At 35.5% G+C, this 260,299-nt stretch overlaps 2 protein-coding genes and 2 long non-coding RNA genes across 26 annotated transcripts; 1 reads left to right on the top strand and 3 right to left on the bottom strand.

Annotated features, from left to right (window-relative positions):
• Nucleotides 1-19,888: 19,888 nt before the first annotated feature.
• On the bottom strand, nucleotides 19,889-37,509 carry LOC140607978 (uncharacterized). Its single transcript, XR_012009920.1, has 3 exons — nucleotides 34,836-37,509; nucleotides 30,514-30,599; nucleotides 19,889-21,074 (listed from the first exon to the last, which is right to left on the bottom strand). It is a non-coding gene; the product is annotated as an uncharacterized lncRNA (long non-coding RNA).
• Nucleotides 37,510-40,673: 3,164 nt separating this feature from the next.
• RBM26 (RNA binding motif protein 26) lies at nucleotides 40,674-127,016 on the bottom strand. 22 transcript variants are annotated; one of them, XM_072782644.1, is made up of 25 exons: nucleotides 126,471-127,015; nucleotides 96,451-96,569; nucleotides 95,494-95,630; nucleotides 92,334-92,422; nucleotides 91,473-91,690; nucleotides 89,504-89,764; nucleotides 88,210-88,449; nucleotides 87,598-87,768; nucleotides 86,889-87,044; nucleotides 81,473-81,584; nucleotides 80,197-80,356; nucleotides 77,366-77,530; nucleotides 76,659-76,790; nucleotides 75,381-75,452; nucleotides 68,359-68,484; nucleotides 67,944-68,018; nucleotides 66,166-66,333; nucleotides 64,593-64,697; nucleotides 61,212-61,412; nucleotides 58,495-58,581; nucleotides 51,134-51,247; nucleotides 49,999-50,066; nucleotides 48,290-49,474; nucleotides 47,600-47,658; nucleotides 40,674-43,925 (listed from the first exon to the last, which is right to left on the bottom strand). In XM_072782644.1, the coding sequence occupies exons 1-23, from the start codon at nucleotides 126,539-126,541 to the stop codon at nucleotides 49,369-49,371; spliced, it is 3,153 nt and encodes a 1,050-aa protein (XP_072638745.1). In that variant the 5' UTR covers nucleotides 126,542-127,015; the 3' UTR covers nucleotides 40,674-43,925; nucleotides 47,600-47,658; nucleotides 48,290-49,368. The 22 variants fall into 22 exon arrangements, with proteins under 22 accessions (XP_072638745.1, XP_072638746.1, XP_072638747.1 ...); XM_072782645.1 differs by having other exon boundaries at nucleotides 40,674-43,922; XM_072782646.1 differs by having other exon boundaries at nucleotides 47,600-47,655.
• A 36-nt stretch (nucleotides 127,017-127,052) lies between these two features.
• Nucleotides 127,053-250,958, top strand: NDFIP2 (Nedd4 family interacting protein 2). 2 transcript variants are annotated; one of them, XM_072782669.1, is made up of 11 exons: nucleotides 127,053-127,569; nucleotides 133,470-133,574; nucleotides 157,225-157,309; nucleotides 166,730-166,872; nucleotides 217,183-217,348; nucleotides 222,596-222,729; nucleotides 229,325-229,418; nucleotides 239,451-239,575; nucleotides 244,197-244,263; nucleotides 246,873-246,978; nucleotides 249,415-250,958. In XM_072782669.1, the coding sequence occupies exons 4-10, from the start codon at nucleotides 166,771-166,773 to the stop codon at nucleotides 246,974-246,976; spliced, it is 792 nt and encodes a 263-aa protein (XP_072638770.1). In that variant the 5' UTR covers nucleotides 127,053-127,569; nucleotides 133,470-133,574; nucleotides 157,225-157,309; nucleotides 166,730-166,770; the 3' UTR covers nucleotides 246,977-246,978; nucleotides 249,415-250,958. The 2 variants fall into 2 exon arrangements, with proteins under 2 accessions (XP_072638770.1, XP_072638769.1); XM_072782668.1 differs by lacking the exons at nucleotides 127,053-127,569; nucleotides 133,470-133,574; nucleotides 157,225-157,309; nucleotides 166,730-166,872 and adding an exon at nucleotides 185,466-185,756.
• Nucleotides 168,551-175,251, bottom strand: LOC140607979 (uncharacterized). The gene is made up of 5 exons (XR_012009921.1): nucleotides 175,034-175,251; nucleotides 173,639-173,743; nucleotides 172,861-172,909; nucleotides 171,999-172,202; nucleotides 168,551-169,360 (listed from the first exon to the last, which is right to left on the bottom strand). It is a non-coding gene; the product is annotated as an uncharacterized lncRNA (long non-coding RNA).
• Nucleotides 250,959-260,299: the final 9,341 nt, after the last annotated feature.

The following is a 260,299-nucleotide window of genomic DNA, read 5'->3' as shown; positions in this document are numbered from 1 at the left end:
GTAGATATATCTGGCCACTATCAGTCTCTCCACGTAGACCTAACCCATGCAGTTATTGCTCACAAGTTTACCAGAAGGCTCCAGCATTTCTGAAGATGTGGGAGATGTAGGTTATATGTCAGTGTTTATAATACTGATTCTTTGAGGGCATCTGGGTGGCTCAGTGGTTGAGCATCTGCCTTTGGCTCAGGTTGTGATCCCGGGGTCCTGGAATCAAGTTCCACATCAGGCTCCCTGTAGGGAGCCTGCCTCTCTCTGTGTGTCTCTCATGAATAAATACAATCTTTATTAATAATACAATACAATCTTTAAAAAATAATAATAATACTGATCCTTTGAAATTTTTTGGAGACTTGCTTTTTAATCCATTTCATGATCATTTCCTGTTAAGTGTTCCATGTGTACTTAAAAAATATTTTTAAGTACTTGGTACAGATTTCTATTATATCAAACTGTTTACTGTGTTGTTCAAATTTCTGTATCTTTATTAAATATTTTTTGTTGAATATGACAATTATGACAGTATAATAAATTTTTTACTATTAGAACTCTGGTTCTATCAATTTTTGCTTTATAGGTTTAAGATATTTTGTTAGAAGCATATGAGTTTAGAGTTGCTAATATTCCTGGTAATTTCACTATTTTATCATTATTATCATTCCTGACCTAGAGCCTATTCTGATAACATATCTGTGTCACTTTTGTTTAGGTTAACATTCACTTGGTATATCTTTTTCCATACATTAAGCCATTCTATCCTTTTATACTTTAGTTGTAAGTTAGAATATTTTTAATTTAATCTGATCTTCCTGGCCTTTAATGAGTATGCTTAATCTATTTTTCTTTATTATATTATTGATATACTTGAACTTTGTCTTTTAAATTTCTATCTGTCCCATTTTTAATGTTTCTTGACTTTGGGGTAGATTTAATTTGTTCATTTTTGTTTGTTACTTTGTACTGGAACCTATCTTCTGTATTGCTTCTGAGGCTCTTTACCCACCTCTTATTTCAGCTCCTACTGCAGTGACCATTTCTATGTGCTATCCAAGAGCTTCACATAGGTGCAACCCATGTGGCCTTGATGGCATATCTTTCACATTTCCTGCCCTTTAGCTTCTGGGGGTGCCACATATGCAGGCATAATCTAGATATTTTAGGGAGAACAGGGTAGAAGCACCAATAGATAAATGCTTTCCTGTTTGTTTTGAAGGACACCAATAGATAAATGCTTTTTTGTTTGTTTTGAAGGACAGCCATAAAATGCACTTCTTCTAACCTCCCAGTTGTATACCTAATGTGAAATTAAGCAACCAGTTGACTGTACCAGTGGGAAAAAAGAGGAGAGGAGAAAGAAATTTAATTAGAAGATCCTGACTTCTTAAAATTTAAAAACTACTGATAGTGGACAGATGTTGGCAAGTTATGAGCCTCCATAGCTTTATAAAATAGGGACAATAATGTTTATCTCTCAAGATTCTTGTAAGAATTCAATGTGTAATATAAAAAACCCTCTATTTTTTAAGTGTTTACCCCTAATTTTAAAGTGCTATTTTATTATGAAAGAGTATTATTTAGCATCGGCAAAATGCTTGGGGGTGATAATCTTTCTGATTTCTGAGATGATTCTAATGCTGGGCAAAAGCAAACTATTTTTTATGTGCTAACAACAGTGGACTTGCCATTGGAATTATTCCATGTACTTATCAATTTATTTCTACCTGTACTATGCATCATGGACAGACTATTCAACATCTCTCAGCCTCAGTTTTCTTTTCTCTTCTCTCAAATGGTAACGACAACCCCTACCTTATATAACTATTGGAGAGATGATGATTAGTTGTTTTTACTACTACTACTACTACTACATACAATGTGCTATATGAACATAAAGACTCTTATTGAATCGAGGCATGTTCAGATCAGCCTTGAGTGCTTCCTTAAAGGTTTTAGAAAACACTTAAATAATAGCTAGGAAGGGTTTGGGGTTTGGATTGGCCTGTACTCCTTTCTACTTCTTTTACCCCATTTTGGCAAAAAGGCTGTAAACAAGAGTAAGGGCCGCCGGAAGAAATTCACTATTGGATTCCTCCTGAATGATCTCCCAGCAATAAGATACAGACTCTGAAATCCCCATAGTTGGGCTACAAGGGACAACACACATGTGAGTAATTGCCAAACTTAAGTACTGAACCACTCTGGGAGAGTATTATTTATAATTAGTGTCAGTAGGACTAGACACCTGTCTGCTCCAAAGGTATGAAATACACATGGTTTGCCTCCCATCCCAGCATTTCATTGAGAAAGAGCAGCAGACACCTCTGTGCTTGAAAAGCAACGCAGAACAACTCCCTGTTGACCCCTGTCCAAGTTTTGAGTTGATGTGAAATTTCCATTTCTCTAGTTTTATCTGTTTTTTTTTTATAGCTGGGATATGTTATCTAGATCTTTGTACTGCTCATATTAATGTAGTCTCTAAACACAAGTCAAAATTCATTCTCTGATCCCAAAAGAGTCTATAACTACTTTAAAGAATTTCTCTCCACCAATTCTTTTTTCAAGGGAATCAAGCTGACAGGCCTGAGTTATTTCAGACAGTTTAGATACAAAATTTTATGCACACATTTGTTTTTATATATACTCACAGGTGTTCACACATATCTTTCATTTCCTTCAAAATTTAGAAGGAATAAAAACACGAGCCTTGAGTAAATCATACAAGTTCTACTGTCTGTCTGGCACATCCTTTGTTTAGACATGTCTCCTTCCCATGTTTCCTTCCTTGCCTAGTCTATTTTATTCCATTTGAAGAGGCCAGTGTAGTCTCTTTAGGGTCTGCTCACTAAGGATCTTGTACTTTGTATAACCTGGGAAAATGATCTGAAAACCAGCATTTTTTCAGGACCTCAGAAGCCCCGAACCATAATAAACTCCACAGAGGTAAGCAACTCGAATGAGGAAACAGACCAATATTTTACTCCCATTTCTATGAGGAAGACTGCCAAGGAAACTTGTTTACACATAAGTCAGTATATCCAGATATTCTTTATGCTTTCTAGGTAGGCTTAATATGGGACTACAAAATGAAAGAATGCACTGCAGCAAATTATTTACCAATAAAACAGCACTCAACCTAAAAGTGAATGTACAATTCCAATGGTGCTGTATAGTCTCTTTGGCAACTACATTACACAGTATCAATCACATTCCTTTATAAATTTAATTTTTAAATGGGGCAATAAATTTACATGGTATAAAAATATCACCATGTTTAACGTTTCCTATTTGTCCTGACATTTTTATTATTCCAAACGTAAAGCAGTTTATATGTAAATTGCCATACGCTCTTAAGTTAAACTGATAGAATCTTGTCTGTGGAGGACTCGTCATTTTGTTGTAAATATGTCCAAAACCCATTGCACAAACAGTTCCAAGAAAAAGAAAAAAAGTGTCACATAAAAGTAGCAAACGAACTTTGGGCCCAGCTCAACTGGGTCATGAGTAATATTTTGTCTTGGTCTTTGATTATGTTCTTCCTTTTTTTTTTTTTTTAAAGTATTTTTTTTTAATTTTTTTATTTATTTATGATAGGCACACAGTGAGAGAGACAGGCAGAGCACAGGCAGAGGAAGAAGCAGGCTCCATGCACCGGGAGCCTGACGTGGGATTCGATCCCGGGTCTCCAGGATCACGCCCTGGGCCAAAGGCAGGCGCTAAACCGCTGCGCCACCCAGGGATCCCTGATTATGTTCTTCCAATGACCATGTCCTCTGTTTTAAAAGAAAGCCATAAGTTAAATAATGTTATAATTCATTCTTTATCATAATATTTAGAGATTAAACATGCTCAATGGATTGGGCAGAGACTTTATCTTCCACTGTGCAACTGGCCCAATTTCTAAAACATACACTCACATACACACTCACATACACATATACTCACAGTTAAGGCACAAAACAGACAGCTGAGATTTAAAGAAAATTTTCTGTATGATGACATAATAAACTCAAATGATTCCCCCCAAAGCCATCATAATAGTTTTTTTTCATAAAGACTGTTTTATAGGAAAATCCATGACAGCCATATTTTAAGTCATTTAATCATCTATTTATCATATACTTTATTCCCTTACCCAACACTCTAAACTAATATTTAAATAAATTGCATAGGGTAATAGAACAAATTACATAACATTAAATTTTTATATATTTAAAGGATCCATGGAAGAGTGGCCATTTAGGATGAGGCAGAAGGATGAAGTATGCAACACTATTTGAAGAAACAATCAAAATATCTCAGGAGTGGCTGCTTCCAAGATTATTCATTCATTCATTCATTGAATGGTTTACTAGCACCTCCTAACTACCTAGCACTCTTCTAAACCTATGGAGGTTGCTACAGATTGAGTGTTTGTGTACCCTCAAAATTCATATAATAAAACCTTATCACCCGTATGATGGCATTAGGAGGTGGAGCCTTTGAGGAGTGATTAGATTATTGGGGCAGAAGCCTCATGAGTGGGATTAGTGCCCTTATAAAAAAGACCTCAGAACTCTCCCTCACCGTTCCCCCCATGTGAGGACATAGCAAGAAAATGGCCATCTGTGAACCAGGAAACAAAACCTCACCGGATATTCAATCTGCTAGCAGTTTGGTCTTGGACTTCCCAGCCTCCATAACTGTGAGAAGTAAATTTTTCTTGTTTAAGGCCACCCAGTCTATGGTATTTTTGTTTTAGCAGCTCAAATGGACAAAGACAGAGGTGAACAAGGCCAACAATCCTTACATTCTAGCATTAAAGTTTCCTTTTGACAGTAAAGAAAGCAAATAATCAAATCACCAAATAGTTATATAATGTGCTGTAGTGCCGAGTGCTGTGAAGAAAACAGAAGGACAGGATACTTTTAAGCAGAGTACATCATTATCTCATTTATACTCCTTAAGTATCATCACAGCCACCACATAAAGAACTAGCTGCACTAAGACAACTATGGAAGCAGGGTGACTAGTTAGGATGCTATCATATTAGACAAGGCAAGAAATAAGGACAACCTGTACTAGAGTCTAGTGATAAACACAGTAAGGGGTCATATGTGGAATCTATTTTGAAGGTAGAGGCAACAGGATTTACTAATGGATTGGATGTGGAATGTGAGAAAAAAAGATACATCAAGGATGATTTCAAAATTTAAGAAAGAAAAAGAAGATCATTAGTTGAGCACATGCAAGGAAAAGAGAGTCAAAGCTGGAGGAGAGCAGAGTGAGTAAAACATCATCATCTGGGAAAGTAAGAGCCAGGAACCAGAGTAACACCTAGTACAGAGTTGATTGAGATTGAGAGTGACACAAAGACTGTGATTCACAAAAGGGAGAGCCCCACAGAAGAGATGGGCGGGGCACAGAAAAGCTACCTGAACACCAGAAAAGAGACTGAGAAATACTGGGTGCAAGAGGAATCATTTATAGTAATGAGGAACACAAAATTAAAAAATTAAATTTTAAGAAAAATTTTAAAATGATGGACACTGATGGAAGAATGGGTGTGAAGGGAAAAAATCAAGAGTTTTACTGGCCATGTTAAATTTCACAATTCTGTTAAACAACAGTCAAGCTGTTGAGCATGTAGTTGAAAATGCAAGTCTGAAGTTGAAAGGAAAGTTCAAGATGGAGAAACAAATGTTAGCATCATCGGTATATAGATGATATTAAAGCCTCAGAAATGGATGTATCATCTAGGAAATAAAAATTCAAAGGAGGAAAAGAAGGCCAGGGTCTAAGCTCTGGAGCAGTCCAGTTTGTGGAGGTCAGGAAGAAGAAAAATGAAAAAAAATCTACGAGGGTGCAACCAAATGCAAACAGTATTTTCAGGAGAAGGCAGAAACCAATAGAGTGAAATTCTGATGAGCTAGTAAACAAGCACTGCGAATCATCCCGAGGACTTGGCAGAGGGCCAGTCCTTGGTGTTCTTGATGAAAGCAGTTTCAATGGAGTGCTAAGTGCAAAAGCCTCATTTGAAAAGATCCAGGAAATAATGTAAAACAACAAGTGAAGAAAGCAAATACAGGCACCTCAAGGAACTTCCTGTAAGAGGCAAGAGAGAGATGGAAGGGTAGCTAAATGAGGGATCAGAAGTCAAGACAGAATTTTTTTTTTTAATGAAGAATATTATACTATGATGTAGGTTTATGGAAGTGATCCAATGAAAAAAATTATGATGCAAGAGTCCTCAGGTAGGCTAAAAGGGCAGGGATCCAGTGCCTCAAGGCAGAGTTGGCCTAAATCAGGAGAAAGGACAGTTCAGTCAGTGCAAAAAAGAGGATGCAAAAAAATATAGGATGTTTGATTTGGATACAGATTAGTAGATTTGATAGAAGGAAGGATGAAAGTTCTTTTCTAATAGCTTCCATTTTCTCAGTGATAAGAAAGAAAAAGAAGGTCATTAGTTGAGCATATGCAAGGAAAAGAGAGTCAAAGCTGGAGGAGAGCAGAGGAAAAAATCATCTGGGAAAGTAAGAGCCAGGAACCAGAGTAACACCTAGTACAGAGTTGATTGAAATTGAGAGTGACACAAAGACTGTGATTCACAAAAGAGAGAGCCCCACAGAAGAGATGGGTGAGGCACAGAAAAGCTACATGAACACCAGAAAAAGAAGAGGGGATGTCCTCTGACTTATGCTATTCCTAACCCCCTCCCAACTGGAAAGTATACAATGTGCACTCCTCATAACCCTGGTGCAGCTTTCTCTGCCCATGTTCCCTGTCCCCATGCTTTAGTAAGACCACCTTTTGCACCAAAGACATTTCAAGAATTCTTTCTTGGCAATCAGCTTCGAACACTAACATCTTTCATATATCACATATGATCACTTTAAAGGGTGAACTAGGAAGAATTCATGAAAATAACAAAAATTAGCATGAGAAAAATTGACAATTATTAATACCAGGAAAACAACTTTAATTAGAAATTTAACCATAGTACACTATTTTGCCCAGCAGTGAAAAAAATATTTACATGGTCAGAACAATGTAACACTAAAGTTTTTAAATGAAAATTTATGACTTAACTATACTGAAGGAGGGTAATATAACTATATTGGTACGGAGAGAGAGGGCAGTAGAAATATATCTTCATCTACCACAAGAGAAAGTCAATAGATGTTTCCAAAATTGATAAATCAATTCAAAGTTGATTAAACCAATTTGAATAAATAGCAATATAAGCATATTATCTAGAAATAAAGAGATAAAAACAATAAAAAACAATTAAAAGACTTCAAAAGCAAGCTGTCTCTGGGGAGCAGGACTTAGGGTTAGGAAAGAACACAGTAGAAGGAAAGAATACAGTAAAGGACTGTCATATTTGTTGTGAGCCTTCATTAAAAGCCTTGACATTTTAAATTCTGTGTGTTATTTTGATAAAAACAGAAAATAATTTTTTGAGATTAATTTTCCTTTCTAACCATTCCATTCCTTTCTCTTTTTTTCTTGAGTTCTAAATGCCCATAATCACCTACCTTTATAATGAACAACACAGGATAGGGGACCAGTCATCATATTGGTTATCTCAGTAGGCATACTCCAAAATTTTTGTTGAGCTAGAATGGGAGTTATCTGCTCTTTTTAGATATGTCATATGTGAGATTCTTAAATTCATATCTGTATTTTCAAAAGGTAAGAATTAGGTAGACATGAAAGTTTCTACATTGCAAGTTAGTTTTTCACATAATCAGGATCTGAAATATAATTACAACCTTAATTCTAAAACTGATCTGTATGATTTTTAATCACTTAGTTAAAAAACAAACAAAAACTAAAAGACAAAAAATGCTGAACATTTTCACAAAAACAATAGTGTCATAAGCACAAAACTCACCAACTCTTATTTGCAGAATAACACAGAAGGTTATTCTTATGAATCAATACAATAAATAAAAGAGGCCTTTGTTTTCTTCAAAGGGGACAGAGCCAGGAGAGTTTACTAACATCATGAAATAAATAATAAAGCAATAGGTCTACTGTCTGGAATTTCAGTTCCTTAAATTTGAAATTATAAAATGCCTTTTGTATCTTAATCAAAATAACCTATATTCAGATGCTAGAAAATACCTGCCCATCCTTCCCACAAAGAAAAAAAAAATCCATCTTTACACTTCATCCCCCCACCCCTAGATCTTTTGGGATTTTAATTTAGTTTAGTGTTTTGTTGGGGGTTTTTTTTGTTGTTGTTGTTTGGGATGCTAAATAGCATTGAAAATTGATAATAAATCAAGTCAGTCTAATATACAGTCTCAAAGTTAACTGACATTACATTAAACAGATGATCAACCATCAAAATTACTACAGCAGTGTTTATTTTCTAGATCATATTTTGTAGTCTTTGTAATGTCAAATATGCATTCCTACTGAGAGGCAAATGTGGATATACATATGTAAGGATGTCATCAACGCGGAGAAGATGGAAAGCAAATTTACAAGGATTCATTACAGAACTAATCCTTCCTAAAATTCTGATTAAACAAGGGACTGGCAGGTTGCTTGATTCTGGAGGATTCAAATTATTGATTACTGACACAAGAACTAGAGCTCCTTATTGTCTGACTGAATGGAATTTCAGTTGTGAAAGTCTGTGGCCTCCAAATAAAGAACATTAATTTACTTTGTTCTTTATGGAAATTATATAACCTCTTATGACATATTAACAGATTGAGAGCTGTCACTTGAAGAGCTATATTCCTTTTTATCACATTAAAGAGCAAAAGGCCACAAACATGCTCATTAAGGAGTCTAAAAGTTTCTTGAAAATATAGAAGCCTTTCAGAGTAATGATGGGAAATGTCATACCGGACTTCCGTGTCAATCGCTCATCTGAAGCATTTAAATTTGCCTTTGCTTTCTGGCTTAGCCAACCTCCCACCCAACCTACCCCAAACACACATACTTTAAAAAGTATCTGTACATGTGTTTAGCCATGAGGCTCAAATGACTGATGACTTCTGGGAGTGGCCATTTTGTCTTGATCCTAGTCCCAAACCACCAAGGCACTAATTGGGAACAATGTCTCTCCTTTAGACTCCCTGTGTCTGGGGGCAACAGTACAGGTCACAGTTTATGCACAGAAACAATAGCCAAAGGGACAATTGAGATAATGGTTGAGTGATAAAAGAGAAGAAAGCATGGGGGAGGAGCACCGAGGGAAGGAAGGTGCTCACTGGCTCCATTTAAGGCAATATTTAAGCTTGGCCTTGAAGGTTAGGGGAGGGACAACAGCAGCAGAAGCTAAGACCTACGTCCCCAGTCCAAGGCATAGCATCTGAATACAAAGGCATTGCCTGCAAGTACAGTGTTTTCAGGAACTATAAATGGGTTCGCTGCAATTGAGACCAGAATGCACTGGTAGCAAATATAAGAGATGAGGCTGAAAAGACAAGTTTTAGGAGTAAATTACAGAGGGTCTATTATGCTGATCTAAGAGGCTTGGATTTTTGTAGGCAATAATGAACCATTCAGAATTTTTAAGTAAGAGATTATAGTCCTATAAGTTTCAAAATTAATCTGCTTCATGCTTCATTTGAATTTTACAAATTCACCTAAGAAGACCCTGAAACAGCTCTTCTCTCCATTTTAGAGTTGAAAGGAGGATTCACTCACTAGCACAGATTCTCATAGTACCTTAGATCAAGTGCCTGTAAAAGGAGAGAATACATCTACTCTGTATTTTACACCCCTAATTCTGCCCTAAGCAATGGTCCTTAAGTGCATGCTAAATTTATTCCTAGAATTTCCTAAAGTAATCTGCAGCTTCAAGTCTTCTACAAATAATATTCACCAAGGAAAACTTTCAGAAGCCCTTCATCTTCATTCTATATATTGCTTCATTTTTTAGGACTGATGTCTCCCCTTTAAAAATTTCAGCATACATGGGTTTTTTGCCCTTTCACTAAATCTAGTGTGTGGTTATATGTCCTGATAATGCCTCCGTTCCTTTATACTCCACCTCAGAAGCCAAACACCTGACTCTGGGTCACCTCTTCAACTTAACTGAAGACCATTTTCTTGCACTTCTGTGAAAAGAGATCCTTTTCAAAAGCATAGTAAGTACTCAATAAACCCTGACTTCTGGACTTGTAAACACTGCCTGCTAATTTCTAAGCAGATTAGAAAAGCAGGAGATCTCCAAACAAGGCCACATTCCCAGGGCTGATCTAACCGGAGAACACAAAACCAATCAGCACTAGAATTAGCCTTAGCTGAACTGCCAGTTAGAGATGGTTCTTTGAAGAATCAAGCTGCACAGTGCCAGATGGACAGATATAGTTTATTCAGAAATTTCTCCTGAGAGCTGCAGGCTTAAAAGTGCTACTGGGGCTCAGGAGAAGCCAGTCCTGGCCTGGAGACCACTGGCCTGAGGCCAGTGCACACCACAGCTATAGCCTGGGCTTCTTCCATTGCAGAGAAGCAGTGGGAACAGAGGCCTACTTACTGCTCCACACTGGAATCCCCCATGCAGCCCTTCTGAGTCAGAAACACCTGTTAACAATAACCCCAGCTTGGGGATCCCTGGGTGGCTCAGTGGTTTAGCGCCTGCCTTCGGCTCAGGGCATGATCCTGGAGTCCCGGGATTGAGTCCTGCATCAGGCTCCCTGCAAGCAGCCTGCTGCTCCCTCTGCCTGTGTCTCTGCCTCTCTCTATCTTTAATGAATAAATAAAATCTTTATAAAAACAAAACAAAACCAATATCCCCAGCATCATGTCAATGGAGGGGCTGGCTCTATGGGTACCTTCAATACATACAGAAATGGCCACATACTCAATCAAAACATTGTTTTTAAATTTTTTTCCTTTATAATTTTTAAGATTTTTCTAATTATTATAAAGAATTAAACTATTTTTAAAAGCACTATATTATATGCTTATCCCATACACACAATGTACATGGTTCTTACAATGAATATTGTCCCCATTCTAGAGATGAAGAAAATGTGTAAAATGTGTAAAATGTGAAAAGCTAAGTGACTAGCCCATTAAATAGTTTTTAAGCAGTGCAGCCAGAGCCACCTACCAGATTTTTCTGTTCCCTTGGCCAAAGCTCTTTCATCTGTGCCACACTTAACTCTTAGGGCTTCCTGAGATAAGTAGAATCAGTGAGAAATTCAGGGAATATTGGAGATTCTCTTCTGGAGATTCAAGTGTGTAATAAAGTCCTGGTAGAGAGGAGTGGTAGAGAGGGCAAGAGACAGAGAAAAAAAGGAGGGAGGGAAAGAGAAGAGAAATGGAGAGAAGGGGCACAGATTTGCTGATTTCCACCCTTTCAAGTAAAGCTTTTGATAGACTGGCACAAAATTTAGAACATGTTGCACCAATAGAAATATGTCCAGCTTTAGTCCAAGGAGCTGAATTTACAAATGTGTTGTGCATTTATCTTTTGATTTTATTTTTTTAAAGATTTTATTTATTCATGAGAGAGACAGAGAGAGAGAGAGACAGAGAGGCAGAGACACAGTTGAGGGAGAAGCAGGCTCCATGCAGGGAGCCCGACATGGGACCAGATCCCGGGACTCCAGGATCACACCCTGTGTCAAAAGGAGGCGCTAAACCGCTGAGCCACCCAGGGATCCCCTATCTTTTGATTTTAGAGAGATTTTTGTCAAATCAAATGTCCTGGGAATAGAATTCCTCTCTCTGCCACTGAGCATTGCTGTCCTATGTGCACCAATGGTCATCACTGACTCAGAAGTAGGAAATTCCTGAGACATTAGGACACTCTATGCCAGGAAGCAGCTGAAAGCCTTGAGGTTGTGCCCTGGTGGGAGGGCTTAAGATGGCAAAGAGAGACATGAAATTTTTGCTTTCTTAAATCCTTGACTATGAAAAAGCGACTATTTTCCTGCTTTTCCTCAGAACCTATGTCTTCTGATGTTGTACCCAGACTTTTTTTTTTTTAGGGACAGTCTGAGGAAATATTTTATTGAAATATAATAAGAAAGATAATCTCTAACTGCCCCTTACATAACAGAGCTTCTGGGACCTAATCTTAAAAGCATTAAATTATAAATTGCAGACCTTTTGATTACTAAATTATAATAATTAAATTATAGAAATTTCCTTAACTGGAGGGTTGAAAGAAACAAAAAAACTGGCAACTGGTTTCACCAGAGTAAATAATGTCCTTCTTTTTATTTACATTTGGCTTTCCTATAAACTGCCTACTGGGTTGTGTGGAACCAAGAGGCCAGCAAAAAACTGAATCCCCATCCATCAGTATTAATCTCACACTTTACTGTGACTCCATCCATTTATCTTTCCGACACAAATTAGAAATTCAAGAGTTTTAACAAATGAGCCTGCAAATGTAAACTTATTAGGCCATATATTTTTACTACACACTGTGCAGTGCCCTCCACAAAGCTGTCCCTTCAGAGAGCATTTTCCTATTTTGTGTTATTGATGGCAGCTAACTAATCACATTTTTAATGTTGTCTTTGGGGAGGGCTGTTTGAGTGAATGTGCAAGCTAAACTACCCAGAATAAATCTACCTTATTAAATGCTTGAAATTATGTGTCTTTTACGATAAAGAAACTCCCGAGCATTGTTACATTTGCTAACCTTCTTTCTGCAGGAATCAAAAGACTGGGATTAATTAAAATAATACATCAAAACTGGGGTGTTGTACAGAATGTGTCTATGTGTGAGGAAAGGCCAAGAAAAATTGGTTAATTGGTCTCTTCATCCCTATTCACTCCCCTCCATCTAAATAGCTTTAAGTGTTGCTTTCTGAACTGGAACTACAATCACATGAGCTGAGAGGCTCAGACAATGGCTGGTCCCCATCCCTATCTCCATCCTAGGAAATTCCTTCTGTTTTACATAGCCCCTTTCTGATTAACAAAGAACTCCAAAAAATTGGTCCCTAGACCTAAATGCTCTAAAACAGAGAGAAAGTATACAAAGTATAAATTTTGGCCCCAATGTTGCAGTTCACCTAAACAAAGATATGCTGACTTAAATGCCTCTGAACAATATCATTTATCAGAAGTATTAAAAGAAAACATCTGCTGGTCAATGCTTTTCTCAAAGCTCAGGTCCTCCTTTCCTTTGGCTATGGTGGGCAATCTAATGATGGGGCTCCCATCATTATGCTGTGTATAATCATTTCATTATTCTGAGGTTTAATTACTGGCAGGTCTCTTATTACTGAGCTCAAGTGCTAATCTGAGCCCTGAGTGCATCTGCTTTCCACCTCTCTGATTTGAAAGTTTCATACACTCAGAAACAAATGCATACATAGCCACAAATCTGGCTTGTCACATAAATTTCAGGGATAACAAATGATGCTTAAGCTTGAATAGAGGGAATGAGGATCATCTGGGAACCAGAGCTCTCAAAGGCATGAGTTGTAGAGACTTTGGAAGCTGCATCAATGCATGCACTTCAGAACATAAAGAGATGGAATAGAAATTTACCTACAAGGGAAAAAAAGGCATGTAAAGTGGGAGGTGATCAAGCAAGAACTGAATTTTTTGCAAATTATTTTCCAATTACTTGATTGTCCCACTTGAGATGTATGGCTTTTGTGAAACTGACATTTAAACACAATAAGCATATGTTCTTTGTAGAAATTAAAGTCAGAAGCATTTCAAAGCTGTGTAATAGATGGCTTTAGTGTTCCCCTGCAATCAGAGTTCTTCTCTATTACTTAGCTTGGAGGGGAAACATAAACTTGATTAGTACTTAACTAGAGTGTAATGGCTGATAAATTGGCCTTAATGTTTCAAAACTAGACAACTATGCTAAGGCTGCCTAGAATTTATTTCTTGACTACACAGATAGCCTCATTTTTCTCACTCAGTCACAGGAATCAACAATTTAAGGATGCACTAACTCTCTTGAAGTGTATTTCTTATTTATCTTGGATTACTTAAAGAGTTAGCTGTTCTCTCTAGCAAAGGTGCAATCTCAAGAGAGGTAAGAACTGATTTTAAAAGTCATGGTTGGTAAAGGTTAAATGTACTGGGAAAGCGTTTCACACTGGAACTTGGCTTGAAAAATGCAAGGTGTTTATTTAGTTACTCAGAAATCTTATTGAGCACCTACTAAGAGCTAGGATCTGTGTCAGGTACTGGAAAAACAAAGTTAATGACTCCTGTCATCAAGGACCTTATGAAGCAGACAACCATGTGAGCAGGTAATAAAACATGGTAAGGGCTATTATAGAAGTATAAACCAAGAGTTTGGCAGTTCAAATAATCACCAAAGAAATGTCCCTACCTACCAAATTTGTATTTGTTACAATGTTTAGAATATAAATTATACTTGCTTTTATTGCATTCATGTGGGGAAAAGAAAATCCATTTTGCTGTTAATGTTAATGGGAACAACATTCACATTTTAAAGCTACACTGTTACTTCATTGTGAAACAAGTGAAACTTCCCAAGACAGAAGAGCTTCTAAAAAGTTGACTTTACACAGAAGTAAATATTCATTTCAATATTTCAAACAGTACATACTAAGGGATAGTTACACTTAAAGAACACCCTGCAATTAATCCTTTATTTGCAATGTGAACCCTTTTGCAATTTGAACAATCCCCATGTTTATTTGCAATATAAGCCTGGATTTTCATATATTAGGTTTGAATTACAAAAGTCTTAGTGATGGGTCCCCAGGCAACATATTGTACTACCTTCTTAGGCCATGACACTGTCTTGCTTGCAATGAACAGAACAAAAGGCATTAAAAGCACTAATCCCTCTTGCCCTCAGGATAATGTCCAAACTCTTTAACCTTTCATGGATCTGGTTCCCCTTAATCCTCCAGCCTCCAGTTGAGTGACATAAAAAGGTAGGACCTCCGTCAGTCTAGTTTCCTGAGTGACTGCATGGAACAGAAACACCTCCAGCCCCACCACTGTCGCTTCCAGTCATGTAAGGTACATAATGTGAGCCATGAATAAATGAACTATTTCTCTTCAACTGTTGGATTTAGGAGTTGTTTGTTACAACGGCATGGCCTAGTTCTCAGCCTTTTGGCAGCCATGGTACCGTGTGGGCTAGAGCACTGCTTTCCACCAGTAAGCACTTGACTGCCATGTTCACAATTTTTACATACATGAATACTATTTTTATTTAAATCAACTTAATTTTTCTACCTAAACAGTATGTATTTTAAAAATAAAACTACATATTACTACTCTAAGTGGAAAATCAGCATCACTTTCAGTAAGTAGAAACTATACAAATCATAACTCTTAAAATAAGACACTTATGTACTATGTTAAAATTGGTAATGTACCCACACAATAGATCTGACAATACAATAGATTAGACAGTAGTCTAATAGATCTGACACACTTTTAGAAATACTAGTAAAGGGATCCCTGGGTGGCGCAGCGGTTTAGCGCCTGCCTTTGGCCCAGGGCGCAATCCTGGAGACCCGGGATCAAATCCCACGTCGGGCTCCCGGTGCATGGAGCCTGCATCTCCCTCTGCCTATGTCTCTTGCCTCTCTCTCTCTCTCACTGTGTGCCTATCATAAATAAAAAAAAAAAAAAAAAGAAATACTAGTAAAGAAAGGCATAGGCCTCGATATCTATAAAATTGGGCATTGTCTCTATTATCTTCAGTGTGATCTCAGATAATTTAACTGACCTCTATGAAGCTCAGATATTTTACCTATTTTATAATGTGGAAAACAATTACATAAAATTAGTTTGAACATTAAGTGGTAAATATATGTGAAATTCCAAGTACATATTTTAAGTACACAATTTGATGGTTTTTAATACACTGACTCATTTTTAATTGTCAAAAATATTAGATGTTATTGCTATTATTATTGATGTCACATAATCATTAGATCGTGAGTTCCTTAAGGTATTATGCTTATTCATCTCTGAATCCTCAGACCTAGCATTGTTCGTTTTGGAGGGACAATATACCTAGTATCTGTCTTCTGTTTTCCATCCCTGTATGTGTAGCATCAATTAATCAGTTAAATGACTTCTTATGGTTCAAACCTGAGTGACTTCATGGAACAGAAACACTTCCAGCCCCACCACTGTCACTTCTAGTCATGTTAGGTATATAATGTGAGCCATGAATAAATGAACCATTTCTCTTAAGCTGCTGGATTTAGGAGCTTTGGCTGATTCCCATCTACAGGCTAATCAAGTGTTCTCATCTTCACAAACTGCTGTTATTCTTCAAAATAATCTGGGCCTTGTCTTTCAGTTCAATGCTTTCTTAATTAGTATAATTAGTAGCAGAAAGGACCTCAGGTTTGAAAGTTTGATGCATATAATTTTAATAGAAGAAAAAGCCAGGTTTTACTGAGGAATGACAAGATTCACAACATTTAGAAATTCAGTGTAAATTACATACAGCTCACCTTTCCTGGAGATGGCCAGAGGCTGTTTGCAGCAGCTAAGCACAGATAATCTAAAATCAGACAGACTTAGATTTGAACCTTTAACCCACCTTGATCAAGTTAAGAATCCTATATTTAGTTTCCTCATCTATAAATGGCCTTATGAATAGGAGTCTCTTCTTGGAATTGTCAAATGGGCTAAACAGAGATACACAGAGCTTATATGGGTTTAGAATAGGCAGTGGCACACAGTAAAGGCTTATTATTATTATTAAAGATTTTACTTATTTGAGAGAAAAAGCAAGAGACAGAGCGTAAGTGGTGGGAAGAGGCAGAGGGAAAGGGAGAAGCAGACTCCCTGCTGAGCAGGAAGCCCAACAGACAAGACTCAATCCCACCAGGACCCTGGGATCATGACCAAAGGAAGACACTTAACTGACTGAACCACCTTGGCACCCCAGCAAAAGCTTATTAAATGTCAGCTGCTATTACTATCCTTTGTACACATAACTATTGTGATTATAAAACTATACATCTGATAAAGTATAAGGATTCATACTTTGAATCATTATAAAAAATTCAGGGAACTGGAGAGAGATCTTTTAGGCATCCTACAACTTTTTTGTTAATATTTTTTTCAACTCAGTCATTTTATTAACAATGATAAACTACGGGTACCTGGGTGGCTCAAGTTATTATCCCAGGGTCCTGGGATTGAGTCCCATGTCAGGTTCCCTGCTCAGCTAAGGATTGAGTCTCATGCTCAGCTCCCTGCTCCCCTTCCCCCTGCTCATGTGTGCTCTCTCTCATAAATAAAATCTTTTTAAAAAACATGATAAAACTAGATTATGCTATGGTTTTAAAAAGAAAAGTCCAACAAAATTTTTTTTCTCTCTCTCCCAGACAACAGATGATAGAAAACACTCCAAGACAGCTCATCTTCATGTGCTGCCTTTGTTCTCAACCACTTTAGCCATAAGGCGTCTTCACACCAACATGCATGTCCTGGTTGATGGCAATGGGAGGGATGAGCAGGCTGAATAGCCAAGCCACAACTGACACAGTACTTCCATTTATAGGCCCTGGTCAAAGCAAACTGCATAGCTACCTAGCCTCAGGGCACCAGGTGGAGAAAAGCCACCCATCCGTCTGCTAGAAGGTAAAGGAGAACCAGACAATGAAGAGGATTGCTAATGCACACCACAGCTGTGAATGAGTGTAATAATCACGTGTGCAGTGACTGGGTCTTGACAGTTATAATTCTCAAAACTCTTAATGAAAAGCTATCATTACATTTAAAAATCTAATGAAACACTTAACACAACTCCAAAGCAGAGGTCACAAAAAGGAATCCTGCTAAAACATTTTTAATTCACAATTTCATGATTTATGGTAGCTTCTTTTCCCACTCTAATCTTTGAACTTTCCTCGTGCAAGAAAAAAGGGGGTTCTCTCCCTCTTTAGTGTCCACAAAGCAGCACAAATGGAATCTAATTCTCAGATCCAAGGAAATGTGGGATTTATAGTCTAGTCAATATGGGCATGTAATCTGCTCTGGGCAAGGGAGAAACCAACAATAATGACCTTCCCATAGGAAAGAGATGCCCCTATTTTACTGGCTAATTCCAGTTTCCCTTCCTTTTCTTGAAAAATAATAACTTTCTTCTAATTCTCTTGCTTGCTCAAGCTAGCTCCCTATTCTTTCACTGTCAAACTACTAAAATGAGTTATATATCCTCATTATTTTCTATTTCCTCCTTCCATGTAACTTCTGAATTTGATCTCCAAACCTGCACGTCCAATCTCAATCATCCAGCTACATGGATGTCACATCACTTGAATATCTTACTTCACAAATCTAGAATCGCACTCAGCATTTCTGCCAAAGCCAGCTGTTTTATTATTTAATATTCTGCCCAAGTTTGAATTGTCAATGAACTTCAATTTCTTTGTCTTTCCAGGCTCTAAATTTATCTGGTCCCAAGGCCTATTTTTTTTTAATGAAATGTTTGATTTGCATGCTCCTCCCTTTCCATTCTTGACCACCATTATACTTAGTACTTCACACCCAGACCACTGAAACCATCTTCTAACTGGTCTTCTTTTCTTTTCTTTCTTTTTTTTTTTTAATTTTTTTTAAATTTATTTATGATAGTCACACACAGAGAGAGAGAGAGAGAGAGGCAGAGACACAGGCAGAGGGAGAAGCAGGCTCCATGCACCGGGAGCTCGATGTGGGATTCGATCCCGGGTCTCCAGGATCGCGCCCTGGGCCAAAGACAGGCGCTAAACCGCTGCGCCACCCAGGGATCCCCTGGTCTTCTTTTCTCTAGGCATTTCTCTCTTTCTGGATTTCAGTATGCCACCTACACAACCATCCCAAAACATTTCTTTTGTTAGGTTAATCTCCAGGAGAGGGAAAGAAGACCCTTCTATAAGCTACCTCTGCACACAGTATAAACACTACCTCCTTTTCATCAGTGGAGCCTTAGTCATGGGCATGATGATTCCCTTCCAAATAAGATCAAAGCACTCACCAATTTTAAGAAAAATCATGCAATTTCTCTTTCTCTGCCATTTCCCATCCATTGCCCCTACCTAGCTCGATATAACTACCCATTTTTCAAATCCCACTTGTTATTTAAAACCTAGAACCAACGCCTCCATAAGCTCTTCTTGAACCATGGTTGGCTCTGTAAATATAATTTGTGTACAAGGAGTCACAAAGCAGCATTCCACAGAATGACACTCAGATGTATTTTGTTCAGTTGACATGGTGTCGGTGTTATCATTTAAGTTAAATTTTAATTCTCTTAGGGACTACATATACTCTTCAGTTTCCTTACCACTTGAGTTTGAGAACCTTGGTCTATGCCGTGTCATGCCGGTAGCATTATTTCATAATCTTTGGTGATTTGTTAAAATGTTTTATTTTTCCAACTTATAATTTCCTAAGGGCAGAGAGGTGTCTTTATACATTTAAATTCTTAAATAGGGCAAGATGGGAGAGCACTTTGTAAACATGATTAGCCACAGAGTTACTGGTTGCTATGTCTCTTTTACACCAACTTCTACCAGCATCAACACCAGGAGGACATCTTTGAGCCATTTAGGAACCATTACTGGGGAAGAAAAATGGTTTATTACCAGGGAAGAAAAATCGTTCCATAAACATCTTTCCTCTCTCCTCTTTCCCCCTCCCCCCACCCAACTGATAAATTTTATTTTCATATCAATTCACAGATTTCCTCAGCATTTCATCCCAATTCAAGTTTAATATTCAAACAAAAACTTCTATATGCAAAAGCATTCATCCAGGAGCTCTTCAAATCCCAAATAAGGGTAGTTGTTGGAGCAAATAGATCCAATATAGAGAAATGAGCGAAAATGATTTCAAAAGAAAAAAATACGGAAATTTGGCAGAGAGAGAAAAAGAATCTCAGTGTTTACAATGGCTTGGAAATAAAAGAGGAAAAATGTTTACAGAAAATATTTTGAAAAAAAGAGCAAAAGTAGGCATAGAGTAGTGATCGAAAGAGCAAATTAATATTTATTCAGTATCTAATGCCAGCCAAGATTTTACACTCCTTATGTCACAGTGACCACCGGAGGTTGGTGTAGTTGTTCTTATCCTCAATGAGGACTTGAAGTTCAGAGAATTTACCTGAGGATATACAACTCCGGTAAATAATAGCAACATGATTCAAACTGGATCTGACTCGGATGCCTGCATTCTTGGAACTAGGCTGAACAGCCTCCTAATAAAATAAGACAGAAATCATAGGCTTAGTAGATGACAATTGGTCGAACAGTTTATTTTAATTAATAAAAACTTTTAACTGTATTCAAAAAGTAGAAGCCACAGAGGAAAAATTCTAACAGTGTTGTAAGAAAAACAATGATTAAGAATAATTATTCTAATGTGAAATGAATAAGAACTGGGTGTCAGGCATCGAACTGCAAGAGAAGACCACAGCAGCAGATTGGGAAGTCTTCTACCTCAGACAGGACTTGGAGATGATAAGCACACAAAGGCAGGAAATACTAGCAAGACCAATACAAGTGAGGGCCGACTTAAGTTAACACTGTAAAATGGTTTAGACTTTTTGGATGAGGATTTTGCAATATAATTCATATCCATTAAAATTTTCATGCCTTATGAAACAGAAATCTCAACTTCTGGAAACGTAACTCAGAGGAATAATACGAAATGTGGGGTGCTGGGAGGAGAGGAGCCTGAATGAAAGTGATACACTTTAAAAATTCATATATTTTTTAAAAACTAGTAATAATATGAATATCCAATAGTTGAGGAAATACTGAGCAAACCATGGTATAGTATATAAGCCATTAAAATGTTAAATGTGTTTGCTTGGAAACCTTAGAAAAAGTATTTAAAATAGGTCAAAGGCAAAAAGCATTAATCTTGTATGCACTAAAATAATAGTTACTATTTTTGAGCACTATGTGCCAAATTCTGATCTAAAAGCAATACATATATTACCTCATTTAAACCTAATAACTTCTCTATGAGGAAGGTGTTATCATCTCCATCACGCAGAAGAGAAATCTGGAGGTAACCAGGGCAGTTACGCCCCAGGTCACACAGCTATTGAGAGAATGAGACAGGTTTCCAACCCACATAGTCTGGCTCTAAGACCCAAACAATTAACAACCACAGTGTTGATGCTGCCTCCATAATTATAAGACCTGTAATTAAACAAATGAAAGAATGAAATATATGTGGATAAAGATTAAGAAATATTATCAAAGAGGAATTAGTACAACTTGGAAGTAGAATGAAAGTAAGCAATGGAGTAGATTTATTAATTTATTTTGTTCCTAATCCACATAAGGGCCTATACTAACTAAGAGATCTCCCTGGTAATGGTTTCATTCAATCCTTTCTAGAGGGTTAAATTAACTCTGTGGTCCTTTTCAGATTTTCGGTTAACATTAAAATCTCATAATTAATATTGTTCATATGTAACTAGTCACATCTAGTTGAAATTTATACCTACAGTTTCAGAGAAACTTTTACCAACAAGAAATTAAAATGACATAAAAATAGGGAAGTACAAAATGGAGGAATAAAATTATTCTTCCAGCTCTGTCAAAAAAAAAAAAAAGCTAAACTCTTAAATTTATCATGTATGTTTTAAAGTAGTGAGCATACCATACCACAATCAAATTTCTTTGAACTAAAATGTGATTAAACATTGTAAAGAGATTAGTGTACATGCAAATTAGTGTACATTCAAAATTTCAAGTTAGATTTAATCCCTTAGCATCTTAAGGGGGTTATGGCAGAGAATGATACCGTTTTCTTTAGGATAAGACTGTGTAAAAATTATATATATTCAAATATTTCTTCAATTAATCCTTGCCTTATGACCTACTAAAAAGAAATCTCAAAGGAATACTGCAATACATGATGTTACATCCAACTTCTGCAAACCACAACTGTCACTGTAATGTCACATTTCATTTCAACCCAATTTCAAGACTATAACCCTCCAATTCTCAAAGGTAATTTAAGCTGTATTCAACTTTAAAAGGATTCAACTTTAGTTAATGCCATCTTCATTGTCGCTTGAAGATTATATACCTAAAATATTAGGGACAAGTTAACACAATAAAGCAATCAGAGGTATTGTTCTAAACAAGAGACATTTTCTTGTGTGACTCCTGGAAAACAAGTTTTTTCACTTTGTAGACACACCATATGTATTGGTTTCATGGGCACCAGGAAATCATCAACTTAACTCCTATAAAAAGAGAATAGTTAACGCCTCTGCATAATGAACACTGAGCCAGACTATACATAATACACATATATATTTTCAAAACACCGTATCACATACCATTTAAACAGAGCTCCTGTGATTGAGTGTTGTAAGCAAAGAAATTTTATCCATTGTTTCTAATACTATTTCAAATGGAATCATTTGAAACCTTGATTAAAAATGTATACTGGGATGTCAGGTAAAGTATTAGGTAATAGAAATGTGCTTTTTAAGACCCATTATACAATTTCTATTATTTGAGAAACAAAATAACACATAGATTTCAAAATAACAAAGCTTGCTACAGCACCCATCCTCAATTTTCTCCTACCAGAGGTTATATAAAGAAATAAAATTATCAAATGGAAGAGCATAGAGAGGCATACACCAGCATTGTAAAAATCAATTTAAGAAATGCAACTGCAGTTGTCTTTCCTGGGTTTTTAATTATGTGTTTGTTTGCCATGGTGGCCTAATTTAGTCAAGAAGATGAGCCAACATTAAAAGCTGGTAGGAGAGGTAAGTAATCCCCAGGGTGGGCTGCTTGTGCTCAAGAGTTTAAAAGCTACATATACAGAGGCAGAAGCCAAGGCACATTTGAGAAGGGGGTCCACATGACAAACAGTGAAAGGCGAGCAAATCAAATTTTTCACAATTAGTTGAACAACAACTGTGACAGGTTTAGCGCTTAGCATTTTCATTTGTGTGCTCAAATTTGGTTATCTGTCCTCTTTTATGCAAATGCGATGTGACAGGAGAAGCTGGGAGCACTGGAGCAGGCCAATCACTCACAACAGGGGCTAGGGCTGCTCAGCTGAGAGGCCGGGATTAAGTGGACTGAATGCTGATGGATAAATGACAGGAGCAGAGCTGAAAGCCTCATGAACTGATTTAAAACTTCTAAGGGAGGATGCCAAGAATATAATTATGCTTTATGCCCCAGCCTAAACTGTCAAAAATAAAAAGATAAAAGAAGAATATAAATTGTACCAAATGAATATTATCAGCATTCATAATTTAACTAAACCCAACATGTTTATCCTACACTGGAAAATAGATAAGATTGGAAAGCTGTGTTCTTATACCACAGCCCTTAGGACTCAAGCAAAGTTTAAAAATTTAAAAGTGGAGAAGAGAAGAAAACCCAAGACACTGCAGCTCTCTCCAGCAAGGCAAGGGCCCTCTCAGCAAAGGTGGCACAGGCAGTTCACCTTCTACTGTCTCTCTGCCAGAGAGGTGCAGGTTCAGGGTGGCATTTCCATCACCAGCACCTAGGAGAATGAGTGACATTTCCATGAAGCTGTAGGCTGTCTGCATTCTGCACAACCAAATACTAACAGTCAATGATTCTATCAAGCCAAAGGGTTGAGAAACATCAGAGCTTGTTACCTCATTTGTTCCACATAGGTCTTGTAATTGTATCGTCTCTGTAAATTCTTAATAGAATGTTTTACAACACTAAATTTCTCAGAAAGTAGAGTCTACTATCTGAAAACTGAAAATTGTCCTCGGTTCCTTTCAACCTCTGATTATAATTTCTCTATTATCACTACATACACACCCAGCTTTCTGGAAAGATATCAATGATATAAGACAAAAAGACAGGAAAAGCCTATATATATGTACTTTATGGATAAATACATACATAAAGGGAAGATATAATCTGAAATTCTCTTCATAAAAAAGGAGGATACCAAGCAATGCCATACAATAGGAAGAAACACAGAAAGTAAAGACGGTAACAAAGGCAAACCATGTATAAATGGCTACATGATACTCATACTCAAGAAAATACGTAAATTGAAAACATAATTTGTCCCAATCAACGGCATTAGCTAAGAGAAATTTCTCCACTCTGTAAGAAACTTTGACCTAATTTGTTAACTTAGTCCACCTCTTAAAATTCATCATTTGCCACAAGGTTAACAACTGTAGAGAATGTCATAAAATTCAGAAAATATTAATTGCTACACATATTTAGCAAAAACAACAGAATAAAAATACCAATTTTTGTGCAAAAGACTTGACATTAATATGCTAATTAAGAAAATAATTAAACCTATCTTTATAAGACTAAAATAATATAAATAAAATATTATTAAACAAACCTCTTAAATTTTTTTATGGATATAAAAATGTGGGCAGCCCAAGTGGCTCAGAGGTTTAGCGCCACCTTTGGCCCAGGGCGTGATCCTGGAGACCTGGGATCAAGTCCCACATCGAGCTCCCTGCATGGAGCCCGCTTTTCCCTCTGCCTGTGTCTCTGCCTCTCTCTCTCTCTGTGTCTCTCATGAAAAAATAAATAAAATTTTTTAAAAAAATGTAAATGTTCTAAAAAATAAAAATGTATATGCAGAAAAGTGCACACATCCTAAGTGTATATATCGACATTTCTCAAAGTGAACACACCTGTGTAACCACCATCAAGATCAAGAAATGGAGTAGTTACCAGAACTGCAGAAGCCCTTGATATGCCCTTCTCAGTCATTAACCCTTCAAATGCAAACACTCTTTTGAATTCTGTCAGGACAAATTTCTTTTGCCTGTTTTTGAAATTCATACAGATTAAATCATACAAAATCTACTCTTCTTGTCTGACTTTCTGGAGAAGATTGGAAGGTCTGATTTCTTTATACAATATTACGTTTAGGGCATTTATCCATATTGTCGTGTAAGTGTAGTTTATACTTTTTTTTTTTTAAGATTTTATTTATTTATTCATGAGAGACTCAGAGAGAGGGGCAGAGACTCAGGCAGAGGGAGAAGCAGGCTCCCTGCAGAGAGCCTGATGTGGGACTCTATCCCAGGACCCCAGGATCACAGCCTGAGCCAAAGACAGACGCTCAATCTCTGAGATACCCAGGTGCCCTAGTTTATACTTTTTCATTGTGTAATATTCCATTGTATGTACAGAATATTCTACTATTGATAAAAACTTGGTTTGTTGCTATGAACATTCCTGTACATTTAGTTTGGTGCATATATATTTTCATTTTCATGGAATAAATACTTAAGGAGTGGGATTGCTGGGTCATTGCCTCTACATGTATATTTTAATATGAATATATAGCTTTGGTAGATCCTGTGTAATAGCTTTCTAAAGAAGAACAAGCACTTTTTACATAGAAAGGAAATCTTACTATACTCTGGAATTTTCTTTTAGGTTACAAAATTAGCAAGAAAAAATTAACCAGAATTAAATATGCATGCCACAGATACAATTCTCAGTCAGAAAATAACATGCCTAAATTGAAACCTGAATTGATTTCCCCTAGCCCTGTTGATAGTATTTATTATGTCTCACTGTGAGAAGAAAGAAGTGGTAGTCATGGCTGCCAACTGTGATGCAAGCTGCGTAATGAATGAGTTCATTGAATGTACTAGAAAATGATCAGTTCATTGAGTGGGTTCCCCAAAAGTGTACCAGTGACTAGAGCTATATATATATTTCCACAAATCCCAGTTGTATCTAGCAGACACAGGAGCCACTCTATGTCATTCACAACATGAGCCACATTTTTATTCATCTAACATATCTGGTTTCACTCCTTTTAGAACAAAAAAGGCCTGCTGTTTGATCTATAAAGGTTCTTTTTTAGTGGGTAAATGGACAGAGCCCTTGCTGCTCAGCCTCATAGCCAGTCTCATACAGGTGAAGGCATGGACAGCACTGTAAGTCAATCATGATACTAGTGAGGCTCATCTGCTGCTGCAATGGGAACACAGCTTAAGAAGCAAATCCAACTTCTAACTCTATCTCCCAGGCATACCAACACAATCACAATTCAAAACAAGAGCAACCTCCAAACAACATTCAAGTTTATGTCAGGGAAGCTTATAGTCTGGTCCACACTCACTTCTTTCCAAGTTTTCAATAGCTCATATGGAGAAGGAATTGAGATCTGGATCTCTTCCCTTAAAGAAGGTCCCTCAGAAACAATCATCGTCTATGGAGTACTTTTTTCTATTTTGGGGTGGGGATTAGTTTACACATATTAAAAATGAAATCGTCACCCATTAGTACACAATCAGCTTATCTTTCCCTGGGCTCCATATAACCTTTCTTCTGGCAACTGGCTCCTCTTGTTCACCCTTGATGGTCATTCTCATAACTTCATACTTTACCTAGCTGCCATTCTCCATCATGAGGTAGCATTTTCATCTCTATTTTCCTAGAGAAGCTAGGTCCTTTCTTGGGAGGTGTTTGATTTCAGGCCTTTTCCAAATCCTTACACAAATTCCCTCATGAACGCCTCCAATCCCCAACCCCCTTTTCCAGCCAGTATGTTCTCTTCCATTCTCTTTGAATCTCCAGTTTTGATTGGCAGAGTTCTTTCCTCTCTGCTTTCAAGCTGTTTCCTGGTGTTATCATCCAGAGATATTTAAACTTCCATCTGAATGTCTCATCCCTCCTCTCTCAGGCAGTTCAAATCACATTTCCAGGTCTGCATCATTGGACTACAGTTTCTTAAACATCAGAATTTTCATTAACAATTATATTTAAATTTTCTAGACTCCACCTTAACCAAAACAACTTGAAAAATAGAAATAATTTGCGGGGAGAAACTCTCTTTCAAAAGTGCCAATATACTTAAACTATCCATCTCCACCAAATTTTTATTCATCTGTTAACACTCAGCTGTCATCTCTATAGAACCTGTAGCAACTCCTTGAGACAAAGTTAGTCATTTTATTTTGTGAGCTTCATAAGACCATTATAGCATTTAACATGTTGTGTTGGAATTACCTGCTAGGATGTTTGCCTTCTCCACTGGGCCCTGAACTCCACAAGAGCAAAGGCTGTGTTCATCTTTCTATCCCCCATTTCAATTCAGCAAATATTCAACACACAGCACTGTGTCAATTTCAAAGTTGGTACTTAATAAATATTTCATGAGAGAATGGAAGAGTGAAGGGAGATAAATTTATATTATTTTAGAACTCTTTAAAAAATAGTTCTGGCAGAAACTTCTGTTTTCATTCTTATTTCCAAAAGGAAAAAATGTTTTTCCAAAATCCATATTTATATCAGGGATACTTGAGGTTTGTTTCTCCAGTTTATGTTTATAAACCTAAATTTACGTGATGAATAACTTGAATTATATGGCATAGTACATGTGGCCTTAGAGGTAATCTAGTCCAGGGAGACAGCTAATATATAGCATTCTCAGTGCTGCTCTCCACCTCTTGCACCCATAGCAGACAGCACTAATCGATCATGGCACTCCTTCTCATTAAGTCAAGACTCAGCCTTGGAATCCTCAAGTCAGCACTTACCAGGCTGTTCTCTAGAGTTAGTGGTCAAGATGAATCCTGCTTTTCACTCATAGTCTATTCTCTCTTATTTAAACAACATGAGTCCCAGAGAGGTTAAATGACTTTGCCTAGGTCACAGAGATCATTAGCAGTAGATGCTAAACCAAACCCTATCACCTAAGACTTTCTTCCACTAGAATACACTTTTTATTTCTATAGGTGATCAATAGGAATGAATACTTCATAGAAAGTATTAGTTTTGTTTTATATGTACATGTGTATTATATATTAGATTATATATTTTATATAATGGTTTATTTAGAACCTTCACTTAGTATTTCTCAACCAGTGGTGTCAGCAGTATCATAAAGACCTCATTGTATATCATACCAGTCCAATCTTCCCTTGAAGCCAAAGAGGCACAGTTTTTCAAAACTAAGAACAAGATCAGTCCAACTCTCTGGAATATAAAAACACTGAATTTTTTTTTAACCCAAAGTGAAATGCCTCTAAAAGTTTGCCATAAAAAGTAGTAAACACAAAAGAATGCATTAAAAGAAACATCGGTCAGGACACCTGGGTGGCTCAGTGGTTGAGCATCTACCTTTGGCTCAGGTCGTGATCCCAGGGTCCTGGGATCGAGTCCCACATCAGGATCTCCACAGGGAGCCTGCTTCTCCATCTGCCTGTGTCTCTGCCTCTCTCTCTGTCTCTCATGAATAAATAAATAAAATCTTTAAAAAAAAAAAAGCAGCACTGGTCAGTTTAACTGGTATCTTTCTTATAGTTTCTTAGCAGATTAAAGACCTATTTGAAAAAATAGCTATGAAAATCAGAATACAAGCAAGACTTATCTATATTAGTTTTTTCAATGGGTTGTCCAATTAGTAATTTTTAAACTTTCTCTGTATATTCACATTATGCTTTTCCATCCAGGTGTCACTGCCACCAGTACAAGTGGGTGTCAGGTAGGACCCCAGAACTTCGTAATAGTACTTTTTTTAAACAGCTCAAATGCTATAATTGCCTATCTTTATCATACATAAATGCTTACTATGTATAAAAGAGTATACTGAAAAGAAAACAAGAAGTATATTAAGAAGTAAGTACAAGTCATTGTTTTCTTTTCTAGAGCATAAGCTTCAAATTCCCCAAAGGGCTAGACTTGTTTCTTCCCGATGGGCCAGCAGGCGTATAAGAAAGAAACCAAAAAAGTTGAAATAAATTAAAATCTCAGATTCCTTTCCCTCTTTGTGTGTGTGTGTGTGTGTGTGTGTGTGTGTATGTGTGTGTGTGTGTGTAGCAAACTGAAAAATACTCTCAAAGAATCAACACCCAGGATACCTCATTACCAGAAGTAGAGAGGCAAATAAGAAAGAGAGTAAAGAAAGAGCAACCCCACAGCCTGAGAATAGATGACAAGCTAAGTTCTTAGACATGAAATCACACAAAGGTTAGCCATTTGAGGAGAAATGAAATAAACTATTAGCAAATAACAATGAAAGCTTTTGGGGGGTAAATGCCTGATGTTTATGGACCAAGAAAAAGTGGTTGTAACTCTTCTCTCTCTCTGGTTGATATTTGGGCAACATGTGTCCACTTATTTCAATGCATGACTTACAAGTGTAACAAACTTATGACAATAGCCCTGTAGACATGCCTCTTCAGAGATCTGAGGTATTAAAGCAAAGCATTAACAAACTTATTTTTACAATTCCTAGAAGAAATGGTGATGGCAGCTATTGAGTTATTTACCTAGTGCTTCTCAGACCCAGCCCAACCCTTCTACATCTGGCTTCGACTGTGTATCTGCAAACTACATTTCCCAGACTAACTTGCCAATGGGAGAAAGTGTTGGGAGACTATCAGAGGAAGTAAGGGAAAAGAGATGCCCCCACTTCAGGTCTTGTATGCGTCCTTCCAGAATCTTTTTATCACTTTCAAAACCAGCAATATGATCTCCTTGGAAGTCCAAGCCCCAGCTGTCAGTCCCTCTTCCATGGCAGCTACCTATTCCCTTCTATTCTTTACTCTTGAAAGAACCACCACCACCTCCATCACATTTTTTTTCTCACCTCCATCACTTTTAAGTGGCTGTAACTAATACTCCATTACCCAATTTTATAAACTGTTATATGAATTTTTCACTGGAGACAAGAAGGCAACACAATGACATACTTATCTATATGTGTGTGAACTGAATAAAAAATGCACAGTGACCAATTACAGACTCTGAAAGAAACAATGTGATTTTTCACTGATCATGATGCACATCTCTTATTTACACAGTGATGTGTGGACTTAAGAGCTAGTGCTGAAGTTTCTATTTTAAGCACTCACAGTTAATATACTGTGGTGACTGATTTTGAATCATAGTGTTGTGAGACTGGTGTTACTTAAGTAAACTGTGGTAAGTGAAATTCGTGTACATTACGGTAGTCTAGAGCAAAGACTGCCTGTAGTTATTTGTATTAAACTCAACTATTTGAGGGTTCATTTTCATTTCTTTTGAATCATAACTCATCCATTTCAACAAATGTACCTCCAAACAGACTTGACTAACATTTACTTTTGAAATAAATCCATGGTGAATGAGGGCTATCCATTCCCTTTTATGCTCTATTCTCTCATGCTGTTGACACCTTTCCTAGCATTCACGCACTAGATACAAGTCATGGTGGGTCATGCTCATTGATCTGTTTTCACTGTGGGCTGCTGTACTCAGCCGACTTTTGTTAAGTATAGCCAAAGATGAGATGCGAGTGGGTACCTGATACACACATAGATTACGGTTGTCTGGGACAAAATTTGAGTCATTATTTGCAATTCTTCATAACTTCCTGTTTTAGAATTCTACACCCATGCTCTTTCCCATGTGGCATTGCCTTATTCTAATAAGAGTTAGAAGAGTATATTTACTACCATATTTACTACCATATTTACTACCATTTGGCTATGTGCCTTGCTTGAGCTGATGAAATATGGGTAGATGTGGCAATATGCCAGACTGCGGTCTCAAGAGGCATGACTTGATCAATTATCATCCACAAGAAGAGAATGCCCAGAGGGCTACCGTTCCTTCAGCCTGGGCCCCAGAATGAACATACCATGAAACAGAGCTAATGTCAACCCATCGCCTCAAGCAAAGCTTCCTAGTTGACCCCAGTTCTAGATCAGCTGAATCACCATCAACCTGTGGACATACAGAAGAATAAAGGCTTACTGGAAGCCACTGGTTTTTTTGTTTGTTTGTTTGTTTGTTTGTTTGTTTTAATGTTTCCTTACACATCTGTCAGTTTGTTTGTTGTTGTTGTTTTTGCAATAGCTGATTAACATAGGACAGAAGAGCGCATTTATTTAGCTCAAATAGAAAATCTCCCCCAAAGCTTATACTGGGAAGTATAGAAAAATTTCTAGCTAGCAGAGAGAGTAGAATGGAGGAGAGACACAGAGAGGCTGAGATACTATGAGAAAATAGGCAAGGAGTGATTGTTTTAAACCTTGAATAATTTTGGAATTCTAGGCCATATATACACCTCTGAAGCCAGTTTTCCCCAAGACATCGAGCTCATAGGCAGTACTTAGAGCAACTTGAGTTCTCCACAACACAAAGAGCTCAACTCTGTCTATTCTACAGCTGCCATACCTCTTTATATTAGAAGCAGGTGGAGTGCAGAAGGGGAAATGACATTTTCCATAGGATTCCTTATATCTAAAGCAGACCAGGTCTGAGAGTAAATCCAATTCATATTTCTGAATGAAGTACTAGGAGTGGATGGAAGATTAGATCACATCCAGTTTCCTTATAACTACCTGGGCCTTTCTTTTCCAAGATATAGAGCCCATAGGAATTATTTTCCATTCTCTGAGGCTTTCAAATAATTATGAATCCACTGAGCCATTACCATATCCCAAGAAAATCCTTAATCCATATAATTTCATCAGATTTTCTTAGTGAGAAAAATACTTATAGTGAGAAGGTACTATTTTTACCTCCATTTTACATATGAGGAGACTGATTGACCCTGTAAATTATTTGCTTGAGGTCACAGTTTCTAAACCCATGCGCTCCATCTCCCTACTCCAGCCATCTTATGCTGACTGTCTTTAGGAAGTAGTGGCAGGAACCAAAGTACCAACTCTTGCCTGGAAATATTTTCATTACCCTAGGCATCAGGATATAGTCATTGAAAGAAACAAATAGTTCAAAGGAAAAATAGAACATTTTCCTTTAACTTGAAGCAAGTATAAGCAAACATATTTTTCCTTATACTGGGTGTTTTTATTCTGGTACTAGGCTTTGTTAGTATGCCTTTCTTCCCTGGGATTCTCTCTCTCCTCAATACCTTTTCCTACACCTTTTTCATTTTATGATTCTCCTTCTCCCTTTCCCCAGAAAAACTCAGGGCAACCAAATTCATTTATTTTACAAATATCTGCGTGCTTATTATAACCAAGTTACTTACATTTTGTAGTAGAGAATTACTATATTCTCTATTATATAGAGAATATATATTACTATATCCTCTATCTTAACACAACTATTCTCAGTTGTGTTAAGATTTCTAGGGATTGGGTGAAAACAGCAATCCTCATACCCCAGCACATCACAGCTGCCCTGAGTTCTGAGCAAAAGAAATTTCTATTAAAATTGATTTAAAATTCCATTAGTTCCATGCATTTCTGTCGCTCATATCACACTTGGGCAGTCCTCAAATGATCAGGCCGTGGTGGCCATGTTCTAGCACACCGTTCTTACAACTCCTCCTGTCATTCCTTTCCACAGTGCACCCTGAAATGTGTACCAGTTATAAGCAACTTCTCTTACATTCTTAATCTCCTCCTTCCCACTGACTCTATTCCTTCAGTCTATAAAATTTAGACCTTCCCTTTCCTTTCCCCAGCAAAAGCTTCAAGTCCTCCACTTTGAGTTTCCTACTTTGTCTCCACCAAACATCGATCTGATTTCTCCTTCCATGAAACTCCCTATGGCCTTTCAAATTGGCCAGTCCACAGGTCCTTTCCGTCTTGATCTTACTGACCTCTTTATCAAGCCTCTATTTGTGATGTTCTCTCCTTCATTGGCTTTTGTGATGTCCTTTCAGTTAGGTCTTTTTTTCTAGCAACTCTTTTTTCATCTACTTCAGGGGAACCCCTCCTCTAGCCCTTGAAAATATTGGGGTTTACCACCCCTTAGTTTTACCACTTTGCATGCTAAATGTCCTCCCTGAGGAATCTCACTCATGCAGTGAATACAGTTCCTTAGACCTGTATCTGCATCCCAGACTCCTCTCCTATACTTCAGATAGCAGACACCTGCTTACAGGATATTTCCATTTTGATATCCCACAAGGCCCTGAAACTCAACATGACAGGAATTCAACTCCCTTTCTTGTCCTACAAACTTGCTCTGAATCCCACTGCTCCAACTCAGGGCATGGCACAACCATCAATGTTGTCGCTCAGCCTAGAAACCTGGAGTCTCTATCTAACCTTGTTATGCCCGTCCTCCCTGGCTCCAGTGCATTCTCCTCACCACTGCAAAAATGATCACTTCACATTTCCCTGCACACATCTTTTGTCTTCCTTCTATTCTATCCCCTTCTTTTTTTTAAACTTTCAAACCACTCAATAGCCGCTGCTTCAACACAAGGTTCAAACAAGCTCTGAACCTTGTTTCTCTCCAGACTCTATCCTAGCTTCTGTTTCTTTTAAATTCCTTTACATTTCAATTGCTTCATGCTCCTGGCCACTCTGCTCAGTACTTACCTTCATAAATTGATGTTTATGGGAACTTCCCCCCCACCACATATCAGGCAAGAGAGTAGATAGAACAGGATTATAAAAGGGATGGCAAGGTATTTGTTTGCTCAATGGCTGGAGAGATTTAGGGCAAGAAATAAAAGGAGCTGTGTTAAAATAAGGCAGACTGAACAGATGCACTGGGTCCCAGGAACAAAGATTGATAGTGTTGGAGAAGGATCACTGACTTCCTCAGACTACAGTGCAGCTTTGCCACCCTGAAAGTGTGGTATGGGTAGGGGAGAGGAGCACTGTGAGGTTTGGGTGTACCCAGTAGTGTTTTGACAGAGGCCACTATGATTTGCAGTAGAGGCTGTGGTAAAGGGTCCAGTTGAATCTGGTGTGGAAGAATGAGAGGGGACTAGTTAAGGCTAGGTATTTAGGAAATGCTCAAGTATAAATGGGAAAGATAATAAAGGTGTGTGTGTGGGGGTGCTATTCACCAGTTATAGGGTGGAGGCCATGAGGCAAATGATACTCCTAAGTAGCTGCAAAGAAAATGAAGTCATCTAATGGGAACTGAAGTCATCTACTACCAAACTTTTAAAAACATGAAATTTTCTTCCTCTCTTTGTCTCTATTACTATCTAAGGGTAGTCCTTATAAGCGTGCTTTGGATTTTTTTTTTTTTTTAATTCCATGTTTCTGGGCAGCTTAGACTATCATTACTGTTCATTCTACCTTCTTAGTAGAATCCTTTCTTTAAAGATTTAAACAGGATTCTCAAAATAAATAAATAAATAAATAGGATTCTCTGGCCTCTTTTTGTCCCTTTCGCCTTGCAAACTACTTATCTACCTCTCTTCTACCTTAAAAATCTCAAAAAACCTGCCTAAACTCTGTTTCTATATCTTTACTTTCCTTTTACTCTTTAGCCTATCCATCCTGGCTCCCATATCCATCATGAAAAAATCAGATTTTTCTGAGTTCCAGAAAAATATTCCAGAGTTATCAATGACTTCCTTATCCTAAAATCCAATGGACATTTTCCACATTTCACCTTACTTTGCTTTGTAATATTTGACACATTTCATCCTCTCCTTCCTAAGAAATTTTTTTTTTTTGGGCGGGGGGGGTCCTCTATTTGTAAATACCATTCCTGGTTTTGTTTCTACCACTTTGGCTGTCCTTTTTAATTCTCCTTTGCAGAATCTGCCTACATTATCCAGATTAAAATGTGGACTTCCTCATTCTATATGTTATCTTAGGAATCTCATTCTCACCTATAAATAAAGATTTCTGTACTACATAATTCTCAAAATTGTTTATCACTGCAATGGAGTCACACTGGACTTCTTTCTGTTCCTCAAATATACCATACTTGGTCCTTGTGTAGTATTTTTGCACAAAACTGTTCATTCCTCAAGAATATGCTCTCCCTCTAGTTAAGCTGCTTCTCAACTTTCAGATCTCAACTAAAAGATCACTTTTTTGGGAAGACTTTCCTGACCTATAGGTCAGATTCATTTGCTTTATACCTCCATAAAATTGTTTCTTTCCTTCAGAGCATTTAATCATTTTGCTTTTGTTTTGTTTCCCTTCTCTTTTGGATGATTTCAACTCCCCTGAACTATGATAAAGGGCAGGGAAAGGAACATAAGCATCAGTTGTTTTAATCTCCACCCACCTTTTCATGGGTGAGCACTGCCATTTCTCAATATGAAGTCTCTTTCAGGCAGCAAAGCTGATGGGAAAAATAAAAGAGTCAACATGTATGTAGAACCACTTCACTTACTGGCACTGGTTGTGTAACCAGTTGAATTAAGTCTGCAGCACTTCCAGAAATTCCCAAGTTTGCAAACTCAATTGATTCCTTCATATACCTCAAATACTTGCTCTCAGGACTTCATTCTTTATCAGAAGTACACAACTTTCCATGACATTTCCCCAGATTGTTCCCTGAGATGGAACTAGATGTTACTCTGCCTTTAGTTTTTTTCTCGAATTTTTTGAGGATTTAAATTCACATTCAGTTGTAAGAAATAAAGATCTCGTGTATCCTTTACCAAGATTCCTCCAATGGTAATAATATCTTGCAAAAACTATAGTACAATACAACAACCAGCTTACTGATAGTCAAGACACAGAATATTTCCATTAAAGGTCCCCTCAATGTTGTCCTTTTACAGTCACACCCACCACCTCCATAACACCTTGCTACTAATCCATTCCCCATTTTTATAACTTTGTCATTTCAAAAATTTTATATAAATGGAATCACACAGTAAGTAGCCTTTTGGGATTGGCTATTTCTTTTTTACACTCAGCATAGTCTCTGGAAATTCATCCAAGTTGTTGGCATGTATCAATGTGTTGTTTTTAATGCTGTGTAGTATTTCATTGACTAAACATATCAGATGAATCATTCACCCAGTGGAAGACCTGTAGATTATTTCCAGTTGCTTATTATTATGCATACTTATATTCAAGTATTTGTGTGAAAATAAGTTAAATGCCCAGGAGTATAATTGCTGGTTGATATGATAGTTGCATATCTAGCTATTTAAGAAATTGTCAGTTTCCTAGACTGGCTATACAATTTAACATTTCCACCAATCTGGGAGTGATCTTATTTCTTCCTCTCTCCCTTCTTTCTTTTAGAGAGGGAGGAGGGCAAAGGCTGAGGGAAGAATCTTAAGCAGGCTCCATGTCCAGCACTCAGGACCTTGAGATCATGACCTGACCTGAAATCAAGAGTGGGACATTTAATCAACTGAGCCACCCTGGTGCCCCAATGAATGATCCAATTTCTTTTTTTATGATCCAATTTCTATGCATCCTTGCCAGCATTTGGTTTTGTCCATTTTCACCTTTTTCTTTGGTTATTCACATCCTATTGAGGTTTTAATTTCTACTTTCCTTATAGTAGAGGATTTTGAGTATCTTTTCATGTGCTTATCTGCCACCTGAATATCTTTGTTGTAATGTCTTTTTTGCCCATGTACTAGTTGGTTTGCTTTTTATTGTTTAGCTTTGAAGAATTATATATTCTGGATACCAGTGCTGACACATACTAGGTGTGGTTTCCAAATTTCTCCCACTCTGTAGCTTGTTATTATCGTTAACAGATTTCACAGAGCAAGTTTTAAATTTTGATGAAGTCCAACTTATCATACAGTATGGATCATACTTTTGGTGTCAAGTCTAAGAACTTTTGCCTAGCCTTAGATCTCAAAAATTTTTCATTTTCCTACAAGTTTTATACTTAAATCCTTGATCCATTTTAATTATTGAATAAGATGTGAATTTTTTCAGGGAGAGGGGTGTTTTGATTTTGCCAATGGATGTCAAGTGTTCCAGATCGTTTGAAAAAGATTTTACTTCCTCCATCCAATTGTTTTTGTACCTTGTCAAAAACCAATTGTACACATTTCTGTGCATCTTTATGAGATCTCTATTCTGTTCCATTGATCGATAGGTTTATCCTTCCCATGAAGATTCTTTCTTCATAAAGTCCCAATTACTATAAGTCTTGAAACTGGTTAAACTGATCCTTCCACTTCATCTTTTTCAAAATTGATTTATTCTGGTTCTCTTGCCTTTCCATATAATTCCAAGATAATTTTGTTATCTATATTTGATAAGTATTATATTAACCTATGTATGAATTTGTAGAATGAACACATTTATTAATGTTGGGTTTTCTAATCCATATATTCTGTCTCTCCATTTATTTAGTTCTTTGGTCATTGGCATTTTGTAGTTTTTAGCATACAAGTTCTGTACATGGTTTGTTAGATTTACATTTAGGTATATAATTTTTATAATTTTTCTCATGCATGGTTGTAACTAGCATTGTATTTTTAATTTGTCTCCCAGGTGTTCAATGTTGGTATAGAGAAAAAGAATTTATGTTTATGATTCATAGTAAGCCATAACTAGACCTGCACACAGGAAGGCCCTAAGTGTTCACATTTTGGAAAATGCCCAGGTCCAACTGGGCAAAAGCAGTCACAGGAGGTTACAGAAATATCTAGCAGTGAAAATCCTACAATTGAACTTGGCTGGACATTAGGTCTGAATGGTGTGGCTTATGTTTATGTGGTAATATAAATTGTACTCAGGTGTTCTTGTGGCAGATATAAAAGGGTGGATCTTTTTTGGGGGGAGGATACCTTGGAACTTATTCAGGTTACTGTCACCCCTATATTCAGTGATTCCCCATACAGGAACCCTGTATAAATGCATTCTTGGATGGATGTTTTAAACTTTTTTTTTTTAGAGTAGGATCCATGCCCAGTGTAGAGCCAATGCAGGGCTTGAACTCAGAACCCTGAAATCAAGACCTGAGCTAAGATCAAGAGTCCAACACTTACCGGACAGCCACTCAGATGCCCTGGATGTGAGTTTTATATATATATATATGGCTCAATAAAGCTTACCAGCTGGGGGAAAAAAAAAACAAAAATACAAATGCATTACTTGCTTTGTAGGCTGCTTTCAATTAGAACTTTAAATCGCAGGGCTAAATCCAGTCTTCCCATCTTCGGCACCTTGTTATAAGGCTCTATTCTATATGAGTACTCCCAATTTGAGGATTCTCTCTTTTTCACTGGGTATCTTGATAAACCAAAATTTAAAAACTTACTCTAGTTTAACCAAAGAATGGTTGGTTAGGCTTCTACTTCATTTTCAATACATGTAATTTTCATCCATTTAGTATTACAAACATGACATATGTGAGCGCTATCATGACTAACAATCAGATCAGTACTGAAAGAATATTTCAAGAATTACCTGTTTGATGTTTAAATCCTTACCTCATTCAGACATGACAATTGCTAAGTGCCAAAGATCTTCTTTTCTACCATTCTTTAATTTCTCTTAATTCTGAACATTAACTTGACAAAAAAAAATAAAATGTGAAATGGACATATTACCTACTATACTTAAAACACAAAAACTAAATACTGCATTAAACTTAATACAAATCTGACTGCTATCCATTTCTAACTCTAAAATTGCAGGCATTTCTAAGTATTACTTCCCAAAATCAACTTCTAATAAAAAGTGATGACCATGAAGTCTTAAGTCATAGGTTATTACTTAAAAAAAAAAAAAAAAAAAAAAAGATGGTAATGTCCCTGAAATTTATTTAAATGAGATCTTTGGAATAAATAACATTTTAACATTAAACATGTTTCAAAACCGTAGAAGATTTTAAAAGCTTACTTTGTGTGTAACTTGTACTCTATCCTCCTTGAAGCCAGAAGTCTTTTCATTAACTCCATTTCCTAATTTCAAAATCCTCAAAACCAATACACTACATACTGTAATTTAGATAATCAGAATCATGATTCTCATAGCACTGAATACAAAGTGCATTTTTGCATGTCAATACATTCTGGGTTTAAAAAAGGCGAATCAAAAACCGTCAAGAAAACTCTGCTACAACACTGCAACACTCAAATATGGGAATTAATGTCATACAACAGTATATTAGATAAAACCTTACCATTACATAAATAGCTCAGGAAAATGTTCATGGTTTGCAAGGGATTTTATTCTTCCCAAGAAAATGGATTATCTTTTCAAAAAAAAATTTTTTTTTTTGCTTAGGATATAGAAGGTAAATATATGGAACCCACCACCTTCCCATTTCTATATAATTTCCTTCAGTCCATTTCACGCTTTATGTTTCAAAAACAAATGTTCAAGAATCTCCTGGGGAAAACAAATTATGTTTTCCTGGAGAAAAGCAGTTTTGGAGTTGAAACAAAAAATATGGGAAGTTTGTTATTGCTATAAATTATGTGGTCTTTGTGTATTCTTCTAGTGCAGACTGTATAGAGAAATGTAAATTCCAGTCCAGTTTCTGCCATTTATTTTAACTAATAAAGGTTAAAAATTGTATGTCCTACCTTTCAATACAGACTAGTTATGAGACTACAAAATTTTTGCATGGCATACAAAATGCTGGCAACAACATATTGTGGAAAATACTAATAGTATCAGTATTGCATCAGAGCTGAACTACGCTATCAAGCATAATTTGGTTCCTGTTAAAATATGAATGCAGTAAATTCAATGTTTTAACACATGTGCAAAAACCTGAATTTATGTTCTCCAAAGCTAAATTATGAAAGTACCTACATGTTTATACATCTCTGCTTTGTAAAAGATCAAACTGAAAATGTATCACAAGTTTTAAAAACAAGTATACTCTGACCCAGTTTTGAGAATATATCTTGAAGGAATAATCAAAGATGTTCGAGGGTACAGCATGAGTTATATTAAAATTAAAAAATGGGAATAGCCCTACATGCCCCAAATGAGGATCAATACATTATGATTCATCTACAACTGGAGGGGCTTTAAAAATGGCATGAACCTATTATCATAAATGAAAAAAAACTACAAAACAGTATACATTATCTAATTCCTTTTTTAAATGCTGTGATATTTATAGATAACAGGCTTTCTATCATTCTTTTTAACTTCTAGCTTTTCTAACAACAGATATTACATGGGATTTTTAAAACCTTTTTAAAAGACCAAATCATTCATACTTTATGCAGAAATATTTTTTCAGGTTAAGTGAAGGTTCACATTATGTTCAATCTGCAAATATTCCACAGGGGCTGGATATGTAAAGTATATATTATATAAAGTACTTAAATAATTTTACCAAATACATCGTTATTCATTAACCAAAGTCCTCTACTATTTCATAATCAGTTTTCTTTAACTAGAGTTTTATCAAGACTTATGCACTTTGAGATGATAATGTATTTTCTTGTAGAAGCAGTGTCACAAGTGGAAGACAGGTTATTACCAAGCTTATCTAACCCACGTTATAGATGATAGAAGGTATATCTGCAATAAAAACAAAAGAATATTGCAATATTTATCATTCAGTGAAATTAAATATGAAATGAGCATGTTCAATGCTGGAAAAGCAGGTCAAATCAGATCAGGAGAACAAACATTGAGATGAAAGCTGAAAATTCTAGAGGGAAGTTCTGGAAACTTTCATTGGCTTTGGAGGTTGACAGTATAAGCACATTACACCAAATTTCACTTCAGGATATATGGCAGTCTTTAACATCACAATAGTATTTTATCCTTATTACTTATGATAAGGAGAAACTTGCTGGCCCCCAAATAGAATAAAGAGATAAATCCTAGCAGTAGAGGCAGGAATTAGGAAGAGAAAGGGTATGGAAGATTTGTATATGTGTAAGAAAAGGAGTCATTAGGTTAACAACACATTGGTACTAAAGGTGACTTAGAACAATTTAAAGTGAGAATGGAGGGTGGGGGGGGAAGAGGCAATCTGGAGCCATCTGTGTGTGTGTGTATATATGTGTGTGTATATATATGTATATATATATATGTGTGTGTGTGTGTATAAACATTTTCAGAATTCTCAACTGTGCAACACCTGAGGGCTCCAAGTTTTTCTCTCTATTGCAGATTAATATAATTGATGCAAGATACAGGACAATTTTAAAAAGTTAACAACTGTTTTTAGTAAGACTATTTTATTTAAAAATTTTTCAAAATATAAAAATAATAAACATTATGGGTATTTAACAAACAAAACAACATAATTCAACTATAAATAATAAAAATGTTGACAACCCCACATAAACATGTAATACTATAAACATTCTAAGCATACAAGAGTAGTTTTCTAGTTCAAGTTTTACCTTTTTTTTTCAGTTCAAGTTTTATTATCACTTTGAAAAATAAACAAACAAACAAAAAAAAAGCTGCTACAGCTTAACCAATTACTTTCGCTCCACTCAAAGAGCAGGGAATTTTTTTCCCCATGCCGACACACATTCGTGAAATGGGATACTTATGGGCACAGGTATTAAAAACTGGAACAAATCCAGTCTCCAGACAAGAAATGACTCCTTTGGTGTTTTTTAGGTTCAACAATCCATAGAAATTGAGTAAAACTAAACCACTTATTAAAGGAAATCTTGTGCCAGATAACATGTTCTGAAATAATATCACACCCAAAACAGGTTCGGGATTCTGAGAATCAAAAGTAAACATCTATGAATGCTTTGCTGATACTTAAAAACTGTATCTTAAGAACATTCACTAAGGTGCTGGAATGAAGTCTTCTAGATGTAGAAAACAATCTACACATCAACGCAAACCTTGTACAACTTAATACATCCCTTTACAACTCATCAAATATTCTATAAATATAGAAGAATTACCCTGCCTCCTGTTCAGTAAAAGACAGATGGGAATTTGAAGCAGAGCAGGATTACACCGTATTTTGGGACTAGAAAAGTTTTCCACTTGAAATTTGGGTAAACTGAGCCATGCTGAACATATCTTTTTTTTTTTTTAATTCTAGCCAGATTAAAGTTCGTTTTATCAAAAGGGCTAATGACAAACTGAAGAACCCCCCCCCCCTTTTTTTTTGGAAGCTGGGCACAAATAAGTATACTGTAATTCTGTATCCTATCTTTACATTATGGGGTGTTTCTAAGAGGCTGGGCTCTTTACCTGACTCACCACAGACCACTTTTATAATTATGCTGCTAGATTACAGTAAGTCACAAGTGATCATACATTAAAGCCTAGTGAAGTCTAGATAACAGGTTCAAAAATGATATTGAAAGGTTTTTTTTTTTTTTTTAGCACCAATAACTTTTTCCTAAGACACTTGAGGGGCTGCATCACTTTAAAGTATTATTTATCTTGTAAACAAGACCAAAAATATTCAGTTGATCTGTATTTTGAGCATAAATATTTATAAACTCTATTTAAAAAAAAACAAATATAGCATGACTAGAGCCGCTAATAGTGTAAAATCTAAGTATATTGAAAAATATAAAGATATATAAAAGGCTTCCATAATGCAATCATGCAGAGGTAAACCACTTCATTCAATTACACAAAAGTGATTCTGTACAGTTATCTACACACAGCTCCATGAAAATCCTATTCAGGAAAATGAAAAAATGAAAATCCTCATCTTTAATTAATCAACATATAGGAATTTAAATATGTAACTGACCTACTGGCTCTCACAGAAATTTTCAAAAAGCACAATGATCTTAATGAGAATCAAATCATCTTGACTTCTGATTCTCAATGGCATGTTCAATTTTGTTTTGCTTTATCTTTTTAATTTAAAAGCAAGGGAAAGAAAAAGAAAGATGACAAAGTAAAGCTGAGGGTGCTGGTATGTGGTCCATATCCAAGAACCAATTAAATTATTAACAAGTATGGTCTCTTCAGACTATGTTCTTTGAATTTCTAACCTAGCAAGTAAATTACTAATGGGGGTTGGGGAAGAGAATCTTCTTGAAAAGAAAAATTACTGAACTAATCTGGGAAAGTATCTCTGAACTCCTTGCGGCTATATGCTAGTCTGCAAATGTGAACTAAAACAAGTCTAATTTTAAAAATGCCCTGTAGGCTACTAGGTCATAATTATATTAGAAGACCTTCTAAAATATATACTTTTCCCTTAAACCAAGCCTAATATTAACCAAGCTATTGTCAACTAATGTGGATCAAAATAATTTACCTTATGATCGATGTATTCATTTTTTTTATTTTCCATAAAGACAAATGCACTGCATACTCAAGAAAAAGAAGTGTTTGCAGAATAGTCAACTTTGCACAAAAATATATGAAAATATGAATATATTAGCATGGCTGAATGAAACTAAAAAAACAAGGGTGAGTAGAATCATGTATAATTTGGACTTTTCTAATCAAGTATAACTTCCAAACTTCTCAAATGCTGCATGAGAATCTTTGAAGGAATACTCAGAAATTAATTTTCTGAAAGCTTCTTTATATGGTGCCATTACAAAAAGGGTATTGGGGGGGTGAATATTTAGGATAAGATTTAATCATACTCTTTATAAATAATTCTAAGCCATACTGCTTATAAATAAATAATATGAACATACACTTTTTAAGACAGGAAAACTATAGTCTTTAACAATGCTAGACACACAACACAATTTCCCCTTGCTTTTAAGATTGTCATTGATGTCTTGATTGCAAGTGAGGAAAATATGGAAAAACTGTGTAAATTAGACATTTAATAGATATTTCTCAATATTTATAATCCACAGATCATCCTGTATTACTCGAAAAGAAAGAAAATTATTCTCCTTGTTGGTTTTGAAGAGCTAAGAAACTAAAAAAAAAAAAATCATTTGGGTATGTGGCCTTGGCAACAACTTCAGTTAAGTATATTTAGAAGAAACAGGCAAGTTACTATAGTGTATAAAAAAAGTATTTTAGCATCAGTTCAAAATTATTTAAGTGACTAACCTAACCCCAGAATGTATCCTAAAACCAAACCCATGCTTTTTAATCATTTTCTTCATTCTGAATTGTTCGTGGTAATGAACACAGTATCATGGCTTTTATAGATTTCCTAGACACAATTTTCAACTTGGCTGAAAGTGAACTTATATTAGGAAGCCAAGAGGTCTTTTTCTTTCTTAGTGTTTAAAAAATAAATGGCTATAAAGTAAGGGGAGAAGACATTTAAGAGCAAGGTCAGACAAAGCACACACTCAGACATACTTCTGGACTCAGATGTACCAATTAGAGAACTGCGAAAAGACAAAATGCAAATTATAGTACATGTAAACATCTATTCAAATTGATAAAGAGCAAACATAAAATGATAGGATGATATTATAACAGTCGTCTCCAGACAGGAACAGGTCTTGCTGTTGTAGTCACAAAGCTAAATTCAGGCAATGATGATCTCTCTCTGCTGGAAAAAGAGAAGACTATTAAAAAAAAACTTTGAAAATAGTAAATAAATCTAAAAACTGAATCACACCATAAAATGATCTCCAACTTTTCTAAACATTAAAAAAAATCTATTTGAGAAAGGAATCAAAATCAAAGTTGCAGACACGTTTCACAAAGAATCAGCTTTGGGTTAAATGATTTTAACAAAACCTCTCTGTTTCACGCTTCCTTAAAACATTAAGCCACAAAGATCACAGCGCTACAACATGGCTGTGATCTACAATTTCTGCCCAGGAAATGTAGTAACTGATCAGATAGTCAACTGTTTTATAGACGTGTGAGTAGGCAAAATAACTTTAAGAAATCATGAACATATTCCAAGATACTGTATATAAAAATAAAAGAACAATTTTCTTAAATTTCCCAATGATTTCAAAGTAATTGTGAGGTGTATCTGATTTCCTTAAAAACTCCATATGATAACCATTTCATTTTTAAATTGTACTATAGGACATAAAATTCTGTACTAAGCACAATGATTAAACAACCAAAAATAAAAAGAAACACATCAGAATGAGACAGTGCTTGGTATACAAAGGAAGACTAACTTTGGATGATGGGAAGATAAATGGATGGATGAAATAAAGTAATAAGGGAGGCAGGAAAAAGGAACAATAATATTGATATAAAAAAAAGTAAAATAAAAAATGCTTTCAATTATACTACAAAATGAATATATATTACTGATAAGCTGCAAGAAAGTTATTTACCAAATTCAGAATTTTTCTAACCAAGTATGATGTTTTCATTAGAAAATAGTGAGATGGCAGTTATTTCACCAAGATTTCTTTCTTTCTTAGAACTTTTAGGTAGCTAATTTGAAAGGTAATCTCTTGTTATCTTATAGGTATATAATGATGGGGGCGGGGGGGAGCTACTCTTCTCTAAAAGCCTGTATACATACCTTAGAGCAACTAGCCAGTTCAAAAAGTTAAGAACAAGGTAGTACCTGAGATCTAGGAAAAGGAAATTTTCTCTCTGCCTTATAAACATTATTCACTGATTTAAATTTTCATTTTATAGGGGTTTAGAAGAATAAAAGCCCTGAAAAGATCAGTGAACTAATTTAATTAACTAAAATTTCACGCAGGGTATTTTTGATTTAAAAGATTAAAAGAGTTTTGTGTAAGGGAAGGAAAAAAGCTTACAAATATTTCTACAAATTCTAGAAGGACTAAAACTAATTTTCTACAACTAGTTCACATTATGTAAGGGGAAGAAAAAAAAGAAAATATAGATTGATAAAGTTTGTATAACACTCTAAAACAACCATTGATATTTCAACATACCAAACAAGCAACTGTTACGCTTTCTTATGCAACCCGTAGAGCCAATGATTAGTGTTCCAAATAAGACTGGAAATACAGTCCCCATAAAACAGTTCTAGTCACAGGAAATTTCCTACAGTTAAGCTCAGCCATACTTTCTATAGGTAATCACCTAAAACACTGAAGTTTTGTCTTTATGGTAAACTACTGGTTGATATACTTGATCGTATTACAATAAAACAAGAGCTATGGAATACTCTCCCATTTCTGCAACATGATTTCATTAAATGGCTGGGCATCAATTAAATCCTAAAATTAATTTTTAAAATCTTACAATTATCCAATAACATTTAAACAACACTGCTTAAGTAGACATAAAATATTGAGTGAAAAATGTAAAATGACAACTCAACCATCCCTTGAGGTAATCCTAATCAATCTTTTAGCCAATAATATATAATTTCTCTCAATTTTTTCCTGTAAGTAGCAGCTACCTACATTGTTCTGGATCCTTTCTTCACTTTAAACTCAGCCAGACCTGTACTAAAGCAAAACACTTGTTGGGACAACTGTAGAATTAAAACTGTGTTTCAAGTTTTAGGCAGCGTATTGTAACAAGAAAGAGTTTTAGACTTTGAGTTTAGAAGCAAAAGGACAAGTTATAAGTAGAAAGGGAGTCTATTGAATAGGGAGTTTAGCTATACTTTAGAGGTTAAATGAATTTTGTGCCAGCAAATGCAAGCATTTGGAAACACTATATACAAAACTGTACCAAGACATATTAATACAGATTATCATAACCAAATCTTAGTTGTTTCCATGATGACAGAAACAACAATGGCATCAACAGGTATGGAGAACTGGTACAGTTATATTGTTTTAGATCAAATACTAATATACCACCAAGGAAACTACAGGTGTGAATGGGAACTTGAAATCATCTAGTCCAACCCCTTTCATTTTACAGACAAGGAAACACCCCTAGATAAGTTAAGAGACTTGTCTAAGGCCAGAAAGTTAGTTGCAGAGCCGGGACCAAAAGCTAAATCTCTTAACTCTTATCTGGCAAGCTCTAAGTTAGGTCATCTTTGGATATAAAAAAAATTAGTGGGATGGACTAGATTGGTGGCTCTTGGCATTTCTATTCTTGCACACTGACAAGAAACCAAAGGCTAGTTTACTCCTGAAACTGACTACAACATTTAATACTCCAAATTATTAATGTCTTAATTGCTGTGGAAATTCCACTAAGGCTACATGCATATGCCTCCATCAGTATTTGTAACCCCACTGTTGCAATACTTAACTGTTCAACTGTTTAGCAAAATGGTCTCAATAACTGAGAAGACCTTCAGGAGAGATTTTGAAAAATTGATAAGAATTAACAAGGGAGGTAATTGTCACTCCATTATTGGAGATTTAAATATGCATTCACCCATTAATTCATCCAACAAACATCTGAGTGCCCACTATGAGCCAGGCTTTGTGATAATCACTAGAGATAAAAAGATGAATAAGACATGGTCCCCTTCCTAGAGGAGCTTGTAATTTAGTGGGGAAGACAGACATATAAACCAGATAAATTATATTACAACATAAGTACTGTAACAGAGATATGAACAAAGTGCTGTATTAGAAGGGAGGGTAAAGATATGAACTGGCTAATGACCAAGAAGTCTACTAATTTTGTGCAAGAACTACCACATTTACTGCAAACACAATCTCATGCTCAATCAATAATTAGGAAGGAGTAGCAATGTAGAGTAAAAAAAAAAAAAAAATTGGCACTGAAATCAGAATGCCTGCATTCAAATCTAGTCCTTTTACTCACTAACTGTGACTTTGGGCAAGTCACTCCATCTCTATTAGCCTAAGTTTCCTTATCTGTAAAATGGTAATTAGCACTACTTCAAAGGGATACCTTAAGTTTTAACTCAGAACACATGAAAGTACATGCAGAGTACTAGTATTTATAAGCATATTCATTAATTTCAAAAATCCAATAGCAATTAAATACTAAGTAATATTTATAGTTAAAATAATCTTAATGACAACAAAAATGTAATTGTGAACCTAATGAATGTCTGTAATATTTAATCCTCATTCTTTGGGACAAAATTGAAACACACTTGTTTTCTGATTCATTCAAAGTAACCTGGCTTAAAACATTTTAATTTTAGGATATTAGAGAATTTGAGACGAGGGAAACTGATAAGCTACTTATGGAGGTAATTTCAGTTACATTATAAGGGAATTTTACAATAATTTTTTAAAAACCAGGCTAAAATTTACTAATCAAATTAAAAGCCAAAAATCAGCATGGAGAGTTAACTGGCCTTTGAAAGATTTTCTTTCTTTATAATACCTGTTTGGTGTAAAGAGAAGAAACGTGAGCCTCTGCCAATTTGGCACCTTTCACGACTACTAAAAAGAAAAGAAAACAAACTTACCTAATGAATCAGAATAGCACATAGTCAACATACAAAAGACTACATAAAAATATATCATAGATCTAAGTAAAGAAGTTTTTGAATAACTATTTTGACAAAAGAAATCAATTTTGAAATTTTAAATATTAACACATGTACCAATTGCAAGCCAAAACATTCCTATGAAATAGTATTACCATCAAGAACATATATACAATTTTAACCCTAAATGTGGGAGGGGGAAAAAAAAAAAGAGGAACAGCAGCCATTAGTTACACCACTGACAGAGGATTATGGTGTTGGAATTACAGTTTGTGACTGTGAGGACCCCAGTATGGGAAGAAAGTTATTTTTTCAATGTGACATTTAATAAAATCACTATGATCTTAGGAAGGGCAGAAACACTTGCAACTGAAATGATGAATTTTAAAAGATAAATATGTAATCTCCCACCCCCTCATTCTACAAAGAATGCATTTATTTCCTGAAATTGCTGTATCAACTTTCAATGATCATGTTCATTTGCCAGAGAAATTCACTTAAAATCACAATACTGTTGCAAATGTCAAAGATTTTTATACAAGTATAGGAAATGCACACTTAAAATATCAGACTGGAACACTTACCAAACAGTGTTTTCCTAAAGTAGTATCTATAGTACATTTCTTTATTCATACATCTTCAAATGGTCATGTTTTCTTTCATACATCCAAAATGTAATGTGATGTTTTCTTATTCACCAAATGTTAGCTCTACTTGAAGTCTGGTTCCAAACTAATAGCCTGCTTTTAAATTTTAAGACATCTGTTGAAAATTTATAGGATCAAACCAAACTGAAGTGGTATAAATTTTTCACATTGGATTGTACATTATTGTAAAGGTACCAGTAACCATTATTAATAAGTTAGTGATTATAGCTCCTTTTGTGATAATTGGGGGGAAGGGTAGATCACCATCTGGAATGGTCTATTTATTTTAATTTTTTTCTTTTTTTTTTTTTCTTTTTTTCTTTTTTAAAATCAAGGAACATTGTCTTGGCCTTTGTGGGTTGTTTTTTTTTTTTTTTTTTTTTTGTCATTGCTTTTTTTTTTTCTTTTCTGTTCAAGAGACCATTCCACTTTATTTTTAACATCTGAATGCATAAGGACTCATATGCAAAGCAGTCATACACCATTATCATTAAAACCCATATAGTAAAATACATACACAAGTCCAACAAAAGGCTAATACATAGTAAAGCCTAAGCATACTACTATGTAATATTATGAATACATAACTTGGAGACTTTAGTTAGAGTACTATGTTATCTATTCATTTTTGAAAACATTCATTAAGATTTTAAATGCAAATTCATTCCTTATTTGGAGTAAAACAAAATCCTCTAAGTTATAACAAGTATTGGTCATAAGTTTTTAGACCTATTCATTAAATTACAAAGAACCCAAAGAATTCCGTAATGTTCAGTAGAAGTATGTAATAAAAACATTGCATATGTTTCTAGTGTGATGTCTTTAGCAATTGTTTACTGAAATAAAATGCAAACATCAATCTTTCAAAATACAGGATCAGAAGGTAGTTTTCTTCTCTTTTGTCTATTTGTGAAATCCATCTTCATCACATTTTACCAAAAAATTGTTTTTACAAATATGTAAAAGTACATTAGATAATACTAATGAAACACAGGTAGAGTTCTAGCATATGCAGATCAATGATCAGTCAAATCATCTTCTCCAAGAACGAGATTCATTGTCCTCTTCTTCTTCATCATCATCTTGAAGTAATGAGTCATCCACCAAAGACTCTTCCTGAAACTTTAGGTTAAAATGCATTTAGGAATTTACCCAAAAAAAAAAGAAAAGAAAAAAGGTGACACTTTTAAATACTGATTTCTCTCAACAGAGTTGAAAACAAAAGGTATTTTCTACAGCTACAATATTCAAGAACAAAGAAAAGCAACCTTTATCCACTCAATGGTTTCTCTATAGTATCTATTCTATTGCTTATATCAAATAGGCACTAAAAAAAATATCAAAGAAAGCCTTTGTACATGCCATTTCTCCTGCCTCACTTGATCAAATTATGCCATCTTCTACACCTGCAAAACATTGCTCAATACCTTTAGTTTTTTTTTTTTAAAAAGGAAAACATCAATAAGTCTTCTCTGACTTACCCTAACCCTGGACACTAAATCAATCAATACTTGTAGAAACGTCTACCAAGATTTATATATTTTTTCTGCTATATGTAACAAACATTTCTTTCATAGCATTCCTTGCTTTTCCCCATTTCCCTTCATAAAAGCTTCTCAGACTACTTTTCAAACTTTTCAAAATACCTAATACCAGGAGCTCTCCTGCTTTTCTCCCCATTCAATTCAAACTCATGGAAGGACAAAGGTATAATCTAAAATATAAAATGACAAATCATGTATATGAGTTTCAAAATACACATTTTATTCTTGCATTTGACTATGGATATGTATAACAGCCTCGAATGCTCTTCAAACAAATGAAGTGCCATTACGAAAATCTAACAAAGGTAAAACATGGAATCATTGTTTCCCCACCTTACCTTTATTTATTAACTTCCTCAATTTTTTCCTATAGCTTATTTCATGATCAAACAAAATAGAGTTGCTTATTTTTAGGTTTATGATTTCAAAGGGCTCTCCCACTTCACTGTTTTTTATGTTCACACCTATTGGCCATCATACTAACTGCTGTACCCAAGTAAAATGGACTGTTCCATATCTAATTCCTCTTCCACATCTAAAATGCCTCTCTCAACTCTATTCTCAGTCCAGCTCTTGGTTATGGAAAGCTTTTTGATCACTTAGGCTTCAGCTATGCTTGTCACCACCTTCTTCAAGATTCTTCTGAACAGAAATAATCACTCCTTCCCCTAGGTTCCCACAGCATATTGTTCAAATCTTTATTGAGCCTTTCATTATAATTAGTTTCTTATGTGTCTGTCACCACCCCCCTTTCCAGATTATAAGCTCCTTGATGATAGGGACCGTGTCTTATTCATTTTTGTGCCTATCACAGTATCTACCATATAGCAGGCATTCACTCTAATGAACTAAAACAATATGAATTAAAATAAAGGAAACCTGAAATGTTAATAAAGCAATTGAGTAGGATATATACTCTAAAACTTAAAATATTACAAGATTTCCTGTGGATAAAAATCTAAACAATAATTATTGATTTCTAAGAGTAAATGAAAACTGAGCGTGTATATATATTTGTGTATATATATATGATTTTCTTTCTTTCCTTTTTGGATTAGCAATCCATGTTCTCATTAATCCAGAAAATTTAAAGTTGTCTGCATTTATCTGACATTCCCTTCCTGGAATATGGCTCAGGAATAAAAGTTTTATGTTAAAATCACAGCCATAAAATCACATCTCATATAAGAACATGAGCACTTAGGGCCAAAACAAATTAAAAAAAAAAAAAACATACTTCCTCTTCATCAGGTTCAACTTCTTCTGTTTCAACAGCTGAAATATTAGTTATTGGTTTATTCCATGCCAGTTTTAGATCCTGCCCTTTGAAACGAGCTCCATGAACTGCAGCCTAAAACAATTAAGAACATTAGAATGTTGAACATTAATAATAATTTCTGAAGAAAACAGTGAAACGTTATAGCACCTAATATTTAAATTAAAACAAAAGCAAAGATACCTATCCATTTACTTTGTAGTTATTTATTTCTTCACTTACTATTTATTATAATTTATTATTTACTTTTTATGGTTATTTACTTCTAAACCCAGCTTTGTGGTTGGAAATACCTTTAAAAAGAAAACAAGTACACTTTCTCATGCTTGAGCAGAGATCTTTTACTACTGGCCAGTATCTGACTAGAACTATCTTTACATGTTTAAAACACAATAAAACGGCTATTCAAGGCAACAATCTCAAGGCATTTCAAGATCCTGGCTGCAGATTCTGAATTGAAGTCTAAATTAGGATCAACAGGCTAACTGTATTTCATTGCATTTAAATTGTTAATTTACAAGTGACATGCAAAGTAACTACAAACTGGAAAACTTTAACAAATAAAAAATAATTTTGCATGTGTAGAGTATAACATTATTTTTAAATATATGATGTTTGTCATATCACTCTTACAAATATGTTACTTCCATGAAGAAAAAAACTCAACGTTTCTACTGAAACTAAAGTACTTCTTACAAAGCTTTCAGAACTGCATTAAGATTGAAGTCAAACTTAGTATTTGCTACATTAAGTGACTGGTTAAGAAATCGTGCATTCAAATTAAAGTACCATGAACTGAAATAAATCAATGTTAGCAATATATCTAAATAACTCATAGTCACAAAAGATTTATAGCACAACCTCAAAGTATAGCATAATGTGAAATCTAGAAACAATTACATGTTCAGTGACACCTGACCATGAGTTGTGTGATACTAAAATCTCCAGATATAAATTTTAAATCTGCACATATAAATCTATGATAAATTTAAAGATTTCATGCCCATTAAAACGCAGCTCAGGAGTTTTTAGTCCATGGCCTCATCACAGGGTTATATAATTAAAAAATTTTTAAGTAGTTATATATGGTATTTAAGATTAGAAACAACTTGTAATTTTTTCAAACTAAAACTATTACATAAAAATATATTACTGTAGGAATTCTAAGAGTGTCATGCAAAATGTCTACTCATAAAGCTCATCTTTTCATCCAGTTAAAAAAAGGTCAAAGCTTTTACTGATATTTTCTAGAAGTTCTTGACATTTCTGATGACCTAATACTGTAAATCTCTATATTTAGCACACACACTTTCAAATTTATAAGGTGAGTCTACAACCCTCTCAAGTTTTAACTTTTTTAAAGTTTTAATTTTAACATCTTACAGGATGATTTTCAAAGCTAGGTATACTTAACATTTTATCAACCTTCTCCATTAGAAACTTCTGACTACATAAACTATATAAACTTCTGGCTATATACATTTTTGAGATAACTTAGTTCTTGCTTTTTAAGTTCTTGCAAATTTATTTCAGGTAATTTACAACATAAAAATCTTTAAAGTTTAAAAAAATTCTACAACCCAATCATTTTATTTTTTTAAAAAATTCATAAAGTTCAGGTTATATAATGTAAAAAAAAAATCATAATCCATGATGTCCCATTCTGAAGAGAGAACCATTATCTTTGGAAGAGTTTGGGGAAAAAAATCCTGCAACACACTAAATTAAGTTCTATGCACATACTAAAAGGGTTCGTGTATATACATATGTAGGATATGTACATGGGAACATACTTTACTGATCTTACACTTTTTTTTTCTATTATTAATCCAATTATTTTACAGATCCTTTCCATAGCCATACCAACAGACTTTTCACTTTTCTTGAATGGCTCTATGTATATATACACACACACACACACACATTTAAATTAATTTCTTAAATGAACTTTGTCCTGTTTGGCAAAATATTCTTTTTTCAACTGGATCATGGTTTTGTTTATAATGCATGATTTTACTGAAGGGAAAGGTGTTTCTGTTCTTTTTGTCATAACTAAATTTTTGTCATAAGTAAGTTTAAATTTTCATGTACTATAATTTATCAGTGTTTATCTTTATGGTTTCCAGGTTGTGCCAAACCTTTAAAAAGCCTTCTTTACACTAAGATTATTTTCAGGAATTCCATATATATCTTTGATACCAAAAATAAACACACAATGTATTATTTTTTCCTGAAAGTCAGTTGTCCTAATATTATTTACAGATTACTCAGTAAATTTAAATTCCCTGATTTAAATAAAACATCTTCCTATAATCCTCTATAATTCTTTTAGATACTTAAGTCTTTTTCTGGACTCTAGTTCTATTAGCTGTTTATCCATACCATTACTGTATTACTTCTTTATTTCATAATGAATTTGATATCACTCTTCATCCTTTTCAGAATATTCTTAGTTATTATTTTGTCCTTATAACCTCTGGAATTTTTGGCCAAGTCTAGTACCATACTGTCTTACTATTGCTTAATAAGATAGTATCAACTAGATCAGTGCTTTTCAATACTGTAGCAGTTGCTTCAAGAATTCTGCAATCATTTTATTAAATGTACATTTAAAAATGAACTTTGTAACTAATAAAATATTAGTAAAAAACATCATATTTAAATGTATTCTACAAGATGCCTATTTCAGTGAGGTGGTAGTGGTCATAAAGGTAGAAGTGAGGTAAATATAAAAGTATACTAAATAAGAAAGGAAAGTGGAGGAAATAACTTCAGAGGAAGGTAAAATTAAATTTGCTCACCTCAGTGAAAATAGTTGATAATCTAAATGAAAAACCACCAAATACCAAAGCCATAAAAGAAAAAAAAAATAAACAAATCCTTTCTATTGAAAAGAAAAATATTTTAAAAGATTAAAAGATTTAAAACCATTTCTTCGAAATTTACTTCCCAGAACACCCACCTGCAAAAGCTCCCTTTACCTGTGTCTCTGCCTCTCTCTCTGTCTCTGTGTCTCTCATGAATAAATAAATAAAATCTTAGGAGTACAAACTTCCAGTTAAAAAAAATAAGTCACAGGGATGATAAGTATAACATAGGAAATATAATCAATAATATTGTAGTAATGTTGTATGGTGACTACACTTATCACGGTGAGCACTGAGTAACATAGAGAAGTGTCAAATCATTATGCTGTATACCTGAAGCTAATATAACATAAATAAAAAATAAAAAGAACAGGAAAAAAAGGAATAGACTTTAGATTTCAGGGATTTATCAAAGAGAAATACAATATAATGGGAATCTGTACCAGAAGCAAAAGGTTTAAATTCAATTTTAGGAAACACTATAAATAGATTAAAGGGAACAAAACCTCTCATATTTCTATAAATACACAAAAGTTATGATAAAATCCATTTCAGATCAAAAAAACAAAAATCTCTACAGCTTTCAAAAAACAGGAATCATTTGTATTCTACCTTAATCTAAAAAGCCAGCATCATATATACTAAAAATATAAGAAATGTTTTCATTCATTTATCATTTTCATTCATTTCATGAACAAGACAACGAATGACATTTCATGAGTAAAGACACAATTACTACTAATTATTTAACATTTTTCTAAAGGTATTAACAACAGAAAGTAAGAAGTTATAAACATTAAAGATGGAAATAAAACTACCAATTTTTTAGTGATATGATTACCTGAAGAACCCAGGACTATCATCTTGGTAAGATGGCAGCTACATATTTAATAAAAACTGACATAGTTTTTCTACAAACAATATAAACAATCAAGAGAAAATATAATGGAAAGAAAGACCTCATTTAAATAACTAGAAGTTAAATGGCTGGGGGGGGGAAATAATATATGTATCTATATAAAGAAATTATACATGTTATATATATTTTACATTATATTACATAATGCAACATATGTATATTTTATATATATATACATATATATATACACACACACACACTCTCATAATCTATATAAAGAAAACCTTTAAATGGTCTTAGAGGATAAAAAAGGATTGGAATACAATGATGTTCTAGAGGAATATTTGTATCATAAAGATGTTGATTTATCCAATAAGAATTCTATCTCTTTAGAACCTGGTAAGTTTATTCTAAAGCCTATATAAAAAATAAACATAAAATATATCAGGAAAATGCAGAAAATTAATAATAATAGCTGGGCATAAGAAATCCAAACAACAGCCCTGACAAATAATATATTAAATATATTATTATGAAGTTTACCTTAATTAAAGCAGTGAGGAAAAGGTACATGAAAAGAAAACTGATCAATGGAAGAGGAGTCCTGAAGATGCCCCAATAAACATGGAAAATTTTTACATACTAAAGGTATTTCACCTAAGTTTGGAAAACTAACTTTTACTAAATGCAAGTAAGCTCTCTATTCACTCCTTATACCAAATAAAATTCATATGAATTTTCATAAAAATGTTTAAAACTAATGAGCCAATTTTCTAGTATTATAAAAATCCCCCATAATTCATTCAGAAAGAAAAAAAATCAATAGATTAGAATTCAGCAAGATAATAGGCAAAAGACATTAACAGCTGACAGAAACAAAGAGCATTTAAACAAATATGAAAATATTCAATTTCAACTGTAAGAGAAAAGTGTATTATAACTGAAATGAGTTGCTATTTTTACCAAAATAAAACTGCTATCTTACTGTGGCTTATGTGCTCATGTACTTTATATAAATAACCACTGTGCAGAGTACACAAGTGTGTGGGGAAAAGGCACTCTCATACATCTTTGGTGGGCAAGGAGATGTGGAGATGTGGTACAATCTATATGAGAAGAATGAAGGGGGCAATTTTAAGACTATACATCAAAAATTTAAATGCACATATCTGTTCATCCAGCAATAATGTATCAAGAATAGATCTTTTAGTTATATTCACATATATACAGAGAAATATGTACCAATAATATTTACTGCTACACTGTAAAAGAATAAAAACAATTTAAAGTTCATCAACATGGCTGATTAAATTTGGTACATCCATACAGGGAAAATTTCTCACTTTTCAGTTATATATGAATGTCTCAAGTACCTTATCTGGTACTTTCACTTTGAAAAACTGTGCATCTATTGATTACAGAAAATAAACAGATATTCATTCATTCATTTAGGACATCAGTTCAGAAAATAACAAAGAAATATTTGGAAATAAACATTAGAAAAGGTTGATAATTATCTGTTCTTGGGAAGGCCTATCATTTACTGAGTTTATAATCTATTACATCTTTGGTGTTAAAATTTTCTTTATTTATGGTGATGGTACAAAACATCTGTTTTGTATTTTTTAAACATTCTTTTTTGACAAAATAAAAAATTGGCACCTCTATGTCAAACACATTAATTGTTAAATTCCTAAATTTTAATATTCTCTGAAATCCAGAAGTTTGAAAACCACTGCTTTAGCTTACATCCTACTTGGAGAAGATAGGCTTCAACTTACTTTCCTATTCCTTTCTATAGTAGAAGGTTACAAAATTTAAAGAACTTTTTTTGGCTTAAGGAAATGTTTATGGGTTAACAACTTCTGTAATTTAATTTCAAATGTTTATCATAGTAATGAGTAATTTTTCCTTTTAGCCTACTAACTCCAACTAAAATGGTATTTACTCTGAAAAGGTAATTCTTACCAGATCTGACTTAGTCACTTCTTCAACCTCCACATAATTCAGTGTTAAAGTGTTTGTCATACATTAATTCCTAATCTTTTGAAGTGACTGCTATTCAACTGGAAAACATATGTACTATATAAATATATACATCTGAGGTGGAAAAGCAACACCCAAAAAAGAGGGCATATATCAATAAATCTTCCAAGAGCAAAACTTCCAAAAATTACTTAAGAGGTAAAAGGTTTTTTTTTTCCCCTCAGCCACATAAACAAGAAGTTTTAACAAACTTTTAACCATTGGTACAATGACAACTATCTTTGTTTTAGCACTATTGCCTAGAAAACAGAACATTAAGAGACATACTCAAGCAACTGAAAATTGTCACTGAAGTCATCAATTAAAGGAAGCTTATTCTTAATTTATAGTCAACAATACCTTTGAGAGAAAACTTGATTAAAGATCTATTTTTAATATATCATATAGCAGATATACATACAAGTTTATAAGAAAGTTTTAAACTCTCATCAATAATTCCTTTTACTCTCAAAAAAGATCTTTAAATGAAAGATTATCCAAAACTAGATTTAAGAAAACAAAACTCTAGGATCAGGAACTCCTATTCCATAAAACTATCCACCTCCTACCTCACGAATCTTGACACTAGTTATTACAAGGCACCAGCTGAACACTTTACTGAGACTTTTCAGACCCACAGTCTTATACTGGTTACAATGCCCCAAGAGCAACTCCTACCAGATTAGGTAGGTCCCCAGTAAGGTATCATTGTGTTGTCAGGAAGTATTCACTACAAAGAGGATCAAACAACTTAGAAAGTTTTTAAAATTTTTAGACCACAATCAGCTTAAAACTTCTAAAAAGCATACCACTCTTCCATTCACACTACATTAACTATTTGGAACTCTTAACTGCATTTTTCCAAGGACATGATGGTACAGCTATTTTTCTACAAGTCTGAAGAACACACAGGGCTAAAAACATTCCTATGAACCTCCCACAAGTCATACTCATTTTCCTTTTTTTTAATCTTTTAAGTCCAGATGAAAGACAATTCAAAATACAGAGTTTAAGACAACTATACCAAAAAAACCCTAAAAGCTACAGCAATATATCATGCCTTGGGCAGAAAGTTGTAGAGGCTTAGCTGGGGATTTGCTGAGCTAGGAATATGCTAGAGTTCAGCGGACTGGGACTAGGAAGGAGCAGATGAGGAATGGTTTAGAAGACCTGCCATCAGGATTATATCTCAGCTTCCACCTTATCTCTCATCACTTATTCTGCCAAAAGAGAATTTGTTCTGGGACAGCTGAGAAAAAGGATAATGGAAAGTGGGGTGGCTCTATCCCCTGTGAAAGAGAAAAGAAGGAGAACTGCTGGTGTCTCAAGACAATATAACTTAATATTCAACTTGGTGACTATCTATTCTAATTATATCATGTTATAAATAGAATTGCCTAATTGCTTTAGGACATCTTTGTGGTCATGAATTACTTCATACGATCTGTCTACTGTCAAAGTGTAGTTAGTTGTTTAGTAATTTAAAAAAAATTTCCTTAAGACTTAAAAGCAATATTGATAAAACATTTAAATCTGAATTTTCAATAAATTAGATTATTTCTAATACTTACTGCTTCAGCTTCTGCTCTTGTCTTGAATGTAATTACTGCATGAAGTGAAGAGTCATCAATCTGACAATCTTCAATTTCACCATATTGCTTTAAATTAAAAAGAAGTATTTCCTCCAAATAAATATTTTGAAACATCCAAAATCCTAATGGCTTTTAAAATACCAATAAATGTAACCCAGAATATATAACAATTCATGGTGGTTAACAGAAAAAAAAAATGAGTAATTCATTTTAGCACTTGATATTATAAGAGAAAGAGTGGTCCTATTTACAATTCTACACTTTTTAGAATTAGGGAAACTTATATTTGAATGAACTGTTCTTTAAATAAATGAAACAATGGTCAAGACCAGGCTTCCTTATTGCCCTTCCTTCATTATTCCAATCCCAGAGTATGCTAAATTCTTTTTAAAACAGAATATTTAACCCTCAGAATATTCTAGGAGTTTCTGTGTCATTCCCAATTTAAAAATGGTGCAAAAAAAGATTTCAGAGGATTTAAATAATTTTCCCAAAGTAATTAAGATAAATAGCAGGAGAATCTAGATCTTTTAAGTTTAATATCTGAACTCTCTCTGGCTTTCACTTACTACATACTCCTCTATACCACACACCCTTTACAAAACCTAAAAACATTAAATTATGCTTGCTTTTGGTTTCTTGGATTTTATTTTTTCTGTAGAAGCATTTTTCTACAAACCACAACCTTTATCATATAAAATTCTAATCCTTTACATATCATTGATAATACTTCTTTCTTACCCCAAACCAAAATAACTATAATCTCATTAAATACACACACACACACACACACACACACACACGCACACCAAAAATTTCTGTAAAGACAACGGACTCTAGCATCAATCAGATCCCTTCAGCTCTGTCACTTACTAGGTGCATGAACTTAAACAAGTTACTTAATCTCTTCTGCTGCTGCTTCTTCACCTCTAAAGTGGGCATAATAAAGGTACCCTACCTCAGAGTTGTTGAAATAATTCATAATATAATGAATTACATAAGGCACTCGGAATAATACCTGCCACAAAATAAACGCTCTATAACTTTTAGCTATAATTGTATTATCAACACTACTACTGGTCCCAGGGGATAAATTAAAGAAAGCATTTCTGTTCATCACAATTTGTAACAGTCAATGGTCCTGTAATAATATAGTTTTTTTCCTCTTGTCACATGTTCAAATCTCAGTTTGAGACAGAGAACTAAAGTTTAAGCCTGCATTATTCTTAAATGTGCATTGCCACTACTAATTTTGAAAGGAGTTCAAATCTCTAGATGCATGAAAGAATCTCCACTTAGAGGCTCTGGCTATTTATAAAACCAAAACCATCCTAGTCTCACTAAGATACATTCATAACAAACTCACCTTGTTTATTTGGATTATTTTGGCATATTCTTTGCTAGTTTCCTTAGCTGTACAACTACACGCAAAACGATTATCTGAATCTCCTTTCCTCTGTGAAAGGGGTAGGGGGAGCTGGGGTGGAGAACAGGCAAGAACTGGGCTAGATTATCTCTAAGATCCCTTCTAGTTCTGATTCCTTTCTTTCTCCCTTTGAAACCATCAGGCATAGGACTTTCCAGATTCCTCATCCTTAAATATTAACCATTTTAGTTATTTCTTAAATCTCTATATATAAACCATATCTTTCAATAATTCCCTATATCCTGACAAAACACAGTTTTACCTTTGTGACTTGTTAACAGCCTAGAATGACTGTCATTTAAATATGAATTTCCAAAAGAATCAATCATTTGTGTACTATCTATAAGCTTACTGATCCTTCAAGATCTAAGCTACAGTTTTTCTACTTCATGAAATTCTCCTCCACTATTCTTTTTCCATCATATGCTTGTGTGAAAGATACTTTTCTACTACTGAAGTACTTACAGTTCTTAATAAATTTAGCTTGATTATGTTATAACTTATGTTTGTAGTTTACTTTAACTACTTTGTGTTAAAACAATATATATAAAATCCTTGAAGGTAAAGAAGTAGTTATTTCCTTCATATCTCCAGAGCAATTACTATATAGTCTTGGCAAGACTGATGCTTAGTAACTAATCTTTGGGATACCACTAAGAATCACAACGTTTAAGCTGAAAAGGTCTTCGGACAAGTATAATTTCCACTCTGCATATGAGCCCAATGGATCCCAGGAGTCCAAGTTAAATAACAGGTTAGCCAGGACTAGAACCTCATTCTCCTTTCTTATAGGTCAGTCTATATTAGTCTGACTCCCTTTAATTGTAGCTTGCCATTGAGTAAAGGCAACTTCAAGATCATATTTCAAAATTTTGTCTTGTTTCATTCCTAAGGTCTGCTAGATCAAGAATACATTAACAAATAAAATTCCATCTTAATTTAAACAATGTGGATGACCTAAGCAATGTGCTAAATTTTCTCTTAAAAGTATGTATCAAATGAAACTAAACTATAGGACATACCCCTCTGAAATAGCAAAATTTAAATCATTCATTTACAATATTGAAGGCCTACTAAGTGTTAAGAATAGTAACATTTATTAAACAAAAAATTTTTTTAAATAACTAGCCAAAGATAATTATAGATTAATCAAACCCTTTTATCAGATTAATGGGTTTAAATTACTCATATTTTCATAACTACTCCTTTAATTTCCATTATCCCCAACAATGATTATCAGAACTTGTTTTGTTGGACACTAAGGAAGTACCGCAAAATGAGGAAGAAGATCTTCTCTATCACTCTCTGTAAATGCAGAAATCTCCAATGCCCTGGGACGATGATCCACCACAGCATGACCAGGCACACCTCGACCTCGACCTCGACCCCTGCCTCGGCCATGAGCTGCACCTCGACCTCTTGAGTGAATTCCTCTACCCCGACCAGATGAAAGAATCCCTCGCTTTGCAGCCTTGAAGAGATCAGACACACAAGTTAAATGTTACAATTTCTAATACAAGCCACATGTTATAATATGTTGTCAGATTAGTCAAACTTTTATACAACTTGACATCATATTCAAATACTGGCTTAACAAAGGATCTTATAATTTAAGTTAGGGTTTTAGTTTTTAAAGTAAAAGCAAATTTAGGTAGCTAATGAAATGAGAAAACAAAATAACAGTAATTTTTTAAAAGATTTATTTATTTATTTATTCATGACAGACAGAGAGAGAGAGAGAGAGGCAGAGACACAGGAGGAGGGAGAAGCAGGCTCCACGCTGGGAGCCCAACACGGGACTCGATCCCGGGACTCCAGGATCACGCCCTGGGCCAAAGGCAGGCACCAAACTGCTGAGCCACCCAGGGATCCCCAATAACAGTAATTTAAACAATGTTATGAAATTATTAAATGTGCCTTTTTCTAAGTTCCTACTTTCCAAGATATCAGATTGACTGTATCATAAAAAGACCATCAATTCTAGTGTTAAAATGTCACTTCGGCAGTTTAATACTAATAAATATACAATAAATTAATTTTTCCACTTACGACTTGCAAATAGTCTCTGTTTGTTTGCCTGTTGACTTCAGTAGATATAATCTCAAATTCATTATTTTAGTCATGTATACAATCATTTTACAACCAATGTAGCATAATAACTTATATTCCACAGCACTGTTTTATATGAATAGTACATCATTCCTTCATTGCAGTTATTTACTAACAAGCACTTCCTATTTGCAACTCCTTACCTTCCCGACACTGAAATCCTAGATGGTAAGAGACATTTAGCAACCAAGTTATTTAATTGTATCAATGAGAAGTAACTCAAAAAGTAAGGAAATGCTTTAAAGACCTGAACAGAACATTAAGGATTGGAAATGAATAAGATACTAGAAAGTTCCATGAGGATATTTTTCACTTAATTCTCTACTTAATTCCCAGCACTTACAATAGCAGCTGACAAACTAAATATTTAAGTATTTAGTATGTATTCAATGAATCAAAGAAACAAAGAACAAGCAAAGTAAGAGTGAGGGGTAGGGGCTGCAGCATGAATAAGGAATCTAGGCTAATAGAAACACAATACTTCCAAGAGTAGAGGAAATCTAGGGCAGCTGGACCAGATGGGATAAAGAAATGAAGCTAGAGAGATAGAAAGAACCAGATCATGAAAAATTTTAAGGAACCCAATTAAGGATTTTAATTTTTATCCCAAGAGCCATGAATATCAGTTAAAACATTTCAAACACAGAAGTAGAGTAATGCAATCAAATCAGTATTTAAAATGTTATTCTGGCTAGTTTTAAGAACAGAGTAGAAGATGAGAATGAGATGGGAAACCAGTTAGGATACTAAAATAGCTCCAACTAAAGACGGAAGCTTTGTCTACAGTGGTGGTAACATAGAGAAGTAAAGATATTTAAGATCCATGTGGAAGTAATATGTATAAAACTAACTGGATATGAATGTTGAAGGAAAGGGAGGAATCAATGAAGATTCACAGATTTCTGCTTTGAGTAACTGTGTAGATGGAATTTAGGGGCAAAGCAAATTTCAATTTCAAACAGGTTGAGTCTGAGAATGTGAGATATCCAAGTAGAAATGTCAAGCAGGCACCACTGACAAAAGCTCTTCAAACATAAGTATTTGTTTTATCTCAAGACAGTTCATCTTAACATTAGTTAAAATAATAACCTAAAACCCAAATAATAAACTTCATAGGTTAAGGATTAGCATATACAGAGCAGCATATACAGCAGTATGCTCTGAGTTAACACTGTCCTAAAATGTTCCCTGCAAAAGGGCATCGGTCCATGGACAAATAAATTTTAGCAATACCGAATATGTCTATTTAGGGATTCACAAAACACAAACCCCTAAAGAAACCCTATGGCAAAATGTATGTTTAATACAACCTTTCCCATATTTATTTGGCCTCACAAGCTTTTTGCACTAATATCTGTTAACAAAAAATGGAACTGGTGTGGCCAATGACACACACTGGGAAATACTGCATTACTACATATACCAACAGTACTACAAAATCATGATAGAGAAACAAAACATGGGCTAATAAAGAATATTGGTAGAACTATTTATTTACTAAAGTCTGAGCCAAAATTTTTAAAATGATAACTTGTTTTTTAAAGTGCCAACACAGGCAAGTAATCTCCAGAGTAAAGAAAACACAAATTCTATATTAATATAAAAGAAATTGGTCTTTTTCAGAACCTATTATCTTGGCCAGGACACACAGGCATCCCTATCAAGTTTCCAGAGAATGCAAAATATATGCAGGTTTAGACACCATCCTATGATTTTCTATGACAAACAAGATAGAGCCTTACGACAAGCATAGTGGCTGCTAAATGTTAATTAAGTCTTTAATGGTTAGATGCCAAGACCAAATTCAGATTTGTCATACATTAGAAAAAAAAATTATTAGGGTGCTAACAAATCTGGGGAAAAAGTGTAATTCTTAGATGAAGGCAAAAGTAATAATCTAAAATGTAAAAACTTTTAATCGTGGCATCACTGATAAATGTAGACAAGTACCAACTACATTAATGACATTAAAGTCTCTGTATTTCAAAATGCAATCCTGATTTTTAAATATCTTTTTGCTAAATGTTACAAATGCTTATTGCAATAATTCACCAGATTTTTCTTATATGATCATATAGCTAAATTAGAAGTGCTTTATTTTCTTTTATAAACGTCCACAGCACCATCTATAGGCAAAACTTAGGTAGGCATGTTTTTAATACAGTTCTCCACTATAGTCTGATCCTTATAGCAACTCTAATATATGTAATATGCCTATTTATGCACAGAATATCTCTGTAAGAATACCTGAAAAGGCCTTAATAGATTTTGGTCCCAGAGAGAAGGAGAGACTAAAATTAGAAAAGGAACTAAACTCATGAGAAGTAAAAGGACTTGGGCGTATAGACAGAAATGCTGCCACCTTTCATTAAATAAAAGATTTACTCTACCAGTTCTAAAAAATTTGCTAACTTCTATACTTCCACTATGTCAGACACTATCAACAATTATGGACTAGAATGAGGGGGATATACTTTCAAATTGACCACCATGACTACATCTGCTCGTCTTTAGAATACTGCATTGTTGTAGTGAAACATACTTCCAGCTGTAATTCTGTATACTTTCTCCTAAGTTCAGTGACTTCTTCTCCAGCCTGCATCTTCTTATATAAATCCAGTTCCGTGTCAAGCAATTCTTTCTGCATCTAGAAAATGGTAATTAATAATTTAAGTGACAATAATATCACGCATTCATAAACTTTTTTTTTTTTTTTTAAACAAAGAACTTTTACATATTCCCATTTAATCCATACGTTCCTTCTCTATCTCCAGTCCTACCACCCTACTTCAAGCCATCAATCACTTCTGGTCTACACTACTCCCATAGCTTCCTAACTTGTTCCTACTTCCACTCATTTCCCTATAATTCGTTGTCCACACAGAAGCCAGAGTGGGATTTCTATGGACTGATATGAAGCAATTTTCAGGAAATAACTGTGAAAAGAAAAAAAGAGAAAAAAAAAACAACCCCAAGGTGTTAATGAGCAATATAAAAGAACAGTTTTTTGTAGGAAAGAATACATACACACACACCAAGAGGGAAGGACAATTGGGGATGGTGTGACAGGGATCAAAGAGAAAAGGTCTTCTATATACACACCTTTTTTATGTAATTTACTTTTGAATCATGTTAATGTTTTATTTATTCAAAAAATAAAATTAAGTCAGCAAGAATGAAAGGGAGTGGAATCCGAAACTGACTACAAATCCATCTAACAATTGGTGACATAACCACAAAAAGGGAAAAAAAAGTAGTTCCCAGGCCATAGTTCTGACTCTATACCCTTAGTTGAATATGTTGTAACCTTAGAAAGAATAGAAATAAATTCTGAATCTTTTACTTAGTTGTCAGAAGTGGTATTATTGAAGCAATTCTAGAACTATGTGGAATGTATTAAATAACTGTGCAAATGAGTATTGTATTGATGTTAGTGGGAAACAAGTTGTCATTATCGGAACAGGAGATAAGATATGGAGTAAGAGAAGGAAAAGAAGCATCCTGTGGTACTGGAGAGAATCAGAAATATCAATATAAACTCATGATTTTATACATATACATACATACAATACCAAGTATAAATATTGTATAACTGTAGATTTTTAAAAATCACTTACTACTACATGAAATTATTTTCCTCACTTATTCATATCCAATGGATTGATCTATCTGAATTTCTCCCCTTTCAATCAATTCTATAGAATGCTGTCAGAATGTTACTTCTGTTTATTAACCTTTTATAATATGAACTCTTTTTTTTATAATATGAACTCTTTATAAAATAAAGCTCAATCTCTTCATTCAAGTATTCATCAAGCATTCAAGTACCTGTATCACTTTGTCTTCAAGCTAGCTTTTCAAGATTATCCATAACTATTCTCCTAATTACTAACTTTCCAATTATAATCTAAAGGATTTAAGAGATTAGTAGAGTTTGTTGTGTGTGTGTATATATATATATATATACTATTAATAAAAGAAGGAAAAAATGTTAGCATATATTAGTCCAATATTAAGCAAAGAATATTACCTAAAAGGAAAACAATCTTAAACAGTATAGCATTTTAATGTTTTTTAGTAAATAGTATAATGAGTAACAACACAAAGTGAAATACCTGAGTCTTGGTTTTTATACTTTTCGGAAGACAACGTCCAGGAGAAGCAGCTTTGACCTCATCTTTTAATTTGGTAATATTTTTTGTCAAAACCTCTAAAGTTTTCATTATTTCTGCTTTATCTTCAGACTTCATTGCTTTGTTTTTCTCCAGTTTTGAAATTAACATCTGCCAAATTTTTAAAAAGAGAAAACTTAAGATACTTTTTCCTTATATTATTCACAAAGCAAACACAGCAAAATAAGTATAAAGATAAATAACAGTTTTAGTTTACATATTCACTGCAAGGCTTACAACTACTTAAGATAACAAAGTAACAGATTTGGTGGTGCTATCTCAAGTCTTAATCTTAGCATATTGAGAAGAATTACACAATGCCACTGGTCTCTCAGAACATAAGTCAAAGCACACAACCATAAGAAATTCAATCTGACCACCAAAAAAGTTGTCAATTTGAAGTAATATCAATAATTTTACTTTTCAATCCATTTGTGGGTATTCCTGCCTCTAAGTTTTGCCACTTCAAACACAGTCTACAAACCAGAAAGAGACAGAGGAAGTTTTATGGTTCCCTTCACATAATGACATCTTAAAAAATTAATTACTTTCTTTGTAATATGGAATACTACAGGGAATACCAACTGGCTTGCCTAAGAATGATATCCCCAAAATGGACAGGAAACAAAAGATAAACAAGGTAATATGGTGTGAAAGATAGCACGTATTATAGGTATGCTGATTCAAGGTGGTTTCAGTTTTTGGTGTAAAATACTGTAATTTCTCCTATAAAGGATATCCAAATTTAAATTAAAAACTTTAAGCGAAAATGTAGAAGTTTCTGTATTTTTCATTATTTTGAAATGTCATAATCTTTATTACTAGACATAATCAAAAACTGATACTATATGTCACAGAGTAACAGTGTACAAAAGAAATACTGCAAACTATGTAAATAATTTTAAATTTTCTAGCAGTCACATTAAAAAGATTTAAAAAAAAAAAAAACCCAAACCAGTAAACTAATACTGTATTTTTTTTTTTAAAGATTTTATTTATTTATTCATGAGAGACACAGAGAGAGAGGCAGAGACATAGGCAGAGGGAGAAGCAGGATCCTCCACAAGGAGCCTGATGTAGGACTTGATTTCAGATCCCAGGATCAGGACGGGACTCAAGCCAAAGGCAGATGCCCAACTGCTGAGTCACCCAGGCATCCCACTAATACTGTATTGAACTCAGTATATCCAAAATTCTGTACTTTAACAAAAATTGAGATGTTTTACTTTTTCCCTTCATATTATGTCTGAAATCTGGTATGCATTTTATGGTATCCATAGAGCACATGACAATTTGGACTAAACATATTTCAAGTATTCAAAAGTTGGATGAAGCCATTAGCTACCATACTGGATAACACAAAACTAGAGGATCCCAAGCCAATTAAAGAAAGATACATATTTCAACATTGAGGAAAAGGTTCCAACTATCTGTTGACAAACTACTGTGCAGCAACATATCTGGATAAAGCTTATTTTCACTTCAAGTTGACCACTCTAGTTCCTTTAAACCACTCCAATCTTCAGTTCACCATTTAATGTATGTTCTTCATCTCAATACATTAATCAACTGATAGATATCTTATGACTGATAAATATTTCAGTTTACCCTTCTCAATTACATAAAATATATTTCTTAGGACTAGCTAGTGTGAAATTAAATTTACTCAAAATTATAACACCCATAAATATATTTTGCCAAATCCAACTTTAACATTGTACCTTCTGTGTTTCAATGTGCTTTTCTAAAATTTCTTGTTTCCTTTTCCTTACATCTTGCTGAAGTTTCAGTGCCTCCTACAGAAAGATATCAAAAATATCATTAGAATATTTACTGTTTATTTTTCTAATAAACATACATTCCAGAGGAAAGAAATGGTAGTAGATGCAGAAGCCTGGCAACAATTAAATGTAAAGTTTTGCTTTGTAAAAAATATGTATTAAGTTTCAAAGATCAATAAAGAGATGCTTTCATCCCCCTCAAAATTAATATTTACTGCTATACTATGAAAAATAAAAGTTTAGTGGCAGCCAACATACACTTTTTAGTTCTATTTTGTGACAAGTCTTGAAAAACCACATACATACAGAAAAGCTTTCCTACATGCACATTTTGTAAACTACTAGGTGTATTTACCTGTTTTTTTTTCTGTGCTTCATTATTGTCAACTGCAGAGGTGGAAACAAGTAAGGTTTTCTGTGCAGCCTTCAAAGCAGCTGGATTATACACTGTTTTAGTTAGGCCAGTAGATGTAGACAACACCTACCAATACAAATTCAATTTCTTAAAAAAATGTATAAAGCATTAATGATTGCCTTTCTTTTCTATAATATTCAATTTTAAAACACCTTTGTCAAAATTCAGTACATTTAAATAAATGTGTTATATATATATACATATATATAAAACTAAATCATACTTAGTGATTTGAAAGGAAGAGTATGACTGAAGCATAAACTATAAAATAAAAAAATTTAAATTAACAGCACATACTTATAGAAAAAACATAAAAACTTGAAATCAGGAAAAAATATTGATATTACTATATCACTGAGAAAATATTAATTGCTAAAAACATTTCCTTTATATTCCTAGGGACTAAAGCAAAAATTGTACACAAGAGCATGCCAAAGGAAGAAATGGGATACTATCCCTCAAACAATTTAACATGATCATTTACAATTTATAGTTCCAAAAGTAACCTTAAGAACTTAAGAAACTGTTTTCTATCTCCATTTCTTTGCTTGCATTGATCCCTGTTTTAAGTGACCTTCTTCCCTTAAACCCAGCTCACATTCAGCACCAAACAGTCAAGACCTTCACAAAGCCCTCATCATCTATTTCTTCTACTCCGATTCTATGAAATTTTATTCCTACAGCTATTCAAACATTTAATAAAAATGACCTAATGATATATTATTTATGCATCTCTCTCCCTATCTACACAGTAAAGCCAACAAAACCACGTCTTTCTTCTCTTTGTGCTTCTTCTAATAACTAAACCTTGTTACAAACTAATTATGAGACCCTGTGTAACTTCAACTACCTTTTTGGGCCTCAGTTTGTTCATCTATAAAATGAGAATGTTTTAAGTTAATGGCATCTACTGTCCTTACAAACTCAAAAATTCATTCCATGAAGGTAAGGACTCTTTGCTTGGTTCACCACTCTATCTTCAGTGTGTAGAACAGTGCCAGGGCATGTAGTAAATACTCAATGAACACTTTTCCACTAAATCAAACTGAAGTGATGATAGATTGTGGAGTGTCCAATCTACACAAGGTCAATTTAAGAAAATAAAGATGTATAGGCTACCTTTTTTATTCTTCAAAAGTAAAAAGTTGTAGGTTCCATGGTGTGGTTAGTTACTGGTTCTTAAGAAAGAAGTCTAGAGATCCCTTAAGGGAAATCTATGAATGTTTTAATAACTAAACATGGAACCATATGTTGTGAACATGTAACTTTCTGGAGGAAAAAACAGTTTCCAAAGGTTAAGGGAGTTCATGACCTAAAAGAGGTTAAAAGAACTACATAAGCAGAAGATCATCAATGAGAAAAAGAGCCCTACTTTTTAGCTACTAAAATATAAACATCTGGGTCTATGAGAGAACTAATAATCAGACCATATTTTCTAATCCTCTATCGCGAAGTTAGATTAGGGAACATCACAAAGATTAGACAACTCATCACTATTCTAAGTATTCAAAAATGTTTTAGCCTCCACGTAAAATAAAAACCTAGAATAGTATTAATTATACTGGCTCTATACAATGCAATTGAGGTTTAAAAATAAAGGTTCTTTATAATACTTATTATGTATCAAATCTGACTGATAATTTTCTTCAATAACAAAAAGTAATACTCAGATATCACTTACAAATAATGAAATGGTTGCAGCATTCAGTAAAATATGGAGTAAAAGTAAATATAGATTTACCCTGCAGTCTAACTTCAGTCACCATTCTCTGTAATACTAGAATAAAATTTCTTCCATGTTACCTTACCATACCACACAATGCTACACTGCATGATCACACAAGGAAGAAGAGTAACTTTATAAAGAAACACAAGATAATGTGCTAAAGACAGTTTGAGTGTGTCATTAACTGTTGTTTTCATGAGGGTTCTATAAAAAGTTGTGACCAAAAAGACTACTATTATCAAAAAAGTTGGAAATAATATAAACCTATTTTCTAGTTTCAAAATGCTTATTACCATAAAAGCTGTGAGAAGGGCTGAAATAAAGAAACTCATGTAATTTGCTTAATCCAGTGTTTTTCCAATTTCAAAGTATACTTATTAACATCTGATATCAGACTAAGAAGTGCTGATTCAAAGTGAATAAAACTATATGACTCCTAAAACCATCCCACTTCTTTGTTTTATCCAGGAATCGACTCCTATGCAAACAGAACATCAACTAACATATTTCACTGAGCTCAAGACATCACTAGGAAACACATTATCATAATGTACCAGTACTAAAGACAAAAAATTGCCAATTATAAGGATGAACACCAATAAGATATAGCCTAATTTCAGAGGTGTCGAAAGGTGAAAATAAAATGTCTTAGAAACAATAAACTGTATGAACCGAAATACTGCCCACTATTTGAATATATTTGGTTCCAGAGTTTAGATACTGAAAGTATGAATAGAAAGGGATATCTGTATTTTCAAAAGACAAGGATAGAATTGTGATAATAGAGAAGAAAATCTGTTAAAAATGAAACCAGAGGGAGGAAATGACAAGTCAACACAGAAGATGCTACGACTCTTAAGAACAAAATCAAAGCATGGGTGGTGGTCTTTCAAACAAGCACATTTTCTCTATTTTCCAAATGGATTTCTATATGTGCTGTATTTTTACATATTGACCTTACTGCATTCACCTATTAATCACAAAGGCTGGTGAATTCTTTGATTTTTCACATATAGTATCATGTCATCTGTGAGTAAATAAAAGTTTTGTTTCCTTTTTTGTCATCTTTTTACCATTTATTTCACTTTCTTGCCTTACTATACTGGTTAGGCCCTATGCTTAAAATAGTAATGAGGGTGGACATTCTTTCTCGTTCCTGATCTCAAGAGGGAAAGCATTCAATATTTCACCATCCAGTATGTTAGCTATGGAGATTTTATGCAGATTAACTTTATCAAATTAAGGAATTTTCTATTCCTATTTTGTACATTTCTTACGGTGACTAAGTGATACATTTTATCATATGTTTTTTATACTGAAATAATCATAAGAGGTTCTTCCCACTCTTCTCCCCCTTATTCTGTTAATGTGGTGAATTAAGCTGATTTTCAAATGTTAACTCAATCTCGAATTTCTAGAATAAATTCTACCTGGCCAACATGTATTATCTTTCTTCATATCACTGAAATTTGCTAATATTTAGCTTAGGATTTTTATGTGTACATTCATGAGCTATTGGCTTGTAATTTTCCTTTTCTGTAATATACATGTCAGGTGTGGTGTCAAAGGTCTGCTAAATTCAAAAGGTGAGCTATAAAGTATCAAATATGCTGTTATTAAAATGTGCATCACTACCACCTCTCACTTTCCAAGACAAAAAAGCCAGTTTCCTAACAAGACAGAAGTTATAATCCATTAACATCTCTTTATCTTATTTCCTATGTAAAATATTACCAGCCATAACTACTATTAGTTCTTGTAAAGAAAGAGAACAGATTTTTCTCATGGATAAGAATGGAAGGCAAAAAATAAGTATTTTGTAAAACTTATTTAAAAAAAAACTTAGTTCCCATAAAATTTAGCATAGCAAGTAATTTTTAGAAATCATATTTCTCCATAAGAAAAACAATCATGGGTATCCCTGGGTGGCGCAGCGGTTTGGCGCCTGCCTTTGGCCCAGAGCGCGATCCTGGAGACCCGGGATCGAATCCCACGTCGGGCTCCAGGTGCATGGAGCCTGCTTCTCCCTCTGCCTGTGTGTCTGCCTCTCCCTCTCTCTCTCTCTCTCTGTGTGACTATCATAAATAAAAAAAAAAAAAAAAAGAAAAACAATCATGGTAATAATTCTGACTAAATAATCCAGGTAATAATCCTGAGGGAGAGCAATGCATTAAAAAAAAAAAATCAAGAGTAATCAATAACAGTTATGAAAGGAAACTCATAAATTTCCTTAACTGTCATATTTAAAGTAGAAAAGGTATACAACAAATGAAATTTCAAAGTCAAAAATATAAAATATAAACATCTATTCACTTAATTGATTGCATTTTATTGTTAAGGAAAGAGAGTAAGATTTGTTTAGGATTATACATGTCAGCTGCTAAAACAACAGCTGACGTCTCCAAATGACATGCAACATTACCTCAGTACACCACACAATTTCTCTTCTGAAAGTTCCACAGTACATATGCTAACATATCATATTGCAAAGTGGCCAAGATATATATTTTTAGATTAAAAAAAGAGAGAGAGAGAGAGAGAAACTATTAAGTCACAATAACATCCTGTATAACAAAAGTCTAATACACCTGAAACTGATATGACAATCAAACATTAAATATTCAAGTGATTAATCACTTCGCCTTCTTATCCTTTAAGAAGGATCTTAGGAAAGTAAGTCTTTCTGTCGATTAACCAGGATGGTACCAACAGTTGCCACCATTATTCTTGATAAATCACTCTATCTTGAGAGGTACTCAGGTATCATTTTGCTGATCACTCTTTCCAATGAATTATCAGCAATACCTTAAGTATCAATTTAGCAGTACCAATTAGGTTTTAGGTTTCCTCTCAACCCTCTCACAAAAATGGACTTAGGATAAAGAAGAATCACTAAAGGATTTACTCAGTGTTGTTCATAGGAAGGGGAAAATTTTTACATTTGTAAACTTACTTGCTTTAATGACAATAAAAAATACTGTATATATACTACTTTTGAGTATTTCCCAGCCTTCAATTTGATGATGGGAAATATTCTGCTATCCTTCCTAAGACTTCTCTGAATCACTAACCTCTAAGGATTCTTCAGCAAAAACCCCTATAGACTTGGGGAACGGAAACAATCAAGAATAAGCAAAAATAAAATGCTATTCTATAAACAGGTTCACTGAAGATGAAAGTTACACACTTAAAAATAACTACTTTCCTTCAAAGATTCTTTTCATTATTTACAGAATTTTTTTTTTCATAAACAGCTCACTACCATCAGTGATTTTTCAGTTAGTGGTAACTGTATTAGTCAATGTATACTATCAATTCCATATCTGTATCCCTTTTATCCTAAAGCTATATAAAACATACTAAAATCAATAAAAACAGAAGCAAACAGACCATAAAGATTCTGTAAAAGCTGTAATTAATACATGTCATTTTCAGATTCTAAATCTTGACATTAACAGAGGTTAAGCATAAAGTTTTTAGACCTCTGCAGAATTGGTCAGTACTACTACACAAAGTCTAACAGACTTTTTTATTTACTTTATTACTCATTATCAAGAACAAACCTAATAAATATTTAGACACTGCTAAATTCAGTAGCGTATACTAAGACATAGACAAATTCAGAGAAAAAAAGGGAGGCATCATATGGAAAATATTTGAAGATTTTATAGAATAGGGTAAAGAGATTTTTTAACCTTTAAAAGAATGACTAGAATTCACTTGGAAGAAAATGTACTCCAGGGAAATCACCACCAAAATAAGGGGGGGAGGGGGGGAGGGGGGGAGGGGAGGGCAGGAAAGAGAAAGGAGCAATGAGCAAAAAAAGGGCTTGCAAAGGAAGAAAGCACTAAAGTGGAGGTATATGCCCCATATAACCGAAGTATGATGAGCTATGAATCAAATAGTTATTCAACTGGTGAAATGAAAGTTTCTGCAAGAAGTTAACATTAATATAACTCTGAGGGTAGGACGGTGGTAGTATAAACTATAAGAGGGGCATACAGCTAGGACACTGTATCGAGAGGCCAGGAAACTGAAGGTGGTAGAGACAGAGAAGTAAATGACAAACACAAGTAAATGACTCTCAGGCATTCAGACTGAACAACTTGGAATATGTGGTAGTATAACTTCCAGGAGTGGTGAAGAGGAGAATTTATACGGGAAATCATTTTTTAAGCACATTTGCCCTGAAGTAATGCTGAGGTGCCTAAGATAAAAATTCGAAATGCAGAATGAGATTCAGACTCAAATTTCTAGAATTGCCTTAGTTTAACATGGTAAATAAGGAAAAGAAAATACTGAAGAACCAGTGGAAAGAAGTTAGCCATCTCATGGGATGCTCTATGTAATATATGGAGTCGACTTCTTACATAATCTTAATAATGGAAAGAGCCATGGATGTGAAACAGAAGACACATTCAGTCCTGACTCAGTAATTCCTAGTTCATCTACTTGGGCCTTACACCTTCCTTTTAAGGTGAGGACATAGAAATGAGAAAAATTACCCAATTCTATTTTGTGATTCTACATACCTCAAGTAAGACTAAAGCCCAAAGCATACACTCATACCTAAATAGAAAAAAATAAATAACACATCTATACAGAACTATAAGATCCATGAATGGTCTTAATTTTCCCAGTTGTTTAAAAGAAGAAATGACAAATGACAATTGTCAGATTATGTACAATAGCTGTTAGTAATAAAAAACTTACATTATCCTTTCTAATTAAAAAATACTTTTAAATGAATCATTTTATTTAATCCTCACAAAATCCTCGGAGCAACACAAATTTACAATCATTTTACCAAGGAGGAAAAAGAATCAGAAAGGTTAAGTTAAGAGCACTGGCCAGTATCATGCAGTTAGTAAGTAAGAAGCCAGAATTCAAACTCAGGGAAAATTCCTAATTTGTGGCCTTTTCCATTAGGCTGTCACAGAATTTTCAAATTAAAATGCACAGTATCTCCAAAGAAAATATAGTAAATGAAAGAGAAAACAAAAGAAGGAAGCACATGGACATATAGTGAGAGGCAAATATTAAAATGCTGATGCAAAAAGTAAAAAAAGGTAGGCAAATATTTTTTTCAGCAAATGGAAAGCAAAAAGGTAGGAATAAGAGATACAGATACTATTAAGAAGCAAGAGTTTGGAACTATGAAAAAAATTAAAAAATTAAGATGCCACCTGAAAACATTTATGAAGCCAAGACAAACACATCATGCTATTCTTCTTACCTTTTCAGTTGCTGAAACAGATGGCTTTGATACAAAACCCAACCTGTCCTTCACAGATAACTTAGTTACATTCTAAAAAAATTAAAATGGACATATTCAGTGTTTCCCCAAACATACAGGTCTGTTGGGATTTTGAACATTCTGATTCTACTAATACATACTGACTCATTAAGTATACTGATGTTAATCACACAAACTTAAGGCCTTTTTCAAAGAGACAGAAAGAAAATGTGTGTGGAAAACAAACAATATGCAGTATTAATCATAAAAAATTATGATGTTAAAGTAAGGTTTGAACTAGGTATTACTAAAATCCCCTCCACTGATATAGAATCATTAATTCTCAGAATCCTATGTTGACAAGTACTAAACATTATAAATATTAGGTTTGAGTAATTAAAATATGCCTGATTCTTGAGCTTAAAAATAAAAGCCATTCTTTCCTAAAGTACATTTGTTTTTAAAGCCAAATACAACTATCTGGTCATAATCTAAGATCATAGGACTAGGAATTATTATTATGGGGTTTTTTCTTTTAGTAACTAAGAATTTATCAATTTCCATTCTGCATGTTTTCATAGACTCTGATTATCTTACTCTTCAGGAATTATCTAAGAAGACTATTTTAATAAAGTAGCTTTCTAACTACATCCTAACGCTACTTTAGGCAGCAAATGCTGAAACATCTAGACACAAAAGAAAGCTGTTTCAGAGACTGAGGGTGGAGAAACAAGAAACTGCCACTCAAGTGTGGAAGGCAGTGGGAACGATATGTGGAAAAGAGAATCTGAAAGTCAGGAATAAGTGATGCAAAGTTCTAAGAGCTGCATAAGTAACTTGAAACAGTATATCAAGCACACTAAAACCTGATGGCTTAAGCCTTTCCTTCCCAAAAGCTTTCAGTGCAGTCTACTCTATCATTTTTTCTGGAATAGAATTTCTAGTTAAGTAAAAGATGATGGGGAAAAAATAAGACTTAGTGTACTGAACTTCATTTTTCATGCAGTTTTACTTGAAAATACCTCCTCCACAAAAAGAAAGGGAACTCAAGTATTAACTAAAAAGAAGAATTTAAAATTCGAATCCTATAGGAAAAGCAGAATGTGAAAATGTTATGGTAACGGTAAAAAGAAAATTTACAGGTGGAGTTCATCTATGTGTAGACTACGATACTTCTGTATGAAATATATACAATTAACTATAATTCAAATCACATGAGAAACTAATTTACTGAGAACCTGTTACATGACAGACACAATGATAAGACTTTTCATTTACCTGAGGAAGGTCTGAACTGGCACTCTGGGCTTCCGCCGGTTCAATAGTATTTGAAGGTACTGGACCCAACCGCTCTTTGACTGACTGCTTCACCACAGGCAAAATGGGCTGCTGGACTAAGGGCTGCATTACCTCAGAACAAGAAAAAAATGTTAAACGAGAGGATTAGTTCATGGACATGTCTTTCAAATTCCTTCACACACATACGTATAGCTGTTTTTCTTTGCATAAATTAACTTATTTATAAAGTAAATAATGAACAGGAGAAAATTCAATCAAGAAACAAACTGCCATGAAACTCTCCTATAGGCAACTGATCTAACATTACATAGTGATGGACTCAGTGATCGAAGGGGAGAAAGAGAGAAGGAGGGAGGGAGAGAGGAAGGGAAGGATTTCCAAGATGAACACACGGTCTGAGTTTCTAGAATGTGTTGAGCTACCACATACTGAGTGTCTTCTATCTACCAGGGACTTTTCTATGTGCTTTACATCTTATCAGCCTATAACTGCCTAGGGATTAACTTCACAATAAAATGAGAGAACAGGTTAGAGACATTAAATAACTTCCCTTCAGTCTTTACAGTTAACAGAAGTAGAACCAGAATCTCAACTCAAGTCTACCTGACTGCAGTACTTTTGCTCTTAAACACTATGCTAACAGCTTCTAAGAAAAGCATTTAATTTCACCCAAATCTCCCTCTTACCTTTGGAGAAGTAGTTTGTAACTGCTGGGTACTTCCTTCTCTATGCCAATAAACCTTAATAAAGCGATTGTTTAGTACTGCTTCTGTACTTGATATTGCTTTCTTTGCTTCTTCATATGTTGCAAATTGGATAAGGGCACCTTCAGGATCACCATTATAAGCAACCTAACATTTAAAATATCATGAACAATAAATTCCAAAAGAATCTACTGTTTCATCCAGTAAAATTCCTCAAGAGATAAAACTCTGTTCCTTCCAGTAATATTCTCCTTACCTTTTTGTATATCTAGATTATTTACCGTAGTTTCCTTTCACTCCAGAAGAAATGTTAACTAAGGACTGTTCAGAGTAGAACAAAGAGCCTCCTCTATATAACACTTTGTAAAGAATGCTCATTGCACAAATGTTATATGCAAGCATCTAAAATGTTTCACCTTTTACCCCAATATTAATACTGAGAAATAATCCCTGTATTAGTGAGAGATGTGGCCAATACCCAGCTTCAAGAGAAAGCAGTGAACTACTTTAAAAGGGGACTTTCAAACTAAAAATTACAGAATAATCCATTTGTAAAAATTCCCAAATTTGTAATTCTCAAAAAAAATATTTCCAAGAGTATGAGAAAGTTAAACTTTCTCTTAAAGGGGGGAAGAAAGGATCTACATAAAGCAATCACATTTTACACATAAGGAAAATGAGATTCAGAGCATTTGAGTTTGCAGACCCATTCAAAATAATACATAGCAGATCCACTTCAAATTTCCTCTCTCAATAATAACAGTGTTTTCTAAAGTGTGGTATGAGCCATTGGTAGTGAAGCAATACAAAATAGGATTAAGAGCAGAGACTCTAAATCAAACTGCATGGCTCAAACCTTAACTGCTACTCTCATGGGAGACCAGGAGCAAGTTACTTAACCTTTCTGTGACTTTTGCCTCTTCAAAAATGGGACAATACCCAGTCTGTAGTGTTAGCGAAATAATAATTCATACAGAGTATAAAGTATTCAATATTCACTTAAAAGGATGATGATTTTAGGTAGCATTTCAATAATCATATATTTACGGGAATTTAAAACATCAATTTCACCCATATATTTAATTAGGATAAAGTTAAAGAATTATTTTAAAAGATTTTATTTATTTATTCATGAGTGACAGAGAGGCAGAGACATAGGCAGAGGGAGAAACAGGCTTCCTGTAAGGAAGCCTGATACGGAACTCGATCCCAGGACCCCAAGATCACACCCTGAGTCAAAGGCAGACACTCAACCACTGAGTCACCCAGGCACCCCAAGGTAACGATTTTTTTTAACTGATTTTTTAAAACACATATTTTATAAATAATAATATACGTAGCATGCAAATATAGCAAATGGCCCAGTAAAAGGAAGAGAAGGTATTAACCTCGCTAGTAATTGAGAAATGCAAACTGAAACAATAGTAAAATACCATGTTTTGCTCCTCAGTTTTGAAATTTTTTCTAAATTTAATTTTACCAGGGCAATTAAACTGAATGAAGAAAAGAATACTCTGAAAGCTTTTCTCTGTCTACATCTAAATGGTAGATAAAATTGAATTGCAATAAAAAGATATTCAGAGATATTCAAGATTTTGTAACTATGGGGTAATATGTATACCATAGACCCATATATTTTTTAATATATATATGTGTATATATATATATATATATATGTACTTTGTGTGTACTAATGGATTGATAAGTAGACACAGAAATACAAGAAATCTGTAATAATACATGATATATTGTTAACAATAATAAAACTATGGGGATATATGGAGAGAGGAACAAAGAGGACACAAAAAGTTGGAAGAGGAAATATTTCCTTTAAATTCTGTTTAAATTTCTATTGCTCCACATCAAGCAAGCATGCATTTTTTCATGTTCCTTTTATAATATTATTTTTTAAATGTCAAGGAAGCAAAAATATCCAAATAATAATTATTCTTATTTAATCATCAGGTTATCGGAAATAATTATTTTAGGTGAAAAGAACATATGAACTGGTTAAAAAAATTTCAAAATTATTTCAACATTTTCGACATATCATATAATATAAACTCAATACTAAATAACCTCAGAAGTTACATATGTCCAAGACAAAATCTAATTTTAGGTGAAGTTATATACAATTATACTGATATTTAATCTTTAAGGATGTTCAAAAGTGATAGAGGAAAAAGTACATGTTTAAATTAATTAAGGATTACATAGTTTTTGGGCCCCAAAAGTATCTGTTAAGTGCTTCCCAATATATGGGCAGCAAAAACAACCTGACTGAAGCATTGTGCTGTAATGCTTCAGAGAAACTGAGGAAATGAACACTACTATAAGATTAGATTTTTTTTAGTCTGATTATGTAAAGTTTGCTATAATTTTATAACTTCTACTAGGTAGAAAGTATGTAATAATCTGATCAATCAAAACTGCCTTTTGAAAGCAAAAAAACTAAGAAATCACACATCGTTTCAAAAATATAGTTTCATTTCATTTCCAATTTTCCTAATTTAGAATGTCACCAAATTTTCCATATTCTTCTATAAAAGTTTTTTCTCAGGATCCCTGGGTGGCTCAGCGGTTTGGTGCCTGCCTTTGGCCCAAGGCGTGATCCTGGAGTCCCAGGATCAATTCCCACATCAGGCTCCCTGCATGGAGCCTGCTCCTCCCTCTGCCTGTGTCTCTGCCTGTGTGTCTCTCATGAATGAATAAATAAAATCTTTAAAAAAAAAAAAAAAAAATTTTTCTCACTACATTAAATTCCCTCCCTAAATAATTAAGCAAAGATGAGATAATTATTTCATAGCTCTTACCTGTAAGTTAACCAAGGTTCCAAATCGACTAAAGTGTTCATTAAGTTTGCTGATATTATTTAATTCTGGAGGAACTTTTCTAAGTTCAAGTTTGGTATTTTCATTTCCAAACTGAACCTTTTTCTGGAAGCCTGGGCTGTTTGTTCTATTAAAATTTGGCCTGTAACAAAGATCAAGCTGATTAATACACTCATTTATAAATCCTGACCCCTATAAAGTACAAATTAATAAAGTTTTACAATTTAAGTTCATTTTTTTTTCAAAACTAAAACTACTGGTTGATAAAGAAAATTTAAATTTTCTTCCAAAATCTGAAATTTCCAAATTAGTACTATACATATCTTTCATAGAAAGTAACTGAGAAGGGTTCTACGTCATTTAAAGTAACTGAGAAGGGTTCTACGTCATTTATTACACTGCACTTCAAATCCAGGCCTACTTTAGCAGGAAAGGTTCAGTGTCCTCTTTCAGGAAATCTGCGTATATAATTTTTAACGTACCTCTATACAATTTTTGTTGCACTTCTACAAAAGCTAGCTTACTGAAACGTATCCTCTTCTAAAACACCGATTAAAAACAAAGTAGAACCGTCTCAAACACTTTCCAACTTAAAAAAAAAAAAAGTCAGAACTATAAACCATACTTTTGGCACTTGAAAAAAGGACAAAACAGACAGGTTACACTGCTTGCCTTAGATCACAGAATTACAGGTAGAGCCAGAACTAGATATTATCAATTATTAAATGTTAAAGCTCTGACCCTCTCTCTTAACTTGCAAATTTATAAGAGAATCATCACATACACCCCAACATTCCGATTCCTTACCCCTTTCTCTGAAGCCCTTCCCTGACAACTTTAGTGTGTCTATCCAGCCTCCCCTGCTCCCCAAAAGATCACTTTCTAGTTCTTAATAGGACTTGCCACATGCTAAAGCCTCCTCCTAAGCCTGACCCAACTTCCTTCCCTAATAAAGGGCTCATGACCATCCTTTATACAGGTAATTTTCAGTGACATCTCTAAGTGTTTTCTTAGAGGAGGGGTAAGGTAGAAAGAGGAAAAATTGTGTCCTTCACTACCACACCATTTCTATATGAAAATGCCTTCCAAGTACCAACTAACTTAAAAATATTTTAGCAATCAATGTACACAATGAGACTGCCTACAGAACAGAATTATATAAGGCTCATTTTGAAAGAGAATATTCTGCCATAACAATATCCCAATATCCTAAAAATCACTGCACAATAAAATTCCTCAATTTTCCCTGCCAGCTTACTTATCAAACCAGGTCTTCTTTGTAGGAGCTCCAGGCTCCCCGGAACCAATGGTTCTTTTCCTTGATTCTGAATCCACTACTATCCTCATACTGCTTTTATTAGGTGGCTTTTCTATTTGAAAAGAAAAGAAAAGAGAGCACAAATTAATATTTTCTGTTTATCACAGCTACTTCCTTAAATGCATACTGAAAACAAAGTTCTAGCTTTTTTGTCCAAATGTGCATCTTTAGAAGAAATAGAAATAGATGTAGATTCAAATATAATAATCTAAGGGATTTTAACTATTCTGAATTCATTTCATATCTAAAATGTCTAAAGACTTAATAATTCTTACATGTCAAATTAAAATATGACTCTGCAGATTGCTTCTTTTGGGGGCGGGGTGAGGGGTGGTGGCGGCAGTGATAAAATCCGTATCACTGTTTCCATTTGCCATCACCCTCTCCTCACCATAAATAAATAAATGTACAAACAAATAACAAACCATCTTGAGGCTCTGAATTCATAGTTTTGAAATCAAATGAGCAATCTAAATTTAACATTTATTCAAGTTTTAATTTATTCAAAATTTAACATTAATCCAGTGACCTTTAAGAATTGAAAACTTAAAAAAAAAAAAAGAATTGATAAGAGTTGTGATTGAAGTTGCCTATTTAAATACCAACACAATAACACAAAGCATACCTGATTTAAAAAGGTATTTAAGACTGAAAAGCAGTGCAAAAGAGCTATATATATTTGCTACATTCAACATTTTACATTTGCTTAATTGGAATGTGACAAACATAGGTATATTTCACCTGTTTTTCCAAAACGACACTAAAGCTTAAAACACGAAAACCTTAATCCACAACTTTAAAATCCTTTTTTTAAAGATAGATAAATAGATTACATATCAAAATAACTTAGGGTGTTTCAGCACAAGCTCTCTCATGGATGGCTACGACTCTGATCTCCACGCAGGAAATCGCATCAATCTCTACCGCAAATGAACTCTGTTCTATGAATCAGTCCTCAATTTCTAACTTGTTGGTTTTCTCTGGCCATCTGGGTCTGGTAATCCTACAAGTTTCTGAAAACTAACTACAGTACATACAAGGTACAAATTATCTTCATATCAAATGTACTTTTTAAATCTTTCTTAAGCATTTCTGTTAACAAAACTACTGTGTGATTTCTGACATTGCCCACATCCTTTCAATTCAGCTTGCATTTATTTCCTCTTATTCTCGCTGAGACAACCTTGGTACAAACTTGCATTACTGTTCACCTAGTCTACTGTATTAACTGGATTTCTGCTTCTGGTCTCCTTCCAGCAACTTTCCCTATATAAAGAACTAGCAAAATCCGTGCCCCAGAGCTCTACTGCTTTCCTTCATCTTCAACCTCTTCCTCTAAACTAGCACTTCCTATCTACATTGAAGCAAGCTCAAATTACCCCGTTTCTAATAGAAACCTCATAAAACTACTTCCCCTCCAGCTACAGCTCTCTCTCCGCCTCACAGCTATTTCCTAAGAGATGTCTACACTTGCTAACTTGCTTCCCCAACACTCATTCAACTTCTCTTCCAAAAATTGGCAGCTGCTGTCATTACTGCACTTAACTTGCTCTTCCTAAATTTGCTGATGCCCTAACTTGTTGCTTAACCTTATAAATACATCTCAGTCCTTCTCTTACTTGACCTCTTGAGGATTAAATGCTTTCTCTCCTATCTCCTCTTGATTTTCAGGACTCCCCACTCCCGGCTTTTGTTTCTGCCTCTTTTATTTCGTTTTCTCAGTGCCCTATGTAAGCTCCCCCTTCTCTGCCCACTGCTTCAAATACTGTCATTCTCCAAGTTACTTACTTGGACTTTCCAGTCTTGCTCTACACAATTACCCTAAGACATCTATCACTGTGGCTTCATTCAACATTTTTGGTGATTCTCAAAGGGAAGGAGAGTGGATCAGAAACACATTAAAAGGGCTTTCAAAACCTGTCAGGCTTGCAGATTTGGACATGCCTCTTTCCATCTCCCTGTACCTCCCACAAATACAAATGACACAGAAGATTAAGAACCACTGTTCTACATGCTTATGATTAGAAATCTGTATTTTCTAAGCCAACTGTCTCTTAAAGACCTGACTTCCAGATCCTATTTCTGAATGGACATTTCTCTTCAAATGCCCCAGGACACAACAAATTAAACACTTCTCAAACTAAATTCATTTTCTTACCAAACCTGTTCTTCCTCTCAAATGATGATATTATCAGCTGCCCAGTCATCCAGAACAGAAACCTGGTATCTTTAATTTCATTCTCTCCATTTCACCCATTCTAAGTCCCACAATCCAATAATGTCGTCAATTCTTTCTATTCATTTTAAATCTTTCAATTCCCATTGTTAGTACACATGATCATCTCTTTTTCTAGAATTCTTCAAATGCCCTTAAATGGTCTCTCACCTCCCTCCACTTATCTTCTCCCTCTGTTTCAGTCATAAAAGTTCTTTCAGTTACTCAAAAGTATTATGGAATGTAAGTGCTTCATCTACCTCCTTTTTCTGGCTAACTCTGACTTATCCTATATTTCCATAGCAAAACAAGTAGAAATATCCAGTCTCTAACACCGGTGATGTTCAGAGTGCAAGTTGGCAGTTTCTTTGCCCAATTGGTATCCTCACAGGATCAATTCTGCAATAGAATTTGTGGCCTTACTCCTGCCTCCCATGGCTGGTTCACTGGTTTTCTTGAAGCTTTTGAGCTATCAAATATCCTTTTTAACTTTACAAGTTCTTTATCTGAAGGTTCACTAAGAAAGGCAGTGATATGTTTTTCCTCCAGTCATTGTAATGTGTTTTTTCCAACTCATCTATATCCTCTCACTCAGATTCTTTGTTATTTATTTAAAGAATGTTAAAAACAGAAGCAAATTCCCCTTGGTATATAATTAGCGAATGTGTCTATTAACAATATATACTGAGTCCTCCCTCCCCCCAGTGTCCTTTATTTTTTATTTATTTTTTTTTCCCCAGTGTCCTTTTAATGAATTGTTTTTAATGCTTAAAATTTTCAGCACTGGTTTTGTTGACAATAAATGGAAAACCACTTAGTCCTTATTCCTACCTATATCCAATCAAGGAACATCTATCAAATTCCCTACCTCTTTAGAAATCTGGAAAGAACAACTCTCATTTGGTTGCTCTTATTAATTCTAAGGTATCAATGGGCCTAAATTTTTTCATTTGTTTAATAATGATAATTCCCCATCAAGTTTAAATTACAAAACATAATAATATAATTATCACATAAGTCTATGACAAATTTAAATTAAGGCCATCATCTACAGACTATAAGAAATGTATACTAATTATAAAATAAATAATATTAAAAGCTTTTAATTATGTATCTATCACCATTCAGGACAAATAAGTTTCAAAACAAATGGGCAAAAAGATGAAAACATTTTGGGGGGAGGAAGAATGAAAAAAGAGAAGAAAATAGAAGTATAGGTATTACTCAATTTAAATAGGTTGCTAAATCAGTTCTGTGGTAATAAAAACAATGTCAGTAGTGGAGAATATATTCCTAGGCAGGCCACAAAAATACTATATAATGTATATGAAGTACTAAAATAATCATTATATACAATGATTCTATTGGAAAAGGCATTCAAATTTCTAACCATACATACTAGACATTTCTCGCTCAATAGGCCCACTTCCTCTAACTTGTAACTACACATATATGGAGGTGAAATTACCATAACCGCAACTTCTATATGGTAAGATTTATATGCAAGGAGTATAATCCCTCTTCCTTTTCATGATCATCAACAAAAAAGTTTGCCAGGCATTGGAATGAGCTAATAAATACTAATCTGTAGCAGCATTTATTTTTCCACTCCTAAGCAGCAAGGTAAGAAAGAGATGACTTCATATGGGAAGTTCCAGTAAAAGCAAATAGTATTGGTATGATGAAAAGAAAGGTGCTAAGTAGTGACCCAAAGAAGGGGTTTTCTCTGAACTAGTCAGGAGAGACTTGGGAGATAAAGAGCCACAATCTTAAGGGGCTTACAATTTTCATTTATAAGCAATCTTATATCCCGTACATAAAACCGTTAAAAAAATCTTTTTCTTCTGCTGTCATTAATGATAGCTATTAGAATTCCTCAATGAGAATTTAAGGTGAAGGAAAGGTAGCATCCACATGAAATGCTTTCCTTTGATCTCAGACGATATAAATTAAGTTGGGTATAAATTACAATGTTCCTCACATCCCTATTACAAAAAGTTCTCTGAACACTCAAGTTAGATGCAGAATTTAATAATTTCAATGAACAAATTAAAAAAAAATGAAAAGTGTAAGTAATCACAAATTCACTAAACCATATTAGGTACTGACTTATTTAACAAGTTAGGACTCTTATTAATGACTGATGAGGCGTAACTTTTTTTTTTGACTAGGAAAAAAAGACAACAAGGCAAGACTATGAAGAAAATGGGATTTATTTATTTATTATTATTACTTTTGAAAATGGGATTTAAAAGTTAGCTGAAGTAGTTAGGGAAAAAAATATATTTTATTGGCCTACATAATATTTTCCATTATGGCTGATAATCCCTCACTTCCTGATACATGTAGCAAATGTTCCCTCTTTCAAATTAATCTGAACTCTCCCTCCTCTGAACCTTCATATCAGTTTGCACCTCCAGTACAGCAGTTTTGTTGCCCCAGCTTTTAAGTTTATCGTCTAAACTCTTATTTAGAAATTTTATTAAAAAGCTTGTCTCCTCTAAGAAAATTTTAAAAACTAAGAAGTCACTTCCTAAAAACAGAATTCCTTTTCCTTAAAATATTATAAGCAAACCAGTATCAAATTCTTACATGTAAAATACATATCAAGCACAAGTTTGTAAGACTAATTTCATTATCCAATGTAAAAAAAAAAAATCTATCTTTGGGAATTAAAGCCAGTTTCAATTAAGACTGCAAATGATAGGGGTACCTGGGTGGCACTCTTGAGTTTGGCTCAGGTTATGATCTCAGGGTCCTGAGATCAAGCCCTGTGTCATGCTCCTCACTGGGTGTGGAGCCTGCTTAAGATTCTCTCCTCCCCTCTGCCATTCTCCCTCCCAATAAATAAATAAATCTTAAAAAAAAAAAAAAAAAAAAGACTGCAAACAACAGAAAATTCCCCCCAAAAAAGCTAACTTAGAAAATATATACTTTCAGGAAATTTCTTTCCCCCTAGATAATAGGATAAAGTGTCACCAGTGACACAAATAGAGAACCACATATTACCTTTTCTCTTAAGAATCAAAGGATCAGAGGATTACACTTAATCACCATCCCTTACTCAACCCCAATAAGTGCAAGACCATATTATGTTTTGCCACTCTTGATATGAAAATAAGAAAAGATTAATCATAGTACCTCTGGGTGGCAAATCCATATCCCCTGACGTTAGTCCTATCAAGTTAGGCCTCTGTGCGTGCACTCTGTGTCTATACATAGGTCTGGAAGTGTTTGTTATGCTTGGGGCTTCAGGATTGTAGCCATCTGTGTCATATGTATCTGGTAATACAAAAACTGTAATTAAAAAACAATTATAAAACACCACTTGGTAATTTTTTTATATTGATGATAAAAAAATAAATTATATAACATTACTAATACATAGCTAACATACTATATATATTACAAGGAAAATTTAGTTTTATAAAAACAAAAAGGTTAAATAGAAATATAACTTAGTCTTTTAAAAAACATAACTGAGAACTTACATTTAATATACATTCATCATGTCTATATTTTATTCTGTATGATTTAAGTAAGAAAAATAAATGTAATAGAGCTAGTCACTGTCCAAATGTTTTTAAATTCCTATCTAAAACTCTGCTCTAGGCATGTCTGGGTGGCTCGGTGGTTGAGTGTCTGCCTTTGGCTCAGGGAGTAATCCCGGGGTCCCGGGATCAAGTCCTGCATTGGGCTTCCTGCAGGGAGCCTGCTTCTCCCTCTGCCTGTCTCTGTCTCTCTCTCTCTCTGTGTCTCTCATTAATACATAAAATCTTTAAAGAAAGTAAGTATAACTCTGCTCTAAAACTTCACTGCATTATGAATAAAAAGAGGGGCAAAACTGCACCTGCAGTAAAAAGAGAGGGTGGAGCAGGAGGAGGCTGGTGATGAATGCCAGTTGTTACTACAGTAGGAACAGAACTGGTTGCAGAGTTTGGGGGAGCATCCATGCCAGATGGCTGCAAAGGAGGAAGTGGAGGTGGTGGTCCTGTCAAAACCAAAGAATAAGAAATATCATCTGAAAGCAAACAAATAAAATAAGTTACTGTATATCCAAACATGATATTCTCATTAATCAGCAAAATTATAGTATCTATCAACTCTAAGCCCTTACAACTTATTAGTTTTCTAGGGTAAAATATCCTTTTAATGGATTCCAAAACAGGTTTATCTTAAGCTATAAAGGAATACTGAGAGCTGGGATTCATAAGGGATATGCTAAGTCAGGGCCACTCCAAACCACAGTAAACCAGAGGTTTGGCAAAGCCTGCAAGCAAGGGTATATTTTAAATAAGAGTATCTTGCCTTTAGTATCTATGCCTTTAGTATCAATGCCTTTTTTAGCAGGCATATTTAGGATTAGGTATTTTTAACAAAAGCAAATATCAAACTATTAACTTTTAAAAAAGACTATGAATGGACAGATAACAGGTACTGGTGAGCAAATATATTTACTTACCTGTGACAGGTGGTAGGCTGGGTGGCAATGGGCCTGGTGGTGGCACTGGGGGTCTCAGATTCACAGGTGGGGGTGTAAGAATTGGGGGAGGTGGGGGAAGTCCAGGAGGAGGTGGTCCTTCAACAACTGGAGGCTGTGCTGGGAAAGGCAGCATGCCAGGAAGATTCACATCTTCTACAACTACAGGGTCACTTCCGTGGTCAAAAGGGCACATGTCTCCTCTCATACAGAAACCTTTTTCTGTAAGGGAGAATAATTAGAAGTATGGAAAGTGTTGGATATATACATTTTCTGTAAGTTAACAAAGGCAAGAAATTTAAAAATAAGAATATTTTTAAATGTTGGGCGAGTGTAACTAACCATAACACAAGAGTTAATTTCCAGCAATATAAAATCCTTGTGAAGTAGATAATACACCCAACATACGCATTAAAAAATATATCAACAAGGGCACCTGGGTGGCTCAGTCGGTTAAGCGTCTGCCTTTGGCTCAGATCATGACCCCAGAGTACTGGGGCTGAGTCCCACATCTGGCTCCCTGCTCAGCGGGGCAGTCTGCTTCTTCTTCTCCCTCTGCCCTTTCCCCCTACTTGTGCTCACTCTCCCTCTCTCTCAAATAAATAAATAAATAAATAAATAAATAAAGTATTTTTTTTTAAATAAAGTCTTTAAAAAATAAAAATTTAAAAATGAAAAGTATATCAAATTAAAATTAGTATACCTAGCTAGCAAGATGATATAAAACTTCTACATTCTTTGTCATTAGAAGCATTTCCTTTAGCATTCCCTTTATTCAAATCTTACTTAAAATTTTCAGAATATTGCAACTACAGCTTTAATACAATTTACAAAACCTTTACAGTAAAACTTTGAGAGGCTTCATTTATAAAATTCTTACAGGTAATATTCACATTTCTAGGTTCTAATTCCATGCCAATAACCATTTTTTTAAACCATTTATTTCTAAAGAAGTGAGTTTTGTCAAGAATGTTTTAGTAGGTGATTACCAGATAACTCAGTAGATACTATTCTTGTTTGGTCAACTCCAAAAATATATTAAGACTTGTGTGTAAATAAGCACTATATTTCAATTGATGTACAATATTCAGTAGTGACTAATGAAGGTTTAAATAATACTGAAGAATTCAAGAGTGCTTAAGACTAATTTACCACCATTTCCAATAGGTTAATTATCTTTCAGTAACTCTGCAACCCAACCTTTACAACTAGATTCTGTAAATTTAGTCAACTGGAAATACTAATTCAGTACTTTATGAAACAATAAAAGACTTACCATCATAGTCTCTACACCGTTTCTTTGGCATTGGTGGTCTTACATAGGAGTTATGGTCCACTTGGTCTTCATGAAATTCAGACCAACTTTCGGTAGTGTTATTACCATGATGAGTAGGAGCAATTACTGTAATAGTGCTGCTCAAAGTAGGTACAGGGTAGTGACCAGATGAAATATTAGGTACTGAAGAGACTGGAGTATAATTGTTTTCCAGTGGATCTGTTCTATCCAGGTCGTACTTAGGTTTTACGAGATCCCTTTCTGCAACAAAATATAAAAAATTTAGAAAACTATATAAAAAAAAAAAAGTCCCAGACCTACATTTTCTCTGTGTTTTGGTTAACATAGAGAAAATGCTCAAATTGTACTCAATCCCTTTCTTTTAAAAACTACTAAATGAATACACAATATTCCAAAATAAACTATTTCTTTGCAATATGACCTAAACTATAAAATCACACAAAATTTGCTATATTTAATGAGCTTTTTTTCCTTGGAGTTGTTTACACAAAAAAGACATTATTTTCTTCAGTGCAATCTTAGTATGTTAAACTTCAGCCCACAAAACAAATATACAATAAAAGTATGTTTTTTTTTCCTGTGATGAACATTTAGTTGTAATCCACCTAAAGATCCCAGCATGACTTTATAAATCAACAGTATATGCTATTAATAGCATTAATAGTGAAAGCTATTTATTAAAGATGGAAATCAGTGAGCCAAGAGGAAAAAGAGCTCATATTAAACACGAACTAAGCCATTAACTGGACTGTGGTCCCAAGGAGAAAGAAAAGGTATTAAGATTAGTTAAGTGAAGCAATATTGCACAAAGGCCTAAAATACCAAGATCACAGAGAGGGGAAACTCAGAGTAACAAAGAAGTATAAAGCTTATACAACAAAGGCCATAAATATTATTTCCCAAAGACTAAAGATGGCTGTAGAATAAAGGCTAAAAGAGTAGCAAAAATCTAAGCTTGGGTAAAGATGTTCCACTTCCAAGTGTTTTAGTTGTTTTATTGCCTACAGCATCTTTCTTTCAATAACGTACACTAGAAGAAAAATTATACACGTTGGAAATGATATGTTCTTGCAAATATACGCATCTGTAATGAGAATTTTAACTGTTTTCTTAATTTTAAAATGTAATGCTTATATAATACATTGAACATATTTATAGTTTAATGAATTTTATCTATGTGCACAGGTAAAATCAATCATAACTAAAAGAATATATATACATAGATACATGATTATCACCCCCAAAAAATATCCTTGCACCCCTGATAATTTTCCCGTAATTCCATCCCAAATGACCACTGATTTGTTTTCTGTCACCACAAATTAGTTTGCATTTTCTAAAATTGTATACACATGTATACTCTTATTGTCTGGCTTATTTCACTCAGTATTAGTATTTTGAAATTCACCCTTTTGTGACATAGATAGAAAGTTCTATCCTTTTCTTCCACTGTATGGATGCATCAGTTTAGCCATTCACATGACATTTGGGTTGTTTCTAGTTTTTGGCTATTTCAAAGGAAGGTATGATCATTTGTGTACAGTCTTTGTGTGGAAATACACTTTTGTTTCTCTTCATAAATACTCTGGAGTTGATATGGCTGGGTCATTTGGTATGTCTAAATTTAAATTTAAGTTACTGTGTTTTCCAAAGAGTTCTAGTTTATCTCTATCCTTACCAATACTAGATAAAGTCAGCCTTTTCACTTTCAGTCATTGTAATGAGCGTGCAGTGGTGATTCACTGTCGTTTTAATTTGCATGAAATAAAATTTTTAAAAGAAATTTTTAAAAAAGCATTCACTTGGACCACAAAATACATCAAATGAGAAAAAATGAAAACACCAACAAAAACTAAAACCATCTTTAAAACACTCAAATACAGTTTATTCACAATAGAAGAATACTAATCAGAACATAATATACATATATACAATGTAGATTATTTACCTCGGCTTCGTGTTCTGCTTCTACTTCGCGTCCTGCTTCTATCCCTATCCCTGTCACGAAGCCTCTCTTTACTCCAACTTCGACTCCGACTCCTGCTGTAACTGCGACTTCGGCCTCGTCTTCTATTGTACCGATCTCTATATGAATCTCTTCGAGGAGGGTTTCGGTCATAATCTCTTTTGCGAGAACGATCATCTTTTTTCCTCTCATCACGACTTCTAAAGAAATAAATGATCACTTTTAGGAAAATAATTACATAGATACAGAAAAAAAACCATTAAATGTACAAGTCACTCACATTTGATTCCTGTAACATGATTCTTTATCCCTCCACAAATATAAGAAACTCAAATTGAAAAACTGAACATCTGCTCAAGAATTCTAAAACCCTTTTTAAAGGGAAAAAACTCTGAAAGTCTCAATCCCTAGTCTTATATACCAAGACACCTATACACTTAGCATCCATACATCATGTTTTATAGTACATGTTGTCCCATACTTCACACTTAAGGCATATATCAATCTACTGTACTCTGCTTTTCAAGCCTTAGTGGGAAAAATAATTTATTCACACTGAAAGGAAACTTCATGCAAAAAGGTTCTCACATTGAGATTTCACTGGAATTTGAAGTTAGAAATAAATACAATAATAATTGTTTGCCAAGCACTATACTAAACCTCCTTTCCAGGACCTAGAAATCTGACACAGATATTCTCGGTAAGAAAATTATTGAGTTATATGTTCCTAGACCAAGAGAAGAGTAGACATATCTTGCCCCTAGATGAATCATAATCAAGTCTAAGCATTCATATAAAAGATACATCCAATATCTGAACACTGAACATGGTTCAATCAATCACCTATTTTCTCTGTATCGGGAACTTGACTGGGGTGGACTATGATTTAGCCTTCTGGAAAACTTCTTCTCTCGCTCTTCCTCCTTTGTTATCTGATATACAAAAAAAATTTTGCATAAGTTTAGTGAATTATTCTTTGCCATGTTACTATTTCCGTGATTTAAATAATATTAAAACACAGATGTGAAATTGCTCTCTTCTAAAGCATTAAAAAAACAAATTTCTCTTCTAATACAATCATTTAATTTAACCACAGAATAAAGGCTTGCTGAAAGTTAAAAGTGAATGCTAAATAGAAACTCAGAAATGTTTATCTTAGATAACAGTGTTGAGAAAACACTTAGGCAAATGTCCTCATTTTAACACTATTAGTAGAAAGTCAATTTTATTTCTTCTTTCAAAATTCCAACATGGATTTGGTCTAGCACCAAACACATTAGGAAATATAGAAGAATGCATTAGAACTAACCAAGTCAGAAAAAGAAACATAAGAGAGAATGATACATAAGGTCAAATAGTTCTCCAGTTTCTCATAGCAGTATGGCAGCTATATATTTCTCTTTTCTAAAAAGGACCTTCATTTGTATTGTATTAATAGAAAGCAGGCCTGGAAAACATTCCCTTTATCAATGCTACTTTACTGAGGCCAGAATTTTTCATGCTATACTGTCTAGAACACTGATTACATAGGATAGTAACAGGTGTTACTAGAAAAAAGATTTAGAGGATAAACCAATACAGGAAGTATTGAACATGTAGCTTCTGTAAATACGGCAAGTCTCCAGATTTTGCATTTTTAATAAGAACTCTAAGACATTTTGACTCAGTGTAAAGGATAACATAACAGTGTCCCAGTTTATTCCAGTTGTTCCAATACCTCTCTGGGATAAGACCCTCTCCTGTCAGAAGTGTCCAATATTGGATGAGAAATTAAATGGAAATCCTATCAACAGGCCAAACTCTGAGGAACACTGCTTTAAAAACCCTTTTTCCCATCTTTTTTTCCTTATAAATACTTTCATTCTCCTCTTGCCACCCATTTCGAACCTCCCCCATTCATAAAAACAGGGTTCAATGCACCTTTTTTCCCTTCTACTTGCTTCAACACACACTCGCAAGTAATTTATGTTGATACATCATCATCTTCCACAGTACATGCTCAACTGGGAACTTTTACTATACTCATGGTATTTTAAATCCAGGTTGTCATCTGACATTTTGACAGTTCTGAAAGATCAGGGATAAATATCCTTCACAATTGGTCAAGAAAACTGTGGAGAAATATTATTATGTCAATAGACGTAAGACTAAGGTTTTACCACTAACTCGTTTTGGGGAAGACTCCTTACTGCTTCTCAAATCAAGGACTACTTAAGATTTTTAAGAATCAAAATATAATTTGCATAGCAGATATCTAGAACCAACCCACCAAACTTCCATTGGCAGGCAAAACTTAAATTATTGGGCAACTCTATGTGGCATTAGCAGTTGCAGCACAATAGCCACTATCTTTTTCTTCCTTATTAACAGAACCCCTCTACTGTTAGATATGAAATATACACAAAATAATTTCTGGTCTTCCCTTGCACCAAGTAGTGAAGGGGTGTTTTATGTGTGTGTCTGTGTAACTATCTACATGCATGTATGTGTAAATATGTTCAAATACAGAAATAGAAATATATTTGAGAATTACTACATAATATTATACATATATTTATATTAATACATATTAAACAAGTATTACTTCCATAATCTGGAAAGAAAGATTATGAGGGGAAAAAAACTCAACCACATCTTCCACCATGCAACAATCTCTCAGTAGTGATAGGAACTGCCATTTATTGAAAATATATTATACGCTATACACTATGCCAAGTGCTTTACAGGTATTATTTTATTATTACTCACAACAACCATATAGTATTTCCATTTCACAGCTGAGTAAACTAAGACTTGGAAAAGTAATGTTTTTTAAGGTCATAAAGTAATGACTGATGAAGCCAAAATTTTAACCAAGATTTATTCGACCTACAGCTAGGCTAACTGCAGAAATCTAACAGCTTAATACCAATTATTTTTGTTTGAATTACAATCTTTAAACATCAAATTGATGATATCTGGATTTTTATGATTATTAAGAATGGTAAATAAAAAGTAATAAAGTTATAAAAGGTAAATTCTTCAAATCTCCTAAAATGGGGTACCTGGGTGGCTAAGTTGATTAAGCATCTGCCTTCAGCTCAGGTCATGATCCCAGGGTCCTAGGATCAAGCCCCATATGGGGCTCTCTGCTCCTCGGGGAGCCTGCTTCTCCCTTTCCCTCTGCCTGCTGCTCCTCCTGCTTGTGTTCTCTCTCTCTCTTCCTACCCCACCCCTGCCCCAACAAATAAATAAATAAAATCCTAAAATTAAAAAAAAAATCTCTTAAAGGATGAAGTCATGCCCGCTGCTCTGTGAAGGTCCTTTTACATGACCACCTTACAAATAGTCCCCTACAAAATGTATACAGGACAGAAGCAGATAGATCTAATGTCAATCTAATTATTTTCAGAAAACATAGATAATCCAAGTCCATATTTGTAAGATACTATGCAGAAAAGAGTTGAAAAGCAAGCTTGACACTGTTATCCTTAGAAAGGCATTATAAGGTAGTCCCTTGACTGGTGTCTGCGAACTTTGATTTCTGGAGGGTTCCCATCATTCCCAGATAATAATAGCTCACTTTATACCTGACTGTGTCAACGATATGGTTTTATGTCAACCACATGCTTTCCTCTGGGAGTCTGGAATTTTGGTACAGAGTAGACAGCAGATGCATCTGTGACCAGCCCAAAATAAAAACCTCACACACTGAGTTTCTAATGAGTTTCCCTAGTTCAAATGCGTTAAACCTACTTGTTAAGTGCATCCTGTATGACTCCACTGGGAGAAGGCTCTGGAAGCTCACATCTGTTTTCCCCCAGACTTCAAAATACCTACTTTTTCTCTTTGCTGATTTTGCTGTAAGAAGTCATAGCCATGAGTATGACTCTGTGCTAACTCCTATGATTGCTCCCAGGGATGGTCCTGAGGATTCTTGACACAAATCAGAAAGTTGAACTAGGTTTAATTATTCCTTATATGTTTTTAAAGAACAGCTAAGGTTTAACACACAAACCCTTACCTCCTCTTTTTTTATATCTTTTTCTTGGTGCTGAAAAAATTCTACCTTTAAGCTTCCCGATGATGGCTGCTCTGGAGGAGGTAGATAACTCTTTGTATTCACAGCATCAAAAAGTTTTTCCACAAATATCTGGGTCTCTAAAAAGAAAACCAAAAAACCACAGATTAAAGATATTTGCTAAGAAGTGAATTCTCCCCCTCTACACATCAGAATTCAAGATGATGAAATATACACTGACTTTCATAACTAGGAATTATACTAAGATCAACAGCTTCCTAACTAGTGTGCCATGACACAGATCTATGGTAATACTAATCCACTCAATTTTAGCATAGCGGAACTAGGGTGGTCAGAGTTTCTCAGCCAGTCGCCTCCAGCCAGGACTAGTCTCCACGTACCCTGTGCCCTGAGTGCCAAACATAATTATCATTATCCAGATGGTGGCAAAGTGAAAAAATTTTAAAGCACTATCTAGGCATCATTACAAATAGTTTCTTAAGCAGTACTATCTTTAAAGAAACAAGTATTCATTTACTTAATCTTTTAAGGAAAAAATATCAGCATGCTTTAAGAAAGAGAATAAAGATACTAATTTAAAAAAGGTGTCCATTATAAATAAGCTATAGCTATAATGAGTAATAATACTGTTTGTTCAACTTTGTTACAATTAGAGTCTGTTCTCTTATTGAGTTCCTTTATTATGGAAAATCTTGCTTTAAAGGATTTATTAAAATGTGTGGGAAATATCAGAAAGGGAGACAGAATGTAAAGACTGCTAACTCTGGGAAACAAACTAGGGGTGGTAGAAGGGGAGGAGGGCGGGGGGTGGGAGTGAATGGGTGACGGGCACTGGGGGTTATTCTGTATGTTAGTAAATTGAACACCAATAAAAAATAAATTAAAAAAAAATAAAGGATTTATTAAAATCAGCTATTATTTTTAAACCAAAGATTTTACCTTTTTGAAGAAATACATCCAGCTGATCAATACATAATGCCTTTAACTCTTTCTCACTTTTGTCTTTCTTTACCAAAGCAAGAACATATTTTGCTAGGGCTGATGGATCTGCATCACAACTGAAGAAAAAAAAGCAACGTTGAAGGAAATTTAGTCATAAACAATTACACATTTTAAAAATTCTAGTTACAAACTGAATTAGTTTGTATGATAAATCGTTGAGTTAATATATGTAAAAAGCACCAACCCCAATGGAAGGGAATGAAGAAATATAAGTTCTCCCTTATAGTAATATATTTTACACGATATACATAGCCATTATTCTGTATCCCTCCACATACGTACTAATACATGTATTAAAAACTCAGTAGGATTTATTATTAAAAAGAGAAGTTATAATGAAGTAAAAACAGTACCAATGTATCAAAAACTACTATTAGTATGGAACCAATAAAAATACAAAAAGTGCCCTCCCCTTCCCAGTATCCCAAGAACTAAATAGCTAGAAAATCAGACAGAGAAGGCAATAAAGGAAAACCTGAAAACATACTAAAGACATATTACTTTAACAACAGAAAAGAAAGTTTAGAAATAAACCCAAATATATGAATTTTTATTTTGTAAAGGTGGCATCCAAGTCAATGAGTGAGATGAACTACACAATAGTATTGAGACAAGCTGGTAGTTACCTATTTAAAAACTAAGTTGGTTCCATACTGATTCCATACACAACAAATCAAAAACCGAAAAACATGAAAACACTAAATATTAGGAAAAAACAAGAAAGTTATTTTATAACTCTAGAGTATTGAAAACTTTCTCAGTTATGACAGAAATCTATATTACAAGAGTAATTTGATCATACAAAAAAAAAAAAAGCCAAAACTTTAGAATGTAGAGTCAAAAGACAAATGAAAAAAAGCTCAGAGTTCAACTCATTCAAGAAGGTGAATTCTCCTAATATGTAGTTTCTATCAATCAGTAAGATCAAACCATAAGAGAAAAAAGACTAAGAATATGAATAGATGCTAAAAAAAAAAAAAAAAAGTAAGTCTAACTATGAGTAAAAATATACCCTCATCCATAAGAATAATTCAAATAAGCTGGACTGAAATACCACTTTTTGGCTATAACGCTGGCAAAATCTAAAGATATGAAAATATGTTTTGAAGAGAAGACTATAGGGATACAAGCAGTTTTTAAACACTGTGGATGCTGTGAGAAGACTGGTAGCCCCTCCAGTATGGTAGCATAAAATCACAACTGCAACTGACGTAGCAATTCTACTCTGAAGTTACTTTACAGACATATTGACATATTCAAAGTGACACGTACACAAGTCACTCACTGTCACACTGATTGCAAAATAAAAAATGCGCACATGCCCATTTACAGAGGACTGGAAAAAAATTATCCTAACCTACACACAAGGGAATGAGATACAGCAAAAAGATGCAAAAAAGAACAAGGAAGTTTTCCTATCACAGATAAATTTTCCTTATCAATTTGTTATATTTAAAAAGCAAGGTAGAGAAAACTGAGTATTCATGTTATCATTTATGTGGGGTATATTTGGATTGGCTTATGTTTGAATAATAAATATGTGGAAGATAAATTAACTATGAGAACTGAGGTTTTTGGATAGGAGGAGGTAGTGGGGACTAAGTAAAGGAGGAACAGAGCAAGGGAAGAAAGTTTTTGATGCTTGAGCCATACCTATCCTAACAAAAAGCCAAGTAACTATTTTTCAACTAAGCTAAAATTATTACCCATTTAATTAATGATCACTTTACAAGTTAGGTTAAATAAGAGCAAAATAGCAATAGCCAAGCACTAACATCTACTAAACATCCAGTTTGTGCCATGAACTGTACATACTATATTTAGCTCTATTCTGTAACAATTCTAGAAAAGTACAGCAGTAACCTATGTCACTGAATCAAAAAATACATCTTGAAAAAGACAATGAACAGCTTTGACTGCACAGTAGAAACATTTACAGAAAAACCTGACTCAAGTGAATCAACAAGCCTAATTCAACCATTTATGTTTTTGCTTTGTTGTTTTATAAAGGCTAATACAGTGTCAGAATTGACAATTACTCTATTAAGAAACTAGTATAGCATTTATTTTATGCTCTGAGACTTCCTAGTCTATATCACTGTGGTAATTAAGCATGGCTTCCAACTCTTCACTCCTCCCTTTAGAAAGTAGAGCCGGATTGCTCACCTTTGAGAGTAGGTTCAATTTAGGGACTTGCTTCTAAACACACAGAATGGCAGAAGTGATGGTATCTACCTTCTGAGACTAGGACATACAAAGTATTGTCGCATCATTCTTACTCTTTCTGGGATCACTTCTTCTAGAGAAAACAGCTACTATATTTATTCCAAGAATGCTCAAGCAGCCAATGGAGAGCAACATGTGGCAATGAAATGAGGGCTCCAGTCAACAATCAAAGAATTGAAGTATCTTGCCAAAAGCCACATGTGAGTGAGTTTAGAAGCAGATTCTACAGTCCCCATAGAACACTGAGAAGACTGCAGAACTGATCTACAGCTTAACTGCAAACTCATGATTCTGAGCCAGAAATACTCAGTTAACCTGCTTCCAGAATCCTGATACAGGAATGATAAATTGTAATGAGGTGATAAATGTCTGCTGTGTTACTAAGTTGCAGGCTAATTTGTTAGTAATCATAAATCAACTTTTCTCACAGATTTCCATTTATTCACAAAGACTTGAAATAGGCTACTACTTAAAAAGAAGCAAGAAAGAATTCATTTCAATGGTACATGAAAGATTCTTTAAGACTTTTTCAATATTCAATATAGAAATTTACTTCAATATTCAATATAGAAATGTACTTCAATATACTTAAACCAACACTTAAGGGTAGCCCTGGTGGCTCAGCGGTTTAGTGCCTGCCTCTGGCCCAGGGCGTGATCCTGGAGTCCCGGGATCGATTCCCACGTCGGGCTCCCGGCATGGAACCCGCTTCTCCCTCCACCTGTGTCTCTGCCTCTCTCTCTCTCTCTCTCTCATGAATAAATAAATAAAATCTTTAAATACACACACACACACACACACTTCAAAAATAAAGACAGGGACGCCTGGGTGGCTCAGTGGTTGAGCGTCTGCGTTCTGCTCAGGGCATGCTTCCAGGGGATCAGGGATCAAGTCCCGCATAAGGCTCCCTGGGAGAAGCCTGTTTCTCCCTCTGCTTATGTCTCTGCTTCTGTCTTTCGTGAATAAATAAATAAAATCTTAAAAAAAAGCAATTTAAAAATACAGACAAGACAGTTTATAATTTTTTCATGTTTTATCATAATGAGCATAGAAATACTTAGATCTGTGATGAAATAAGCCCAAAGAAATGGGACAAATATAATCTCATGATGTATCTATGGATACATAGTTAGCCAGCAATTCAGTAATACTGCACAAGAGACCATGAAACAATGTCTATTCATGTTAGATAACCTGAATAAGCACTAAACAACTAGACATCAAGCTAAACATAATTTATTGAAAATCACTGTGATACATAATACTACCACTGTGTTGTACTGTTTTATTGCAACTGCTGTTAATAAATCCAGTCCCCACACGGAGTCCAAATGCTGTAATTCAACATTGGTCTTATTGTTGTGGTGAATTTTCAACTTAATATCGGCCTTTCTAATGACTTAACTGTGACTTTACATTTCTCTTAACACCAAATCTATCCCACTACTCAGCCACTCCATTACTTTTCTAAATAGGACACTTTAAATCAATTAAAATTTTCTCAGTGAAAAATGTAGAAAAAGACCTTTGTGATTGCTGTAATTATTATAGTTTATAGACTACAGGTTTATTTTATCTTATTTATTTACGAGAGTGAGCAAGAGAGAGAGAAAGGGAGAGAGAGAGAGTATGAGCAGGGGGAGAGGGAGAAGGAGGTTCCCCATTGAGCAGGGAGCCCAATAAGGGACTCCACCCCAGGACAGTGGGATCATGACCTGAGCCAAAGGCAGATGCTTAACCAACTGAGCCACCCAGGAGCCCTAGACTACAGTTTTATAAAATAGCAATCATTCCTGAACAATCACTGCTCAACATCTTCCATAGGAAGCTACTGAACTGAATAAAAAACCAATAAAATCACAACCACAGCAAATCAACTACCATACACAAAAATTCTAAATGCTGAAATAGTCTGAAAAAGCAAATTACTTTTTGGTATATGTTAAATTGCAGATTATCTAGTAGAAGCAAGGTTTAGAATTTCACATTTAATGGCAAAAATGGGTAAATTTACATTTGAGAAGCAATTTTTCATAGATCCTATAAGAAGTCATTTCATATTTAATATTTTTGAAAAAATGTACTTGTAAATTACAACTGAGTAAAAGAATATCTGAACTACAGAGGTGCAATAATATGCTTCAATGTTATGAATCAAGGAGAAAGGACAAAATATTTGTTCTCTTTTCTATGTTTTAACCAAAAGTGCCAATGCTACTTCTTCTGAACACCCAGCAACAACCTGCTATGCAAGATTAATGCAGTAAAAATGTTTAAGTTACCTAATCAAAAGAAAACCATATTAAGATAGTAAGGATTATTTTTCTAAAGTCTCCATGACAAGCAAAACTGTTCCTGCAGTAGTTTACAGCACCCGTTGCCACTGCTGATGATAGGTTTGCAAGTCTGAATGAATAGATCTTGTCAGAGCTAGACTCTACCCTATGCAACGTTACTAGCATTCTAGAAACAGTGAAAGAAAAGTGGGACTGCAATCTTTCAGGTCAGACAGAGAGAGAAAAAAAGAACAGATTTTGAAAATGTTTAAGTATAAAGAACACTGAGTGACAGACTTCATCTCTATTTTAGCAAACAGGCTGAACTCCCACTGATTCTATATTCCTTAAGTACTTCTCAATCCAGCAAGTACAAAAATCTGCCAAAAAGCATCAAACTAACCACAGAGTGCTCCAACTCCAATTACCTTTGTGTCTGTGTGTGTGTGTGTGTGTGTGTGTGTGTGTGTTGGGGGGCTTAAGAGGGTTGGGTGGGCAAAGCACAATGAAAACAAACTACAAAATAAGGCAGGCATGAAACAACTTGCCAATATCATTTGTGAAAGGTGGGGTGGAGAAGGAGCAACTAAGTATTTTAGTTTATAAGTCAAATGAGATAAAGTGTGAAATGGTTGGGGGAAAACTTAAATCATAAAGATGCAATAAAATAAAAAAAATTAAGTACTAGAGAGAAAATAGTAATTCCTATGCAGTAAGGAGAGCCACTGCTTTCACTTTTAGGTGTCACTATTTACAAATACATTAGGCAAACTCAGATTCCTGGAAAATGACCAGAGTAGTAAATGCGTATCATTATCAGACAGCTTACTAGGAATTATCAGCCTGGAAAGCTAAAATGTCAGAGAGAAAACTGGTAGGCTTTCAAATAATTGAAAAGCTATCACAAGAAATATTACATTTATTCAATACATCCTCCATGGGATATAATTAGTACCAGTAAGTGGAAGCAACAGATTTTGGCTTAAAATAAGACATGAACTCTTTTAATAAACAAAGGCCTCCCAAAGGCAGAATAAACTGCCTGAAAGAAAGTTTTCCACCATTAGAATGTTTTCAAGCATAGGCTGAACAGCCCCTGGCAGATTAAACACTGGATTGTAGAGTAAATCCTTCACAAACCTGAATGAATATAATACTTCGGTTTAATTCTGTTCATGGCACACTGTGCAGATACATGAAACACAAGATAATACGGTATTCTTTTCAATTAACTTATAAATATTAGTAATAAATTTAAGTTAGCTGGCACTACAGATAAAATATATACTATATAAGAGAGTTTTATCAAAAACATACCAAAATCCAAAAAGAGAACTTCTTTTTTTTTTTTTCCAAAAAGAGAACTTCTTAAACACATGTATAACCTCTGGGCCTAACACAGTACCTAAGAGAGAACACTAAGACAGAGACAAGATACGCAAATCTCAACGGGTCAACAGCTAACTTTTACAGGAACCCTTTAGTTTTCATCTTCATGAAGTACTGAGAATAAAATAGTTGATTATTTTCCAAGTATCACAATCATCTTTCAAAAATATTTAATGAGCACCTATTATGTAAGGCCCTCTTCTAGATCCTGAGTATGCAACTTTGAAAAAAGTAAGTTCTCACAGAATTTGCACGGCGGCTATAGGAAGGAGACACAATACATACATAGATACACACAACATATTGTCATGTAGACAAGTGCTCTGAAGAAAAATAATGTAAAGTATGGAGATACAATATAGAGTAAAAGGAATGAAGGGAAGGAAGGAGGAAAAAACAGGAAAGGAATAAATGAATATATATAAGATCATCAGAGAAGAACTCTGATAAAGTGACATTTAAACAGGGACCAGAATTGAAACAGGGATCAAAATGGAATACAAGCAAGCTTTGGGCTATCTGTAAAAAGGACAGCCCAGGCCGATGGAACCAGAGAAAAGGCCAAAAGTGGAGGTCTACTTGACACATAAGGCACAGGAGTCCAGTGGGATGGAGAAAAGAGAGCATTCATAAACAGTTGGGATTTCTAATCTGTCACTTCATTAAATATTTTAAATTAAATGCTTCAATGAACTTTAACAAATTAAATGTCCAGATCACCATGAAGTCATTCAAATTTTGATTTTAAAGGTGTAAAAGTAAAATTTTAACAATCTCTGAATTTGTCTTAAAGATACAGTAATAATGAAAAGCACTAAAAGGGATAAACATCTAAGAAGGTCATTCTTTTCCAAAAGTACCTGAAGAGGGAAGTATATATGCTAAGTAAGTTGGAGAAGCTAAAGCAATGCAGAAAATCAAATGTTGTAATAAAAATAAAACCTCCCAAAAGAACCTCCCAAAAGACTTTTCCTAAATAATATTTTCAATAACATGAATCAAATCACCCCTGGATATAAAGACTATAATTAATCCTCCTAAGACACTCTTTATATTAGTTTTTACTTTTTAATTTACAGCTTGAAAACGGTAATGACACAGGAAAATAAAAAAAGCTAGCTTTCCAGTACATTTTTTTCAAAAAGAAGTTTGTTTTGTTTTGCTCAAGTTTCTTGGAGACTTAGAAATTCAGTGGAAGATAACTGAAGGAATTTAACCCAAGCTTCCATTTTTGGTAATCTTGAGAAGGTGTAGCTGGAGGTGGCAGTGGAAATTAAAAATTAAATTTAAATATGTTAACTCAGTAACTTTAGAACACGGATATACACCCACATCTGTTCCTACCAAATTTTCGCTTTATATTCAAAAAAAAAATCTAGTTTGCATCCAAGTCATAGTTCTTTATTCTGTACTTAGGATTACTCTTTTAAAAACCCAAATCCCATTGCAACAAATATAATATATACACTGAAAAATTCAATTGCCGTAGTTTACTATAGAACTTCATTCAATTCAAATTAGCAGGCAAAAAATAGATTATTTGTATGTAGTAATTAGCTACAGCAAAAATTATTCATGAAGCGTTATCACACCCACTTCATCCTACTAAATAAAATCACAATCACAAAATAAGCATATCTAAACGTGATCTATCCATGAGCATTATACAATCACTTATCACTGCAACCACAATCCATGTGATTACAACACTGAAAACTATTCTGTCAGTTCTTTCATTACCTGTATTACCCCCAAGAAATAGCAGCAATGCCTTCACTCCTTGAGAACAACAGTCTTCAAACATTTTGGTCTCAGGATTGATTTACAAGTTAAGGACTATAGAGAACTCCAAAGAGCTTTTATTTAAAAGGGCTATATCAAAAAAAAAAAAAAAAAAGGCTATATCTAGCAATATTTACTACACTTGGAGTTAAAACTGAAAAAAAATTAAATTTAGTTTAAAATAACAAATCAAATAAATAACAAATCCACAGTTTAACAAAAGAAGGAATTTAATGGAAAGTCTGGGACTCCTGGGTGGCTCAGCGACTGTGTGTCTGCCTTCCCTTAGGCCATGATCCCGGAGTTCCTGGATCGAATCCCACATCCGGCTCTCTGCATGGAGCCTGCTTCTCCTTCTACCTATGTCTCCGCTTTCTCTCTGTGTCTCTCATGAATGAATGAATGAATGAATGAATAAATAAATAAATAAATAAATAAATAAATAAATAAATAAAATATTTTTTAAAAAATAAATGAAAGTCTAATGTAAGGATAACCAGGCATAGCTGGATCCAGGAGTTAAATGATACCACCAGGACCCTCTTTCTATTCTGTTTTCCCTTGAATTCATTTCATTGTAAGGTAGGCCCTCCTCCTGTGGCAACAAAAAGCAGTCCTAAATAGTTCCAGGCTTACATCATTCTGATTAAGTAGTGAATCCAGGGAAAGGGAACTGCCTTCCTCTCCTCTGGCATGATACTGGTCCTTGAAAATGACTCCTATTCCTCACTTTGGTTATATCCCTACTCAAGGCAGGGATGGGCAGAGTTCCATTACTAACAGCCTCCTGTAAAACTAAATACTCTTTTTTTTTAACATAAAAAAATAATTATATTTCCACAATAAAATTTGGTGAGAAAACTAGCAATGTTTCACAATTTTGCAAATACCATTAAATGTCTGGCTTAAAAGAAGACAGAACAATTCTAACATCTACTTTTGTATTCAATCTGTTAAATTCAATGCTATTATGGTTGAAATATATAAAGAAATCTGACCTCATAAAGATATTTAGTTGGAAAAGTAAGGATTTCACAAATATTATGAAAGGTTTCAGGAAAGTCCAGGAGTCCCCCCAACAAACTTGAGGATCACTTTTAAAATTCACTTTAAAAGTATGTTAAATATATGATTCAAAGACAAGATCAATCTTCATCTTCTCAAAGACCCATTAATTTAGATTGTAAAACTCTATAATGTTTAGTGCAAAGAGCAGTCGCCCAAACTGCAAGCTGAGCACAGACCGGTGTGGTCATAGAATCATGGTCACAGAACTTACAAGAAAAGTGGGACTGAAGAAGAAATAATGATATGGCAGCCCACAACAAAACTGCATATTTAGTATACATTTTACACTCCAATTCATAGAAGACTTGAGTTCCCTGGGAAAGGAGAAGACCTCCAAAGGCCACCCCTTGAATTATTCATATTCACATTCTACCTACTTACAAACCTTTCAGTCACTAGGAAAGAGAGGAAGCCAGGAAATACTTCCCTTCATGACCAAGAAGAGACAGAAGTATCCAAAAGAAATAGCACTAAGACTAGAAGTCTGGAAAAAAAACTAACCAACCGAACTTTAAAATAATTCAATATGTAATCTGAAAATGAAAAAAAAAATCGCCCTGTTTTTCAAGAGCCACAGAATCCCCCTCTCTGAACACTCATGAACAAACTTTAACCTTTTGGGAGAGATAAATAAGAACGAAATTCAATAAAAACATTTAAAAATTTTTCCTAAACTGCCAGACCGAAGATCTATAGGTATTGTTACTATTGGTATGCTATGCTAGTTTGTTTCCCCTACAGGAATTCTAGGTAACTATGTTTACCTTTTCCCCAGACCCAATTACAAGGTGTTAAGATGTATCAACCAAGCATCACATTATGTAAGCACACTAATCAAGAGCATTATCAACAAAAACTCACAAAACACAGCTCTCAGTTTAGGTCAAAACCGATTCTGACATACATAAAGGTATACTAACAAGTTCAAAGACCTGTCACAGATTAAAAAAAAAAAAAAAAGTCAATAAACGTCTCTAGCATATTGACAAGTCCTTCCTTGTTGCCTTTTCCTCCTTATATATATTCAGTACGCAAGTTCCATGAATACTGCCATTTCTTAACCTCCTGCCAAAGCCCAAATTCAGGCATTTCACAACTCCTAAAACTACAAGAAAAAGCTAATCTTTGTCTCCAAAATATAATCTAATTAAACCTCTACACGCCCCTGTATCATTCTTAAGAAAAGCATCTGATCAAGTTAATTTACCTTCCCCAGTTTACCACAACATAGTCCCCAAAATGTCCCAATGTTTCAGCCTGGCAATAAAATCTATTCTTAGTCTGAACCAACAAAGGTTGCTGGATTCAAAAGCCTCTTCATAACCAAAATGAAGAGTCATAATTCCTCATAGAACTGTTGTCCAATTTTGGCTATTTAGTGTTATCAGATACTTCAAACTTTAACAGAATCCAGTTTGAGAGAGTGAGTGCACGAAAAACTTCAGAGATTGGTCACTGCAAGCATATGAACAGTTTTCAAAAGGGTGTCTATCTCATTCACTGTCTATTATAAAGAATTAAACTTCTTTATACTGGAGATATCATTAAAGAAAATAATATAAACATATAACTACAGTCACATTGGCAGTTTCTTATAAAATGTCCCCAAAAGATCCTAAATTAAATATCTTGAACTACTTATTCCATTTAAAACTATATTACAGACATCAGCATCATGGCAGCATGAGTCAGTCATTCCCTTCTTCTCTCCTCTCTGATTTATAACCAATTAGATATTCATAACTGAAGGGGGAGAAAAGCGCCTCTGCACAGGATACCAGGACACCTAAGAGACCTATCCATTTGTGCATCTGTGAGTGGACTGGACCACAGAGGCTGTAGCAAAAGCAGAGAAGATGGTGGCTGGTCCAGCAGCAAGCCAGCACAACCCTTCCAGCAGAGGAAGTGCAGGGTAAAGGCAGGAGAACATATGTCTGCCTGACCATGCGTGCTGACACTACAAAAACCAGTTGCTCTCTCTGAAAAGAGACCGCAGTGACTGGGAATAAGCAAAGGGAACTAAAGAAGACAGTCTCTTGCTATTTTCCCTTGGGGGGCAAGAGGACCACCCACGAACCTCTTGTACTCCTCCCCCAACTTGAGGATCCCCCAGCAAGCCACTGGCAGACCTAGAGACTAACGTGCCAAATATACACCTCTCCCCAAGCTCTCCAGCCACCCTTTGGTCCTTTTTTTTTTTTTTCTTTCTTTCTTTCCAATGTACTTGCTCACAACCTTAATGCAGTCAGCTCTGATACAGGAAAGGAAAAGGCTTGCACTACAGTGCCACCTACTGGAAACCAAAATGAAGACTCCTAATTACAAACCCGCTGACTTGTTAAGAATCAAAGTAAACAGAACCTTGCCTAAATAAGAAAAGGGTTTACTACTTCAAATGTAGAAGCCAAGGCACTTTCCATCAAACACCATGAAAAAATCACAGTAATATGGTGTCACACACACAAAAAATGACAATTTTCCAGCAACTAAACCCAAAGCCATGAAGTATTGTGATCTGATAAAGAATACAAAACAGCTATTATGAAGAAATTCAATACGCTACTAGAAAACTCAGGAAAACAATACAATGATTTGAGGAATAAAATTAACAAACAAAAGGAGAATTTAATCCAATAGATTAAAATTGTAAAAAAAAAATTCTTGGCTGAAGAACTCAATATATGAAGAATGAATCAGAATGCACTGGAAACAGAGCTGATCCTATAGAAGAGAGAATTAGCACACTTAACAACAGAAATAATTCAGGTGGAAGAGAAGAAAGAACTAAGATTTTTAAAAAGTAAAAAAGAAAAACAAAAAAAACCTGGAGTACATCATATGTACATTACATACATTCATACATTATATGAAAACTGTCAAAAGTCAACAATAAGGAATTTTAAAAGCAGCCCAGGGAAAAAAAAAGACAGTAACCTATAAAGGTATTCCGATAAGGCTACAAGCAGACTTCACAGCAGAAACTCTACAGTCCAAAAGAGAATGAATGGAATGACATATTCAAAACACTGAAAGATAAAAACGACCAGCCAAGAATACTCCACTAGCAAAGTTACTGAGATATGAAGGAGAAATAGAAGTTCTCCCAGACAGAAGTTGAGGGAGTTCACTATAACTACGCATGTATCAGATACACCTGGGTGGCACAGTCGGTTAAGTGTCCAACTCTTGGTTTCCCCTCAGGTGGTGATCTCAAGGTTGTGAAATGGAGCCTCAAGTCAGGCTCTGTGCTCAACGTTAAGTCTGCTTAAAACTCTCTCTCCCTTTCCTTCTGCTCCTCCCTCCCACACTTGCTTGCTCCTTTTCCTTCTCTCTAAAATAAATAATCTTTAAAAAAAAATGTTAAAAAGAGCTCTTCAAGCTGAAATGACAAAGTACATAAAACTTTAATTAAGTTAATAAATACTGAGAATACTCAGAATACCATAACTCTTCTTTAGAATAGTATGTTAAACTCTGAACTATGGCACAAAGGTTAAAAAAAGAAAGCATATTAAAGGGGCACCTGGCTGGCTAAAGTGGTGGAGTAGGAGACTAAATCTCAGGGTTGTGAGTTCGATCCTCACCTTGGGTGCGGAACCTACTTAATGTAAAAAATATAAATTTTTAAAAAGCACATATTGGGATGCCTCGGTGGCTCAGCAGTTGAGCGTCTGCCTTTGGCTCAGGGCATGATCCCAGAGTACCAGGATTGAGTCCCCCATTAGGCTCCCTGTAGAGAGCCTGCTTCTCCCTCTGTGCCTCTGCCTCTCTGTCTCTCATGAATAAATAGGTAGAATCTTAAAAATAAAAAAAGGACATATTAAAAGAACATATTAAAAATAACTATAGCTATAGTTATTTTAGTTATTAAGCTATATAACTTATGAATCAAAAATATAAAAGAAAATTAAAATTATGGAATCTTTATAGGCAAATGAATATATGTTTTCATCAGCAGAAAAAGGACTGCTTTGTCTAGATTTTTTTGTGTTACCTCATGGTAACCACAAAGCAAAAATCTACAGCATAGACATGAAACTAAAAAAAGTAGAAGACTGAGCAAATCACCATGGAAAACCAACTTACAGACAGAAACCAAACAAAAAACAATCAAAGAACAAAATAACCAGAAAGAAAAAGATGAAGTGGCAGTAGTAAATCCTTACATATCAATAATCATCCTAAACTAAATGATTAGTTCACCAATCAAAATATAGAGTGGCTGGATGGATTAAAAAACAAGACCCAAGTATATGCTACTTATATGAGACTAATTTCCATTCTAATGATACACAGAGGCTCAAAAGTGAAAGGACAGAAGATATTCCAAGCAAACAAAAACAGAAAGAAGGTGGACAGAGCCATAATTATATTAGACAAAATAGACTTCAGGCCAAAAAGGGTAACAAGAGTCAAAGAAGGTCATTATACAATGATAAAAGTCAACACATCAAGAAAATATAACAATAGTAAATACATACATTTCCAAATCGTGAACACTAAAATATATTAAGCAACTGAAACAGATCTTAAAGGAAACACAGACAATAATACATTAAGTAAATGTATGGGACTTCAATACCCCACTCTCTTTGGTGGATAGATTATCAAGGCAGAAAATCAACAAGGCAACACTGGAACTGAACCACATTTCAGAACAAATAGGCTTAACAGATATGTAGAACATTCTAGCCAAGAGCAGTAAAATAAATATTCTTCTTAAGGGCACATGGAACATTCTCCAACATAGAGCATGTGATAGGCCACAAAACAAATCTTGGCAAATTTAAGAAGACTGAAATCATACCAACTATATTCTCTGACCACAATGATAGGAAACTAGAAATCAACAAAAGGAAAGTAAGAAGATCTACAAATATGTGGAAACTATATGTGGAAACTATGGAAGCAATGCACTTCCAAACTACTGGGCCAAAGAAGAAACCAAATGGAGAATAAAAAATTATCTTGAAACAAATAAAATAAAAACAACATAGCAAATATTGTGGGATGCAGCAAAAGCAGTCCTGAAAGGAAACTTATAGCAGTAAATGCATATACTAAAAAAATAGAAGTATCTCATATAAACAACCTGACTTTACACCTCAAAGAATTAGGAAAAAAATAAATTAAGCCCAAAGTTATCACAAAGAAGAAAATAATAATGATCAGAGTGGAAAGTCATGAGAGACCAGAAAAACATCAGAAAGGATTAATAAAACTAAGAGCTGGTTCTTTGAAAAGATAAAACTCATAAACCTTTAGCTAGACTAAGAGGAAAATAAGTGAATGCTGAAAAAAACATTAGAAATAAAAAAGGCATTATGATAAATACTACAGAAATACATAAAAGCTTAAGGTACTGTGAATAATTATACGCCAACAAATTATATAATGTAGAAGAAATGTATACATTCCTAGAAACATACAGCCCACCAAGACCAAATCAGGAAGAAACAGAAAATCTGGACTGAATCAGCAATAAAAAATTCCCAACATGAGAAATGACGAGGACTAGACAGCTTCACTGGATAATTCTATAGAGCATTTAAAGAATTAACACCAATCAATTCTCATATGCTTCCAAAATGAGAGAACACTTCCTAACTCATTTTATGAGACTAACATTACCCTGATACCAAAACCAGATAGGAATACCACAAAAAGGGATCCTTGGGTGGCGCAGCGGTTTAACGCCTGCCTTTGGCCCAGGGCGCGATCCTGGAGACCCAGGATCGAATCCCACGTCGGGCTCCCAGTGCATGGAGCCTGCTTCTCCCTCTGCCTATGTCTCTGCCTCTCTCTCTCTCTCACTGTGTGCCTATCATAAATAAATAAAATAATAAAATAAAATAAATAAAATAAAATAAAATAAAATAAAATAAAGGAATACCACAAAAAAAAAAAACTACAGACCAATATTTCTAATGAATATATGTGCAAAAATTCTCAAGAAAATATTAGCAAACCAAATTCAGTAAGACGCTGAAGGGATTATACATCACAACCAACTGGGATTTATCCCTGGGAAGGAAGAATGGTTCAACATACGTAAATCAACAAATATAAGATATCCCATCGATAAAATGAAAATTGAAAATCACATGATCATCTGAATAGACATAGAAAGAATATTTGACAATATACAATATCCCTTCATATAAAAAAAAACCTTAACAGACTGAGTAGAAAAGAGCCAAACCTCAACACAATAAAGGCTATCATACAAACTCACAGCTCACATTACATTCAATGGAGAAAAACTGAAAGCTTTTCTTCTCACATCAGGAATAAAACAATATTGCCCACTCTCACCTCTCTTACTCACAATATAGTACTGGAAGTCCTTGCTAGAGCAATTAGGCTAAACAAAAGAATAAAAGGCATCCAAATTGTAACATTAAAAAGTAACACTGCGGCTATTTTCCAATGACATGATTTTTATCTTAAAAAAAAAAAAAACCACCCACAGACTCAATCAAAAAACTTTTGGAACTAATCAATGATTTCAGTAAAGTTGCAGAATACAAAATCAACATACACAAGTGAGTTGCATTCCTTTATACTAATGATGAAATATCTGAAAAATAAAGAAAACTATCCCTTTCACAACAGCACCAAAAATAATAAAATACTTAGGAATAAATTTAAGCAAGGAAATAAAAAACCTGTACAACAAAAACTACACGACTGTGAAAGAAATTAAAGAAACAAACAGATGGAAAGACATCTCATGTTCATGGAGCAGAGGAATTAATATTGTGAAAATGTCCATCATTGCTCAAAGCAGTCTATAGATTCACTGCAATTCTTTCCAAAATTCCAATAGTATTTTTCACATAAATAGAACAAACAACTCCTAAAATTTGTATGGAACCACAAAAGACCCTGAATAGTCAAAGCAGTTTTACAAAAGAAGAACAAAGCTGGAGGCACCATAGTCTCTGATTTCAAACTAAATTACAAGGGAGAGTAATTAAAAGTGTGGTATTGGCATAAAAACAGACACTTATACCAAGAGAACAGAACAGAGCCCAAAAATAAACCCATGTAAATATGGCCAATTTATAATAAAGAAGACAAGAATTTACAACAGGGAGAGGGTAGTCTATATAGTCTCTTCAATAAATGGTGTTGGGCAAATTGGTCATATGCAAAAAAATAAAAAACCAAAATCTTACAACATATACAAAAACTAACTCAAAATAGATCAAAGACTTAAACTTAAGACCTGAAGCAAAAGTCCTAAAGAAAAGAGGAGGTAAACTCCTTGACATAGGTATTAGCAATGAGTTTTTGAAGTTTACACCAAAAGCAAAAGCAATAAAAGCAAAAAGAAACAAGTGGGACTACATCAAACTAAAAAGCTTCTGCAAACGAAACCGTGAACAAAATGAAAGATAACTTGCAGAAAAGGAGATTTTTGTAAACCATAAATTGGAAGGGTTCATACCCCAAAGATATAAGAACTCCATCAACTCAAAAACAAACAAAACCAGACATTCCAATTAAAAAAATAAGAACTAAATTATCCATTTCCCCAGAGGACATCAAAATGGTCAAAAGACACATGAAAAAGATGCTAAATATCACGAAACATCAGGGAAATGCAAATCAAAACAAGGGGATACTGCCTCACACCTGTTAGAATACCTACCATCAAGAAGGCAAAAAACAACAGATGCTGGTTAGGATGTTGTGAAAAGAGAACTCTTATTATACATTGTTGCTTGGAAATATAAAGTGGCCCAGCCACTATAAAAAATAACTTGGAGGGTCCTCAAAAGTTTTTAAAAGATCTATCATTCAATCCAACAATTCCACTTCTGCGTATATACCCAAAGAAAATTAAAACAAGATTTTGATGAGATATATGAATTTCTTTTTTAATTTTTTTTTTTTTTAATTTATGATAGTCACAGAGAGAGAGAGAGAGAGAGAGAGGCAGAGACATAGGCAGAGGGAGAAGCAGGCTCCATGCACTGGGAGCCCGCCGTGGGATTCGATCCCGGGTCTCCAGGATCGCGCCCTGGGCCAAAGGCAGGCGCTAAACCACTGCGCCACCCAGGGATCCCGATATATGAATTTCCATTTTTATCACAGCATTATCCACAATAGTCAAGATCTGAAAACAACCCAAACGCCCTTCAACATATAAATGGGTAAAGAAGATGTGATACATAAAGACAATGGAAAATTATTCAGCACAAGAAAGGAAGATACCTTTCCTTTTGTGAAGAAAATGATGGACTATTAGCACATTCTGCTATGCAAGGTAATGTATATGTGAAATCTAAAAAAGTTAAACTTAAAAACAGAGTTAATAGGTGGCTACCAGGGACTGGCCACTGGTGGGGTGGGGGGAGGAGATGGGAACGATGGTATTTTAAGGGTATAGATGGTAATGAGTAGTAAATAGGCCATGGAGACCTAATTCACAGTATTACAGACACTGACAATAATATTGTACTATAATTATGTGATAAATATCACTACACTGGCAATTTTATCAAGATATATAAATGTATCAAAGTGACATACTTTACACCTTAAGATTACAAAATGTTGGGGCAGCCCGGGTGGCTCAGTGGTTTAGTGCTGCCTTCAGCCCAGAGCCTGATCCTGGAGACCCAGGATCAAGTTCCAAGTCAGGCTCCCAGCATGGAGCCTGTTTCTCCCTCTGCCCCCCTCTCTCTCTCTCTCTCCCTCTCTCTCTCTCTTTCTCTCCCTCCGTCCCTGTGTGTCTCTCATGAATAAATAAATAAAATTTTAAAAAAAAATGTTCTTCAGGAGATTTATTCAATTTAAAAAACTGTATTACTGGGACGCCTGGGTGGCTCAGCGGTTGAGTGTCTGCCTTCGGCCCAGGCCATGATCCTGGAGTCCCAGGACCAAGATCCACATCAGGCTCTCTGCATGGAGCATGCCTCTCTCTGTGTGTGTCTCTCTCATGAATAAATAAATAAAATCTTAAAAAAAAAAAAAAAAAAACACACAACTGTATTACAAAGAGCAATAAATGATCTGCTGAAGGGCATATTTTTATGCTTTTAGGTAGACTTTGTAATCATTTAAGTATTTTTCACTTATAGTAGCTTTTTAAGATTTGTATAAATCTTAAATTTGTATTTTTTATAACAACTTTTAAATTGCCAGTAAGCAATGAAAAATAATTGGAGAATGTGGGCATAAAACCAGGGAGTGTAGGACCAGCAGGAAGCAGAAAGTCATAAAGTCAAAAACCAGAATTTATACTGACATACTTCTCTCCTATCACTCTTTAAATGGCTGAGACAAATAAACTAGAGAAATTACTTGCCACAACACAGTATGACTTCAAAAAACAAGTGTATCTGAACTACTGGATTTAAATACACCATCACCAAAAGCACACTTTAATGTTAAGAAGGCCTCCAACAGCAGCATTAGGTGACATCTGGAAAAAAATTCCTCTGTAATGAGGACCAGGACCGGGTGGGAAGAGGAGAAAGAAACAGAATAAAGAGAAGGGAGGGGCAGAGAGGAAGAAAGAGATGGAGAGAGAATGAGAGGGAGGGAAAGGAAAGAAAGAAGGAAGAGTAAGAAAAAAGGAAACTACATATGGCAAGATGTTCACTGCAGTTATTTATAAAGTTAAAAAAAAAAAAAAACCTAGGAAATGAACTAAATCACAAGTAAAAATACGGTTAAGTAAACTATGGTACAGTTATTCAAAATTGGAATCAGCCATTTTAAAAGCATAAAGACTACATATTATGCATATTAGTATTAATATTAAAAATGCTAGGGTAAGAACTGTGAAGAGGACTTTGACTTTTCATTTCAAAGCCTTCTGGCAGGTTTTCTTTCTTGTAACTATATGCAGGAATTTAATAGTTTAAGAAAATAAGCTATTTTTTAAAGCAATTACCTTGTCTTAAAGCACTATTAAAAGAAATTATACAGTACACTCACATAATGAGTATGTGAGCCATACTATGGTGCCATTAGGAAGACAAGAAGCTAAAGAATATAATCATATGGGAAGATACGCATACTGTCTATTACAATATCTGTATAGTAACATATGAACAACATGATCTGGTCTATGTTAAAAAATTAGTTGACCCTGGAACAATGCAAGGATTAAGGGGGACAACCCCCACACAAAAATCTGTAACTTCTGACTCCCCCAAATCTTAAACACTACTAGCCTACTACTGACCAGAAACCTTACCAAAAATATAAAGTCAATTAATACACCTTTTGTACATTATATATAATTACATACTGTATTTTTACAATAAAGTAAGCTAGGTAAAAGAAAACCTTGAGAGTTATTAGAAAAATACATTCACAGTACTACAAAACATTCATGTATAAGTGGACCCGTGCAATTTAAACATGTTATTCAAGGGTCAATTGTATGTACCTACATAAACATAATACATGTATGTTTATTTTTATAAATATACAATTATGTATTTACAAACGAGGATCAAGAAGGAAGACTCACTTTCACTTTCTATTTCTATACTCTTCGAATTTTTATTAAAACAAGTATATATTATTTTCAATTGAAAAGAAAAAAAAATTCTGTTAAAAAATAGCACAAGCATTATTATAACCATATAGCATGCATTTGACAATGGAATACTATTCAGCAGTAAAAAAAAAAAAGGAACAAGATACAGATATATGCAACAATATGGATAAAGCTCAAGAACATTCTGAAAAATAAAAAGAAGTCCTGCTCTAAGGGGTACCAATTCTAAAACTCCACTTATACGAAGTTCCAGTAACAAGCAAAACTAATATACAGTGAGGAAAAAAAATCAGAACAGTACTTATTTCTATGGGTAAGTGGTAGCATGGGAAGGGGAAAGAGGAAACATTCTAGAATGGTAGTAATGTTCTTTATTTTGATAGGGAACGGAGTTACATAGATATGCACATCTGTCAAAACTCATCAAAGGATACACTTTAAATGTGTGTACACTACTGTATACAGATTATGTCAAGCTTTTTAAAAAAACTATAAATACTGAACTCTAATGATATGCAATGGTAAGTATTTAGGGTTAAGTTCATTAACATCTGCAATTTACTTTAAAATACATCGAAGAAAGAGTGGCAAGTACACTAAAATGTTAACAGTAGAATCTAAGTGATGGGTACACATGGTGTGTCATGTGGTAAATATACACTGTAGTACTATTTGTCCAGTTCATCAATATAGATGGTTAAATTATGGTATATCCATTAAAACACTATGTAACCTTTAAAAAAGGCAACACTTTTACATATTTCATAGAATGACATCCAAGTATGATACCAACTATGCAAAAAAGAGAATTATAAATAATATATGTATCTGCTTGTATGTTGGCAAAATATCTCAGGAAGAATCACTGAGTAAGAGATCTCAAGTGAATTCCATTATTTCATACACACGCAATATTTAATATGATGCCAAGTTAAAAATAAACTTTTACCTGTTTGAGAAGTTACTATTTGTAGACTGAAAAAGGATGCTTCCACAGAAATGAGGTAGTGGAAGTAAGTGACTAAGTTTGGTAGGAAAGACTTATACTATCCACTCATTTCTCATTCTCTATTTCCTGGGACTAAGGAAGCAGGAGGAAAAAAAAAAAAACAATATTCCTTGAAGCTGTTTAGCTCAAGCCTGAATTAGTCACTCCTGATGTGTAGACACCAAACAGTAGAGTAGCTTATTTTCTGCTTTGTTCATAATACTATCTCTGTCTTCATTTATGCATATAATTTTATCTGAAAACTATTGCAAGCCAAAGATAAGAAAGTGCTAAAACGTATAAAAACTGCTAAGTCCATTTTAACTGCTCAGCACTCGGATGGAAAAGCCAAGTAAGGCTGTAGCAGTGAAAAGTGGTAAGGAGAGTCAACTCAACAAAAGTTAAAGGGATGAAGAGAGTGATGAAAACTATTTTAAACAATAATTAGCTATTAAAAAAAACTTCTACCAGCTGTAAAATTCATTAGACTAGAATTACCAACCACATAGCATTCTTCTCAGGGCAGCTCTGCGGAGGCCAGTAGGTTGCATATAATAGCATTCAAAAATACTTTGAGGGACGCCTGGATGGCTCAGTGGTTGAGCGCCTGCCTTCAGCCCAGGGCGTGACCCTGGAGTCCCAGGATCGAGTCCCACATCCGGCTCCCTGCATGGAGCCTGCTTCTCCTTCTGCCTGTGTTGCTGCCTCTCTGTGTCTCTCATGAATAAATAAATAAAATCTTTAAAAAAAAATACTTTGAATAAATGTTATTAATATTTATTTTTCAATGTCCTTTCACCCTAAAAAATCACTTAAACTTTACATAATCTGAAGGTGCTATCAAGTAAAAATAAAGAAAAACAGACCCAGAGATTAGTAATTTTTCAAATTGCTCACATATCTACTGCTCTGAAATAAAATTCTCATTAAAGTATGGTAGATTTTATAGTCTACACTCTTCTGCCTAGGTTGTTATACAAACTAGAAATTTCAACCAGTGCATTTAATATACCACACATGAGGCACTGTGCTGGGCACCATATACAACAGGGAGACAGTTAAATCTTAAGCTTTGGCATCTACTTTCAAGACGTGAGATTCTAATAATGAAATTAAAATAAATAAGAATCAATTACTAAACAAGTAATTGTTGAAAGCAAATGATGAAAGTCATAATCAATGCAAACTGTCCTAGGAGAAGAGTCATGTCATTCCTTCCAGATGAATGTATCACAAATCACTTTCCGGAAGACCTGGAATCTTTGCTGAGCTTTGATTTCAACATACATATAGCTTATCATGTTACCCTCTAAAAGTTGGGAAGGGGGACAGTATCAACTCTATGGTCAACTAATATTTGATAAAGCAGGAAAGAATATCCACTGGAAAAAGAACAGTCTCTTCAATAAATGGTGCTGGGAAAATTGGACAGCCACATGCAGAAGAATTAAACTGGACCATTTTCTTACACCAGACACAAAGATAAACTCAAAATGGTTATAAGATCTAAATGTGAGACAAGAATCCACCAAAATCCTAGAGAACACAGGCAACCACCTTTCTGAACTTGACTACAGCAACTTCTTGCAAGATACATCTATGAAGGCAAGGGAACAAAAGCAAAAATGAACTACTGGAATTTAATCAAGATAAAAGGTTTCTGCATAGCCAATGAAAGAGTCAACAAAACTAAAAGACAACCTACAGAATGGGAGAAGATATTTGCAAACGAATTATCAGATAGGGCAGCCCCGGTGGCGCAGCGGTTTGGCGCCGCCTGCAGCCTGGGGTGTGATCCTGGAGGCCCAGGATCGAGTCCCACATCAGGCTCCCTGTGGAGCCTGCTTCTCCCTCTGCCTCTCTCTCTCTGTGTCTATGACTAAATAAATAAAATCTTTAAAAAAAAAAAAAAAAAGAACTAGTATCCAAGATCTAAAGAGCTTATCAAACTCAACACCCAAGAAACAAAATATCTAATCATGAAATGGGCAGAAGACATGAACAGAAATTTCTCCGAAGAAGACATACACATGGCTAACAAGCACATGAAAAAATGCTCCACATCACTTGCCATCAGAAAAAATAAAAACCACAATGAGATACTACCTCACACCAGTGAGAATGGTGAAAATTAACAAGACAGGAAGCAACAAATGTTGGGAGAGGATGTAGAGACAGGGGAACCCTCTTGCACTGTTGGTGGGAATGCAAACTGGTACAGCCACTCTGGAAAACAGTGTGGAGGTTACTCAAGAAGTTAAAAATAGAGCTACCCTACAACCCAGCAATTACACTACTGGGTATTTACTCCAAATATAATGCTGTAGTAAAACGTTGGGACACCTGCACCCCAATGTTCATAGCAGCAATGTCCACAATAGCCAAACTGTGGAAGGAGCCACAATGTCATTCGAGAGATGAAAGGATAAAGAAAATATGTGGTGTGTGTGTGTGTGTGTGTATACAAACACACACCCACAATGGAATATTACTCAGTCTTCAGAAGAGATGAATACCCACCATTTGCTTCAACATAGATGGAAATGGAGGGTATTATGCTGAGTGAAGTAAGTCAATCAGAGAAGGACAATCATCATATGGTTTCACTCATACATGGAATATAAGAAATAGTGAAAGGGATAAGGGGAAGGAAGGGAACTAAGTGGGAAAAATTAAAGAGGGAGACAAACCACGAAAGATTCCTAACTCTGGGAAACTAACAAAGAGTTGTGGAAGGGAAGGTGGGGGGGGAGGGGGGATTGGGGTAACTGGGTGACAGGAAATGAGGAGGGCACTTGATGGGATGAGCACTGGGTGTTATACTATATGCTGGCAAATTGAATTTAAATTTAAAAAATGAGAAAAAAAATGTGATACAGAAAAAAGTTCACCTCTGCTGAAGTTAAGACTCACAAAAAAATGAGAAGATACAAACTGGAAAGATAAGTAATCATACATTTTGAAAGCCAAGTCAAAATGCATCCAATTTATTCAGGAGTGCTAAGGATTTTGATCAAACAAAAGGATATAATCAAGGTTGGGCATCCAGGATGGACACAGAAGGGAGAAAAAACTCCCAACGGTTTAGATAAGGAGTGTAAGGCCCCCAACTGAGCAACGTTATTAAAAGAAAGAGATAGAACCCAATGATTAACTGAAGGGGGAAAAGAATAAAGGGAGGAAAAGCCAAAAAATAAAATTTCAAGCCTGGAAAATTTAAGGAAATGAAATGGAAATTAGTAAATTCAGAGAACATTTATTTTCAGAAATGTAGTTTGAAGTTCACATGGGAGAACCAGGTGAATATACAGCTAGCAACTGGAATAAGAGTTTAAGGCTTTAAAGAGTGGTTACGTCAAAACATACATATGTGAAAAATAATGTGGAGACTAGAGGTTCTCTGGGAAAAACTGAAATTCAATGCAAATTTATACATAGCATATGCAATATCCTAAGGAAGGAAGTCTTTAATCAAACGTTCAAAGATTCCACAATACATACACACACAGTTGTTGTTGTTGTTGTTGTTGTTGTTTTTAAAGGACTACTGGCACAGATTATAATAAAAACCATCCATGGGAATGAATTTAAATGAGATGACAGGAGTAGAAATAGTTGAGGGGAAAAAAAAGGCATTGAAACAAAACTTGAAAAAATATAATTAAGGGGATCCCTGGGTGGCGCAGCGGTTTGGCGCCTGCCTTTGGCCCAGGGCGCGATCCTGGAGACCCGGGATCGAATCCCACATCAGGCTCCCGGTGCATGGAGCCTGCTTCTCCCTCTGCCTATGTCTCTGCCTCTCTCTCTCTCTCTCTCTCTCTGTGACTATCATAAATAAATAAAAATTTAAAAAAAAAAAAAAAAAAAAATATAATTAAAAGGCAAGAAAAATAACTAAAAAGGATAGGACTGATTTGAAAAGAGAAATGAGATGTTAAAAAAGGCAGTATTAACATTGTTTAATGTTATACATCAGGACAAAATACAAAATTTATGTAAAATCTCTATATTTAATAAACACGAAATCATTGGTAACACTGAGGTAAAAAATCTTGTTTGTGGGATCCCTGGGTGGCGCAGCGGTTCGGTGCCTGCCTTTGGCCCAGGGCGCGATCCTGGAGATCCGGGATCGAATCCCACGTCGGGCTCCCGGTGCGTGGAGCCTGCTTCTCCCTCTGCCTATGTCTCTGCCTCTCTCTGTGTGTGTGACTATCATAAATAAATAAAAATTTAAAAAAAAATTTTTTTAAATCTTGTTTGCATATAAGGAGGAAGAAACTATATGACAAGGGATTAAGAAGTAAATGGGGACAAAGGAGGGAAAAATTAAAAACTACTATTTCTAGATTTACTACTGAAAGGAAAAGCTAACATGAAAGTGACTGATTTTATTTCTTGTTTTGTTTTTGCTCCTATTGCTGCTGAGTTTTTCTTCCTTAAGGACTAAGAAATTGACTTTCTATGCCAAAAGGGGTCTGTAAAAAGAGAAAGACTAACGGAGGGAAATAGGAATAAAGTTCAGTAGTGAAAAGATCACCTTTCAATTCTTCTGGTAAAATGGGAACAAAAATAATTTTATGTGGTGAGAAAGGTATAGTTAACAAGTGTGGGTGAAGGGAGAAAGACTAGAAAAACTCCGAAGGTTTTCTTCAACTGTAAAGTACTGATAACCATGATGGTTTAGAACTTTATTCCTTTATAACTGCAGCTAGTTACTATGAAAATTTCATAGCAAAAAAAGTACGTACAGTAATAGGACAGAATACACTATACTGTATGATAATAAATTAAGAACATGGCTCTAGAGGCAAAAAGCATGAGTTTAAATGACTGTTTAGTCATATGCCATAGGTAGCTGTGTGACTCTGGACAAGTACCTTAACTCTGCCACTCAGTGTCATCACTTGAAAAATGCTTACCTCTCAGAACTTGGAAGTAATACAAAACTCTCAGCAATGCATACAAATGCAGTAGTAGAAGCTGCAGTAGTGATAACAGTAACAAGTAATGTAACTTATTTATGTTAAATCAAGCAGGATATAAGGAAGAAGGGAAGAGGCAGGCTCTTAAAAATGTGTCTCAGGGGCCCCTGGGTGGCTCATTCTGTCAAGCATTCAACTCCTAATTTTGGCTCGGGTCATGATCCCAGGGTCATGAGACCGAGTCAGCAGGGCTCCTAGCTCAGCGGGGAGTCTGCTTAAGATTCTCTTTCTCTCCCTCCCTCCCCATAGTGTGCCCTCTCTTGGGGCACACTCTCTAAAATAATTAATTTAAAAATCTTTTAAAAAATGTGTCTCCAACCTAACTACAGAAGGAAATAAGTATAATTCCCCTTATTATACCAATAAGGAAAGGGGAGGTTCATTTGCCTAGATTACTCAGTTAATAAGTGGCAGAACTTGGATGTGAACACTAGTTTATATGGTTACAAAACTTGGCTTCTTTCCACCACACAACATTACTCCCACAGCACTACACAGAACACAAAACCATGCATTCTGTTTTTTAGTACTAAACTCACAAAATCTAGGCACATAATTAAGTCTGACTCTCCATTTTCTGAAAAATTAAGGATTTTCTAATTTGATTTTGAGGTTTCCCACCAGCTAAAAAAAATTCCACGATTTTACCGTTACCCTATTTAGTGATGTGTAAACTCATAAAGTTTCAAAATACAGCAGGAAACCTTTTCTGTGTAGAAAACAAAACCAGAAAAATTGAATATCAAAAAAAAGCTTAAATTCTTTTTCCAAGACATCCCATTAGCAAAATGAAATGAATGTTAAAGACCAACATCTAATTTCATTTTATTGTTAACAAGTATGACTAAGCAATTGTTTGAGAGAACAAAATGTCAACCTTAAGTATTTCAAGATGCCAATTTTAACACCTGCATTTTCAATAATTTAGGGGTAAAAAAAAACCCCACAAAACTCAGAGCCCTGACACATCTACAGACTTTACAATCAAATAACATGCAGATTTACCGACCCTTATTTCACGCCAAAACACTGCCCAGGCTGGGTTTTTGTTTTTATGTTGATGCGAAAACTCTCCTGCCCTAAAACACTTCACTGGCTTCCCACTATCCTTCAATTAACATCCAAAATCCTTAACATGACTCAACAAAGTCTTGAATGATGCGGATCCTCTCTCTGGAGCTATCCACTGCTATTCTTTCCTTTGCTTTTTTTTTCAATTTCTTTCATTCCCAAAACACTTCTTTTCTTTCATTTTAGGGCTTTTATACATCTGTCCTTCAAAATCTAGAATGCTTTCCCAGCTCTCCATTTCCATCCTTCTGCCCTAGCAAACTGCTCTTCACTCCTGCAGGCTGAGATCAAATGTTATACCAGCAAAGCCTTTCCTGACCTTCCACACATGTATTTTGACCGCATTCTGGACTTCCTAACACTCAAAGGTCTTGTAATTACTTGTTTAACATCTGTCTTAAAAGATAAATGGTTAACAATATGAAGATAGTTATTTCAGCTCGTTTCCCAATATCTGCAATATCTAGCACACTGCTCAGTACTGTTAAGTACTCAATGTCTGCCGAATTAACATATTCAAAATACAGGGGAAGTCCCAAACCATGAGATACTTAACTAGCACAAGTAGCTAGAAAGTTCTATATAAGTTTTGAGTTACATCTTAACCTTGCTCTTTCAAATGTTCCTCCTTCAAAGAGACGCTATTTGGCACTTATATTTTTATTTATTTATTTAGCAATTATATTTTTAAAGTAAAGCAAAAAAAAAAAAAAACCTTAACAAACACATCTTAAAGTTTTACAAAACCAAGTTTAGAAATCACAAGTCTTAGATAATTTAAATCAGATTTATTTATTTATTTAGAAATCAGCTTTAAAAGTCATCAAAAACTCACCTGAAATGCAATGAGGAACAAGAATTGGATAAGGGCTCAATTTTACCACAGTAATGTACATTATGAAAGAACCAATCCCAATTCTTACTACTGTCTAGGTTGTATTTATTATAAGTTATGACTGCAATGCTACAATCATCTAAGTAGGCTGTATCATACCTGAAACAAACTTTATCAAAAGTGAATAAAAATCACAAGCATACACTATTAATAATCTTTTTGGTTATATAGCATAGCATATAGAGATGTTAAATCACTATGCTGTATACCTGAAGCTAATGTAACATTGTGTGTCAACCATACTAAAAAAAAAATTTTTTTTAAGAATTTCTATTTAAACTTAAAACTTCTGGGATCCCTGGGTGGCTCAATGGTTTAGCGCCTGCCTTCAGCCCAAGGCCTGATCCTGGAGACCTGGGATGAAATCCCACGTCGGGCTCCCTGCATGAAGCCTGCTTCTCCCTCTGCCTGTGTCTGCCTCTCTCTCTCTCTCTCTCTCTCTCTCTCTCTCTCTCTCTGTGTGTCTCTCATGAATAAATAAATAAAATCCTCAAAAAAAAAAAATTTTTTTTTAAGTTTTCTGTTCACTTAACACTTATTGAGTGCTAATTACAAACCAGGCAATGTCCAAAGATTCTTAATAAATATTATTTCTCCATACAGATGAGGAAATGGGAGGCATTGAGTTAAGTAATTTACCCAATATTATACAGCTGGTAAGTGGAGAGGCACTATTCAAAGTCAGCCACCATTCGACTCCAGAGTTGGTCCTCTAAACATTACACTGTTGCACCTCTCTCTCCATCCACTGAAATATGGCTTCTATCTTGACCACCTCACTTCAATTAAACTATTTTGCTAAGATCACCAATGACTTCTACCTTTCCAAACCTAAGGGCCACTTACTTGCCTCCACCTTTTTCATACATTCTGCAGCATCCCATGAAGTTGACAACCTGCCTCTCTTGCCATACATTTGTTTCTCTAGTAACAAATATCTTCTACCTCAGACCTGGGGCCTCTTTCTTCCGTATCAACACATTCTTACAAGGAAATTTCCTAACAATTCCACAGTTTCAAATACTTTCCGCATGACTCCAAATTTCTCTAGTCCCGGCCTGAGTTCTCATATAACCCAACCACCTATTTGATATCTAACTTAGATTTGTAACAAACACCAATTACCTTTTCTCCTCCCCTCAACCTGTTCTCTCCTATCCTTCTCTACCATCACCCATCCAGCTGCTTAGGTTAACTTCTTAACCATTATCCTTAATTTCCCTTTCCCTGATCTCCCACATCTAACCCATCAGCAAGTTCTATAAGATCTACTTATAAGACATATTTCATTCTGTCTCCACTATCACTCTAATATAAATGACCTACATTTCTGCCTACAATGCCCTTCAAAGTAGTCTTTCATTCTTGCCCCCTTAATCCCCACAAAGCAAGTAGAGTTAAACAAAATCAAATCAGTCCCTGCCTGCTTTAAATTATCTAATGTTGTCTCTGTAATTCAAATAAAATCCTAGGTCTTTACCATGGCCTCGAAGACCCTTTTGGCTCCAAATTAGGGGGGCCCTAATTTGTAATTTGGCCCCTGCCTACTTTTCCAACCTCACGTTATTCCATTCTCTCCTCCATCACAATGTTCCTTGCAGCAGTGACTGCCTTCCTTCTCTTCCTGGAACACACTGTGATCGTATCTGCTACAGGGCCTTTGCACTTGCTATTCCTTCTGCAAGGAACAGTCTTTCTCCAGACTTTGACACAGATGGTTCCTTCTCCTCCTCTAAGTGTTGCTCAAATGCTATCTCCTGTGAGAGGTCTTCTAATCAGTCTTTTATATGACCCTCTATTATTACAATTGCCACTTCTATTTTAATCTTATTTAATACTCATTTATTTATTACCATCCTTCCAACTTTGGAATTTAAATGCTCCATCACCGAAGCCTCCCACAGTACATAGCAGGCACCTAATAAACTAATTTAATGAGTGGGTTTTCCCTATTTCATTTAGTTTATTGTAAACCAACCAATTTTGATAAAGCACCTAGCCCAAGATGTATTTTCTACGTATTAAAAGATAAATCCTGAAAACACTCGTTTTTTCCAACCTAAAACATTCCAACACTTTGCACACCCCCACCCCCCACAGTCCATCTACAGTATCCACTTAAAAACTGCTAAATATCCCATATGGATAAATAACACTTTCTTCCTCCTCTCCAAACTAACAAACATGTAGGCGGGAAGGTGGGAAAAGGGAATCTTCCTGGGCACCTGAGCACCTGTTACATCTTCAATCAGTTAAGAGAGGTGCTGGTGAGCCAGATAGCACATGGGAAACGTGGCCTTTCTTTCAGGGACTGTATTTAGGTAAAACGTGAGAGGCTTACACTAGAACTGCCCTCATCCCTAGTAAGGACCATGCACTTCATTTAAAGAAACATGATAAAATGGTCTTTGGGCAAGAGGTTATGCTTGGATTCACTAAAAGAAAAGAAACCGATTTGGGGGCCTTCATCAAATGTGTGTAGGCTGGGGCCGTTCTACATATAACGGGAAAACAAGAGAACTGGAGGTTATCAGTTCAAGGACCAACTCCACGATAAGATAAAGGGTCAGCTAAGGCTCTCTGGGGGTATCCCGAACCTGGGAGCGACGGTGGGAAAAGGAGAAAACACAAAACCCCGGGACCTCTGTTCACCGCTTCGGCCTCCATCACAGGCACTTCGGCAAACTGCACAGATCTCCGTGTCCGCCTATCTCCCGCTTCCACCCCTGCAAGGAGAAAGCCCCTGGATACTCACATGGGCTCGAGAGTCTTGCTGAGCCAGGACTTGAGCGCCTCGAAGTTTTCAATGATCATTTTAGAAACCATCCACAGCGGCCCCGAGGCCCGTCACACTCCTCCGCCCGCCCAGGTCGCGGCCGCTACAGCCGCCGCTGCCCCCGCCCCCTCCTCCGCGCGCCGCCCGCGTGGGCCGCGGTAGGAGGCGCCGGTGGCAGGCTCCCGCGAGCCCCGATCGGCGAACAGCTCCGCGGGGACCGTCGCAGGCCGCGAATCCACGGGGTGCCAGGAGCTCCCGGTCCCCGGACCCCGGCGGAGGCAGCAACGGTTAGCCCGGGCCCTCCCCCTTCCCTCCACCCGAGCAAATCTTCCTTAGAGCGGGAACGCGACACGCGCCTAGATCCGGGCTTTCACTCAGCCTCGGGACCAGGTGGTGTTGGCAGCGCAGCGCAGGCAAAAGTGAAGAAAGCAAAGACGAAGGGCAGCTCAATGGGAAAACGATTCGGGGGGTCTTCCCGGCTCCCAGCACCCCCAAGAAGATGGCTGCCGATAAATCTCGCGAGAATTGACGAAGTCTCGCGGTGAGTCCCAGAGCCTGCTGGGAGGAGACGTAAGATCGGCGGAGAGCGCGCTGCTCGAGAGCGGTACTTCGATTTTTTTTTTTTTTTTTAATGCGTGTTTCGACGTCTTTGTGCCTTTTTTTTTTTTTTTTTTTTTTTAACGCCCCGGTCCACGTTTGGGAGAAAGATTTTATTTTTTACAAACAGAGAACGGCCGCTGACTCTAGACGCAGCGGGAGCCCCGCTTCGTCCTCTGTGATTAGACGGCCGTGGCGCATCCTGTTGGAAGGAGCCGCCGCACTGGAGCGCTCGTTGAGAGCGTCTGCGCGCTGTGCCGGGACGCACGGCCGCCCCCGGGCTCCAGGTGCGCGGCACCGCCGCCTCCGTCTCTCGGGGGCCTGCAGGTCCCTGTTGTGCGCTCCACGGTGTGGACGACACTGGGAAGCACGGGCTCCTGGAATCCAACCCTCCGGCTTCCAGAGGATTAGTATCTCGTCCAGAATCACTCGACTTGCTGGCAGAGCAGTAATGATCTAGGGATGCCCCCCAAAAAGAAAGGTGAGATAGCCTTGACGGTTCACACACAGTTTCCAGCCATCCGAAACTTAACGACTTCCCTCGCCCCCCCCCCCCAGCCACATGAGAACAGTGTGTTTTTTAATTCTTTTCATTTAGAGCCGACTCAGCTCCAGATAGGAAATTAAATAGTATCAAAAGACAGAGCCTTCACACCAGCGTCCTAAGTAAATTAACTCCCCCCCCCCCCCTTCTAGGGAAGCTTGAATCTCGCCTGTGTTCTTTTAGTTGCCGTTATTTACTATGTTTTAAGGTACAAGGTGGGATTTTGCAGAAGGTCTAGCGCCTGTAAACTAGAATGAAATGAAAATAATTGGCAATATAAAGACACTTAGAGTCTTAAGTACACCGATAGAAAGCTCTTAACGGCGGACAATGGTAAACGAAATTGCCCTCAAGAACTCCTAAGTTTATAACTGCTAGATTGAAGTGTCCTCGAGCCATAAGTAGGAAAGGTTATCAAGTAGGAAAAGCTAGACATTTGTTTTAAAATACAGCATGTAGAGTAGAATGACGTTAGAATCCAGTCCCTGAATAACCAGTGATTTAACTACGTGAACTAAGCCAGAAACAAAAGGGCAGGTAAACATATGATTCCACTTATGAGGTTCCTAGAGTAGCCAAACTCCCAGTGACAGGAAGTGGAATAGTAGGTGCCAGGGGTGGGAGAATAGGGGAAGATTCATTTGGGATGTTGAAAAGGTTCTGGAGATGACCAGTGTTGACGGTTGCACAAGGATGTGAATGTTCTTAATGCGACTGAACTGTACACTTAAAATGGTTAAAATAGTAAATTTTTATGTGTATCTTACCACAATAAAGGTGATATTTTAATGTTGCTATGGGAAAAGTAAAATCCTAATTGTGTAGCCTGTTTATTTAATAGACTTGGCTCAGGCTGACTTGAGAATTTTCAACTTCCATCACCAATGATTCCGTAACTGGCCCTCTGCTCCAGCCTTCCAAAGCTAATCATTTTGGGGGATCCCTGGGTGGCGCAGCGGTTTGGCGCCTGCCTTTGGCCCAGGGCGCGATCCTGGAGACCCGGGATCGAATCCCACATCGGGCTCCCGGTGCATGGAGCCTGCTTCTCCCTCTGCCTGTGTCTCTGCCTCTCTCTCTCTCACTGTGTGCCTATCATAAATAAATAAAAAAATAAAAAAAAATAAAAAAAAAAACAAAGCTAATCATTTTTCAACCAAATACTGTATGCTCCAGGTAAACTGATTTGCTCACCATCCACTTCTTCAAATGTTTACATCATTTCCACAAGGAACACCTACCTCCACTTTCTCTGGCTGCTCAAACCTCATCCATTCTCTCCTAATACCACTGCTACTGTATGTTTGAAGTCTTCTTTTATTTTTCCTAAACAATAGCAACAGCCTTTTAATCTTTCTGCCTCTTAGTCTGCACCCATTATTAATCTTCAGTTGCCTTTATCATCATTGCCTTTAATAGCAATCATTGTAAAACTTGCATGTAATCATGTCACTTCCCTGCTTACAATCTTTATCAGTTTCCACATTTTCAGGATAAAAATCCAAGTTCTTGAACATTCCATAAAAGGCCTTTCATAATCAAACCCCTACCTATTTGCCTTAGAAATTTCTTTCACTGCCCTTTAGCCTTTGCTTCAGCCATCTTGAGCTATTCCATCTTCCTTGAGAGAGATGTGTTTTTACACTAAATGGAGCTATTGCAGAATGTATTTTCTCCCCTTTCACTTGTTGAAATCCTACTCATCCATCATAATTCATTGCATGCAGCGTCACCTTTGGAAAGCTATTCCAGACCTCCCTGCTCTATAGCGAGACTTTCTCTGTGGTTTTCTCACTTCAGCCAGTGCTTACCTCTGATATAGCACTCTTGCTTTACTTTTGCAAGTAACTGATCATTTGTTCCTTAGTAACTACAGTTTTTAAGTTCTTGCTCCAAGCACAGCCCCTGAATTTTACAGTCAGTTCTCAATTTTTTGAATGGTTTGGTGAAGCTCTGCTCCTTTCCATGAAATCTTCCCTGACTAATGAAGCTGACAGTGACCTTTTCCTCCTCTGAATGCATTGTACAGTGCTTATTATTACTCCACATTTAGTCATCAGTGCTTCGTAGCATTCTTCTCTTTCTTATACATTAACATTTATTCCTTATCACTTCAGTACTTCATCTTTGGCTTTGCCTTCAAAGGTAATAATTACCTAGTGTGATTATCAATGCTGCTAAGAAAAGACTAAAACAACCTTCATAGAATACTTCCTGCACTCAATAACAAACATTTCAGAACGTCCAGTATTAGGTTACTTACTTAACATTTTCCAGTACACCATCCTCTTTTCAAAGCACACAGCCTGTGACTTTGTTAGTAATGTTTCTTTAGCCGGGAAGGTTTTGTTGCTCAAAAAAACAGCTTCCCACTGATGCCCTAGGCAAAGAAGTTGTCTCTTCTATCTATATTTAGTTTTCTCCTCTGTCTCCCTAACTAGATTATGAAGTCTTAAGGACTAGGAATCAAGCTCATTCATCCTTGTACCTCCTACACTTAGCAGTGTCTGGAACTCAAAAATATTTATTGAAGAATATGTGCTTAATTTTAAATGGGAAGGAAGTAATGGCAGTGGAAAATTTGGATAGGCAAGTCTTAATGATACCTCCTAATAGACATCTCCTATGGTTTACTTAGCTGCCCTGATCCTAGGAATATTCTCTATAGTCTACTTAACTCCTCTTTTGGTTTTTCCAGTTCTCTCCCCTAGCTGATGGATATAATCTTATTACTCTCAGAGGTGCCTTTGGGCTCTTGTTTAAAAACTCAGCCTGCATTTTGAAATCACAAAGCTATTCTATATGTTCCATTTCCTTTATAGTTCATTACTCTCCAGAGAATTACATTTAGATCTTTATTCCCTCTGGAATACATTCCTTTATTTAGTGTAAGGTAAGGGGCTAGCCTATTTTTAATCCTGATGGCAAGCCAATTTTTCTTTGTACTTCTACACAACACTCTATCTCTTCCTCATTAGTTTTTTTTTTTTTTTTTAAGATTTTATTTACCTATTCATGAGAGACACAGAGACAGGCAGAGAGAGAGGCAGAGACAGGAGAAGCAAGCTCCATGCAAGGAGCCCGATTCAGGACTCAATCCCAGGACTCCAGGATCATGCCCTGAGCTGAAGGCAGACACCCAACCACTGAGCCACCCGGGTGTCCCCCTCATTAGTATTTGATGCCACTTACAGTGTATATCATATTTCCATTTATATATGGCTCTGGTTTCTGAACTCTTCAATTGGTCTCTGTTTATGACTACACCTGGACCATGTTGTTTTTATTTACCAATGTCCTATAGACTGTCTTAATACCTAACAAGGCAAATCCCTCCTTTTTGCTTTGTTTTAATATCAAATTTTGCTTAACTAAATGTAAACCGTTGTTTTTCCAAATACTTCCTAGAATGAGATTGTTGAGCTTGTTAAAAAAAACGAAAGATCCTTTATCAAACTTATAGATTAATTTGGGTTGAATTGGCATCCTATAATGTGTGACAGTCACTGGTGTGCTTTTCAGATCTCCCTTCAAGAAAGAACTCACTGCCCAACTGAAGGCATGTAGTTAGTTTACATCCTCTAACTGTTAACTCCTAAGTTTACCTAAGCTTTCAAACTGAAGTTATACTATTGTTAGGGCAACCCTTTTCCCCATGCCCATCCATAGCCAAAGACAGAATCAGTCATAGTATAAGGACATACTCAGTATCGATGACAGAGGCTTTGTGAGACCTGTATGGCAGTCTGATGGCTCCCCCTGCCCAGTCCACTTCCTCTCTTTCCCTTTCACAAGTGCAACTATGCAGTAAACCTTTAGCACTTCTAGCTCTAACTCAGCATCTCCCCAGAGAATCCAGCTTCTGCTACAAGTTAAGTCATTGATTCATTCTATTTTTATAAATTAAAAAAATCATGGCTAATAATGAAATCTAGCCATACTTTCTGGCCCAATTACTTCTTTGAAACCATCCTACCCAACTCAATTTAATATGATCTCTCCCAAGACATACATTCTGACAAGCCTTCGACTTTCTCTGACCATCATTGATTTAGCACCTATGATTTTATTTTTTAGTGTACATATACTTTATTCTCCATCAAATCTCTGAATTTTATCCCCTGTGGCCTCCTTGAGTACCTGGCTTCATCAGTTGCTTCCTTATCTCCTATTTGCAATCCTTGTGCTCTACTGGGCCTTTCCGATGCATTGTTCAACAAATGTTTCCTGAAGTTCTGCCCTTTTAAACATACCACTACTTGATGATAATATAGTAGTGGAGAAAAAAAATGCATGATATATCCCCTAAGGAGATTATAGGCTCATAAAGAAGGCAGACTTCTAACAATCGTACAGAAAAAAACTTATAATTACAAATTATAGTACATATTATAAAGAGGGAAATATGAACCATTGTAACAGTTTGGACTGGAAATGCTCAAGCATGGCTTCTCTAAGAATTTGATATTTAAATGGTTAAGAAAAGTGAGGGGCACCTGGGTGGCTCAGATGGTTAAGGGTCTGCCTTTAACTCAGATCATGATCTCAGGGTCTTGGGATTGAGCCTCCGCATCAGGCTCCCAGCTCAGCGGGGAGTTTGCTTCTCCCTCTCCCTTTGCCTCTCCCCCCAGTCATGCTCTTTCTCTCTGTCTCAGATGAAGAAATAAAATCTTTTAAGAGAAGAAAAAAGAAAAGTGAATAATGAGTACAAGTTAGCCAGGTGAAACAAGATAGAGACAAGAACATTTCTGGCCTACATAATAGCTTGTGGGACTTTCCTGAGGTAAAGAAGGGCCAGGATCTTGAAGACCAGAAATGTAAGAGCGTGTAAGTTAGGAGGAAACATACCTATCAGCCAAATTAGGTAAATAAGGGACATGTTAAGATTTTTAAACAAGACTTGTTTATAATATGATGTGCAGGGGTGCCTGGGTGGCTCAGTTAGTTAAGTATCTGCTTTTGGCTTAGGTCATGATCCTGGGGTCCTGGGATCAAGGCCCACATTGGGCTCCCTCTCCCTCTGTCACCTCTGCTTGTGCATGTACACACTCTTGCTCTCTGTCAAATAAATAAAATCTTTAAAAAATAAAATAAAATGTGAGGTGCAGCCATTGAGAGGTTTTCAGTGTGGTGGGATGAATTAAAAACATGAACATACTTCTTATATAAAGAAAGCTTAATTGAATTTGGGAGTTTTTAAGTGAAAACAAAAAGGTGGTACCTGGGTGGCTCAGCTGCTTTAGTGTCTGCCTTCAGCTTGGGTCATGATCTCAGGGTCCTGGGATAGAGCCCTGCCTGCATCAGGCTCCCTGCTCAGTGGGGGAATCTGATTTTCCCTCTCCCTATGCTTACCCCTTCCCCTTCCCTCTTCCCCCCACTCATGCTTTCTCTTTCTCAAATAAATAAATAAATTCTTTTAAAAAAATGAAATAAAAAGGAGGCAAATCACCTTCAACATAAAAAATGCTAGGATTTTTATTTCTCTAGAAGTAGAATAAAGATCATGTTAATAAAGGGAATATGGTTTTCTCATCTGAGACTAGAAGCCAATAACTTGGGAAGAGAAATAATGCTCCACTGTGGTGAGGTATGTCTTTAGGTAATTCAAGAGGAAACCCTTTAGCGATTGCTAATAATGTAAAGTAGGATCAGAGGACATACTATGATTTCCCCCCTAATAAGATCAGAGTACTTCTGGTTACAATAAAAGAATTTGAAGGACAATCACCAGTTCTTTAGTGGGTACTCCATTTATACTTATAATTGATTATAATGAGTCCCTATAGCAATACTTTTTTTAAAAAAGATTATTTATTTATTTATTTATTCATTCATGATAGATACAGAGAGAGAGAGGCAGAGACACAGACAGAGAAGCAGGCTTCATGCAGGGAACCAGACGTGGGACTCGATCCGGGACTCCAGGACCACGCCCTGGGCCTAAGGTAGGCACCAAACCGCTGAGTCATCCAGGGATTCCCCACCATAGCAATACTTTAATGGAAAAGATCTAAAACCTAGCAGAACAATACAGAGTAAGAGGACTAGGAGCTGTGCTATTGAAACACAGAGCTCTTTATTTTATTCCACATAAGGAGAGGAAAAGTTCTTCCATTTTGGGAAAGCACTGTCCAATAAAAATCTACTAGGAGCCACATATGTAATTTTACATTTTCTAGTGACCATATTTTTTTAAAAGTTTCAAGAAAGGTGAAATTACTTTTAATATATTTTATTTTGCCCATAATATCTAAAATAGTCATTTCAGTATATAATTTATATAAAATTTATTGAGATATTTTACTTTTTTCTGGTTGCTAAGTCTTTGATATCTACTGTGTATTTTACCCTTATAGCACATCTCAATTTAAGCATGCCATATCACAAATGCTCAATAGCCACACATTGCTAGTGGCTGTGGTATTGAACAGCACAGCTTTAAAGCTTTAGAGAGTGTCTGATGTGGCTATTTAATTGTGGCTGATGTCAGTTGTTTCATTGTCATTGGTCATTTTCCTCTGCTCAGGTACTAGCCTTCAGTAAAATTGGGCTTGAATTTCAAAAGCCCTAATTAAGGTTCTACATCATTACTTTTGTAATAGATAATTTTGTCCTAAGGCTACTAAGGAAATAAGAACAAAATGTAGAGGTGAACTTTCTTAAAAGGACTTTATTCCTCCCCTCACTTATTAGTCAGAGAATGAGAGGGGAAGAGACGATAGAGTATACCCAGTTTTCTTCCGATTCTTGGCTTGACGGACAGAGATAGCTCCGCAATAAATACTTTGTTGGAGGGTCACCTGGGTGGCTCCGTCCATTAAGCATCTGCCTGCAGTTCAGGTCATGATCTCAGGGTCCCCGAATCAGGCCCCGCCTCAAGCTCTGCTCAGCACAGTCTGCTTTGCTGCTCCCTCTCCCTTTGCTGCTCCCCCTTTTGCTGATCTCTCTCACCACCTCTCTCTCTCTCTCTCTCTCTCAAATAAATAAGTAAAATCTTTTAAAAATATGTATTTGTTGGGGGGAAAAAAAGCAATGAAATGAAATAATATGGCAGAGTGTCCACAGAAGCTCTCTAGGGATCATATGCATATAAGCTTGTAAATACTCGCTTCTCATGGAATTCCAAAGTGAAGTTTGTCAATCTGCTCTGCTTTCTCTTTGGGTGTGTGTGTTTTTTTTTTGTTTTTTTTTTTTTTTTGTCATTCATCTTTACAATAGCTCATAGAATGTTATATGTGACATGAAAAATGAAGGGAACCCCAGGAGTCTTGACTCTGAGCCTAAGCTGTGAGATTATTACCTAGGTTATAAGTTTTGTTCTTCAGTGTTCATTCATTCAACAAGTAATATATTGAGAGCCTACTATGTGCTATGAACCTCTCTAGACCCTGGAAATACAGAGGTCAAGACAGGGAAGGTCCCTGGGCCTTAATAAACTTTTTAGATGTTTTTTAAATTTTATTTTGGAAAAATTTAAACATGTACAAAAGTAGAAAAGAGTATAATCTTCCCAATCATCCAGTTTCAAAAATTATCAACTCATGATCAATCTTACTTCATTGATACTCCATACTCTCCTCTTACTACATTTCAAATTATTTTGACAGCATAAACATCACATCATTTCCCTGACAGATGATTTGAATATTGCACATTTTTTTTTCTTCCAGATACTGAGATTTATACTCTCTCTCATCATCTATAGCAGTTTATACAGGGGACAAATGTGTGTGTGTATGAATATGTAATGTATATATGCATATATGCATATAGCTCCTCAACTACCATCCAATTAACCATTAATATTTATAGAGTCTTCCTCATAAGTACAACTAGAATCTACTCATTGTCATTCAGCCCAGGCTATACACAGCCAAAGAAATCCATAAAAGCCCATGCTAATCATGTCACTATTTAAAATCCTTTGTTGACTGCCCATTTACTAGGCTGAAGTACAAATTTATTCATAATAATACCTAATTGAAATATAGTGTGTTTTATGGTATTAAGCACTGTGCTAAGTGATATATATATGTCATTATATGTCATATTTATGTATATATATAATGACAATCCTTACAATTGAGCATTCCCATTTTATAGCTGAGGAAATTAAAGCCTCAAGTTGCCTAAGTACATTCAAGGAGTGCTCAAGCATAGGAGAGCTTGAACTCAGATCACTAAACAATAAAAACCACATCTTTAACCACATTTTACTAAATCCTTAATTAATTGGTGTCTGTCTAGCTCTCAGCTTCATCTCGCTTCTTCACCTTTCATACTCTGTAGTGCTGCCATACTGTATTTGTGTAGTTCCCCCAGATAAACAATACTGTATTGAGCAATAAGCAAACAGGCATATGCTGAAGAAAACATCAAAACAGGAACATGAATAGATTTTTTTAGAGAATTCGGGTTTTCTTTCAAAGTATCCAACTGAACATGATAAGAAAAACCAATCAGACAGAAGGAATTTCCTACTAGTATTTTATAATTAGCATTATTTTTATCTTGAATTTCAAATGGAAAAGCACGATACTATTTTTGATGCATTAGGCCTGTAAAATCTTCAATCTATTCCTTGCTGTCCTTTATTCTATTCCAAAATACACTGTCCTTTATTCTCTTTCTTGCACAAGGAACCCCTGCTATTTAGAACATTTACCATGCCCAACCCTATTTTGTACTTAACTCTTATACACACTTCAGGATTTATCTTAAAAATTACTCCCTCTAGGAAATCTTTTCTGGCAGGACTGAGTGATCATAGTGTGTATCCCTATTATAATTATATCACCATGCATTGTTAACAGTTGTCTATCTACCACATTAATATGTTCCTTGAAAGCAAAAGCTTTCTTCTATTCACTGCTTTATTCCCAGTATCTAACATATAATAGTTCTTTGCTTTTCTCTTTTATTTTTTTCAAATGTAGATTTATTAGCTGGCTGCTACAAGGGAGAACTTACACTATGGGGAGTTCAACATTTCAACAGGTGGCAGTTACAAAAGAATACCTATAGAGTTTATAGAACCTGAATTAATCATAGGATGGCCTTGGCAGAGATTGCTCAGAATTTGTACACTAGGAAGGTGCTAGAAAGATCAGTGGTTGGTTTATCTTTAGGACACATGACTTTGTGGAGTTATTGTTAGGTTGGTCTGTCTGTGGCCTTATTCAGAATACCATGGGTCTGATGAATTGGTATTCAGAGTCTGAAGATAATTTGTCTTGCATGTCACGGTTTTGTACAGTTTTTCTATTTTGTGAGTGATAATATGGTTTTGCAAGTTGTGGTTTCTGTTTCAACTTTAAGTTTCCATTTCACATCCTAGTTGCCAGCTGAACCGGTTTTCCCTTTGTCCAAAGAATAGTGACAAAGCTCTTGTCCTCTCAAGAAGTTCCCAGTCAGGCTATTTTAATATAATTTGATATAATAGAGATATAAATAAAGCATTATGAGTTCAGAAGAAACAACTTTTTTTTTAACTATCATTTTGTTGAAATCCTGCTATATGCAAGGCTCTACATACGATAATGTACTAAGCAAGTTAAATACATTATTTTATTTAATCTTCAAAAACTCTATAAAATTAATACTGTTTTTCTTATCCTCATTTTAAAATCAAGAAATTGTGCTGCAAAATGGTTAAATAATACACTCAGGTCACCTAGCTAAGAAATGATAGATCTAGAACTTTATTTATTTTTTTTAAAGATTTATTTATTTATTTATTCAGAGAGAGTGAGAGAGAGGCAGAGACACAGGCAGAGGGAGAAGCAGGCTCCATGCAGGAAGCCTGACATGGGACTCGATCCCGGGACTCCAGGATCACACCCCGGGCTTCAGGCGGCGCTAAACCACTGCGCCACTGGGGCTGCCCGATCTAGAACTTTATTAAACAAATATTTGCTGGGTACTATTCCAGATACTTTATTTAATCTCCAAAACAGACCTTTGAAGTAGCTACCACTTTTTATCTTATTTCACTGTTGAGGAAACTGATTCATGGGGAAATAAAGTAACTCATCTAAGATCACAGAGCTTGTGACCACATTGTACAGATGGATTCAGACCCAAGCAACTTGGCTCCATGGTCCACCACCTTACCTACCGCCTCTCTCTTGGGCTCTCACATCTTTTTACTTAACCACTGTGCTGATGTGCCTCATTGGCAGAGGAGAAGCTGTACAAAGGGGTTGAGTGTGGCTGGGGCATAGCAGTTAAGTAGGATATTTCTGGTTGGATCAGAGAAAGAAAGCTATATACCATTCTACTCAGGAGGAGTAGTCTCTGTTCAGAGCCCTGGGATTAGGGAAGTCTCTGCTTGTTCAGGAAATGGTGAGGTTTGAGGAATTCTGAGTGCCTTGGACAGGGAATTGTGGCAGCTGATAGAGCTGATAGATCTGGACACGAGTGCTGGGACCAGGTTAGAACTTCACAATTGCCCCTCACTTTTAACTGAAAGGATGCCGCTCTTAATACTGCACTTGTCTTTGATTGGCTATTCTGGTTTTAATGCATCCCCAAGGGAAAGAAATTTGTCACCACTAAAGATATTCATGCTGGAGGCATCTTCAAAAGAGAAGTTCCAGGAACTGTGTTAAGCAAAGAGATCTTTAGGGGGAAAATGCTGCTTCGAGATAGTCTTAAGGCAATTGCTTTGTAGAGCATAAGATGCATTTGAATGTCTATGTCCTTGTAAATTAAAGAAAAAATATGTCATCATTTTCCATCAATCCAGGGTCCTGAATAGCATATTTTGTTTATGGAGTTCTGGGAGCTGACATGCATTTACTCATCATGGATTCCCATATATAGATACTATTCATGTCTCCAATGTAGAAATGAGGAGACTGAGGCTGAGAGGACTCAGGGATTTGAGCATATTGCACAGCAGGAGGTGAGAGAGCTGACATTTCAAGCCAATTTGCCGTATTTCAGAGCCTCTTCTGCCAATGGCCTCATGTAGTCTGAGACCTTTTAGCCTGTGAAAGTGCAGAACCTCCCAAACAGAGCAGAGAACAGGCAGTCAAATGTCTGGAGAGTGAGTAGTCAGGAAATAAAGAGCAGTGCTGGGGCCAAGAGGAGGGAACTTGTTGCAGCTTCATGCATCCTTGCCCCTTTCGTATCAGACCCACCCACTTGCACGCATCACTGGGAAATCTAACACCATTACTTCCACCACATTCTATTCTTGAGTACAGCCCACATTTTGGGGGTGGGGTGGGAGGGGATTAGGCCTCATCTTTAGAAAGAAAATGCATCAGTGAATTTGTGGACATATTTTAAAATCACAGTACTACCATTAAGGCTGTGTAAGTACAACAGTGATTCCTCCAGGAGCCTCAGGAGAGAATTGCCTGCTTGCCAGCCTTTGGGGATAGAGACTGGTAGTGTGCTGGTTAATGTTTAGCAACTGGCTTTCTAGAAAATAAAATATATAGATGCATACGTATGTGCGCGTAAGTTTTACTGGTATAAAGGACATGTAGTATACAACTTAACAAATAATAAAATACATAATACCCTCAATTATAAATTCCCTATAACAAATTGGTTCTGACACAATGTTTTAGCTGATTTTTACTGAATGCTTTTATTGGTAACATTTTCTGCATCACGCTTTTACATCTAGATAGTCAACAAAACAATAAATCAAGTCCAGCTCTCTGTAGCAATTGCTGATTTCCATGGTTTAAATGCTCCCCAAATAGCCAATTTCAGTTTATCAACATAATATCACTGAATGCATAGTTGGAAAGAAATTCACAATAAAACATCTTAATATGCTGTTTCCACCACGCAGATTCAATAGATGTAAATATCCTGAGGGGCACAAATAATAATAAAATATAGTGTAATAATTAGGAAGTGATAAGCTTTTAGAATTTATTGCCTTTTAAAAATATAATTGATGTAATTTTAAGGTTAGATAGTGTTTAAATAAAAGTTCTCTAAACAACTGTCTTGCAAAATTCTTAAAGGCTAGCAGGCAGCTCCAGCACACCATTGACTAGAAACACCTTTACCTTTCACCATGTAGGGAATTCCCAACATTTCAACAACCAGAATTGAACACAGGAAACATAAAGCACCAGTATTTTGAGAGAGTAAAAGCAGTCAGAAGGAACAAGAGGAAAATGGAACTGATAAAAAAAAAAAAAAAAAAAAAAAGAGGGATAAAAACCTGAACTGTTTTTTTTTTTTTTTTAAGGTATCCTTGAAGAGATTTAAGTTCAACATAAAAAAATTAAGCAATTTAATGGATTAAGAGAAGAATACGTTTGTCACCACTGAGACACCAATCAATGACCTGGAAAATAAAAATACAAATCATAAAAAGAAGAGGCAACTTGTAAATTTGAAAAGCTCATCATAATTTAGCACATCGTAGATTGTGCTATCTTGACAAAAAACTGTAGAAACTCATAATTATCATGTAAATTATTGCTTAACTATGCAAATATTTTCTATTCTTCCTAGCTTCAAAATATACATATATTTTAATTCAATTTGAATATACTAATACAACAGTAACATTTCTGATTACTGCAATTTGAAAGCCATAGTTAAAAAGCTAAAATATCCCTGTATATATAGTGCTTGCAAAAATTTTTTGTTATATGATCCACTTATGTGGCACCATATTTAGGGATGTATTAAATGGAACAGGCACATACTGAATAAAACTTCAACATTTCTATACTTGTTCATCTTACTTGCTAATATCAGTGATATATTAGCAGAATTTAACATGTATAAGATTATTGAAAATACACAGTTTAAAACTTCTCTCTTAGGGTGGCTCAGCAGTTGAGCATGTGCCTTTGGCTCAGGGCATGATCCCATAGTAGTCCCAGGATCTAGTCTCATATGGGCTCCCTGCATGGAGCCTAGTTCTCCGTCTCCCTGCGTCTCTGCCTCTCTCTTTCTCTGTGTCTTTCATGAATAAATAAATAAAATCCTTAAAAGGTTTTTCAAAAAATAAAACTTCTTTATTTAATATTGGCAAATGAATTAATGATATTAACCATGGGCCAGTTTGTTTCTAAATAAAACCAAAATACACTCTGATATGCTACTACAGAACCAGCAGAGGGAGCTCAAAGATTTTTTGCTTTTTTTTTTTTTTTTAACTTACTACGGACAATTATTTTCTTTCTTAAAAGGTGTTGGATTCTGAAAAATATATAGTTATTATTTAAATAACAAAATATATTAACAAAAATCCTTTGGTTAAAAATATATTCACAAAGAAGATATCAGTATTACCTATTTAGAAATAGCAGGCAATTGAAATTACACTTTTTTTTTTTCCAATAGCCTGTGCTTCCAAAAATATTTTTTTAACCAATATTTCTAGTTTTGGTAAAGTGGACTAAACTACAGTGAAAACTCTCTGGCTGTAAACATTAAACTTTGATAGGTAAAGTGTGACACATTTTAAGTTTAATTCTTGTATATGTAATAAAACCTAAATATATTCCCATTCACTCAGTTCTCAGCCCCTCCACGTACATAAACAGCACTCATTATTCTTCTCTTAAGTATCCTTCCAGAATTTATTTATGAATACACAGACATATGAATATAAAGTCTCATTCTAATCCATTTTTTCCTATGCAATAAGTAGTATCTCATATACCCTATTCTGTGTCTTAGTTTTATCACTAATATATCTTGGATATCTTTTTATTAGTCTAGTATAGAGAACTTACTCATTTTTTAAAAAAAAACATTTATATGGTGGATAGCAAGTGTATTTTAAGAACATGTCATAATTTATTTATATTTTCCTATGTAATGAACTTTTGAGTTCTTTTTCTATTGCAAATAATTCTTTAACAATAACCTTACATACATGAGCCATGTTGTATATATAAAGAGTAAAGGATAAAGTCCCAAAAGTAGGATTGCTACATAAAAAGACATATGAGTTTATATTAATGGATATTGCCAAATTACCACATATGAAGGTTTTACCAAATTGTTTTACCAATTTGTATTCCCTCAGGAATAGTGTGGCTATTTCATGACAATATTGCCAACTGAATATTAGCAGACTTATGAATTTTAGCAGTCTGATAGATGACATGTATCTAAGTATAATGTACATTTCTCTTACTATGAGGGAATTAGCTGAACATTAGTGTCAGAGCCATTTGTATTTCTTTATCATGAACTTACTGTTCATAATCCTTTGCTCATTTTTCTATTGGGTTTTTGTTCCTTATTATTTTGTTGTTGTTGTTCCTTATTAAATTGCAGTCTCTCCTTGTTAGGATGATTAACCCTTTGTGATATGTGTTACCATTTTATTGTCTTTGACACACAGAAATTTTCATATCTACATAGTCAAATTTATCAATCTTGTTTACAGCCCTTTAGATTTTGAGTCACAGAAAAATTCACTCTCCACTCCCAGGTTATAAAGAATTCTCCCATGTTTTCTTCTAGTATTTTTATGGTTTTTTTCATTGATTTTTAGATTTGAACTTTATTCTGAAGTACAATGTGAATTATGAACCCAATTTCATTTTTCCAAATGGGCACCAAAACATTCCAAGACTACCAATATAGTATAACATTCTAATGACTTCACCAAAAAACTATGGTAACTAATAAATGAACTCAGTAAAGTTGCAGGATATAAAATCAACATACAAAAATTCATTGCATTTCTATATACTAACAAACTATCTGAAAAAAAATAAAGAAAAAAATCCCATTTACAAAGCACCAAAAATAATAAAGTACTTATGAATAAATGTAACCAGGGAAGGAAAAGAGCTATACACTGAAAACTATCAGACGTTGATTTAAAAAAAGGAAGAAGACTCAAATAAATGAAAGGATATTCTAGTTATATGAGTTGGAAAAGTTAATACTGTTAAAATGTCCATACTAATGTAAGCCATTTATAGATCCAGTACAGTCCTTATCAAAATTCCAATGGTTTTCCACAGAAATAGAAAACACAAGCTTAAAATTTGTATGGAATCACAAAAGACCCTTAATAGCCAAAACAATCTTGAGAAGGAACAAAGATGAAGGCATCACACTTCTGATTTCAAACTATCTTATAAAGTTATAGTAATCAAAATAGTATGATACTGACATAAATCAGATATATAGACCAAAGGAACAGAATTAAGAAACCAGAAATAAACTCATACATCTATGGTCAACTAATATTTGACAAAGGAGCCAAGAATCAATGAGAAAAAGATAATCTCTTCAATAAATGATGTTGGGAAAACTGGATGTTCCCATGTAAAATGAATGAAATTGGACCCCTATCTTTTTTTTTTTTTTTTTTTGAGGCTTAAGTGAACTGTTTTTGGACAGTTTTTTGTTGTTGTTGTTTTGTTTTTTGTTTTTTGTTTTTTTTTTCAGTTTGGAAGCCAGTTGAATTTCTGATGGAGTTTCCTTGACAGCGGGGCCGGGCAGGGGTGGCCAGACCTTCCCCATGCCTTGGGGGCTCTGGGGTAGGAGCAGAAACAAAGTTTAAGGCTGTTGCCACTATATCCTGGATACAACAACCTGGAAAATCATATTAATCAAGGAGACAAAAATCCCTCTAAACTCTGATACTGCACTCAAAATCAAATGAACAAAAATAAAATGCCCAAGCCACAGCTCTAAGGATGACAGACCCCTGTCCCTTCCACAATGTTGTTGCTGTCATCAGGAGTCCTCAGTCAACCCTGGACTCAGTCATCACTTGGAGTCATGAGGGTGTAGGACTCTTGCTTTGTCCCTCCATCCTTGCTTGGTGTGGGTTCCAGTGATCTCCCAGGGGAGTGGTGAGGGGCTGAAGCACTCAGTAGGAACAGGGGGAGTCTGCTTCCTGATTGGGGCAGGATGAAAACCCATTCACCTTCCCCGAGGTAAGGGAAGAGCACGGTTCTCTAGAAAAATCATTCACCGATAGAGGGGGATGCTGGTGCTGATTTGTATGTCGATTGGGGGTAGGGAGGTGGGACAAGTGAGTGGGGAGGAAGACGAAGGAACTGAGGGAGATGGGTCCGAGGGTGGTGGGGCCTGGGGGCTGGCCGGCCCTCCCAGCTCTCCTGGGAGCCACTTAAAGTGATCCCTGGTTTGTCTTACACAGGACTTTCAGTGAGCTTGGTCTGACCGTGAGTCCTAGTTGCCAGAGAGGAGTTAGGATGATGAAAAGAGACGGCATATTTAGAGTGAGGTCGCCACACTTTGCAGATCATAAGAGAATGGAAATAGGAGGTGCCAGGCTAAGCAGGAGATGGCACGAGGGAAGCCACTGCTTTTACCAGGTGGATCAAAGCCCTCAGGTGCTGCAGTGTAGACTGATGCCCAGCCTGACAGTGTGGCCAGCTGACGTGGCCCCAGGTAAGGGTGGATCTGGGAGCAGTGCTGGCTGAGCCCCACTGGCCCCCAGGCACTTTTGTCACTTGTGTACTGTGCTCTAGAACTGCTGAGGAGCTCCCATGAGGGGACCACATGTATAAAGCAGGGTCCTGGCCCCCTGAGTTGACCATCTGAAGAAAGGTGCTGCAGTGAGAAATGGCTGCTGCGAGTTCCCAGGCCACGGTGGCCCTAGAAGCAGTGTCAGGAGCTCCTCTACAAACCCTGCATGTTCTTAAACCACTCACAAAAACTAATCTGAAATAGATTAAAGACTTAAACATAAGACCTGAAGCTGTAATATCCCTAAAAGAAAACATAGGTAAAAAGAACCTTGACATTGGTCTTATTATAGATTTTTTGGATATAACACCAAAACCAAAATTAACAAAAGCAAAAATCAACAAATGAGACTACATCAAACTAAGAAGCTCTTGCTAGTAAATGAAATGATCAACAAAATGAAAAGCCAACCTATAGAATGGAGAAAATATTTACAAATCATTATCTGACAAGGGGTTAATAACTAAGATATATAAGAAACTCAGATAGTTCAATAGTGAAAAATACCAAAAATCTCATTGAAAAATGGGCAGAGGATCTGAAAAGACATTTATCCAAAGAAGCCATATAGATAGCCAACAGACACATAAGATGTTTAACATCACAAATCATTAGAGAAATGTAAATCAAAATCACAATGAGATATTACTTTACGCCTGTTAGAATGTCTATTATCAAAAAGACAAGAAATAACAAGGGTTGGTGAGGATGTGGTTAAAAGGGAAACTTTGTGCACAGTTGGTGGGAATTTCAATTGGTCCTGCCACTATGGAAAACAGAATGGAGGGTTCTCAAAAGAGTAAAATTAGAACTGCCATATGATGCAACAATTCTACTTCTAGATATTTACTCAAAGAAAATGAAAACACTAATATGAATAGATATGTATCCCCATGTTTATGGTAGCATTATATGCAATAGCCAAATACATGGACACAGCCTAAGTGTCCACTGATGAATAAATTTTTAAAATGCACACACACACACACACACACACACACACACACTGGAATATGATTCAGCTGTAAAAAAAAACACAGTGAAATATTGCCATTTGCAACAACATGGATGGACCTTGAGGGTGTTATGCTAAGTAAAATTGGTCAGACAGAGAAAGATAAATGCCATATATTCTCACTTATATGTGGACTCTTAGAAAAAAAGAAAAGACAAGCTCATAGATACAGAGAACATATTGGTGGTTGCCAGAGACATGGGAGGGGGGGCCACCATGGCTGAATTGGGTCAAAAGTATAAACTTCCAGTTACAATTAGTCATGGGGACATAATGTACAGCATAGTGAATATAGTTAATAATAGTGTATTGCATTTTTTGAGTTTCTAAGAAAGTGGATCTTTAAACTCTCATCAAAAGGAAAGCAAGTTTGGGACACCTGAGTGGCTCAGCAGTTGAGCATCTGCCTTCAGTTCACTCTGGGATGAGTCCTGCATTCGGCTCCCTGCGGGGAGCCTGCTTCTCCCTCTGCATGTGTCACTGCCTCTCTCTATGTTTCTCATAAATAAAAATATCAATCAATCAATCTTAAAAAAAAAGAAAAAAGCAAGTTTTATAACTATGCATGGTGACAGATTTGGGTAAACTTATTGTGGTAATCATTTCACATTATGTAAATATATTGAATTATTGTGTCATACACCTAAAACTGTTATATGTCAGTCATAGTTCAATTAAAAGAAAATGATCAAAAAAATAAATAAATAAATAAAAAATAAAAGAAAATGATCAGTTGACTATATTTATGTAAGTCTATTTCTGGGCTTTCTGTTCTGTTCTATTGGTCTATTTGTCTATTCTTCGACTAGTCCCACATTGTGTTGATTATGTTAGCTTTATAGTAAATCTTGAAGTCAGGTAGTGTCAGTTCTTCAACTTTGTTCTTTTCCTTCAATGTTGAGTTGGTTGTTCTGGGGCTTTTTCCCGTGTAAACTTTAGATTCCATAAAATAACTTGCTGGAATTTTGTTTGGGGTTGTACTATATCTATAGATCAAATTGGGAAGGACTGACATCTTGATTATATTGAACATTGAATATCTCTCCATTTAGTTTGTCTTTATATCTTTTCTCAGAGTTTGGAGTTTTCCTCATATAGCTCTTGTACATATTTCATTAGATTTATAAATAAGTATTTCACTGGGGGTACTGCTAATTTAATGTGGTAAATGTGTTTTTAATTTCAAATTCAGCTTGTTCATTACTGGTATGTAGGAAAGCATTGATTTTTATATCAACTTTATATCCTCAACCTTTCTAATAATTACTTATTAGTTCCAGGAGGTTTTTTTTTGTCAATTTATGAGGGGGTTTCTACATAGATAATCATATCATCAATGAACAAAGACAGTTTTATTTCTTCCTTCCCAATCTGTATAACTTTGATTTCCTTCTCTTGTCTTACTGCATTTGCTAGGACGTACCAGTATGATATCGAAAAGCAGTGGTGCAGAATACATCCTTGCCCGATACCTGATCTTAACAGGAAAACTTCAAGTTTCTCCTATTAAATATGACATTAGCTATAGGGTTTTTGTAGACGTTCTTTATTAAATTGAAGAAGTTCTCTTTCTATTCCTATTGACTAAGAGTGGTGTTTTATTTTGTTCACGTTGTTGTTTAAAGGCAGTTAACACACTGGACTCACTGTCTTACCTATGGAAGGTAGCAGCTGAAATCTCTGTTCAGATCTTTTAGCCTTCTCTGGGTTACTTTAAATCTGCCCTCAACAATTAGAGTTCAGACTTTAGCTAAAATTCGAGCAGAGGGATCCCTGGGTGGCGCAGTGGTTTGGCGCCTGCCTTTGGCCCAGAGCACGATCCTGGAGACCCGGGATCGAATCCCATGTCGGGCTCCCTGCGTGGAGCCTGCTTCTCCCTCTGCCTGTGTCTCTGCCTCTCTCTCTCTCTGTGTGACTATCATAAATAAATAAAAATTTAAAAAAAATTTGAGCAGAGTATTTGGAACTCTCCTCTCTGGACCTCTCTTGTATATTTTCCCTTTTTCTTTCCAGCTATAGTGGTCACCCCAAACTCTATGCTTAGTTTCTTATTTCTTGAAGCCAGAATGACCGGGGGTTTCTCTTCAAATTTTAGCTCCTTTGTTGGAGCCTGCCCTGAGGATAGAAATTACATATACATATCTTTACCTGTTGCCACTTCCTTCACGTGTTGACTTGCCTCCAGCTTCTGCCTGATTTTGGTCACTCTCCAGTTCATTTAGTCGTTTTCTAAGGAATTTATAAAATCATGATATATATTTGAATGATTATTCTAATGCCAGTGTAGAGAATTGGGTTTAATGAACAAAGGTTGGGTGCAAGAAATCCAAGTAACAGATGATGACTTCAAATGAAATACTGAGTATAAAAATAGAGAAGGCAGGGGTGTGTGGGTGGCTCAGTTGGCTAAGCATCTGCCTTCGGCTCGGGTCATGATCTCAGAGTCCTGGGATGGAGCTCCCTGCTCAAGGGGGAGTCTGTTTCTCCCTCTCCCATTCTCCCTGCTTATGCTCTCTGTCTCTATCAAATAAATGAATAAAATCTTAAAAAAAAAAAAGGATAGAGAAGGCAAAATAATTAGGAACATCTACAAGCTCAGATTAAGAGCTTTGTGACTCTGAACTGCCACATTTGACCCACCCAGAATTTTCCTTATTGTGTAGAGAGCATCAGAAAAGGGAGTGAGGTATTAGCAAACAGAATTATTAATTGCTTGTCATCTAAAATTCATAAATGAAGTGAATTAGTGTTAGCTTAAAGCAAAATGAAGTGAATTAGTGTTAGCTTAAAGCATCCATTTCTCCTCAGTTCCATTCACGGAAAATAAATCCAAGAATTTCATAAAGTACCACTAGTATTTGAAGATATATCCTATTACACAGGAATTTTGTCAGCTACTAGCAATAGAAATCTGACTGCTATGGCTTAAACACCTGAGAGTTTATTGTTTTACATCAAAGAAGTTCAAATGTGGGTTCTCCACGCTGGCATTGAATTCCACAAAGATAACAGGAACCCAGGCCTTTCTATATTTCGACAGTGCTTATCTTGACACATAGCTTCCACCCTCAAGGTCCCAAGATGGCAACAGGAATTGCAATCCTCATAAGTCCGTTTTAGGCGGAATAAGTAGAAGAGCAAGGAACAAAAGGACTCATCCAAGCTTTCTGTTAATAAAAGCCTTCTAAAAAATCTCAACCTATAACTTTCACCTATACATCTTTGACTGGTCCTTCGTTACATGGTCATACCTGCCTACAAAGGAGGTTGGAAAATACTTTTTTTTTTTTTTTAATACTTTTTTTTAAAGCTGAGACATTTGGTACCTGAAATAAAATTGAAATTATGTTACTGAGGATAAAGGAGAAAATGGATGTCGAATAAGCAACCAGCTGTCTCTGCCACATATACCAAATGATTTTGTTGGAGCTCTCCCAACCAACTTAAGTCAAACAAAAACAACAAAAACCAGGGAATATATTGACCCACATCAGTGAACTTCATGTTATCTTTATGCAGACAAACTCAATCTAAGCCCTCAAATAAGCCTTAGGAAATTATTTCCTTTATCTCTCACCTGTGCTTTTATCTGGATTGGAAACAGGCTTAGACACATTCTGCCCTTCTGGTGGCAAGATAGCTACTAGAAATAATGGGTTTACATTCTCCCAGTTTAGCAATCTCAGTGGAAAGAGATCGCTTGTTTCTTCATTTTAGAAAGAGTCATAAGAGGGACTCATGGTCCTTGGTATCATGGGCCTATGCCTACAATCATTGTAGACAGGGTATGTGCCACTCTAAATGGTCAGATCGTTCCATGGAATTCATCCTCCTGGGTCAGTCCGAGCTAAACCATATGAATTGAGTTGGGGGAGGTTTGTATCCTTATTAAACTCAATGCTACAAAAAAAAAAAAAAAAAAAAAAAAAAAAAAAGTAAATGGGTGGCAGGCAAACAAAACAACAGGCCTGGTTCAGAGAGTAAAAACTTTGAGGAAAAGAAAATTAATTTAGGTATTTTCAGTCTAGAAATGAAAGGACAGAAAAGGCAAAATACTGATGATCTATGAATCCCTTGCATGATTCCTATTCTCATCAATCTTATTCAATAATACAATGTCCACAGGGAGAAAGTATACTTCAAGCAAGTGCTGGTAATACTGTGAGCATTATGAAAAGCTTTTATAGTTCTAAAACAACCTTCAAAATACCAAGAAGATTTTCTTAAGTATACTATTTATTGGTGTATTTATTTGTGGTAACTATTTTAATCGCTAAATCAAGGAGATTCAAAATGATGCACAATCATAAATTAATCCTTTCAACACTCTGTATTGAAAAACATTATGAAGAGAATAGGATTCAAAGCAATGATGTAGTTTTTTCCCCCAAGGTCATGAATTGAATTAGTAGCTAACCAAAGCTGCAGACTCCCAAAATATATGACTCATCCTGCTCCACATTTCTATAGCCTATTTTGATTTATCACCATGGTTGGTCCTTTTTGGCATAATTTTGTGGGTGAATGGCAGAAAATGAAAATGACCATATGTTTGGAACTCAGCAACATCTGCCGTAGGGAAATAATAAACAAAAAAAGAGAGCACAAATACTCAAATGAAAGAACCAAATGAGGCACAGCCAAAAAATCTATGGAGAAAATTTGCCAGCAGCTAAATGTAACCAAGAGCGGTACATAAATTGAGGTATCAGAACTTTCAGTATTTGGTATAGTAGTGAGTATACTTAGAGCTGTTTTTTTATTTTGTTTCTTCTAACAGAATGTCATCCTTACAGAAAATTTTCAAAAATAGTACAAAGAATTCCAGAATAACCTCTACCCAGATTCTCCAAATGTTAACTATTATTGTCTCATAGTCTTCTCCTTCGTTCTCTCTCTACACGGGAGTGTGCATGCACACACATGTGTTCTTGCACACACACACACTGAACAATTTAAGAGTAAGTTCAGATACAATACTTCTTTCCTCTATACACTTCAATGTGTATTTTCTAAAACTCGGAATATTTTATGTAACAACAGCACAATTTTCAAAATTGGAAAACTGCTGCTGATATACCACTGTTATTTATTATACAGTCTGTACTCCGATTTTACTAATAGGCCAGTAAGGGCAATTACAGAAAAAGAAATTTAGGATCATGCATTACATTCAGTTGTCATATCTCTTTACTTCCCTTAATATGAAGTCCTGAGACTCTTTGTATTTCACGAAGCTAACATCTTTGAAAGTATAGGACAATTATTTTGTAGACAGTCCTTCAAACTAGGTTTTGTCTGATGTTTTCTCATTATTAGATTCAAGTTATTCAGGAATATCACAGAAAGGATCCTGTGTTCTTTTCAGTACACCACATTAGGAGGCATATGCTGTTGATTTGTCTCACTATTTGTGCTTAACCTTGATCATTTGGCTAAGGTGGTGTCTGTCATGTTTCTCCACTGTAGCATTATTATGTTACCTCTTATAATTAATAAATGACTTTTGGAAAGATATTTTGAGGTTGTGTAACTATCCTATTACTCCCCAAACTTTTACACACTATTTTTAGCATCCATTGATGACTGCCACCTGAATTAATTAGAATGAATATTTTTAAATTAAATTTGTTTCTAAAATGTATACCACTCATGCCATGCTAAGTGTTCACATAATCATAGGACTTTTATTATAGATGAATTTCTATAATCTAAGAAAACATGATAATCAATGATAGGGAGATAGGATACAATTTAATATGCCTAATAATAACTAAGGACTGTGATTTTATTAGGAGGATGCAAGTACTCTAAAATTGACTTATGGTGATGGTTGCTCCACTCAATAATGTCACTAATTGAGGGGCACCTTGGCAGCACAGTCAGTTATGTGTCTGACTTTTGGTTTTCACTTGGGTTGTGACCTCAGGATTATGTGATCAAGCCCTGTGTGGGGTTCCTCACTCAGGGTATCGTCTGCTTGAGATTCTCTCTCCTTCTCCCTCTGCCCCTCCTGCTCTGTTCTCTCTCTCTCAAATAAATAAATAAATATTTTAAAAAAATAATGTTACCAGTTGAATCACTAAATTGTACAACTGAAATGGGTGGATTTTATAATATGTAAAGTACATTTCACTGTACATTTCACTAAAGGTGTAAAAATAGGAAAAAATAAGAGTTAAGGAGATAGTTAACTGATTTAAGTCAGAACACAGAAGCAAAGGCCAGTGAAAGTGACCATTCAGTGTCATGACTTATATAAATAAGCCATCCTGGGGCACCTGGGTGGCTCAGTCAGTTAATCATATACCAGGGTCCTGGGATCAAACCCAAATCGGGCTCCCTGCTCAGTGGGAGTCTGCTTCTCCCTCTCCCTCTGCCTCTCCTTCCTGCTGCTCCCTCTCTCTCTTGCTGACTCTTTCTCAAATAAATAAATAAAATCTTGAAACAAATATATAAATAAATAAATAACTACTAACCACAGGGTTCTTAACCTTCTTTTATATCATGGGCCCTTTGGGTAGTCTGAGAAAGCCTATGGGTTCCTAAGAATGTTTTGAATACATAAAATATATAGGACTACCAAAAAAAAAGCAGTTTAAATTTTAAATTATTTTTGTAATGTATCAACATATAAGCTTTCTAAAATGTACTAAATAACAATAGATTTCAAATATTGGCAAGTCAGAGTTAAATTTTATTTTTTGAACACTTATCCATGTGAGGGCTGTTGTTACTGAATATGAATAAGAATGATCAACTTTGACAGGGAGATGTGTATATCATGGAAGCTAACCTGTCAATGTCCAGTTTGGGGTAGGTTTTTTTTTTTTTTTCATTTACAAGTGCTGACAATACAGATTACTAAAAAATATATTATTATAAGTTTAATTAAAGTTTCCATAGGTTGCTTAACAAGAAATGGATAGGTTCTCTCAATGAATACCAAAATTCTGTGAAGATGTTGGAGTTAAATTTCTATTATGAGGTTATATAGCTTTGCCAATTAAAGGCATAGAGTTGCATTGCAGTTGGCCAGCTCCAGTGCAGTAATGTCTGTGGACAGGGAGGCTGAGAGACAGCACTGCAGTACTTTTAAGCATGATTAGCATAAATGATATTTTAAGATACCTATAACAACTTCACTGTGATTTAAACGTATCCATGGGGCAGAGCCAGTGGCCCAGCGGTTTGGTGCCACCTTCAGCCTGGGTGTGATCCTGGAGACCCGGGATCAAGTCACATGTCAGGCTCCCTGCATGGAGCCTGCTTCTCTCCCTATCCCTCTGCCTGTGTCTGCCTCTCTCTTTCTGTGTCTGTCATGAATAAATAAATAAAATCTTTAAAAAATAAAATAAAAAAAAATAAAAGTATCCATGAATTCTAGTAGTGACAAGGTCACAGGGACCAGGATTTTTGCCAACATTCATACTTAAAGAACTTTCTAAATTTCAGCTAAATGTTACTGAAAATACAGGTGTAAATTTTTTTACCCATCAAGTTCAAGCACCTACTGAATTCTATCCATGGACCTTTTAGGCACACAAGAAGTTTGAGTTAAGAACTCCTGATATAAACAGATGGGTAAATTAAACAGAGTTAATAACCCTCACATTTTGGTTTTTGGTATAGGTACAGGATTCCTAAAGACAATGTAAATATAGGACGCCTGGGTGGCTCAGCGGTTGAGCGCCTGCCTCTGGCCCAGGGCATGGTCCCGCAGTCTCAGATCCAGTCCCACATCCGGCTCCCTGCATGGAGCCTGCTTCTCCCCCTGCCTATGTCTCTGTCTCTCTCTCTGTGTCTCTCATGAATAAATAAATTTTTAAAAAGACAATGTAAATACATCTTTAAGCAAGGATGTTTTAAGAGAAACATTCCTGGGTTTTGTCTATGTCAAGTCTAAAGATTTGAAAATAGAGTCCTAACTCTCAGTTTCTTCCAAGTTCTTTCTCATAAAATGTGGTCAAAATACTTGGTGCCGTTAATAAAAAATCCAATGATGAGAAGTCTCTTTCTGCTCTTTCATTACTAGGCATAATTGCAGCTTGGGATTTTTCTGCCTCATCACTTGTGACAGGAGAAATTGATCTCTTATTTCTTATCTTAGTTTGGGGTTGCCTTTTTAGTTTTTTCATTCTCATCTAAATTTAGATGTTGAATTCTTAAATTCATTGCAAGAGGGAGAAGTCCAGTTACTTGTTCTAGAGCAATTATTTCCTATTACAGAACCCATTTAGTCCCAAAATATATTATCAGGTCCTTTAGTTCTCTGAAAGAAAAATATTAGAGATAAGGTTTCTGCAGCCTATATACTAATCAAAGGAAAAATTTCTGAAATTAGGTATTCAGATATAATAAAATTATAGTGCTGGAAGTCATGTATGTGTTATAATCCACACTGTGCCAAATTAGGCATTCGTAAGACTATATCTCTGAGCCTTAGGGCTGCTTATGTAGAAAATGAGTGGGTTTTTTTTTAATAATTTATTTTTTGAGAGAGAGAGTGTGTGTGTGCATGAGCAGGGGGGAGGGTCAGAGGGTCAGAGGGTCAGAGGGAGAGGGAAAGAATCTTTAGTCTCCATGCCCAGAGCAGAACCCAATGTGGGGCTTACTCTCACGAGCCTGAGATCCTGACCTGAGCTAATATCAAGAGTGAGACGTTTAACTGATTGAGCCGTCCATTCTACCTCTAAAAATTTAATAAGTCATGACCATATCTAACACAGTCATCTACTGAACTGTATTGGTGGCCACCTTCCCTTGATCTGGCTGGTTTGTCTACCCCCAGTTGCCTGGCTATTAAGAGTTTCTGTTGTTGGGACGCGTGGGTGGCTTAACCGTTTGGTGTCTGCCTTTGGCTCAAGGCATGATCTTTGGGTCCAGGATTGAGTGCTGCATCAGGCTCCTTGCAGGGACCCTACTTCTCCCTCTGCCTGTGTCGCTGCTTCTCTCTCTGTGACTTTCATGAATAAATAAATAAAATCTTTTTAAAAAAAGTTTCTGTTGTTGGCAATTCACAGCTCTCCATCTCAGTAGAAATATTCGCTTCCTTTTAACAGAACAGGAAACTGGAGCAGTCACACTCTGAGGGCTACAGCCCCCATCCAATAGCTAACATTGGGCGTGAAACTTGGCCCTGTTCACTCAAGATGAGAATTTGCTGGGGAACTAGACTGAAGCTAATGTCTTGATGAGATTACATCTTTGCTAACCTTTTCCCCTGTACCATCTTGCCTCTCTCACCCACCTTCTCTTGAGATCACTTCCTCAACTACTCATTTCAAAAGAACCCTCATCTCAGGCTCTGCTTCTAGGACTTGATATAAGATAGCATCTTAGAGTAGACATTCAGCAAATCTTTGTGGACTAAGTGAATGAATGAGTGAATGAATGGAGCTAATTTGTCCAGTGTTCATCATCAAAGTTATAGAGAAAGCCTAAGAATGTTTCATATTGTTTTCAGCAAGTACTGTGTGTTGGGAATATTTCCTAATGAATACTGTGAACATGTCTGTAAACTTGCTTCTTTCTGTATTTTCTAATAAAACTAATTCGTTCATTTGCAGAAGCTTCCCACAGATGCTTATTCAATCAGCAGAGGATGGGCTAGCCTTAACCACTGGTCCAAGTGATCCAAGTAATAAACGCAATATTTAGGGAGGAAAGGAAAGCTGTTAGCTCATATTCCCAGAGTTCAGCACCTTTAATTAATTATTTACTTCTAATATAAAGGGGTACATTATCAACTTATCAGCAATACAATATTAAGAATGTATGAGAAGACAATGCAGTAAGTGCCCAAATGTGAAGCTAACTTTCAATTATTCAGTGATAGAGATGAGTAATGTAGATGAGTAGGTTGGAACAGATTATACAGCTTGTACCAAGCCACAGAGAACAGATGAAACTCATTTATCAACGTATCTTCTTTTAACTAATAACCAAAGTTTTTTTTCAAAGTTTTTTTTTAAGTGGAAAAAACAGTTGTATAATTTTTTTCTTTTTACTAGAGAGAAATTCTCTGTAATTACTCCCCAGAACAACCACAAATAAAAGAGCTGCTCCTATTTTGTAGGAATAGTAAAGTTCTGGATACCATGATTTGGATTCTAGGTCTTCCGGTGCATGAACTTTGTTCTCCACTCAGCTCTAGGTATCAGTCTCCTGGCCTCAAATTATTATCTTTCAGTGGGTGTTTAGTTGTTAATGAGCACCTGTTTGGAGATCATTAGGACATTCTCCATTAAATGTAGTACAAGTTTTCCATTTTTGCTTCTTGCAGTAGTGTGGTTAAACCGGAAAAAAAAAAAAAAGTTTTTCATTAATTTTCCATGATTAAGCTACATTTACTTATTCTTGTGGGGGTTTATGTATTACAGTCCAAAAACACTGTAAGGTTTTGGTGATCATGAACAGAAAACTCAGTTTTCTCTTCTGTTTATTAAAGAATGTGAGAGAATATATACATATATTATTCTGCTTATTAGAGAATATAGGATCTACCACAGTGGTCTTCAGCCTAGTTAGATCTGAATATTTTAAATTTCTTGAGTGGCTCAGTTGGCTAAGCATCTGCCTTTGGTTCAGATCATGATCCCAGGGCCCCAGGATTGAGCCCCAGCTCAGGGGGAAGTCTGTTGCTTCCTCTGCCTCTACCCCCTGCTCATGCTCTCTCTCTCTCTCTCTTAAATAAATAAAATCTTATAAAATAAAATAAAATGAGGGAAATTGGGGCACCTGGGTGGCTCAGTCAGTTAAGTCTGCCTTTAGCTCAGGTCATGATCCCAGGGTCTGGGAATCATGCCTGCATTGGGCTCCCTGCTCAGCGGGGAGCCTGCTTATCTCTCTCCCTCTGTTGCTCTCCCTGCTTGTGGGATCATTCCACCAGGTAAAGAGCCCCAGTAGCTGTTATCTCCCTGAGAGGGAGCAAAATATGGAAAGGATAGTAGAAGAAAGAAGTCACAATATCAACTACAACTTCATGGCCAGTTATAAAAGCAAGGAATGTAGCAGCTTTGCATATTTTATATTTGCATAAATGCATATATTAGTGTTTTTCTTCTCTCATTTATGATTTTATATACATGTTTTTGAAGGTTAAGTTTATAATTTAGCCTTCAGATAACAGAATATTCAGTTGGACTGTGATTGAATTACAATACAGTAATTACAATAACCCTTGGAATGTTGCATCTCTCCATTTTGAGAAGAGGGTGAGGACTTTTTCATGTGTATGAAGGACAGCTGCATCTTATTGGGTGGAAAACTTGAGTTGTTTTGTTGTTGAATAGAGGGCTAAATGTGTGGAGAAAAGTGCAGATGGAAACTGAAGAGCCAGAGGATAGGCAGTGCAGTTATCAATTTATTGTCTCTCAGCTACAAATGCATCATTTGCCCTACTTCGTGATATTGCCGCTGGACTGTAAACACTGGTGTGACCCTCCAGACAATAGAAACAGGAACACACTTCCCTTCCAGATTCCTGTCTTTGGATGTAATTCAGAGCAGATTAGCATCTGGCTGTTCAGAAGGTCTCCAACCATATACCCTAAGGCCGTGCTCTACCAAAAGCCTGACAGCTCTGGCCTGCCTACACTTTCTGGCAATGGTGTATCACTTCTAGAAACCATCTCCAGCCCACTCACAACTTCCAGCAATGGTGCACCCTTTCTACAGATCAGTGCCTATACCTGAGTGGCAATTTCTTCACCTACCAGCAGGCTATGTGTCACTATGGTAGCCACTTCCTTCCTGAGATGTCAGACACTCAGCCTGGGATAGAGGACAGTTTGCTCCTGGTAATTAATTCTTTAACTAGCTATGTTTTCACAGGCTGCAGATAGTAGCTACTTTTTTTCCTCTGAAATTTCTGGATAAATTTTATTTATTTTGGTAGATGAACACCTTCTACTTATTGTCTAACAAAAGAATCTAAACAATTCTTTATACTGAACTTTTCTTGTTCAAATAACTGGTGGTTTTGGTTTGGTTTTGTTTTGTTTTGTTTTGTTTTGTTTTGTTTTAAATCAAGTAAATTGCCTTTTGCTCATTAGTTTACTAGGTTAGGAACAAATGTCCTACATTGGATTGCATTTTGTTTTATAGTGTACTTTCTGTTCTCTAAGCTCCTGTCCCCAAAAAAGAAGAAGATGTGCTGTGGAACCTGATTTTATCTATTGTGAAATACACCATAGGAATCTTTGTACCTGAGTAAGTATAAACGTTTTGTGAAGCATTGCTGTAAATAATTGCCTAAAGTCAAGATATAATAGCTAGAGTGAAAATTGATGATGGTTCATAAATTTAATCAGTTGGTACAAATGAATCAGCAGCAAGTTCACTGTTTTCTCTTTTTAAGTCTTTTATTTTCAGAACTATAAAATGTTCATTATAATTCTCAGTGGTTAGAAAAAAAATGACATTCTTTTCTGTAGCAGATCTTTTCAACAAAAGAATTTGTGACTGATTCCTGAAATCAAAACACAATGCAAAAATTTTGGGTGGCTTTTTCTTTTTAAAATAAAAACCTTTAATATACGACAGTCAGGACAGAAACTGGCCGTTGGAGTAGACAGAGTTTCCTACTCCCAGTTCTAAGGAAGTGGTTCTCAAATTTTAGCTTGTGCTAGAATCCCCTGCTGTGCTTGTTAAAACTCAGGTTGTTGGATCCCACCTAAGGCTTCCCTGATTCAGTAGGCGTGGAGCAGGGCCTGGGAATCAGCATTTCTAGCAAATTCTCATATGATACTGATCTGAGGTCCACACTTTAAGAATCAATGTTTTGGGACGCCTGGGTGGCTCACGGTTGGGTGTCTGCCTTTGGCTCAGGACATGACCCTGGAGACCCGGGATCGAGTCCCATGTCGGGCTCCCTGCATGGAGCCTGCTTCTTCCTCTGCCTGTGTCTCTGTCTCTCTGTCATAAATAAATAAAATCTTTAAAAAAAAAAAAAAGAACCAATGTTTTGAGGCAACCACTCAGGACCTACTTCCTCTATTATGTTCCATTCCCCTCCCTTTCCTTCTATTTAATCCCAAAGTGTTTGCACTTGCTGTTATTACCCGGGGCTCTGTATTCTTGGCACCATATTCTGTCTTCAATTCCTGAACTCTTTTTCTAACATTTTTGAAAGTTGGCACATTCTTTTTCTCTCTTTCCTCAGTCACCTTGGCACCTCCCACTGCCATAGCCTTTTCATTGCCTGTTTTACTGCCCAGTGTTATGTTATACTAACTTCCATTGCATCCCTGTAGCAACTGTCCCCTTCTTTTCTCTTTCTCCTGTCCTTGAAGCTCATAAGTGCACACTCTTTTATTGCTAGTAGTGAACAGTAGGTGTAGAAATTAGAGAGGTGAGGTTAGGGTGTGTTGCTCTTCTCAAGTCAATCCATGCTGGGAACTAGGAGGATGGGAAACATTCCTTAATAACCCAATTAGAATTGTCCTTGAGATCTACCATTTTATTTTATTCTTATTTTTTTGTATTTTTTATTAGAGTTCAATTTGCCAACATATAGCATAACACCCAATGCTCATCTCATCTAGTGCCCCCTCAGTGCCCATCACCCACTCACCCCATCCCCCCGCCCACCTCCTTTTCCACTACCCCTTGTTCGTTTCCTAGAGTTAGGTGTCTCTCATGTTCTGTCACCTTCACTGATATTTCCCACTCATTTTCTCTCCTTTCCCCTTTATTCCCTTTCACTATTTTTTATATTCCTCAAATGAATGAGACCATATAATGTTTGTCCTTCTCCTACTGACTGACTTCACTTAACATAATACCCTCCAGTTCCACCCACGTTGAAGCAAATGGTGGGTATTTGTCGTTTCTAATGGCTGAGGAATATTCCATTGTATACATAGACCACAGCTTCTTTATCCATTCATCTTTCGATGGACACCGAGGCTCCTTCCACAGTGTGGCTATTGTGGACGTTGCTGCTATAAACATTGGGGTGAAGGTGGCATGCTGTTTCACTGCATCTGTATCTTTGGGGTAAATCCCCAGCAGTACAATTGCTGGGTCTTAGGGTGGCTCTATTTTTAACTCTTTGAGGAACCCCCACACAGTTTTCCAGAGTGGCTGTACCAGTTCACATTCTCACTAACAGTGCAAGAGGGTTCCCTTTTCTCCACATCCTCTCCAACATTTGTTGTTTCCGGTCTTGTTGATTTTCACCATTCTCACTGATATGAGGTAGTATCTCATTGTGGTTTTGATTTGTATTTCCCTGATGGCAAGTGATGCGAAGCATTTTCTCATTTGCTTGTTGGCTATGTCTATGTCTTCTTTGGTGGAATTTCTGTCCATGTCTTTTGCCCATTTCATGATTGGATTGTTTGTTTCTTTGCTGTTGAGTTTAATAGTTCTTTATAGATCTTCGATACTAGCCCTTTATCTGATATGTCATTTGCAAATACCTTCTCCCATTCTGTAGGTTGTAGGTTGTCTTTTAGTTTTGTTGACTCTTTCTCTTGCTGTGCAGAAGCTTTTTATCTTGGGCAGCCTGGATGGCTGGTGGTTTAGCGCCACCTTCAGCCCAGGCTTTAGCGCCACCTTCAGCCCAGGCGTGATCCTGGAGACCTGGGATCGAGTCCCACTGGCTCCCTGCATGGAGCCTGCTTCTCCCTCTGCCTGTGTCTCTGCCTCTCTCTCTCTCTCTGTGTGTGTCTCTCGTGAATAAATAAGTAAAATATTTTTAAAAAGAAGCTCTTTATCTTGCTTAAGTTCCAATAATGCATTTCTGCTTTTGTTTCCCTTGCCTTTATAGATGTATCTTGCAAGAAGTTGCTGTGGCCAAGTTAAAAAAGGGTGTTGCCTATGTTCTCCTCTAGGATTTTGATGGAATCTTGTCTCACATTTAGGTCTTTCATCCATTTTGAGTTTATCTTTGTGTATGGTATAATAGAATGGTCTAGTTTCATTCTTCTGCACCTCGCTGTTCAATTTTCCCAGCGCCATTTATTGAAGAGACTGTCCTTTTTCCAGTGGATAGTCTTTCCTGCTTTGTCAAATATTAGTTGACCATAGAGCTGAGGGCCCATTTCTGGGTTCACTGTTCCATTCCACTGATCTATGTGGCTGTTTTCGTGCCAGTCCCATACTGTCTTGATGATCACAGCTTTGTAATACAACTTGAAATTCGGCATTGTGATGCCCCCAGCTCTGGTTTTCTTTTTCAATATACCCCTGGCCATTCGGGGTCTTTTATGATTCCACACAAATATTAAGATTATTTGTTCCAACTCTGTGAAGAAAGTCCATGGTATTTTGATAGAGATTGCATTAAATGTGTAAATTGCCCTGGGTAGCATTGACATTTTCACAATATTAATTCTTCCAATCCATGAGCATGGACTATTTTTCCATCTCTTTGTGTCTTCCTCAGTTTCTTTCAGAAGTGTTCTGTAGTTTTTAGGGTATAGATCCTTTACCTCTTTGATTATATTTATTCCTAGTTATCTTATGCTTTTGGGTGCAATTGTAAATGGGATTGACTCCTTAATTTCTCTTTCTTCAGTTTCATTGTTAGTGTATAGAAATGCTGGGATCTACATTTTAGAAATTTGTGGAATGCTCTTATTTCTTCTGAATATTATATAATTTTTATTTTACTCTTGTCCTGCATCTGACTTTCATGTGCCATGTGGGTAGCACTGTTAAGAACAGGATTGCAACATTTCCTCTATGTTTGAACTTGATATCTCTTCTTGACTACCATGGCTCCTGATGGTTTTTTTCACTTCCTATTTATGATCTGAGCTTTGCCTCTTAGTCCTAATGATTGATATTACTCTTCTGCTCCTAACCAGAGGATCATATCTGCTTATATGTGTCCTCTTTGAGTAAGCCCTATTTCTGGGACCATAGTGTAGAGCAATGACTTAGTTCTATAGAAATTGGCTTTAAAGAGTAGCAAAAGCAAGTACTATGACATATATAATACATTTTATTGTCTAACTTACAGTGATACATTTGCTGCAAAAAATAGCAGAAAATATGAAGCTAAAAAAGTCTTTCTCAACTAATTCCAAGTGAGAATCAGGACATATTACAAATAAGGCATCTGTTGCATGCAATGGATTAACTTCTATGCATCTAGAGTGGTACTAGTTATATAACCAACTTGGAAGAATTGAGAAAGTTGTCACTTGAATCATTTTTCCATGTTCTTTGGCTGAGGTGGGTAGAGAATATGACTTCCCGTGTCCTGCAGAGCACATGTATTTAAGTGGTGCCAATGGTCATGTGATTGTCCAGGGTAATTTCCTGCCACACTAAAGAAAGTCCCCAATTGCGCAAAGACAGATTTAAGCTTAAGACTCAGGGTCCCTTGCTTGCATAAGCCTGTCCCCAGGCCTTGGGAAAGACCATATAAATGTTGAATTTGTCAGTTTTTATTTCTTAAGTAGGGGCCTCCTCCCAAATTGAATACATTTCAGACTCCAGAAAACCTAGATCTGCTGCTAATCTTACTCAAACTACGTTCACCTGAAACTCCAGGATAGTTACCTTTTACGGTTTCTAAAACTGTCATAAGCAAAGTACATTACATGCATCTTATCTAGGGTCTCGGTGCAATTTTTTACTGTCATAGATACCATATTGCTACATGGTACATGGGTTGTATAAAAATGACTAGGGCTTATCCAGGCATAGTGGCACTGTAATCATGTATCATTGGCACTATGCAATAATGACCAGTCTGCAGACATGCATAAGGTGTGGAAGGCCTGGCTGGGACCCACCACATGTGAATCCTCTTTCCTCTCCTCTCCTCTCCTCTCCTCTCCTCTCCTCTCCTCTCCTCTCCTCTCCTCTCCTCTCCTCTCCTCTCCTCTCCTTTCTTCTTTTCCTTCCCCTTTCTTCCTTTTTTTCTTCCTCTCTCAATTTCTTTTTTTCTTCTGTCCTTTTTTTTGTGAAATAATAACAGAAAAGGAAGAAGGGAAGAGAAGGGAGAGGGAGGAAAGCAAACAGGAAGGAAAGAAACAAGTTGCGATGTATGGTATTTAAAAAATCATCTCACTTTATTCTTTAGGCATATTTTCGCCCTCTGATATTCCCCATAGCTATATGCTTTTTATTTCCACTACATATACATACATGCATGTGTGCATGTGTAGGTATAGGTAAGATCGCATTCAAAACTATAATTTAAATGCAAGATTACAGGCAGCCCTGGTGGCGCAGCAGTTTAGTGCCGCCTGCAGCCCAGGGTGTGATCCTGGAGACCCAGGATTGAGTCCCACATCAGGCTCCTTGCATGGAGCCTGCTTTTCCCTCTGCCTGTGTCTCTGCCTCTGTGTGTGTGTGTGTGTGTATGTCTCTCATGAATAAATAAATAAAATCTTTAAAAAAAATAAACGTGAGATTACCAAAAATTTAACTGTGAATCATATGGGTTTTTTTTTTTATATTTCCCCATTCACTCACTTACATACAGACTAAACCAATATCTATGTAGTATAGAATGTCCACTCAGTATGGTGTGATTACTGATATCATTTGAATTATATAATCAGAAAATGATTTCTGGTGTTTTAAAACCTCTTGAGCTGTATGGAAGCCTTATAATCTGTTCCTCTGAGTTTTTTTTTTTTTTTTAAATATAGTCTCTTAAATTTAGGAAAATTGATCTAATTTAGATTTTAGGTTTCCTAAAATTAGATTATGCCTAGTCTTTCTCTCCAGACCTATGACAAACTCTAAAGTTACAAAATTTAAGCTCTTAACACTGTCTCTCCTACATCATCTCCTGCCATTCCCACCTTCACACCGTATGTTCAAACAAAATTGGGCTGCTTAAAATTCTCTAATCCAGTTGGCTCCAGGCTAGCAATAGGAGTTAAGTACATACAGAAAGGCATATCTTCCATAGCCCCTCCATGTGCATGTCTCCACCTCATGGGAGGTTAAGTTGCTAATAAGCATGCCAAGATCTCTAACATAAAATATCAATTCTAAAAGGTGGAGGATATTTAATTATAACAGTTTTGAACTATAGTAAAGTAAAACAAGGAAACAAATATAGTAGAATCATTATTTTTCTTTTTTTAAAAAAGATTTTATCTATTTATTCATGAGAGACACAGAGAGAGAGAGGCAGAGACACGGGCAGAGGAAGAAGCAGGTCCCCACAAGGAGCCTGATATGGGGCTAGATCCTAGGACCCCAGGATCACAGCTGAGCCAAAGACAGATGCTCTACCGCCGAGCCACCCAGGCACCCCAGAATCATGATTTTTCTTTGAGTCACTTGACAGTGCAGAATAGTGCAAAGATCACGTGCAGCAACTTTGGTTGCATTGGCAATCCTTGTCATTCCAGGAGAGGTATTGTTTGTAAAGCTATGAATAAACAAATCCTAAATAGAATGCCTAGGATTGCAGTTCTGTATCTTACTTTGGACAATTACCAGCAGCATTTAATGGGAAATACAGTAGACTGTACCCTAGGAAATAAGATCTTCCTCCTACACTGCTTTTTCCCACCATGGAAAGAAAATATTTTAATGGGAAAGTAGAATAGAAAGCCAATTTTAAATAAATGACATGCAAAACAAAGTTACTGATTTTAGACTTCATTTAGCTTGCCTTTAAATAAATAAGGAGAAGCCTATAAGAGAAATGACCAAAAATAAATAAATAAGTAAATAAAAATAGGGTTTATTCTTGTCCCTTTAAAATGACAATAACTAAAAAAAGGATTAGTCACAAACCACCACAGCAGAGTTAAAAATTGGGGCAATCCCCCACAACTCCATGTGGGGAGTGGAGTGGAATGTGTTACTACTGAGCAAACAAGCACCTGGCAACAGCAGGGCAGTGACTCAGGGCAGGGAGTCTCTTCTGAGAGAGGAAGTGGCTCAGCTCCTGCTAGAGCCAGGCTGAGATCTGTGTTTATATAATCAGTACAGGATGACTTCCACTGTCTTCAAAAGAAAGAGATGGACTGCATCTCCCTTATTCTTCTTCAGCTATACTTCACTGCCCCTGATGTTCACATTAAATGCAATTCCACCCGAATAAAATTGTTGGCTAACCAGGTGGAGGGAAGGATGAAGCTGTCAGGTTCATCCTTGCCCAAACTTTCAAGAACTCCGTAAAGAGAAGTCAATACTGTTAGATCATTTTGAGGAAGAAAAAGAAAAAGAGGAAGAGAACACATCTAAGGCTAATTCTACAGCTAGATAAGGTATAAGAATTTTTGACTACTTGGTCGGTCTTTTAGAAAAGACTAACAAACCAGAGAAAACTAATGTGTAAGTTTAGCCCAGTTAGGAGAAGGGTCATAAACAAGAACAAAACTGAGGGAAATCATTCCCCAAACTGATGGAATCCTGTAGCCAAAAACTTAGGAGACAAAACGAGATCTAAACTGATCTTTTGGCCTTGGTGAGGACTCAGTAATAAGAAAATAGACTTCTTTTGTTAGAAATCATTCTCCATCTATTCGATTGTCAAATGCCTTCTGTAACCTAATCCACACAATTTGAGTTATATCTGAATTCAAAAATTGTTCCATAGATTTAACCAATGCAGGCTTGAAGCCACTTTGAAAAGTAAAAAGTCTGATTGTAAATCACTCCTGGTGATCCTAGAAAATAGGTTGATACATTATTTCCTCATATTTCTCTGAAGGTTTCCAACCATCTTTTCCTGAACTGAACCCCAAATACTAATATCCTGGTGCATACCTAACCTCCCCCAAGATACTGCATCCCTAAAAAACAAACAAACGAAAAACAGGATGAAGTGAAAAATGTCAAAGAAGAGCTCTTAGAAATTAATAATATAATAAGCAAAATCTCTGATAAAAGAGATAAAAGATCAAGTTAAAAAATATCCCAGAAAAATAGGACTAAACGACAAAGAAAAAGACCTTCGTAAAGAAAATGTAATAGATCCTAAGGATCGATCTAGGAGAACATCTGCACAAAGAGGAGTTCCAGGGGCAGCCTGGGTGGCTCAGTGGTGTAGTGCCGCCTTCAGCTCAGGGCCTGATCCTGGAGACCAGGGATCAAGTCCCACGTCAGGCTCCCTGCATGAAGCCTGCTACTCCCTCTGCCTGTGTCTCTGCCTCTCTTTCCCTCTCTTGAATAAATAAATAAAATCTTAAAAAAAAAAAAAGGAGTTCCAGAAAAAGAGAACAAGAAACTTCCCTGGAAATGAGGCCATGAGTCTTCAGATTGAAAGAACCCCAATGATTATCAGCAGAATAAACGAGAAAAGATCCATACCAGGGCATACATATTAGTCATGAGATTTCAGAACATCAGGAATGAAAGTATCAGACTTGTTAGCAGGAATTTAGCATCCTAAAGGACAGTGAAACTATTCTTCAAATGTTGTGAGGCAATGATTTTCACCTAGACAAATTAACAGTCAGGTATGAGGGTGAATAAAAACATTTGTAGACACATGGGAATTCAAACATATGACTTTTGTAGCAAACTACTGGAGAATGTACTCCAACAGATAAAGGAGTATATATGACAGCAAGAAAGGTATCCAACACAGGGAGGAGGCAAAGCAAAGTCCCAGAGTAATATTAGTGAAAGGACACCTGAAGTGACAGCTGGGCAATAAACCCAATAATAAGTCAATCAAGACCAGAGCAGGAGGATGAGGGGAGGCTCCCTCTGGGGACAAATAGAATCCATAGATTATTTGATATGTTTGCACGCCCCAAAAATAATGATATTTGATGTATAAAAATTTATCATGAGAAATTGAGAAATGAAGCAGATGCTAATGTTAAGAAATAACAAAATATGGCAAATAATGCTAGGAAAAACAACGTTTTATAGGCAACATTATGACTCTGAAGTGTCAACATTTACATAGCCATAAAAATGTAAACACTGAATATTGATTTGATCCAAACTTGTGGCGTAACTATCTTGGGAGAGTGGCAATTTTTTTTATATTAAAAAAAAGATTTATTTACTTATTTGAGAGAGAGAGAGAGAGAGAGAGAGAGCAGGAGGAGGAGGAGCAGGAGAGGGACAAGCAGACTCCTGCTGAGTGTGGACCCTGATGTGGGGCTGGATCCCATGACCCTGAGAATGACCTGAACTAAAATCCAGAGTTAGCCTCTCAACTGACTGAGCCACCCAGGAATCCGAGGGGAAGAGTGGCAGATATAAGGAAAGTGAGATTGGTGGTATAAGAGATATAAATCCTCATTTACCATAATAGGATATTAATAATTTGAAATTGATTGAATAAGACATACCAGTATCAACAGATTGTTTAGAAATATGGAGGTAAATATCAGAAAAAAGGTGTGTTACAAAGAGTTTTACCTGGGAATGAGATGGAGATGAGCAAGGGATTATAGTAAGTGTACTGTATTTTTTGGCTATTACTCTACTAAACTCTCTCTCCCCTTTCCTTTCCCTCCTCACTCACAAACACACCCACCTGCACACACACACGCACACACACACACACTCACACTTCTATGAATTAAGACTTTTGAATGTTTAAATGTATCTTAAGAGACAAAGCTAAGAAAAAAGACTAATTTCCATTTTTATTATAACTTAGATTATGGACTTCATTGCTTTGACCACTGAATGATACCAAGATCTTTCTTTTAAAAAAGATTTTATTTATTTATACAGAGAGAGAGGCAGAGACACAGGCAGAGGGAGAAGCAGGCTCCATGAAGCCCCAACGTAGGACTCGATCCCAGGTCTCCAGTATCACACCCTGGGCTGAAGACAGCGCTAAACAGCTGAGCCACCCGGGCTGCCCTGATATCAAGGTATTGAATGGAGATGAGAGGTTTAATTCTAGGATGTTGGAATCTGTCAGAGACATAGCCTGTTGGGTTAAGTTTAGGATATGATGGCACCTAGGGCTGTGGAGGTGCTGTTAGGGTGCCCAGAATAGAGGAGCACATAACCACCCTTGCCGCTAGCCCAAATAGTACCCATGTGCAAGTTAGGAAGAAAGACACTTTCTCAAGACATTTTACAGACACCTGTCAGAAAATAATGAAAATAAATACACAAATCAGTGATGACTGTGGTTGGGAACAGAATCCTTTAGAATCCTGTATTGCATAATCAGGCAACAGCACTGCCTGTAGCTAGAAGTGAAGAGAGGACTGATAAGGATTGTGAGGATTCTGATGAAAGATCTCCCCTGTTTCATAATTTCCTTAGGATTATTAAGCAGATTCATAGGAATATTTGGTAGATTCTTGCCTCCTAAACCAGGAGCTATAAAGATAGGATGTGAGTCTTATTTCTACATATCAGCTTCTATTAAAGAGGTAAGTTCATAGTAAATACTTATAATTTCACAAATTAATGATTGATCTATTAAAATTATAAAATCTTCTTTACTTCCTGTCACAGAGATTGTATTTTTTTCACCTTCGAGAAGTACAGAACCAGGCCTGTCATAGCAGCCTTTCTGCATCTGAGTTCCAATACCACCACTTTCTAGTTTGTGACCCTGAGCAAGTTCCATAATATTTCTGAGCTCAATTTCATTATATGAAGAATATATACAATACCTACTTCATAAATCTTTATGAGGATTAAATAAGATAATGTTTAGAAAGTATTTCAGAAATTGGAATACAGTAAACAATATGTTTTACTGTTATGAACTAATTCAAGCACACCTCACCTTTATTTATTCACAATTAATGGTTGTATCTGTTTGGATTTACATTTAGCGGGTAGTAGCAAATAACAAAATGGAATCTTTAACTATTTGTCTCTCAGTTAAAAGAAGTTTGGGGATGGGTGGCCTACATTTCATAGGGTACAGCCAGAATCATCAGAGACTCAGCCTATTTCTGTATTCCTGTGGTGCCTTTTGTAGCCATGGCTTCTATCTACAATATTTCCTCATGGTCTAAGATCACTGCTGAAGCTCCAGCCACCGTGTTTGAGTTCCAGGCAAGAAGCAAGACAAAGAAGAGAAAATAAAAAGGGTACATGCAAGCCGGCTGTCCCTCTCTTAAAGGGCTTTTCTGAATTTCATATCTAGCTGCAGTTGAGGCTGCGAAAAAGTCTTTTAGCTATTCATATTGCTACCCGAGATAAAATCAAAGTTTTGTTATTAAGTAGAAAGAGAATCAATATTGGTCTGGCAGCTAGCCTCTCTCATAACTATAAATCAAGACCCAAACGTTGCCATCATTACGAAGGTTTTGATTGATCTAAACCCAATTCCCAAATTATGTTGTCTGTTGTTGCCCTGTGATATGATATGTCTGAACCACTAGGATGTGTGTTTTCTTAAAGTTTGTATGAAGGTAATTCACTTCAAGGTACAAGACTAAGATTTTTGAGTTCTAAGAGTAAGACAGGTTCCCAGTTGTTTATATTTCGCTTTCAGTATACAAATACTGAAATATATATATATATATATATATATATATATATATGCTTGCAAATAAAAGAAATATTAATGAAGAGGGTTTTTATAGTAAACTTCAACCTTAACTTTAAGTGTTAGATATTAATCCTCACATCTGATTTTTTTAGTTCTCATATACGGTTGCCAGTAATATACAGATTGCCAAGTTAAATTTGTATTTCCAATAACTAATGAATAAGTTTTTAGTTTGTTTGTCCCAAATATTGCATAAGACATACTTATCCTTAAAAATTATTTATTGTTTATTTGACATTCAAATTTAGATGGTGATTATGTATTTTTATTTTTTGCTAAATGTGGCAACTCTACGGGAAGAAAGTCACAATGTGCTCATTGGTACCAGGACAGTTTCTTTCCTTGCTAGTGCTCTCTGATAGGCAACAGCACATTTCTGTTTCTCCCATGAGCCTCTTCTCATCCTCTCCCTAATTCTTACCATTCTCCTCATGCATCTTAGCCTTTTCAGAAAAGGTCCTGGCTGCTTCACTGGGAAAAAGCACCAGGGGATTAGAGGAGGATATAAAATAGAATTCCTTCAATCCTGTCCCTGTCCTTCTTTCCCCTTTAGTCTATGTTCCTATCCTTTATTCTTTAGTTAGGAATTGAGATCCTCTTTCTGTTGAAAGTCTTTCCACTGAAAGATGAATTCCAAGATCTTGGCTCCTCCAGTTGTCCCCTCCCTGATGCTTCTCTTTCTTTGAAATGTGCACAATCATGGCTCTTTGATCTTTCACCAAAGGCTCCCCATGGCCGTCTAATTGCCATCCTGTATCTTCTGTTTTCTTTAACACTCAAGTTCTTCGAGAAGCAGTCTGTGCTGGTTATGTCCCACGCCTGATGAATCAGCAGCATACCTGGAAATTTTTATTAAATGATTGGTTTCAAGATATTTCCACAGACTTACTAAATCCTGGGGTGAGACCCTCACAATGTCTAGCCAGTGCTGCCTCCTGAATATCTCTGAGATATTCAGGTTTTATTCCTGCCTCCAAGAGCCTACTGTCTGGGCATTGGTCCAGATGACCAGAACTCCTGCCAGGATTACTGTAGCTCTAATCTTTCAGTTTCCTGTGTGCCTCTAATCTGTATACACTTGCACCTCATCCTCAGATTAATCGTAAATTCATATTTTATTTCATCACATTTCTAATTTGAGTCCTTAACTTATTTCCCCTTGCCTTCAGGAAAAAATCCAAATAGGCCACTCCTAACCATGCAGCCGAATAACTCACCACCCTTCTCTGCAAGAACACTTAACTACTGCAGTTTCTCCAGGCATTGTACATTCTTGTTGCTCAGGTTTTTCTTGTGCACCCTCAAAACTCCTCTTACCTGGAACACCTTCAGCCACTTCTTAACCTCACTCCTCGTTATCCTTTAAGATGAAGGAATTATCTATATACCTCTCTACCCTTGGTATATTGATAGTGAGCTCCTTGAGGGCAAACACGATATCTGATTCATTTTTGTGACCTCATTATACCAAACATCACTCCATCAAAGAAAGTATGCCTGAATGATTGAATTAAAAAATATTCAAAAGCTAATAAGTTATTTCTTAGAGGAAGAAGTGTTAGAATGCAAGTTAAATTTTAAAAGACACTGAAACTTAAAATATTAAACTTAGAAAGGAACAGGATCTGGGGCACTTGGGTGGCTCAGTTGGTTGAGTGTCCAACTCTTGATTTTGGCTCAGGTCACACTCTCGGGGTGTGGAATGGGCCTGGTGTTGGCCTCCACACTTAGCATGGAGTCAGCTTGAAGATTCTCTTTCCCTGTCTCTCCCTCCCCACCCCCCACCCTGTCCACACATGCACATGCCCTCTCTCTTTCTCTCAAATAAATAAATAAATAAAATCTTTTTTAAAAAAAGAGAGGAAGGAATAGGATCTAAGAGTTCACAGAGTCTAGTTTATAATTACTGTAGATTAACAAAATTTTAAAAATTAAATGTAACTGAGATGTACACATACACTTCATCAGAACCAACTGAGTCCATATTCAGCTATGTTTGCTGTTTTGTTTTCCTGTGCCTTTGATTCTTTGGTCTTTTCTTTGTTTTTCTTTCTTTTTACCATAAAACCCCACACTGGCTACCAAATTTCTTAATGCATCTGGCAAACTTAGTAAGCTCAATTCTAATGACTAGTATGTTTTTTCTAGTCATCCTTGTATTCAAATCTGTGCTAAATAAGTCCAACATTTAAGTCCATCTCTCTTACATCTGCTTGTGAATAGGATGTGTTAGCTGAGTGAAACAACTTATTTCCTTCCACCAGTGCAGACATTTATCATCACCATTTTATATTTTCTTCATATTTTTCTAATTGATCATTTCCTCCACACGAACTAGAAATTATAAAATCTCCAAGCAAAACTGAGTTCCTATATGAATAATACTGTTCTTCTTCAGGATATACAGGGATCATTCATGTATTGTTTATGTTAGATTTGCAAACACATGTGAAAAATATTAATCTTTTTTGTTTTGCCTTTTATATACAGTTTGTCTTCTGTTGCAAGTAGTGTAGTGTAATGTATTAACTTGTTTTTCCCCCAAAGTTTTTTAGTGTGGGAAAAAATTTTATAACATAAAATTTACCATCTTACCATTTTTAAATGCACAGCTCAATGGTATTAAGTCCATTCATATTGTGCAATCATCACCACCATCCATCTCCAGAAGTCTTTTCATCTTGCAAAACTGAAACTTTGTTCCATCAAACAGTAAGTCCCTACTACATCCTTCCCTCAGCCCCTGGCAACCACCATTCTACTTTCTGTCTCTATGATTTTGACTACTTTAAGTACTTTGTATAAATGGAATCATATGGTATGTGTCTTTTTGTACCTGGCTTATTTCACTTAGCACAATGTGCTCAATCTTCATCCATGCTATAGCATTTGTCAGAATTTCCTTTCTTTTTAAGTCTGAATAATATGCTATTGTGTGTATATGCGGCATTTTGCTTGTCCGTCCATCTGTCCATGGACATTTGAGTTGCTTCCATATTTTAAGTATTTTGAATAATGCTACTATGAGCATGGGTGTCTAAATATCTCTTTAAGATTCTGTTTTCAGTTCTTTTGAGTGAATATCTGAAGTGGAATTGCTGGATCATATGTTAATTCTATTTTTAAAGAATTGTCACACTGCTTGCCATAGTGGCTGTACCATTTTACAGTCCCACCAACAGCGCAGAAATGTTCTAAGTTCTCTACCAACATTCATTTCTTGTTTTGTTGTTGTTGTTTTGTTTTTGATAATAGCCATTCTAATGCGTGTGAGGCAGTAACTTGTTTTTATTAGTAGTACTATTTGGCCTGTTTTAAATAATTGGTTAGCCTGAAGTTATTTTTAAGTATATTTATGAAGCTTTTTAAGTTGCTAGCAAATAATAGGTAAAACAGTTGATAGCAATAATAAGTAAAACAGGCTCTAATTTCCTGAATATTGATCTCTAATATTTCTGACACCAAATAATCGGTTACCTTGAATTGATGACAATATCAAATATGCTTCCCAACCTTGAAATTTGGCGTTAAAGTCTGAAAAGGCAGGCAGCCTCGGTGGCTTAGCGATTTAGTTCCGCCTTCAGCCCAGGGTCTGATCCTGGAGACCCGGGATCAAGTCCCATGTCAGGCTCCCTGCATGTCTCTGTCTCTCTCTCTCTCAATCTCTCTCCCTGTGTGTCTCTAATAAATAAATAAAACCAAAAAAAGAAAAAGAAAAAGAAAAAAAAGTCTGAAAAAAGGCAGACCTTTCTTTGGGGAGGGATTAATTACTATATTTTATAATATTAAAAATTATTGTTAGGGGTTTTGTTTGTTTTAGCTATGACAATGGATGTTTTGATTATGTATAAAAAGAGTTCTTACCTATTGTGGCAATCATTTCACAATATGTGTAAATCAAGGCATTGTGCTGTACCCCTTAAACTTATACAGTGCTGGATGTTAATTACATCTCATTAAAGCTTAAAAAATAAAAACAAAACAAACAAAAAGAGTTCTTTTAGAGATATGTACTAAAATGTTTATAGACAAAATGAAATAATGTCTGATATTTGTTTCAAAATAATCCAATGGAGACTGGGGGCCAGAGAAGGTAGGTTATAGGTAAAGATTGGTTATTAATTGATAATTGATAACTAGGTGATGAATCAAGAGAGATTTATTACATTAGTCTCTCTGCTTCTGAGCAAATAGTAATTTTTCATTAAAAAGTTTGTTTTAAGCAGAATTTAATCTATTAAGTATTTTCAAAGGTAGTATTTATTAAGTATGGTGAGAGTAGGTTTTCACTTAATGTGGAAAAGAAAAATGTGAAATAATACATTTATATCATACTCACATAATGCTTTTCTTGCCTTTAATCCTTATCATAGATAATTGATTCAGTTCTGAAATTACATTAAACTTGTATTATATTAGAAAAAATTTCTAATTACTAAAAAATGAATAATTTCTTTAAATAAAATGGAGGCAAAAGCACATTACTCATGAATTGACATGTAATCCAAGCATGCCACTTTCTGCCTAAAGCCATAGTACAGCTCTGTCCAATAGAACTTTCTGCAATGATGGAAACGTTTTTTTATCAGCTCTGTCCAATATTGTAGCCACCAGCCACATATGGCTATTGAGTTGGCTGATATAACCAAGTGGCTAGTGGGACTGGGAAATGAAAATTTAGATTTTATTGATTTTCACTTGTATTTTTAAGCGCTTTTCATTAGGTCTGAGAAATTATGTTTTTTAGTGAAGATGTATATCCTTTTGACAAGTGAAAAATAAAATCACAAACTTAGTCCTCCATATGTTAAAAATTGGGGATTAGAAGTTCTACTACTTGACCTGAACAACTTTATAAATGTTAAAATTTAAACAGAAAGTATTATATATAAGTTATCTTTAAATAATATTGCAAATTTTAAATGTAGTTAATTATTATACCTATCTTGTTTTGATATTTCAGTATTTAGCATACCAAATATGTCCTTAATAATTTCATGTGTATGTAATGTGTTACAGATGAACACATTTAATATCATACCAACCCTTTCATGTAGGGACACTATTAATATTCCCGTTTTTTCAAGAAACAGAGACATAGAGAGGAAATAACTTACACAAGTTAATGCTAGCATCTGGTGGGCATGGGATTTGATCCCACAAATTTGGCTTCGGTCCATATTCTTAATTGCTTTGTATATTTCTTCTCTTGAAATAATTTGCTTGGAAAAGGATTAAGAAAGAATGATTAATTCGTTGTTAAAAATGTATTTATAAATTTAGAGTTTCTCGTCACCTTGGAAAAATACTATGTAACATTATATTATAAGGTTTAGTGAAAAAATAATATAAAATTGAACATAGAGAATCACTCACTATGTTTACCCACCCCTATCCCCCTAAAAAAACTGTTCAGGAAAGAAGACTAGAAATAAATCTTTTCTCTTTTTTGTATATTCAAAATTTCTAAAATAAGAAAAATGTTTATTATAAAACTTCAGCTATTATACTTGCAAAGCATATTTAAAACCTCTTTATGGCTTAAATTAATATTTTATATTAGATTTGATCTAAAACTACATTGTTATAAAAGTTCATAAAAAATCTGTCTGAATAGTTAGACTGTTTATTTTCCCAGATGCTCACTCTGACAATTAGTCTAAGTTGAGTCTGAAGATGCTTTTTATTACTAATAAGTTATTAATTCCATATTCCTTGACGATACAATTTTTGTCAGAAAAGCAAAGTGAAATATGAAGAGACAAATCATTGATATCTCCTTAAAACTACTCTTTGAAGTAACATTGTAACCTCTTTGTGGTTGGCAAATAAATAGTGGGTAAAATAAAAAAAATTGTGAAAAATCAATGTTTCACAAGTGATTCTTGTTTTCCTTTGGTGATTTGAATATTTTAGAAGCCAAAAATACCTTTTGGATATGCCATATGTATATGATCTAAGATGACTTTTTCATAAAGTAGGGGATGCAGAGGATACATTGAGTACATTAGTTTGTACTTCTGAGTTGTATCGAACAGACTCTTAAATTGTTAAGTATCAATATGAATCAGTATGTTACTAGCTGCCCCTTATTTAATATCAATTATATGACAGGCACTACACTAGATATCTTATTATCCTATTAAATCTTCACTCCAGTGAAGTGGGTAAGTTCGTTTCCATTTTACAAGTAAGGAAATTAATACACAAAGAGAAAATGCAACTTGGCCAGAGTCAGTTGCTATGTAAGTGACGGTCAGTTTTCCAGTGTAGGCATACCAGCTCCAGTAATTGTGAAGATTAAATAAAATAAGCCAGGTGGAAACAACTCAAATGTCCACTGATAGATGAATGGATAAATAATATGTGATGTACTCATTCAATGAATATTACTTAGTCTTAAAAAGGGAATGAACTTCTGATACATTCTACAGCATAAATAAACCTGAGGACATTAGGCTAAGTGAAATAAACCAGACATAGAAGGATAAATATTATATGATTCTACTTACATGAAGTACTTCCAATAGTCACATCCATAGAGACAGCAAGTAGAATAGTGGTTACTAGGAGCTAGGAGGAGGGGGGAATCGGGAGGTAGAATTTCATGGGTACAGACTTTCAGTTTGGGATGATGGAAAAGTTCTGGAGACAAATAAGAGTGATAGTTGCACAACAATGTGAAAGTATTAGTGCCACTAAACTGTACCCTTAAAACTAATTAAAATGATAAAATTTAGGGGTGCCTGGGTGGCTCAGTCAGTTAAGCATCTGCCTTCAGCTCAGGTCATGATTGTGGAGTCTTGGGATTGAGCCCTGCATCTGGCTCCCTGCTCAGTGGGGAGTCTGCTTCTCCCTCTCCCTCTGCTCCTCCCCCTGCTCATTCTCTCTCTCTCTCTCTCTTTCATTCCCTCTCAAATAAATAAAAAATTTAAAACATGGTAAATTTTAAAAAAACATGGTAAATTTTATGTTGTGTATATTTATCATAATAAAAAGCAACTTATGAAAATTTTTTAGTAGAGCTATAGCCCATTATAGTACCAAATCAAGGTGGAGAATCATTATACTTTATCTGTAATAATAAAAATAAATAAAAGTGAGAAGGAGATAACTAGTGAGATGCCTTTGAAGTGGTCAGACCTTACCTTATTTCTGGAAAAATTATGAAGTATTGCGAATCTAAGACAAATGCAGGTAACTCAACTGAACAATAGGCAAATGACCAGATCAACAAAATGACCTCCAAATGATCAATAAAGTTATCAAAAAGGTGAGGAACCCCTGGGTGGCTCAGCGGTTTAGCACCTGACTTTGGCCCATCCTGGAGTCCCAGGATCAAGTCCCACATCAGGCTCCCTGCAGGGAGCCTGCTTCTCCCTTTGCCTGTGTCTCTGCCTCTCTCTCTCTCTCTCTCTCTCTCTCTCTCTGTGTGTGTGTGTCTCTCATGAACAAATAAATAAAATCTTAAAAAAAAGATATCAAAAAGGAGTTCAACTTTATTAATCATCAGAGAAATCCAAATTGAAATCAAAGTGAGATACAGCTATATTCTCATCATGATGGCTTAAATAAAAAAGACACAATACTAAATGTTTGTGAGGCTGTGGCTCAGCTGGAATTCTCATATGAGAGGTTGAGAGGAGAGAAAACTAGTAACATCATTTTGGAAGACTATTTGGCAGTATCTGCTCAAGCTGAACATATATATACTCTAATATCTAGCAGATCTACTTGTAAGAGCATACTCTCCAGAAATAAGTACATATATTCACTGAAACATGTATAAGAATATTCTTAGTAGTATTGGTCATAATAGCCTTGTTATGGGTTGAATTGTGCCTCCTCCACCCTTCAATTCATATGTTGAAGTCCTAATCCCTGGTATCTTAGACTGTGGCCTTATTTCGAAATAGAGTCATTGCAAATGTTATTAAAGTGAGGTCATAGTAGGGTGTAGCTCTAATCAGACCAATGACCTTTAGGAGGGGAAACTTTGAACATAGACACACACACACACAAGATGAAGGTGGAGAGTGGGGTAATATCCTATAAGGCAAGGAATACCAAAGACTGCCAGAAAACCACCAGAAGCTAGGGGAAAGGCATGGAACAGATGCTTCCCTACATCCCTCCAAAGGAACTGACCCTGCTGACACCTGGTCTCGGACTTCTATCCTCCAGAACATTAGATGATGAATTTCTGTTGCTTCAGCCACTCAGCTTGTGATACTTTGTTATGGCAACTCTAGAAAACTAATACAGGCTTCAAATTAGAAAGAACCCAAATGTCAATTGGCTGTATTTATTCAGTAAAGCAAGTAAATAAAGTAAGGTATATTCATGCAATGGAGTACTATACAGCAACAAAAATGAACCAGCTACAGCTACACAAATTATATGAATTGGCCTTAATATAAGGTTAAGAAAAAAAATCAGACCCAAAAGAGTACATGTAGTATGACTTCATGTATATGAAGTAAAAATTATAAATTAGCCAAAACTAATTTGTGGTGTTCAAAGTCAGGAATAGAGTTACTCTTTGTATGGGAGAAGAGACAGGAATTGGGCCAAGGATTTTTCTGAGGTCCTAGAAATATTCTATTTCTTAATATAGGTGCTGGTTGCATGGGCTGTGCAGTTTATGAAAAATCTTTGAGCTGTACACTTACCAAAGTCTGTGTATTTTAATAAAAAGTTGTTAGAGTGGAAAAAAAATCCAGAAAATCCCTTTTCCCTAAATTGTTTGTGACCTTTGGTAAATTTCTTAATACTCTAGGTGTCAGTTTTCTGATATATAAAGTGATAGTAACAACAGTACTTATTCCATATGTTTGCTGGGAAATATAGGGAGATAATATATATGGTAACACCTACCAAAATGACTGGCAGCATTCAATAAGTGTTAGCTATTATTACCATAATTATAATGATTGACAAATATACTATGGAATAGTTTTACTTCTAGATAAACAACTGATGTATTTTTTATGGTTACACACATTGGAGTCTTTTATTTATTTTATGATGACTCATTTGGAGTATAAGCCCAGACACTTAGCCTAGAAAAAATATGATGTGACCAAGTTAGAAGGCCTAACCACCTTCTGGGTTTCTTTGAGCTAATCTTCATTGTTTCTAAGTTATATTTATTCCACGTTTGACTGTGTTAAATGTCACTTTTTTTTTTTTCTGACAGTATTAGGAAATGAAAGGAAAAGAACCTCCAGGATTAATATTACTTTATATATATATGTATGGTTACATTTCCTTTGAGCTTCACAACAAGTGAGACAGGTAGGGAAGGAATTAGTATTCTAATATTTAGGATGAGCAAACCAGTTCAGCAGGTTAAATGACTTACAGAAGAGCCGGATTGCTAAGATATGAAGAGTTGGGATGAAAGCTATTAGAAAATTATACGGATAATTCAGGAAATAAAAGAAGGTAATTTAAGTGAAGAGTAAGATAATCTTTGCTTGAGCAATGATGGCCAGTGGAACTTTAGGTGATGATGTAAATGTTCTTTATTTGCTCTGTCCAACAGAGTAGCCAGTGCACACTTTTGGCTAGTATCATTGAGGAACTGAATTTTTAATATTAATTTAAATGTAAATGGTCATATGTAACTATCATATGTATGTGTAACTATCATTTCCAGGAATCATGGTAAAGTCCATGGTCAAGGGGTTGGGGCTGTGCTGAGAGCTGGCATCTTGTTCACTTTGTGTGTTTAGGTCATCTTATATCCCAACCTTATCTGGATGGACATGCATATATAGGGTTGGGATTGTTTGGTTTTTAAGCTTGCAAATATACATCTAGTATTAGGTATCTATTGTATTTTCAAAGATTATCTTTTTGCATTTAAAAAAGTAGAAATTCTTAAGGAATCTGGTGCTAAACCATTTTTAGACAACCAGCTTCTGGGTCAAGGTTTCATACTTAGTAAAGCAGCAACTTCACTGTGATCTATTGAAAGTCAGCCCTCAACATTAAGGTTTGAAAGAAAAAATAAGAAGAAAAAGAAGACAAAAGATAAAACAATATTTAATATGTTTGTAAAATAAAAAATTTAAAATACAGAAAAAGAAAAAAAGTAAATATTTTACTTGTGCCAAAGCAGAAATGCCTGAAAGAATTAGCAACGATCATAGAATTTATCCTGTTTTGTGGAAATACCTTTGACTATACTATCTCTTCCAAGAGAAATGTTGACATTTTGAGTTCATGATGTGTTGGAGTTCTGTATTTATTAGTACTGTTTTGGAAAGTGTTTCTTTTTGGATGTGGTAGGAACAGTCAATGGAATATTTTTTATTGTTTTATGAATTTTCAACCACATTTGAACCAAACTGGAAGTGGAGTGATAGTCTCATAGATAATCACGTCAAGGATACATTTACCTCTCTGAGCCTCAGTTTCCATCTATCCAAAATAAAGTTTTTGGAATAGGTGACTAGGAAGTTCCCCTGAAATGCTAAAGTTTTATGAATCCATGAAAAAAACACACATTTCTCTCTTTCCCAGACATTTGGGTTCCAAGGAAATTTCAGTGGCCTGTAAGCGAGCCAAATTACCTGTTCTGTTCAAACGAAAAAAAAGTTAAATTTGACTTTATACTCTATGTACTATATTTGTATGTACACATGTGCTTTGGTAACATTCATGTTTTTTTTTTTTAAAGATTTTATTTACATGAGTGACAGAGAGAGAGAGAGAGAGAGGCAGAGACACAGGCAGAGGGAGAAGCAGGTTCCACGTAGGGAGCCCAATGTGGGACTCCAGGATCAGGCCCTGGGCTGAAGGCAGGCGCTAAACTGCTGAACCACCTGGGCTGCCCATGGTTTTGTTTTTTAAAGTCAGTATCAGAATGCTATGATCTGAGTGTTTGTTCTTCCCTCCACACAAATTCAAATATTGAAAATCTAATGGCCAATTTGATGGTGTTGTTAGGTGGTGCATCTTTGGGAGGTGATTAAGTCCACAGGCATGGGATTAATGCCCTTATAAAAGAGTCCCTAGATAGATGCCTCTTGGCCCCTTCTGCCACATGAGGATACAAAGAGAAGTTGGCAGTCTGAAACCTACCAGGGGGCCCTCACTAGAACCCAACCATGCTGGCATCCTGATTTTGGCCTTCTAACCTTGAGAGGTGATGAGAAATAAACTTTGTAAAAGATTTTATTTATTTATTCATGAGAAACACACACACAGAGGTAGACACACAGGCAGAGGAAGAAGCAGGCTCTCTACAGGGAGCCCGATGTGGGACTTGATCCTTGGACTCCAGGATGACATCCTGTGCCAAAGGCAGATGCTCAACCACTAAGCCACCCAAGTGTCCCGAGAAATATTTTTTTTTATATGCCACCCAGTCTATGGTATTTTGTTATAGCAGTCCAAACAGATAAAAAAGATTTGAGCTTGATGTCTTTACCTTTATTGGAGAAATCATGCCAGATTTCTCAGTGATCATCTTTCATAAGCAGAATTTATAGACATTTCATGGGAATGTTACATACTATTGACAGGTGAAGTGGGATAGTATAAATATTTTATTTTTTCTATGAGGTCTACTAGATATAAAAGGAACTCCCTTTTTTCATTATCTTGGCTTACTTTGGCTCTGTCAGGCCACTAGCTTTTTTTTTCTCTCCTATTTGAATCTTAAGGTCAGGAAATGGGTATGAATTTTTTCTTAGTTCTGGAAAGGCAGCATCTTATGAGTCACTCCATCTGAATACTTTTATCATTTTTCCCCTTCAGATAGTGAATGCCCTTTATCCTCATTACTGAAACCAGGCAACTTTATCATATGGAAACCTTATTGCTAATGTTATACTATGTTAATTGTAAAGGAGAATTCTGACTTCAGATGATTTAACAAATGAGGCCCGGTTCCTGTTATGGAAGAAAGAGAGCAGACAATGTTTAACATGTTAACATCTTTAACATGTTGATATATAGAAGACATTTTCCACTCCTAATATTTTATATACACACCCACACTCACATGCACAAATAGTATTTGTCTTCTTATACAATGATCTTGCATTAGTTAGTCAAGAGAAAACTGTCATAATAGGAAATATACTCAGTGCCAGCCCTGCTCTTCTATGATGAAAGTGATTATCAGGATTGCAGAGAAAACAGGAGACAAAAAACACATAAACCTGCTTTAATATGGTCAAAGAACAGCCTTCTGTATTCAAGGTAAAGCAAAGAACATTTTAATAACTTATGACTCAGCCCAATTTAAAATAAGTAATCCCTAAGGCAAAATGGCTATTGATTTGCTCACATTTGTTGCTCATGACAACAAAAAATTAAAATGCTAAATAAAACTAGCATTAGGACAGTTTATCAGAGTTCAGATATTTTCAAATCGCTTCCTAGTGATGCCTCCATGGATAATAGTACAAATATAAAATAAAGCTCATAGGAAATACTTAATATGGAAATTTTAATCCCTAAGCTACCTCTCTCATACTTTTTTTTTTTTTTTTTTTTGTCTCTTTGGTTTCCTTCTCTCTCTCTTTTTATCCTTTACTGTATGGAGACAATTTCAGCTTGCAATATTTAAATAAATATGTGATAGTCAGTTTTCTGTGTCAACTTGGTTAGGCTATAGCTCCAATTATTCACTCAAACACTAAACTAGGTGTTGCTGTGAAGGTATCTTCTAGATATTATGATTAAAGTCCAATTCCGAAGTCCAGTTATTTTTTTTTAAGATTTTATTTATTTGTTTATTTGAGAGAGTGACGAGAGAAGGGATGAAGGGGAGAAACAGACTCCCCTCTGAGCAGGGAGCCCAACATGACTGGGATTGATCCCAGGACCCTGGGTTGACCTGAGCCAAAGGCAGATGCTTAACTGACTGAGCCACCCAGGTGCCCCCAAATCCAGTTGACTTTCAGTAAAGGAGATTATCTTGTATAATCTTGATTTATCCATTGAAAGGTCAAGAGAAAAGGCTTCCTTGAAGAAGAGGAAACTCTGCCTGAAGACAGTAGTTCTAGAACTCTTTTAGAGTCTGTAGTCTGGATTTTGTACATTTAGCCAGCCTGTAGTCTGTAGTCTGGATTTTGTACACTTAGCCAGCCTTCGCAACAGTGTAAGCCAATTCCTTGCAATCAATCTCTTAATATATATCTTCTATTGGTTCTTTTTCTTAGACCTTGACTGATAAAAAACATTAGCTATATTTTAGATTCTTCCCACACAGTGTATGAGAATAAAGAGAGGAAAAGGGAGTAGATACCTGATTGTCAAATTGCTCAGATTTTTTCTCTAAAATTACAGAGCTAAACAGATGACAGGAATTTCAGAAACCGTTAAATAAGGAACACTATGTGAAGCTAAATTAAGGTCCAAGCCTCGAAACTGCTTAAAAGATCCATAGACATGGTAACAGAAATAAAACTTTAGAGTAATAAATGATGCTTATTTTCAGTTACCAAAATGATAATTTCTTATATTTTCTAAAACCTAGTTTAGAATTTAGTGTACAGAAAATATGACTAGTGAATTTTTATTAGGTAGAGATAGAAATCTTCAGACAGAGGATGTAATTTTATCTCTTTTAATCATTCTCTAGATAAATATGCAAAATCATGCATATTCCAGATACAATTAACTATTGAGATATATGGTCACACTAACCATCAGCAGCTACCTGAGTAGTAGTTCTATGTTCTAAGTTCTGTGTTGTATGTTCTGTGTTGTAGAGGTAGTGATAAAACTAAAAATCATGAAGAAGTAAGGAAAATTTGGAGTATTTGCCTACCTGTGATTTTAGGCCAGAAAGCCATCTGTAGGCAATGACCTGTCTCTCCACTGCTCCTTAATTGGTGAGAATATCAATTAAGACTCCTGGCACATATATATGATAGTTTAGTATACCTGTTTTGAACTAAGAGGAGACTATGGGAGGATGATAAGAAATCAGTTTACCTGTGGAGGGGATGACTCTGCCTCTGGGAAGGTAGGAGGGATTTTGGGGGGAAGTATGTCCTAGGAAAAGGGGTCCCTGTGACCCGATAGCGTTATTCTACAGAGCATTAAAGTCATTCTTTGTGGGAAGATTATCTCCACATGAGAAGATGATAACAATGGAGGGTACTCGGGGGTTGTTCTGGAGGTGAAACATCAATTATGTGACAGGACTGTTGTAGTCACTTCACACAATTTTGATATTAACAATGTTTTATTACTTTACATCTTGGCACTTGTCTAGTTTGGGTTCTGCAGGAAGCAGATGCTGGTATGAAGTTATGAGTGCAAGAGGTTTATTAGGGGGTTAACAACTGTGAAGGGAAAAATGTTTGGGCAGGGAGATTCATTACAACATACTGCCAAGCTAAAAAGTCTCTGGTAGTTTAGCAGGGAGTTCTGAAGCAAAGATTGCCCCTTAAAAGGGTCAATGTCAAGCAAAAGTGGCTCAACCTGTACCACCACCAGTCAATGGCCAGATGCCACCCTGAAAGGAACACAACCTCAGGGTGAAAACTAAGGAAAACCCTGACAAAGCTAAGAGCTGGAAGCTGTTGATTAATCACGCTCCTTGCAACTGGTCAGAGAGTGTTTTCTGAATGGGGAATCCAGGCAGTTTATCTCCATGTCTGCCCCAATACTGCAGTGTGGCATTAGTGAAATTATGGGTGGCTGTGTGTTTGGAGATGAAAATCAATTAGGCCAGAACAAGAGATGTTAGTGCATTACCATTTTTAAATTCCACTTCTTAGTAGTTTATAGTGGTACACTGCCACCATTCCTTAGTTAACTAGAGTTGTCACCACCAAAAGGTTAGGGATTGAATATATCAGATGTTGTTTAAAGCCTCCAAAATAATAAGAATATTGTAAGAATATTGTTACTCCCATTTCATCCCAAATAAGTTGCTCATAGTGGGTCAACTCAGGGCCTCCATTTGTGTTGGACTATTACAGTTATGAAATGGGCAAAGGAGTTCAGAACAGCTCTTTAGGGGATGATGAGAAAGATTCATTTCCTTCATCTAGATCAAGAAGGTGGGATTTAAAGAAGTCATATTGGCTCTTTGTGATGTATCACTATTTTTTTAAGGGCATATTATAGCATAGTGCTTAATATAAAGGAGACTCTGGAGTCTGTGACCACTTGCTAGTGATGTGGCTTTTGGCAAATCCCTGAACCTCTTGGTGCCTTACTTTCCCCATTTGTTAAAGATTATAGTAGTGCCTACATCATGGGGATGTTGTGAGGATAAAATGATATAACACATGCAGTCCCTGGCTGGGGAAGGATTCAATATCTGTTAGCTGTTATTCTACTTCTTCCCCCACTTTTTCTTCCCTTCTTCACTGAATAAGTGCTTTCCCTTTGAATTTTGTCATCTCTCTAGATGAGCAAAATGTTCACAGAACTTGGGAGGAAGGTAAAATGGAAAGAATCTGTTACTCTAACAGGATTCAGGATGTCTCCTTTTGATCAGGTCTTTTAGTGTTATGTTCTCAGTCTTGTTCTGGGAGTGTTGAGTGTAAAAAAAATGGCCTCTGCCCTGAGCAGTAGCATATTTGAAAAACAACAAATGGACATATAAATGATTAATGAAAACACAAGCATATATAAAATTAAGTTCTAAAAAAATAAAAATAAAATAAAATTAAGTTCTAAAGGAACAGTCTAGGAATCTAATTTCATTTTGCTGACACACTGTTGTTTTGAGCATGAAAGATGATACCATTTGGGGTAAAATTGTGAGGGTGACCTCTTGTATGATAATACAATAAAAGGTCCCATGTTTATTGTCTTCGAATCTAAAATATATGAACTCAGATCAAAAGAAAACAAGTTTAAGGACATTTAAGCAGGATTGTATTGCCTCTTTTTATTGTTAGCCTATTCATGCTCTCTACCGCTGGATGTGTCAGGATGGCAAAAAATAGGAAGAATTGCTCAATACTTTGAATAAAGCTATCAAGAAGGCTTAATTTGTGTGTGTGTGTGTGTGCGTGTGTGTGTGTGATGATTTCTCAATGAGTTTGTCTTTATTGTTTTTTTTTTTTTTTTTTTTTTTTTTTTTGCTACTTTAACTAGCTGATTCAGCTCACTCAGTGGCCTTTTTCATTCCAGGAATCTCCTTTGGAAATTCAGGAAGGAAGTAAAGTAAAAGACACAGGGCCAGATTATGGGATCATAGTTTTCAGGGCATAGAAAGCAGGTCTTTGGGTTAAAAGGTGCTTTACTTTGTCCCATCATACTCTCCTGGCTCCCTAGAAAAACATGCTTTGTGGCTTTGGGAGATGCACATAGTAGGTCACGTGTGGCTAACCAGACACTGAAATCCTCTTACCATACTGCACACAAGGGGATTCCTTACTGTTAAACCCTTCATAATTACTGAAGCGAGCATGAGGACAACACAGTCCCATCTTACTTTCATGTATCCTTTCAGTGACCTCGGGCTCTCTAGAGGCCTCCTTCCTTGGCGAGAGAGGAGTCAGGTTGAAGAGTCCCTGTGAGATTCTTAAATCTCCTACTACCAAGAGAGGGACAAAACAGCATTTAAAAAGATGCCCCTTCCCTCACTAATGATTTTGAATGCGCGTTTTAGGAACGTCCCAGGGGTCCCAGGGACGGCTCTCCCTACATCGTCCTGTGCTGTCGTGTAGGGTAAGCGGGTGACCCGTCCCCAGGTGTTCTAAGACACGCGTGCCCTTTCTCCTGGACTCTGGTCTCTGCCTGGTGCCACCGTGTCCCCGCCTATGCTTGCGCGAGACCCGTCCAATAGGAAAGCCCTATCAAGAACAGTGATACTTATATTTTTTCCGTTCCTTTTGCCGCCGCCCACTCCCGACAACCTAGACAGCTCCCCCGACCGGTCTTACTTTTCCATCTACCCAGCCCCACCCCCCGCTCGCGACGCGAAGGGGACGCCAGAGGACTCACGGAGCATGCGCGCCCTTCCCGCGCATGCTCAGTGGTGCGCGCGGCGCTCTGGGGCTTCGCCGCGCGGTGGGCGACGCGGAGGTGTCCGCGGCTGCTGCGGGAGCGACAGGAAGTGAAGCGGCCCGGCCGGGCGACAGCGGCGGCAGAAACAGAGGCGGAAGGCGCGCTGCGGCGGCGACGACGTCGTCGACGGGGGTGGACGAGGGGGCCGAGCGCCGGGAGGACTCGCCCGCTCGGAAGCCGGATCCCGAGCCGGGCAGGATGGATCACCACCAGCCGGGGACTGGCCGCTACCAGGTGGTGAGTTCCCGCGGCCCCGGCCCGGCCTCCCGCGCGGCCCGGGACCTCGGGGCTGCCTTCCCGTCGTCGACCCGGGAGTCCCCTTCTTCGGGCTAAAACCTGCCTCATTTTCTTTTCTTTTTCTTTTTTTCTTTTTTTTCCCTTTACACTTCTCGTGGAGCTTGCCTCCGACTCCTTTGAGACCCTTTCCTCTGGATCCAAGGCTTTCCCCACCTCTCTACCCCGCACCCTCCCCCTACACCCCCCGAAGGACGCCCTGCGCCCCCCTTCCAACTTGTATTGCTTTTACTTGTGACTTCCTTGATCATTTCTTTATTCCCTGACTGAGTCACTTCCAGTGTGGATTGTCTGCTGGAAATGGTGCTGAGTTCGCGTACCTGCTGGGAAGATGATCGCCGTCACAAATGGAGCGGGTGGGGGGTGGGGGGAGGAGGAGATGTAAGCACGGCGAAGGGTAGGATGTGGATTCGGTGAAAAATGTGGGTTGAACAACTGCGCGACTGGAGAGAACAGAGCTGCTGATCTTGTGTCTCCGCTCTAGTTAACCTTGTCATTTTGTCCTTTAACATTTTCTTAGTATTAGAAATGACTATTCCTTTTTTCCCCTATCCACACCTTTTTATTTTATTTTATTTTTAGGGAGGGGGGAGGTAGGAGAGGGAACAGAAGTTTTCCTAGAAAAAAAAATGCAAATCTTGTTCGAAGAATTATTTTTCATTAAATACAGGGTTTCCAGTTCACCCACGAAAGCCCTTGTATGTGAAAATGAGTGAAAAGTGTCCCTCTCTGTTTTCAGGGTCAATGTCTCTAACGTCGTTTTTCCTGGAGTATTAAATTATGGTCCTGCCATTGAGGTTTCTACCGTAAACCCTCTTTAAAAAAGTGGACTCAGCAGTAGTTGACTATTTTGCTGTACGTAGGTAGCATGTTACAGTATAAACTTTCGGGTAGTGATTAGGTTAAGGAAAAGGAGGAAGACGTTAATAGGTAGCGTTGATGGTGCAATTATTAGTACTGTTTGTGAAATTTTACAAATGTAGATACAATAGTGCAGATTTCACCTCTCAAATATACATTTGCACATGTGAGCCTTAGTTATGAACTAAGAATCTATTTTAGTTAGCTCATTTTGACAAATATGAAGGCTCCTGAAAGATGAAATCCCAATGTGTGCAATTTCGCATTTTTCCAAGAATAAAAGCTCATGGTGTTTTCATTTTATCCAGTTTATATCCTGTAAATCTTCAAATGATCTATATTGGATTTGTGAAAATTTGTCCGTATTTTCAGAATGGTTTAAACAATAGCGCTGCCAGTAGGGAAGGCATTTTTCAAGTTGTCAGCGTATACACTTTTGGTAGTTTTTTTTTTTTTTTTTTTAAGCCCATTCTTATTTTTGCGTATATTAGCTATAATACTATAGCTAGGGATCCCTGGGTGGCGCAGCGGTTTGGCGCCTGCCTTTGGCCCAGGGCGCGATCCTGGAGACCCGGGATCGAATCCCACGTCGGGCTCCCGGTGCATGGAGCCTGCTTCTCCCTCTGCCTGTGTCTCTGCCTCTCTCTCTCTCTCTCTCTGTCTCTCGTGAATAAATAAATAAAAATATATTAAAAAAAATACTATAGCTAATACTGTATAGCTAATACAGTGTAATACTGAATACTATTTCCAGTGTCTTTTCTAATCTCTTTTCTTTCTTGTTCCTATTTGTTCCCTTAATGGCATTAGGTGATTTGAATCCTTTCTCTTTGGGGATTTTGCTTATTAGATTCAACCATGTTCTCATATACAAGTCACTACTCAAAACATTTTTAGCTGGTAAGGCTGTACCTTAAAATAATTTATTATATTGTCACATTTGCTTTCAGTAGTTATGACTAGTTAAAATTGGACTTAATTACTAAAAAAAAAAAATTCTTAACACCAACATATTGAAATTTACTCACTCAGTTTTAAGATATTTTCCCCTTTTCTCTACATCTTTTTTTCATAAGTGGACAGTATCATATTTTATTGCAATTTTTTTCCTCAACTGGAGATGTGTCCTACATAGACTTTGAAATGGACTTTGAGTGGACACATTCCTTCAGAGCAGAGGGCAAAAATTTTAAAGTTGGTATTCACTTTAAGTAAGTATGGTATCAGTGTGTTTTCCTTGTAAGGCAAAGTGTTTGAGAATCTTAGAATAGTTTAAATTTGGATTTTAATTCCTGTTGCTTTGTAATCACAATAATTATTTCATTTGTCTAGTATAACTCTTGCATTCGCTGAGAATGGCCTGAGTTATTCCAAAGAAGCAGCTGAATTGGTGTGTAGTAGACTATTTGGCTAGGGAAAAATCTGCAGCTCTGGTTTATATTGATGATCACAACTGCTGTGTGGCTTTCTTAGTTCAGTTTTTTGAAAATTCTGGAATGATAAATCATTGAACAGTCAACAATTCCAGTTGTTGACTGTTAAGAGATGACTAAGTAGGAGACAGGCAGATATGCTTAGGGATGAAATAGTATATGACATTAATTTATCACTCATAGATAGAGTTAAAATTTAGCTTTCCATATTGGAAAATTAATGATGCACAAGACCATCAGAACGACTCGCTACCATTAACCAGTGCACAGGGTTTTATATGGAAACTGGTTTTTCTGTGGCCTTTTCTTCCATTGTTAGAAGGGATCTGAATTTTGTTAAGTAAAGCAGTGGAAGACGATGTAGAGTTACAAAAAGCCTTCATTATAACCCTTCTAATTTCAGAAGAAGCTAGATGTGCTAGTTTCCTAGTGTTATGGGTAATTAAGTAGTCTTTGGTAGAAAATGAGCAGTGTTGCCAAACTATGTAGTTGTTGATTTGGCTTGAAGCTGTTAGGCCACATTCTACCTTTGATGTTCTCTATTTTAAAGGATTATGTACCCGAACCAAGCCGACTACTAAGGTGTCAAAGATCATCCTGTAGACAAGTAAAGTTGGCACTGTTGATTGTAACAGTGGTTTCCCAAACTGTTTTCCAGAATGATTGTAATAGATGGTCTTAGAAGATTTATGACCTATGTTAGCATCTAAAACCATATATTTGCACATTAAAACGATGAGAAATTCTGCAGTAAAGACAATAGTTTGGATTTGTTTGACCTAGCTTTTCCTAAATTTTGATCACAGATTTTTGAAGAAAATTTTAAGATTATGCTAATATTTCCAAAATGTTAATATTCTGTGAACATAATAAAGTATTCATACTACAGAGGTCTAGGTACTTTGGTCTTATATCTGGAGAATTAGAGTTGTCCTTGATAAATCAGCTGGGAAGGAGATAGACTATTGATGGTTAAAAAACCCCCAAACACCTTTTAAGGGCATCTGGGGCTTATATTTAGGTCGTGCTGTTTACAGTTTGTGAGGCCTTAGCTTTTTTACTTAACATTTTAAAGCCTCGGTTTTTGTCATATTAGTACCTACCTCATAAGGATTATTATGAGAATTATATGTTGTAATATATGTAAAACCTATAATACAGAGGTTGTTACATGGTAGGTATTATGAATAATTTAAGGTATTCAAACTATAAAGTGTTACATATTTTAAAAATTTCAATTTTTGTTTGTGACTACTTTTGTGTCTCTTTTATATAGCAACACGAATATCAACTAGTTCTTTGTTCATGGCAAATACTGTGAAAAGTCTTGATTTGATTTTACCATATTTATAGGCTAATAAGTTAGTTTAATTTTAATGATTGCTAGCAGAAAACAGGAGACTCCCAGATCAGAAACAAATAGAATTAATTACTTACAGCACAGCAAGCTGTATGAACGTCAGCATATTTGTGTAGGTTTTCCTTACACCCAGGTTCCATGTAGGTGATGGGTCTAGATGGATGCATCTAGTGGTCACAGTGGAGGAACTCAGGACCAAGGCTCCAACACTTTTATAGCAAGCAGCAAACATTGTAGCGAGCAACAAACAAGGTAGTTCACCTCTCCCAGGGAGTATAGTTATGTGCTGTGGTAACTTTGACCTTCTTGGTTGCCTAGGTGACTTATTACAAGAATCCACTCAATATCAGGAAATAGGTAAGTTTTGCAGACTTTCACACTCAGCAAGAATATGCAGGAACAGCCAGGCCCATGGCAGGCTGCGTTACTCAATAGTACATGTTCTGGATGAGGTAGATAATAGATGGGGATTTTTAGGTGTAGTCATTTACTTTTGCTTTCCATGTTAGAGAAATATTGTAGTTTTTTTACCTTATGTTGCTCTCTAGTTTTTGCCTTCTTTTCTTGGCCCACCTCTATTTCTTTGATCCTCACTTCTTTATTTCCTTTGAATTTATCAGTATTCTTTATCTGGTTTACATTCTTACCACGTCACTTTTACATCTTCAGAGTTGCTTATTGCTTAATCTAATAGATGTTTTTCTGTGTTCATCTTGCTTGATTTATATTACATTGACACTAGGAACTTCCTTTCTCCTTGAAACTCCTTTTTTATTCCTAATAGAAACTTTCTACTCTTTACTTCTCTGACTTTGTGAACTCATTTTGTACTTACTCCTTAAGTGTTAGTACTTTCTATGACATTGACTATTGTTATAGCCTACTTACTACTTTCTTCCTTCATGTGATCATCCTTCAGTGTGTCTTTTGCACTGCATGACTCATATTTGTAGACCATAAATTTGATTTTCATTTCTTTGCTCAAAAATCTTCGGTGGCCTGTTACTGAATTCCCCCTCCTCCACATTTAATATTAAAACTTTCAAGTACCTATATAGAAATGTTGAAAAAATTATACAGCTAACCCCCATATACCAATTGTAGGGTCTGCAGTGGCCAACAGTTTGTTATATTTGTGTTGTATATTGTACACGTATCAATCCATCTTTTTTTTTTTTTTTTGATACTTTCAAAGTTGCAGATATCAGTGTACCTCATTGCAAATCACATGCTTATCATTAGCCTAGAGTTCAGTATTTCTTTGTGGTTCTCTTTTTTTGGGGGTAAAATTGACATATAGTGAAATGCACAAATCTTAATGTGGCTTATAAATGAGTCTTGACAAAAACAAAAACCTTTGTAACTCAAATCACTTTCAAAATATAGAGCAGGGATCAGCAAACCATGTTCCAACTACTGTTTTTGTAAATGAAGTTTTATTGTAACACAGCCATGCCCATTCATTTACAATGCCAGAATTGAATTTTTAAAAAATATTTTATTATTTATTTATTCATGAGAGACACATAGAGAGAGGCAGAGACATAGGCAGAGAGTAGCAGGCTCCCTGCCAGGAGCCTAATGTGGGACTTGATTCCAGGACTCTGGGATCATACCCTGGTCTAAAGGCAGACGCTCGACCACTGAGCCACTCAGGCATCCCCAGAATTTAATATTTGATGCGGGGTTCACAAATAACAAAATATTAACTATTCTGCCCTTACCAGATAACATTTATTGACTCCCTCATATAAAACATTGCCCTTACCAGATAACATTTATTGATTCCCTCATATAAAACATTGCTATCACCCTATAAAGTTCCTTTGTGACTCTTTACTGGTGATTCTTCTTCTCTAGTTAATCACTGTTCTGATTTTTTTCACTTCAAATTAGTTTTGCTTATTCTAAAATTATATAGCATATGGTCAGCAAAATTTCTTTCATTCGGCATGAAGTTTTGGAGACAGGTCCATGTTATTGTATATATCAATATATCCTTTTTATTGCTGAATAATATTTCATTGTATAAATTGAATGGATACAGTTTGTTGATGGACATTTGGGTTGCTTCTGGGTTTTGGCTATTACGGATAAAGCTGGTAGGAATATTTTTGTACAAATCTTTTTTATCAACATATATTTTCATTTCTCTTGGGTGGGATTACTGGGTGATAGGGTTGGTGTATGTTTACTTTTATAAGAAACCAGCAGCCTTTTTTTTTTTTTTCCATGTAGTTGTACCATTTTATGCCTATACCAACGATGTATGAAATTTTGGTTGTTCTACCGACTTGCCAGATTTTGGTGTTATCAGCCTTTTTAATTTTAGCCATTCTGGTGGGCTTATTGGAATTTTGAAATATAAATGTCTGGGTTTAATATACAAGTTCCTTGAATGGACCTTTCCATAGCTATACTGTGCAATATGTTAGCAGTTTATGCACTAACTGCTGTTGTCCAGCAGGATATACTTATTATTTATGCACTAACTGCTGTAATGTTTATGCACTAACTGCTGTTGTCCAGCAGGATATACTTATTATTAGTTCTTCAGCCATGATGTCTGTCTTTCTTTCTTTCTTTCTTTCTTTCTTTCTTTCTTTCTTTCTTTCTTTCTTCTTTCTTTCATTTTACATGTTTATTTCTCAACTGCAGTTCAGTTTGTCTGTTCTTAAATGTAAAAACTCCTACATAACTATAATTGGAAGAGGGAAGGAGGGCAAATTACTTGCATTTCATCTGTGTCAAGGCATAGAAAAGTTGAAAATCACAGTATTAGACACTTTGTTATAATTATGTTTTTATGTGGCTTTCTACCCTCTAGACTGGTGTATTTCAGAGATGCTTCAGGGTTCCTGTGAATGTCTGATTTTTATTTCATCTTTAAAATAGGTTTTAAACTTATAAAAACTGTAATTGAGGAAATTCACACTCAACTGTATATTATACCAATTTTCCTCAGCTTGAAGACTAGTATTATGTTATTGTGTGTTGCCAGGTTAATTTGGTTTTGAACAGTGCCCATAGTAAAGTTTCTCTGGCTATTTCTGTGCTTATGGTGATATTAACTGTAAGTGTATCACTAATTGGATGGATTGAATGCAGCTCTCTTTTTTTTTAAGTTATGCAAATGAACAAGACACAAAACGTCTTGGTAAGGATGTGGAGAAATAGGAACCCTTGTGCACAGTTGGGAATGCAAACTGGTGTAGCCACTGTGGAAATAGTATGGAGGTTCCTCAGAAAGTTAAAAATAGAACTACCTTAGGATTCAGTAATTGCACTACTGGGTATTTATCCCCAAAATACAAAAACACTAACTTAGAGTGATACATACACCCGTATGCTTATTGCAGCATTATTTATGATAGCCAAATTATGGAAGCAGCTCAAGTGTCCATCCATAGATAAATGGATACAGAAGATGTGTGTGTGTGTGTGTGTGTGTAAAATGGAATATTAATCATAAAAAGAATGAAACATTACTATTTGTAACAGTATGGATGGAACTAGAGAATATAATGTTAAGCCAAATAAGTCAGAGAAAGGCAAATACCACGTGATTTCACACTCGTGTGGAATTTAAGAAACAAACAGAAGAAAAAAAGAGACAAATCAAGAAGCCGATTCTTAACTATAGAGAACAAAGTGATGGTTACCAGATGGGAGGTGAGTGGGAGGTGAAGGGGACTAAGAGTATGCTTATGATAAGCACTGAGTAATGTATAGAACTGTTGAATCAGTATATTGTACACCACCTGAAACTAATGTAATAGTATATTCTTAACTACTGGAATTAAAATAAAAAGCTTAAAAACCTTAATTAAAAAGATAAAGTTTGGATCCCTGGGTGGCGCAGGGGTTTAGCGCCTGCCTTTGGCCCAGGGCTCGATCCTGGAGACCCAAGATCGAATCCCACATCGGGCTCCCGGTGCATGGAGCCTGCTTCTCCCTCTGCCTATGTCTCTGCCCCTCTCTCTCTCTCTCTCTCTCTGTGACTATCATAAATAAATAAAAATTAAAAAAAAAAAGTTTATAGGAGTATACTATATTAGCATTTCTAACTGATGCTGAATCAAATGCTAGCCATTGCTTAGGCATATTTGAACAGTACATGACCTAGTAATGGTAAAAGATTTGTGCAGTAGCAAGTATATATGTTGGAATTATGTCATGAAAATACCACCTTATAGTTTATATGCTTATTTTATGTTTTGAGTACATAAGATTTATGCTTAAGATAAGGTATGGGAACAGTTTTTTGATATCATTACTAATTGTGAAACAGAGGTCCTGTAATTTTTTATTCAGTTTATAATATTTATGATGTATTTCTGTCTTCCAAATTCTGTTTTAGGTGCTGGTGAACAAGACAATAGCCAATTGTCGTATGGCTCATACTTTGGTGGAGGGGGTGCAGATAAGTAAGCAATTTCAGATAGTACCAGGTAGTTTAAAGAAAATGAAGGTTGTGGAATGACTAATACAGTTTATCAATACTAAAATAGCAATAATAGAACAGTAATGATTTTGTATTTTGTCAGAAATATGCTGAGAACTCTGTCAAGTGCTTTACACATATGAGCACATTTAACCCTAAGACCACTTCTCTGAAACAGATAATGTCCTGATCCTCACTTTGCACATGAGGAAAAAAATGAGACATGAAGAGGTTAAATAATAGGCTTAGCTGTAATGGATCTAGTATTCAGATTTTGTTGTAGTTTTAGTTTTATATTGCTTTGTAACAAACTACTCCATATGCAAGCATTTTATTATGTTTCAAGATTCCATGGGTTAGTTCTGATCAACAAAGGGGTTCTTCTGCTTCATGTATTGATTGCAGTGTGATGATTGCTGGGGCTGCAGCCATTTTGGGGCTAGATTGGGTTGAAACATCCAAGGTAGCTCGCTCACTTGGCTAGCGCTTATGCTATTGATGGGGAGCTCAGCTGGCACTGATGACTGGATAATTTCAGTTGTGTTCTGTGTTAAAGTTTAAAACAGTCATTGGTTCAGTCCTATTCAAAAGGAGAAGAAATAAACTCCATCTCTTAGTGAAAGAGAGGCGTGTATATGTATGGAGGTAAGAAATTGGTGGTGACCATCTTTGGAGATGTCACACCAGTTGGTTTGACCCCTCAGTTGACTGGAGTCAGGATAATCAGAGGGCTTCATTGACTCTAAAGGTATGACAATCAAGCTGAGACTTGATTGAACTGTTCTAGGTGATGAGTATTTCAAGTGTGATAGTGGCCTATGGTGGAAATTAGTTTGTTGGTTTAAGAATATGAAGAAAACTTTGTGGCTAGAATGAGATGAAAGGAGTTGGCTTAGTGAAATGGGACAAGCCATAGAAATTTCATGAATGTGATAGGTACTGGAACTTTCATTTACAACTTTGTTTTATAATTTTTGTTTTGTGAAAGCAATGAAGTCTAGCTACATAATCTCTAGGACCTACTGCCAGATGAAAATAAGGGGTCCTCGCCTAGGGCAGGGAGGCAATCTCCCTTTTCTACAGGTATGCTGTCTCAACCCATAGCAGATGGACAACTCCCAAAGCATTGCATCTTCCGTGCCAGGACTTGTTCCATATCTGAATCAGCAATAGGAGGAGACCTTTCTGGTTTGCCTGTGAGTGTGTCATGATGATGGCAGCCTGGGATGCCTAGTTATGGGACGAAGGTCGGGAGGTTAAGCAGAGCCAGAGAGTTCAGGTGACTGAGAAGACTTCCTGGGGAGGAAGATTGCTTTTAAGCTAAGGTTCTTTTTTTTTTTTTTTTTTTTTTTTTAAGCTAAGGTTCTAAGCCCCTGGCACATGCTCTGATGTCCCATTGGGGTTCACTTACAAAATTCAGAGTCAAAGATAAAATTATAAAGAATTTTAAGATGGTGACCATAGAGCATTAAACCCCAAGCATGGGGCCTTCTGGAGGCAGAGTTCTGTGTGACTACACTGGTCATGTGCTCATGAAGATGGCTCTGAAAGTAGTCTTACTGTGGGATGGTAGTGGTGGTGATGGTGATGGTGGTGATGATGATCATCTACACCAAGTGTCATCAAACAACTTCTGTAAAGGGCTGGATAGTAAATATTTTAGGCTTCCAAGGCCATGTTGTCTCTGTCATAACTTCTCAAATCCACTGTTGTAGTGCAAAAGTATCTGTACCAAGTATTTAAAATATATAAACAGATTAATGTGGCTCAAAAACAGTGGGCTAGATTTAGCTTGCTAGCTGTGATTTGCTCACCCCTGATGTAGGTGTTATGGGAGTGTACCTCAAACAGTCATAAAGTTTGGGCCTGTTGCCAGATGCCTCTGACAAATTTTTTATTTCACCCAGTCTAGAAACAAAACCTTAGGAGTGTGGTAAGGTTGTTTTGCATCACTTACTTGTACCTGGTAATCAGGCAACCACCTAGTCTGTCACTAGAATTGGAGTAGAGATGAATGGGTAGTGGAATAGAGTATAAATTTTTTTTTTTGTGAGAATGGCTAAGTTTCTTGTGTCTAGTAAATCTTCATTTTGTTGGAGTGGTCGCCTCATTGAGGGCATTCTGGCCCATCTTAATTAAAATACCTATACCCTCTTCACTGTACACCCTAACCCCACTCTGTTTCAGTTTTTCTAGAATACTGATCACCAACGGATACTGTCAATATTTCACATATTTAATTCCTACTTCCTCCCTTCACCCCAATGTAAACTTCATGAGAACAGAGATTTTGTTGAGTTCACTGCTATATCTTTCTATCCTTCAGTACCTGGCATATGGTAGGCATTTAGGAAGTATTTGGTAAGAAAGAAGAAAGGAAGGAAGGAATATTGCTAGCTCAAGACCAAATTTATACACTCAAAATCTTGCTTATTTTATTATGCTTTTATGTATTTTTTTCCATTGCTGAGAATTGGGCTTTCTGTGGTGGTGGTGGTGGTTTGTGTATTTGCATTATGTTCCAGTTTAATGTGTATTGTTCAGTTAATCTTTCTGTATATGTGTGCATGCATGAGCATGCACATGCGCGTGCACACACCCCCCCCCCCCCCCCCCACAATCTATGATTGGCAGCATCTAGAGTTGTTCAGTAAGTAATCTGTGAAGCCATATGCAGTGGCCTTGCTTAGTATCTTCATTAATTGTGGAGTTATGGGAACTCCTTTGATTTTCTCATCTGTTTTATATTGATCAGTTAGTGATTATTTTCTTAATGTTAGACTTACATTCTAAAATGTCTGATTTTTATGTCTATTATTAATGGTTTAGAATTTTAAATCATTTTTGTGTATTTTTTGCCTGACTTAAGTTTAAATAATTATGGAGGGATGCCTGGGTGGCTCAGTGGTTGAGCAACTGCCTTTGACCCAGGGTGTGATCCTGGGGTCCCAGGTTCGAGTCCCACATTGCGCTCCCTGCATGGAGCCTGCTTCTCCCTCTACCTGTGTCTCTGCCTCTCTGTCTCTCATGAATAAACAAATAAAATATTTTTTTTAAAAAGTTTAAATAATTATGGGATACATTCTGCTGTTTATTAAATTTAAATTTATTGACAAGATCCTTGTAATAATACTAACCTACCTAGTGTGTGATTATAAATCATCCTGTATCTGTATTTTAGCAACCATATTGTTATGTTTTCTTCCAGAGTTTGGTTACTTAGCTGAAATTAAGGTGTGGATAAAATTCTTGTTAAAGACATGTCAAATGCAAGTTGGGAAATGCTGCAGTGGTCTAAGATTTACTGTGAGATTATTTCAAGCGTTTGACTTGCTTGCTTTTAAGATTTGTTTGAACATGAACAATTTAATATTTTAGAAGTTTAGGAATGTGCTGTGGTTGAGTTGTCTATGATGTTTCTCCAGAATTACCCATTATATTATGTAAAGAAATTGTGCTGTTTGACATAGGCTTTGAGAATCAGGAAATAAACTAGATGGTTTTACCTCTTTACTAATTATGAAGTACTTACAACTCATAGACTTTAGATAATGGTCTGAAGAAATCCAGTAGTGACAGTTTTTATATAGAACATTTGTGCACACTCAGAGCTTGCATTTATCAGTGTGATTTCCTCCAAAGAGGAAGGGTTTTGAAATAAATCTTGACCCTTTTTAAATTTTTGTTTGTAACCTTTAGAGAACTACATGAGGCTCTGCTTACCACCCCCCACCCCGACCCCCGCTTGGTTTGTTATTGTACTGCACAGGAGCCAAATTTTGAACTATATTACTTTTGTCTCTTTCTCTGCCCTTTTCTAACCACCACTCCAAACCATGCTTTCTTGCCTTTGGGCTTTGGAACATATTATTCCCCTTTTTTCTTTTTTCCCATCTTCCTCCAAGATTAATTTCTGTTTATTCAGAAAATCTTCCTTCACCCTCTGCTTTGTGCCCTTTATTTCCCACCCCTTACTACCAAGTTCTTTGTGTTCTTTAACATTGTGCACTTATCCCTATCATTTTTGAAAATATTTTATTTATGTGAGAAAGAGAGAGAGAAAGAGAGTGCATGCACATGAGCTGGGGGAGGGGTAGAGGGAGGAGCAGACTCCCCGCTGAGTGGGGAGCCTGATGCTGCTGGATGCTGGGACTTGATTTTGGAACTCCAGGATCATGATCTGAGCCGAAAGCAGATCACCAGGTGCCCTGGTGACTGAGCCACCCAGGCTCTTATACTTATCTCTATCATAGATACTTATCTCTATCATAGTTCTTATTTCATGGCATCTACCAGGTGCCCTGGCGACTGAGCCACCCAGGTGCCCTGCACTTACCTCTATCATAGTTCTTATTTCATGGCATCTATTTTGTAAACTCAATGGGAAGTAGAATTTAGATTTTTCTTGTTTTAATAGTAGATAGCATAGTTCTGGGCCAATATGCATAGTACATACTTCTTGAAGAAATAGATGAAAGTCCAAATGACTTCAAGTGTATGCATGAGTTTATTGGTGTATTATCTTTTATTTATAAAGTGAATGGTTTTGCAGAGTTATAGTAAAACAACAACAATGTATTGCCTGGCCTATACTGTGATATTCTTGATGTCCATAGTTATGGTAGATATTTTCTTTTTAGAATAGTGCTAAGGGATCATTTAGATGAATTCTGGTTGTTTTTGTTTGTTTGTTTGTTTATTTTTTATTTATTTATGATAGGCACACAGTGAGAGAGAGAGAGGCAGAGACACAGGCAGAGGGAAAAGCAGGCTCCATGCATCAGGAGCCCGACGTGGGCTTTGATCCCGGGTCTCCAGGATCGAGCCCTGGGCCAAAGGCAGGCGCTAAACTGCTGCGCCACCCAGGGATCCCTTTTTGTTTGTTTTTTACATAATTCCTCATCTGACTGGTGACTTTCATTTGCAAGATAATTAACTATGATTAGGTTATTTGGTCTACTTATGGAAAAAAGGAAAATAAATGAAACTGTTCTAGGTGTGGAAGTTAGCATTCATTTTCTTCAACCTTCTTATTTTACAGAAGATTGAAGGGGAGGGTCTGGTGGACAAATTTTACTTTATTACTTGAAAACATATCAGTTCAGTTAAAATGTTACATAATATATAAAATGTATATTATTCTCTATAGTTTGTTAATATTAATATCAAGTAACGAGAAACACGAGTCTCCTTTTGTTCTCCAAGGTTACTCAAAAAACAATTTCTTTTAGCTGCTTTAACTTTGTATTTTTAACACATATGTATATTCATTTATTTGTTGATTTATTAATTTTACATTGACTCTTGGACAATGTGAAGGTTAGGGATGCTGCCTGCTTCCACCACCCCCTCATCAGTCAAAAATCCCAGTATAACTTTTGACTCCCCCAAAATAGCCTGCTGTTAACTAGAAGCCTTACTGATTACAGTTAACACATATTTTGTGTATTATATACTGTATTCTTTTTTTTAAAGATTTTTTATTTCTTTATTCATAAGACAGAGAGAGAGAGGCAGAGACATAGGCAGAGGGAGAAGCAGGCTCCCTGCAAGGAGCCCAATGTGGAACTCGATCCCAGGACCCCGGGATCACAACTTGAGCTGAAGGCAGACACTCAACCACTGAGCTACCCAGGTGCCCCTGTATACTGTATTCTTACAATGAAGTAAGCTAGAGAAAATAAAATCTTACTAAGAAAATTATACTAAGAAAATACAGTACCGTACAATATATATATAAAAAGTATATATTGTACCGTACAATATATATATAAAAAGTATATATATATTGTACGGTGCTGTATTTTCTTAGTACTGTATTTTCTCATGTGTAAGTGGACCACACAGTTCAAACCTATGTTGTTAAAAGGTCAACTCCGCTTGTTTTCTTATATATCCTGCCTTACCTGCCCAGATCATGATCTTTGTAGTCTAACCTTTAGGGTTCAAATCTTGGCTACTCAAAGCACTATAACCTTGGGCCAATTACTTAACCTCTCTAAGCCATTGCTTTCTCATTGTAAAGTAAGGATAGTACGATACAGGACTTAACAGAATTATCGTGAGGATGAAATGTATGGAAGGCACCTAATTCTAGCTAAATCAGTAATTAGTATTTACATTTTATGACATGAATATATTGCTCACTACTGAGTCAGGTGGTGTAATTTCTATAACTTTTAAAATTTTTAATGGTGTTGCCTAATTTTTATTTTTTTATTTTTCTTTGTATCCTTGTTAAGTCTTTGCCTATCCTGTGGTGATTTTTTAAAATTTACTTTTCAGCTATATTCTTTGTATGGTCAGACACATCAGTAATTATTTGTTCTTTTATTTTGTTTCTTGAAGATGTTCTTCTTAGAGCCCTTCTCCTGTTTCCATCTGTAGTGTTTGTTCTCTAGGCCTGATACAGAGCTGCCATACAGAGACTTTTCTTCAACACTTTGCAATGTTAGATCCTTTATTTCTTGAATTTTAAATCTTACTCTGGTTTTTGGTTTACTCTCTTATTTTAGTGGGATGTGTTCTCTTGTAAATTCATAAGAAAAGATGCTTAGTGGTAAAATTCACTCAAATTTTGTTGTTTTTTCTGTATACCTGCTAAGATTCTTTCTCTGTCATTTTCATTGAGTTCAAGGTAATTTTGATTTACTTCCTGGAACATAGTTATAATAGCTGCTTTAAAATCCTTGCATGATAACTATAATCTGAGTCATCTTGGAATTGGCATCTCTTGATTGCCTTTTCCCCAGATAATGTTTTCTATTTTCTATTTTTTATTTCCAGTAATTTTGGATTTTATCTTGGATCTTCAGAGTTTTGCTGTGGTCCTCCGGAGAATATAGATGTTTTGTTATAGCGACAGCTCAACTTTAGGTTTTTTAAGTGTTGTTTCACACTCTGTGTGCAGTAGTTTAAATAAAATTTTAATTCCTTAGTCCTTTACTAATCTATTTTGGGTCAGTCTTACACATGCGTGGTTTCAGAGTTAGTGATTTCTCCTAACTTTCTGGCTGGTTGGGCTCCATTTCATGTTTCCCTTGGCTAGAAGTAGGAGGATTTCAATTGGGGTTTTTGTAGCTCAAGCTGTGGTGTTTTTCACAACTATGATTTTGCCTCAGAATCAAGTTGCAAAAAGAAAGGTGGGGAGTGGGGGAAATTTCTGTAGGTTGCTTCCTCAAGTTTTAACTTACCTCTACATCCCTAATTTTTTTTTTTTTTTAATAAATGTTCAGATTGCTCAGACATTGGGTTGTTTTGTATGTTTTCTCAAGTTTATAGTTGCTGTCAGTGGGAGGCTTGGCCGAGGGGGCCTGTACAGCCATGCTGGAACTAGATCCCACTGGAGATTTTTGAGATTTTTTGTTTTTATTTCCTACATGAACTTTCTTCCTAATATTTTTGTTTTGTTTTTCTTTCATGTTGGAGGTTTTCTCTAAATTTGGGTGTTCCTTCTTTGCCTGTTTGAATTTTATAAGCTGTGTTTATGTGTTTTTGACTTATTAATTGGTGGGCTTCAGTGTTGTGTTATTTTTTGGTGAACCAGCCAAGAAATAAGAAAGGCAGTGTCTGCAATTTAGTAGGAAGTTGTGGCACTAGTTGAGGTAAGAGATAGTGATGGCTTGGATTACAGCAGTGGCATTGAAGGGAAGTAGATGGGTGGATTGAAAGATGTGTGTACTGTATGTTCGTGTGTGTGTATGTTTGTGTGTGTGTACTCGAATCAGCATTAAAAGTACTATAAAGGACATTTTGTGGCAGAGTAGGTTACTACCTGTGATTTGTTTTGTTTTGTTTTGTGTTTTTTTTGGAGGCGTTTTGAAATAGGAAGAGCATGAATTGGGATCCCTGGGTGGCGCAGCGGTTTAGCGCCTGCCTTTGGCCCAGGACGCGATCCTGGAGACCCGGGATCGAATCCCATGTCGGGCTCCCGGTGCATGGAGCCTGCTTCTCCCTCTGCCTATGTCTCTGCCTCTCTCTCTCTCTGTGTGACTATCATAAATAAATAAAAAAAAATTAAAAAAAAAAAAAAAAAGGAAGAGCATGAATTTGGAAACAGTACAACCTGTATTTGAATCTTGACTTTGCTTCTGTGTCCCGTACTCAACATACTCAACCATACTCAGAGGGTTATGCTAGAGACTGAAGTTGATGATCTATGTAAAGTGCCTTTGTTTTGTTTTGTTTTTTAAAATATTTTATTTATTTATTCATGAGAGACACAGAGAGAGGCAGAGACACAGGCAAAGAGGCAGAGGGAGAAGCAGGCTCTATGCAGGGAGCCCGATGTGGGACTCGATCTGGGGACTCCAGGATCACACCCTGGGCTGAAGACAGATGCTCAATCACTGAGCCACCCAGGAATCCTGTTTTGTTTTATAAACAAACATTTATTGGGTTTTTACTATGTCTGGCATTATTCTAAGTATTTACAAAGGTTAATTTTTGTAATCTTTACAAAAACTCTCTGAGTAAGTATTTCCTGTTTTAAATGATGGAACTGAAGCTCAGGCTGGTCACAGGTTGTTGGTAAGTGCTGGAGCCTAGACTTGAATCTAGAAAAATTGGTTCAAACCCTCATTATTTAAACCCAGTATGCTTCTTATTCTTAGTCCAATACAGGTAATTGAGGATAGGCTTAGAACTATTTGTGCTAGTATTTTATTTCATTTATCTGTACTTTATTGTCTACACAGTGCTTTTTGTTGACCTTGTTTAGAGCAAAATTAACGTATAATGAAATACTTTCAAGTCTTAATCAGTGTTTTAGTTATGCTAACTAAAGATTTCTCTTTGGGGCACCATGGGTGGCTCAGTTGGTTAAGTTGGACTTTTGATTTCCTCTTCAGTAGTGATCTCAAGGTCATGAGATCAAGCCCCATATCAAACTCGGTGCTCAGCAGGGAGGTCTGCTTAAGATTCTTTCCCTCTTCTCTGCCCCTCCCCCTGTGGTCTCATGTACTCTCTCTTTCAAAAAGAAAGATTTCTCTTTAAAACAAAATGCCCTTTTTCAGAAAGTAAAGCATTTAGATTACCAGCATTTCCCCCCCTCAAAAACTATTTGATGAATTTGTTTTATAATGTGTGCTGAGGTTTGCTGACAATTGGAATTTGAGTATCATAGAGAACCACCTACTCAGTTTCTCTCTGGAAAGTAATTTTGCTCTGTTTTTTTTTCTTTCTGGAAAGTCATTTTTGCTCAAGTTATAACATGTTTTTCTTATGCATCTTTGCTCCTAGTGCAAATCAATAAAGCAGTGGAATTCAAGTGTGTAAATTTTTATTCAAAAATGCCAGTAATGTCAAGTTGCATGGAAAACCTCAATGTAATAGTGTTTCTCTATTGACCAGTATTTAGAAGTGTGACATTATAGTGATCCCTATAATGTGAAGATATTATTATTTACATAGAAATAAATAGGGTGAATCAGCACAGAGGCACACGATAACTAACTTTTTTTTGAAAGGAACAGAGAGAGATCATGTGTGTGTTTGGCTTCTGATATTATGAAGTTACTGAGATTATGTATTTAGATTTATCAGCCAGTTTTTGAGGGTTTGCTTTGGCATATGACACTGATGGATGAGCCCTTCAACTTTTGTCTGCAATGGCATCTTGTCATTTGCTGTGCTTCCTGGATGAATCATTAACAGTTTATCTCAGTAACTGGTATTACTGTATTTAGTTTTGCTTGAGGATTCTGTTCATAGCTTCTCTGTGTTTACTGAGGGAAAATTGATGTCTCAGTCCTAGATCATTGCTGGTCTTGGCTCTCTGATTTACCTGTGATAAAATATGCAGACCTTTATTTCCTTTATTCCCTGTTGCAGCCCTAGTTTTACTGTATCGTGACCTTGCTTCAGAACTCCTACTTGTTGAAAGCTAGAAGTTCTAGGGATTGATGGGTTGGCATTTATATCCATTACTTACACCTAGTATAGTACCTAGAACCTACGAGGCACTTAGTAAAATATTGGTTGAGCAATTGAATAGAAATGAATGATTCACAGAAAAAAGATGAGGCTTGAAGACCAGTCAGGATTATGCAGCTAGGAGGTGGTAGATATCTTGAATTTAGATCTTCTGGCATCAGATTATCTTCTTTTCTAATTTATTCACTTAGCAGCTACCCAATCATCTAAGGAAATGTAAAACCAGAAAGTACACCATGCTAATTTTGTAATGACAAATGAATGCTTGTAATAGTAACTTTAACACTATTACATGAGGATAGTTGCCTCATGTCCTTGCAAATGAAACTAAATCATACCAATTACACACTATCCAGCTTCAATCCAGTCTCTCTGTTAGAGGCAGTCTCCACAGTTCTTGATTCAGTTTCAGCTAAGACTCTTTCAAGTTGGCAGAGTAAAATAAGGACCCCTACAAGAGAAACAAAATGAATAGTCAGAGGTAGGAGGAAAGCCAGAAGGAAATAGTTCTCCAGAGACTAAAGATAAACCAATTAGAAATACACTCAATTGTGTTGAATGTATTAAAGGTTTTCTTATAATGAGGACTAAGAAAAAAGACTTTTGGGTTCAACAATTAGGAGGTAGGTGTTCTTAGCAAGAACTCTTTGAGTGAAAGCCAGTTGGTAATGGATTGGGAGGAAATGAGAATTAAAAGTGCACAGAATAAGAATAGATCTCTCGCGCGCTCTCTCTCTTTTAGGATGTTTGGCACTGAAGGCAAGAAAGGAGAGATGGAAGTAGTTCAAAAAGCACAAGGGGAAGAAAACCCTTTATTTTTAGCTGATGGCAGTTTTTCTCTTTTTTAAGTATGGCATAAATAGAATATACATGTGGGTAGAGAGAAGGAAATTAGTGGAAAAAGGAAAGAGAGACAATTTAAAGTAAAAACGATCCATTGGGAGGCAGGATCTTCTTTGTACAGTTGTCTGGCATTTAGGAGCAAGGAGTTTAAGTTCGGATAGATGCCATAATGCTAAATTTAGAGATGCAGGGGAGAAAAGTTGAAGGAATTTTTGCTTGAAAACCTGTTTTCCTCTGTGAAGTAGGAAGCAGAGACTTTTGAGAACTCCAAGGTTGGAAGTGGGGAATAGGAGATTGGCAAGTTGAAACACCTGCCCTGGTGAGGACTAGTTCTGATAGCCCAGCAGGAATTAGAATAAATCTGTAGTGGCATAATCTTGTGATTTCTTTTCCTCTCTCTACCAAGAGAATAGCAGTTAGACTCATTCCAAAAGGGTAGATGTAGCAGAGGATATAAGAACTAAGAAATGGAGTGTGAATATTATGCAGATTTTTCACTTTATAATCCTGGCTACGTACAATAGAAAGTGGTTAGTGAATGGAGGACCCAAAGAATACATTTAGTGGAAATTAAGGGAGTGAGAAAGATAAAGGCTAGGAGCTTGTGACCAAGTACTAAGATGTAGAAATCTTTTTTTTTTTTTTTTTTTTAAGGTTTATTTATTTATTCAGGAGAGACACAGAGACAGAGAGAGGCAGAGACATAGGCAGAGGGAGTAGCAGGTTCCTTACAGGGAGCTTGATGTGGAACTCGATCCCAGATCCCAGGATCACGCCCTGCGCCGAAGGCAGACGCTCAACCGCTGAGCCACCCGGGCGTCCCTGGAGAAATCGTTTTGTAAAGTGACTGAAGGTCTAGAGGTTTTTCATGGTCTGTAGGATTTTGATACTTTATTGGAAATTGTTAGAAGCTGGATTTGTTGTAGAGTTTAAGTTAATCTGTTGGTTTTTACATAATCATTTTCTTATGTAGCATTTTGTTTTTTAACTTTTATTTTAAAATATGTTAAGCTTACAGAAATGAGTGGAAAAATATTGCAAAGAATTCATGTATATCGTTTATCCAGTTTCCTCAAATATTGAACTTTTTAAATATTTGCTTTGTGATATTTTCTTTAAATGTGTATACGCATACAAATGTATACTATGTTTTTTTTCTGAAACATTTTAAATAGCAACCATGCTGTCCCTTTACATCTAAACGTCTCTGTGTATATTTTCTGAAAACAAAGGCATTCTATTATAAACTACAGTGCAAATTATTGAAATCGATAATACTTATATAATAATGTAACCTGTAAACAAATTTCACCAATTTCCCTAAGATCTTTTATAGCAAAAGAAAATACATTTTTACAATGTCAGGATTCAATCCTTGATTAAATCTTGTGCTTAGTATTGTGTCTGTTAGTCTCTTTTAATCTGGAACTGTTCTCTAATCCTTTTAGTCTTTCATGATAGTGTTTTGGAAAGATTTGCATCTGTAATTTTGTGCTATTCCCCACAGATATATTTATACTTTTCACCCATTGGCTCTAGAATTCATTGATTATGATAGCCTGAAAAATAGTTCTGGTGGTTGTGTTGTCAAATGGTGATTTCCTAATTCTGTCATTTCTTCTACATTTATTTAGGATTCTATAAGGAAACATTTTCCTTTTCTCCAATTTATTCATTTATATCGGTATGAATTAATAGAATTCTTATTTTATTCTACTAGGTTTAATCTGATGCTGTTATCATTTATCATGAGGCTCAGCTCATCCCAGATTTGACCATTGGGCGCATCTTCCATCAGCTTCTATGTCCTTTGATCATGTCTGTACTTTCCTACCATATAGCATCTAGATAATGTGAAGTATCTGATTTCTAGAGTTTGGTTTGGATTGAAGAAGGTTCTGTTTACACTTACACATAGGGCTGTCATGAAAGCAAACTGACCAACACAAGAGTTATTGCCACTGTAGCTTACTACTGCTGTATTGGGTGCTTAATGAACATTTTCTCATGGAGTTGTTTGTGGAAAAATTTTAATAAAACAGTTGGAACATTGGTGGCACTAACATTGGTTAGTGTGCTGTGCCATCCTTACAATTAGAGTATAAGGAGTAGATAGTATTACTGTGAAAACTGAATGCCTTTGTAATTTATTTAGAAGAATCATATAATGTGATTAACAAAGGCAAAAAAGGACACCATGAAGATAACTCTTATAGATGGAGAGGAGACAAAGAAAAAGCTCGTAAGAGTTATTCCGACCTCTAAGATAGGTTTCATTAGAAAATCATCACACTAAAATGGATACGTGTTCATATCTATTTAGCACTATTAATTGGACTGATTGAAAATAACAAACATGATCATGTTGGTTTATGTACCTTTGTTTTCTTATAAAGATAATGGTTATAAAAGATGATTGAATGGATGTACCATCTGTGGTGATTTTTTTCTTTCAGTATAATTGAGAAATTTTACATTGTCAGTTTTATAACTTACAGAAAATTATTCCTTTAGTCAAAGTGGAAATCTCTTTAATGTACCACTTTGTGTCTTACTTTAAGAACATAAAAGAATGTTTCTTACTTTCATCTTCCAGTTCTAAGGAACTTGGGAAAAATAGAAAAGTAAAAAAGAAAAAAAGAAAAGTAAAAATCAAAGAAATAAAAAATTTGGACAACTTGGCAAGCACTCATGCTGCCCATTTTGTCAGCTGTCATTTTGTAACATTTTTTCTTATTTAAAAATAGAATAATTTATGAGTTAGTACACTATTTTGTTACTTCTTTAATACAATGTCATGATCATTTCTTTATGTTATTTTCATGTTAGAAACACCATCCTAAATGGCTGCATAGTGTTTTGTTATATTGATATTATGTGTTTATACATTGTTTCCAGTTTTCCGTTATAAAACTGTGATGACATGGGCAGCCTGGGTCGCTCAGCGGTTTAGTGCCGCTTTCAGCCCAGAGCATGATCCTGGAGACCCGGGATCGAGTCCCTCATTCGGCTCCCTGCATGAAGCTTGCTTCTCCCTCTGCCTGTGTCTCTGCCGCGCGCTCTCTCTCTCTCTCTCTCTCTCTGTGTATCTCATGAATAAATAAATAAAATCTTTAAAAAAACTGTGATGAACAGTTTTATAAAGAAATCCTGTTTTAAGTTTCTGATTAGATTCTTTGGGTGTAGTCAAAGTAAATGTGTTCTTAAAAATACGGCAGTATAAGTACAGAGAAAGAAGCAATCTAGGCATCCATACCTTACCAACCAGAAATAACTTAAGTTAGCATTTGGTGAGCATAATTTCATTTGTACGTATAGAAGGGAACAATGTTACAAAAACAATAATGTTATTTATGTTGTTTTAAAAAATGAAAATGTGAAATATGATTTTGTTTGAATTTAACACCCAGGGAAAAAAATTTAAAGAACTGCTGGATTCTAGATAAAGGTTTCTTTAACACAGAGCTATTAGATTATGTAAGACTTAAAACACTAAAATTAAGAAAAAAATGAAAACCAGTAAGAACTTGGTTGGGGTAATTTAAAAAATGGTATGTTTTAATTTTAGATCTTAGAGAGTAAATCCCTGCGGTGATAGGTGAGTGATAACTAATACTTTCTCTCATCTCATCTTTTCCCCATTTCCTGATTTTAATGTTGCGTATATTTTTACTTTTTCAGAGTGTATGTTTCTTTTCTGTTTGCCAGCAGCTATTTAGTCTCTAGCTCTGTATTCACTGTTAGTTGCATTTTTAAGAGAATTCAGTGCTAACCACCATATCTTTTCTTTTTCTTTGATTCATTTTCTGATTGCCTGGTTTTCATTATGGAGTAATTTTTTTTCAAGAAGTCACGGGTGTTGTAAATACTTTATACATGGAAGACAACTTAGCTCAACTTTTTAAAAGTGTAAACATTAAAATTATAAAACATTTCAAATATAATGAAAAGTACAGAAAATAATGTAAAAGATGGTTTTATATCCACTATGGAGATAATGGCAAATGGGGATAATAGCATTTTTACCATATGTGTTTCAGGCTTTGAGCAGTTTTTTCCTTTTATTTTTTTAAAGAAAGATAATCTTAAAGCCTTATATTTATGCCCTTCCCTTCTTCCTCATACGCTATCTTGAATTTGACTTATGTAATTTCTGTGAATGTTTTTACTACATAAAATAGACACTTTAGTTTTAGATTATGTGAAAATGTATTTATTACAATATTTTGCTGTTTTATACTTTCCTAGCTTGCTTTATTCACCTCGCATGTTTTAAAGATTGGTCTATGATGATCCATGTATATCTATCAATATAAAATATTGAATTGTGTTATAAATCATGGAATAGTATTCATTTTCAACTGGCAGACAGTTTTCAGTAATCTCACTATTACAAATAGTGCTGCCGTAAGCATTCTTTTACTTGTACCTTAATGTCCAAGTGTGAGAGTTTTTTAGTGTTGACATCTGGAAGTAGATTTATTGCACTCTACACACCTTCAGCCCTACTCGAAATTGCCAAATTGGTTTTCAAGGTAGTTGAGTGAATTTATACTCTTTATTAGCTGCTCCAACTCCATCCTTTCTAAGAGACATCTTTGCTCTTTTAATTGTTAGGGATATTTTCTTTTTTTCATTAATTTATATTCTTTATGTGATACTGTTTAATTTCTTTTGTCCAATAAAATGTGTTTTCCTAGAGTTTTCATTTCTACTAACTTTTGTCAAAAGATCACCCCCTTTATGGCCTGTTTTTGGTTTTGTACCTATATTTTTTCACAGTAAACTATTTTTTGAGTAAAAATTATGTTTATGAGCATTTGTTACTGCTCTGTGCTGTAAGTCACTTATGTTTCCTTTGTCAGTGTATACAGTCTCAGGCAGTTTATCTCTGATCCTGTGATCTCAGTGATTTTAACCTTGCCAACTCATTGATTTTGTTGTGGGAGAGGATAGCTACTTGTGACTTTTGTGACTTTCTTTGTTGTTGGCTGTCTTGTCTGCTGTGGTAAGAAGGGCTGTCTCTAGGATTGTTCTAAAGACTTGAATGATGTGGGGATTTGGAATTTATTTTCTTGTTTAGGATGTATAAATCAGTGAATTTTTGTTTTGAAAACATGTTTTAATTTAGTAAGCTTTTGGACCCAACATTTGCTTATTAAGTTATGGTGAGTGCCCATAAAGTTGGATAATTAAATAAATATTTCAGGTTTCCACTATGTATAAAGCACTGAGGAAATCATAGGAATATATGAGGATGTTTCTTGCTCTTGCAGCGTTCAGTGCATCCATTCTTGACTAAGCTCTCTTTCCCCACTTTGGTAAAATAAAAACTCTGGGAGGCTTAGACAACAGTGTATTTTCTGTGAAGCCTACTGGAAGCTCTAAACTGAACTATTTTAGGGGATACTAGGATGAATAAAGCATACTTCTAAATTCAGAAGGTTATGAACTGATTGGGAAGGTAGAAACATTCCTAAATAATTAGAAGTTGCCAGGGTCCCTAAGTACCCAGGGCATCATGAAACGGTACAAACTTGCAAGAGGTAGTTTCCTGAAAGGAAATGGTTACAATTAGAATTTACTAGATCTTGTTTTTCATTCTTGTGCCTAAATAGGTTTGCTTTTAAAACCTCTAGTTGTTCAGATTCTGATTGCTGAAAGGGGCTTATTTCATGTCTGAGGACATCTATTTTGATGTTTTTACTCTATTTTAATGTCTGAGATCTCAGTTCTTTATTATGAAGCAAATTCCTTAGACAATTTTGCTTTTTAAACTTTACCAGATACCACATTTGCTGACTTATTTTGGTGCATGCAAATCAGAAAATCTATCAGCGTGTTCTTATTTAATTTGATTAAGGAAATAGGAATGAAACATTTCATTACAAGTTGCTATTATATTGTCAATGGCAATATGTTACATATTACTAATGCCTATGTTAGATAGAATAACACACTCATATATTTCTCTCCTGTCACTCCCCCTTCCTTTTTTTTTTTTTTGAGGACCATGAGATCAAGCAAGTTGTTAGTAAGTCTGTCTTAAGATCATTTTGACCTGTTGGTAAGGAGACAGAATTGTAGGGCACATTTATAATAAATACATATTAGGTAAGATCTATATAAGTTAAACAGAATTTTGAAAAAAATCTTACTATTTGTAACAACTAAAGAATTAGGTTACACGTTTGACATTAATTAGCTATGGATACAACTAATGAGATGCCCTGTAGAACCCTTTGTACTTAAGGAGGGAATCTTAGGGTCTAGTATATTTACATTGGAACTTTAGCATATAAAAAGGAATTTAACCAGAGGTTGAGTGCTTTTGAAAATAGAAATTTATAAAATCTGTTTATAAACATCTGTTTAGTTTCTTTGTTCGTTGCTGGTCTTCGGTATGTAAATATTGCTCCCTCTTTTTATCCTTTCGCTTGCTTAGGTAGTAAGTAGCTCTTACACAGACGTCAGAGTACATAGGTTATTCACTTTCAAGACTTCCATTTTACACTATTTGACTGGTGACCCATTTTGCATTTCTTTTTAATTTTAACCAATGTTGACTCCAAATACTTTGGAGCTTTTATTTTTGTAGTGTTCAAGAAGACAGATACAACCTTTTATAAAGCTCTTACTTCAGCTGGGAAAACAGATTGCAAATGAACAATTACATAAATAATTGTTATGATAGGTACTCTGAAGAATAGTGTGCTTTAAGAGTACAACAGAGAGTCCTCATCTACTTTTGGGAGATGTGAAAGGCTTCTGTGAGAACTTGATTTTGATCTGAGATATGAATGATGTGTAGAAGTTAGCTAGGCACAGAATGTGTGATATGGAAATAATTGAACATATATAGCTCAGAGTTCTTTTCTTTTATGTGATTATGTTTAATGTTTCAAAGAAATGAATTAATAGTAATAAATGATACAGGCCTAAAGCTCAGATAAACAGTCTAGTCTGGCATTATAGATTTTGTCTTCTGTTCTTTAATCATTCTGTTGTCTCATTAAATATCTCTCTTATTTTTTCTTAAAACAGATACATATTGTGTATTACATTCTTCTAATGTATATTATTTTGGCTGCAATTACAGGTTGTGTTATTTTTATTAGAAAATTGCATATACATAAACCTAGGGGGACTGCTGTAATGATATTATGTAATAGTTATGTTGGAGAAAGCTTTTTATCGTAGAATATGGTGCTTACCCGTATTACCTCATTGCTTCTGAGATATACCAAACCAGAAACTAGAGGTTTCATTTTATTGCATTTTGAGTTTATTAAAAATTTCAAAATAACTTATATTTAGGGTGAAAAATTCAAGTAGTAGAAAACAATGAAGTCTCTCTCCTCACCTGCAGTTCTTTCCTGTTTCTTGCTTATCTTTCCAAAAATTTTGATTGCACATGTGTATTACACAAATAATCTCTCATTATTTTAAACATTCAGTTACATATATACTCTTTGCATGTTTTTTTTTCAACTGACATGTGAACAGACAATAGCAATTTTACAATGAAACAATCCTTATTTATTTAAAAGATAGTTTAGTTGTGCCCTCATAAAATATCTGATGATACTTAGTTTTGTTTTATTTTATTTTTTTCTTTTTTTTTTTTTGATACTTAGTTTTAAACAGTTGTTTTGCAGACTTGTTCAGGTAATAGAGCATCTGGAGCTCATGGTGCTTTTTGTGGAGCACCATGAATAATGAAATAATGATATCTTTCATACTAAGAAGAAAGTATTAAATATAAAACTACAACCAGGATTCTGTACTTTGAAGAGAAGAGGCTGAAAACTAGGCATAATTTGCCAACTCACAGTTTTTTTATTAATACTCATTTCTTATATATTCTTTCCTAATTGTTTATATTTTTACTTTTAACATAAACATTCATTTAATACATTAAAACATTTAGTTTTTATTAATGGAAAAATGTCCAGAGACAATGAAGTTTTAGTGGAAGTAACCCTAAAATTAAGATAATCCTGTTAATTTGCTAAATAAATAGTGTGTTTATATCATTAGGAAGACCTAGAAGTTTTATTGGTAGAAAATCTACCTTCATTTGCCAAGCAGCAGTGCTTTGTGGGAATCTACCTTCTGAGCTATTGGTTTAGATCACTTGGGCTATCTGCAGGGATTGTTTAGCCCCTGCTATATTACCTTATCCCTAGCAGCATAGATAAGATAGCTCACTTTCTCTGTGAATGATTAAAATGGGTAGCTTGATTCTACCAGTTGATTTTATTGCAGCTCTAATCTGTTTTTTCCTCTGATTCAGGTGTTAAAGAAGGCAACATAGAATGATAGAGATGACCATAGATTTTTGCTGGAGTCACATTATATAAGAGTTCAAAGAAGCCTTTGTCATCTATTAATATCATACAAAGGGCAAAAATCCCATTATATGTAGGATGATCATTCAATTTTCTTGAGAATGAAAGGGGTGGAGAAAATGCTAAATTGAGTGGAACCCTGAAATAATAGGTATAAACTAGGACTGTCCTGGGAAAAACAGCTGTATGGCCATCCTAGTTATAGCAGCCCTGCCAGAGATTCATCCAAAATCTGCCTGAAGCTATTTGTTGCCCTACAGAAAAGCTAGTGTTCTCATAATTTAAAAGATCTAATTAAAATTTTAACAGTCTTTTATAGAGTTAAAAGTTATCTCCTTACAACTACAAACTCTTCTTCCCAGTTTTGTCTTCTGGTATTAAATGTAGTCAGAATATGGTAGTATTCAAAATACATTATCTCTTTGCATACCTTTTTTTTTCTTTTTGACAACTTTTTTTTTCAGATATTCACTGAACAACACTCTAGTTCATCCATACATTCTCATTTTGATATGTTTAGAAAACATAGCTTCTCAAAAAGCAATGCTCACAGTTATTAATCTTTTATCTTAAGATAGAATGAAGTGCTACAGCAAAGGAGAGCTGCCAATTAAAGGAAAAGAAACAATAGTTTACACATGGGAAGGCTGGACTTTCAGCTAGTGTTAATCATAATGCTTATGGTTGTCTTATTTCAAAAATAATACATATACATCAAATAAGGACTAACTACAAATATGCTTAAGACGGCCCTCTTGTCATTCTTTTATCCTTCAGGCTAAACAACTGGCTTTATATGCAACCTTTCATCATCCTGGTCACTATATTCAAGACATATTTTAGTTTTCATTTGCTGTTGCCCGTGTTTTTTCCAGGAGGCTCAAAAATAGGACAAGCTAGGAGTATCACTTTTGAGGTGATATGTAGACAGTAGACAGAGCCTAGTTCATTATTGTTTTTTTTTTTTCCCTAGTTCATTATTGTATATATGGAGTTCTCATCCCACTAATCTCTGACCCTCCCCCCCTTTTTTTTGGCTGCTTATTATAATCCTTAAAGAATATAAAATAGAACCACTGGACAACATGATTAAGGAAAATTTCCATAAATGGCATTAATTTGATGAGCATGTAATTTGATTTGAACTCTTGAATGAATTTCGTTAAAAGGCAAAGTAGGCTAATTTATAGAGGCACCAAACATATCAAAAATAACAAGTTGAATTTTGGAAGTTCTCTGCCACAGTGGGTAGAGATTACTGATTGAGTTATTGGATTTTACTGTTGATACATGGGACATGTTCACCGTATATTATAATTTTGTAAAAATAAAACAAAGTGTGAGATAGGGCAGTTGAAATAATTTAGGGTATGTTTTACAAGTAAGCTTTACTTCTGAGATCATATGTAAAAGTATCTGTAGTTACTTTTTTTTCGTCTGTTTTTAAAGATTTTATTTATTTATTTGAGAGAAAGCATGAGCGGAGGGAGGGGCAGAGGGATAAGTTGACTCCCCGCTGAGCAGGGAGCCCAACTTGGGGTTCAATCCTGGGACTCAGATCGTAAGCTGAAGGCAGATGCTTAACTGACTGAGCCACCCAGGCACCCATGAATACATTTGGATAGGTTTTAAGTTAAGTTGGTCATTCTGGGAAGCACATTTATGTATTTGATATGGTAAGGAGTGTTTCTTGTGAGGAACCAGAGGAGAGCTATTTTGTCATATAGGATCTTTTTCTTTAGTACACTTCATCCACATTTGCAGCATTAAGAATAGAGATAGGACAGTGGTTTTCCTTTTTTTGACACCATCACTGTTAATTGTTTAGTTGATAATGGTAAGTTTATACTATATACTTAATATAAGTATATTTACTTTTATTTGCTTTAACTTGCTCATCTAATATTTTTGCTCTTCAAAGTATGATCAAAGATGGAACTCTCCTGGGTACCTTGTAATAGGAAACATAGAAGATGCTTGGTGACGCAAGACAGAGTGTTGCTAGTCAGGAGGATGGTCATGTGATGCCTGCTTAGAAAACTGCTGCAAGTAAATACAAAACTCATAGAAAATTCACTTTATGATTATTTGACCTTAAATTCAGTATCTGTGAGTAAATGTTATTACCTAAACCTTGGTGTTAGGGGAAAAGAAAAAAACAAACTTATTAACTTGAGGAATGATTTTAAGTATGTTTATGGCAGTTCTGTTACAATAGAATTTATGAACTCACAGAAGTATCATGCTAGTGTGATCACTAACCAAGACACATACAAACAGTAGTGAAGTAAATTTTACTTTGCATATATATATATATTTTGAGGCAAGGGAATAACTACTTATTGGACTGATAGCACCAAATTATTTCAGGCCACAAAATAAAGTATATTAAATTAGAGGGGAAGGAGGAAACTAGTATTTATTAAATGCCTTCTGTGTGTTAGGTGTTAATGTTAGATGCTTTTCAAATGTTATTTTACAATTCTATGAGGATTTTGGCTGCATTTTGAACTTAGACTTGGAGACACCGAGGAACTGAAAAGAGGTTTATCAAAGCTCCTAAAAGGGGGAACAAAAATTTGCATGCTCTTTTTTTTTTTTTTTTTCCTCACTACATCACAGAACTCAGATTTGTGTGTGTACAGATTTGCTCTGCGACAAAATTTATTTTGGGGATTATTTTTAACATTGAATTTCTTTAAAGTGCAAGAATAAATTAAGGTATGAAAATTGAATAATGTTGAAGACCTGTAGTTTCTCTTCAAACCAAGATTCTAGCGAATTTAAAAGTATCTTAAAAAATCTAGTAAGAATCTTTTCCGAATATATTTTAGGTGAATTATAGTACCTCTTAAAATTTTTTAAAAAAGATTTTATTTATTTAGTAGAGAGAGAAAAATCCCAAGGGGTGGGGGAGCGGAGGGAGAGGGAGAAGCAGATTTCCCACTGAGCAGGGAGCCCTATGTGATGCAGGGCTGGGCTCATTCCCAAGACCCTGAGATTATGACCTGAGCCAAAGGCAGTTGTCTATTTAACAGACTGTGTACCAAGGCATGCCTTTTCGATGAGTCACTTTTTTAGAGTATTGATGCTTTTGGTTGACCTATAGTTAGTTTGCCTACATGTTATTATCATCTCCTAACAAATGAGCATTTAAAAGAATACTTATAAATGAAGTAATAAGTCCATAGCCCTACTGCTTAGGTTTGATTCCTGGCCTTACCCTTCCTAGCTGCTGTGATGTCTGGCAAGTTACTTTAGATATCTACATTTTCAAGGTTGTATTCACCCCCACCCTTTTAATCTGTCAAATGGGATAACATTCTCTATTTCATAGATTTGTTGTGAGGATTAAATGAGTTAAACGATTGCAGATCCAAAATATTATCTTGCACTTACTGAGCTTTCAATAAATATGTTGTGTTGAAGAACATCTTCCAGGATTTTACATTGGATTGATTGATCTTGCTTTATAAGTAATTCTTTGGGTACTTGAGAAAAACATCAGAGTATTCTACATTTTTGGAATGTTTATTATTTCCTTTTATTAATTCAGGTTACATTTTCAATTATGCTAGATACTAGTGTAATAGAAATGGTATTGTGGTTTTATTATTAGGTGCTTTACTTTTCACCGTAGTACACAGTGATTAACACATGGTAGACAATATTTATGGTAGGATTGAATGAATTTGAATCTATTTGTAGTCATGATTTTTTTCTTTATGCTTTCTTAATTTGAACTTCATTTTTACTGTAAAGAAACAACCAAAATTTAAATTCTTCATGACTACTTAAGTCTCTTACAAATTTTGTTCATCTTTTTAAATGGTTTTACTTTGTTTTTAGCTAAAAAATGATCCTTTCCCTGAAATAATCTTTAAAAATTCTCTTAAAATTAAAAAAAATAGAGACGCCTGGGTGGCTCAGCAGTTGGGCATCTACCTTCAGCTCAAGGTGTGATCCTGGAGTCCCAGGATCGAGTCCTGCATCGGACTCCCTGCATGTAGCCTGCTTCTCCTCCCTCTGCCTATGTCTGCCTCTCTCTCTATCTGTCTCTCATGAATAAGTAAAAATCTTTAAAAAAATTTTTTAAAATAATAATCAGAATGACATTAATACTTCTTTTTCTTTGTTCTCTTAGCTTCACAATGAAGAGGATAATTCAGAGTCATCGGCTGTAGAACAATCATCAACTTCAAACCCAACACCACAGATCATTCAGACCACTCCTTCAGCATCGGTACTTGAAACGGAGTCTTCTCCTCCACCTTATAGTAGTATTACTGTGGAAGTACCTACAACTTCAGGTATTGTTTTTAGTACCAAACATTTAGTAATACTTTTAGTAGTTCAGGCTTTTTTTTTTTTTTTTAAACTAGTGTGGTTTTGTTTAATTATAGAGTTTGTTAAAGAGGCTTCCTGGTTTTATATATTTTTTTTTAAGAAAGGTTTTCTCGAAGGACAGTTTGTAAAATACTTATTCATAAATTACTTGTCTCTTATTTTTGCTTTCAAAAAAATTACAAGTGTAAACTTTATTATGCTTACTAGAATCTATTTCTAATGGAGTAGCATATTCCTTTTGGAAGAAATAAATTGTATATGCACAAAATTCATTTATGTATATATATATATAGACACATGCACATATAGATACATACATGTATATATACACACATACATATTTGTGTTTGTCTATGTCTACTTATATAGTTATAAAACAAGGTGTTATTGATGCTGAATGTGAGCAGGAATGTGGTATGTATGAACAGAGGTGAAGGGTGCACATAATTTAATCATATACACGGTAATAATTCCTGGACATGAAGCAGTGGTTCCTGTGTCCTACTATTCATTGTATCTCTTCAGGTCATTCTGGAGAACTACCCTCATCTATTTCTCTGGCCACAATTTATATTTTCCCAGTAATGCTAAATTAATTATTTTATATATATATATATATTTTTTTTTCTTTTCTTTTCTTTTTTTTTTTTTTTTTTTACTTTTATTCCAGTAGAATTAACATACAGTGGTATACTAGTTTCAGGTTTACAATATAGTGATTTAACAATTCTGTATTTTACTTAGTGCTCATGATAAGTGTACTCTTCATCCCACTCATATTTCGCTTATCCCTCTACTCACGTCCCCTCTGCTAACCATCTATTCTCTGTGGTTAGTAGTCTTTTTTTTTTGTTATGTCTCTGTGTTTTCTTTCCTTTGTTTTGCTTCTTAAATTCCACATATGAGTGAAATTCTGTGGTATTTGTCTTTCTTTGACAGACTTATATCACTTAGCATTATATAGTCTAGCTCCATCCATGTTGTTGCAAATGGCAAGATTTCATTCTTCTTTAAAAGGCTGAATAATAATCCATTGTGTGCATGTGTATATATCATTATCCATTCATCTATCAGGGGGCACTAGGTCGGCTTCCATAATTTGGCTATTATAAATAGTGCTATAGTAAATACAGGGGTGTATATATGCTTTTGAATTAGTGTTTTCTGTTCTTTGGGTAAATACCCAGTAGTGTGATTACTGGATCATAGGGTAGTTCTATTTTTAATTTTTTAAACCTCTATAATGTTTTCCACCGTTGGCTGCACCATTTTGCATTCCCACCAGCAGTACATGACTGTTCCTTTTTCTCCACATCCTCACCAACACGTTTCTTAATATGTTTTTATGTACTATTATAAATAACCTCTAAATATTTTATACATTCATTATGAAACATTCTTTAAATCTGTTATAAAAATTTTAATACTAAAAATCCCTTCACTAGAATATTTCATCTTTCTTATCTGTTATTCTATAATTAGTATCATCATTTGTCTTAAACTCTTGCCAGCTTTCTCTGATTACCATTTCTGCTTCTATAGATTTTATCTAGACCACATGGATTGTGTAGAACGACCAAACCATTTACTTTTTTCATTTACAATTTTATGCAGTTACTGAAAATCATCTTTATGAAGGTTTTCTCACTGATAAATTAATAAATGATTACTCCTTTTATTTGTATATAATGTTTATTTAGATCAATATGCTTGTTTAGTGCCAAGTTTGATGGACAGTTTTTATATTGATGTATAGCAGTTTTATTTATTTTATAATTTAATTGTTGGATTGGTGCTTGCTAAAATTTATTATGGGCTGAATTTTCTTCTTCTTATTCTTTAAGTTTCCAGAATATAGTTCAGTGAATTTGCTATCCTAAATTAAAAAAACAAAAAAACAAAACCTATTTGATGGTAGTCTTAAAGAAAGAAAATCAGTTGTTTTGCTGATGTTTGTGTATGTTTTTGAATGATGGAGGATGGTAAGATTAAAATTGTAATATTTTTGGTTGTTGGCCACCATTGCCACTGCTGTTTAACAAGCTAAATGGAGTAGAGCTATTTATTGTTATTAGTTCTTATGGATTTTGGGGTGGGGGAGGCCCAATTATGCAGTATTCTCCCAAGATCTCATGTGATTATTGTCTTGTGGTGACCTGGAGCTCAAGTCACCTTGATTCCTTCCTTATTAACATATTTGGCAGCTGATGTAGGCTTCAGCCAGGGCCTCAGCTGGGACTATTGGCCAGAACACCTGTATGTGGCCTCTCATTTTGGCCTGTGCTTCCTCCCTGAATGGAGGCTGGGTTTCAAGAACAAGCATTCTGAAAGCCAGATAGAAATTCTATCACTGGAATGCCTGGGTGGCTCAACAATTGAGCATTTGCCTTCGACTCAGGGCTGATCCCCAGGGTTCTGGAATCGAATCCTGCTTTGGGCTCCCTGCGAGGACCCTGCTTCTTCTTCTGCCTGTGTCTCTGCCTCTCTGTCTCTCTCATGAATAAATACAATCTTAAAAGAAAAAAAAACAAAAGAAGCTCTGTCACCTGTTATGGCATTGTCTCAAAAGTTACACAGTGTCATATCTGCCACATTTGGTTTGTTAGAAGTGAGTCGCCAGGTTTAGTCTTTATTCAAGAATTAGTCTCTACCTCTTGATGAGAAGAGTTTCAAAGACTAGAGTGAGTTTCAGCACTGTCACAACTGTCTCCTGCCTCTTCCCCTATCACCAGACCTTTTCCTTTGTCACTCTTCTTCATTTCAGTAAATGGCTCCAGTAGGCCAAAAGCCTTGAAGTCATCTTTTTTGGGACCTTATCACAAAATTAAATGTTTTTTCTCCTGTACTTTTCAATGTAATGAAATATGTTATTAATAGATTTATTTTTTAAGCCAATTTCTGTACTCTTAGAATAAATTATCACCATGTTCGCATCTCTTCTGGATATAGATTTGTTAATATTTTTTTAGAAATTTTACAGTTTCATTAGTGGGATCTTTATGTACTATCCTTATGGTTTTAGTATTAATATTATGGAAGCAACATAGAATGAACTGAGAAACCTCTCATTTTTCTATGCTCTAGAATAGTTTTGATAATAGAGCATGGCATTTTTAAAGGTAGGTAATTTTCAGTTGTAAGACAAGTGGAGCCTGCTACCTGGCTGTTCAATTATTCTTATAATGTGTGTGACTACTAGTCTCAAAATTTTATTTTTACAACTGTACTAAAAGACCATTCATGATTGTTACTGAGCACAAGAGTTAAGTTCTAGAAGTTTGCATCTCTTTAATGAAAACAATTGATACTATTTTTCTTCAGCCTTTTAGTGTTGTATTTTAAGCATTGACAGTACCGATTTTCTGTGGAGGTTATGTTCTTCAGTCAGTTACTTTCCAACTGGGCTTACAGATCTGAGCGACATCAGTAATAATAGTTGACATTTGTATAATGCTTTTACAGCTTACAGAGTCCTCTTGAATACTTTTAAATTCTGTCATACAGCAAGTAATAGCCTTTCTGGGTCAGTTTTATGGATGAAAATGTAGAGCTTCATAAAGTGCTTAAGTGACTTGCTTGAGGTCACACAACTTAAGGAGCTGGGACTGGAGCTCCTCAAACATTAAATTTTCTGGTTGAGAACTGCTACCTTAAAGGATAGACAGAAAATAAGTAAAATTAACCAGTGAAAATTAAAGCAGTAGCAAAATTGTGCTCTTTCCCAACTTTCATCTGTTACTGGTTAGGATATTTTTGTCTATCGTGGGAGTTTAAACTTTGAAAGCTTACATATCTGTTGTTAATATAAAAGATCTCTCTTCTTGGATAATGTATGTCATTGTTCCAGTTTTTAAATTTCTACTTTTAATGTTAGTGCCTTAAAATTCATTGCTTTCACTTAAATTTTCCTTCTAGTCTTCAGAACTGAAGAAATCTATTTACTTGGCCACGTGTGGTGTTTTTACATCTGAATAAGTATTTTCTTTTCTTTTTTTTGAATAAGTATTTTCTAAGAATTTATGACTCTTGTGCCTTTTTGGTGTTTAACATTCAGTAGTACACTGCCGTTAGCACTTCCTGTCATTGGATTAAAAATTGCCCAGCTTTAGATCTTTAGCTCTTATTGATAGCATTAGCAAAACTTATTTTAAAGTCAATATACATTAAAATATAATAGGAAAAGTATTGCTAGAAAGAAATGTGTTCTCATGTTGGAAATGCAAAAAGTTCTGATGGAGAAAATGTACAAATACTGTAGTTACAATGAGGAAATCACAGAAATTATAGCGTGGACTACTATGAGAACCTACTTGTTTTTCATGGCAGTGATTCTAGCATAAATCTAATCAGTTTATTGACCTATATGTATCATTTTACTTGTACTGCTTTAGATGGTGATAGGTATGCAGGTGTTTTGTTTCTTTTTAATTAGCACTCTGGACTTTTGTGTTATGTTTCTAGAGGTCATATTTTAAAGAGAGTTTAAAAATTGGGGAGGGAGAAATTACTCATTAAAAAAAGTCTAAAAAAACTAGGTTGATGGGGGGGGAAGAGTAAAAAAAAGAGCTAAGAATTGTCAGGTTTTTGTTTGTTTGTTTGTTTTAGCAATGAGAGATGCTGAGTTTGCCGAAGAGATTCAGGCAGTTGCTAAAACTGCCTGTAGAAAAATGAACCTCACATATTATCAGAGCAGATAGGGGGAATCAGGAAATCCCTGGGTTCTGCTACTTACTGATTGTGCAATACTGTGCAAATTACTTTTCTGAAACTCAGAGTTGCTAGGATTAATGTATATGAAAGTGACGTATTAAATGGTTAAGTGTTATTCCTGATATTTCTATTTCTTTGGCTGTGAGAGTATGAGCATGTAAATTCAATTCTTTGAGCATAGCAATAGGCACAGAAGATTCTTGTTATGCAGTGAATTTCTCACCTCCATTGTGCATAGACTTTAAGAATTTCATCTTGATATTTTTATTTTGTATATCAGTCTTTAGGTAATATTTGTCAGTACTTTCCCTTTATAATAAATATGAGGCTAAACTAATAAATATAGTTGTAGTGATTTATATGTTGCATAGACTTATTAGGACTACAAAAAGCAGTAATAGTCTTTAGTTGTCTTTTGTAAATTATTAAATTATGTTTTTGGCTATAAAAAATTAATTAGTTTGTTTTAATGGTTATCCTTTTTTAATCCCTGTCTTCAGATTCAGAAGTTTACAGTGAGTTTTATCCTGTGCCACCTCCCTACAGTGTTGCTACCTCCCTTCCTACGTACGATGAAGCTGAGAAGGCCAAAGCTGCTGCCATGGCAGCTGCAGCAGCAGAGACAGCTCAGAGGGTAAGGCAGTCTGATTCGTCCCTTTTCAGAATATCACTTTTGGTAATTCTCAGTACATTCAGTAATGTCAAAAATAGTTCTCTGAGTTTGAGTGTGTTTGCGTGAATAGATTGTTTTTTAGTATCTTCTCTATCACTAATTATGTGTGTCGTTTTTGATGAAGTGGCACTCTCCTATCTATTCCTTGACCTCTTCATTTCTGTTTTTGTTTCTTTTTATTTCTATTTTTACTGATCTTCCTGTGCCCCCATCTTAATTTCTGGGCATCCTAGTCCTTACCTTTACCAGTATGTTTCTTGTGCTCACTTTTGCCACCCATCCTCTGACTTTTTCATTTTAGGTACCCCACCCACATCGACCTCTTCTCTGTTGATGTTCTTATATTCTTCCTCATATAATTTAGATTCTGTGATCCATAACTATAATCATAACTTATTATTTTTTTCCGGGATGCCTGGGTGGCTCAGCAGTTGAGTGCCTGCCTTCAGCCCAAGGTGTGATCCTTGAGTCCTGGGATCGAGTTCCACATCGGGCTCCCTGCATGGAGCCTGTCTCCCTCTGCATGTGTCTCTGCCTCTCTCTCTCCATGTGTCTCTCATGAGTAAATAAATAAAATCTTTAAAAAAATTATTTTTTCCCTATTCACTCGTATATATTAGCAGAGCAAGTCTAGTGACTCCATGATTGAACTCAGAATAGGTTAAAAAGCACAGAGAAATAAGTTGGAAGGCCTTCAAATTATGTTTGTCAGTTCACTTTTTGTGTGTATATGCTCTTTTAACACATCCCACTGTAGAATTTTAGAATGATAGTCAAGGGTTCCACCTGTCCTTTCTGTCTTCTCTTTCTGTCTCAGAGTCAGTGATACACATGTATAATACTTCTTGTTCTGGTAAAAGGAGTGACTGTCTCAGGAGTGAAGAATCAACGAGATGCATGTATGCTATTCTGCAATTAGATAAAAGGTGGAAGTTATTTTATTTTGTTTATTTTAGAAGATTTTATATATTTACTTGAGAGAGAGTGAGAGTAAGAGAGCACAGAGGGGGAGAGGGAGAAGCCGACTCCTCACTGAGCAAAGAACCTGATGCGGGGCTTGATCCCGGGACTCTGAGATCATGACCTGAGCTGAAGGCAGATGCTTAACGGATGGAGCCACCGAGGCACCCATTATTTACATTTTAGTGTGGCTGCAAGCAGGGCTAGAGTTTGTTGCCTTTTTTTCTTGCTTCAGACTTTAGAGATATCATTTTAGATTCCTAGGTTCACCCCATTTTGTTCCGGAAAAGACATTAAAATCACTTTACACAGAAAGCTAAAATTGGGTGAGGGACAAAGGGAGAGAAAGGTGATTCTATATGCAGCATTCTTCTGCTGCCATCAGGCCAGAGCTCGCTGAGTAGATTATCTGATAGGTGAGTATTTTTTTCCTGGTTGATTTTCTTTCATCAGTACCTCCCTTTCCATGCCTTGCTCCCACTACCATACTCCAACATACACAGAGTTAAGTGTCAACATAAATAGCTTTGGGCACAGAAGTAAAGACAGCCTCAAATGTATTATTTATGCTTTTCCCCTCTAAGGGTGAAAGCAAGTCTTTGTTAAAACAGTGGCATAAAATATAGCTCAGTCATAAGGATTTTTGGTGCTTGGAGGAGAGAATCATACAGAAAAGAAGGAGCATAGGTCTGTAGTGTGGAGTTTCTATCAAAATCGATTCTAGGTTGCTTAGCATGTTATATGGTTATATATGCATTATATACATGCATGCGCTCTCCGTGAACCAGAAGGACAGTAGCTCCTTTTAACAGGGAGTGTCTTCCTAGAGATCTTGGAAATGGCAGAGGTCCTTAAAGGAAGTTACTCAACCTTGGGACCTCCACTGTCCTAACTTCCACGCTATAGAACTCTGAAGAGATAGAAGTAGGCATTGTCTTGCTCTCTGTGCTTTGCGGGAAAGCATAAAGGTAATTTTACCTTTTGGAGAGAAAACTCTGTAGTGTTCCTTTTCCAACATTTCACTGTCATCACTTCCAGTGTCTTGTTTTAGAAAGTAATGTGATCCCAGTCTGAATTGGAACATGTCCATAAGGAAAGGTTTTTTTGCTTTCAACTGCTTCTAATATCTTTGTAACTCCAGCTTGTGAAGATTGTGGAAAATTTCATGGAAAGCAAAAATATAATTGAACAGAAGAGACTTAGGTTCCTATAAAAACTCTTTTAATTCATCAGTTTCTAACCCAGTACTCCAACACCGTTTTCTGCAGAAGAGTATGGGTTTCTATACCTGATTCAGATAGAAAACTGGCCTCATTAGCATTTGAGTATGCATTCAGTTGTAAGTGAATCTTACTTGGGTGAGATAAAAGTTTATTTCTTAAATCCACACTCATTGGGAGAATAATAGGTAGTAGCCAGAAGACTTGGAAACAGTGCTGTTTTCTGGTATTTCCTGTTTCTAATGCATAGGATTACATGTAAATTATGGGTTGATTAAATAGATTTATAGAAATGAACTATTCATTTTTTTAAGATTTATTTATTTGAGAGAGAGAGAGACACTGTGTGCATGCTAGCTAGCACAAGCTTGTGTTAGAGTGGGGAGAGGAGCAGAGGGAGAGAATCTTCAAGCAGACTCCTCACTGAGCACAGAGCCCACCACCTGGGGCTCTGTCCCATGACCCTGAGATCATGTCCCAAGCTGAAACCAAGATGCTTAACCTACTGACCCACCCTGGTGCCCCTGAATGATTCATTTTTAATATTTTTTATGAAAAGTATTTGAATTAAAATAATTTATTTCAACTTTTAGAACATACTTGTACACTAGTCTTATAATCTAACACTGGGTAATATTCTTTATCGTGTACCTTGTTTTGTTTATTTATTTTTTAAAGATTTTAAAATTTATTTTAGATAGAGAGGAAGCTTGACCGGGAGGTGGGGAGGAAGAGAGAGAATCCTTAAGCAGACTCCCTGCTGAGTGCAGAGGTGGTTGCAGGGCTCAGTCCAGGACCCTGAGATAATGACCCAACTAATTGAGCAACCCAGGTGCCCCTGTACCTTGGTTTAAAGTTTGTCAGTAATTTGTCTTTTGACATAAAAACTAGCACTTTATAAATTGTGAGCAACTCCAGGTTAAGGACTTTGTTTGCATTTCTAGCACCTTTCTATTAACCTGGTACATATTTGGTATGTATGAATTTATTTTATCTTTTAAATTTAAATTCAATTAAATTACATATAATGTATTACTATTTTCAGAGGTAGAGGTCAGTGATTCGTCAGTCTTATATAATACTAAGTGCTCATCACATCACATGCCCTCCTTAAAGTCCCGTTACTCAGTTACCCTGGGATTCCCCTACCTCTCCATATTTGGTATTTAATAAATTACAGTTTATTAAGTTGATGAAAACTTTTTAAAACTTAGCAATGTGAAATTAGAGAAAAGAAATACCACACTTGTTTTCTTAATAGCTTTTCATTTTAAAATATTTTGATGTCTTTTACCACTTTTAGAACTTATAAATCAATGTTTAATGTAGTTGAAATTATTACAGAGTACTATGTTTTATCTTTAAGCATTTTATATAAACGTTGCTCTGTTATTTTAATGTTTTAGTGAAATTCCATGGAATCAATATACTATAATTAGGTGGCCATTCCTCTCCAGTGAACAGAGGAATTATTTTCAACTGTGATTATGTGTTTGTTTTCCATTCTTAATGTTGTAAAGGACATCTTTGTGCTAATGTTTTCTATCTTATTAAAAATGATGTCATATTATAAAATCTCTGTACTGATTTTTTAAAAAGAGTATGAATTATTTATATTTTTGCCATCATATTGACAGTGGTTTGGAGGGGCTCACATTGGGCTTTAATATTTATTTCTTGAGTGAACTTGAAATTATACGAGATTTTATTAATGCGTATTTAGTCATTGCCAATCACTGAATTTTCTCTACAAGTGTTGCCTACGATATATGATTGCAGAGTTTTAGGGATGTTTTTGCTCAAATGAGCAATATGGTTTTGAAAGTCATTTAAAAAAAAAAAAAGTTATTTATTTATGAGAGACACAGAAAGAGAGGCAGAGACATAGGCAGAGGGAGGAACAGGCTCCCTGCGGGGAGCCCGATGCGGAACTTGTTCCCAGGACCCTTGGATCATGACCTGAGCCAAAGGCGGATGCTCAACCACTGAGCCACCCAGGCGTTCCTGAAAGTCATTTTCTTTTGGCAGCATAGTGAGATTACCGTGAATGTATTAGCATTTTCTTGACCAGTTTCCTGAGCCTCAGTTCCCACTGGGAAACACAAAGAGGGCCAAGTAGTGTTGCCACACATAGTGTGGAATCCTGGTTAGTAAACCCAGTACTTTCTAATGGTCACTAAACATGCACCCATCTCTGATCTAGGGAGAGACACTATCTCTCTCTTCCGAAGCTATCTGCAATATAAACATCCTTGTAAAGACAGTACAAAGGAAAGGCAGCTAGTGCCTCTACCTGGAAGACGTAGAAACATGAAGGACTGATGGAAGAATTATCTCCTGACAAGAGTCCACTATTTATGGGCATTTATTTAGATTGTGTCTAAATTATTAACATTGCTGCAGAGGCGCATGGGTGTCCCAGTTAAGCCTCTGATTCTTGATTTCAGCTCAGGCAATGGTGTTAGGGTCATGATATCAAGCCCTGTGTTGGGCCCTATGCTAGGCGTGGAACCTGCTTAAGATTCTCTCTTTTCCTCTCCCTCCCTCTCTCTGAAAAAGCAAACAAATAATCAAAAAGCCAAAAAAGCACTGCAGCAATGAATTATCTTTAATACATCATTTCTTATAAGTTGGAATAGATTGTATATTTGTACAGTATATTTCAAGAGCTAGAATTGCTGGATCAAGGGGTGTGTATTTTTTTTTTTTTAAGTTTTAAATTCCAGTTAACATACTGTGTAATATTAGTTCCAGGTGTACTGTTTAGTGATTCAGCATTTATTTACAAAACCTGGTGCTTCTTAATCCCCATCACCTTTTTAACCCATCCCCTTGCTCTGGTTATAAGAGTTTGTTTTTTGTTTGCCCCCATTCTCTTTTTTCCCCTATGATCGTTTTGTTTCATAAATTTCACATAAGAATGAAATGATGCAGTATTTGACTTTGACTTAGTCACTTAGCATAATTCTCTAGCTCCATCCATGTCATTGTAAATGGCAAGATTTCATTCTTTTCTATGGCTGGGTAATATTTCACCATATATGTAACCACATCTTCTTTATCCATTCATTGATTGTTGGACACTTGGGCTGTTTCTATAATTTGGCTATTGTATGTAATGCAGCTATAAACATTGAAGTGTGTGTGTATCCCTTTTGAATTAGTATTGTTGTATTCTTTGGGTAAATATCCAGTAGTGCAGTTGCTGGGTTTTAGGGTAGCTTTATTTTTAACATAATGTAAAAAATTAACATTTTTAACATTTTGGGGAACCTTCCTCCATACTGTTTTCCAGAGTAGCTGCACCAGTTTCCAGTCCCGCCAATGGTGCAAGAGGTTTCCTTTTTCTGCACATCCTTGCCAGCACCTGTTGTTCTTGTGTTGTTGATTTTAGCCATTCTGACAGGTGTGAGGTGGTATCTTATTATAGTTTTCATTTGCATTTCCCTGATGATGAGTGATGCTGGGCATCTTTTCATGTGTCTGTTGGCCATCTGGATGTCTTGTTTGGAAAAAATGTCTATTCATGTCCTCTGCCCATTTTTTAATTGGATTATTCATTTTGGGGATGTTGAGCTTTGTAAGTTCTTTATATATTTTGGATAATAACCCTTTATCAGATATGTCATTTGCAAATGTCTCATTCCATAGACTACTTTTCATTTTGTTGATCATTTCCTTCACTGTGCAGAAGGTTTTTATTTTGATGAAATCCCAGTAGCCCTAGCCTCGAAGACACATCTAGTAATAATTTGCTACGACTGATGTTTAAAAGAGGTTACTTCCTGTGTTCTCCTCTAGGATTTTAGTGGTTTCCTGTCTCACATTTAAGTCTTTAATCCATTTTATTTTGTATATGATGTAAGAAAGTGATCTAGTTTCATTCTTTTGCATGTTGCTGTCCAGTTTTCCATCACCTTGGTTAAAGAGACTTTTTCCCCACTGGATATTCTTTCCTGCTTTGTTGAAGATCAATTGACCATATAGTTGTGAGTTGTACATTTTTATTTTTGGTAAATACTGCCAAATTGCCAGCCATAGAGGTCATACCAATTTAGATTCCACCACTGATTATGAAAATTCCTCTTTCCCATTCAGTGCAAATGTGTCAGTCACATCTTTCTTGATACATTTTCACTGATCCAGTGTTCAGTTTTTATCTTTTTTGTGTGTTTTCTTTTTAAGTTACTCTTTTCAAGAAAAATGAAAAATTAATACTTATGTTTTTGAATACTTATATGCCATTGTATTCATTGTATCATTTTGTCTGAACAACAAATTGAGAATATTTGATTTTATTTAAATTCTTATCTTTATACTTAATAAAGTTGGAATTAGTTTTTTAATGAGCTGTTCTAATGTTATGTGTTTTACAGATTCAGGAGGAAGAGTGCCAACCAAGAGATGACTTTAGTGATGCAGACCAACTCAGAGTGGGTAATGATGGGATTTTCATGCTGGCATTTTTCAGTAAGTGATTTTTCATTTCCAAGTTGTTTTTTGCGTATATTGGCTGTGTGTGTATTTAAATAACGTAGTTAGTGAAGAAAGGCAAATATTGTTAGTGTGTGTCTACTTTATTTAAAATGTAAATTGTTCTTGATATTGAACTCTATGTGATCATATGATACAATAACAATCCTGATATTTATTACTTACTACTGTGTATTGCAGTCATGATGCTAGATGCTGAAATTACACTAGATGCTGGAGTTATATAAACATATTTAAGATAAATACGTTTTTGCATGAGAAATGTTGTATGACCAAGGAACAATGTAGGAGCATGCAGAATGAAACTATAAATTCTGCTTTGGGGGCAAAAGACTTCCATTTCAGTGTATTTAAGCAAGAAGAATTGTTGGAAAAGGAAGTACTTTAGGCAACTGGAACAATGTGATTTGAGATACAGAAGAATGCAAATATGTCTTGTTTGGAGGAAATGGTAAGTAATTAGAAGACCAAAAACCTAAGTAAGATTTTTTAACATGTTGCAGAATTCTTAGTTAAATATCTGAATTTATAAAGTAGACTTTATACTTTGAGGCAAGACTATGTTACAGTCTATTATTTCAATTCCTAACACAGAGATTGGCATTTGGTGTACTCAGTACATAATATTTTGACACTTGAACTGTTTAATTGCTAAAATTAAGTTTTCAAAACTCAATATTCATGTAAGTAAATTTATTAGACTAGATACGGTAAATTTCTGCCCTCAACCTGTTTAAATGATCACCACTCTCATAGAATGCTGATTTAATTCATTTTAAGTATAAAATTTATTTTGATAATAAAACTGAGGAAAGTTTACTTGTTTAAAGTACCATATTCAACTTTTAAACAGAAAATACATGCCTTCAGTTGAGTTACTTTTGAGTCTGGGAAATCACTAATCCTCCATTTTGAAAATTTTGAGAAGGTTTCTTGCTTCTTTTCCTTCCTTCGTTTCATCTGTTGAAGAAAAGAAGTAGATAACCACTCAGAAATGGGTTGGTGAGTGGGAAAGCAGTTACATTTTTCTCTTCAAATTTATAAATTATAAATTATAATTTATAAATAACAATTTATAAATTATGGTCTGCTTGGCAACCAGCTAATAGATATGCAATATTTAAATCTTGTGGCTTTAGTTACAATTCATATTTAGATACGATGGTAGGTACCATGGAAAGAAATGAACACTTTGACTAGAAATAGCTACTGTTTTGTACTCTTAGTCTAGTAAATGTTAGTTTTTTTTCCTTAGTTTTAGCTCAACTGGTAACCCTTTATTATTAATAACAATCTTCCCACATATTTTGTTTATAAAAAGAGTACCATCAGTATATTATATCTTTCAAAAATCTTAATTGGAAAAGAAAATTTAAATTGATTGTACTATATGTAAGTATAAATACCTGTTTCTTAGGCATAAAAATGTGATTTGATACCATCTATTTGACTCAGAGTTTAATGATTATTTCTCCATTTCTGTATTTCACTTAACCTTACTATCTTCTTTTTAACCTTTTTTTTTTTTAGGTTTGAAAACATTTTGCTGATAAAACAGTTGTTGTAAATGTTTGGTAATCTAGATACTTAGTTGCCTTATTTTTGCCCTGTGGTGGTATATTAATTAATATGAATAAATATATTTCATATATTTAGTGTAAATTACCTGCTTTTGCTACATTTTTACTAAATGATGTCTCTACAACTTATTTTTTATTGTCTATTCTATAAATACTGAACCAATATTGTGAGAATAAAATTATAAATTATTTTCAGGCTTCATTTCCTGATATATATGTATATTTTTTTGGTAGGAGGTAGACCAGTGTTTGAACTTACTGGCTTTGATAAGCATAGATTTATTTGTAATCACTACCATCTAGTGGCTGTTCTTCAGATTGCAACTTAATATATTTTTCATGCCTATTGAGCTACCTAGTAGCTGTTGTCTAGATTTTATTCTAATTTCTGTTTCTATGGTTCAGAAATAGATTTTATTTTTTAAATTTCATTATGTTTTTAAGTTTAATTTCAGTATATTTACTATATGGTGTTATGTTAGTTTCAGGTGTACAACATAGTATAGTGATTCAGCAGTTGTATACATTACTGAATGTTCATCATGATAAGTATACTCTTAATCTCCATTGCCATTTCACCCATTCCCCTCCTACACACACACACCTCCCCTCTGGTAACCATCCGTTTGTTTTCTATAGTCTATTTCTTGGTTTGTCTCTCTCTTTTTTACTTTTGTTTGGTTTCTTAAATTCTACATATAAGTGTGAAATCACATGGTATTTGTCTTTCTCTGACTTACTTGGCTTAGCATTGTATTCTCTAGTTCCATCCATGTTGTTACAAATAGAAATATTTCATTTTTTTTATGGCTGAGTAATAGTACTTTGTGTGTGTATCAATCACATCTTTTTTATCCATTCACCTATGGGTGGACACCAGGGCTGGTTCCATAATTTGGTTATTGTAAATAATGCAGTAAACCGTAAATGCATATATCCTTTGAACTAGTGTTTTCTTATTCTTTGGAGAAATACCTAGTAGTAGTGTGATTACTGGATTGTAGGGTAGTTCTATTTCTGACTTTTTGAGGAATCTCCATACTGTTTTCCACAGTGGCTGCACCAGTTTGCATTACCACCAACAGTATGTGACGACAGTTCTTTTTTCTTCACATCCTCACCAACATTTGCTGTTTCTTGTCAGAAATAGATTATTCTTCTTTTTTTTTTTTTCAAAGACTTTATTTATTTATTCATGAGAGAGACAGAGAGAGAGGCAGAGACACAGGCAGAGGGAGAAGCAGGCTCCATGCAGGAAGCTCGACGCGGTTCTTGATCCCGGGACTCCAGGATCACGCCCTGGGCTGAAGGCAGCGCTAAACCACTGAGCCACCGGGGCTGCCCAGAAATAGATTATTCTTTAACGTGGCTTATAATTTAAACATTTCAGATGATATAAGTTGTGTGAATAAAACTACAGTGAATATCAATAAGAATATTTCAATTAAAACTTTTTGATACGGGATCCCTGGGTGGCGCAGCGGTTTGGCGCCTGCCTTTGGCCCAGGGCGCGATCCTGGAGACCGGGGATCGAATCCCACGTCAGGCTCCCGGTGCATGGAGCCTGCTTCTCCCTCTGCCTGTGTCTCTGCCTCTCTCTCTCTCTCTCTCTCTCTCTCTCTGTGTGACTATCATAAATAAATAAAATTTAAAAAAAAAACCAAAAAAACAAAAAAAAAACTTTTTGATAGTTTGATTCTTGCCTTCTCTCTTATAGCATCCACATTTCAGTCTCTTACCACATGTAATCCTAAAAAAAGTTTACACATAAATTTGGTAAAATAATTGCATGTATATGTTCAGAAAACAAAGAAAGAAATATATGCATCCCTTGATAAATTTTACTTTTCATTATCCCTTGCAGTGTCATAGCAAAATGCATCACATGTGCCTAACCTGCTTGTATCTGATCTTACTTTTATATAACAGAGTTTTTAAGAGAATGGATTGAAAGTCAATTATTTGTTAATTAAAAGCTGGAAATTAAGATTTAGTCCACTGGATAATTGATAGACTGTGGAAATAACCTTGAACTATTATAATCCTTAAAAATGTAATGGACTCTGTTTAGAAAACTTTTCTTTGAAGGTTTAGCTTTTTGTATCCGCTTGAATCTTCACATTTGCCAGCTATAGTAAAAATTAATCACCTGCATTATTCCTATTTTATTTTTATTTTTAAGGTTTATTTATTTGTTTGAGAGAGAGAGCATAAGTGGGGGAAGGACCAGAGGAAGAGGTACAGAGGGAATCTCAGGCAGACGCCCTGCTGAGGCAGAGCCCCATATGGGCCTCCATCCCATAACCCATAAGTCATGACCTGAGCCAAAATCACAAGTCAGATATTTGACTGAGTCCCTCAGGTGCCCCCATTATTCCCATTTTAGACTTGAGGGCAACACAATTAACAACATAACAAATTGTTGTGATTTTAAAAGGAATCAGAATATTGTTTTGAAATATAAATTCTGAATTGTAAGAAATTGCTATACTGTCTTACCAAAATGGCTGCTGCTCTGCTTTCCCGCTAGCAGTGAATGCTTTTCTGTTGCTCTGATCCTTATCAGCATGTGGAATTGACAATTTAAAAAATTTTAGATGTTCAATAGATGTGTGGTAGTATCTCATTGTGCTTTAATTCCATTTCCCCAAGGATTGATGATATTGAGCATTTGTATTCACTAATAAGTGATTTTGAGCAGCTACCATGGACAAGTCATAAAAGTTAACAGTTCTTAAAGAGGTTGCCTGGGCATCACACATGTTGAAAAATAATACGTTGATGATTTGTTCTGTCCAGATAAAGCTGTGTTTATAATTATATAGCTTTTAGGTGAAGTTGTATATGGTAAGTGAATCCAGAAAGAGAACACTTAAGAATGGTTAACTATACCTTAAGAAACTCATGTGATATTTGTGAAGTATTAAACATTTTTGTTTTCAAGAAAAACATTTGTTTTGGTCATCTCATTGCTTATAATTTAGCTGAAATGTATTAAAACTAATGAATTGTTAGCATCTCAGGTCTTAATGGCTAATTTTTTAAATGAGGAGAATTGCCTGAGGATGAGAGAAATTTACCTATATGTGTGTAGTTCAGAACTAAGTTTAGTAAAATTGATTATTCCTTGTCTAGGAACTTAGTGTCTTTGAAACCTAATACATTTATATATATTTTTATGTGATTGAAGAAATTAATAAGTGCTCATTGTTAGTATTGTATGTATTATATTCATTCACTTACGATTTTCATTTGTTGTCAAAAAAGTATCAGATTTTTAAAAATTTAAAACTTAAAACTTTTCATCTTTAAATAATTTAAAACTTAGGAAAAAGTTACAAAAATAATACAGTTGCCATGTAACTTTGATCTAGCTTTCTCAGGTGTTAACTTTTTATGTAACATCAGTGCAGTGATCAACATTAGGAAATTAACATTATGAAATAGTACTAACTAGTTTACAGACTTTATTCAAATTTTACCAGTTGTCCCACTGATGTCCTATTTATGGTCCATGATTTTATATATATTATTTTGTTGCCATTTTGCCTTAGTCTGGCCTTAATCTGTTCTTAATGGGGGGACAGTTTGTCGGTCTTTGTTTCTTATGACTTTGATTCTTTTGAAAAGTATGGTCCAGTTGTTCTGTAGAATATCTCTCAATTTGGATTTATGTAATGTTTCCTTACGATTAGATTTAGGTTATGCATTTCCTCTTTTCCTCCCCCCCCTTTCTTTAAGAATACCATAGAAATGATGTGCCTTTCTCAGTGCATCCTATCAGGAGACAGTGATCTAGTTATGTGTTCTTCCTGGTGATGTCAACTCTTATCTTGGTGGTGTCTGCTAGCTTTCTTCACTATAAAGTTTTTCCTTTGTAATTAATAGGTATCTTGTGGCTTTTGGAAGTTTAAAAACTAAGCATTATTAGTTAACAGATGAGCTGTAGTATACAGTATTGCTTTCTAGGTTATCCTGTTGCCATCTTTATATAGATGCAAGGTATATAATAAAAATCACTAATTCTAAGAGGTGAAAGACTAGGATGCTCCTGTCTTACCTATAGCTCTTATTTTGTGAGCTTATATAACACTTTACTGTTCCTTTTTTTTTTTTTGCACTTTACTGTTCTAAGTCTCAGTATACCATTCTGTAAAATGGAATTAATTCTGATCTTGCCCCTACTTAAAAGGCCAATGTGAGTGTCAATTAAGTTAAAATATGTGAAATACCGTAAGTTATAGAGTACTCTTAGGTGAGGATAGTAGTAAGGTTCTCCTTTCCCATCATCCTCATTGGAACATTCACCTTTTACATTATTTAAAGTGATTGGCAGCCTTCTTTCAAATGTCATTAACCTGTCTGACTCCCTTTCTTATAAAGAAGGGGACTGGGAAGATGAATGTGGAGAGTGTAATTGGAGCAACACTGAGCATTCTTTTTACCAACTTTCCTGAGTTAATTGCCCTGCTTCCTGCTGCCTGCTACTCCGTATCTTACTTTTCTAAGGAATATAGGCTATTTAAGCCTTTTTTTGCTTATTTGGATTCCATGTTGGGCCTTGCTGTGCGGGGAATAGGTCTCCTACACCTTTTAAGCTTCCTGTTTTGTCTTTGGTTTCCAGAGAAACATGGCATGAATGAAGTAGAGCTGAGAGAAAAGTGGTCCTGTCTTTTTTTCTCGGCGTGTACCTGTTCATTTGCCTCTGTCATGTGTTGATGTGTTGTTTCTTTTATGCACCTAAGGTTTATTTATTTATTTTAATATTTTATTTATTTATTCATGAGAGACACAGAGAGAGATAGGCAGAGAGAGAAGCAGGTTCCATGCAGGGAGCCCGATGTGGGACTCTATCCTGGCACTCTAGGATCATGCCCTGGGCCGAAGGCAGGTGATCAATCGCTGAGCCACCCAGGTGTCCCTGCACTTAAGGTTTATTAGCATACATTTATTAAATTTTCTTTTTTTTTTTTTAAAGATTTTATTTATTTATTTATTAATGAGAAATGCAGAGAGAGAAACGTAAAGACAGGCAGAGGGAGAAGCAGGCTCCCTGAGGGAGGCCCAGTACAGGACTCGATCCAGGACCCTATGATCACACCCTGAGTGGAAGGCAGATGCTCAACTGCTGAGCTCTCCCCAGGCATCCCTATTAAATTTTCTTTTTTGCCAACTCAGACATGTCATAGAGGATTTAGAATTGAATGCTTCTGCCCTTTCTGTATTTTAAAGACCTGTTCAGCTTTATTTCCTATCTTACAGGCCAGTGGGAATAAAAAGTGAATCTATCTATGCTTAAGTAGTCACTAGCTTCACTGTTTTCCTAGTGCTTAAACCGATTACAGATGGATAAAGTTATATATTAGTCCCTCAGAGCTGCCATGAAAAAAAGCACCAACTGGATGGCTTAAACAGTGGAAATTTATTTTCTCACAGTTCTGGAGGCTAGAAGTCCAAGATCAAAGTGCTGGAAAATTCAGCTTCTGGTGAGGGTTCTCTTCCTGGCTTGTGGATAGCTGTCTTCTTGCTGCGTCCTCATCACATGGTCTCTTTTCTACATAATGGAGGATAGAGAGCTCTCTGGTGCCTCTTCTCTTCTTATAAAGACACCAATCCTAGTGGATTAGGGCTCTACCTTTATAACCTTAATTACCTCCCTGTAAAGGCCCTGTCTCTATATACAGTCACACTGGAGGTTAGCGCTTCATTCCGTGAGTTTTGAGGAAACACAGTTCAGTCCATAACATATTATATCTTGCATGAGCACAACTTTGAGATTATATCACCTATTAGTTTTAAGGCCTAGTAATGCATACTGCTGGCAGAGAGCACAAAGAAAACATGATGAGTCATTAAATACTTTTTTGTTATTTTGTATCCCATTTCTAATGTAAGTATAATTATATGTATAGTAGATATCTGTAAATCTGTTTTGAAAGAAACCGTGTTTGAATTAATTTTCCCAAAGCTAAACATACACACACTCATAGGTAAAAATGCACTTCTGAATATTTTGCTGTCTTGTATTTTCTCCATCAGTGTTTCCTATGTTTTAGTTAACTACATGACAGGCTTACAAAATGATAGAAGTTTTTATAGCACACAGGGATAAAGGAGTAAGGTGCTCAGGACTGGTGGCAATCTGTCCTCTGCGCCAGATCTCACCTGCCGACCGAGAGGGTACAGAGTAACTCTCTCAGTCTGTCACTAGCTCATATATGGCATACCTTATATGGGAAGCTCTACTACTATTTGGGAAGCTCTACTACTGTTTGGGAAGCTCTACTACTGTTTATTGATGTAGATTATTTACCTTAAATAGATATAAAATAATTTCTGATCAGCCATTACATGTTTTTCTCCACAGATAATACAAATATTAACCAATTAGATGTAGAACAGCTATATCTAATAGTATATTCTATGATGATGGAAATATTCTCTATCTCCGCTGTCCAGTGTGATAGCTATAAGCTAAATGTGACTATTGAGTGCTTGAAATGTGGCTAGTGTGACTGACGGACTAAATTTTAAATTTCACTTAGTTTTAATTAATGGAAATTAAAATAGCCCTCTTTGTAGAGTAGGGTAGGTTTCTGGAACTAGTGGAGAAAGCAGTGTGGCTGGTGGCATCAGATAGCACAGAGGTAGAAGATAGCAAAATCAGCATCTAGTATAAGAAAAAAGAAAATTGAGTGTAAGCAAGTTTTATTTCCAGTAGCATCTCCTGATTTTTTTTTGTGTTTTTTTTTTTTTTCCGGAAAAGATATAACCTACTGTATAAAAAATATGGGTACTAATAATGGTTAACATTTCTTAGCAATCACTGTGCCAGGTTCTTTACTGTGCTAAGCCCTTTAAATTCATTATCTCACTTAATCCTCTTATCAGCCTTGTGAAGTAGATCGTACAGATCAGAGAACTGGCTCACAGAAGTAAGCAGTGAGTCCCAGGTCATGTATCTAGTGAGTGATACATGTCACATTGTGATTCAAACACAAGTCTCTTAATTTCAAAATGCATTCTCCTATTGTATCATATAATATAGCTTACTATAAATGATCAAGAAAGCTGTGCCTAGAAGGCATTAGGAAGGAAGAAATTATAGGAGTAGGAAAATTGCTTTGAATAAATAGCTATTTTATTTAAATTTATTCTAAAATGTTTCCTCTTTGTCTTCAGAATCCTGAAAAATCAGCATTTCTCTATGTTTTCCCTGAGGGTTAGTTAGAGATATTGAGGATAAGAGGATGGGCACTGAACAGGACCAAAGTCCTGCTCAAATTGATTTTCACTTTTATTATCATTTCTATTATTATCTTAGACACACACAGATAGCGCATTCTGATGATATCTCAAGGACCTGTGTCGGAATGGTTTCTGCTACAAGTTATAGAAAACCCTTACTCAGCTGTTTTAAATAGGTGGTTATCTCACAAAACAGAAAATCCATAGACAAGGGGATAGACAAGCAGACTCAGCCACAGCAAGTATTAGTTCTGTGGCTCTGCTTTTCTTTCTCTTCACACTCTCTAGCCCATGTGGAGTTATACTTTAATCCTCTGGCTGAGGGCAAAATCCCTGCAGCATTTCCAGGTGTTATATTCAAATTAGAAATCCAGTGGATAAGGGGGATTTTTTTTTTCTTTTTAACATTTATTGTAGAAATTCTCAAACTAGGCAGGAGTATAACCTGTATGTATTTATCACTCAACTTCAACAATGATCAATTTAGAGCCACTGTTATTTAACCTATATTCCATCCTCTGTCTCCTTGATGTGTTTTTAAGAACCAAAGAATGCATTTCAAAGTCCTATTAAAAAAAAAAAAAAAAAAAGTGGCAGGGGCTCCTGTGATTTTCCCAGACTACTCAGGACCCCTCTCTTTTGGGGTTAAGTATATGATCTAGCCTTCCTTAAAATAAAGACTCTGTTGGTGGGTGGGTTCCAGAAAAGGGGTAAAAGTAGGTTTTGTTAGATAGGAAGAGGCAATGAACAGTACCTCCTCTGGAAACATTTTATAATTTGTTTGGCTTATCTTTAATATTGCTTTTTAAAAAATCCAGTTTAGTTAGTTGATTGCTTAGGCTGGAATTCTTGGGTGGGATCACATGGGAGCTGAGCTACATTATGACTTGATTTTTAGCTGGTTTAAAAATGCAGTTTTACCTATTGATAAGTTTTAAGGAATTGATTCCTGTTGACCAGACTAACAAGAAACCAAGCTTATCTGTTTGTTAATGTGTAATTAATAACCAATATATTTGCAAAAGGTAAACTACGGCCTATAAAGAAGATTTAATTGGTACAAAGTCAAAAGAAAGGGAATTCTTACTTCCATTGTGCAATGAAGTATTGTTAATATTATGTCTCTGTTAATTTGTTTCCAAAGTGTGGTCCTTAAAAGAACTATTTCTCTTGCTTTTAGTGGCATTTATTTTCAACTGGCTTGGATTTTGTTTATCCTTCTGTATCACCAATACCATAGCTGGAAGGTATGGTGCCATCTGTGGATTTGGACTTTCATTGATCAAATGGATCCTTATTGTTAGGGTGAGTGTCTTAATAGCCTCTATCACTTTGATCTCTAAAATTAAAATCTATGAAATTTCTTGTGTGGTTCATAAATATTCCTTTTACATATATGAATCAATTATTTTGAGGCTTATCTTTTATACTTATTGTAGTGATCTCTGTGTTAACATTTTGATGCTTTATTATATGAGAGCTTACTATGGAAAGAGCTTTGAAATCAGAAAAAAATTTGAGTTTGAATCTTACTTATATCAGTGTCCTAACTTTAAATTTTTAAATTGTTCTGAGAATTTCTTCCCAATAAGCTGGTATTAGCTGCCTTTCAGGATTTCTGTGAGGCCTAGCAGTAATATAATTAAAGCACTTGCCTAGTTGCTGCACAAATACAGGTGCTTGGTAAGCTGTGGCTGCATCTGCTGTGATACAGTGCACACATGCCTAAAATCAGGTAAAACATAACATTTTCTGTTGGTTAGTAAAATTCTCAAGGACTTAATTTCATCTTCTCACTCTTTCTTTTTTGAGAGCTCAAAAAACTAAGACCTGTGAGGTGTCTATCTGAACTCACCCATTTTCTGTTATGTTCCCTTTCCACCTTTCTTATTTCCCTGTTGTTCCTGGAATTCACCCTTTATCTACTTCTTAGCACTTACCACATGGTGTGTAGGGAGATAATGCTAAGTCTTTATCCCATATCAACAGTTTGTCCCAAAATAATTTTCTGTAACCATTCCAGTGGCAGTAGCCCTGTTTGCATAGTCTTCCCCCACTCTTTACCTTTGCCTCTTGGAGGCCCCTTTTAGATCCTTTGGTTCCTGTTACAAAGCCTTTTCCCTAATTTCTTTATGTTAGACCTAGGAGAATGATCAAGAATGGTTTGGGGGCACTGCATGGCTCAGTAAGTTAAGCATCCAAATCTTGATCTCAGTTCAATTCACATCTTGATCCTCAGGGTCATGAGTTCAAGCCCTGCATTGGGCTTACCTTAAAGAAAAAAAAGAGTGATTTTATTTATTTTTTTAATGAATTTTCTTAAAAGTAACCCACATATTTACATGCTACTATACAATTGATAAAATGCTTAATTTCTACAAACATATTTATTTAAACATTGATTTCTAAATGAGTGAGTCACATCCTCCTAAAATATTCAGTAGAATCACATACTTAATGTCAGCTTCTCTTAAGTGCTTCAGACACTTCAGTTATGTACCTACATCAGCAAATTGATTTAAAAAATTAATATTGGACTTAATGTGTTTCTTCATTATTTTTGAAGTTATGGCTTCCCAGAGTTTCAGTAATTTTATCAGACCTCATTCATCTCGGTTCAGACCAAATTATAGATTTTGGTTATTAATCAGTTGATTCTTGGGTGCGACATGACTTGGCTTCTTCTGAGATGATTAAAACCTGAGCCAGTGTAAGAACAGCCCCCTGGCGGATTCTTTTTCTAATTTCATTTAAAAAAATGTGAAGTGGATTCCCACCATGAGCATAAATGTGTTAAGATGTTAGCATACAAAGATAAAGCACAATCCCTGCCCTGAAAAAAGTTATTACTAGAAAAACCTCAAAATAGTTGAAGTTAATTGTGTCCAATGGTTATTATTATGTTAGTAATATAATTAATTACTATTATGCAAATGGATTTCTCATTTTAGTCACAGAACACTGAAAACGGTTTAAGGACTGTTTTCTCAACTCTCCTAAACTTAGTAAGTTTGTGTATTCTAGATTCATAAAAAAAGTCCAGTCCATTATATGCAACCTGTGCCTTCAGGGTATCAGGGCCTAATTGTCTCATAGTTCCCTAGTTGGGAGGGGGTTGATTATCTAGTAATTAAGTCCAGCTAATGTGGTAAGATGGAGAACTTAAATTCAAAAACTGGAGATCCTCAAAGTTTTCTAAGGTATATATATATATATTATCATCAAGTTTGATCACTGGGACTGTTTCATTTCCCATTAAGATACCACTACCGAGGGGCACCTGGCTGACTCAGTCAGAAGAGCATGGGGTCCTGAGTTTGAGCCTCACATTTGGTGTAGAGATTACTAAAAATAAATAAATAAACTTAAAAAAAAAACTTATAAAATATACCTTTAAAAAAAATACTGCTACTGGGTTAAGGTTACTATTATGCTGTTAGTGTATGTTGAGATTTAATATAAGAAAATAATTTTAAAAAATCATTTATATCAAATAATAATGGCTGCTTTTCTTTGAGTACTTACTATGTTTCAAGCATAATTTGCTACAAACACCGAATTCTTGACCGCTACTCTTATCAGCAGTGCTCATGGTAATCCATCTTTATTGATGACAAAGCTAAGAATAAAAAAAAAGAGTCTAATAATTTGCTCAGTGCCCCACAGTTTATATGTGATTAGAATCTAGCTTGGTCTCAATTCAGTGCTTGTTCTCCAAATTCTGTATGGCTTCTGTGACACTGTACTTTGACTTTGATTATAATGCTACAAGCAATAAATGCCCTGTGGAGCTCAGTGCTGAAAGGTTTTCTCCTAAAAGCCCGATGTTTTATTTTATTAGACAATAACTAATTTATAAATCGTACTGCAGATTTTCTTTTTGTTTCTGAGTTTCCATGACACTCAGATTTAATGTAAATATCTGTAGCTGATCCTGGTATTATTTCTGTCTAAGGCTTTTGATGTTTTTATTGTTTAAGAATGAATATGTGTTTTGTTAAAAACTATTTTCAAAGGTAGACAGGATGTAAACAATAAAATACTGGTGTTATATTAATAAAATAAAATTAGATAAATTCTTAGTGTAGATTAATTTATTTTCCAAAATTTGATTTTTGCATCCTATGATTGGCCAATCAACATGATTGGTTTACTCATTAAAAAACCCCAACTTGGCTTAGCCTTGTGACTATTAGTATTTTAAAACCTTTTTTCTAACTCAGTAATGATCCCAAAAGCTTATTAGTTTCTCCTTTTTACATAGTGAGTCTCCTTTAATTGCAAGGTGAAAGTAGTATTTTGCATTTGGGAATAAAGACTAGCTTTGGTAAATATTTTTGGTGAAGAATGATGTTTTTTTCTGGTTGCCTTTTGCCAGGTTATATTATTTTTTTAAATATAGTCTACAATATATTCAAAAATTAGAAAGTTAAAAATGTATTGCTTTGGTTCTTCCTTTTCGTTCTTATAGACTGTAAAACCTGTAGAAGCTTTTATTTCTAATTAATAATCACTTGATTAAAAAGTGTAATGCAGTCCTACTTTACAAATTATATTTCCCCAGTTGTTTAGGTCTCCCTTGTACATATATTAAAGATGTAGGAGTGTGTGGGATCTGCATCTTTAATGGTATTTTAAAAATCATAATCTTTGACATTTTTAAACTCTAAACTGAAAGTTTAGATTATGGCTCATTTATTAATTCTAAATACTTCCTGTGGAAATACTTAAAAGTTTTAAAAAAACAAATTTAGGTAGTCTTTAATACATATGCTTCCTTAATTGTGACTTTTTTTTTAAATAGTGACAGTGTTCACAAGTATTTTAATTATTACCAAACCTATAGGATTTTTAAGCTTTTGTGGAAATTACCAATGAATGGTTGGAAATAATTACCAAAATAAAGTTACTTTTAATTTCAGATTTGAGGGCAAATCTCCATTTGACAAAATGATTTTTAGTTAAATCAGAATCTGTTTGAAGACCAGTGAATTAAAAGAGAGTAGTAATTTTTAGTAGTTTTAGACTAGATTATATTAAACACTTTAAAAAAATAACTACTTGGAACATGGTTTAGGTGCTAAAAGACGTTAGGGAAGAATTATCTGAAGTAACTGAAGAATATTAGGTTTTCTTAGAGAAATTTTAAAATAACAAATCATGACATCCAGAGGCTCATCAAGGAAAAGATACCTATGTTCAGTATCATCAAGCTCTGCCTTCCATCTGCCTGTTTGTATTCTCATTTCACAGAGAATATAAAACCATCTACCATGGTCACTGATAGGAGCTGTTGAAATGCCACTTCAAGGTTCAGTTAGCTGTTCTCAGCTCACTGCTGGGAACTGAATACGGGAGCATCTAGTTTGAAAATAAAAAGACTCTAATGAGTTGGGGGTCTTTATGTGCCTAGTATTCTTGGCAGTGATTAACAGTAGGGGGTGTACAGAAGGTCAAAAGCTCCTCTTTTTAGAGGTCAGCTGAACATCCCCATCTGATAAGATTAAACTAATGTGGCTTTTGGTGTTAATATCTAAAGCAGCAGGTTGCCGTAGTGTGTTTGGGATGGTAGTTGTGGCTTTGAGAGATTATGAAAAAAGAACAGACATGTGAACTCTTTAATGAGAAAATTTGATTCAGATATATAGAATTTACCTTTCTTAAAATTTGGAAATTGATTCTTGTTTGTAAAATATTTTGTATAAGTTTGCTAAGTTTGTATAAGTTTGTATAAGTTATCATGTAAAAGATTTTGAAGGGTTTGTTTCCTCAAATAATTATGTGTGTCATTAAGCATTTTTTTCTCTTTGTGTTGTTTTAAGTGCAGGAAATTATTTGAGGTAAATCATTCTGAAATTCAGAGTAATCTATGATTTTCATATTTAGGTACATAAATATGGTTAATATATTTATGTTCACTCCATAGTTTTCTGATTATTTTACTGGATATTTCAACGGACAATATTGGCTTTGGTGGATATTTCTTGTACTTGGTAAGTTTATTCCTAATGCATTTCAGTTTAATTTGCGTTTAGTTTAACTTTGCTATTTCCCTCAAATTGCAACATGTAAATACATTGTATTGAAACATACATGGCAATAATTTTTCTACTGTAAAATTCTCATATCCACGTACTTAATTTCATCTTAGTTACTTGGATAATTATACACTGATTTCTAGATTTCTGATTGAAAATCCAGAGCTGGTCAATTTAAAAAATCAGTGACTGGATGATAATGGAATATTGCAAAACTTGAAAATCCTAAAATGATTTAAAATATTATCTTTAGCATTTAATTTGGAAAGTATACATGCATAATTTCTTTTAACTATCCTAGGATATGTTGAGAATAGGATAGTTGGAAGTTCTGTGCATTTTCTTATTTTTGGAACATTGAAACATTCTTTATACTTTTGAAATGTACCCTGCATTAATCATTAATCAGCCAGGAATAAGGAAAGGCTTCATGCCTAATGATCACAGTACTTCTGTTGAGTTTTCTTTTTACAAGGCATGTCTTTTTTTTTTTTTAATATTGATGGATTTCCAATTTTTGTTCCCTGGTGATTTTCACTTTAGATGTATAATAAATTAATCTCAAAATCACAGATGCCTTTAATCCACATTCCAGATTTATTTACTGACATGAAGAATATCCTCTCTACTTTGATTTAAAGCCTACATTTCTCTAATAACATAATTGTACCAGAAAATAATAGCATTTCAGTAGGTGGCAGTGTTCTCTTTGAGTTTTTGTTCAGTCCTAGTTTTGGATCTTTAGGATCTTTAGGGAAACAAATTCTTAGTGGTCAGTTAAGGTAACTAAAGATCCTGTATTCTTTATCTTAACAATTAAAGTGAAATTATTCTAATGTGATTTTGTTAGGGAGCCAGACCCCAACAACGGTTTAGGCAATTTTTTGTATTGTTAATTGTGTTCTCACTACCTGAATTCTGTGCTCATAGTTGAATTTCTTACTTAAAAGTGAAAAAATATAGAAAGTCTTAGGTATTTAAGCATATTAAATAAGTAGATATGCTTCTAAATATATTAAGGATTGAATGTTAGGAAGACAACTCTAGGGCCTAGTGGAATGCAGAGGACAACCCCGTTTCCACATCAGAACCACAATCTAGCATTTAGGGAATTGTGAAAATTTAATCCATGATGAAAATGTTGCTCTCACATATACTCAGAAGAATGTTGAGTACATTGTAGAACACTGAGGAGCATAGCTGCTAAATGATTGGTTTCTAGTTATGAACTGGCTTATTTTAGAAAATGCCTGAGCATTTTCTAAGACAAAAGTAGGGATTTCACAAATAATTTTTGTTTACATTTTTTTTTTAATACTTTTACATTTGGATCACAATACCATTACCTTTGAATAGCATCTGGAAGGGCAGGAGAGTGGAATTCACAATGGGAGTCACAAATGGAAGTAGTTAGGATATGGGAAACAGATCGGCTCAGATTTAGCTGAAATTTGTATCACTTGCTTAAGTCATTATTTGTATATTTTCTATATTTTCTCTTTATTATAACCATACTTTTTTTTAGTGCTTTGGTTACTGTCTTGGATTTGAGGTACAAGTTTAGTTTGGGACTTTGTATTTTAAATTGACAGTCTTCCTCTCAATGAGGAAAGTTACATGCATGTATTATCTTCTGTTTTTCTGTTTTTGTTTTGCACTGCCTGTAACCTAGTTAAAAATTTACTGAAGTTAATAAATGTTTCCCTTAGAATTCTATGCTTAATAAGTATATCAAAGAACTTACTAATAATGCTAATGCTTTTTATACTTACCTGCCATCTGAAACTTTGAAGCATTTCACAGGCATTGTTTTATTAATTACTAAGGATACCTGTTATATAAATGGTTGTTATTTAAAAATCCTGTTACAGAGAATACCGAGAGAGATGTAAGATTTATCCCAAATCATTTAAGAAATCACTAGTGGTTGCTTCCCAATTCTTTCTTGCTTCTCGTTATGTAAATTTGTATTATAGTCTTCTATTATTACTTGAAAATAGGAACTAATAATTAAAATTATTTACATAACACATATCTTCAAATACAGATTTCACAGATACAGCCACTTGATATTGCTAGACAGGCTTATTGGTTTTAATCCCACAATTGTTAGCAAATTACTTACATATATTCTCTCTTGAATACTTTACATCAGTAAATATGTCTTAGTTTTCTTAGTAGTTGTGTTAATTGAAAAGTTTCATATAAAGATAGGATTTCTCTGAGTTGAGTCAGCTTAAATGCATTAGATAACTACTATGTAAAGAAATCAGGGAATAAATATATTTTTGTGTAATTCTGGATTTTCATGGCTGGATTTACTTTAATTTTTACTTTAATTTCGATACATCTAGACCTTGAAAGAATTTTGGGAGGCAGTAAACTTTTATTATATTTTTTCATGATGGTATTATTATAATATAAAATATATTATGGAATGAATAGAGTCTTACAGATTAAATTCCTTAAGCCAAGAGGATCTTGTTTATAATTGCGTGTTTTAAATTTATGATGCTCCTTCCATATAAGAATACAATGTATCTGTATTATTTTAATCTTCCCAGGCCTGCTTCTTTTCTTCAGAGGATTTGTTAATTATCTAAAAGTCAGAAACATGTCTGAAAGTATGGCAGCTGCACATAGAACACGGTATTTCTTCTTATTATAGAGGTAAGAAATATTAATACATTAACTCTATTCCCTTCATGTATTCATTTTGACAAGATGCATATTATGTGTACTCATGTTGTTTACTTTTAAACCTAGCATATTTAATGTATGGCTATACTGTTAGCATTCAAGACTTAATAAGTTGTGAACTTTTTAAGATTTTTAAAAATTGGATTTCATAAATTTTAATTTTTAAAATATATGATGAATAAAAAATTTTGAAGTCAGAATTTAACTTTTTTAAAGATTAACCACAGGATGTAAGTAACCATTAGCACACGATTTAAAGGCTTGAAAAACAAAATATGACAAAGCACTTTAGAAGGATGGGCATTTTGTACAAAACTATGTGAAATCCACAGACATGTGTTGAAATAAACAAAACACAAATTTGTGGTTGAAAAGAAATTTTCCATGCACTAATCTTAACAAACTATATCAAAGAATAAAAGTTGTGTGAAGAAAATAGGAGCTCTGATGTTGTTTCCTAAATGACTTAGTTTGTATCAATAATGAAGCCTTCAACTTGAATAAATGGGAATGAAGAAATGAGTAGAGGTCGTCTCACTAGTTATCCAGTGAGTTTCTGGAGGCTGCATGCAGCTAGCTAGCTAGTAGTTTCTTCACATGAGGAGACCTCATGTCTCTATTTTCTATAACAGACTCTTTTTGTTATTGAAATACAGTTACATACAGTATTAGTTTCTTGTGTACAGCATAGTGATTTGACATTTGTATATTTTGTGAATTGGTCACCACCATAAGTCTAGTTACCATCTGTCACCATAAAGTTAATATAATATTGATGGTATTCCCTGTGCTGTAAATTACATCCCTATGGCTTACATGTTTTGTAACTAGAAATTTGTACATCTCGATCCCCTTCACCCATTTTGTGGCCTCCCATCCCCAGACTCCTTCCCCTTTGATAACTACCTTTCTGTTCTTAGTATCTGTGAATCGGGGTATTGTTTTGTATTGTTATTGGGTTTTTTTGTTGTTGTTGCACTTGTAAATGAAATCATGTAATATTTGTCTTTCTATCTGACTTATTTCACTTAGCATAATACCCTCAAGGCCCATCCATATTACCACAGATAGCAAGATCTTTTTTATGCTGAATAGTATTCTATTATATATACACATATATACACACACACACACAGACACACACAGACACACACACACACATACCCCACATCTTTATCCATTCATCTACTGATGGGCACTAAGATTATTTCCATATCTTGACTATTGTAAATAATGCTGCAGTTAACAGAGGAGGGCATTTATCTTTTTGAATTCATATTTTCGTTTTCTTCAGATAGCTAGCTAGAAGTGGAATTGCCAGATCATAGGGTAATTCTATTTTTAATTTTTTGAGTAACCTCCATACTGTTTTCCAGAGTGTTGCCTCAGTTTACTTTTCCAGCAACAGTTCCACAAGGTTTCCCTTTTCTCCATCTCCTTACTAATACTTATTTCTTATCTTTTGGATTATAGCCATTCTCACAGGTGTGAAGTGATAATCTCACTGTGTTTTTCATAAGCATGTCCCTGATGTTTAGGGATGTCGAGCATCTTTTCATGTGCTTGATGGCCATCTGTATGTCTTTGGAAAAATGTTCAGATCCTCTGTTCATTTTTTAATTGGATTGTTTAGTTTTTTTAGTTTCTGAATTGTATGAGTTCTTAAACTATTTTAGATATTGACTCCTTACTGGATATATGACTTAAAAATATTTTCTCCCTCTATACTCTTTTTAAAGCAAGTACCATATATTTCATGTCTATAAATGATTTGAACTTTTAAAGTATTTGAACTACATAAGCAAAGTGCTAAAACACTTAACTTCTGGATGTATCTACAAGTACAAAATCTTTCAAAGTTACTATAACTATTCTTTTTACAAATAGTATGGTTTGTGATTTGATTGTTTAAACCTTATAACAGGAGTTTTTGTAATCTAATATAATATACTTATTTCTACTGAGGAGTACAATGAATACAGTTGTATTTCTGGAAAATATTAAAGTATCCTTTTAAATGTTCTTTTACCTCTATCTAGAAGGTGTCACATTTTCTCTTTAACCACTAAAATGCTTTGCAAGCAGTAACAGTAAGAGTGTATCAGTATGTAAGATAAAAGGCAAAGTAATTTTATTAATTTAAATGATATTCTGTGAATATTCAGTGTAATTACCTTGTTTGCATTTTCAAGAGTCCAAAATACAATGTAAATATTTTCTAGATGGTTTCCTATATAGAAGCTTAAACTTTGGAATAAATTCTGATACATGCTATTTTATGTTATCTTTACCAAAAGAACATTGTATGCTTGATGTAATACTACTATAAAATGGTTTTTTATTGTACTATCATTTAAATTTTTGCAACTTAATATACTTCAAGACTAATTCTTTCTTTGTCCCTAGACTGCATCGACCAGACATTGTTTTCTTATACCAATGTGACATTTCCAGATCATCTGTAAACCTACAACTTTAATAGGATAGAAGACTACTAAAAGCAGAAGACAAATTAGTGAAGAAAAGATAGATCTTCAGTATTGAATGGCAGGATGGTTTATGCTTAAAAGCCATTTCTGTTAATTTTCTTCAATATTTATATTTCATTTGTTTTGCACATTTGCATATGTGCCCATGTAAAGGATTTGCATATACTTGAAAGAAACCATAAAGTTGTAGCAGTAAAGTCCAGTCATATTTGGTTAATCAGTGTTTGATATAATTGAAAGAGGTGAGTGAGAAACAGTCTTCCAGCATGTAAATGCCATTGACTTCTGACCTGACATTTAGTATAATAAAAATGAAATTATTAACCATGTCAAATGCTTTAGTTTCTGGCTCCTAGATTCATCTAGTAACTCTACACATGAAATATCCTTTATTATATATAGTTTTTTGAAACCTTCAGTGCTGATTATAGAAAAGCTTTGTCAGATTTTTGAACATGATATTTACATTATTCTTTAGCAAACTCTTTCTGTAAATAACCATGCATAAATTACTTTCTGCGTTGTTTTCTTAGAAACTGTGTCTGGATATCTTTTCATTAATTTAAAATTAAGTGAACTTAATATATAGAGAAAATTTGAGTGTTAAAGATAGCTTGTTTTAGGACAGATTTTTAAAAAATGAGTATTCCACATGTCCTTTATAAGAAAATTTTTTTATTTTCTTTTTAAGGGACATGCCAGTTCTAGGGATTCTCAGTTGAGAAGCTTGGTTTTTATAGCATTGCCATCTTAGAGATTCTTGCAGGAAGAGATTGTATTAGATACTATATTTATTTCATTTAAGACACTTTTGAAAATTAATTTTCTGAGTAAGATATTCTCATTTGCATTTGTCTTTTAAAAGCCAATAAAAATATCTTTCAATTATCATTGTAATAATTTTTTCTTTAGATGTTTAGTTAAATGAAGAAAATAAAAAACGTTTACTAATAATAGCTTCTTGCTTTATGATTATAGGATTAACCTATAAAAATCATATCTTGAATTGAGATATGCAAAATAATCTGTTTTCAAGTTAATGGAAATGTGTCTGTGGAATATGGGGGTGTGGTGTGTGTATGTGTGTTGCAGGAGTTTGTGTGTATGTGGCCATTATTGTAACTGGAATCTACATTCATAAGCTACTACATTTTACAAATCATTCTATGTCTCATCTGTTTTCAGTTATATTTTTGCTTTTGAATACCAACATTAAAAATGATGGGAATTATGTCATCTTTTAAACTTAAAAATCATTTAATCTATACAGGACATATAAAATTGGTTGCTTGTTTTATTAGACACTGACTACTTCTCAAAGATACATCTAAAACTATTCAGGGACATTTTTCCATTTCTGAAAAAATAAATTATGCTTTATAACTTCTTTTGTATTTCTCTGTATTTTCTGATTTATTTCATTGTCTTTGATAAATAAAACATGCAGTTTTGTTTTGCTAATTGAGCCTCCTATTTTTTGTTTTCTCTCATTCATTCTCCTTTCCCACATAAAATTTTTATTGTTGATTAAAGTACCTGTGTTACACCCCTTGACATCAAACTAGCATGGGGTAAAGAAAATATTTAATATAGTTGCCTGATTTGGAAATTAAAATTAGAATGTATCTATTAGAAATGTAATCTCCTGCTAGATCTCCTTTATCTCATATGAAGTTTCAGTTTACCTGTACTTTGTTCTTTGTGATAATTTTTAAATGAAATTAAGCTATCATACATAGTAATTTTAGATTACTCGGTGAGCTATTTAATATCAGTTTATTAAAATGTAATATTTTAGTTTTTGTGGTATTTATCCTTGGTTTCTGAATATGGTTGTGTCACTTTTGATCGAACATCAAAAACTTCACTTTTTGCTTTGATTCCCCCTCCCCCTCAAATCTATAAGGTTCAGGTGTGCATGTTACCTGATCCTCTATAATTGGTACAATTCAGTGGTAGCTTTAAATCTCATCATTCAGTCGGACATAGAATATTATTTTTAAAAACTTAACATTCTCTTCTAGATCTATCAAATTCTGCATACTTCCTTTCATTTCCTGTGAGCTTGGGTAGAACAGCTGCTGTTGTGTTTTGGGGGTGCTTAACTGCCTTTGCACTCTGTCTTAAAGTTTGAAATCAGAATCTTTGTTAGGGTGTCTAAATTTTTGAATGAATGTGAACTGAGGCTTGAAAGTTAATGCAAATATTTATTAAATTATTTCTGTTATATTTGAATAACTAGTTATGGCTAGGATAATTCATTTTCATGTATCTGTGTAATCAACTAAATTTAAGGTAAAAATACATTTTTCTGTATAGTTTGTTCAGGATTGAAATTAGAAATTTAAAATTAAAAGACAAATCCCATTATACTCAGTTAAAATAAAAATCTCTTTTTAATAGAAAAAATACTAATCTCTAGCTTTTTATTTTGAGTCTCTGAGATAATCTCCCATGCCTTTGAGGTGGTTCATAAATTTTAACCTGTTAAGACCGTAATCACTAACATTTACAGCAAAACAGTCCACAACAAGAAAAGTGAAATCCAAAAAGTCCAACTGGAGAAAAAAAAAATCAGGTTTTTTTAATTTAACATTTTTTTCAATTCTTCTGTAGCCTGCCAAAGCACAAAAGTAACAATCGTGCTTCTGATACCGTTATTTAACTGGAGTGACATATGTTCTGAGTTTGCTCAGAAACAGTTGTGATTATTTCTGTTTTCTCAGCTTAAATAGTGCCTCCTCTTTCAAAAGTGTCCGAATTTGGAGAATAAATTACATGATCACCCTACATATAACTGTAACTTTACTGAGAATTGACTGCCTAAACCCCCTGCTCTTTGAGAGAAGGAACTGGAGTATTAGGTCAGGAGCTAATTATTGTCACAGCCTTTCCTAGCCAACCCATTTGTCAGGCCTGTAGAATATGCACAGTATCTTTTTATTTTTCTTTTATTTTTTTTAATAGAAGTTGTATTGGAATGATTCCAGCTTATGGTAAATAGTAAACAATGAGCTTTTATATTTTAAAACTGCTGTTAAATGTTATTTTAATTGTTTATTATTCTTCAGATAATCATATGAAATGTTAGTGTATTTTTTTTAAATCTCATTCTTGATAAAGTTCAACTGTTAGATGATAATGTGCCAATTATTATTATAGGAATGTCCTTGCCCATATATAAAAACATGCTGACATGTGTTTTGCTTATTAATAAAGTTCTATAGATATGGAAATGTGAACCTGTGCATCCTTTTGAAAATCAGTTCAAGATTCACAACATATTATTACCATCTTAGCCTCACAAAACGTACGGTAGACCTTATTTGAGATGAAAACAAGCTGGCATGGAATTAAGTTAGAGTGTGGAGCAATATTAAACTTGTCACAGTAATTTGAATGTTAGATGATAATGCAATTTAATTTTAATACATGCAAAAAATCAGCTTTATGAAAATTTATGTTCATTGCTACTTTGCAGAATATCAGTGGTAACCACAGTCCTCTCTTTGGGCTTATATTTGCATTTGGGACATAGGCCTAGAATGCAAAAACTTCCTTCAAGTTATTTAGAAGAAAATCAAAAAGCTCATTCCATACTTGATAAAGGTTTTTAAAATATTTATTTTGACCTCAACATGCATGGTGGTTTTTTCTTTTTTGATGTTTTCAGCTTAGGTTTTCATTCTTTTGAGAGGTTGAGCTACCAGCTTTTAAAAACCCAGTTGATTTTCATGAGAACCATTTTTAAAAATCCAGCAATAAATGGAGTATCACCTTTTTAAAAAAGATTTATTTATTTGAGAGAGAGTGGGGGGAGGGGCAGAAGAGAGGGAGAGAGAATTTCAAGCAGATTCCAACTAAGCACAGAGCCCAGTGCAGGGCTCAGGGTCGTGACCCTGAGATCATGACCTGAGCTGAAACCAAAAGTCAGATTCTCAGCTGACTGAGCCACCCAGGCACCCCTAGAGTATTACTTTTTTTTTTTTTTTTTTTTTTTTAGCAGTTGAGGTTATGGAAAGCCAAAATCACACACTTCTGGTTCCCAGAAACTTAGAGGTAGCTTCTCTCTCACACTTGCAAGAAGAGTCACCTCATTACTTTCCTACTCCTTTTGTGTTTTACTTAGTTCAGCATTTTACCTTCAGTGACACAAGAAGGGATATAGGCTATCCTTACAGCATAATGTCTTCTTTTAGCTTTACCAGAAGCATAGTAAAATGAGCAGGTAAAACCAAAGTTTACCCAAATCTCAGAAGAAATCTGGAGGAGCCACTGTACTCAGAATATGAAAACTAGCAGATAACCTTATTGTAAAGTATGAACTCTTCAGAGATTCAAGAACAGTACTTGTACTACCTAAACCCCTAGTATGGAAATACATTTATCATTCCTTTCCCATCGAACTTAGTTTCTCAAGCACCTGAATTCCTGTGTGGTGATTTGGTTTGGCTGCGCAATCTATGGGATTTGGGCTCTTTTTTTTTTTTTTTTTTTTTTAATTTTTATTTATTTACGATAGTCACACACAGAGAGAGAGGCAGAGAAACAGGCAGAGGGAGAAGCAGGCTCCACGCACCGGGAGCCCGATGTGGGATTCGATCCCGGGTCTCCAGGATCGTGCCCTGGGCCAAAGGCAGGCGCTAAACCGCTGCGCCACCCAGGGATCCCAGGGGATTTGGGCTCTTAAATTTTAATTTTCATCTTGTTCAGAGATAAGACCTAAAGACTTTTTTTTTTTTTTTTTTTAATCAAGTAGGCTCCACACCCAATGTAGGGCTTGAAATTGTGACCCTGAGATCAAGAGTTGCATGCTCTACCAACAGCCAGCCCGGCACCCCAAGACCTAAAGAATCTTAATTGTTAGTAAGCATTGGTGATAAAGTAAGTGTAAGGTATCACTTCCTAAATCCAGTTTTTAAAATGACGGGCAGACTATGGAAAACAGCGTCAGTTCATTGAGTGTTAGGAACTTTTAAAAGATAATTGAGTCTTAACATTTCCCTAATCCAATGGGATCTCTAGGGATGAATTCTTCCTTTTAAACTTATTTTTATCATTTTAATTTTTTTTAGGGAGATGGAGGGGAGGGGCAAAGAGAGAAGGTGGGGAGGGCAAGAGAGAATCCCAAGCAGGCTCCAGACCCAGCATGGAGCCCAATGTGGGTCTTGATCCTACAATCCTGAGATCATAACCTAAGCCAGAATCAAGAGTTGGATGCTTAACTGACTGAGCCACCCAGGGGCCCCAACAGGGATGAATTCTTAGTTGAATGATTCTGGGGGCCTCTCAAGAGCTGGGATTGTTATTCAAAATGGTGCATTAGAATCACTGGAAGTTTGGGGGAAATTAACATTTTAGCCTCAAATACCAGAGGATCCAATGCAGTACACTTGTCCTGTGACAGCATGTTTCTTTCTGTAGTTTGAAGTTACGGGATTTTGGTGTAGTAGGAATCTGCTGATTCCTTTTTCGTCCTTATGTACTCTATAGCTAGCTCCTTGTACAAAGGTGATGGATAGTTACAATGTTAGGATCAGTGTATCAGCCTTCTTGCAGGAAAAGGGAAAGGCACACAAAACATCTTAGAGTTAATGAGCATTTCTTGAGCTCTTTATGACCTCTCTGAATGAGAGCCTTTCTGGTCTTCATGCCTTTATACACACAACGTGGCTCCGCAGGGCTGTATCACAGGGCAGTGTGGGAGCGTTATATAGAATAGAAGTGTTTGTGCTGAGAAGGTGGTTGTTTTCTCCAAAGTCCTGTAAAGTGGGCAGAATTGGATTAATTTTCACATAGCTGATTTTTCCTGCCTCAAGAAATGTAACTTCTTTCCACTAGCACGCACCTTTGTCATTGAGGAGCTTCTGGATTATTAAGAGAAGCAGCTTTATGTAGCAGAAAGACTGGCTTTTGGAGCCCAATTGACTAACCCTGAACTCAAATATCAACTTTCATGTAAGCAGAGGCAATTTGCTTAGCCACAGCCTCAGATTCCTCAACTGTTTGGGAAGCATGCTATGTACCTGAAGATTAGGTGAGATTTATATGAAAGAAAAACATTGTACCTTGCTCAATGTGTTCCCAGACCAGGCTGCCTGTTACTGTCAACAGATACCTCATGCATTTGAAATAAGCCCTTGCCTGATGTGGGCCTTGCACCTGCCAAAAAGGGTGATTTTAAAAGCATTGTGCTGACCTAGTGTTAGTTCCTTATATCTTCTGTGAAGCAAGTGGAATCAAGGCCGAAGATTCTTTTTTTTTTTTTTCTTTTTTTAAATTGTGCGTCAGGCAACACTGCTGTAACCAGATGCAGCGCTTAATTTTTTTTTTTATATTTATTTATGATAGTCACAGAGAGAGAGAGAGAGGCAGAGACACAGGCAGAGGGAGAAGCAGGCTCCATGCACCGGGAGCCTGATGTGGGATTCAATCCCAGGTCTCCAGGATCACGCCCTGGGCCAAAGGCAGGCGCCAAACCGCTGCACCACCCAGGGATCCCAAGGCCGAAGATTCTAAGGGACACAACCATGCAAAGGAAGGGAGTTGCCCATTGGACAAGCAATAAAGCACTGCAGCTGGTGGGGAGTGTGGCCAAAGTGTGGAGGCCCCAAAACCAATCCCACAGAGCTTCACTGTTGAATGGGGATGAGTAGGTATTCCCACTTCCTGAAAGTTCACAGTATGCCACTTGCTTTTATGAAAAACCTGCATTAGTTGTTTTCGCTGACTGAAAGAAATCTAAAGAGGATTTTTGCTTTAATGACAAAAGATGAAAAGCAAAAATAGCATCCAACATTTGTTTTGCAGCAAGTTATTACAAGGGTAGTGTGCACCCCAAGCAGCCAGAGTGGCCCTACCAAGCTTCTTTCTCTGACCTGCCCTTAAGTATCTCAGCATCAAGCCACCAGAGCTCTAAACTGGGTCTGTGAGCATCTGCCTCTTAACCTGATTTGTTTTGTGCATTTGTTAGCAAGATGTGTCATAAGGTATCAGAAAAGCCTAATGATTTTTGGGGTCTAGGAATGTTCAGAAATTAATGGTAATAAACTTAATGGTAATTGCTTTCATATAGATCAATGGTAATTGCTTCTTCACTTTATACATTTCGGCTTACAAAAGGTTTCATAGGAATGCTTTCGGGTAGCAGGAGAAACCTGTCATTGATGCTGCATAGCTGTTGCTCAGGGAGCCAGTGCTCTAAAATCCTGGGTGATCAGAAAATAGTGGCAGATTGTTGTTACCTTCATGCTGTTACCTTCACATGAAATCCAACTACCCTATCCATTTTTCCACCTTCTTCAAAAAGAGCTTAAATACCATCTCCGTTGGGAAGGTCCCTTCTCTCATCCTTTCACACTGACCTGGTCCTCCTGGTTTTCATAGCCCTGTGTATTATTTCTGTCAAGGCACATAAGGCACTGCATTATCATTACTCACTTTTGTGTTACTATCCTCAGTTGTAGATATTAAGTCTTCTTCAACTTTACATGCCTCCCCAAAACTCAGTACAGCTCGGTAAATTGGAAGGGTGGATGAGATGGCTGCTAGTGCCAGGCCGTGTGTACACCAGGATATGTAAAATGCTTTCTGCCCTTTAACTCTAAGCCAAAAGGAGGAAGATTTATAAACAGAAAATGCGAGATAGGGACAAAAATCACAGGCCTGAACAATTGATCTCCAAGAGAACCAGGGCACCCTTCACTAGAGAGGTGACACTAGAACTAGATCTTCTAGAGAAAATAGAAGTGTGTAGATATCTTGAAATGTATCGTAAACATTTCTTGTTTTTCCTTCTCTTGCATGATGCTCTTTCTTGATCCTCCTCTGAAGGAAGTAATCATTTTTCCAATTCTCATGGCACTCCATCTGAGCCTCTTTATTATCCAACCACATTGGTGCCACGTGTGGCACCGCTATTGGCATCCATGTCTCCTCACTGCTGCTTGAGGCAGGATCCATGCCTCCTGTAACTCTCTAGCCTTCAGTGTGCCTGGCACTTGAAAAATCAAGCCTGAAGTTTTCCACATGTCATTGTGAATTACTCACTTTGCTATTGCAGATACTACTAACCTCAGTAGTTAACAATGTACAGGCACCCTCTCTAAATACACAGTACAAGAATATAGAATAAATTATGATACCTCTTTTTCAGATATCTTCCCATTTTTTCTCCCTTTTCAGAAGTAACCACTGTTAACTATTTATTGTATATGCTTACAGATTTTTTTCCACATAAGTTTTTTACTAGTATGACCCTGTCTTCTGTGATGTCAGCAGAACTTCTGATTTCTTATAAAGGTGAGCTGCTGATCCCAGGTATAATGTCTGAGGCAATGTTCCTGTTTCTCTGCATTCCAGGAGGCAGTTCTCAGCTTCTTCCTGAAATTCACTTTGTTTTCCCTGAGAAACCAAGGTTTATTATCTTGGTTCTTTAGTCTTTAGATGAGGGATGACTTGAGGCTTCAAGGCCTTTGGGAGCTGGGTTGTTCCAGGATCTGATATTTGCAGCATTTAGATGTCCTGCTTTCTGATCTTCTGATAGGTCTATTTTGGCGAAAAGTTGTCTGGAACTAGGTTATTAGAAGGAAAGGGGTTGGGGCTGACAAAAATACCCAGGCTGGGTAGGTTTAGGGAAGCCCAAAATGATTCTGGGTTTAAAATTTCCCTTGTTTCAAGACCAAAATTGTGTTCCAGGATGTGAGAGTCACTGTTCTCTGGCTAAACCTACAGACATTTATAACCCCTCCTTTCTTCTCTAATTCTTCCTTCCTTTTTTTTTTTTTTTTTTAAAGATTTTATTTATTTATTTGACAGAGAGAGAGCACATGGAGGGGGAGCTGAAGGCAGAGGGAGAAGGAGAAGCACACTCCCTGGGGAGTAGGGAGCTCAATGCAGGGCTCGATCTCAGGACCTCGGGATCATGACGTGAGCCGAAGGCAGACACTTAACTGACTGAGCCACCCAGGTGCTCCCAATTCTTCCTTTTTTGGACTCAACTGTGACATGTGGAGCTGAAGCAACTGTCTTGTGCCATTGAAGCCACAGCTGGTAGACTAACTATGAGATCAGTAAGGAAGGAGAAGCCTTGATTTTGCTGACATCACAGAGCAGTGCCTGAGACTTGGACCTCCCTTACCTTCTAACATTCTGCACAATGAGAAAAATAATTGTTTAGTTATCGTTAGTCAGGTTTTCATTACTGATATTTAAGAAAAATTCAAACTGATACACAGATATAACAATCCATTTCCCCAGAAGAGCTGCTCAGGTCATCAGAAGACAGTAACATGAAAAAGGAGTCACAAGACTTACTGCCCACAGTGGCCATTGACCATCCAGGCTCTTTGTACTTGGCTTGTTGATTGTCAGTCAATTCAATACAGTGGCAGTGTCTAAGCAGTAGGTTTACATCTGCTTTACTCATGCCTTCATTCTCTTTTTTTCTCCAATTGGGAATCCCATAGAATGACTAACTTCCCAACAACTGCTTCCAGAAATGGCCTTTGTGAAAATGTCAGCGGCCACAATTCAACCATTATCTCCAAGATCATTTGATGCTACCCATACTGCCCATCAACAAAACTTTGCCAGGGGAAGCAGGTGCCATTTTTAAATTATAGCTTGGCAAAACGACAAATAAGAATGGTCCAGGCGCAAAAGGGCACTCCCTTTTGCAATGATCTAGCTCCCAAATGTACGGTATTGATTTGCATTTTCAGAAATTAAACTAAGTCTGATTCTTTGGAGTTAAGGAGGTTTCTAGGTAAAGATCCTGCTGCCTAATAGACTCAAAAAATACTCACTGTCTCCACTCTCACCTGCCCTGAGTTCTGCTTCTGGTCCGGTACAGGATAAATGACTCTGAGTTTCATTGGCTATCCACACCAGGAAAGTTTGCACAAACACTTCCCTAATAATGTGTTTGCAATGATTGCTTACAGCTTTGAGCATTGCTGTGCCATCCCCCTTAATGTTAGTTGGAAATACATATTTTCTCACTCCAAATTATTCCCCCCCCAAAATTATTTTCTTAGAGAAGTTAAAGGAAGAATATGCAATGAAGTCTTATAGAAATAAGACTTAAGCTTCCAGATTCTGAAATTGATTTCTTTTTCAACCGTGCGTAGCAGAATGCAAAAGAGGTGTAGAAAAAAAGTCTGAGACTGTTTACACCTACTTATTAACAGTGATTAACTCTTCCCCTCTCTCCTTTTTTCTTATCTCTTTACTTCCTGCTTTTTCTCCCTTTTTCCCCTCCTCCCTCTTTTACTGTTTCTTTGCTAACATAAACCTAGTTTATCATTGTCTGAGGCTAAGAGTAAAGGCCAAATATAAAAAATTCTGAAAGTAATTACTCGTAATGTGAGCTCCATTCTGTGTATTAGCTTCAGCCATTTGTTTACATTTGGCAAATCTCTGGGTCCTCAAATTCTAGAAAAATGTTTTTAATAATGCTAATATTTTACAATTTGAGAACTAGAGGGTTTTTTTTTTTTTACGATTTTAATGTACTATTGGAAGATGGACATTCCTCCACTGCTTTTGATGTTTCTTCCATGTGGATGAAATGTAATTAGTGTAACTCCTGACCACCCTCTTTATTAGCTTTTCCTCTGGGGAGTAATTTATTTGATGGGTAAATCTGAAATGTAAATACCTAGGTATGTTCTGCTCAGCTTCTCTTCTTCCTCTGGGGAGGTAGCAGCTCACAGGAGTTCCAGTTGTGCTCTGTTCTTCAGGGTTAGCTCTGCTCTGCCCCAGCCCATAGAAGAAAGTGTAACACGACCTGGGTAGGATAC

This window comes from Canis lupus, chromosome 17 (assembly GCF_048164855.1).
Source record: "Canis lupus baileyi chromosome 17, mCanLup2.hap1, whole genome shotgun sequence".
NCBI lineage: Eukaryota > Metazoa > Chordata > Mammalia > Carnivora > Canidae > Canis > Canis lupus.
The sequence above is the reverse complement of the archived record's forward strand: the minus strand, read 5'-3'. Positions and strand labels throughout refer to the sequence as shown.

Coding starts and splice junctions, on each gene's coding strand:
- RBM26 (XM_072782644.1), bottom strand. CDS start 126,541: ATGGTTTCTAAAATGATCATTGAAAACTTCGAGGCGCTCAAGTCCTGG. Junction 81,585..86,888: donor TATGGATTTGCCACCCAGAG/GTACTATGATTA, acceptor CTTTTCAAATAG/AAAAGCCACCTAATAAAAGC. Junction 68,485..75,380: donor CTGTTTCAGCAACTGAAAAG/GTAAGAAGAATA, acceptor TTGTATTGGTAG/GTGTTGTCTACATCTACTGG.
- NDFIP2 (XM_072782668.1), top strand. CDS start 185,481: ATGCTCAGTGGTGCGCGCGGCGCTCTGGGGCTTCGCCGCGCGGTGGGC. Junction 185,757..217,182: donor GGACTGGCCGCTACCAGGTG/GTGAGTTCCCGC, acceptor TTGTTCTCTTAG/CTTCACAATGAAGAGGATAA. Junction 222,730..229,324: donor CAGCAGAGACAGCTCAGAGG/GTAAGGCAGTCT, acceptor TGTGTTTTACAG/ATTCAGGAGGAAGAGTGCCA.